General features: G+C 37.9%; 6 protein-coding genes, 1 long non-coding RNA gene and 1 pseudogene across 10 annotated transcripts; 2 read left to right on the forward strand and 6 right to left on the reverse strand.

The window, feature by feature from the left end:
* Positions 1-11,255: 11,255 nt before the first annotated feature.
* Positions 11,256-18,748, forward strand: LOC148880817 (putative ADP-ribosylation factor GTPase-activating protein AGD8). 3 transcript variants are annotated; one of them, XM_088962868.1, is made up of 7 exons: positions 11,256-11,643; positions 11,785-11,903; positions 14,037-14,544; positions 14,656-14,916; positions 17,705-17,830; positions 18,019-18,120; positions 18,342-18,748. In XM_088962868.1, exons 3-7 carry the CDS (start codon positions 14,149-14,151, stop codon positions 18,447-18,449), a joined length of 993 nt encoding a protein of 330 aa, XP_088818994.1. In that variant the 5' UTR covers positions 11,256-11,643; positions 11,785-11,903; positions 14,037-14,148; the 3' UTR covers positions 18,450-18,748. The 3 variants fall into 3 exon arrangements, with proteins under 3 accessions (XP_088818994.1, XP_088818993.1, XP_088818995.1); XM_088962867.1 differs by having other exon boundaries at positions 11,259-11,643; positions 14,109-14,544; XM_088962869.1 differs by having other exon boundaries at positions 11,429-11,643; positions 14,040-14,544.
* Positions 15,297-15,792, forward strand: LOC148880818 (uncharacterized). Its single transcript, XR_016104659.1, has 2 exons — positions 15,297-15,376; positions 15,574-15,792. It is a non-coding gene; the product is annotated as an uncharacterized LOC148880818 (long non-coding RNA).
* A 1,185-nt stretch (positions 18,749-19,933) lies between the features above and the next one.
* On the reverse strand, positions 19,934-25,400 carry LOC148880819 (ubiquitin carboxyl-terminal hydrolase 21-like). Its single transcript, XM_088962870.1, has 8 exons — positions 24,750-25,400; positions 24,535-24,655; positions 24,341-24,451; positions 23,823-23,995; positions 23,160-23,498; positions 22,133-22,255; positions 21,032-21,470; positions 19,934-20,916 (listed from the first exon to the last, which is right to left on the reverse strand). The coding sequence occupies exons 1-8, from the start codon at positions 25,080-25,082 to the stop codon at positions 20,600-20,602; spliced, it is 1,956 nt and encodes a 651-aa protein (XP_088818996.1). The 5' UTR covers positions 25,083-25,400; the 3' UTR covers positions 19,934-20,599.
* Positions 25,401-41,679: 16,279 nt separating this feature from the next.
* Positions 41,680-187,312, reverse strand: B73 (molybdopterin biosynthesis CNX1 protein / molybdenum cofactor biosynthesis enzyme CNX1 (CNX1)). Of its 2 annotated transcripts, XR_016104660.1 has the most exons (14): positions 186,899-187,312; positions 161,938-162,064; positions 157,026-157,156; positions 143,282-143,383; positions 143,121-143,204; positions 77,829-78,056; positions 77,424-77,614; positions 77,150-77,254; positions 76,763-77,068; positions 64,993-65,150; positions 64,780-64,886; positions 57,022-57,104; positions 44,844-44,900; positions 41,680-42,626 (listed from the first exon to the last, which is right to left on the reverse strand). XR_016104660.1 is itself a non-coding variant. In XM_088962871.1 (13 exons), exons 1-13 carry the CDS (start codon positions 187,115-187,117, stop codon positions 42,411-42,413), a joined length of 2,031 nt encoding a protein of 676 aa, XP_088818997.1. In that variant the 5' UTR covers positions 187,118-187,312; the 3' UTR covers positions 41,680-42,410. The 2 variants fall into 2 exon arrangements, 1 of the variants encoding a protein (XP_088818997.1); XM_088962871.1 differs by lacking the exon at positions 57,022-57,104.
* A 17,184-nt stretch (positions 187,313-204,496) lies between these two features.
* LOC148880821 (signal transducer, putative (DUF3550/UPF0682)) lies at positions 204,497-214,453 on the reverse strand. The gene is given in 11 exon segments (XM_088962872.1): positions 204,497-204,967; positions 205,579-205,870; positions 206,716-206,852; positions 207,131-207,319; positions 209,437-209,471; positions 209,474-209,527; positions 209,732-209,947; positions 210,039-210,105; positions 212,656-212,898; positions 213,108-213,702; positions 213,789-214,453. Coding segments are annotated over 10 exon segments (1,926 nt in total). The 5' UTR covers positions 213,896-214,453; the 3' UTR covers positions 204,497-204,967; positions 205,579-205,587.
* A 5,929-nt stretch (positions 214,454-220,382) lies between these two features.
* LOC148880822 (uncharacterized) lies at positions 220,383-222,072 on the reverse strand. Its single transcript, XM_088977276.1, has 2 exons — positions 221,989-222,072; positions 220,383-220,904 (listed from the first exon to the last, which is right to left on the reverse strand). The coding sequence occupies exons 1-2, from the start codon at positions 222,070-222,072 to the stop codon at positions 220,383-220,385; spliced, it is 606 nt and encodes a 201-aa protein (XP_088833402.1).
* Positions 222,073-230,549: 8,477 nt separating this feature from the next.
* LOC148880823 (uncharacterized) lies at positions 230,550-232,235 on the reverse strand. The gene has a single exon (XM_088962873.1). It carries the CDS (start codon positions 232,194-232,196, stop codon positions 230,865-230,867), a length of 1,332 nt encoding a protein of 443 aa, XP_088818999.1. The 5' UTR covers positions 232,197-232,235; the 3' UTR covers positions 230,550-230,864.
* A 14,864-nt stretch (positions 232,236-247,099) lies between these two features.
* On the reverse strand, positions 247,100-265,525 carry LOC148880824 (protein FAR1-RELATED SEQUENCE 5-like; annotated as a pseudogene).
* Positions 265,526-288,358: the final 22,833 nt, after the last annotated feature.

Here is a 288,358-nt window from a genome sequence, read left to right on the forward strand (position 1 = left end):
CCTACTAATTGGAGACGGTGACATTACTACAACTACCATGGTGGACTTCATTGTGGTTCGTCAGCCCTCTTTGTACAATGCCATCCTCGGTAGGCCGACCCTTAATGCTCTGCAAGCTACGGTCTCAACATTTCATCTCGTAATGAAGTTCCCCACCGAATATGGCATAGGGGTAACACGTGGAGATATGCTGGGGATCAACCTCGAAGTCATCATACACCATTTGAATGCCAACCCCCCTAATGACCTATCAAGTAGAGCAAGAGGAGCTTCGCAATAGAACAGTGGCAAGTGCTTGCAGACAAAGTACAAAAGTTACTCGACGTTGGCTTCATTTGGGAGGTCAAGTACCTCGACTGGCTGGCCAACATAGTAATGGTGAAAAAACCAATGGGAAGTGGAGGATATGCATCAACTTCACTGAACTAAACAAAGTCTGCCCCAAAGACAGTTTTCCTCTACCAAGGATCGACCAATTTGTCGACGCAACAGCGGGCCATGAACTCCTGAGCTTTATGGATGCCTTCTTAGGGTATAATTAGATCCAAATGCATCCCGATGACCAAGAGAAAACAACTTTCATCACCGACTGTGTCTTATATTGCTACATGGTTATGCCCTTTGGCCTCAAGAATGTCAGCGCCACTTACCAACGGCTGGTGAATGAAGTGTTCAAAGATCAGCTCGGCCGAAACGTAGAGGCACACGTCGACAGCATGCTGGTGAAGAGCAAAAATGCCGAGCAACACCTTATCAACCTAAAGAAAGTCTTCAGTACCCTCAAGAAGTATAAGCTGAAGTTTAACCCGACCAAATGTGCTTTAGGGGTTGGCTCGAGTAAATTCCTAGGGTTCATGGTGACACAAAGGGGGATTGAGGCAAATCCAGAGAAGATACAGGCCATCCTCGACATGCAATTGCCCTGAACCCACAAAGATGTGCAACGACTCACCGGTAGAATAGCCGCCCTTAGTAGGTTCATGTCCAAATCCACAGACTGGTGTTTTCCCTTCTTCAAAGCCCTCAAACAACCAAAAGACATTCAATGGACCGAGGAATATGAATGGTCCTTTCAAGAACTAAAACGGTACCTAAGTTCGCTGCCTCTCCTCACCAAGACAAGCCCAGGGGATGAGCTATTGCTCTACCTATCCCACAATCAAAGCTTAGTTCCACAGTATTTGAGTGCTCACTGACCAACCACTTATGCAAGCCCTCCAAAGGCCAGAAGCATCTGGCCGCTTGATCAAATGGAGCATGGAGTTGAGTGAGTTTGACATCGAATATGCACCCTGACCCACGATCAAAACTTAGTCCCCAGCCGACTTCATTGCCGAATGCGCATTCACCATCGAGGATCATGCCCCGCCGCCGCAAGTATGGACCCTACACATGGATGGCTTATCCAATTAGCAAGGCAGCGGAGCCAGCCTTATTCTCCTCAACACAGATGACACGATGTCAGAGCATGCCCTGAGGTTCAAGTTTAAAGTGTCCAACAATAAAGCTAAGTATGAGGCTTTGATCGTCGGGCTACGCCTTACCCTAGACCTGGGATCTCAGAGAGTAGAAGTCTTCAGTGATTCTCAGCTGGTATTCAACCAAATCCACGGACAATTTGAGACGAGAACACCCATGATGGCAAGCTACCTATAGAAGGTGTAGGAGCTCATCCACTGACTTGAGCACTTCAACATCCAACAGATTCCTCGAGTTGAGAACATACAAGCCGACGCACTATCCAAGTTAGTCGACTCCCTGAGAATCAACCTTGGCAAGACAGCACGGTTGGACACTCTGGCCCAGCCGAGCATTGCGTAGACAGCTCTCCTCATCCTCCCAGTACAGCACGACCCATCCTGGATGGACCCCATAACACAGCACCTCCAAGAAGGCACACTTTTATGGCTGAGGATGAAGTAAGATGCATCCCAATCAGTCCGGAGATGCAATAGTGGTCAGCGACACTCCAATCTCCATCACTAGCTTGTAGTTCCCCTGAAGCCAATCACCAGTCCATGGCCGTTCACGCAATGAGGGATGGAAATCCTCTGCCCCTTCCCCACTGCGGTTGCTCAGAAAAAAATTCCTCTCGGTGGCGGTGGACTACTTCACCAAATGGGTGGAAGCCAAAGCTTTGGCACACATTACTACGCATAATGTCCAAAACTTTTTCTAGCAAAGTATTGTCTGCTGATTCAGTATTCTGCACATCCTCATCATAGATAACGGGACACAGTTCACCGACCAAAAGTTTGAGGCCCTTTGCTCTGACCTGAAGATCGACCATCGGACAATGGTTGTACACCGACCCCAGAGCAATGGGCAGACTGAGGTGACCAACCGAACCTTTCTGCACAGCCTGAAGACTAGGCTAGACCAGGCCAAGGGGAGGTGGGCTGAGGACAACCACCGGTGAGACACCCTTCAGCCCGACCTACGGAGCTGAAGCTATGATTCTTGTAGAGATTGGCTCTCCAACCCTCCAGACTAAGCTCTTCGATGAAGACCAGAACGACGAGGACCTCTGAGTAGAGTTAGACCTGATCGAGGAAGCCCATGACCGAGCATATGTCAGGATGGAGAAGTACTATGACACTAAAGTCAAAAGACGCAAGTTCAAGACAAGTGACCTCATCCTCTACAAAGTCATAGTACCCGCGCCCGGAGAAGGAAAGCTTGGACCAAACTGGGAAGGGCTGTATAGAGTCACCAAGGTTCTTGGTCCAGGCACCTATAGGCTCGAAGACCTGGATGGCCGACCAATATTGAGAAGTTGGAACATAGTAAACCTTTGGACGTACTATCAATGATTCAATATTAATAAAGAGCACATTGTTCAAGCAAAACATTGAACGTTCGACACACCACATGCGCGCGCACCACATAGAACACACATGCCACTACATGGCCGAGCTGAAAGAATGGTAGGATCCATCTAATGGACGCCAAGAAGGGTGCGGAATGGAGAGCGAATTTCAAAAAAAAATCCCTACCTTCTTCCAATTGGGAATCATATTCCCCAAATTTAGAATACTTTATTCAAGGATCCTACTTGAACCATAAACAAACCAAATCTGAACCAAAAATGAAACAGGAAGGATTATACCTGATCCGGAGAAATAATATCTCTCAAAGTTGGTGTTCACACACAAAGAAGTAACCAAGATCCGCTCCTGCTGAAAATGACACAGCTGTGGATGGAACGGAACCAGCAAGGTGCATCCTACACAGTGGATTCTTCACAAAAACCCTCTAGAAACCTTGAACACCGAATCCTTTTGTCTATCTTGCAAGATTATTGTCAAGAACTGCTTTCTTGACTTCCTGTAACTGCAAAGATCCAATCTTCCAACAAGTAGTGGCGGCGGCTGAAGGAGAAGAAGTCCAGGGACGAAGAGGGCAGAACTATCTCTTCTCTCTGGAGTCTGTGAGAGATCAAATCTCAGATTGCAGGATGTGTTTCTTGCTTGCTCAAACCCCCTAGTTCAAAATCTGTTTTCTACTAGGGTTTTCTCCTCTTTCTTCTTGATTAAGAAACCTCCCAATATTTTGGGAGTTATCCCAATCCAAATCAGTATTTGGATAGAGGTTAATCTTAATCCTATCTGCAGATTAAGTTAGTTAACTCCTGATCTTATCAGGAGGTTACCAGATTCAAATCTAATTTGAATTTGGTCTCTTAGAGTGGATAAGGTCAAAGACCCAATCCTTTTACTAACACTAATCTCAGATTCTCCCTATGAACTGGTGATCATATTAGCCTAGTTCGAAATGGGCTTTTGGCCCATTAAGTGTTCAGTATTTAACTAGTTCCCAACCTGCTGCCCAGTTGGGCTTCTTTGTATGGCGTGGGACCCAAGCATTGATCTACACACCAGCCACATGGGTTCGGCCTAGCCTTTATTACAAGGCCCATCCGAATTCACTGAAAGACTAAGTGACCCCCTTGAGCCCATCACATGGACCCTATGGGTCCAACACTTACATTAAGTGGTCCCTAGGCCAAGCCATCTTATAAAAACCCAGGGACTGTGGGCAGGTGCAAGATTAGCCCATCAGGTATTATCCTAAATGGTCTTACACTTAACCTCTCAGCCCTTAATGATCAAGCACTGCCCGACAAGAGAAGACCTCTCTCTCGACTGCAAGGAACTGTGCCGCACTCTCTACTCACATGGATCCCGGGAATTAAAACCTTTTGCAAATCTTATGAAATCGTACATATATATATATATATATATATATATATATATATATGTATCTTATTTTTGCAAAACAAAATTCCAACGATTGAAATCAACTGCCGGCAGTTTGGTTTCCATCAGAGAGAGTGCATTCCCGATCATTACCTTTGTCCGACAAAGGGGCTGATCCTGTCACTATGACCACTCACTCAAATGAATTCTCAAACTGCCCCAATATGTCCAGGTTTTGACCCCCACTAAGGATCTCACTGATCGACACATCAAAGACAGCCCAATCCGACACCTAGTGATGTGTCATAATCGAGTCTAGGGGTCAGGTGTAACTTTTTGGTTTTGCCCATCTGTCTCCAAGGTCTAGGGCAATACTGGAAATCTGGTCCGGTTCAAGGGTTCAAGCAATCCCATACTGCATGTGCCTTGGGTCTTACCCTAATGGCCAAAACAAGCCATCCCAACACTTGGTGGCACATCAGTATCAGCCTTTGCAGGATAAATCTCCCCAGACTTATCCAATGGCTGTGAACATTTAAAACTAACACAAGTTTCTATAAGTGTCCAGTTTTAGGGTCTTACACAGAATTATACCAAACAACATGAATCAAACATGCACTTTAATTTATTTCCACTAAATAACAAAAGTACATCAAATCCGATTGAAGCTAAGGGCATACAAGACTGTCTAACACGAGCTACACGACCACGCTACACGACCATGCTATGCGACCACACGTGTAGCTTGGTATAACCCAATGACTCGGCTGACCTCCGAATGGCCTGAGCCCACAATGCACAGCTTGGTAGGCATTTCCGACCTACCTGACTCAGCAGACCTCTGAATGGCCTAAGCCCATAATGCATAGCTTGACAGCACATCGCCGACCTACCTGACTCAGTTGACCTCTAAACGGCCTAAACCTAAAGTGGAAAAGAACGCCCCCACCCCTCAAGGCCCGAGGACGGTCAACCAAACTCTGCTTGCCTACCGACTAAGTCGGCTAGAGCTAGCCAAGCAACGGCTAGCCCTCGAAGGCCCCAAAGGCTCCCAAGACCGGAAACTAAGCATCCAAAGATGAGAGCTCGAATGCACTCCCGCTCCACCAGTCGGAGGCTAAAGATCTCGTCCAAACCAAGCCTCGGCCAATGCAAGACCGAGGAAACAAAAATAAAATATATAAGCTGCACACAAGTTTGGAATAAGAAATTTTCATTAAGTTAAATCAACCAGTACATTAGGCGAAAGCTCGGCATACTGAGCCATTACAAGAGCAACAAAAAGAAAAAGAAGGGACCCATGGTAGTTCAATCCATGGAAGGGAAGTTGGTGGCCTCGTCATCCCCATCTTCATCAGCGTCGCCTCCTCCGCCTTCCTCACCAATAGACTCATCAAAGGCCGGGGGCGTTTCATCGTCATAGGCTTCCCAAGTCTATGCAACATTGCCTAGCTCGGGACAGTGGCGCAGCGTTCTCCACTGGAAGACGTTAAAACCTGCTTTGTAGGAAGCTGAAGCATATTGATCCATATCCTGCCAAAGTTCCACTGAGTTCTTGTACCACGCCACCGCCTCCTCGGTGACCTCTTGTTTCAATCGCTCCCTTTATGCCTTGAGTTTGGTGATCTCTTGCTTCAAGCTACGGACCAAATCTACTTGCTCGGCCAACCGAGCCTTCAACTCGGCCACCTCCTTCTCCAGTTCATTAGATCGCTCCCTAGCTACCTGAAGCTCGGCCAGTTGCGCCTTCAACTGCAGATACTCAGAATTTTCCTTCTCATACCACCGCCACAACTCACAAAGGCGTTCAACTACAACAATGGTCGAGCATGCGTTCTGTGGACACCAGAAGCAGTGTTAGCATGAGGAAACACACTCAAAACAACGAAGGCACTTAAGTATGAACTTACCTGAGTTACAGCCCAGATGAGTGAGCACTCTAATGTGCTACTCCTAGTATTCCTGGGAGTCTTTAGCCCATCCCGACTACGAACTATCCAGCTTGGCACATGGATGTCCAAGCTGCTGCTACCCACCTCGACCTGCGTAGGGAAAGCCGTCGGGCGAGCTTCCCCAGGTTCCATGACCAGGTGCCCTCTCAGAAGACCTCGGGGGAGGAACTACCTCAGCACGAACTTGCGGTACTGCGCTAGCCTGGCTCTGCCTCTAGCGATTCTCCTTCATCCGACGTACGATCTCCTCTTCACTCGTCATTTCTACACTTGCATCATGGAAGCACGACAGTAGGTACAAGAACAAAGAAGCAAAGAAAGTACATGAAGATAAAGCAATGAAAATGACAAACCAACCATCCAACGCATCATCCCGCCGAGCATCAACATCTTTGAGCATGTTTACATAGTTACTTCTATCTTGTGGATCATGCTCAGAGCCGACCTTTCCTCCCAAGTAAGCTCCGACCATTGAGATTGGGGCACTCTTGTTCTTGGCTCTTGTAGCACGGCCAGGAAGGGGAGGCCCCAGGACAGTGGACAAAGAAAAAAGCCTCCTTCTAGTGCTTCATAGAGGAAGGAGCTCCGACCAGCATTTTGACGTTCTTCCTAGTAAAAAAATAGTAATAGCCCTACTGGTGAGGTTTGAGCTGAAGAAGGAAGCTCACCATACCCAGGGTCAACTCGATATCACGGATGACGCAATAGGACAAAAGGCCGACCAAAAACCTAAAGGAGTTCCGCATCAACTGCATCGGCAATACTCGGAACCATGCAAGTACCTCGACAACCCCTTCGTTCAGAGGGAACCTCAACCCGGCTTCCAGACTATTCTCGTACACACAAAGTTCTCCGGGCCAAGCATCGGTTGCCATCTCACTGTGCTGCAGGCACCTCGTTCAAAAATCCTCGGGGATATCACACATAGCTCGGATCCAAGCCATATCCTCAAGATCCAACGCACAGGGTGTGGTCCCAAACTAGCGACCAGCCCATAGCAGAAGCTCGGCTTCTATAATGGCTCGACACCGGTGAGGCCCTCAACTTCGGAGCTCAAAAAATCATAGCCGAGCATCGCAACAACCTCAGTTCCACAGCTCGACACCCCTAAGGGACCCGTCTCCGTAGCTCAGCGCCCCGTGGCCGAGCATCACAACCTCAATTCCGAAGCCCGGCCTCCGTCTAGCAGCAAAAATCCTTTCCTCAGCCTACTACCGAGCTAGACCCCAACTTTGGAAGCTCAGTGCATCATGGCCGAGCATCACAACGGCCTCAACTCCGAAATTTGTGAAGGGATGAGAGATCCATCATATGGACGCCCAAAACTTGCAGAATAAGGTGGGCAAATTTCAAAAAACATTTCGCTCCCCTTCAACTAGGAATCAAATTCCCTATTTAGAAAATCATATTTTCAATGATCAATCTTGAACCACAAACTGAACCAGATCTAAACAAAGGCAGTAGGAGAGAATTATACCTGATACGGAGAAATATTATCTCTCAATGGAGGTGTTCATGCCCAAGGAAGGATCCAAAGACTGCTCCAACTGAAGATGGCACAGTGCAGGATGGAGAAGAATCAACAGCGTTCTCCAAGAACCTGATCCTTCTCAAAAATAGCTGGATGGCACGTGAGCACTACTTCCAATCAGTCCTTTCACAAAGGGCTGCTATCAAGATCGGATCTTGACTTCTCCTACAAAGTTGGAGATCGAACTGGAGGTCTGGTGGCGGCAGGAAGGAGGCGGCCAGAATTTCGCAGAGATTGCTGAAATTCTTTTTCTGTGATTTTAGCTCTGAAGACTGAAGATCTTGGTGTGTGTAAAGGCTACCGCCCCTTCCTTCTCTTGTAACCCTAAAAGATTAGTCCCTAATCCAATTAAGAGTTGCTGATCCAAATCACATTTAGATCAGATATCCCTTTACGTGATAAGGATAAACCCTTATCATATCTGTAGATTATATCAGTCATCTCCTAACCCTATTAGGAGGCTCCTAGATCTAAATCTTATTTAGATCTTGGACTCTCTGAGTGGATAGGGTCAAGGCCCAACCCTATCAACTGATTTAATCCCAGATCCGCCCCTCATTTGAACTGATCAAATCAGCCTAGTTCGAAATGGGCTTTAGGCCCATTAAGGTTGTGTGCTCACTTAGCCTTCCAAACTACTACCCAGTTGGGTTTCCTTGTATGGCGTGGGACCCAAACATTGATCTACACATCAGCCACATGGGTTCGGCCCAGCCTTTGTTACAAGGCATGACCGAATACACTGTTATGGACAGTGCACCCTCTGAAACCCATCAAATGGGCTCTATGGGCCCAACACTTACCCTAAGTGGTCCTTGGGCCAAGCCACCTTGTAACACCCAGGGACTATGGGCATATGCAAGATTATCCCATCAGGTAGTACCCTCAATGGTCTTACACTCAACCTCTCAGCCCATAATGATCAAACATTGCCCGACAAGAGAGGACCTCTCCCTCGGTTGCAAGGAACAGTGTTGCACTCTCTGCTTATATGGATCCCGGGAATTAAAACTTTTTGTAAACAATTTGGAAACCATAATATATATATACTTTTATATCTCATATAAAATGTATTTTGCAAAAACAAATCTCAACGATTGAAATCGGTTGCCGGCAGTCTTGGTTTCCATCAGAGAGAGTGCATCCCCGATCATTACCTTTGTCCGACAAAGGGGCTGATCCTGTCACTATGATCACCCACTCAGATGAATTCTCAGACTGTCCCAACATACCCAGGTTTTGACCCCCGCTAAGGATCTCACTGATTGGTACATCAAAGATAGCCCAATCCGACACCTAGTGCAATATCATAATCGAGTCTAAGGGTCGGGTGTAACTTTCTAGTTTTGCCCATTAATCTCCAAGGTCTAGGGCAATACTGAAAATCTGGTCCAGTTCAAAGATTCAATCAATCTTACACTACATGTGCCTAGGGTCTCACCCTGGCAGCTTAGACAGGCCACCCCAACCAACTTGGTGGCACATCAGTGTCAACCTTATCAGGATAGGTCTCCCCAGACCGACCCACTGGCTGTGAACATTCTAAACTAACACGAGTCTCATTAAGTGTCCAGTTTAAGGGTATTATATAGAAACATACCAAGGGAACATAAATCAAATATGCACTTTTATTCATTTACAATAAACTCATAATGTACATCATTCTGATTGAAGCTAAGGGCATACAAAACTGTCTAACAATTTGGACCCAACTCCAAAACTCGACACACCATGGTCGAGCATCACCACGGCACAGAAGCTCAACTTCCACTTGGAATCAGAGCAATTCCTTGGCTCCACCAGGAGGACGGACTTGAAAGCTCTGTTCGACACCTCGGCTTTCTGCCAAGCTACACAACCATGTAACACTTCAGACTGGGCACTCCCCCTCCAGAACTAGGGGAGTGGTGTTCGGATTCCGGAGTCAGAGCTTTTAGAGTTCTACAGCCGATGATGGGAAGATTCCTCAGCCACGTTCCATATTGCCCAGTTCTCAAGATTGCGACAGGTGTCGAGGAATACCAAAGAGGCCAGACGCTCATTTAGACATCAACTTGGAAGTTCCTCAGCCGAAGAATTAATTGGACTACTTCATTCCTCGACTTCAGAATTGGGGGAGTGGTGTTCGGGTCATGGTTGAGCTGACCCTGCGAGACACGTGGCCGCCCAGCTATCGCCCTGCCACGTCAGCATATCTCGGCCGAGCAACGCTATTACTATAGCCCCCCATCTTATCCTTCCAACCACGTCAACTACATGTCATATGGATGAGCACAACTATGGATAAGGAGGAATAAGGAAGATGACTCCACTGGGGAACGAGACTTTATCCCGAAAACCTCGATGGATAACCTCATCCTGACAACCCCGAAAGCCCAATCCGACTAGGACACGGATCTTCGGCTATAAATAGGCACTCCATGCTCGAGGTAAGGGATCCAACTTCTAACACCCATACTGCTACTTAGCTCGGACCAACATCCTTATAGCTCGGCCCGACCATCTACCACCCCCTACTGACTTGAGCGTCGGAGTACTTACCCGAGGATAACTCCTCGGGCCTCTAACTTCTTCTTCCTTGATCATAGGTCTTGAAGCGTGGCCTCGTCCTTGTAGCTCGACCCCACCTTGCAAGTAAGGAACTATTTGGTTGCTCTCCTCAGTTCGTGCACCACCTTAGATTGAGCAGCATCAATAATGTTGTTGTTGTTGTTGTCCATGAGCTTGTTATGAACTAAAACCAACAACTACTGTAACGAAAACAAGAGTGAGGTGGGGAAGGAGGAGAGTGTCGTTTGGCCTAGCCTAGTTCTCTCTTCCTTTCCATTCTGGTTAGATGTGGGCTTACCATCTAAAGGTAGACAACGAACGATGTCTTCATTATTCAAGAATCTCAAACACCTCAACCGGTTCAATCTCAACTTGAGATTCTCAAGGAAGAAGACAATGAATAATGTCTTTTTTTGAAGGGTGGCTTTGACATTTTCAAAAATTTTAAGTTGCATATGTTATCACGTGATCAAATAACTAACAATTGGTTGACGGCCTGGACCAACTTGACACTTTGAAAGTTTGGGTACTGTAATGACACATTTGAAAGTTCAAGTACTAACTTGACACTACCCCCAAATTTCATGGTACTAAAGTGGAATTTTCCCTTTATTGATTTTAAATTTCATTGTTTTCAAAGCTAATGACATAATGACAATTATCCTTCATTTTTTGTATATTAATAAGGGAAAATTCCAAATTGGTACTTGTACTTTGGGCCTAGTGTCATTTTGGTCCCTGAATTTTAAAATGTGATAATTTTTTATCGGAACTTTCAAAACATGTCAATCCATACTTGCCATTAAGTGGCATTTTAAAGACACAAATACCCTTCAAGTGTCATCTAATCTTCTTTATAAACCATCTAAATATTGACAAAAAATTAAGGTCACAAATCTTTGCCTCTTTTATTCAAGAAAATTGAGATCAATGGGCATTTTGGTCACCCCAACTTTTTTAAACAAAAAAGACAATGATTTGAGACTATTAATTTTTTCAAGAGCATTTGTATCTTTTTCAAACGACACTTAAGGGCTGATCAACAAGTAGTGGTAGTGGATTGACACATTTTGAACGTTCGAATACTAAATTATCTCATTTTAAAATTCTATGAACAAAGTGACACTAAACTCAAATTATAGGTACTATTGTGGAATTTCCCCATAAATAAATTTAGGTTTTTCAGTTAGTTTTCTACTGTAATGTGAAAAAAGCCCAGCAAATCACGGTTTCACGTAGATTCTTCTTCGTTTTCCCTGAGGAGGTGTTCTGGTTCGAAAACTTGTCATCCTCCTCTTGGAAAACATCTATCACTATCTGTGTCTCTGAGCTTTTGTTGATAATGGCTTCTGATAACTATACCGCCAAAAACGCTGTTTTCAGAAAGCTGAAGGCCAAGTCGGAGAATAAGGTCTGTTTCTGAACTTTAACTTTCTCCGTTTTTCTTTTGGTTGAAATTGGTTGGTGTTCTCGAGATCCAGTTAGGGGGCCTTAGATCTGAACGCTATCTGATTAGATCTTACTAATAATTTAATTCCGTTTTGTTGTGAAGATGTGTTTCGATTGTAATGCGAAGAATCCGACCTGGGCGTCTGTTACGTATGGGATCTTTCTCTGCATCGATTGCTCCGCGGTTCATCGTAGCCTCGGTGTTCACATCAGCTTTGTGAGGTAACTCACTTGAGAAGTTAGGGCCTTTTGAATTCGGAAAAAGTTTTAGGGTTTTTCATAATTTTTTGGTTGATTTGGTCGAGGAATGCTGTTCACGGGATGGTACATGAGTTGAATGTGTTCGAATCACCTGGCACTAGTTGCATGAATTGGAAATTTGTTTCCTGTTTTCTTGATCATGAATTGGGAATTTATTTTCAGCACATCTTTTACATATAGAGTATTGAACCAGATCAATAGTTTGGAAGACATTTTCTTTAGGCAAAAGGGGGACGTGGATTAGTTATTGTGTTACTCTTACGAGAAGGTTCTTTTTTCTTCTTTATTTTCTTTTAACTTGGAGGTCCCAAAGGTTCGCCAAGATGTATAGATGCCCTAATTTTTCTTCTGACAGGTATAATTTGCTTCAGGGGAAGATTTTTAAAAGATATTTACCTTTTGATCATGGTGGGATAAATTAAGAGGAGATGCGTTTGAAGTGTTGTAATCAAATTGAAGGGAAAAGTTATGGGTTTTCCAATAAGTTCTGGGATATGGGGAAAATTGTTTGGACCATAAATAGAAGAGCAAATGTAGAAAGAGTTTAGCCAGGATGCGGATGTTGGGACGAGTAAATGGAAGGGAAAGAAAGCAAAAGTTCAGAAATAAGTGTATTCTTTTGCCGATAATGAGAGATCAATTAAATGTAATAAAATGGTAAATGCATGGTATTCCTATATTCACATAGTTTCAACACAAATTAATGGAGTAGATACATGTTATAAATACCTTGAATGAAAGTAATTTTTCGTCGTCTTATTCCAATTAATTGCCTGAGCAACCAAACAAGATAAAATGTGATTTTGTGAAGAAATAATTCTCCTTATGTTCTATTGACAAAAAAAAAGAAAGAAAGAAAAACAAAATTACAGCTTCAGTGTTTGGCAACCTTACCTACAAGCCAAAATACAAATGAAAGATACAAATCAATCAAATATGTAAAAGGAAGATTCAGAAAAACATTATTCTCACCTTTCTTCTAGAAACCCCACAATCATTTTTTTCTTTTCCCCTAATCAGTGGAACAACTCAATCATTTTCCTCTCTTCTAGGGAGTTGAAAAAAAAAAGAGAACATTTACTCTTTTCTTTGGTAGGTTTTGTAAATGGCCAGAACTTTTTTCATCAACAATATCCAGGACCTTGGAAATGTAGGGTGGGCAATCGACAATAAGGATGCATCTTGGAAATGAAGATATGTCCTAAGAGAAATACAAAGACTAATAGACAAGCTGAGTTCAAACATGAAATAGGTACCACATGCTGCCAGTGGTTTGGCAGACAGTTTGGCAAAGCAAAGAGATCAGATGTACTGGGATCAAGTAACTCTGGTACAAGCATGAAGGTGCAAAGTAATGAGTTTAAGGGTATTGCTTCAAGTGATGTGACTCTCCAGCAATTAGTAGACAGAGAGGTGACGATCAGAAAAAGTTTGGGTCTCTGTTTTTTGGGTGGTGAAGAGTTTGCTAGGAGGGCCTTTGAGGAGTTTGAAAGGAGAAAAGGGAAGAGAAGTTAAGGAAGAAAGCTCTGGTGAAAGGAGGCAAAGTTTGGGACGAGGAATTTTCAGATCAGGAGGATGAAATTGTGGATGAAGATTGAGCCTCTCTGCCAGGTTTTTAGCTCGAGTCTGGTTTGAGTCTGTGGTATGTAAGTTGCATGTTTGTTTTTTCAGGTGTTGTTAAAGGGGTCCGGTCATTTGTTTGTTGGGTCATTTAATTGTTCTCTCCTTTCGGATGATATCTTATCATCTTCCTGCTGTATTTCTTTTTCCTTTTAATAAAAATTTCCTTTTGACTCTTTAAAAAAAAAACTCTAGGGGAATAGTAATTGTATGCCTGAGAAGGCTAACCTCCTTCATGGGGCTCATATGAAAATATTGTAATCATTTTTATACAATGATGAAATAAGTGACTGTTATTTATCCCAAAAAAAAAACGCTAGGACCTTTTTGTATACTTCGGCTCATTTTGCATTGGTTGGTCCACACTTCGATGCTGCTTTCTAATCTGCTTGGTTCTTAACTCTTAAGGTACCAGTGTAAATTTCAGTATTTCTTTCATCAACCAATCTCCACTAGTATTTGCATGTATTGCAGCAGTAAATGATTTCTCCAGGGGTTTCTCTTCAAGTAATGCTGGGTTAAGGAAATTGTTTCATTTCACTCTAGGTCAACAAATCTTGATTCATGGACTCCAGAGCAGTTAAAGATGATGAGTTTTGGAGGGAACAACCGTGCACAAGTGTTCTTTAAGCAGCATGGTTGGACTGATGGAGGCAAAACTGAGGCTAAGTATACTTCAAGAGCTGCAGATCTATACAGACAACTACTTTCAAAAGAAGTTTCTAAAAGCATGGCTGAGGAAGCTGGTTTGCCATCATCTCCTGTTGCTTCTCAGTCAGCTCCTGCATCTAACGGACTGCCTGATGCCAAGGTTGTTGAAGCCCCAAAAGGAAATTCTTGTGAAAAGCATGAACCTCCTGAGGCGACTGCAGCACCCAAAGTTCCTGCTAGTACAGTTGTTACCACAACAATTAAGAAGCCCCTTGGTGCAAAGAAGACTGGAAAGACTGGAGGCTTGGGGGTCAGAAAGCTTACTACAAAGGTGCCTTCATGTCTTTACCCATATGAATAAATTTCAATTCTTGAAATGTAAGTTGATGGTTTGTTTATTTCACATCATGTATAAGAAAAGAACATATATTCTTAAATACAGCCAAGTGAAAGTCTCTATGAGCAAAAGCCTGAAGAACCCACTCCTGCAGTTGCTACCTCTCCTAGTGCTACCAGTGTATCTTCATCATCTTTTCCTTCTCGCTTTGAGTATGTAGAGAATGTCCAATCAGCTGATGACAGTTCTGGAAGCACACAAGTGATTAGTCATGTTGCCCTTCCCAAGGCATCAACTTTTTTTGCTGAGTATGGAATGGATAGCAGATTTCAGAAGAAAGGAATCTCCAGCTTTTCAAAAGTCCAGGCAAGTTTTAAAGGTTTCTTTCACTATATTTGTGCTTTTACGTAAATGAGAAACTATAACTGAGAAATTATAATTTTAACTTATACAAATATAACTAAATGACACCCTCAAGTGATGATAATTCCAACTTAAATAATGATTTCTCTTACAAGTTTGAGATAACCTACTCTTGTCACTAGGAACTTTTGAGTTTTGTGCATGTATATTGTAGATAAAAATATTGACATACTGAATTTAGGTTCTTATTCAAGTCCCTTTGCTTGTGCACTGTATATTATTTAATATAATGGATTTATTGGTTATGCCTGCATGCTTCTGATTCTTGAACCTGATTGTTGTTTCAAGGCAATAAGTTGTGAATTATTTTTGACCTTTTAACCATTTTATAGGAGGCCTTGTAAGCTTACCACAGAGGAACAGAAGGGAACAACTAAATCAATTTATATTGATAAGTTCCAGAGTATGACATCTTTGCTTGGATGGAATACAAACTTGAAATGTCCTTAAGGTTTTTTCAAAAATAGGGAGTAATTTTAAAATGAGTATTACAAAATATAATGTACTAGATTAAGCTTGGTACTTAAGATTGTTAATTATTCAGAATTCTACATCTAGACAAATTTTATAGATTCTCAGTTGTAATATATGTATTTGTAGGTGATGCTGCATATGTATGAGATCTCTTGAAATCAACCTGTGGTGGGTTGAATAGTAGGAAGATAAGGTTCATATCTAAACAGATGAAAGGTAAAGGGGTTGGGTGGTTGTTGCTGCAATTTGATAACTTAAATACTGAAATTTCTGGACAGCAACTAGAATAATTAGAAAAATATTATTGGAGACAAAAGGTAAACAGTAGCATAAATATGTAGCAAAGAATACTTTCAGCAAGGAAAACAAGTAAAGAAATGGACAGGAAAAGGGGGAGGGGAGCAGGGAGTGTAAATTCTGTTCCACTCTTTTCATTGTGAACATGGTTTTCAAGGCAACCACGGCAAGGCTAGGTGACAGATTGACTGTTAAATCCAGTCAATCTGTTTAATCCAGAACCATGTAAACCCTTCAAACAGGAAAAACAAGAAAAGACCAGCTCTAGTTGACATTATTCAGAAAAGATGCTGGTCAAGGAGCAGTTGATGAATGGGGGTGAAGCAATTTTAATGAATATGATACAAACCTTCATGGTATCTTATGGATAAGTCCAATCCAGGGATCCAGTAGCTAGTATTATTCCTTGTGTGAACAGACCAACATTTTGAATTTTGATTATGCATGAATGCACCTATCCTGGTCAAGGTTGCAGGACTATGGATTGTTAACTTTGGAGTTTGGAGATAACACCGATGCTTGTAGATAGGGCCACAGCAGAGCCCTAAAATGGAGAATTCTTTTCATGGATTTGAAAAGCTGAGAATGCACTTGTATTGATCCTGGTGATTATTGCAATTAACTCTGCTTACAGTGAAGATGCCCAGGTATAAATCTTACATTCAGGATCTATAAAGTATAAACTATCTGACCTACTAGGGAAGGATAGTGGTATTTGATCAGTTCTTGTCATCACACTTTTTCTTTACACAGATGGTAGTGAGAGGCTATTAGTAACAACTTTTTTTTTTTTATTATTGAGGCTATTAATAACATTTTGGAAGCAACAATTGACCATTACATGGAGATTAAATCAGAAATTGAAGGTCATGTTCGTTAAGGAGCAAGGTGGGTCAACTTGCTCCTTGATGAACATTTGTCTATGATGATCCTCTCCTTGATGAAGATTGATCAATTTCACTGCATAAGTTATGGTAATAAGTTTTTTCACCATGGTAGAGGAAGGGGAAGAGGTAATAGGGATCAAAGGCAATATTATTTCCTTAGAGGTTTTGGTGGGTGCATGCCATCACAGAAGATTGAGAAATTGTGATATTGAATCGATTTTTTCTTTTGTGGTTGTTGGCTGGTTGCCAATTCTATTGGTCTGGTCTGGATTTTACCGATGATTAAGGAATACCTCAAAGTTGAGATCACATGACTTTGTTATTTTGATTTTATCCATCTTAGTTTTTCTGTGCACTGGTGAATGGTGATTGCTTTGAATGATTGATAGTTGCTGCTTGGTGGTTTGCTTTTTTGCTTCTATATTTCCCTCTTTTTAATTATCCTTCAATCTGAGCTTATCTTGAGTTGATGTGGGGTGGGGTTTTTCCTTTATTCTCCTTTTCTTTAGTTTTAATTTTCTTTTTACCAATCAACCAAAAAAAGTACTGGTAAAAAAACAATCAACTATAAAAGTAGAGAAGGGGTGGGGTGAAGGAAGAACTGAGATCTAGAAAGCATTTCATATGGTTAAGAATTGATTTATTTCATGATTAGTCATGATACAGTCTACCTCAGAAGAGTATATCTTTATTGCACAAATACACTGACATATTATTCTGTTTATTTATTCAGATAGTAAGTGATCACGTATCTAATAAAAAAGTTTACTTGTATTAATGGAAAAAAGTATGAGCAGGAGCTATTTATGGGGTTAAAGGTGTAGAAAATATAACTATCATGATCTTATCTACCCATGGTGTATATTACAGTGGACTAAAAAAACGAACAAGTCACCTCCTCGAAATCTTTGCAGACTGAATGACTGATATCCATGAACAAGCTGTAAATGAGCCAAGCCTGAATTGGTTCTATAGAGTTCACTGTGCCTAATCATCTTGATTTTGTTTTGGTTAGTTTTATTCATTTTCTTGTTCAGTATTTAGGTCCTGTACTTACATCTCATGGTCATTAGATTGAAGAAACTGATGAAGCAAGGAAAAAGTTCTCAAATGCCAAGTCTATTTCATCAGCCCAATTTTTTGGGGATCAAAATAAAGCAAGCGAAATGGAAGCTCAAGTCTCATTGCAGAAGTTTTCGGTATGTGTATTCTCTGATATGTAATTTCTTGTTGGAAGAAGCAACTTGTTGACTGTAATCATGAATATAATATTTGTTAGACTATTCTTCTCTTTAGAATCTCGTATGATATATTTTGGTGGAGATTGGTTAAGTTGGTTGACATTTTCTCAAGGATGTCTGACTGTAACCATGCATCACTTTTGTAGAGCTCAACAGCTATCTCTAGTACTGATCTCTTCGGTAACAAAATAGATGATTCTCAACTTGACCTAATAGCAGCTGACCTCATCAACAAGCTCTCTTTCCAGGTAACTGTTGCTCCCTCATGTCTGCTTGCTGTTGATGAACTGGAGGTTTTGCTCTCCAAATCGGATTCACTGTGATGATGAGAATGTTCTTAATGTTCAAGAAAATTACAATGTTATTTATTTATTTTCTTAATCAAGTTACTTTTTTTGGTGGAATAATCAAGTTACTTTGGTTCTAAAACTATGCTTGTTTTGGCTTAATATTTTCCTTTTCTTCCCAGGCATCACAAGACATATCTTCCCTTAAGAATATTGCAGGAGAGACAGGGAAGAAGCTCACTTCTATGGCTTCTAGTTTTATATCAGATCTTCAGGATAGAATCCTCTGATGAATGACTTGTTATTGCCATCATCATCATCATCACCATTAGGATACTGGTGTGTGCATGTTCAGGAATGTCCGAAGAACTTATTACAAGTATCAGAATGTAGTGAATGTTAAAAGAGTAAACTGCAAATTCTTTCAGAGAGAAAAATAAGATTTAAATTTTGCTGCCTCCTGGGTTGTTATTGGCTTTTCTTGTGGTCAGAGAGCAGTGTTTTAAGTGAACCACAGAAACATTTCCGCTCTTATATGTTACTAGGTTGTATTTAAAATGGGGAAGTGCAATCTCTTACAGTTTGCATCTTTGGACGATCTTAGTCTGGCACAAGACATATTTCCGCTCTTATATGTTACTAGTTTGTATTTAAAATGGGGAAGTGCAATCTCTTACAGTTTGCATCTTTGGACGATCTTAGTCTGGCACAAGACATGTATTACCTTATTTAGGATAGACCAGTAAGACGTTTTTGAGACGGTCTTGTCTGTTATATGGACCAAGTTAATACAAATTTCTTGACATTATTACAATGCTTTAGAGTTTAGACTTCGCAGCCACAACACTGGTAATTTGATTCTGTATTTTAGAATTGAGCGTAAGGGTCACTGAACAATTTCTATATTGTCTGTGGTGGATGTCGAACAAAAATGGGTATATGGTGTTCTTTTATCAAATATTATCAAAATATTCCAGTGTGCATTTTCACTTTGCACAGGCGAGACAAGAATTAGATCAGAACTTTGTTCTTGTAGATTTGCCCCAAACTAGATAATGAGATTGCACACAACGGAAACGGCCCAAAATTCATAGGGTAATGCAGCAAATTTGCAAATGTGATCAACATAGCAATGTTTTAAAAACTGGCCCAGATGTTGAACCATTTTTGCCTGAGTCGTGGGTCACCAGTTCAACTGTCTGGGTTGAATGGATCAACCAAGGTCATGTTAGAGCTTTCTCTGTCTTTTTCACAAAAATAGTGACAGGAGTTTACATCTACGCCCGACAATGCCCCACAGCACATCTTCACCTTGTATTGAGAACATTTCCCAATAACAGGAGATGATGAGACATCAGTGGGAGATGTTCCCAATACAAGGTGGAGATGTGCTGTGGGGCATGGTCGGGCACAGATGTGAACTCAACACAGATGTCAAAAGGTTATCTAAGATTAAAAAAAAAATACTATCATAATAAAAAATCGAAGTGCAAAGTTATGGGTTCTAAAAGCTTGCATACACATTTAGTGTGCAACCCATAACTCAATCACCAAGTTGAACTAATCAACAATCCAACCACCCAAGTCAGGCACTAAACATAACTGCCTTTGAAAAAATTTGAAACACTTAAATTATCCCATTCAAAGTTCAAAATATCAACATGTATCTGCCCATATCAGCCAATACGTATCAGCCCATATCATTTTCATTTTTTCATTATTTAACAATATCTTTTGATTGTTACTTGTAATGCTTCTCCTTCATTCTTGCCAGTTTGTTATTTTTTCACCTTTTGTAAGATATAATGCAAATTGCAGATTATTCATGTTTTTGACTTGTTTTCAAAATTCATCATAGATACATAAAAAAGGGAAGAAAAAATCAAAAGAACAATAATGCTTTAACTATTAATCCATCGAAGTGTGACCACTTGTGTGCGGAGTGCTGATGTCGAATCCAATCTACCCAACCCGAAAGAGCCCAGACCTCAGTCCAGAAGGATTTCTTCTCGTCGATTAGCCAGTCTCACCGTTGAGCCTTGACATGACAATGCAAATTTGCGATGCACCATCAGAACTGTGGACTGCAAATACTGACTACCATTTTCTCACATAATTTGAATAACTCAAAATTGTCCAAAATAGAGCTATCATATCCTTGTCTCAGAATCTGACTTTAACCAACCAAAAACCCATTATGATGTAACATCAGTTTTGGAAAGGGCAGGTATTTTGTAACTGCGCATAATCTAAAAAATTGGAGACATGCACAGACGGCAACAGGGACAACACTATACAGACGCAAAAATAACTACCCACAATTTCTACAACCCATGGAGGGAAAACAAAAACAGAACCTGCAGCAGATATAACTGCCTTTCACTAGGCATCTTGGGTTAGTTGAGAAACTGAATTATCGACCTTTACTTGGATATGTTGTCTAGCGAAAATCCCCAGCTGTAACAGCACGCGTGATAGATTGGGAGCTGAGCTTCCTATAAGTAGTCCTATTGGCATCCCTATCTCGGTGATCTTCCCAACGTGACACTGTCCGTCTCCTTTTCCTGTCCAAAGAACCATCACTGCGGGATGTCTGTAAAGCAGCCATTAATCCATTTCTCCGTGAACTAGGCATTGTTTTGGTCAGTTTAAGTAGCTGCTTCTTCTTAAACTCCTCCAGAGCATTGTTCCCAGGCCTTGTACAAGGTAGCCTTTCCTCTGATCTCAGATGGGCACGTGGAATACTGTAGCTCTTTTCTGCCAAAAAAAAATGATACCTTCAATTTGTTATTGTTTTTTTTTTTTGCCTTACCAATATGCAATTGTAAGTAGAAGTATAAAAAAATATCAAGGCATGGATGGATATCTCAACCTGAAGGACCATCTGAGTATATATCAGGGCTAGGAGATCTAGGAGGTGGCGTTTGAGGACAGACACCAACATTATTTCTGCTTTCCTCAGGCTTGCTACAGCAATTATGGTCTTGACATGGATAAGATGTTCTTTCCTCATCATCATTAGCTGCATCAAACACAGTGAAGCTACTTGCTCCAGGAGGAAGAGTATTAGAAACTTTACCCACATCATCTCTAGCTCCATTTGCCTCTCTACAACTATTTTCCTTGAGAGGAAGTGGAATACACAGCCTCTCTACATCTAGAACAGACTTCGGGGAAGTAGAGGGACTGTTTGTATCCATGCATGGCTTCAGTGTTTCCATTAAACTTGAAAACCAGGGTGAACCATGCCTTGCATAGAATAGAATGTAGGCCTCTTGAGCAAGGACAAACTCCTGTGTAACTCTCATCACCTACAAAACACAGAAGACTTTTTCAAAATCAGTTTCAGGAAAAAGATATGACATAATAAGATCTCAACTAAATCTATTAGTATATTGATATAGTTATTCAGTACCCCAAATTAGTACTTCCAGTGAGTCTTACTCAGGGTTCTAAAATCCAAGTACATCATGCACATTTAAAAAAGATCTTAGGCTCAGTTTGGAAGGAGTACAAATACAAATATGTAAAGTGCCAAACGTTGTATTTTGTATTACTTTGCATGTATTTGTACTATACATATTTGTATTGATACTCTTTCCAAACTGAGCCTCAATTCCTCTTTACTAAGTTATAAATAGAAAAATGCTAATCCTACCCTAGCAAGTAAAATTAGAGATGCATTCTCACCATTGCCTTTACAGACTTTTAATTACCAAACACCAATATGAAAAGACACCGCCCTTGACATTGAAATGTGCAAAAAAGAACAATGACGAAAGTAGATTCTAATCATATTCAGGAGGATACAATTAGCATACAATAGAACAACTCAGCCTTAACCCCAATTATTTGGAGTTGGTTACATGAATCCAGTCCTAAAATTCAGCTCCATCAAGAGCCATGTTTTCTGTCAAATTGTGAGTCCTCAAATCACAAAAATATAATTAGCATCCCTCTTAGAAACTATTACCTTTGAATCATCCAACCTGTGCCATGTGTTTGGAGAGGAACGAATGAAGCAGTAATAATGTCCAGACCAAGGTGTAAATCCAATATGCACTACAACTGCATATAATTCATACTTTAAATTAACCTGTCAAAAATGGCATAAACATAAAAGCTTATTTATCCATGTACTGGAAAAAAAGTAATGGAGGATGAAAGGTACCATTTAGTATTAAAGTTCTCTACAGCCTACAAACCAAATAGTATAACACATGAACCATGTGCAGAGGATATGCACCAATTGGATTTTTATTTTCCAACAGAGATGTTCAATAGATAGGATAGGATGGACATGATCATCCAACTAGGCCATCAATAGACCTGTTCATGGGCCGGGTGGCCCGACGGGCCGTGCCAGCCCCCAGACGGGCTTGAACATGTTTATAGGCCCACAGGCTTAAACTCAGGCCAAAAAGCCCAGCCCACAATAAATTCGAGCCAGGCTCGGGTTTTGTCAAAATAGCCCGACCAAGCCTGACCAAAAATTAGAATTAAAATGGGTTATGTGATTACGTCCATTTGAATAAATTTTTTGATTTAAGAATGCAAAACTGTGTTTTAAAACGTAAAAGAAAGGGAAAAAAACCATCTTGTAGGCCCATTGTTCATTTAAATAGGAAAAAAATCATCTGAATTTTTAATTCTAATTTGAATAGGGAAAATTGTAATTTTTTTTATTCGGTCGGGCTTCGGGCTCAGGCTTTGGGCTTTTTATCAGGGCTGGGCTTGGGCCCAAGTTAGAGAGCCGTTGGTCAGGCCAGGCTCGGGCTCAGGCTCGGGCCTAGCATATTTCCATTAATGATGAGTAAAAGCCTGGCCTGAGCCCGGCCCGGCCCGGCCCATGAACAGGTCTAGCCATCAAATGGTAGGGTTCAAGAACCATCCACATCCCTTTCTACTGCTATAGTCTATGTTTCACCGTTCTCATACAAGATTATGTTGAAAATATTTCAATAATATTGAAGTGGGTGGCTGGACATCTAGAAACTTACATTATTCTTTTGATCACAGCCAGTGTAGGGATGCAAGTCCAGTTCCAATGGGTACTCCACATGCTTGTCAATCTTCTCAACATATGAACCATCATTCTTAAATCTCTTCAAATGAAATGCCGCAACTAAGGGGGCTTGGTCCAGGGTAAGCTGCTTCTCTACTGATACTTTCTGCTTGCAGTTTTCACAGGTGAATCTTGTCTCTGGATCTTCAATGTTTTCAACCTTTGTAAAAGATTGCAAAGCATTTGGTAGTGTATCTACATCATCAATCTCCAAACTTAGATCGATCAGGGGCTCAAAAGTGTCTGAACGGTGACTACAGTTGCAACATCGAAGCTGAAGTTTTCACAAAAAAATAATAATAAAAATGGCAATCCAAAGGAAAGGCATTACTCAATTTTAGACAAAAAAAACACAAATTCCACAAGTGGGAATAGAGCTACTTATGATCTAAACGCTAAGGTAAGTAAAGGACCATTACCCAATGTTAGTCCCTGATATCTGGAGCTTTGGGAGGGGTAGACTAGATATGGACCTAACTTTTGGGGATAAAGCTATTTATCATCTAAGCTTTAAGGCAAGTAAATAACTCAAAAACCCCAAATTGAGGCAAGAAGCTACTATAAAGGGGAGGACTGGGTGTCCCGTTTCAACTCATACCTGACTTTTTAGACGACCACCAAAAATCTGCTTAACAAAAGTAACCTCTTGCGAAGGTAAATTTTGATTTTGCAAGGTAGGATCCAAACAGCAGCTGTCAAGCCTATCCAGCAAGCATTGTAGAAATTCATGGGCATCCTCCTGCTCAAATCTCCGGAAAGAGGAAGATAAATCTGGATGATTTCAGGTCAGGAATCACAAACTCAGAATAGAAAGGTTTTTTAACAAAATTTGGCATATTATGACATCATAAAAATTTATTCAAATAAAATTGGGCTTGCGAAAGAGGGAGATATACAAATTTATTAGCAAACACAACAATCCAGCATGATGAAATTAACAACAATTAAATGATGGTTCAAACTCAAAACTAGCAGCATGATAACAAGATCAAAGTTAATGTCATGTTATTAATACTCCAAATGAAGAATATCAAACTAAAGCTGGATTAGAGCCCGATGGGGAATAAAGAGAAAATGCAAGCTCAGGAAACCGTAAAGATAAGTAGAAAAGGATACAGCTCAAATTGTCCACCAATTTTGAGGGCGAGATAATCCGTCCAGATGAAGCCAAGGAGAGCTCAACGTGGTCACGGAGAGCACATAAAACACAAAACTCTTTACTCCCGCCTGCAATTTCACCAATTTTCCAGTCAGATACCCCAAATCACAACAAACTATAAACAGAGAATAACATTAGGCAGAGTAATTACGCTCGCATGGAGTTGCATGATTGCATGAACGAAGACCCTGCACAAGTGGGACCGTGTGGGTGAAACACTGAAGAATTGCATTGAGAAAGCAAGTGTTCCCGAGATTTTCGAGACCCGCACCCTGGAAGGGACAAAACATACAAAAGATTACCCAAATTAGGAAGAAAACTGAGAAGATGGAAGCAAATTATGCAACAAACGAAAAAACAACACACCATCATAGAAACTTCTCCATAGGAAGATAGGGAGTAAGAAGGGTCAGAGTAAGCAAAGGGCCTCTTGGGAGACAAAGGTCCGATGTCCGCAAAAGAATTGGGAAGCGAAGATGGTGAGGCATCACCTGAAGCATTAACAAGAACCGACGAATCAGCATCTAGGGTTTGCGCCTGAGGACGCAGAGGCGAAGAAGGCAATGTAACATCATCTAGGGTTTCTTGATGGGAAAGCGGAGGCGGAGAAGGCAATGCAACATCATCTAGGGTTTCGGCCGTAGGAGGAGAGGAAAAAAGGTGGCCGTCATCTAGGGATTTTGAGGGCCCGGACTCCATGGAGATGCAGTAGTAGGCGGGGAAGAAGATGAAGAAGAAGAAGAAGATGGGTAGAGCTTAGAAGAGATCGTGGTGGCTGGTTGGGTTGAAGAAGTGGTGGTGGGTTTGTTGTAGGGCTTTGGCATTGAGGAGAAGAGAAGTTTCCATTTTATGGTCAAGGTTTTGAAAAGGGAGGGAAAACTCGTTAACCGCCATTTGTTTTTGTTTTTGGGGTTTCTATTTTGGCTCTCTAACTAAAATCTGAATTTCTGAAAAGGAGCGAATCGAATCAGTGAGAGAGAAACTGAGAGAGAGAGAGAGAGAGAGAGTGAGAGTTTCAAGTTTTAACTGCTTCGCTTTCGTAGTTTCTACTTTCTACTTTCTACCATCTACTGTCTTGTGGTTGACTGGTTGCGCTTGCGAGGCAAATGTGAAATCACCGTGAGCTTGGGTCGATCCCGGTCCATCTGTTGAACGGTCTAGCGGTCGGGGCTAAAGGGCGGTCAGAACAGGTTCCCTTAATTTTTTTAATTTGTCATGTTTTTTCCATGTGGAGGGAATGAGAGATAATAAAGCCAATAAGAACTTTCCACCACCACCAAGTGGGACGCTTTGTAAATTATAATTTGTAATGTAAAAGCACATCATCCAAAGGAGGCTGTAGCTAGCCACACTAAATCATAACTCTTTAGGACTTTCAAAGGTATGCTACACCAATGTTGCACCAAATCATAACTCTTTAGGACTGTCTAAGAAAAGGCGATGACTGAGGGAGAGTTTCTGATTTGCTCTCGACTCCAGAGCGCGTCTCACACCAACTACACAGTAAATCGCAGCAATATATTGGGAACATCTTGTAGTATAAATGAAGTAAATTAAGACATGATGAGAATAAAGTAAAACCGAAAACAAAATTAAACGCGAGTTTGCATTCTTTTCATTTGTATTCCCAGACCATCTTGATTGGGACGGTCAAGGACGCTCAAGGTGCAAGACTTTGCATTGCACATATTCACCTCCTTAGACCATCCCCCTTCTTGCCCCAATGCATACTACGGCTGATCCTTGCCCTGAGGACTCCAAAATGCATCGGTCAGACAAGGACAAGGTGCGACTTGATCAAGAAAAGCAACAAACTTCAAGAAGATCGAGCTCATCAACTTGGTTACGCGAACATGACAACCGCAGTAGAACTCATCAGTTTGCTCGGATTCCAACAAAGAAAAGGCTTGACAAGTGGACGTAGCAACCAGTCTTTGTCATCGAGTCCAGCTCAGTCAAAGATTGCCTGGCAGAGCCCAAGAAGGGAAGAGCCATGCCTACTGCAATTCCAGACGACAGGGACGCAGAGATCCGAGAACTCTAACAGCGGTTGATTGAGTTGGAGAGCAGCTAGGCTCAAAAAAGCACAGCCCCTCCCATGATCCAACCAATGGATCCAAACAACCAACCCGCCAAGGAGCAGCCCTTCACCCAAGAAATTGTGGATGAGCTCCCCCCTATCAGCTGGTGAGCACTACAGTTTGAGAGGTACAACGAGAATGGAGACCCCAACGATCATCTTGAAGTCTTTAAAGCCCAGATGATGCTGCATGACCCGACATGGTACTCTTCCCTTCCTCCGTGCTTTATCTCTTCTTGAGAGCAACTGGAGAACCAGTTTCTGGCCCAGTTCACGACCAGTAAAAAACACTAGAAATTTTTGGCGAGCCTCATGCAAGTGCAACAAAGGAAGGGAGAGTTTCTCAGGGAGTATCTCACCAGGTTCACCACCGAAGCTTTGCAAGTCCAGTCCTTGAACCAATCAGTAGCATTCACCGCCATCCAACACGGCCGCTGCTCCTCTCCCTTCAACTTCTCCATCTTAAAGAATCCACCTCAAATCATAGTCGTGCTGATGAACCATGCACAAAAGTACATCAACGCAGAAAAAGCACAAGCACAACAAAGAGACGAGATCTCGAGGAGCGTAAGGTAGAGAGGGCAGACCAGGACAACAAGTGACAGGATCGACAACTAGATTGGAGGCTTAGGGAACCGCCTCCAACCTTCAAGAAATTCACGCCGCTGACTGCACCGCGGTCTGAAATCCTAATGCAAATCCATGATAACAAATATGTTAGGTGGCCCAAGAAGAGGTAGACTCAGAGCAACAAGAGGAACTACGACAAGTACTGCGAGTTCCATCGAGACCACGACCATGACACCGACAACTGTCACGACTTGAAGCACCCCCTCGAGGACCTGATCTGGCACAACTACCTTGGGGCATTATCGATATAAAAGAAGATAGGCTGAAAGAAGAACTACGCCCTAGACCCCCAAGCCAAGCTCCCCTGGCCAGAGTCATTGCAGTGATCTCAAGAGGGATGGCCTTTGGAGGGGAGAGCAACTCAAATCGAAAGAGATGCACGACTGCTCGAAATCAACAATAGAGAATAGAAAAAAAGGCAAGACTCGATCACGTTCACCAAAGACGACCTTAGGGGCGTCCAAACCCCGCATAACGACGCCTTGGTGATCATATCCGAGATAGCAAACTATGAAGTTTGGCACATCCTAGTAGACACAGGGAGCTCAGCTAACATCATATTTGAAGAAGCCTTTGATCAGCTCAACATCGGTAGAGATCGCCCCACACCAGTCAACACTCCCCTGATGAGCTTCTCCGGGGAGTCACTCATGCCTACGGGGAGGATCACCTTGCCCTTGTTGATCAGAGATGGTGAGATTACTTCCACGGCAATGGTGGACTTCATCATTGTCCAATGTCTTTCTTCCTACAAAAACATCATTGGTCGACCGACCTTGAATGCCTGCGAGCCTCTGTCTCTACATTCCACCTTGCCATGAAATTCCTGACCCCATATAGAGTGGGAGTGGCACGTGGAGATTAGAGGGCGGCACAACAATGTTACCTGATGTCTTGTCGAGGAAAGCAACAAACTGTAGAGACGTTAACCACAAAGAACATAGACCTACAAGAAGAGCTGAAGACATAGCATGGCCAGCCCATCGAAGATTTGATACAAGTTCCGCTCTCCAAGGAAGACCCCGAGAAGACAGTCCAGGTTGGATCTCTCCTAGATGATCGTGTTTGGGATGGCCTAATATAACTGCTGAGGGACCATGCTGATGTGTTCGCTTGGTTGGCAGCGGATATTCCATAGATCGACCCCAAGGTCATCACCCACCGCTTGAACGCTGACCCATGCTATCGAACAATCGGGCAAAAGAAGAGGAGCTTTGCCACAGAATGGTGGCAGGTGATCAACGAGGAAGTCTAGAAGCTACTCGATTTTGGCTTCATCAGAGAAGTAAAGTACTTGGACTGGCTGGCCAACGTGGTAATGGTGAAGAAGGCTAATGGAAAGTGGAGAATTTGCATCGACTTCACTGACTTGAACAAAGCCTGCTCCAAAGATAGCTTCCCCTGCTGAGGATCGACCAGCTCGTCAATGCAACAACGGGGCATGAACTCCTAAGTTTTATGGATGCATTATCCAGCTACAATCAGATCCAGATGCATCTCGACAATCAGGAGAAGACTGCCTTCATCACAGACCGCGGACTTTATTGTTACAAGGCATAATGCCCTTCGGCCTCAAGAATGTCGGCGCCACTTATCAGCGGCAGGTGAACGAGGTATTTAAGGATCAACTCGGCTGTAATGTTGAAGCATACATTGATGACATGCTGGTGAAGAGCTAGAAGGCCAAGCATCACCTAGCCGACCTAAGAAAAGTCTTTGACACCCTCAAGAAATATAGGATGGAGCTGAATCCGACCAAATGTGCCTTTGGAGTTGGCTCCGAAAAATTCCTGGGGTTCCTGGTTACACAACGAGGAATTGAAGCCAATCTAGAAAAGATCTAGTCCATCCTCGATATGCAGTCACCTCGGACCTATAAAGAAGTGCAACACCTCACCGGAAGAGTATCCGCCCTTAGTAGGTTCATGTCCAAATCTGCGGACTGGTGCTTGCCCTTCTTCAAGGCCCTGAAAAAGATCAAAGACTTCTAGTGGACTGAAGAATGTGAACAATCCTTCCAAGAACTAAAGAGGTACCTAAGCCCGCCATCTCTCCTCACAAAGCTAAAAGCCCTAGGGGACAAGTTGTTGCTCTACCTCTCGGTCGGAGACGAGGTGGTCAGCTCGGTATTGGTCAAAGAGGAAGGTTGGGTACAAAAGCCAATCTACTACACCTGCAAGGTACTCAATGATGCGGACACCCGGTACACAAACTTAGAGAAGGTAGCCCTAGTCACCGTAGCAAGAAAGCTTAGGCCATACTTTCAAGGCCACAATGTTTGAGTACTCACCGACCAACCTCTTAAGCAAGTACTACAGAGACCGGAAACATCTGACCGCTTAGTCAAGTGGAGTGTGGAGCTAAGCGAATTCGACATCAAATATGCACCTTGGCCCACCATCAAGGCCCAAGCCCTGGTCGGATTCTTAGCGGAGTGCACCTTTACAACTTAAGATCCGGCCCCAGCTTCATAATATGGACTCTCCATGTGGATGGTTCATCCAACAAGCAAGGTAGTGGGGCCAGCCTCCTCCTCTTCAGCCTAGATAACACAGTGCTAGAGCACGATCTCAGGTTCGAGTTCAAGGCCTCCAACAACTAAGATGAGTACGAAGCTCTAATCGTCAGACTTCGACTTGCCCTAGACCTTGGTGCTCGACACGTCAAAGCCTTCAAAGATTCCCGACTAGTGGTCATTCAGATCTACGACCAGTTCGAGACACGGACTCTGACCATGGCAAGCTACTTACAAAAGGTGCAAGAGCTCATCCAACAACTCAATCACTTCATTATTTAGCAGATCCCTCAAGTTGAGAACATCCGAGCCGATGCACTCTAAACTTGGCTAGTTCGCCGTGGACCAAGCTCGACCCAATGGTATGGATGAATGCATTGGCCCAGCTCAGCATAGCACTAATATATCTCCTCATCCTTCCTTGTTCAGCAAGGTCGGTCTTGGATGGACCCCATAGTATAGTACTTACAGGATGACACACTACTAGAAGACCGAGCAGAAGCCAAGAAACTTGCACACAGGTCAGCTCGATATTGCCTTATCTAGGGACAACTCTACCATCAGTCACATACTCTTCCCTACTTGAGGTGCTCGAACTTTGGTTCACAAGGCACTCCAGCAAGGTTACCACCAGCCGACCATGAAGCAGGATGCAACCCATCTCGTCCGAAAGTGCGATCACTGTCAAAGACACTCCAATCTTCATCACCATCTGCAGTCCCTCTGAAGCTGATCACCAGCCCGTGGCCCTTCGCGTAGTGGGGAATAGACATCCTCAGACCCTTTGCTACCGTGGTTGGGCAAAAGAGGTTTCCCTTGCACGCATTACCACCCATAATGCCCAAAATTTCTTTTGGCAAGGTATTGTCTACCGCTTTGGTATCCCTTGGGTTCTCATCACTGACAATGACACACAATTCAGTGACTGAAAGTTTGAAGCACTCTGCACCGACCTAAAGATCAACCACCAGACTATAGTCGTACACCAACCTCAGAGTAATGGGCATATTAAAGTGACTAATCGAACCTTGCTACACAGCTTGAAAACCAGACTTAACTAGGCAAAGGGAAGGTAGGTTAAGGAGTTGCCGAGTATTCCCTAGGCATACAGGACTACATCGTGGATGACTACCAGAGAGACACCCTTCAGCCTAACCTATGGGGCTGAAGCCATGATACCCATGGAAATAGGCTCACCAATTCTCCTGACTGAATTCTACAACAAGGAGCAGAGTAACAAAGACCTCCACACAGAGCTTGACTTAGTAAAGGAAGCACAGAGCATTCATCAAGATGGCAGCCCAATAGCAATGAATGGCAAAGTATTATGACTCCAAAGTCCGAAGAAGGGAGTTCAAGACCGGTGATCTCGTTCTTCGCAAAGTCACGCTCTAGGAAAAGGGAAGCTCAGACCGAATTGGGAAGGATCCTATAGAGACATCAAAGTGACTGGACCCAATACCTATAGGCTGGAAGACCTCGATGATAGATCCATACAAAGGAGTTGGAATACCGGGAACCTCCGGATGTACTATCAATAATTAAACATCAATAAAGAGCTTTTTTCTACAAAGTGGTTGTTCAACACACACTACACAACACACACCGCGCGTGCGTGCACACACACACACTATAGGGCACACATCACACACACAAATTGTGTGGCACACACTACATAGCATACACCGTGCAACGCACGTCACCTAGCCGAACTCACAACAATTGGAATGCCCGTGCATCGATTCGCCTGACCCTTGAACGACCAGAGCCTATAATGCACAACTTGACAACGCATAGCCGACCAAGCAAGGTGACTCAGCTGTTGATGGCTACAACCCAAAATGGAGAAGAATGCTCCTACCTCCCAAGGCCAAAGGGCAATCACCGAACTCTGCACACCCTGGTGACGGACTGTTAGATCAGAACTAGCTGAGGAATGGCTGGCTTGCGAAGAGCAGAAAGCTCCCCGAGACCAAGTGTAACTAAGCATCCCCCAAAGAGACGAGAGCTCGGAAAGCACTTCGGTTATCGAAAGCCGACGACTGAAGAGTTTAGCTACCCTTGACCTTGGTCATGATAAGATCAAGGCTTACAATAACTTTTGACAAAATAAGAGAGAAAGGTACAAAAACTCAGAACCAAAAAGCATCCTTTCCATTAATTAAAAAGTTTGTACATGGTTTTAGGCTCGACATACCGAGCCGTTTACATCATTAAAAAAAGAGGGAAAAATGGCGTCAACAAAGCAAAACAAAAATTCAGACAAGCAGCAACAACAGCAAACAGGCACTTCAGTCCTCGGTGGTGTGGTCCACGGCCTCTTAGGGTTCCCTGGGCACTTCTGTAGCAATGGTGTCACCCTCGTTTGGAGTATCAAGGTCGTAAGGCCCCAAGCCTTGCATAGTCCCAGCACTATCAGGAAACCACCGAAGAAGCCTATCCCGATAAAGGTTGAACCTTGTCTTGAAGGACCGTGCCATAAAGTCATGCATCTCATACCGATACTCTTGGAAGGCTTTGAATTGAGCAATTGCCTCCTAACCTGCCCAGGCCTCCCTCTCGGTGACCTTCTTCTTTAGCTACTCCCACATCGCCTTTAACTCGGCGACTCACCCTTTCAGTTTGCAGACAGTCTCAGACCGCTCATTGATGTCGAGCTTCAGCTTCACAACCTCATCTTCTAGTGCATCCGTTCACGCACCAGTCGCATCGAGCTCAGCCAACCAAGCCTTCAAGTGCAGGACCTCGGTATGACTTGCCTCATAGAGGAGCTGCACTGACCGAAGACGGTCGACCACTGCGACCTCCAAACAAGCATTCTACAAAAGAGAAACCAAGTGTTAGCACAACAACTTCAGTCAACCAAAAAGGAAACTAAGTGCAAGCAAGGACTTACCGACTAGTACCGTAACCTAATGCTGGTATTGACCTCTGAAAAATTGGATAAGGTGCCTAAGAATCCTGGCCCAGAATGTCTGGGAGATAGGGCTTTTGAGGCATGGAAAATGGACTATCAAGAATGGGAGGAGAAAAACTCCCTTGCCCGGTGTTACATCATTGCCTCCCTATACAATCCGATACAGAGGCAGTTCGATCATATCAAACTAGCCAAGGACATATTGGATAGTTTAAAGACAATGTATGAATAGCAGAATCGTTCTACTCAACAGAAGGTCTTGAAGTAGTTCATGACTGCACAGATGTCCAAGGGGCAACAAGTTCATGACCATTGTCTTCAAATGATGGGTTACACCAATGAGCTTGAGGCTCTTGGATCCAGGCTGGATTATACGACCCAGATAGACGCCATTCTCAACTCTTTGTCTCCGTCCTTTAATCCGTTCATTATGAACTATAATATGAATAAGCTGAGTGTCAGCATTCAGGAACACAACAATATGTTGTAGAGGGCCGAAGAACTGATTAAGAAGGATGAGCCCTTAGCCCTACTTGTTGAAGCTGACAAGAAGGGCAAGAAGAGGAGGGCAAAGAGAAAGCCCCAGAAGAAGGCCACCAAACCCAAGAAATAGAGGAAAGACAAGGCATCTGATGGCTGTCACTTCTGCAAGCAGACTGGCCACTAGAAGAGGAATTGTTCTCAATACCTGGAACTTCTGCGTCCTGGTCATAGAAACCAATTTGTTGGTAACTTTTGCGTCCTGGTGTATTGACTCCGGGGTTTCAACTCATGCGTGTAACTCACTGCAGGGGTTCAAGGTAAGTAGAAGGCTGAGTGAAGGAGAGGTGACACTTTACTTGGGGACTTCTGCAAGTGTTGTAGCTGCGACCATAGGAACTGTAGAATTAAATTTTAGAGAATGATCGATTGTACTGAAAGATTGTCTTTATGTACAAAGTTTGAGAAGAAATCTGATTTCTGTTTCAAAACTGTGTGCGGATGGATATTTTGTCTTCTTTAGTAATACAATTACTATTAAAAGAAACAATAGATTCATCGCATACAGAGAACTTGAGAATGATCTCTATGTTCTCCATCATTCTCTAGAAACTAACATAGCCGAAACTATGTCGGCTGATATCCCCAAGAAAAGAATCTATGATACAGTTAATCCCGCGTGCCTGTGGCATTACCGACTTGTCCATATCAGTATTGATCGTATCACAAGGTTGGTAAATGATGGTCTTTTAGATTTTCTAACTGTAGAAGATCTTCCCACTTAGGAGCCTTGCCTTTAGGGTAAGATGATGAAACGACTATTTAACGGTAAGCCTGAAAGATGTACATGCACATTTGACCTGATACATACTGATGTATGTGGTCCCCTGAGTGTTAGGACTCGTAACCAGCACGTGTATTTCATTACATTTACTGATGATTATTCTCGGTATGGTTACGTGTACCTAATGAGACACAAGTCTGAATCCTTTGAAAAGTTCAAGGAGTTTAGACAAGAGGTCGAGAAATAGTTAGGGAGAGAAATTAAGACCCTTCGATCGGATCGAGGTGGCGAGTATCTCTCTGACGAATTTAGGGACTATTTGAAGGTCAACATGATAGTATCACAGTTGGCTCCTCCTGCTACACCACAACTTAACAGTGTTTCAGAGAGGAGGAATAGGACTTTATTGGATATGGTCCGATCAGTTCTCGTATACTCAGAGTTGCCCACATCCTTTTGGGGATATGCATTAGAGACTGCGATATATGTGCTGAATCGGGTTCCAACCAAATCGGTTCTGAATACTCCATATGAACTTTGGATCGGAAAAAAACCAAGTGTCAGACACTTGAAGATTTGAGGTAGTCCAACACACGTTAAAAGGACGAGTGCGGACAAACTGGAATCCAAGACCAGTCATTGCCTATTCGTAGGCTACCCCAAGGGCTTTGTGGGTTACCTATTCTATGACCCAAGAGAACATAAGGTGTTTTGTAGCTGAAATGCACATTTCTTGGAGGATGACTTTATCTTGAACAATCAGGAAGTTGTTCTTGATGAGGAGAGCTCAGGGGCAGTGGGAGGTGTTCCATAGGTTCCAGGTATTGACCAACCTAGAAGATCTACCCGGGTATCCAGGCCACCGGTCCATTTTGGCTATGACAATGATAGTTACCTGGTGGAAGCTATGGCTAGTGAGGAGGATCCCGTGACCTATGCGGAAGCTATGTTGGACATAGATTTCTTGAAGTTGGTAGATTCCATGAGAGCTGAGATGGACTCAATGGATACCAATGGAGTCTGGACTCTAGTAGATCCACCCCTCGGGGTAAAAACAATTGGTTGCAAATGGTTCTATAAGAGGAAGAAGGGCCTCGATGGTAAGGTTGAGACCTACAAAGCTCACTTGGTGGCAAAAGGGTATACTCAGAAAGAGGGCATCGATTATGAGGAAACATTTTCGCCCGTGGCCATGCTTAAGTTCATTAGGATCCTGCTAGCTGTAGCAGCATACCATGACTACAAGATTTGACAAATGGATGTCAAAACTATATTCTTGAATGGAGATCTTACTGAAGATAATCTACATGCAGCAACCGCAAGGTTTCATAGCTGCGGGTTTGGAACACATGGTATGTAAATTAAATAGATCCATATATGGACTTAAGCAAGTTTCTAGAAGTTAAAACATTCGGTTTGACTCTACTGTCAAAAGGTTTGACTTTGAGCTGAATCTGGAAGAGCCCTCTGTTTACAGGAAGTTCACTAGGGATAAGGTTATGTTGTTGGCTTTGTATGTAGACGACATTCTACTCATTGGGAATTATGTAGGAATGTTGACTACGGTGAAAGTATGACTTTCACAGCAATTCTCCATGAAAGATCTTGGAGAAGCCTCCTATATACTGGGTCTTCAACTCTATAGAGATAGATCGAAACAGATAATAAGATTATCTCAATATGCTTACATAGACAAAATTGTCAATAGATACAGCATGGAGAACTCCAAGAAGGGAAATGTTCCTTTTAGGCACGGAGTCACTCTCTCCAAGAAGATGTCTCCCAAGACTTCTAAGGAGATTGAGGACATGAAGGATGTTTCCTATGCCTCAACCGTAGGGAGCATAATGTATGCCATTCTGTGCACTCGTCCTGACATTGCTCAGGCAATGAGTGTGGTAAGCAGATTTTAGGCCAACCCAGCGTAAGAGCACTGGACCGCTGTGGAAAATATACTTAAGTACTTTCAAAGGACAAAAGAGTTTTGTATGGTATTCGATGGTAGTTCACTACAGATCCAGGGGTATACTGATGCCGATTTCTAGTTGGATCCAGATGATAGAAAGTCTACATCTGGGTATGTTTTCATGATAGGATCATATGTTGTTTGCTGAAGGGGTCCACGGCAAACCACAATCGAAGCCGAATACATTGCCGCAAGTGAAGCTGCCAAAGAAACCATGTGGATGAAAAAGTTCGTTCATGAATTGGGAGTAGTTCCGTCTAGCACATCCCCCATCCCGTTGTTGTGTGACAACAATGGAGCTATCGCTCAAGCTAAGGAGCCACGAGCCCACTCGAAGTCAAAGCACACCGAGAGGAAGTATCATGTACTGCGGGAGATTGTTAGTAGAGGAGACGTCCTGATTCAGAAGGTAGCGTCAGCGGAGAATGTAGCAGACCCATTGACTAAGCCACTCATACAGAAAGGGTTTGAAAAACACGTGGAAAGTCTGGGACTCCGACTTATACGAGATTGGACCTAAGTGCAAGTGGGAGCTGTTAGACAGTGTATGCCGTTAGCTCCAATTAGATTGATGTACATTATGACATTTATTGTAAATGAATAAAGTACATATTTGATTCATGTTATAGTGGTGTGTTTCTGTGTAATACCCTTAAACTGGACACTTATGAAACTCATGTTAGTTTAGAATGTTCATAGCCATTGGATAAGTCTGGGGAGATTTATCCTACTAAGGTTGACACTGATGTGCTGCCAAGTGTTGGGGTGGCCTGTCTCAGCTGCCAGGGTGAGACCCAAGGTACATGCAGTGTAGATTTACTTGAAACCCTGAATTGGACCAGATTTCTAGTATTGCCCTGGACCTTGGTGATTAGTGGGCAAAACTAGGAAGTTACACCTGACCTCTAGACTCGATTATGACACATCACTAGGTGTCGGGTCGGGCTATCTTTGATGTGTCAATCAGTGAGATCCTTAGTGGGGGTCAAAACCTAGACGTTTGGGGCAATTTGAGAATTCATCTAAGTGAGTGGTCATAGTGATAGGATCAGCCCCTTTGTCGGACAATGGTAATGATCGGGAATGCACTCTCTCTGATGGAAACCAAACTGTCGGCAGTTGATTTCAATCGTTGGAATTTTGTTTTGCAAAAATAATATATATATATATATGTACGGTTTCAAAAGATTTGCAAAAGGTTTTAATTCCCGGGATCCATGTGAGTAGAAAGTGTGGCACTGTTCCTTGCAGCCGAGAGAGAGGTCTTCTCTTGTTAGGCAGTGCTTGATCATTAAGGGCTGAGAGGTTAAGTGTAAGACCATTTAAGATAATACCTGATGGGCTAATCTTGCACTTGCCCACAGTCCCCGGGTTTTTTATAAGATGGCTTGGCCCAGGGACCACTTAATGTAAGTGTTGGACCCATGGGGTCCATGTGATGGGCTCAAGGGGGTCATTGAGTCTTTCAGTGAATTCGGCTGGGCCGAACCCATGTGGCTGGTGTGTAGATCAATGCTTGGGTCTCACGCCATACAAAGAAGCCCAACTGGGCAGCAGGTTGGAAACTTGTTAAACACTGAACACTTAATGGGCCAAAAGCCCATTTCGAACTGGGCTGATATGATCACCAATTCATAGGACAAATCCGAGATTCGTGTTAGTAAAAGGATTGGGTCTTTGACCTTATCCACTCTAAGAGACCAAATTCAAATTAGATTTGAATCTGGTAACCTCCTGATAAGATTAGGAGTTAACTAACTTGATTTGCAGATAGGATTAAGATTAACCTTTATCCAAATACTGATTTGGATTGGGATAACTCCCAAAATATTGGGAGGTTTCTTAATCAAGAAGAAAGAGGAGAAACCCTAGCATAAATATCAGATTTCGAACTAGGGGGTTTGAGTAAGCAAGAAACACATCATGCAATCTGAGATTTGATCTCTCACAGACTCTAAAGAGAAGAGACAATTCTGCCCTCTTCGCCCCTGGACTTCTCCTCCTTTAGCTGCCGCCACTACCTGTTGGAAGATTGGATCTTTGCAGCAATAGGAAGTCAAGAAAGCAGTTCTTGACAATAGTCTTGCAAAAAAGACACTAGGATTCGGTGTTCAAGGTTTCTAGAGGGTTCTTGTGAAGAATCCAGTGTGTAGGATGCACCCTGCCGGTTCCGTTCCATCCATAGCTGTGTCATCTTCAGCAGGAGCGGATCTTGGTTACTTCTTTGGGCGTGAACACTAATTTTGGGAGATATTATTTCTCCGGATCAGGTATAATCCTTCCTGTTTCCTTTTGGTTCAGATCTGGTTTGTTTATGGTTCAAGTAGGATCCTTGAATAATGTATTCTAAATTTAGGGAATATGATTCCCAATTGGAAGAAGGTAGGAAATTTTTTTTGAAATTCGCCCCCCATTCCGCACCTTTCTTGGCATCCATTAGATGGATCCTACCATTCTTTCAATCTCCTCGGCCACGTCAGCATCGTGACCCATCTTATCTCTTTAGCCACTTTGGCACCACGTCATGCGGATAAGCGTGACCAAGACAAGTGATCTTCGTATGGATGGGAACAACTCCGTTGGGGATTATGTCTTATCTCGACGACCTCAGCGGTTAATTTCATCCCGACAACCCCGGAAGCCTCATCCGATTAGGACATGGATCTTTGGCTATAAAAAGGTACCTCCCGCTTAAGGTAAATGATCCAACTCTTGATTTTCATATTGTTACTCTACTTGAACCAGCACCGTTCCCTAACTACTCAGCTCGATTACCCACCTTCCTTGACTAACTCACAGCCCATATTTTCTATAGATCTCAGAGCGATAAAAATGGCAACTTTAAGAAATACATAGAGCTGCATAACCAAAACAACAAAAATGGTTTAGGGATAAAATGACAAAAAAAACTTTTGCTTTTGAACAGAAATGGAGGAAGCTACGAAAGGCTTTCACGCGAATCAATTAATTGGGTGGACTAAAAGGAAGAGCGAATAAGAGAATTCATGAATCCGACCATTGCATAGAAAGATTGTGAATTTCAACAAAGGGTTGGTGTGTCCATGTTTGATTGGGTGATCTGGGTCATATTATTACCTCCATTGAAATGGCATACATTATATTAAGATTAAAGATTAATTGGGAAAATTGATTTGAAGAATGAACGTTGCATGTCAAAACAAAACATTGTTCCAAATGTCTAATTTCGAAGGAAAAATAAGATATGACAGTGACCAATAACCTAAATATTTCTGAACGTGATTTCTTAGCTTTTGGCATTTTCTTGATAAAGCGGAGGAACTGAACTGAAAAGAATAGAAAAGATCTATACCCACCAATCTATACATTTGATAGACTTCGAACAGTCTCAATCTTGTTTTACAAAGAATAAAAAATGAAAGGAAAAATTACCCCAATTTGTTTCCATAGAAACCCAAAGCCACACCTGTTTCCCTGCCCAGAAAGCATAGAAGACAAAGGGTAAATAGAAACTCAACCATTCAAAATCTTCAATGCAGCCTTTTTTATCGATTAGTTTCCATCTTCTAAATTAAAAAATTAGGGTGTTCTTCGGTGAAAGTCTAAAAATCCCAGATTATATGGGCTAAAATGTTAAGTAGGCACTAATGTTAATCGATCGCTAACGTTTCTGACCGTTGGGTTTTATTTTGAAAACTTAAAGAACAATGAGGGCAAAAACAACCACAAAAGGGTAGTTTTGAAATTAAAAAATTTATAATTTACATGACATTATATGTGAATGGATTGTAATGACATGCTAACAGTAGGAGAGGACTTTGTCCATCAGAAAACTAAAGGGTATCTTAAATAATTTTTCAAACAATAGGGTAAGTTTGTCTATTTGCTAAATCATACCAGTACTTTAAATATTTAACCATAAAGATTAAAATTACTTGGGACCCGTGTCTTGCATAGGCTTTATTAAGAAAATTTGAAGGAGCTCTATGACATTTCCAGTTTAGTATCCATCTAAGTCCAATTAAAACATTATTTTTTGGATTATATCTAATTTATCCAATCACAATCCAAGTTGCGCATCTAAGTCCAATTAAAACATTATTTTTTGGATTATATCTAATTTATCCAATCACAATCCAAGTTGCGCTTCAGTGAGAGTCGCCAAATTCTTATGCTGTACATAAATTTGTATTCTTTTTTTTTTTCGTATCTTAATGCTATTTTTTATTATTTTTCTAAATTTTATTGGTTTGTTGCTTAGAAAAACCTCCTCTTATATCAATTCTATAAACCACCATTGTGTTTTGATCCTAACAAAAATCTCTCATATAGTTTTAAAAAAAATGCAAATACCTCCTTTCTATTAGCTTTTCAATAACATAGATATTGAAGGTGTGAGGCTTATGCCTTGAGGCGAGGTGTAGAGATTTTGCCTCACGGCTTAAGCCTCACAACTTTGATATGAGGCTTAAGTCTTTGTCAAAATGAGGCGTCTCAAATCTCAAGGCATGAGGTGTAAAAAGGCATAAGCCTCAAGTATCAATGATAATTTAGCAATTTAATGAAAAAAAATTATGCATTTTTATAGTTCAAAATATGTGAAAGAGGCACTTTAAGAATTATAGGCCAAATAAATAGAGTAAAAATAAAAAAACAATAGGGAAAATCAAGTTCTATTAGTTTCTCTTAGTGTTTTAGGAGAGTTCAATGCAAAAAGGACCAATCAAGTTTTTATTTTCTTTTTATTGATTTTTTTTTTTTTGCATAGATCAAATCAACTAAGTCATTTTATTTTTTCTAAATTATTGAATGATCTTAATTTAATATCCAATTGTGTGGATGGTTTTTCATATGCTTTTTTTTTTTTAATTCTAAATTGGTTATTTGAATTATTTGAGAAATTTGCATCTTGAAACATGAAATGTAAAATGTTTGTAGCTGTTAGTTGGTTAGTTATTATTTTTATTTAATGCTTAAATGCCGAAACTTGTTGCTTATAAACTTTTATTTTATGGGTATTTATACCTTATATCATTCTACTTGATATATTATATGTTATTTTTATCAATCTATAAACTTTAATTAATTTTAGTTTTAAGCTTTGAGGCTTATGCCTCACCTTTTTTGGGCCATTACGTCTTAACTACGCCTTTAACCTTTTAAAACCTTGACAGAGTGATTGAGGAGATATTTAAAAAAAGTGTTTTAAAAGAAAACATAGATTAATTAATAACTATAATTTTTGAGAGGTTTTCGGGGAGGGAGAGAGATATTTATAAGTAATTGGGAAGTGAGAACTAATAGGAGCAAGGAAAACCTTGCTGATGTAGCTTAATGAAAATGCTAACAAGGGTGATAGGAATAATAGGAGAGAATGAACGAGTGAAATGAAAAAGGGATAAGGGAAGGAGAGAGTTTAGGAAAAGTCAGGATTAGGGTAATGGAGCAAGAGAGGGCTTTTGATGTGGTCTCTCTCTCTCTCTATATGCCAGTTGATTTGGTTAATTGGATTTTTTGGATTTTAGTTGGATTTTTCGCTTTTCAGTTTTCGTGAGCACCCCTAACAACAGCCAGCGTTGATGCATATGCCATTTAAATAATAAAAAATTCAGAAATTCTCTCCTGGAGAGAATACATGCCAAAAGAATTTTAAACCATGCTTCCTATAAACAAAAATTTGCTTCGCATGGCAGGGGTTGTTTCATCCCGATCTCCAAAAAGGATGCCTGGGATTCTTTCCAAGTAAAAACTCTGAAATCATGTAATCCAGTGGAAACATTTCTTCATGAATTTAACATACATACATAGGATATGTTTTCAATGAATGGGTGGATGCTATGCGAACAGAGTTTTTAGTCATCCGGCGTCTATAAACAGTCCATATCATCATCTAATTATATTCCGCCGTCTTCAGTCACTCCCATGAATGGTTGGCAGCCTTACTCTTTAAATACAAGGAATGTTATTAATTTATTATTACAACATCAATCAACTTCATTACATAAGGAAAGTCTCACTGTATATACAACTAACATCTAACATCTGATAAAACCAAATAGGTAGACATGACTCATGAGCCAGTAAGTACAACAACACTGTTTTCTTTCTGCTAAGTGAGAGAAAACATGGCAGATGTAAACTATTTATTATGATATTTAAGCCATTGTCTCAATCCATGCAAGCTCCGTAAACTATTTTGTTTTGAGTTCAGATTTGGTCCTCACAGGCTTTTATAGCCGTTTTTTATGGAGACATATTCCCAATGCACGGCTGCAAGGGACTACGACGACAGTGTGAAGATGGTCTTGTGGGGACCAAATTCGATTTCCCTTGTTTTAGAGTTCAAATCTGAACAGTAGTTGTGATGTTTTCCAAAAAAACGTGTATCAGGGTTCGTTCTAACGACCTTTATTAGTATAGGTGGGGATTTGCATATGCCTATGTATAAAGTAGCTTCTTCAAATGGTTCATTCCCCAAGGATTGCCATGTTTGATGGAGAATACTTCATTTTAATTTCAAAAACTTCGATCTAAACAAGAACAATCTTAACTCAGGAACTCCCAGAAGATGACTTCTTTTCCAAGTATCCAATGACTCTCCCAAATAGTTCATTCCCCAAGAGTTGTCAGGTTTGATGAAGAATGCCTTGTTTCAATTCCTCCAATTCCAAGAGCTTCAATGTGAACAAGAGCAATTAGATTCAGAACTCCCAGAAGCTAACATATAACTTCTTTCCCAAGTATCCACAGGCTCTGCCTGTGCATGGGGAACATGACGAGGATGTTTCTCTCTTTTATCTCCTTTTAACTGCTTCATCGCATGCTTAAGGGCAGGCATCAAGGCCTCTATGCATTCAGTTGCCGCATTAGGATTACCGGGCATGTTGATTATCTAAATCAGTAAAAAAGAGATCAAATTAAGAGTAGAAATTTACCAGTATCAAGAGATCATATTTCATCATGTTGTAATCACAAAGATGAGAATGATCCGAAAAATTCTTTTGGACCATTATGAAAACTGCCCAAAATTGTCCGTACTTTAATGCCTAACCAATTAATATTACATTGATTTGGTTATATCATCTAATCATCTAACTTCATCATAAGAATCCAAGCCTTGATTTGCCCCTACGTCTTCTTCTAACCCTTCAATTTGTAATAGATAACTTCTTTCTATTGGTGCTGTAAATAGTCAGATCTCCATGTGACAAAACCATCACTTTTTTTTTTTTTTTTGTAACAGTGAAAACCATTTTAATTTACTTTCTCTCATTTTATCACCTATTGAGCCACTCCTATGTTTGCATTTCTAATTATATCCCTTCTACTTTTCCCATTCATCCATCTTAAAATTTCCATTTCTACTACAGTTGGGCATGTTTCTTGACTACATAAGATTCTGGATAAGGGCAGCCCAGTGCACAAGGCTCCCACCAATGGCAGGGTCTGGAAAGGGGCAGATGTACGCAGCCTTACCCCCACACATACAGAGAGGCTGTTCCAAAAGATTTGAACCCTGGTCACTCAGATCGCAATGGATCAACCCAACTGTTGCACCAAGATCCACCCTCATAGCATAAGATTCTGGATGCACGCCTCTATCTTTCCCATTTTGATTTGATTCTGCGGGCAGCTTCTTATTATTATTTTTTTTTGATAAATGGGCAGCTTCTTAATTTCTCTCTCCTTTATCATGGATTATTGAATAAAGGTAACGGAAAGGTCATGTTGAGATATCTCTTGGTTTCCAGTTGTAAGTTTACCCTGATTTTAATGATTATTATTCTTATTATTAAACTTACATTACATATATTCTATATTGGCCTTATTTTAAAACCTATTGTGCCTAAGGTATTTGTCTCTGAGTCTAATTTTGTATTTAATCCTTCTATAGTTTCACCACTTAATACCATGCCATCAAAAAAAACATATACCAAAGGGCCTCCTAAATATGCTTAGTCAATTCATCCGTGACTAATGCAAACAACCAAGGGCTCAATGTTGAGCTTTGGTGAAGTATCATTGTAAATGGAAATTCTAATGTTGAGCTTTGGTTGTTGTACCCACATATGTTCTTGATTAGGTCTGCATACCAATTTGGTACTCACTTTCTAAAATCCACCATATTATCTCTATCATTTTCCAAAACCCACCATATTATATGCTTTTTAGATCAATGAATACTACATGAAGATCTCCCTTTCTCTGAACTTTTTTATCAATTGTTTCTACGGAAAGATGGTTTCCATGGTATATCTTCCAGGCATAGAAGTGAATTGGTTTTCGAATATACTTGTTTCATGTCGTGGCCTCTCTCTCTCCCCCCCCCCCCCCCCCCCCCCCAAAGAGCTCTTTCTCTATTCATTTGGCATGTTCTCTGTTTTAAATAGTTTAGTTAGCCATAATAGGTCTATCTCTCCCACTTCAGAAACTCTAATTTAATGAAGGTACCCTCCTCCACTAGCATACAAGTTTTTCATTTAGTAATTTTTCAAAATAGATTGTCCATCTTTCCTTGATTTCCTTATCTTTTTATCAAGGTTCTTTGGCCTTCCACTTTGATGCATTTCACATGATTTAGATCTCTGCCTTTCCTTTTCTTTTCTTTCTTTCATCTTAGTAAGTTTATAAATTGCATTTATCCCTTTCTGTGCTGAGTTTTAACTTCCTTCTTTTTGTGTTTTATATTCTTACAAGTTTTCTACATTTTTAGTTTTTTTTTCCAATCTTTGTGACATGCTTGTTTTGCTTTGATTATATTTTGTACCTTTTCTGTTCCACCATCAATTTCGTTTGGACCATTTCATTTCTTTTAGATTCTCTAATTGGATCCATGTAAGATATGTATGCTTAATCCTAAACAGATTGGATTTAGATCTGATGAAATTTCAAATTTATGATGTATCAGGTAAAATTCATACCAATTCAAAATTGACCCCCTTAAACTCATAACTACAAATATAAGATGGAAGTATGGGGCAACTTCGGCAAAGAAACTGAGTATATGGCTTATCCAGAACTGGATTGGGCATTAAAGTCCTTCACATGGCAGAAGACCTGACAAAGCATGCTTGATAGCTGAGAAGAAATAAAACAAGATTGCCCTTACCAATGTTGATCCTCTTATTCCAGCTGCAGAGCGTGACAACATAGCAAATGGAGTCACCTATTTCTCATTATAGAAAGATCAAGTCTTCAGTATTAGGAACAAAAGGAATCACGAAGCAAATAAATAAGGAACTATGATGGCAGGAAGATGTAACAATCCTCTTGTTACCCCAAGAAACAATGCCATGAGTGTATGCGTATGATCAGTCATAATTAATTTTATTAGTAATTGATAAAACATTTCTTTGATAGATCAATAATCAAGTAAATATTTACAGCATGATTTTCTTTACATCCATTACGATGGCTAGCCACAGTTAGTCTTCTTACAGTCACTATACATGAACAGTCTCCACCTTTGATATATTACTCCCTAAAACAAGTTTGTCTGATTTACCCCTTTTTTTTGAAGGATAAAAAGATTTTTCATTAAACTGAAAAAGACAGTACATCTCATAACCAATGGTTGCCAAGTTGACAAACCAGATACATATTAGAAATCAAACTGAAAAAGAGTCATTATTACAAGGATGCAAATCAAGAGTGCTCCAAAAACCCTTTTTAGCTAGCCCATCAGTCAGGAGTGTATATATTTAAAATCTAAGTAACCTAACTGTTGAGTGGGAGCTGGAACAGGAGGAACAAAATTGAGAAGTGTTGCACTTTAGGAGCGAGTATGGAGTGTGTCTCCATTTACATGCTCAGCTTTCATTTGCATACCCTACCTTGTAACAAGTGTAATCTCATTCAGCCCAACAAAATGCCCAGTTATAACATCTTTTGAGTTAGTTATCTCCATTTAAACTTTCTTAAAAAAAGGGAAGATGAAAAGAGCAGAGAGAAAACTTGCCAACCTCTCTCTCTCTCTCTGTTACCAATCAGTGTATGTGCGGGTTACTCCCTCCCTCCCTCTCCCTCTATCTCTCTAGGGCCTGGGGGTGCTTGGCACATAACCAATCTTGTAAAGATACATTTAATCCTTTTTCAAAATCAATAGGGCCTGGGGGTGCTCAGCCCCATCTTTTCCCCTTTTTGTTATGTTTCTCTTTTAACTTATCTGTTAGTATATATGCTTGTAGCTTCTCTAGTTGCTAATAATTTTTTACATGCAATTGCTATATTAAGTACTTATCACCTTATAGTGCTGTATTTGACATATTGGAGTTAATAGATTTAAAATGCTACCATCTTTTATATCTGATGATTTACCATGTAGAGGAAAATTAATGTTATTAGTAAGGAGCACTTTTTCCAATTTATATGAATGCTAATTGGAATATATAATTAGGAAAGTAACCTACAACTTAGTTCTTTCTAAAATTCTATTGTCTAGGTGTTCCATTGTCTAGGTGATCACCTATGGGAAGTCCATAAAAAGAGGCTTGTCATTGATATTTCTTGTTTCAAACATCCACCTATAATAATTTTTACATTCTCTTGTTTCTTCTTTCAAACATCTGCCTATAATAATTGTCATTCATGGACATCCCTATGGAAAAGTGCCCATCCCTATAGAATCTTTAAAGGTCAAACCAATCCATCCTGTTAGAATGTTCAAGTCAGGGGTATTTTGGTCATTCTGGTGTATCTTATTGTAAGTGAAATGTCTATTGTATCTGAGTTTAAGTTATGTGTCCCATCTTCTATGAGGGACAAAATTGTCTTTCTTGTAACTCAAGTTTTTTCATGAACAAAAGTCAAGTGGGTCGGCTAGGAGAGTGACTTTTAAACATCCTCTCTTCTAGTCTGGCCGAACACTCTTCTCCTCTCCTTCTTCTTCTTTCTCTTTTCTTTCTTCTTCTGTACTTTGACCTAAAAACAACTAGGGTTTATTCACATGGCATCAGAGCATTAAGGTCTGGTGTTCGTTGTCTTGCTGCTGTCTTCTTCCTGGGTTCGCCGCCAGCTTCACAGTAGGTTTCATCATCCTACAGCTGATCTGATTGAAGACTCGATAAAGGGATGAAAAGGAGTTGTCGTTTTGAGGGCCTGGAGGTGAGAATGCCTCTGGCCGGTGCTGTGGTGGTCGTTGAAGTGGTATACTAGACCCTCTATTCAGTGTACGAAGAGGGCTGGTCATATACAGGTATGGACACTGCTGTCGTGTGTTCAAAAATGGACTGTGAATGCTGATTTTTTTTGTGCTTCGAAAGTTAGTTGTTGTGGTGTTGGGTGAAACTGATACACATATCAGTCATGTTTTTTTTTTTTTTGTGTTTTCTTGCTCACATGTGTGCTGAAAGAAGAGTGGTACACTGCTGATGTCCACGACAGCAGTGGTGTGGTGTTGATTGTGTTGTGGTGGCTGACATATCTATGTTTTTAAATGCTTAAAAGTGAACCCCTAGACCTTGTGTAATCAGTTCTGCAGTATGCAGAACAAGTGTTCAATGAAATGACTGAGTAATTTCAGTAGTGGTGTGTTGGTGGTACATGGTCCTACAGTGTGCAGTCCAAGTGTTTGATGTGTTGACTGAATGATATCAGCTTTAGAGTGTAGTGTGTAATGTGCAGTGGAAGAAAGTGGGTTGGTGGTATTGTAAGTGAGATAAGTCTTGTGACAAGTGTGAGATTGTGGTATATATTCAGAGGAGACATAATTGAGATGGCTTCAACTGTAGTTGGGAATGACAACAAAATAGGCATCATGCTCTCTTCAGATTATCTAAGTGTTCAAATGACATCCATCAAGTTGAATGGTGAGAACTATGTACCATGGGCAAAATCTGTGGAGGTGTTCTTGAAGGCCAAGAGGAAAGTAAAACATGTGAGGGAGGAGAAACCTTCCTCTGATTCTCCTGGGTTCAATGATTGGGAACAAGATGATGCACAGATAATGACATGGCTTTGGAACAGCATGGAACCAAAGATTAGTGTGAACTTCATGTTCCTAGATACAGCCAAAGAGATCTGGGATCATGCTAAAAAGTTGTACTTTGGACAAGACAACACAACTAGGGTATATCAGTTATACCAAGAGTACTTCATTTTGAAGCAAGGAAGTCAAAGCTTAGAAGAGTATCATGCAGGTTTGAGAAACATCCGCAATGAGCTAAATGTGTATCACCCTCTAACATTAGATGTCCGGATCCAACAACAACAACGTGAACAACTTGATGTGACTAGGTTTCTTGTGGGCTTGAAGGCTGATTATGAGCCAGTCAGAGCACAAATATTGGGGGGATCAGCTCTCCCCTCACTTGAAGAAGTTTTTGCCCGTCTTAAGAGGACATCCATTGAGCCAATGGAACATTCTTCCTTCTCTGATAGATCTGGTTTGGTAGTGACTAGAGGGAGTAGTCGTGGAAGTAGAAGTGGTGGTGGCAGCAGTGGTCCTCCAAGCAACTGTGGTGGACACATGTTTAACCGGGCCAGTGGCCGGACTGGAGGTCATGAGTCAGGGGGAGGCCGTGGAAAAGGAAGGGTTAAGGCTCAGAGAAAATGTACACATTGTGGCTTAAAGGGGCACACAGTTAATTTCTGCTATGATTTGCGTGGTCCACCCAACACTTGGGCTAACCATGTTACATCTAAGAGTAGTAGCACAATTACTGAAAGCCAGCAAACTGCACCAACCCCCTCCACACCCACTTGTGCTTCCGAGCAGGAAATGGTGAGTGTACCACGGGCAATATATGAGCAGTTCCTTCAAACATCTCAGCAGAACACAGCTACACTTGCCCATTCAGGTATGACTTGTTTAGTTTCCAAAGCCTCACCCTGGATCATTGATTCTGACGCCTCGAACCATATGTCTGGGACTCCTGATGTATTTTCTTCCCTTTCTCACATCTCCACATCTCAGACAGTTACACTTACTAATGGTTCTATATCTCCTATTTGTGGTGTTGGTGATGTTGATCTCTCCTCATTGTCTTTAGCATCTGTTTTATATGTTCCTAAGTTCCCTTTTAACCTTATGTCTATTAGTAGATTAACCAAGTCCCTTAATTGTTCTGTAACCTTCTATCCTTCTTGTGTGTTTCAGGATCTCAAGATGGGGATGAAGATTGGTGGAGGGCATGAAGCCGGTGGTTTGTATTACCTTGATGGTGGTGGCCCTCCAGTGGCTTTTTAGTCGTCTCTTACTCCTCTCCAATGGCACTGCAGACTTGGTGATCCCTCTCTCAAGGCTTTGAAGCTGCTAGTTCCTTCCTTGAGTCATCTTTCATCATTAGATTGTGAGTCATGTCAGTTGGGAAAACATCATCGAGTCTCATTTAGTCCAAGAACTGATAGTCGTGTCTCAAGTCCTTTTGCTTTAGTTCATTCTGATGTATGGGGTCCAGTTAAAGTGGTGTCATGCAATGGGTTTAAGTATTTTGTAATCTTTGTTGATGACTTTTCAAGGATGACATGGATCTATCTTATGAAAGACCGTAGTGAATTGTTCTCTATTTTTCAGAAATTTCATGCTGAAATATGCATTCAGTTTGGTGTTCATATGAAAATACTTCGCTCCGATAATGCCAAAAAATACATCTCATCATCATTTCAGCAATACCTAGAACATCATGGAATAATTCATCAAACTTCTTGTGCCTACACCCCGCAACAAAACGGTGTAGCTGAACGGAAAAATAGACATCTTCTTGAAACTGCTCGGTCCTTGATGATCAATATGCATGTCCCAAAGCACTTTTGGAGTGATGTTGTTCTTACATCCTGTTTTTTAATAAATCGGATGCCCATGTCAATCCTTGGAAGTCAATCCCCTTTCTCCGTGTTGTTCCCCACTTTGTCTCCCTTTCCTCTCACCCCAAGAGTCTTTGACTGTGTTTGTTTTGTTCAACACTTGGGGCCTGAAGTAGACAAGCTAGATGCTCGGGCTTAGAAGTGTATTTTTCTTGGCTACTCAAGGACTCAGAAAGGGTACAAGTGTTATAACCCTAAGTTTCATAAATCGTTTGTGTGCCCTGATGTCACCTTCTTTGAGTCAGTTCCTTTTTTCTCCAATGCCGGGGTCTCTTCTTCTCCCTCTGTGGTTCCTCTTCATGTTCTGGTTGTGGACCCCCTTCCCGTAGCTCCCACTCCTACTGCAGATGCACATCATATGCCAGTTACTAAAGTGACAACAATGTAATTGACTGACTGAAAAAATTCTTACAAGACCACTTCAATACGAAAGATCTAGGGAAGCTAAAGTATTTCTTAGGAATAGAAGTTGCGAAGTCAAAACAATGGATCAACCTATGTCAGAGAAAATATGTTCTTGATCTACTTGAAGAAACAGGGTTGTTAGGTGCTAAACCAGCAGAGACTCCTATGGAACTCAATGCCAAGTTAAGTGTGGATGCAGGTGAAGAGTTTGATGAACCTGGAAGATACAAAAGGTTGGTGGGAAAGTTGAACTACCTGACCATTACCCGACCAGATATATCATTTACTGTGAGTGTGGTGAGTCAGTTTATGCAACATCCCTGGGTTCCTCACTGGGAAGATGTTCTGAGAATTGTTAAGTACCTAAAGGGTGCTCCAGGTCGTGGTTTGTTATACCAAAAAGGAGGACCTCTTGAGATAGTAGGGTACATAGATGCTGATTGGGCTGGCTCTATATGAAGGGATAGGAAATCCATCACATGGACGCCCAAAGATTGCAGAATAAGGGGGCGAATTTCAAAAATTTTTTCTCTCCCTTCAACTGGGAATCAAATTCCCTATTTAGAAAATCATATTTTCAAGGATCATTCTTGAACCATAAACTGAATCAGATCTGAACCAAAAGGAGTAGGGAGAGATAATACCTGATACAGAGAAGTAGTATCTCCCAATGGAGGTATTCACGCCCAAGGAAGGATCCAAAATCTGCTCCCACTGAAGATGGCGCAGTGCAGGGTGGAGCAGAATCAGTAGTGTTCTTCCAAAAGAACTTGATCCTTCTCAAGAATCACCTGGACGGCTTGTGAATACAACTCCCACCAATCTTTTCTCCAAAAGATTGGAATCAAGATCCAATCTTGATTTATCCCAAGAACTGGAGATCGAACTGCTGTAGGCGGAGGCTGCAGGAAGGAGGCGGCAAGAGAGTATTTGCAGGGAGCAGAATTCTCTCTTCTGTGATTTCAGCTCTGAAGACAATGCTATCTATTGCTTGTGATTGTGTGTCTAAAGGCTGCCGCCCCCTCTTCCTTTTATAGACTTAAAGGGATCAGCTCCTAATCCCATTAGGAGTTGCTAACCCAAATCATATTTAGATTAGAAGTCCCTTTAAGATAAGGGATATCTGCAGATTAGATCAGCCATCTCCTAATCTAATTAGGAAGTTTCCAGATCTAAATCTTATTTAGATCTTGGACTCTCTAAATGGATAGGGTGTGGGCCCAATCCTATCAGCTGATCCATCTCAGAATTCGACCCTTAAGTGACTAATCAAATTAGCCCAGTTCGAAATGGGCTTAAGGCCCATTTAAGGTTATGTATTCATTTAGCCTTCCAAACTGTTGCCCAGTTGGGCTTCCTTGTATGGCATGGGACCCAAACATTGATCTACACATCAGCCACATGGGTTCAGCCCAGCCTTTGTTACAAGGCCTGGCCGAATACACTTATATGGACAGTGCACCCCCTGGAACCCATCAAATGGCTCTATGGGCCCAACACTTACCCTAAGTGGTCATTGGGCCAAGCCACCTTGTAACACCCAGGGACTGTGGACAGATGCAAGATTAGCCCATCAGGTATTATCCTCAATGGTCTTACACTTAACCTCTCAGCCCATAATGATCATACACTGCCCGACAAGAGAGGACCTCTCCCTCGGCTGCAAGGAACAGTGTTGCACTCTCTCTAGTATGGATCCCGGGAATTAAAACCTTTTTCAAATCATTTCGAAACCATAAATATATATATATATATATATATACTTTTACATCTCATATAAAATATATTTTGCAAAACAAATTTCAACGATTGAAATAAGCCGCCGGTAGTCTTGGTTTCCATCAGTGAGAGTGCATCCCCGATCATTACCTTTGTCCAACAAAGGGGCTGATCCTGTCACTATGATCACCCACTCAGATGAATTCTCAGACTGTCCCAACATACCCAGGTTTTGACCCCCGCTAAGGATCTCACTGAATGGTACATCAAAGACAGCCCAATCCGACACCTAGTGCAGTATCATAGTCGAGTCCATGGGTTGGGTGTAACTTTCCAGTTTTGCCCATCAATCTCCAAGGTCCAGGGCAATACTGGAAATCTGGTCCAGTTCAAAGATTCAATTAATCCTACATTGTATGTGCCTAGGGTCTCACCCTGGTAGCTGAGACAAGCCACCCCAACCGACTTGGTGACACCACAATGTCAGCCTTGTCAGGATAGGTCTCCCCAGACCGACCCACTGGCTGTGAACATTCTAAACTAACACGAGTCTCATTAAGTGTCCAGTTTAAGGGTATTACACAGAAACATACCAAGGGAACATGAATCAAATATGTACTTTTAATCATTTACAATAAGCTCATAAAGTACATCATTTTGATTGAAGCTAAGGGTACATAGATGCTGATTGGGCTGGCTCTATATCAGACAAAAGGTCAACCATAGGGTATTGTACCTTCCTGGGTGGCAATCTTGTAACTTGGAAGAGCAAGAAGCAAACAGTGGTGGCAAGAAGTAGTGCGGAAGCAGAGTACAGGGCTATGGCCCATACCACATGTGAACTAGTATGGCTAAAGAACCTACTACAGGAGATGGGTTTCTCAATTGACAAACCCATGAAACTATACTGTGATAACCAAGCTGTTGTTCACATCTCATCCAATCCTATCTTCCATGAAAAAACTAAACATATTGAGGTGGATTGTCACTTTGTGAGAGAGAAAGTGATAAGTGGGGTAATAACTACATCTCATGTGAGCTCAAGAAATCAATGGGCAGATATCTTCACAAAAGGATTGTCTCGGGGAAGAATAGATTACATTTGTAACAAGCTGTGACTATATGATATATACTCTCCAGCTTGAGGGGGAGTGTTAGAATGCTCGAGTCAGGGGTATTTTGGTCATTCTAGTGTATCTTATTGTAAGTGAAATGTCTATTGTATCTGAGTTTAAGTTATGTGTCCCATCTTCTATGAGGGACAAAGTTGTCTTTCTTGTAACTCAAGTTTTTTCACGAATAAAAGTCAAGTGGGTTGGCTAGGAGAGTGACTTTTGAACATCCTCTCTTCTAGTCTGGCCGAACACTCTTCTCCTCTCCTTCTTTCTCTTTTCTTTCTTCTTCTCTACTTTGACCCAGAAACAACAAGGGTTAATTCACACATCCCAAGGCCCAAATATTTCACAATAAGTAGTCATTAGCTTGTCATTGACATTCCACATCTATACCATTACCAATGTTAGTCCTAGCTATCTAGGGTCTTGGGAGGGGTGGACTGAGTACATACCTAACCTTCATCCATGCCTCTGTCACTTAATCCCTTTGATGATGTAAAAAACTTTTAGGAGGAGATGCACATGGGGGAAAGGGGTTCTTGGAGAACAAGAGATGGTAAAGAGCATCAACAGGGCGAGAAAAGGAAATGGAAAAGAAGTCCTAAGTCTGCAAAAATTTTAAATTCTTCTTAGATCTTTTCCTTTCTATCGTTGTTTTCATCTGGCAATTGGGCTGCCATTGGGACTGAAGTGGATCTTTTGTAATCTTTTGGGATTTTCTTGTTGAAATCCTTATGGAGTTCTGCTTTCTAACTTGCCCCCTCTTTCTTTGTTTCCCTCTCCCTATTTTAGATGTATAGTTGAATTGTTTACTTGGGGTTAGGGATTTGTTCTTGCAGTAGGTACTTCCAGGAAGCCTTCTCTTTCCCCTCTTTGGCCTTCTCTCTCCTCGATGGAACCTCTGTATACAGTTTCTGTAAAACATGTTTTTTTTTGATAAATGAGTATGATTTTATTAAACCAGCAAATAAGAGTTACATGTAGCCCATGGAAAGGTACGAGATGTGACTGTTGAGAAATATAGAGGGAGGAAAAAAGAAGATTTTCTTTATTGATAATTCAAAACACATTGAGCATACACCTTAAATAAGAAAAGATAGGAGAGACAAACTCCTAGAATTTCTCTCAATTAGGGATTGACTAAATCTTTCCCTTAATCCTAGGATCTGACTTTCCTAAATTTATTCAAATCTCAAATCATATCTTTCTTAATTTGCCACAAATCCCGCCTTTCTTAATTTGCCAATACTCCCCCTCAAGTTCGTGCAAAGATATCTATCATGCCCAACTTGCTAACTTGAAGTTCAAATGGCTGTCTCAACAAGCCCTTAGTTAAAATATCTGCAACTTGCTGTGGTTGGTACAAACGGAGTGCAGATTATTCCTTCTTCAAGCTTCTCCTTTATAAAGTGTCTGTCAATGTCAACATGTTTAGTCCTGTCATGTAAAACCGGATTATGAGCAATGCTGATAGCTGCCTTGTTATCACAATACAGTTTCATAGGAAAGCTCACTGGTATCTTGAGATTTGCTAGCACCCTCTTTAGCCAAAGAACCTCACACACTCCTTGAGCCATTGATCTGAATTCAGCCTCAGCATACTTCTAGCAACTAGACTTTGCTTATTGCTTCTCCAAGTAACTAATTGCCCCAAAGAAATGTGCAGTACCCCGAAGTTGACCTTCTATCAATGATCGAGCCTGCCCAGTCTACATCTGTATACACCTCAACCCCTCTCATCTCATTTTTCTTGAAGAGTCCTTTTCTTGGTGTGCCTTTTAGGTACTTAAGAATTCGATACACAGCTTCAAGATGTTCTTCGTACGGGGAGTGCATAAATTGACTCACCATGCTCACGGCGAAGGCAATATCAGGACGTGTATGTGACAAGTAAATCAATCTTCCTACCAGCCTTTGGTATCTTCCTGTATCTACTGGAACCCCATCTTTAACTTCTCCAAGTTTAGTATTAACTTCTATCGGAGTGTCTAAAGGTTTGCATCCACTCATTCCAGTTTCTTTCAAGAGATCTAAAATATATTTTCGTTGCGAAACCACAATGCCCTTCTTCGATCTTGCCACTTCCATTCCAAGAAAGTACCTTAGCTAGCCTAAGTCTTTAATCTCGAATTCCTTGGCTAGGCTCTGCTTTAGTCTGCTCATCTCTTCAATATCATCTCCAGTCAAGATTATGTCATCAACATAGACAATCAGAACCGAAACCTTGTCTTTGGTGGATCTTTTTGTGAAAAAAGTATGATCAGATTGTCCTTGACTATATCATTGACTTTTGACGAACCTCGTGAATCTTTCAAACCAGGCTTTGGGAGACTGTTTAAGTCCATATAGAGATTTTTTTAGCTTGCATACCTTAGTTCCAAACTTCTCAGTGAAACCAGGTGGAGGCTCCATATATACTTCTTCCAAGTCTCCATTTAAAAAGGCATTCTTCACATCCAGCTGATTTAGTGGCCAATCGCGATTGGCTGCAACAGATAAGAGTATTCGAACTGTATTTAGCTTTGCCACTGGAGAAAAGGTCTCAGAGTAGTCTACTCCATATGTCTGAGTAAAGCCTTTCGCTACTAGGCGAGCCTTGTATCTCTCCAAGGATCCATCTGAGTTGTACTTTAGAGTGAACACCCATTTACAACCGATAACTGTCTTTCCATCCGGTAGGTCCACTTTCTCCCAAGTAGCATTTTTTTCCAAAGCTCTCATCTCCTCAAAAACAACTTCTTTCCACTCAGGAACATTTAGAGCCTCTTGGATACTGTTAGGAATGGATACACTAGACACTTGTGAAATAAAGGTACAATATGAAGGTGAAATATTTTTGTAAGATACAAAATTTGACAGAGGATGTTTTGTACAAGACCTAACACCCTTCCTGAGAGCAATGGGAAGATCAAGCTGACTGGAAGAATTGGAATTACATGGAGGAATATTTTCAGGGATTTTTGGAGAATTATCATGAGTTTCATGATCCAACCTTAGATCAGATTCTTGTTGATGCTGCGGAGTGGTGCCTCTCCTTTTCTGTGCTAGATATTCCCTTGAATATACAAGGCCTTTATACTGTTTCACACGCATCTCTATTGTTTCAGCTTTTTCATTTTGAGATGGCATCACCAAAGGTTGTTCATTTTCAATATTTAATTCATTTGTTTCCACTAATTTTGTATTTCCTGCCTCGCTTTCTTTCGGTGACTGGTTGTGAGGAACATCATTATGGACAAATTCAAACATTAAATAAGAACCATCTAAAAAACCATCTTCACTAGTGTTGCTCTCCCCTTGAAGATGGGAGTTGCTGTAGTAAGAGGTTTCTTCAAAGAATGTGACATCCATAGTCACAAACATCATTTTCAAAACTGGATCAAAGCATTTGTACCCTCTTTGATTAGTGGGATAACCTACAAAAATACATTTATGTGCTTTTGGATCAAGTTTTGAACGTTTAGGATCATGGTTATGAACAAAGGCCACACTTCCAAAAATTTTTAAGGGAATGTTTGTCACTAGCCGAGAGTTTGGAAAACAGTCAATGAAAACCTGTATGGGTGTTTTAAAATCCAAAATTCGTGTAGGCATTCTGTTAATCAAATAAGTGGCTGTTAAAACGGCTTCTTCCCAAAGATACTTAGGAACCTTAGTTTGAAAACTTGGGGCTCTAACAACTTCAAGGAGATGTTTGTTTTTCCTTTCAGCCACCTCATTTTGTTGAGGTGTATTATTACAAGAATTTGGTGTACAATTCCTTTATCAGCAAAAAAATTCCCTAACACATTGTTAAAAAATTCCTTTCCATTATCACTTCGAAAAATTTTAATCCGAGTCTGAAATTGTGTTTGAACCATGTTATAGAAATTTTTGAACACAATTTCAGCATCAGATTTCTCTTTTAAAAGGAAATCCCAAGTTACCCTAGTATGATCATCAATAAAAGTAATGAACCAACGTTTTCCAGAAAGAGTTGTTACTCTAGAAGGGCCCCAAACATCACTGTGAATCATGGTAAATGGTTTTGATTTTTTATATGGTTGAGACTGAGAAACAACACGATGATGTTTTGCTAATTCACAAGATTCACACTTGAAAACTGAATGATTTTTATCCATGAATAACTTGAGAAATAGATGCTTTAAATATTGAAAGCTAGGATGACCTAATCGATAATGCCATAACAAAACTTCACTGTCACTAGAAACAGAGATAGAGCTGAAACAAGTCTGTCGGTCTTGCCTTCCAAAGGTAGATCCTTTATTAAAGAGGTAGAGACCACCATCTTGTTTAGCACCCCCAATCATCTTCCCCGAGGTTAAATCCTGAAATTCACAACAAGACCAAAAATTAACTCGACAATTATGATCAAGGGTAAGTTTGCTGACTGATAAGAGATTGTATGATAGGTTAGGAACATGCAGAACATCTTTGAGGTTTAGAGAAGGAGAAATAGGTATAGTTCCTTTCCCAGCAACAGTAGCAAAGGAACCATCTGCAATCTTAACCTTTTGATTCCCTGCACAGGGTGTATATGAAGAAAAGAATTGCGAAGTGCCGGTCATATGATCAGTGGCACCTGAATCTAGTATCCAGGAGCCACTAGATTTGGTACAAGCAATGGCTGCAGTGAAGAAATTACCTGACTGAGCTAGAGAACAGGATGGGTTAGAGTTTCTTAACGAGCTAGAGAAAAGGAAGAGACTCTAAGGATGACTACTGCCCTGGATCTGAGTTGTTGTCACTGCCTGATTTTTTCTTCCAACCCGCCGGTTTCCCGTGCAGCTTCCAGCATGTTTCCCGAGTATGCCATGGCTTTCTACAATGATCACACCAAGGCCTCTGCTTTCCTCCTCGTTTCTCTCCGTCTAAGTCTGCACCTCGGGCCACAAGAGTGGACCCTTCATTCTCTGTTTTTGTTTCACTAACATTCATTAACATCACTTGCCGCCGTGTTTCTTCTCTACGCACTTTTGAAAAAACCTCTCTTATAGTAGGCAAGGGCTTTCGTCCTAAGATACGTCCCCGAACCTCATCGAGTTCTTTGTTCAAACCAGCCAAGAAGACAAAATCCCGGCCTCTTTCTATCTTCTTTTTGTACCGAGCACTGTCACTAGGACTTTTCCCATTCTTCTTCTTCAAATAAATCCAACTCCTACCAAACAGCCATCATCTCATTATAATAGGCTACTACTTCACGTTCACCTTGCTGCAACTTCCACATTCGGGTATTCAGTTCGAACAATTGTGAATGATTGTCCAAATCTGAATAGGTTTCCCTAACAGCTTCCCACATATTGCGAGCCGTCGGCAGAAACATGAATGGTTTTCCAACCACCGGATCCATAGAGTTGATCAACCAGGCAGTAACCATAGAGTTTTCAGAACGTCATTGCCTGTACTTTGGATCATCAGTTGCTGGTGGTTTCACTTCGCCATTCAAGTAGCCGAGTTTCCCTTTGCCATCAATCATCAACCGCACGGACTGAGACCACTCAAGATAATTTTTTCCATTCAGTTTGTGAATGGTAATTTGAAGGGAATTCCAGAAAGAGAAATAGCCGCAGGCTGAATACCTCCCTCCAAAGACATCACACCACTGGTAGCGTCCAAAGATGCTGAACCTAAGCCAACCATGGTGGCCTTAAAATTCATGATTGAACCCTATGGCTCTGATACCATGTTGAGAAATATAGAGGGAGAAAAGAAGAGATTTTCTTTATTGATAATTCAAAACATATTGAGCATACACCTTAAATAAGAAAAGATAGGAGAGACAAACTCCTAGAATTTCTCTCAATCAGGGATTGACTAAATCTTTCTCTTAATCCTAGGATCTGATTTTCCTAAATTTATTTAAATCTAATCTTTCCTAAATTTATTCAAATCTCAAATCATATCTTTCTTAATTTGCCGACAGTGACCTTTCCTTTAAAACTAGTTACAGAATTATAAGTACAAAAGAAATTACACAAAAGCCCAAAATAAAGTAGCCCGAAGAACCCCTTGTTTTGCAAGTGAATCAGCCATTGAGTTTGCTGATCTGCCTACCCACTGAGCTCTGATCAGGGCACTTTTGTAATTTTCCTTTCTTTTTATTATGAGTTGGGTCACCCTAATATATATGCTAATAGCTGGAGCCACCAGCTACAAGTTTGAATCCATTTTCTTTGTCTCTCTTCCCTCTTCTCTCTTTCTCCTCTCCTGTTCTCCTTCTCTGATATCTCTTGCCTGGAAACATGGTATCAGAGCAGGTCTTCTGAGATTAGAAGCCGTGAGATCTCTCTCTTCTCTCAGTACCTTTTTTTTTTTTTCAGTTTCTTCTTACTGCAGATTGAACCTGTCAAGGATGCATTGGACTCATCTGAAGTTTTCTATTCCCTTTCTTCCCTTCTCTCTTGGTAGTGTGCCAAGAAACAAATTAAAGAGAGGGAAGTTTGATGCCGTGAAGGTTCTTCCACCTGTTTTCTGTGGATTGCGTGGTCCATTTCTGTACCCAGGTAAGGGAGTTATGGAGGTCTGAATGACTTGTAAGTGCAGTGAGTTTCGGTTCTCAGTCTTGTGGATCGTGTGATCCATTTCTGTGCCCAAATAGCTGGGTGATATAGGTCAAAATAACCTGTAACTAAAACAGTGGTTGATTATAATTCTTGGAAACAAAAAAAAAATGTGGCTGAACCAGGGACTGAACTGTGTCTGAATTGGGGATTGAACTGTAGCTGAACCGGGGACTGAATTGTGTCTGAACTGAATTGGGGATTGAACTGGGGACTGAACTGTGACTGAACTGGGGTCTGAACTGGATGAACTGAAATTGAACAGTGGCTGAACGCTTTTTTAACAGAACTATCCTTTAACATGTCATCTGAGGATTCTATCCTGCCTAGCGGGCCCTCCAGTCAAAGTGGAATGAGTGAGGGTTTTGACATGAGTTTTCCCATGGCCGTGATACCTTTTGATGGTCTTAACTACCTAGAATGGTCAAGGGGAATGCAATTATACATAACAGCCAGGGGGAAGGTAGGCTATATTAATGGTAAAACAAAAGAACCAAAATCCTAGGGGGTGGAGCATGATAGGTGGGATCAGGAAAACAGCATGGTAATGTCATGGCTGTTACTTTCTACGTTGCCTCCAATTAGGAAGACCTTCATGTGGGCTGAAACAGCTGTTGAGATTTGGGAGCAGGCAAAATCTACCTATTCAAAGCAACGTCATTATGCCAAAATATACAAGTTGCAAGCTGCCTCCTCTACTTGTAAGCAGGGGGAGAGGACCCTCTCAGCCTATTATTCAGATTTGACCTCAATCTGGAAAGAACTAAATCACTATCAGAACATTGACTGGAAGTGTGATGCTGATAATAAGGCCTACAAGTCTTAGGTTTCCCAACAACGGGTGTTTGCCTTCCTCTTGGGGCTGAACTCTGTATATGAGTCCCTCAGAGTTCAGATATTAGGAAGTAAAGATCTTCCTTCAGTACAAGAAGTGTATGCTCTAGTTCAATCTGAAGAGAGCAGGTGGAGTGTGATGAATAGCTCCAAGGGGGAGCAGATTGCCTTAGTGTCTAAAGGGAGTATGGGTGTAGGAGGCAGTAATTCCTTTAAGAAAGGTGAATTCCAGAAGAGAGCGGATGATAAAGATGAGTTATGGTGTACTCACTGCTAGAAGGCCAGGCATACTCGAGATACTTGTTGGGACCTCCATGGAAAGCCAAAGTGGGCCTAGGAGTTGAGTAAGAAATCAGATCAAAATAAGAAGCCGGGACAGCAGAGTCAGAAAAAGTTTAATGCAGCAAACTTGGCCTCTCAGGAGTCTCAGTCATCTACTACTATTCACCAGGACCACCCATCCGTTGCCGATCCCCAGGAAGATATCATTAATTCCTTCCGTGACCACTTGGATCTGTATGGGAGGGCAATCCGCTAGATGGATTCTACTTCTCCTGCCTCGACTTCTTTTGCATCTACTTTAGGTAATGGTAATCCTGCCACAACCTTCCATGTGTCTTTCCATTCATCTAACTCCCCTTGGATAATTGACTCTGGAACCTCAAACCATATGACGGGAAAGTCAAATTGTTTCCAATCCTATAAACTTTTATCTGGTAGGGACAAAGTGAGATTAGCTGATGGTTCTTTTTCCACAATAGCTGGTCAAGGAACCATAACCCTTACATGTTCTGAAATTAACTATAAGTTTGTTTTCTGTTAGTAGCATTACAAACTCTTTAAACTGTTAAGTGACCTTTTTCCCTTCTTCTTGTGTTCTATAGGATTTGGACTCGGGGAAGACGATTAGTAGAGGTTGTATGGTGGATGGTCTCTACATGCTGGAGAGCAAAGCTAGTCTTGCGGTCATTGAGTCTACGAGTCAGTCTAGTATGAGCCAAGTTTACTTATGGCATAGTCGTTTGGGTCATTTATCATTTGAGTCGTTAAAGGTCTTACTTCCAGATTTATTTAAATCAGCGTCAGTGTCTGAGTTCAAATGTCAAACTTGTCAGATGAGCAAACATTGTAGAAATCATTTTTCTTCATGAAATAATAAATCCAATTTTCCTATCCATATTGTTTATTTTGATGTTTGGGGCCCTATTACTTTACCATCTAAGCTTGCTTATAAATATTTCATTACTTTTATTGATGACTATTCCAGATATACATGAGTGTACCTCATGCGGTCCAGAGATGAAGTACCAAAGATTGTAAAAGATTTTCAACACATGATATTCACCCAATTTCAGACAGAGATCCAAATTTTCCAGTCTGACAATGCCAAAGAATACTTCCACTATGATCTCATGGAGTTCTTTGCTTCGTGTAGGTCTATCCATCGTACTTCTTGTGCCAAAACTCCTCAACAAAATGGTGTTGCAGAAAGAAAAAAACTGCCATCTACTTGAAGTGGCTCATGGGTTACTCATCCATATGAGTGTTCCAAAATGTTTTTGGTTGGATGTTGTGTTATGTGCTACTTACCTCATCAACTGTATGCCATCTCGGGTGTTAGGGTACAAGGCCCCTCATCAGCTCCTATTCCCCAAAGCTCCCATCTTTTCTATTTCCATTCGTGTATTTGGTTGTCATTGTTTTGTTCAAAACTTGTCTCCTACCCGTGGTAAACTTGACCCTTATGCTCTTTCTTGTGTTTTCTTGGGCTACCCTTCTTCTCAAAAGGGTTATCGTTGTTTCGATCCCATCTCTCAGAAATACTATGTTTCTATGGATGTGTCTTTCTTTGAGGGTGATCCCTTCTTCTCGGTTTCTCCTCAGGGGGAGAATAGGGTGGAGGAGAAACAACTTCAAGTACTACCTCCCCAACCTAACCCTCCATTCCATGTCTTTCTCCATCGCTGCAAGGACCTACCGAGTTCAAAAGCTGTGGAGCAACTTGAAACTATACCACCACCATCATCAGATTCACCGGGGACAGATCACATTCTACCAGGTACTATTATGCCCGTTGACATTCCTGATCCTATCGCTATTGATTCTTCCTCTGCCAATGACCTTGACATCCCTATTGCACAAAGGAAGGGAGTTAGGTCTTGTACCACCAAACATCCTATCTCCCACTTTATCTCATATGAGAACATCTCATCATCCTTTCGTGCTTTTCTCTCTTCCATTGACAATATTCCTATCCCCAAAAATGTGGCAGAAGCTCTTTTAGTACCTGAATGGACAGATGCAATGAAAGAAGAGATGGGTGCCTAAAATAAAAATGGTACATGGGAATTAGCGGATCTCCCTGTGGAAAAGGAACCGGTAGGGTGCAAGTGGGTTTTTAAAGTAAAGCACAGGGCTGATGGTGCAGTAGAAAGGTATAAAGCTCGGTTGGTGGTGAAAGGGTTTACTTAGGTGTATGGAGTGGACTATGCAGAGACATTTGCTCCGGTTGCTAAGATGAATTCTATCAGAGTTCTCTTTTCTCTTGCTACTAACCTTGATTGGGATCTCCACCAGTTAGATATTAAAAATGCCTTTTTGAATGGTGATCTTGAAGAAGAAGAAGTGTACATGGTGCAACCTCCTAGCTTCTATGCCCAAGATCAAAAAGAAAAAGGTGTGCAGGTTAAAGAAGTCCTTGTACGGACTAAAACGGTCACCGAGAGCTTGGTTCAGCAAGTTTCACCTAGTTGTACAACATATTGGTTATAAACAATGTCAAACTAATCATACACTATTTGTGAAAAAAGGAGAAGGGAAAATTGCAGCCTTGATAGTGTATGTTGATGACATAGTGATCACAAGTGACTGAAAGGTGGAAATTCAGAGACTAAAGGAGTTCCTAGCCACTCAATTTGAGGTGAAGGATCTAGGTCCCTTGAAGTATTTTCTTGGAATTGAAGTGGCCCGTTCGAAAAAGGGGATATTCATTTCTCAAAGAAAATACACCCTAGATTTATTACAAGATACAGGAAAGCTTGGAGTCAAGCCTGCTGACTCCCCCATTGATCCAAACCACAGATTAGGTGATTGTCAAGGTGAGACTATCAAGGATGTGAAACAATTCCAGAGACTTGTGGGTAGACTATTATATTTGTCTATGACACGGCCAGACATTGCTTATGCTGTGAGTGTCCTTAGCCAATTCATGCATACTCCTAAGACTACTCACTTAGAGGTAGCCGATAGAATTCTCAGGTACCTGAAAAAGTTCCCAGGGGTTGGTTTACTTTTTCGAAAGAATGGTCACTTGAAGGTTGAGGTGTATACAGATGTTGACTGAACTGGATCAGTTGATGACAAAAAGTCTACTAGTGGGTATTGCACCTTTGTGGGAGGAAACCTAATCACGTGGAGAAGAAAGAAACAAAATGTTGTGGCAAGGTCTAGTGCTGAAGCTGAATATAGAGCAATGTCCCATGGAGTGGTTGAAGTTATGTGGATAAAGAACTTGATGAATGAGTTGGGATTTCCTGTTCATGGTCCCATATCCTTGTATTGTGATAACAAAGCTGCCATCAACATTGCTACCAACCCAGTGCTCCATGATAGAACTAAACATATTGAGGTTGACAAACACTTTATTAGGGAGAAAATTATAAATGGGGAAGTGTGCACTCCATATGTCAGTTCCATAGATCAACTTGCAAACATCTTTACCAAGGGATTATATCATTCGCGGCACAATGATTTATGTGACAAGTTGGGCATGATTGATATCTCTGTCCAAACTTGAGGGGGAGTGTTGGAATCAGTTAGCCTCTTCTCTGAGGTGTTTTATTTATGTTTTCTATTCTTTAGTGCCACAGGGGCACTTTTATAATTTTCTTTTCTTTTTATTATGAGTTAGGTCGCCCTAATATATATGCTAATAGCTAGAGCCGCCAGCTACAAGTTTGAATCCATTTTCTTTGTCTCTCTTCCCTCTTCTCTCTTTCTCCTCTCCTGTTCTCCTTCTCTGATATCTCTCACCTGGAAACTGAACTAAACTTACAAAGTAAGGCAGCTATGTTTTTTGTGGAATGGGTACGGATTGGTGTTTCTTGATTGCGGGAATTTCATTTTGGTTTAATTTGGGTTTCTTGGATTGTGGGGTTCAGCTTGGGATTTTGTTTTTTATCTGTTTATGTTAGGGGAATAATGTTGTAAGGGTAGGCTGGATAAAGGGTCTAAGTTTGTATTGGCAAGTGGTAGTGCATGGGCGCCTGCCTTGGGGTTGATTATAGTAGGACTATTATTTCTTTCAAGTGGTTGCTTATCACCTTTCTTTGTAACTTCTTTTTCTTTTAATAAATTTTATTTTTACCTTCAAAAAATTTAGAGAAAATACTTCCTGAAAGAATCAGCATGAAAAATGCTAGATCTTCTATGCATAAACACAAGCATTTAGCCGCCTAAAGGCATTATAAATGGACTAGAAAGCAAGTTGGAGAAATTAGAAACAATCAGGAATTCATGTGAATGCAGGGTAGAATGTATTGGCACATATGTGTACATGAGTATGCACATGCATATGAACATTCAGACCACAATATGAAGAAATGTATACCTTAAGACTCTCCTGCATCATCACAAACCGAAGACCAGGTGTTTCTTTCTCTATTACACTTTTTGTAGCTTCAGGAGTAACATCCCTCGGAGTGAAACCCGTACCCCCTAGAACAAAAATCAAGAATTGTACATTATAAACTTGAATAAACCAAGAGAAATAACTTCCATTTTCAACCAAATAAGATGGAAGACCAACAATCAAGATCCTTACCAAGAGTTAGGATAAGGTCAATTTTGTCAATATCACTCCATTTCTGCAGAACATCTTTAATTTTGCCCACTTCATCTGGAACTACAGCTGTTGCAACCACCCTTGCTCCTCCCAATCTTTCTGATGATGAATTTACTACGGAAACTGCCCTTGGACCACTGGAGAGGTGCAGAGGTTAATCTGGAGTAATCCATCTCTTTGACAATAGGAAACTAGGTATGGCAGATCTAGATAAGCTTCACATACATGCACAAATATAATAGACTTTGCTCTTCTAGCAAAACACACAAAAGGGAATACTCGTGCTAAAGTTCAACTGTTTAAATTACCAACCAGTAGAAATATTGGTTTGACTCAATCTCTGTATTGCTTTGAGTTCTAAACTGAGAATCTACTTACAGAAGCATCAAACGAGATCATTGAACAATCAAACCATTCAACAGTTCTAAAAGTCTTTAACGGTTATGATGCTTCCATGCAAGAAGGTATAGAAAACTTTTTTGATTGGTAACAAGATCAGAAACGTCATTGAAAGTAATTCACCAAAAAAGAAAATTGTAGTGGATATGGGAGGGCTGAACTGGATATGGAACTAACTTATATCCTTTTAGCAAAAAGTGGCTGCTCTCAGACTTGAGCCTACATTACTATGCTTGTTAGCCTGATATTTTACATAGCACCAAGGAATGCCCCCTAGCTACAGCTGGATGATGACACAAAAACCTCTTTCTTGACTGAGAAGTAGTTTCTGATTTTTGTAACCAACTTTTATTTTTACTCCTCTTAAATTCCGGAAAGGAACCTTCTAATGAGGGTAACCATCTCTTTGAGGTTACCTTTGGTTCTGATAGAGTATATGTGGAAGGAGAGATCCTTTGATTGCTTTTAGTTGAATTTTAAAATCCTCTAACCATCCTTGAATGCTATGACATCATATCAGAGAACTAGAAACCTTGTTCATTTGGATAACAAGACCAGCTGATTCTTTAGCAGGCTTCAGGGCTGGGGGTGGTGTTAGGAGGAGCAAGTCACACTGAGGATCAACTCTTCTTGGGGAACGATTTCTTGTTGTCTTTCTATTGTTTAACTCACCAATGCTTTCTTGGTCCTTATGCTATGAGATAAGATAGATTGTACCTCTATCTTCCTCCTTAATTAATTGATTTGCTACTGAGAAAAGTATTTATCATTATACTGCTATCACATCATTGAAATAAAATATAAAATTCCCATTGTACATGATCAACAAAGAGAGATAGTAGAATCCTATCAGAAAGGAATTTTAATATAAAATAAAAGATAGTGTGCATCATCTAAGTGACCAACTACTATACATCATCCAACTAGGACACAGGTTGGTTGCTAGCATCTTTGAATGCCAAATAAGGTAATTTGTCAAGAACCAGTTAAAGCCTTGACAACATGGGTAAAGAGCTTGGTTAGATTCCTAATCCTAAATGATTTGATTAGAATCCACAACCCACATGATTTGGTTAGAATCCTTCTTGAAAGTGTGGCCGGCCAGAAATAAGATGAAGAGAAGAGAAGAGAAGAAGAGAGAAGGGAGAAGAGAAGAGAAGGGATTGGCAATGTAACAGTGCTGGCGGCGCCAGCTTTTATTAAAATATATATAGGGCGGCAGAAATAAGAAGGGAAAAGACCTTTGTGCCCCTGCTATAAGTGAGTACAATAACAAACATAACAGAAGTAAAAAAATAGAAATAAAAAACGCTTTAATTAGCCAAACAGACCCTAACACCAACAACTAAATTATTTCAATACTCCCCCTCAAGTTGGAGCATAGATGTCAATCATGCCCAACTTGTCACACAAATCTTTGTGCCGCACATGATGAAGACCTTTGGTGAAGATATCTGCAAGTTGTTCTTTTGAGCTAACATATGGAATACACACTTCTCCATTTACAAGTTTCTCTCTAATAAAATGCTTGTCCACTTCAATGTGTTTTGTCCTATCATGCAGGACTGGATTAGCAGCAATATTGATGGCAGCTTTATTGTCACAGTAGAGTGACATAGGATTTCTCACTGCAAAACCCAGTTCACCTAACAGATTTCTTATCCACATGATTTCAGCAACCCCATGAGACATCGCTCTATACTCTGCTTCAGCACTAGATCTAGCCACCACAATTTGTATTTTACTTCTCCATGTGACCAGGTTTCCTCATACAAAGGCACCATACCCACTGGTAGACTTTCGGTCATTGACTGCTCCTGCCCAATCAGCATCAGTATATACTTCCACCTTTAAGTGACCATGTTTCTAGAACAACAAACCAGCTTCGGAAAACTTCTTGAGGTATCTCAGGATCCTCTCTGTAGTTTCAAAGTGAGTTGTCCTAGGATTGTGCATGAACTGGCTAAGGACACCCACTGCATAAGCAATATCAGGCCTGGTGAGAGCGGGCAACTTCAATTCCAAGGAAATAACGTAAGGGGCCTAGATCTTTCACCTCAAATTGAGTGGCTAAGAATTTTTTTAGTCTCTGTATTTCAGCTTCCCAATCTCCTGTGATCACTATGTCATCCACATACACAATAAGAGCTGCAATTTTCCCTTCACCTCTTTTTACAAATAGAGTGTAATCTGACCGGCATTGTTTGAACCCCATCTGTTGAACTGCTAAATGGAACTTACTAAACCAAGCCTGAGGTGATTGTTTCAACCCATATAAAGATTTTTTTAACCTACACACCTTTTGTTCACTGCCTTTGGCACAGAACCCTGGAGTTTGGGTTATGTACACTTCCTCTTCCAAGTCACCATTCAAGAAAGCATTTAATGATGTCCAGTTGGTGAAGTTCCTAGTCAAGATTTGCTGCCAATGAAAGAAGGATCTTGATAGAGTTCATCTTGGCTACTAGAGCAAAAGTCTCTGCATAGTCCACTCCATATACTTGTGTAAAGCCTCTTGCTACCAATCTAGCCTTGTACCTTTCAATAGTTTCATTAGCCTTGTGTTTCATTGTAAACACCCACTTGCAACCCACTGGTTCCTTCCCTTCAGGAAGGTCCACAAACTCCCAAGTGTCATTTTTGTGCAAAGCATCAATTTCTTCCTGCATTTGCATCTATCCATTCAGGTTTAGACAAAGCTTCTGCCACATTCTTAGGAATGGGGACACTGTCCACAAAAGAGAGGAATGCACGGAAAGAAGGTGAAACATGATCATAGGACACAAAATTAGAGATAGGATGATTAGTGGTACAAGACATATCACCCTTTCTCTTAGCAATAGGAATATCAAGATCATTGATGACAGGTGAATCAACATTTAGAGGAACAAACATATCAATAGGAGCAAGTGTACCTGGTTGATGAGACGGATCTGCCTTTGGTGAATCCGATTATGTTGGTTGCATAGTGTCAGGTTCCACGACTCTTGAACTCTACTGGCTTTCATGGCGACAATGAAACACCCAGAATGGAAGAGGATTGGGTAAAGAAGGTAGTTGAGTTTGAGTCGCCTGTTTCTCCTCAACCCTACTCTCCCCCTGAGGAGAAACCGAGAAAAAAGTTTGATTCTCAAAGAAGGATACATCAATGGAAACATAGTACTTGTGAGAGGTAGGATCATAGCAACGATACACCTTTTGAGATAAAGGGTAACCAAGAAAAACACAGGGAATAGCCCGAGGATCAAGCTTACCTCGAGTAGGGGACAGGTTATGGACAAAGCAACGACACCCAAAAACACACATCGGAATGGTGGACAATGGAGTTGTAGGAAGATGTGGGGCCTTATACTCTAGTAACCGAGAGGGCATGCGGTTGATGATGTATGTAGCACACAAGACTGCATCCACCAAAAACGTTTTGGCACATTCATATGAATTCATAAGCCACAAGCTACTTCAAGAAGGCGACGGTTCTTTCGTTCAGCAACAACATTTTGTTGGGGTGTCCTGGCACAAGAGCTTCGCTAAAGTGATCCACTCGAAGCAAAAAACTCCGTGAGATCACTATGGAAGTATTCCTTCGCATTGTCCGATTGGAAGATATGGATTTCCGTTTGGAACTGAGTGAACACCATGCGTTGAAAGTCTTTCACAATTTTTGGCACTTCATCTCGAGATCGCATAGGGTAAACCCAGGTGTATCTAGAATAATCATCAATCAAGGTAATGAAGTACTTATATCCAGCCTCAGTGGATAGAGTAACAGGGCCCCAAACATCAAAATAAACAATATGAAATGGAAATTCAGACCTTTTATTTCGCAAAGGTAAAGAACTTCTACAATGTTTACTCAATTGACATGTCTGACACTATAACTGATTCACTGACAAGGACTCAAACAACTTTGGAAACATAACTTTTAATGACTCAAAAGAAAGATGACCTAGACGACTATGCCATAAATAGGCTTGACTCTCACTTGACAAACTCATGGACTTTGTAGCCACAAGACCAGCTTTATTCTCCAACACGTAGAGACCATCCACCATGCTTCCTCTACCAATCGTCTTCCCCGAGGCCAAATCCTGAAACACACATGAAGACGGAAAAAAAAGTGACTGAACAATTCAAGGAGTGAGTTATACTACTAATGGACAACAAATTAATAGAAAATTTTGAAACATGCAGTACATTAGGAAGGGTAAGGCCAAGTGGGAGAGGTATGGTACCTCAGCCAGCTATGGTAGAAAAAGAACCATCAGCTAGTCTCACCTTATCTCTCCTAGAGAGAAGGTTATATGTCTGAAATAAATTTGACTTACCGGTCATGTGGTTTGAGGCTCCGGAGTCAATAACCCAAGGAGAATCAGTGGTATGAGATGACACATGGAAGGCAGTGGCAGCATTACCTGATGTAGATGCAAAAGAGGTAGAGGGAGTAGGACCAGAATCCATCTGGCGGAGAGTCCTACCATACAATTCCAAATGTGAAGGGATGAGAGATCCATCACATGGACACCCACAAGTTGCGGAATAGGGTGGGCGAATTTCAAAAATTTCTCTCCCTTCAACTGGGAATCGTATTCCCTATTTTAGAAAAATCATATTTTTCAATGATCAATCTTGAACCATGAATCGAACCAGATTTGAAACGAAACGGTAGGAGAGGGATATACCTGATACAGAGAAATAATATCTCTCAATGGAGGTGTTCATGTCCAAGGAAGATCACCAAAGACTGCTCCCACTGAAGATGACACAGTGGATGGAGGAGTAGAATCAGTAGGGTCTGTCCCACGAACCGAATTCTTCAGCAAGAATCCAATGGAGGCAGTGAGCACAACTTCCTATCAACCTTTCAACAAAGACTGATGTCAAGATCCAATCTTGACAACTCCTACAATGTTGGAGAACGAACTGGCAGTATGGCGGCAGCAGGAAGGGATCACAGGGAGAAGGCGCAGTCACACTGTGTATTCTTCTCTCTGTAATTCGAGATCTAGTGTCTCTGGAGCTTCTAGTATGTTTTGGATGGTTCGCCCCCTCCTGCTTTTATAGGCTTAAAGAGATCAGCTCTTGATCTTATCAGGAGTTTCCTAATTCAGATCATTATTTGAATTTGGACTCTCTTTAAGTGATAAGGATAAAACCCTTATCTTATCTGTAGATTAGATCAGCCTTCTCCTGATCTTATCAGAAGGTTTCCAGATCTGAATTCAGATCTAATCTCTCTGAGTGGATAGGGTAGGACTCTATCCTATCTGCTGATTTAATCCCAGATCCGCCCCACCTATTTAACTAATCAAATTAGGCCAGTTCGAAATGGGCTTCAGGCCCAATAAGTCTATGTACTCAAAAACTGCTTCCAAACTACTGCCCAGTTGGGCTTCTTTGTATGGCGTGGGACCCAAGCATTGATCTACACATCAGCCACATGGATTTGGCCCAGCCTTTGTTACAAGGCCTGGCCGAATATACTGTTGTGGATAGTGCACCCCCTGAAACCCATCACATGGGCTTCTATTGGGCCCAACACTTACATTAAGTGGTCCCTGGGCCAAGCCGCCTTATAAAACCTAGGGACTGTGGGTAGATGCAAGATTAGCCCATCAGACATTACCCTCAGTGGCCTTACACTTAACCTCTCAGCCCATAATGATCAAACACTGCCCGACAAGAGAGGACCTCTCCCTCGGCACCAAGGAACAGTGTTGCACTTTCTGCTTATATGGATCTAGGAATTAAAAACTTTTGCAAACATTTTAGAAACCGTAATATATATACTTTTATATCTCATATAAAATATATTTTGGAAAACAAATCTCAACGATTGAAATCAGCTACCGGCAGTCTTGGTTTCCATCAGAGAGAGTGCATCCCCGATCATTACCTATGTCCGACAAAGGGGCTGATCCTGTCACTATGATCACCCACTCAGATGAATTCTCAGACTGTCCCCCGCTAAGGATCTCACTGATTGGTACATCAAAGACAGCCCAATCCGACACCTAGTGCAGTATCATAATCGAGTCTAGGGGTCAGGTGTAACTTTCCAGTTTTGCCTATTAATCTCCAAGGTCCAGGGTTGTTAGACAGTTTTTGTATGCCCTTAGCTTCAATCTGATTTGATGTGCTTTTGTTATTTAGTGGAAATAAATAAAGTGCATGTTTGATTCATGTTGTTTGGTTTAATTCTGTGTAAAACCCTAAAACTGGACATTTATAGAGACTCGTGTTAATTTTAAATGTTCATAGCCGTTGGATAAGTCTGGGGAGATTTATCCTGCCAAGGCTGATACTGGTGTGCCACCAAGTGTTGGGATGGCCTGTCTCAGCCACCAGGGTAAGACCCGAGGCACATGTAGTATGGGATTACTTGAATCCTTGAACCGGACCAGATTTCCAGAATTGCCCTAGACCTTGGAGATAGATGGGCAAAACTAGAAAGTTACACCTGACCCCTAGACTCGATTATGACACTTTACTAGGTGTTGGATCAGGCTGCCTTTGATATGCCAATCAGTGAGATCCTTAGCGGGGATCAAAACCTGGGTATGTTGGGGCAGTTTGAAAATTCATCTGAGTGGGTGATCATAGTGACAGAATCAGCCACTTTGTCGAACAAAGGGTAATGATCGGGAATGCACTCTCTCTGATGGAAACCAAACTGCCGGCAGTTGATTTCAATCGTTGGAATTTTGTTTTGCAAAATTAATATATTTATATATATATGTACGGTTTCAAATTGTTTGCAAATGGTTTTAATTCCCGTGATCCATGTGAGAGGAGAGTGCGACACTGTTCCTTGCAGCCGAGGGAGAGGTCCTCTCTTGTCGGGTAGTGCTTGATCATTAAGGGCTAAGAGGTTAAGTGTAAGACCATTGAGGATAATACCTGATGGGCTAATCTTGCACCTGCCCACAGTCCCTGGGTTTTTATAAGATGGCTTGGCCCAGGGACCACTTAATGTAAGTGTTGGGCCCATAGGGTCCATATGATGGACTCAAGGGGTTCATTGAGTTTTTCAGTGAATTCGGCTGGGCCTTGTATTAAAGGCTGGGCCGAACCCATGTGGCTGGTGTGTAGATCAATGCTTGGGTCCCACGCCATACAAAGAAGCCCAACTGGGCAGCAAATTGGAAAGTAATTAGACACTGAACACTTAATGGGCCAGAAGCCCATTTCGAGGTGGGCTGATATGATCACCCATCCTTGGGGCGAATCTGAGATTAATGTTAGTAAAAGGATTGGGCCTTTAGCCTTATCCACTCTTGGAGACCAAATTCAAATTAGATTTGAATCTGGTAACCTCCTGATAAGATCAGGAGTAAGCTAACTTTATCTACAGATAGGATTAAGATTATCCCCTATCCAAATACTGATTTGGATTGGGATAACTCCTAATTATGAGGTTTCTTAATCAACAAGAAAGGAGGAGAAACCCTAACCAAGAATCAAGAGAAATCGCAAGAAAGGTTCCTGCGAATTGAGATCAGATCTCATACTCCAGAAAAAGAAAGAAGAAGCAGTTCAGCTTTTTCGCTTTTGGAGTTCTCCTCCTGCCGCCGCCATCTGTTTTTGCAAGATTAGATCTTTGCAGAAAAAGAAAGTCAAGAAATCTGTTGTTGACATCAGTGTTGCAAGAAAGACTGAAAAAGATTCAGTGTTTAGTACTTCCAGAGGATTCTTGTGAAGGATCCAGTGTGTAGGACGCACTCTGCTGGTTCTGTTCCATCCACAGCTGTGTCATCTTCAGCAGGAACGGATCTTGGAGCATTCTTTGGGTGTGAACACCAACTTTGGGAGATAATGCTTCTCCGGATCAGGTATATTCCTCCCATTTGTCTTTTGGTACAGATCTGGTTTGACTATGGTTCAAGTAGGATCCTTGAATATTGTATTCTAAATTTAGGGAATATGATTCCCAGTTGGGAGAAGGTAGGAAATTTTTGAAATTCGCCCATCCATTCCGCAACCTTTATGGCGTCCATTAGATGGATCCTACCATTCTTTCAAGGGCAATACTGGAAATCTGGTTCGGTTCAAAGATTTAATTAATCCTACACTGCATGTGCCTTGGGTCTCACCTTGGCGGCTGAGACAGGCCACCCCAACCGACTTGGTAGCACATTAGTGTCAGCCTTATCAGGATAGGTCTCCCCAGACCAACCCACCGGCTGTGAACATTCTAAACTAACACGAGTCTCATTAAGTGTCAAGTTTAAGGGTATAACACAAAAACAAACCCCAAGAGCATGAATCAAATATGCACTTTATTCATTTACAATAAACGTCAAAAGTACATCATTCTGATTGAAGCTAAGGGCATACAAAGACTGTCTAACAAAATGTTCACGAAAGGAGTTGATAATTTCTTCCTTAGGGTCAGAACTGGGATGCCTCTCCTGAGTTACCAAAGGACTAGTCTCTGTTGATGCCATATTAGCTGAGTTATACTTTTTTTGATTCTGTTGGCTTGGTTTCTTGCCCTGATCAGGTGTTGACTTCTTACCCAAATCATGTGCCCATTTAGGTTTTCCATGGAGATCCCAACATGTATCTCTCGTGCGTCATGTCTTTTGGCAGTGAGTGCACCAAAGTTTACTCTTATCATCTGTACTAAGGCATACACATCTTGAACTGATGGCAAGTCTTTACTACCCAAGATCTGCACCCTAATGGATTCATATGAAGGATTCAGCCCTAGGAGAAAGGCAAAGACCCGTTGCTGAGATACAAGTGACTTATACGCCTTTGCATCTTCATCACACTTCCAATTAACATTCTGATAGTGATCAAGTTCTTTCCATATCGATGTCAAATAAGAATAGTACATCGAGAGACTCCTCTCCCCTTGCTTGCAAGTAGAGGATTCAGCTTGCAGTTGATATATCTTGGCATAGTGTCTCTGCTCTGAATAGGTGGGCTTCGTTTGTTCCCATATTTCACAAGCAGTTTCAGCTCACATAAAAGTCTTCCTTACCTGTGGCAGCATGGAAACCAAGAGCCAAGACATCACCATACTATTCTCTTGGTTCCACCTATCATATTCAACACTTCCGTACTTCAGTTCCTTCACTCTCCCATTGATGTATCCTATTTTCCCCCTAGCAGTGATGTAGAGTTTTATTCCCCTAGACCACTCAAGATAGTTCAGACCATCAAAGGGAATAACAGCCATGGGGAAACTCATATCCATTCCCCCAGTCACTCTATTGTGGCTCCCTAAAATCTCTGAAGTAGCAGAATTCTCAGACGACATGGTAAAAACAGACAATCAGTCCCAAACACCGGACTTAGGACCCCTCCTTACACCACAAAAAAATGCTCCACTCAGTCCACACCCACACACTTGGGTTTGAAAACAGTCTGAGCACAAACAATACCAATTTCAGGACAAAAAAAAAGGCAATATTCGACAGATTTCAGACCTGTACGGTTTAACAGTCCCCACCTACCAGCCTTCCAGAATGTCTAAGAACATTAATCAGTAGGAGAGATCCTTAACACTTATAATCAAGCCAAATAATTGAGATAACAGGTCATCCTTGACCTACAGTCGCCTTAACATAGGAATAGGATCGCACGATCCCAAAAAACAGAGGTATAAAGATCTGACAGCATTCAGCAGCCCAGATTCATTTGGTTTTTTCACTTGGTACACGACCAAGGAGGGTAAGGAAGAGAAAAAAGGAAGGACTACTAGTTGTAGATCTGTTTTCCTCAGATCTCTGTTCCACCCAGATTCAGCAAGTTGGAAGAGAGAAGTCTGTTCGATCTGTTCTCTCAGTGAAGTTTGTTCGATCTGTTCTCTCAGTCAGTATTCCCGCTCTGATACCATCTTGAAAGTGTGGCCGGCCAGAAATAAGATGAAGAAGAGAGAAGGGAGAAGAGAAGAGAAGGGATTGGCAATGTAACAGTGCTGACAGCGCCAGCTTTTATTATAATATATATAGGGCGGCAGAAATAAGAAGGGAAAAGACCCTTGTGCCCCTGCTATAAGTGAGTACAATAACAGACATAACAGAAGTAAAAAAATAGAAATGAAAAACGCTTTAACTAGCCAAACAGACACTAACACAAACAACTAAATTATTTCAACAATCCTAAACTTACATGGTTTGGTTAGTAAACAACCTACAGGCCGAGACAATATTGGAGAAACAAAAGAACAGAAAGCAAAAATCATTTAGTGCGACAATCCTAATATAAAAACAATATCCAAAAATTTTGATTCAAAGTAGTCATTCAATTACTGAATTCTTAGATATTGTTGCAAAGTATACAGTACTGCAGTGTTTGACTTTAGCAGAGAGTAACATCTGCTTTGCCTTACTTTGGCATCAAAAAGTGACCCCTTTGAAACAATGACACAAAGAGGTGTATCCAGATGCATTGTCTACCTTTTACAGAATAAAATGCAATGAAACTACTCACAATGACCTCCTAGAAGGAATAAGAGAGAATTTGAATTACAAATTATCTATTTATACCACTCTTGGTCAAATAATCAATCTACTCCTATGCAACTCAATGGGTACAAATTATGGGGAAATCTAGTCCCAAGGCAATTAAGGCTGCATTTGGATGCGATGTAAATTTTACATCGGTTCGGTTATGTGTTTGGAAAGAGGGTGTAATTATTATCGATGTAAAACTTCACTCCGGTTCAGTTTTGTATGCGTTTGGATGGAGTGTAGTTTTACGTCAATAATAGATGTAAAACCTCATCAGCTCTAAAGTTCTACATCGATAATCGAAATAAAAAATAAATTGATTTTATCGATGTAAAACTTTACACTCTTCCACCCATCACTATTTTCAAAAAAGCAACGGTCGCTTTCTGGTTCAGTGTAAAATGTCATCAGTGTAATTTTACACTGATTCCAAACGCAGCCTAAAGAACTTGCTCTGATGCCAGTTGAGATGCAGCAAGCTTACCTATTGTACTTGCAACTTCAAAATGCAAGTTGTGGAAAACCAATTTCATTCAAACTTCATTACTCTTTTAGCATTTTCTGTTCTGGTTCCAAGACTGGGCTCAAGAGGCCCATTGACCTTAAGCAGGAGGACTGGCCCCAAAAGCCTACATAAATAGGTTTAGTTGGGCTGAGCTTGAGGGATTGGACTGGACTCATGAGCCTTTCTACATCCCCTCACATTTGCAGAATAAGAACCAAGCTAGTCTAAATAATCAGGTTTAATGTAAAGAATGTTTCAGACACACACACACAGAAACAAACAATTAGTGAGACAACTAATATAAAAATTTTGGATGCAAATGATCAAGTAAGATTGATTAAAAAAATTATGATCAAATAAGATAAAAAGTCATAAATTAGCATACCTCCGGTCAGGCCCTGTCCCAGATGCAACAGTATCACTCACAGTAAGAACAGCTACTCTAACCTCAGCTGCTTGTGATTCCTCAACAGTTTGTTTATGCGATATATGTTGGATGGAAATATTGGACTCCAATGCTAAAGGGTTATCACTCACAGGAAAGCCACTTATATCAGAAATAACAATGGCTGATACAGAAGTTCCCGCAGGAAGTACACTTCCTGTTGCTGGCAACTCCAACAGTGCATTTGCAGACTTCATGCTTAGAAGCCGGCTACTCATCTGATGACCAGTGCTTTCGGCAACAAAACTGAAAGAAACAAATAAGTTCAATCAGTTTCCTTTATGCATTTTGCAGGGGACAACATAGATTAAGGTGAATTTAATTTACCCTGGATTGCCAGATCCATCATTAACCCTCCATCGAATGATGGCACGATGAAATTCTGGTCGGACAGGATCTGTCTTAATGGGCTGTCCAAGGCAAGCATTCAATCTGTCCAACAAATAATTGAGTAAGGCAGAAGACCACCACAATACGTAAATATAAAATAAAGATATCTGGTCTTGTGTCAAAAGTCATGGATTAGTCCACTTTACCCCATCTATATGGTAGTGGCTGATGCACAGAAACCATTAAGTGCCTTTTTAGAAAATTTTCTTACCTTAGAAGGTGAGGATTTTCCCATCCAGAAAGGAGACGAATTGTCGGGACAACAAAGAGATGGAAACACACTAGACAGCTCACTGGATTTCCAGGTAAACCAAATGCAAGAATCTTCCTAGCTCCCTTTTCCTTTGTTGATTTTACTATAAGCTCAGCAAATGTTACAGGCTTGCCAGGTTTCATCAAAACCTGAGGATCAATAAATTGAAATTAACAAGAATAAAAATTTATCATCCAATCATTATCATGTCAAGAAAAAAATATCCAATGGATTGTAATCTATTCCTATTTACTATATATGCACTGCTTCAGAAATCAATGTTCAAGAAATTACCATAATGAAATATCAAGAAAAAATACCAAAAAAAAAAAAGAAAAAACATAGATGAACACTTCAGTCTACCCTGTTGAAATATACTGTCCCTCGCTTTTTCAGCAAAGGCTTGACAAAATCCCTGTCACCCATGGAAACACCTCCAGAAGTTAAAAGAATGTCAATCTCAGAAGACATAGCACCATCCAAAATCCTCTCAAGATGTTCTTCGTCATCACGAGCAATACCCAGGTCAAGAACTTTGCATCCCTGCTGTACTGCAGCAGCCATTATCATAGAACGGTTTGAGTCCCTGATCTGCAAAAGATAACAAAATAATTAGTAACCATAAACTTAAGAGGAAATCCAAACCCAAAGTTGGTGCATTCTGTGATAAATCACAGTTTGGAATTCTTGAATGCAAAATTGTTATGACCAGATTACTAAATCTCTGTTCCTATGATAGCTCCTGCACAGTCAACTAGAAGCAATCAAATTACATAGATGATTGATTGAAATGCTTTATTATTTGGCAAGGTGCCAACTGGCTGGTTGGTAAGGTCTGCTGCAGGTTGTAGCGGAGACTTGGGGATCAAATCCTGTCTGCACTTGGGTTGGGGGTTTATGGGCTTGGGGTATGGGCTACCCCCTTGTTGAAGAGCAGCTACAAAGTAGAGCATAGTCTAAAGAAAACAACCTCTAGGGTGAGGAAAACTGGCATTTGCTCCTTCTATAGTCCCTAATCAACTACAAAGTAGAGCATAATCTAAAGAAAACAACCACTAGGGGGAGGAAAAAAACCTGTTTCTACCAGCAAGAGAACAGAATGCCTAACCCTGGAAGACAGTCACTCACAACACCTAGAAAGTAGAACTGAATATCATTTTTTTTTGTGATAAATGATAATTGTATTAATACAAAAAGAGGGAGAAATTCCCTCAAAGAAAAGTTCAATTATATCAGGAATTAAACACAAGAAATCTCGCATCCTATACATATACAAAGATACCCTTCTACAATGGATGAGAACGATCAAGATGATTCTTCCTCATTCTCAAAGAACCGTTCAACCTAAAAGCTTAAGCTGTTACGTGAGGTCCCTGAAACGTGAAAGCCTATTGGGCTTGAAGTGTGGATAAGCACAGGCCCACCCAAACCTTGTGCTGAAATTTAATTAATTTAAATTGGGGCTATGAAGATTGAACACTAGACCATTTGGTCAAACAGGGTCTGATACCATCTCAAAGAACAATTCAACCTAAAAGATTAAACTGTTAGGTGAGGTACCCAAATAGTTTATATATATATATATATAAAAGGATTTTATTAGAAAATGGAGAAAAAACAGTTACAAGTGTTCCAGGAGAGGCACAACCTGCGACCTATTTGCAATTGTGCACAATACAATTGTTCCCTATTTGCCCCTTGCTTTGGCTAAGCTATCAGCCATAGCATTAGCTAATCTCCTCATTGATTGTATTCTGACACTCATATTCCTTGTCAGCTACTTGAACATTTTCAGTTCATTCTTGTAGCACCAGACCACACTCTCTGGGTTCTGTAGCCAGCCCACCACACCACCTTGGGGCTTGGAGTCACCCTCTATTTGTTTACACTCCTACCTGTACTGCAAACTGTACTCCTTAGAGGGCAGCTAGTAATTCTGCCCTAGAGGAGTCCCCCACATGTAGAGGGCCAAAGTATTAGAGAGCCACATTACCACTTCCGTTGCTTATAACCCCCCTCCCACTCCCAGAGGGACCTGGGTTACCTTGACTGTTGCCATCAAAATTTAATATCACAAATCCTTCAGGAGGGGGTGCCCAGCTCATATACACCTTATTCTTCCTAGAGGAGCTACTTGCAAGTTGCAACTGCTGCCCAATGCCTCCAAAGATCATTGAAGGAGAATTAATGAAATAAATCCAAAGATTTTAGCCACAAGATAGCCCTATGTAAGATACACTCCTTAAATTCTTGCTTGCTTCTCTCCTCTTGAAAAATTTTGGCATTACTTTCTTCCCACCCTGTCCAAAGCAAAGCTGCTCTTGCACACTTTCACATTAATCGTCCTCTTCGTTGGCACCAAGCAAAGGTAGACGGATCAAAAAGCATGCTTACATCTGCTGGCCTATTCCACCTGCACCCAAAGACGAAGAAGAGCCATCCCACAAATCTGTAGTAACCTCACGGGAAATTAGTAAATGGTAATAATCCTCACCATGAGACCTGCAAAGAATACACCAGTTAGATGAAAGACAAAGATAAGGTCTTCTTTTTTGTAGATTATCCAGGGTGTTTACCTCTCATAAAACACTTCCCAACAGAAAGCCAAGATCTTAGGGGGAATAGGCCTGCACCAAACCTCCTAAAAAGGGAAGACTTGTTGAAATTCAAAATGACAAAGGGCCTTTAGAAGGAAGCACAAGAGAACTAACCCAAGGGAAAAGGTGTCCAAATTCATTTGTTTGGCTCAGAAGAATCCAAACAAACTTTTTCAAGAAGGCTCAAAAGGCTGGTTAGACTCTCAATCTCTTAATCCCTTAAAATAATTTTGACCCAGCCTTTTGACCCTTTTCAACCATTGAAAGAGGTCCTTTAAAGGAGCTTCTTTGACCCAGGTATCTTCCCAAAGAAGAACTGAATTACCATTGCACACATCATACCTAATAAAATTGCAAAGTTGGGGGAAATACTGTGAATTGCCTCCCAAGGTGTTGCCAAAGTTTACCGCCGAGATACCCTAGCATCTCACCCATTCTTTGAGTGACCATGGACACTTCCTACCACCTCATGCCACAATCTTTCTCTCTCTCTCTCTCTAGAGGCCACCTCCACAACCACTTCCCTGTAAGTGTCATATTCTTTTGCCTAACATTCCCTATTCCCAAATCTCCCTCTTTACTTTTACACACCACCTCCCACTTTAGAAGATGATCATTTCTACCTTCCCCCAGTTCCCAAGGAAACTCCTCATCAACCTCTCTAGTTTATTAGCTTCCCTAGAAGGAATCCTAAAGACAGACAGAAAAAAAAGGTTGGTAAGTTAGCAAGGGTAGCTCTAACCAATGCAATTCACCTCCAAAAGAAATATAACTCTTCTTCCACGAGGTCAATCTCTTTTCAATTTCAAGCTTCTCTACAATTGGGCGCCAAAAGCTACTCTCTCTAGGGTTTTCCCATAATGAAAGTCCCAAGTAGGTCATAGGCCAATTAGAGATAGAGCATTCTAAATATCCAACAATCTATTTCCTAAATTTACCCCTACTACACTACTCTTCTCAAGGTTGACTCTCAAATTGGAGATCCTTTCAAATCTTTTCACCAACATCTTTAGATTCTTCACCTTCTCAATATTTCCCCCTTCACAGAAAATTAATATATCATCTGCATCCCTACCTATTTTCCACCCCTTTACAATGTTCTCCCTATCAGCCTTTGAGATCATTTGACTAAGCACATATGCTAATAAAGGTAACAAGGAAGGGTGAGAGAGAATCTCCTTGCCTTACACCCCTACATGTTAGAAAGAAATCCTTTGCCACTCCATTAACCAAGATAGAGAAGTGGCTAGAATTGACACAACCATGAATCCATTTACACCACCTTTCTCCAAGCCCACAGTTTCTCAAAACTTGTGAAAGGAAATGCCAATCCACCAAATCATAGGCTTTTTCCATATCTAGTTTACAAACGAAGCCTTTCTTATTAGATCTTCTCGTGTCCTCCAGGCACTCATTAGCTACCAGAATTTGGTCTGTAATTTGTCTCCCCTTTACAAAGGTCCCCTGAAATTTGCTGATTAAGGGAGAACTTCTTTGATCCTCAAAGACAGTACCCGAATGGGTTTGTATTCTCCAACACCCATCATCTCCTAAAGTGGCCTTGCTTAAGACCAGCAAACTCTTTAAGCTCAAAGCCCAATGCCTAATACTTCTCTCAATATTACCAATCCTAGCTTCCTTTGTACCAATCTTCCCCTAAAAAATTCTGCTATTTTGCTCTGTTCAGATTGTCCAACAAAGTGCAAAAGACAGCAGATTCCGGATGATTATCCCCTGTTTCCAACAACCTTTCAACTGTTAAAATACAGTTTTGTTCTAGGGTTATTTTAGTCTTTTCCCTTTTTTTAAATCAGTGTTTTGTCTCTATTCTTAAGTATCTCTATACAGGGGTAGTATTTTAATTTTACTTTTCATTATGTATTAAACATACAGGGTGGCAGTTCTCTCTCTCGATAGAGACTGGTTAGCCCTATTCTGTTCGACTTCTTCTTCTCCATCTCTTCTCCTTCTAGGCTCATATCAGTAGTTTCTGTTTATTTATTTAATTAAATACAGTCCTGATAACGTGGTATCAGAGCTTGGTTGATAAAGTTTCTTGACCGCATCAGTGAAGAACGTCTGGAACTGGTTTGGCTGAGGTTTTCTGCTAATATGAGAAGAAAGGAAAGGGAAGAACCTAAAAGGACCGATCGCCTAGAAGGTTAGGAGGCTTCTATGCCATAAGTTGCTTCGTTGGTTGACTGTTTAATGGTGATTTAGACCCCCTCTACTTGGCAGTTCGAAAAGGGACTGTGAATGTGAAGTTTGGTTGATTGATATCTGTGGTTGATGTGTTTGGTGGGTAGTTCACTGTGAACCGTGAAGCTAGTTGACTCATAGAAGGAGTTCAGTTGAAAAACAGTCCTAGAAGTAGGGACTGTGTTTGAAACAAAGAAAACTAGCAAGAGAAGATTAGAGAAGAAGAGAGAGCTGCGGCAAGAAGGGTTAGAGGATGAGGTGTTCAAACTTAACCTCCCTCTAACTCTCTAATACTCTTTTATTAAGTTAATCATTTAGTAATTACAAGAGAGGTCCTTAGTTGGACAAGAAATTACAAAAGAGTAACATAAAAGAGTATGGGCCCAGAATAAGGCCCATTACAGAGAAGAACATAAAGATAATATACAGTAACAGCCTATGGGCCATTTGGCCCATCTTCTCTACACTCCCCCTCAAGCTGAGCATAGATGTCAATCATGCCCAGCTTGCCAGTGTCATGATGAAGTCTTGCCTTGGAAATGCCCTTGGTGAGAAAGTCTGCCAATTGTCCTTCAGAAGTAATGAATGGAAGGCACACTTCTCCGGAGGAGACTTTTTCTCGAATAAAGTGTCTATCAACTTCAATATGTTTGGTTCGATCATGTTGTACCGGGTTGTGAGCAATGTTGATGGCAGCCTGATTATCACAATACAACATCATGGGCCTGTCATGATCAATCCCAAGTTCTTCCATTAAGGACCTTAGCCACAACAATTCCGAGACCCCATGTGCCATGGCTCTATACTCTGCTTCTGCAGAGGATCTGGCCACAACATATTGTTTCTTACTCCTCCAAGAGACAACATTACCAGCCACCAGACTTCAATATCCTAAAGTAGATCTTCTGCCATCCATATTGCCAGCCCAATCAGCATCAGTATAGGCTTAAAGTTTCAGGTGGTCATGCTTGGTAAATAGGATTCCTTTCCCTGGAGAGCCTTTCAGATAACACAAAATCCGTTCTGCTGCTGCCATATGAGTATCTCTAGTAGCATGCATGAACTGGCTAATGCAACTGACAGCATACACAATATCTGGTCTAGTCATGCACAGGTACAGAAGCTTCCCAAGAAGTCTCTGAAAAACCCTTTTGTCTTCCAACAGAGATCCATCTGTAGTTGAAAGTTTGTGACTCATATCAATGGGAGTTGCAGCTGGTCTTGCACCCAAATTTCCAGTTTCAGACAATAAATCAAGAACATATTTCCTTTGGGAAATAAGAATCCCATCCTTGGATCTGGCAACTTCTATGCCAAGGAAGTATCTCAACTCCCCTAGATCCTTAATCTCAAATTCTGTACGGAGGAAAGACTTATGAGCCAGAATGCCTGAGGCATCATCACCAGTCACTATAATGTCATCAACATACACAATGAGATACACTGTTAAAGATCTACTTTTCTTCACAAACAGAGTATGATCTGACTGTGTCTGAACATAGCCGAATTTAACAAGTGCAGCTCTAAATCTCTCAAACCAGGCTCTAGGAGATTGTTTAAGACGATAAAGAGATTTTTCAATTTACATACATTTCCTTGCATATCTTTCCCATATATCCCTGGGGGAAGACACATGTAGACTTCCTCATGTAAGTCACCATTCAGAAATGCATTCTTTACATCCAATTGATAGAGAGTCCAACAAAAGTGAGCTGCCAGAGATAAAAAAACCCTCACAGATGTCATCTTGGCAACAGGGGCAAAAGTCTGCAAGTAGTCAATCCCATATGTCTGTGTGTAGCCTTTTGCAACAAATCTAGCCTTGTACCTCTCAATAGTTCCATCAGCCTTGTATTTAATGGTAAAAACCCACTTGCACGCAACCGGATCCTTCCCTTCAGGCAAATCCACCACCTCCCAAGTACCATTTGCATGTAGAGCATCCATTTCGGTTTCCATGGCATCTCTCCATTATGGAATCCCAAGAGCTTCTGAGACAGACCTAGGAATGGGGTTAGAAGCAACAGAAGAGAAATAGGCAAAGTATGAAGGAGAAAGAGGTCATAAGAAAGGTGTTTGGAAATGCAGTGTGCGCAGTACATTTCCGCTTCCCTTTCCTAACAGCAATGGGGACATCAAGGTCTAGGAAAGATGATTCCAAAGGAGTTGAAGCAGTACCTGTTATCTCATCTGTGATTGGGAATGTATGAGCTTCATCTGTTGTAAAGGAAACCACTTGCTCATTCCTGGATCTCTGCCTTTGATATACTTTGGGATTATGGATAGGGCGAGGGGGTAAAGAAATAGGGTCCCTAGGAGAAGAGATATAAAGTGATTGATCCACCTTTGACTCATTTGGTGAGGATACAGGTTTGTCAAGAGACTCAACTGGGACAAGAAGAGGAAGAGCAAAAACTTGTGACTGACTCTCCCCCTGTGGACAATGTCCATCCTGAGAGGAACCATAAAAAGGAGAAAGTTCATTAAAGGTAACATCCATAGAGACATGTCGGGTGTCAGTCTTTGGATCAAAACAACAATAACCCTTTTGTGTGGGGGAGTAACCAAGGAAGATACATTTGTGGGCTTTCGGTTCAAACTTGTGTCTTTGCACACTTGGAATGTGAACATAGCAGGTACAGCCAAACAAACGAAGATGAATTGGGAAGAGATCCTTGTCTGGATGAAGAAGACTAAAGGGGGATTTAAACCCTAATACCCTGGATGGCATACGGTTTATGAGATAGGTAGCAGTAAGTACAGCACCACCCCAAAATCTTGTGGGAACATGTGAGGCAAACAAAAGGCTCCTTGCAACTTCAACAATATGTCTATTTTTCCTCTCAACAACTCCATTTTGTTCAGGGGTTCTAACACAGGAGCTTTGATGAATAACCCCCATGTCAGAAAGATACAAGGATAAACTCTTCTCAAAATACTCTTTTGCATTGTCAGATTTGAAAACCTTAATTCTGGTATCAAATTGAGTTAAAACAAGCTCATGAAATTGCCTCACAAGTCTTGGGACTTCATCTCGGTATTTCATTAAGTATATCCAAGTGAATCTAGAAAAGTCATCAATAAACAGGATAAAATATCTGTAGCCCCCCATAGAGGATAAGTGGTAAGGCCCCCACACATCAGAGTACACAATGTGAAAAAGAATATCTTTTATTGCTCATAGGGTAATTGTTTCTACAATGCTTTGACAACTGACATGACTCACAATTGAGACTGGACACACTGACTCCCTTAAATAGTTTGGGAAGTAAATGACTTAAAGCAGAAAAAGGTAAATGACCCAACCGACAACGACTCAACATAATTTGACTGACAGACTCTGATGAAGTAGAACCAAAAGCAACATTCTTGGGATGATCAAAGCATTGGCCAGGGGTGTCGAGCAAGTATATTCCATTCGTTTCATGGCCACTCCCAATCACCTTCCGAGACTTCATTCCTGAAACACACAGTGAGAAGGGATAAATGTTACACAACAATTCAATGACTTGGTCAAGCTACTTACAGATAATAAGTTGGTATTTAATTTTGGTACCTGAAGAGTGGAAGATAAGAGTAAGGAGTCTGTAGGCTTGACAGTTCCCTTGCCAGAAATAGGGGCAAGAGAACCATCAGCTAAGGTGATTTTGTCACGACCAGAAAGCAAATCATATGAAACAAACAAAGTGGAAATGTTGGTCATGTGGTCAGAAGCACCTGAGTCAATGATCCAACGGGTCTTGGGATTACCTGAGGTGGATGCATGGTTAACAGAAGCCCTTATACCTGAGTGAGCAAATGCGGTGGTGGCAGGACTTCCAGAAGGGTTGGATGATGAAGTTACACCTTCAAACTGGCTGATCATCTTTTCAAACTTCTCATATTCAGCTTTCATGGCTGCCAACTGTGCACTGGTAGACTCAACCTCTGTATCTGTGCCTGTGGCTGCATGTGCACTTCCTGTCTTTCTACTATCATTCTTCTTCTGGAATCTGATAGGTACAAGATTGGGATGCAATTTCCAGCACTTGTCCTTTGTGTGTTTTGACTTCTTACAATATTCACACACCACTTCCTTCCTTCCTGTGCCACTGTGAGCTTCTGTAACCCCTTTGGGTTTAATTCCCATATTTGCAAAATGATCATTGATACCAACTCCTTGAACCTGCACTTGCCTTCTACTTTCTTCACTGCTGACCAAAGTATATGCTTGTGACAATGAAACATCTTCCTTGGACAAGATGTTTTGCTTTGTAATATCATATTCAGAATTCAGCCCTGTCAAGAACTCAAAGACCCTATTCCGTTCAACCAATTTCCTGTATGTTTCAGCATCCTTAGAGGTATCCCATGTCACAGCCTCTATCAAATCAATCTCTTGCCATATAGATTTTAAGGTTGAGAAGTATGCTGCAAGTGACTTCTCCCCCTGTCTTAGATTCTTCACATCACTTCTCAGTTTGTAAGCTCTAGCAACATTCAACTTCTGGGAGCAAGTCTCTGCAACACTATCCCAGATTTCTTTAGCCGAACTCATCCACAGATAATGTTGACTGATCTGTGGCTGCATTGAGTTCACAAGCCACCCAATCGTAGTGTAGTTTTCTTGTACCCATCTCTCATAAGATGGATCATCCTCTAAAGGAGCTTTCTTGCTCCCAGAAATAAAACCCCATTTTCCTTTGCTACAAATATGGATTTTCACTGATTGTGACCAAGCCAAGTAGTTGGTCCCATCAAGCTTGACTGTAGTTACAGCCAGCATAGAATCGGTTGGGGTTCCCAAAATCTGCCCATATTCAGCAGCATTCTTGTTTTCAAGGTTTGAGAAATCCATCATGCAAAGTTCGGTGGTAGTTCTTTCTTTATTGTATCAGCCTTCAAAGGACACCCAACAACCTCCAATCACAAGGTATTTCAGATTCTAACAGCCGTTGTCCCAAAGAGGAAGAAAAAAGACCACAGTCCTTAAGAGACCTTTTGTCGAACACTAGTGTGCAATACTTAACAGCCTACTGTTAACTGAAGAAACCACTTCAAAGTGTTCAGTATAGGTCCAAGAAGAGGTTGGAATGAAGATGAGACTAGTATCACTTAGTTTTAAAACAGTCTCAACAGCTTCCCAACCCAATAATCAGCCGAATAGGACCTCCAAAGCAACCCAGAAATTTCTGAGTAGAAGTAGTCCAGCAACAGTGGGCCGAATGAAGCAGTCTCAGCAGTAGTGATTTCAGAGGTATTTCGGCTACTTGACAGTCCAGAAAAGAAATGAAAAACAATCCAGAAATCTCTGGATTAAACCAGACTAGAGGATAGCCGAATAGTTGTACTGTTTCCAAAGAAACTTCGGACTTTTAACAGTCCAGAACAGTAAAAAAAATAACCCAGAAACAACTGAGCAAAGACTTACAGTAAGAGAGTCTCTGGTTTGAACTATAAACCAGGTCGAACACTTGTCCTCTAAGATGACTTCGAAAACCCTTTTCTCTGATTTCAAATCAGGCCAAACAACTTGTTCTCTGATTCTTCCTGGTCACCGAACCCTTCTCCAAGTGTGTAGAAGCTTGGGCACCCTCCAATGACCTCCAAGAACCAGGCGGATGACTGTAAACTTTCAGCCCTAGAACTTCCTCATGTAGTTGGTTGAAGTAAAACCACATGAGGGACATGCCAAGCAATGGCCTGCTTTGATACCAAGTTGAAAAACAGTCCTAGAAGTAGGGACTATGTTTGAAACAAAGAAAACTAGCAAGAGAAGATTAGAGAAGAAGAGAGAGCTGCGGCAAGAAGGGTTAGAGGATGAGGTGTTCAAACTTAACCTCCCTCTAACTCTCTAATACTCTTTTATTAAGTTAATCTTTTAGTAATTACAAAAGAGGTCCTTAGTTGGACAAGAAATTACAAAAGAGGAACATAAAAGAGTATGGGCCCAGAATAAGGCCCATTACAGAGAAGAACATAAAGATAATATACAGTAACAGCCTATGGGCCATTCGGCCCATCTTCTCTACAACATCTTTTATCATTACATAAAATAGCATTCTATGTTTTTGCAAATATCACAATGTTTCCACCATGTCTGTATTTTTTACAATATTTCCGACATATTTCCTATATTTTTTACAATATTTTTGCTAATTTCATAATTAAATCAGTCTGAAGGCCACTAAAAAAAGGATAGAACAAACCCCAGACAACTGATCTCCGGTTAACACCACTCCTGAAGTTAGGGTTTCACCTATAGCTTGTACAAAGTCCCAAGCACCAATCTCAAAACACCTATTTAACCTTACCTTGACCAAGATCATATTGTTCTCTAGTAAGTCTAGATTTTGGGCAAAAATCTCCAGGAATCTTTCTAGGCTTCAAAACCAACCTCTGAGATCTCTAAATTCTCCTACCAACTGGGCGGCAGCATCCAAGTGTACAGATTCAAGAGATAGAGAAAAGAGAAAGATCATTACTATGATACCAAGAAAAATGAGCAGAAAATAGCAGAGAAAGGTTCAAAGCACCAGAGAAAAGTTGATAGAAAGAAATAGGGTTTTGGTTGTAGATAATCAAACAGTCTCCCAACCACCCTTAATATTAGTTCTAATCATTAAAAATGTAAAATTACAAGAGAGCCCTTAATAGGGTGGTTGCACTAATAAACACCTAAGAATGTAATAAACTAAAGAAGAGATAGAAAGATATGAAGAATGGGATATCTCATTATGCTTCTGTACATCGAAATTTATAGCTCTCTCTAGGAAACAAACTAGGTAACAAATCTCCCTAATTCAAGGATACAAACTAGGTAACAAATCTCCCTAATTAAAGGATACAAACTAGGTAACATATCTCCCTAATTAAAGGGAAGATAAAGCTGATTCCTAAAAAATTTGTACAACTCACAAATCTCTCAACTACTTAAAATAGCACAAAATCAAATATAATACATAATTACAGAAATCTTCCAACACTCCCCCTCAAGCTGGCATGAATATATCACTCATGGCAAGCTTGCTAACTAAGTTCTCATACTGTGCCCTAGGAAGCCCTTTGGTGAGAATGTCTGCTACTTGGCTCGTGGTGGGTATGTAGGACATGCATATCACACCACTATCTATCTTCTCCTTGATGAAATGTTTATCCACTTCTACATGCTTTGTTCTATCATGTAGAACTGGATTATGAGCTATGGAAATAGCTGCCTTGTTATCACAATAGACTTTAATAGGTGTTGGTGTAGGAACCTTCAATTCTTCTAGGAGCCTTTTGATCCATAACACTTCACAAAAGCCATGTGCAACAGAGCGGAATTCTGCCTCTGCACTACTCCTTGCTACAACACTCTGTTTTTTGCTTCTCCAGGTGACCAAATTCCCTCCTACCAAAGTGCAGTAACCTGAAGTAGATCTTCTATCATTTATATCACCTGCCCAATCTGCATTTGTGTAGGCTTCGACTTGGAGATGACCCCTATTTTTGAACAAGAGTCCTTTCCACGGAGTTCCTTTCAAATATCTCAAAATCTTGAACACAGCTTCAAAGTGAGTAGGTCCAGGTGAATGCATAAACTGACTTACTACACTTACTGCAAAGGCTATGTCAGGTCTTGTGTGCGACAAATAGATTAGTCTTCCAACTAATCTTTGATAACGTTCTCGATCAACCACCTCATTTACTGTTACTGCTTTTAACTTCATATTTGGGTCCATTGGAGTTTCTGCGGCTTTACAACCTGTCATCCCTGTCTCCTTAAGCAAATCAAGAATGTATTTGCGTTGGTTGATAAAGATTCCCTCCTTGGACCTTGCAAACTCCATTCCGAGAAAATATTTAAGTTTACCCAGGTCTTTAATGTCAAATTCAGCCTCAAGCTTATTCTTCAACTTGTTGATTTCAAATAAATCATCCCCAGTCATGATAATATCGTCTACATACACTATCAAAATAGCTATTTTACCTTCGGTGGAGTGCTTGAAAAATAAAGTATGATCAGCTTGACTATGTGAGAGGTCGTGCCGCCTTATTGCATTCCCAAATCGTTCAAACCAAGCTCTTGGTGATTGCTTTAGCCCATATAGGGATTTTTTTAACCTGCAAACTTTGCCTCTTCCAAGACTTTCTTCAAAACCTGGTGGTAGATCCATATATACTTCTTCCTTTAGGTCTCCATTCAAGAATGCATTCTTGACATCGAACTGATGAAGTGGCCAGTTAAAATTAACTACAAGGGAAAGAAGTATTCTGATAGAGTTAATTTTAGCAACAGGAGCAAAAGTCTCTTGGTAGTCTATACCATGAATTTGGGTAAATCCTTTTGCTACGAGTCTTGCTTTGTATCTCTCCACACTTCCATCAACCTTGCACTTTACTGTAAACACCCATTTGCATCCAACTGTCTTCTTGTCATGGGGTAGATCAATAATACTCCATGTATTACTCTTTCTAAGAGCATTCATCTCTTCCATCACAGCTAACATCCATTTCGGATCATCTAATGCTTCCTGAACAGTTCTTGGCACATACAGATTAGAAATCCTAGACACAAATGCTTTATGAGTATGTGATAATTTCTCATATGACAAGTATTTTGCAATAGGATGTTTTGTGCAAGTTCGGGTACCTTTTCTTAATGCAATTGGAATGTCAAGATCTGAAGAAGACAGATTAGGCAAATCATTAGATAAAGACGGAATAGGGGTAGAAGAAGGATTACTCTGAGTTGTAGGATCTTCACTCGGCAAATTGGATTGGACTTCTGTTGTAGGAACAACTGAAACAGTAGTACTTTTGTGAAACTTCTTCCTGGTATAAAACTGAAGCTCAGGATGAGGATTGTGATCCGTTTGAAGTACTTCTCCCCCTGTCTCTGATAACGTAGTATCTGGCAAATTTGGATTAAGAGTACCATCACTAGGTTCCATTCTTTCAACAATTGTTTCTGAACCTTGCTTATCAGAATTAATCAAAGGTATAAATTCTTCTAGAATAGGTAAAGTTTCCCAAAAATTATCTTCCTTACTTATGTTCTCCCCTTGAAGAGAATTTTTTTGAAAGAAAGGTTGGTCCTCAACAAAGTGTACATCCATACTCTCAAAAAATTTCCTTGTAACTGGATTAAAGCATTTGTACCCTTTTTTATTAGATGCATAACCAAGAAACACACATTTTTCAGCTTTTGGATCCAGTTTTGATCGAAAAACATTTGGTATATACACATAACAGACACAACCAAACATTTTTAAAGGAAGATCCGTAGTTATTCGAGATGTGGGAAAACAATTTTTTAGATTTAGTAAAGGAGTTTCATATTTTAAAACTCGAGATGGCATTCTATTTATCAGATAACAAGCAGTTAGGAGAGCATTTCCCCAAAGATATTTAGGTACATTCATAGAAAACATGATGGCTCTAGCTACTTCAAGAAGGTGCCTATTTTTTCTTTCAGCAATTCCATTCTGTTGTGGTGTGTCACGACAAGTTGATTGATGGATAATACCTTTTTCGGTTAGAAATGCTCCTAAGTATTTTTTAAAGTATTCAGTCCCATTATCTGATCTTAGAATACCAATTTTGGTTTGAAATTGATTTTCAATCATTAGGAAAAATTCTTTAAATCTTTGTTCAACCTCTGATTTCCTTTCCAACAAGTAAACCCAACATACCCTTGTATGGTCATCAATAAAAGTCACAAACCATTTTTTTCTAGAAAGTGTGTTAACCTTAGATGGGCCCCAAACATCACTATGTAACAAATAAAATGGTTTTGAAGCAAAATAAGGTTTTATTGGAAATAAAGCACGATGATCTTTAGCCAAATGACAAGACTCACAATGAAGTTTTGACCAATCAACTCCTTTAAACACTTTAGGAAATAAATATTTGAGATATGGAAAACTAGGATGTCCTAATCTTCTATGCCATAATATAACTTGATCACAGACAGGGATTGAACTCGTACTACTTAAACCATGAACTTTTTTATTACCAGTAGAGGTTTCATCAAAGTAGTAGAGTCCATTTATCTCTCTAGTAGTTCCAATCGTCTTCCCCGAGTTCTGGTCCTAAAAAACACAAGTGGAAAGAAGAAAAAGAATGGAGCAATTAGTATCTTTCGACAATCTACTGACAGAAAGAAGATTGCAGGCAAGTTTTGGAACATATAAAACAGATTTCAGAGTAATTTTTTCTGAAATTTTAATGTTTCCTTTGCCTGCAATAGATGAAAGACTACCATCAGCTATTCTCACTTTTTCAAAACCAGAACAAGGATAATAGGATCTAATAGGTTAGAGCAACTTGTCATATGATCGGAGGCCCCTGAATCTATGATCCAAGGGCCGGATTTTCCAGGCATTGAGAATGCCAAAGAATTGCTACTTGTTTGTGCCATAGACCCGACAGGAGTATTAGGTGACGAATAAGATTTTAGAAGTTTAAGTAGATGATCTATTTGCTCTTTGCTGAATGGGGATGATTCAGCCTCGTTTGCCGTAGGTATATTCTGTCCACCAGGTTTGTTCACCCTCCAATTGGGTGGTCTCCCGTGCAGTTTGTAGCAATTCTCTCGAGTATGGCGAGGTTTCCCACAATAGTCACAGCGTAGGTTATTCTTGTCTCCAACCCGCTGATTTTGGGCCGACTTTCGACTAACTTGGGCCTCGGAAATAATCAGGGCTGACTCTTCCACAGGTCCGGTTGTACCTACAGCCTTCTTTCCAAGCATCACTTGTCTTCGGCTTTCTTCTCTACGTACTTCTGCAAATACTTCACCAATTGGGGGAAGAGGGTTTCTTCTAATAATTCGGCCACGAACCTCATCGAATTCAACGTTTAAACCTGCAAGAAACTTGAAGACTCGGCCAACATTCACCATCTTCTTGTGATAATTGCAGTCATCGGGTGACTTCCACTCGTAATCGTTGAATAAGTCCAGGTCCTGCCAAATTCTCTTAAGAGAATTAAAATACTTAGTCACAGAATTCTCACCTTGGCGAATATCTCCGAGTTGTAGAGATAATTCGTACACTTGGGATTGATTCTCCAACTCAGAGTACATCTGTGAGACATTGTCCCATAATTCCTTGGTTGTAGAATAGCAGAGATAATTTGCACCTATCTCTTCATGGTGTTAACCAACCAAGTCATCACCATGGAATTTTCAGCATCCCAAACAGCATAGGCTAGATCCTTCACATCAGGCTTCTTCGTGTCTCCTGTGATATAGCCAAATTTCCCTCTCCCTCTGAGATACATGCGAACAGATTGTGACCACCGGAGAAAGTTGTCACCATTTAGCCAGAATGTAGTGATCTGAATAGAGTGATTTTCAGGCAGATTCCGGACAATCTGGGGCTCAGGCTGAGAAGGCTGAGAACTGGACGTGACTCCAGACATTTTTAGGGACAGAAATGCAGAAACAAACCCTAGGTCTTTTCTGCTCTGATACCATAAAGAAGAGATAGAAAGATATGAAGAATGGGATATCTCATTATGCTTCTGTACATCAAAATTTATAGCTCTCTCTAGGAAACAAACTAGGTAACAAATCTCCCTAATTCAAGGATACAAACTAGGTAACAAATCTCCCTAATTAAAGGATACAAACTAGGTAACAAATCTCCCTAATTAAAGGATACAAACTAGGTAACATATCTCCCTAATTAAAGGGAAGATAAAGCTGATTCCTAAAAAATTTGTACAGCTCACAAATCTCTCAACTACTTAAAATAGCACAAAATCAAATATAATACATAATTACAGAAATCTTCCAACATAAACTAAGGCCAATAACAACCTAGTTCTATAAATATAGAAAGAACTAAGAAATAAAGCATACGGCCTAATAGCTCAACACTTGTAACCACCTATAGAAGGAGTAGAATAAGGTCCCTACACATCAGTATGCACACGATCAAATAAAGAATTGCTTCTTTTATTACTAAGATTAAAAGAACTTCAATGTTTAGCCAACTAACATGTATCATAGTCCAAACTTGACACCAGCATAGGCTTAAACAACTGAGGAAACAATAATTAAAAAGTTTGAAAAGACAATGAGCTCTACGCTTGATTTATCTTACAATGATGCTACTCTTTAAAGACAACTTATAGGCAGTTTGATTTATCTTACAATGACATGGCCAAACATTTGTTATGCTGTCCAGGTTGTCAGTTAGTTTGTTTTATCTCCCTGGATTGATCCCCATCAATTACTTCTACCAGCAATGAGCTAGCCATTTGATGACATTTGAAGGCTAGTTGGGATATAAGTCTAGATAGGGTGCTTTTTTGTGAAAATAGAGGTATATTGGCAAATCAATCTATTTTCCAAGCACAAGTATTTGACAGATTTTAGAATTTGACTAAGTGGATTGTTGAGGGGTATATCCAGTGTTTGTAGTTTGACCAAATTTGGATAAACCTAACTTTAGCAAGAGATCTCCTTTTCAGGTTATAAGTTGTTCTGTGTTCTATCTTTTTTTTTTTTTTGTGTAAATTGTGTTCACACAGGTTATACATGTATGGAAAAAATATCTAATTAATGGATGCACAGGCCATGGAATTATAGTAGCTATTTTGGTAGGTGACAGTAAGTCCTTTTAGCACATACTAAGGGGTCATATCTTCACAGGGGGTTGAAGAACTTACTGCACCAATGACTGGTGCTGAATTTCATTTGCCAACTACAGATGAGGAGCATGGTTCCTCTATCTCGGAAGGTAATGGTTCTTTACAAACTATAATAGGTAAATGATGTCTTTTAGAGATTAAAATTATTTATTTCCACCAGGAGTTCTCTTGCCGAGCATAGAAGATTTTCAGATTATTGGTGAGGCTAAACCAGGAAATACACTGCAAGCATGTGGCTTTCCTGTACGTGGGACTTCTCTTTGTATATTTCAGATACTTTTTGATCGTGTTTCTTTTTCATCCAATTGTTGTTTCTTCTACTTTACATTTTCTGTTCCATAAGCAGAATTTTTTCAATTGGCTATGATTTATAGAATACTTCCTTATAATGATATTGTTGGATCGTCTGTATAGTGGGTACGTCATCTTCAAAATGGCACCAGACAGTATATTGAGGGTATGCATTGGAATGTGTTTGAAAAAGCATTTCTATGTTTTATATTTATTTTTTTTATCATTGTTTTGAAAAATATACTGCATACTTCTTAGAATTTGTATTTGCATTTTTTTTATCAGGAGCCACAGTTCCAGATTATGTAGTCATAGCTGATGATGTTGACAAAATTATTGCTGTTGAGTGCATACCAATTGATGATAGTGTGCGTCAGGTTTCTCATTTTCCCTCTGTTAGAAAGTTTGAATGGTGTATTTTCCTTTCTTTCTTTTGTCTGGTATACTTTTCCATTAATTTACTGATATTTGTCCTTCTCTTATGCACAATTATGTCAAATTATGCATGTTTTATGTTATCAGGTGATAACTTATTGACAAACAGAATATTCTCAGCACATAACAGTACCAGTTAGGCACAAGAAAGTGAAACATGAAATCCCTATCTTTTATAATAATGACTAGAATCTACATTGTAGACATTAGAGTGGTTAATTATTGCAATATTTTCCTTTTCTCTACATCTCTATATTGATTCTTGTACCAAAGCTAAGTAGCATTTGCCAACCAAATGCTCCTGTAAAACCAACTTGCGATCTCATCTATAAATTTGATGCTCCAAACAATTTGGCTGTCAGCTGAAATTTATTTATCAGAACCATTGTTTGCAAAATGTGAAATGGGAAAGTTTTAGCATTGAAGGCAATATGTTACTCAAACATTTTTTTGACAAATAGTTGTTTGTTAGAACCTTGCAAAGTGACAAATAGTAGAATTTCACGAGAAATTACAAATGCTAAATAGGGCATTTGACTAAAGGAAAGCTCAAAGACAGCTTGAGGGGGGTAGGGGGAGATGGTAACACTAACTTATTGGAGGCAAAAATTTAGATATAAATGGATCAAGGAGGTAGATGGTAAAACTAAATTCTTTCATGTTGTGGCTAATGGGGGGAGAAAGAACTTCTTGATACATAAGAAACCCAATAGTTGTCATCCTAAAGAGTTCAGACCAATTAGCTTGGTGACTAGCTTGTATAAAGTTATTAACAAATTTCTATCATCGAGATTCCTATTAGGGGCTCATAAAAAATCGGAAAAATTAAAAACCAAACTGACTTGTTCGGTATTTTTGAAAAATTGAAAGACCAGTTCAGTTTTTGGTTAACCTAAAAAAGCGGCAGTTAGCCGAATCGACCGGCATATATACTTATATATTATATATTTTTAATATATCATATATTATCTATGTATTGTATATAAATATATATGTATTATATATAAATATATTATATTATAATTGTCTATTTATAATATATAATATATTATATGTTATTTTTAATATAATATATTATATATTTTTATCTATAAAATATATTATAAATATAAAAAACTGAGAAACCAAAGAACTGAACCAGTCAAAAACTGAAATTGATTAACTAGTTAACCGGTTGATTCGGTTCGGTTTCAAAAAATACCCCATGGTTTGGTTAACCAAACCGTGATCACCCCTAGTTCCTATGCCTATGTCTCATTCACCTCCTCCTCAACCCTTGTGTATGTACTCTTGTTGCCAAAAGAGTTGTCCCCCTATCTCCACTCCAAAGATGGAACTAGAAGCTATATACCTTCAATTGCTAAGCTCTCGTGAGGCAAATCCCATCTTCAACTAGGTATCTCTAATTCCACTTTCCTTCCTATAAGTGATAATATTAATCTTCCTATTACTATTCATAAGGGTGTTAGATCTTGTACTGACAGCCGAATTTGGACCCTTTACCCTTATGGTGCCTACTCATGTGCCTCCTTTTTTAAAGCTCTAACTATACATGTTGACTCTTTGGGGCCACCTTTTCCTGTTAAGGAGGTGCAGGATAAGCCCATCCCTCCAAGAGTGCTGTTGAGTGCTGTTGTTGAGTCGGGAAGGTGTTCAACTTGGGAGAGTGTTGCAGAAATAACTGATGGCAGCTTCTGGCAGTTAATACAAAACAAGTGTGATGGTACAACGTGATTTCATGGTTGTACAGATGACGTCAGTTAAACTTAATGGTACCAACTACATACCATAGGCGAAGTCAGTTGAGGTAAATTTGACGGCGAGAGGAAAGTTAAAAGATATTAAAGAAAATAAACCAGACCCGGGAGCTGTAGGGTATAAAGATTGGATCCAAGAGAATGCACAAATTGTGGCATGTCTTTGGAACAGTATGGAACCTCATATCAGTGTGATATACTATGAAAGAAATTCGGGAACATGCTAACCAGTTATATTCAGGACAAGACAATGTAACTAGAATCTATCAATTGTATCAAGAGTATTTTCAACTACAGCAAGGTGATAGGAGTGTGGAAGAGTACTATGCTTGCTTGAAGAGTTTGCGGAATGAATTGGATTCATATCAACCCCTTTCAATTGATCTCAAAGTGCAAAAACAACATTTTCTTTCCAGATTGAGGTCTAAATTCAAACCGGTGTGTGCCCATTTAGGTACCAGTGATATACCTACACTATTTGAAGTTTTCTCTAGAGTAAGAAGGGCTACGAGTCCACATACAGATACTTCTCCAGTATTAGAGAAGTTTGCCCTAGCTGCAACCAGAGGTGGTAGAGGTGGCTCACGTGGTAGAAGCAGCTATCCCAGGTCACAGTGGTAGTAGAGTAGAGGTGGAAATTTTAGAGGTCGTGGTGCTAGTGTTGCTGGTCGAGGAATGACCAAAGAATGCAACTATTGTGGACGGGAAGGATATACTATGAACTACTATTATGATTTGCATGGCCCACCATCTACTTGGGTCAATCATGCTATTGTAGAAGGAGATAGTGGTGCTACAGGAGATGACTCCACTGCTTTAGGTACTAGGAAGGAGAAGGGAATGGTTTCCATCACCCGAGAAGAGTATGAAAAACTTCATCTTCTTCTTTCAGTAATACTGCAACTCTTGCAAAGTCAAGTACAACATGTCTTGTTTCCTCTTTTAAACCATGGATTATTGATTCTGGGGCCTCAGATCACATGTCTGGGTCCTCAGACCTATTTGCATCTTTATCCCCTCCCTCTACCGCCCAATCGGTTACTCTGGCTGATGGCACTACCCCCCCTTGTTTCTAGTACCGATGATGTTACTTTACATTTTGATTTCACTTTACCATTGGTTCTATATGTTCCTAAATTTCCCTTTAGTCTTCTTGACAGTAAAGCCGACTAGAAATAAGAGAGAGAAGGGAAGAGAAGAAGAGAGATTGGCGACAATGGAACGGTTCTGGTGGCACTAGATTCTATTAATACTTATAGGGCATCTAAAATAAAAGGGAAAAAGACCCTTGTGCCCCTACTATAAATAAAGTACAATAAATAAAATAAAAAAAGACTTTAAACCAACCAAACGAACCCTAACAAGAGTGAAAATAATAAACAAGAAATAAAATAAACTATTTCAACACTTCCCCTCAAGTTGGAGCATAGATGTCAATCATGCTCAACTTGTCACACAAATCATTATGCCACACGTGATGAAGACCCTTGGTGAAGATGCTTGCAAGTTGTTCTTCTGAGCTGACATATGGAGTCACACTTCTCCACTCACAAGTTTTTATCTAATAAAATGCTTGTCCACTTCAATGTGTTTCGTCCTATCATGGAGGACTGGATTAGCAACAATGTTGATAGCAACTTTATTGTCGCAATAGAGTGACATAGGGTTGTTAACTGCAAAACCCAGTTCACCTAACAGGTTTCTTATCCACATGATTTCAGCAACTCCATGAGACATAGCTCTGTATTCTGCTTCAGCACTGGATCTAGCCACCACACTTTGCTTCTTACTTCTCCATGTGACCAAGTTTGCTCCTACAAAGGTACAATACCCACTGGTAGACTTTCGGTCATCGACTTCCCTTGCCCAATCAACATTAGTATATACTTCCACCTTTAAATGTCCATGTTTTTGGAACAACAAACCAACTCCTAAAAACTTCTTGAGGTATCTAAGGATCCTCTTTGCAGCTTCAAAGTGAGTTGTCCTAGGACTGTGCATGAATTGACTAAGGACACCCACTGCATAAGCAATATTAGGCCTGGTCATAGACAAATATAAGAGTCTCCCTACAAGTCTCTGAAACTTCTTCACATCTTTCAGGAACTCCCCCTGACAGTCTCCCAGCTAATGGCTAGGCTCAATTGATGAGTCAATTGGTTTCACCCCTAGCGTGCCTATATCTTCTAGTAAATCTAGTACATATTTCCGTTGGGAAATAAGAATGCTCTTTTAAGAGCGGGCAACTTCAATTCCAAGGAAATAACATAAGGGTCCTAGATCTTTCACCTTGTTAGTGTCGAGTATGTAGGAGTAATTTTGTCTTTGTGCTTGTGTTTAGGTGTTGATGTGTAAGTTTATGTTAGATTTAATGTCCCTAACTTAAGTAGGGGCATATGTGACTTTTCCACAATATTTTGGTAATATAAAATACATCTGGCCGAATGGGAGAGAGAACATTTTCTCTCATTCGAACCAGAATCTTTTCTCCTTGTTTCTCCTCTGCTCTTCTCCTTTCTCCCTTTCTCTCCTTCTCTCTTCTCTCTCTCTTCCTTGATTGTTATCAATCTAACAGGCAGACCGAACACTAACATGGTATCAGAGCTAAACTGAGCAAATCGGATCTGCCCAGAATTCTGTTATCTACACACCCAACCTAGGGTTTTCTCTTATTTTCTTTGCCATCAGCTAGAGATAAGAGACAGGACTGAAAAGGAGTGATCGCCCTCTTCCCTTGGAGGTTTCTATGCCTCCAGTTGTGGTGTTTGTGGTCGGTTGCTGCAGTTTCTAAGAAGCCCTCCCATAATCGATGAAGAGAAGAGGGCTGATTCGTGTGGTGCAATGGGTGTCTTGTGTGATCTGATTTTCGGTGATCAGGTAAGAGGTTTTATGCATTTTTTTGTGTGAATCAAATGAGAAATCTATTTCAAACTGTATGGTGGGATTTCAGATTGTAGTGTGCTAGGGTTTGTGCACCCTTCAGTGTGATTTGAAGGGGGGGTGTTCCTCAAACAATGTGGGGAAGTTTTAGGCAATCGTGGAGTTGGGTTTGTGGTGTAAAGAGTGCAATTCGCAGCAATAGTAAGTGCTGAAATCAGGGTGTAGTGTGATCTAATGTGCATTTGCCGAATTCAGCAATATCAGAATTCAGCAATGGGAGACAACAGTGATAGTAAGACTAGTGTGATGGTCCCTACTGACTACCTGAATGTTCAAATGACCTCCACTAAGCTGAATGGAGAAAATTATGTACCTTGGGCCAAATCTGTAGAAGTCTTTCTTAAGGCAAAGAAGAAGGTGAAGCACATAAGGGATGAAAAACCTTCCACCGATTCTCCTGAGTATGATGATTGGGAGCAGGCAGATGCACAGATCATCACATGGTTATGGAATAGTATGGAACCCAAGATTAGTGTAAATTTCATGTTCCTTGATACTGCCAAAGAGGTGTGGGACCATGCTAAGAAGTTGTAATCGGGTCAAGACAACACAACCAGAGTATATCAGTTGTACTAGGAATACTTTAATCTACAACAGGGTAATCAGAGTCTTGAGGAGTACTATGCTAGTATGAGAAACATTCGTAATGAATTGAATGTTTATCACCCCCTCACTTCTGATGCCAAAATTCAGCAACAACAGAGAGAACAACTCGATGTGACTCGGTTTTTGGTGGGGCTGAAATCTGAATATGAACCAGTGTGGGCTCAGATACTAGGAGGGTCAGCTCTCCCTTCCTTAGAAGAGGTGTTTGCTCGACTCAGGAGGATTTCCATTGGATCTACCGAGAACCCTAATATTTCCGATAGATCAGCCCTAGCAGTTGAAAGAATGGTAGGATCCATCGTATGGACGCCAAAAAATTGTGGAATGGGTGGGCGAATTTCAAAAAAACTTCCCACCTTCCAACTGAGAATCATATTCCCTACATTTAGAATACAATATTCAAGGATCCTACTTGAACCATAACTGAACCAGATCTGAATCAAAAGACAAGGGAGGAATTATACCTGATCCAGAGAAGCAGTATCTCCCAAAGTTGGTGTTCACGCCCAAAGAAGACACCAAGATCCACTCCTGCTGAACATGACACAACAATATGTAGAACGGAACCAGCAAAGTGCGTCCTACACACTGAATCCTTCACAAGAATCCTCTGGAAACACTGAGCACCGAATCTTTTCAGTTCCTTCTGCAAAACTGATATCAAGAACTGATTTCCTGATTTCTTTTCTCAAAGATCGAATCTTTTCAGAGAATGGTGGCAGGTGGAGGAGAACTCCTGAGATGAAGATGGCGAATGCTGCTTTTCTTCTCTCTGGAGTGTATGAGATCCTATCTCAATTCGTAGGAAGATTTTCTTGCTCAAAACCTTAGGTTCAAATTCTGTTAATTCTCTTAGGATTTCTCCTCTTTCTTCTTGATTAAGAAATCTCCTAATCCTATTAGGAGTTATCCCAATCTAAATCAGCATCTGGATAGGGGATGATCTTAATCCTATCTGCAGATTAGGTTAGCTTACTCCTGCTCTTATCAGGAGATTACCATATTCAAATCTGATTCAAATTTTGGTATCCTAGAGTGGATTAGGTTAAAGGCCCAATTCTTTTGCTAACCTTAATCTCAGATCCGCCCCATAAGTGGGTGATCATATCAGCCCAGTTCGAAACGGGCTTTTGGCCCATTAAGTAATTAGTGCTCAATTGGCTTCCAATCTGCTACCCAGTTGGGCTTCTTTGTATGGCGTAGGACCCAATCATTGATCTATACACCAGCCACATGGGTTCGGCCCAGCCTTTATTACAAGGCATAGTCGAATTCACTGAGAAGCCCAATGAACAACTGATCCCATCACATGGACCCTAAGGGCCCAACACTTACACTAAGTGGTCCCTGGGCCAAGCCATCTTATAAAAACCCAGGGACTGTGGGCAGGTGCAAAAGTAGCCCATCAGGTATTATCCTAAATGGCCTTACACTTAACCTCTCAGCCCATAATGATCAAGCACTGCCCGACAAGAGAGAACCTCTCCCCCGACTGCAAGGAACAATGTTGCACTCTCTTCTCACATGGATCCTGGGAATTAAAACCATTTGCAAACAACTTGAAAACGAAAATACCTATATATCATATATATAAATTTTGCAAAACAAAAATTCCAACGATTGAAATCAACTGCCGGAAGTTTGGGTTCCATCAGAGAGAGTGCATTCTCGATCATTACCTTTGTCCGACAAAAGGGGTTGATCCTGTCACTATGATCACCCACTCAAATGAATTCTCAGACTGTCCCAACATACCCAGGTTTTGACCCCCGCTAAGGATCTCACTGATTGGCATATCAAAGACAGCCCAATCTGACACCTAGTGAAATATCATAATCGAGTCTAGGGGTCAGGTGTAACTTTCCAGTTTTGCCCATCTGTCTCTAAGGTCCAGGGCAATACTGGAAATCTGGTCCGGTTCAAGGATTCGAGTAATCCCATATTGCATGTGCCTTGGGTCTTACCCTGGTGGCCGAGGCAGGCCATCCCAACACTTGGCGGCACACCAGTGTCAACCTTGGCAGGATAAATCTCCCCAAACTTATCCAATGGCTGTGAACATTTAAAACTAACACGAGTCTCATTAAGTGCCCAGTTTTAGGGTCTTACACAGAATCATACCATACAACATAAATCAAACATTCACTTTATTTATTTACACTAAATGTCAAAAGTACATCAAATCAGATTGAAGCAAAGGGCATACAAAACTACCTAACAGCAGTATCCAGAGGTCGTGGTGTTAGAGGTGGAGCTTGGGGAGTTCAGTCTAGCTGTAGTGGTAGTAGTGGACCGACATATGGCCGAAGTGGTGGTAGTGGACCTACATATAACCGTGGTCGTGGTTGTACTAGAGGTCGAGATTCAGGGGGAGTCCGTGGTAGAGGACGTAGTTCAGGTCCAAGGAGGTGTACACATTGTGGTATGGATGGACATACCATCAATTATTGCTATGACTTGCATGGTCCACCTTCAACTTGGGCCAATTATGTCGTGACCAGCGACGGTAGCTTCAGACAGGAGAGCCATTTAGCCGATCAGGTACCTCCTACATCCATAGATGTTGCTGGTAAGGAGATGATGAGTATTCCCTATGATGAGTATGAGAGGTTAGTACAGGCCACATCTCAACAAAACACGGCCACTCTCGCACACTCAGGTATGGCTTGTCTGGCATCCACACCCCATCCCTGGATTATTGATTTTGGAGCCTCCGATCACATGACTGCAACTCCAGGTGTGCTTTCTTCCCACTCTCATTGCTCAACATCACAATCTGTTACCCTTGCTAATGGTTCTACATCCTCCATTTGTGGTGTTGGTAATGTTGACCTGGACCCTGTATCCCTATCCTTAGTTTTGTATGTCCCTAAATTTTCTTTTAATCCTATGTCTGTTAGTAAGTTGACCAAGTCTCTTAATTGCTCCATTACCTTTTACCCCTCTTCGTGTGGTTTTCAGGATCTCAAAACGGGGATGAAGATTGGTGGAGGGCATGAAGCTAGTGGATTGTATTATCTTGATGGTGGTGGAAGTACGTCAACAGCTCTCCAATCATCCCTCTCTCCTCTCCAGTGGCACTGTCGATTTGGTCATCCTTCACTGAAAGTTTTGAAGTCTTTGGTTCCTTCATTTAGTCATCTTTCTATTTTGGATTGTGAGTCGTGTCAGTTGGGGAAACATCATCGTGTTCCCTTTGGTCTTAAAGTTGATAATCGTGTATTGAGTCCTTTTTCTTTGGTTCATTCAGATGTTTAGGGTCCTTATAAAGTGATGTCATACAATGGATATAAATATTTTGTCATTTTTGTTGATGATTATTCAAAGATGACATGGCTAAATTTAATGAAAGAAAGAAGTGAATTGTTTACTATTTTCCAAAAGTTTTATGCTGAGATTCACAACCAATTTGGTGTTCACATTAAAATTTTTCATTCTGATAATGGCCGTGAATATCTCTCTTCATCATTTCAGGACTACCTAGACCAACATGGCATTATCCATCAGACTTCATGTACCTACACTTCTTGGATACAGCTCGGTCCCTCATGCATCACATGAATGTTCCCAAATCCTTTTGGAGTGATGCAGTGCTTACTTTCTGCTTCTTGGTTAACTGGATGCCCACGTCGATCCTTGAGGGTCATTCCCCATTCACCACATTGTTTCCTACCTTGTCTCTGTTTCCTCTCTCTCCTCGAGTTTTTGGATGTGTTTGTTTTGTTCATAATCTGGGGCCAGGAATGGACAAGTTAGATGCACGGTCTATTAAGTGCATCTTCCTTGGCTATTCCCGGACTCAAAAAGGATATAAGTGTTATCACCCTAGCTCTCGACGTTCCTTTGTATGTGCTGATGTTACTTTCTTTGAGTCTACTCCATTCTTCTTGGGGTCCGGTGATGTTTCTTCCTCCTCATCACCTCCTCCCCTTCCTCTTCCAATTGTGGACTCTGTTCCTCTTGTTCCCGTAGTGACCAAGTCTTTGCCTCCGGTGCCACGGTAAGGTGTGCCGGCTACTGAAGGCCATTTGTGGGCTTAAACAATCTCCTCGAGCATGGTTTGGCAGGTTTAGTGAGGTAGTAAAGAAGTTTGATATGAAACAGTGCCAAGTTGACCATTTTGTCTTCAGTCATGATTCTCAGGCAGGGAAGATCCTATTAGTGGTGTATGTAGATGATATTGTCATTACCGGGAATGAGAAAATGGGCATTGACAGGTTAAAGATCTTTCTGCAGGATCATTTTCAAACAAAGGACCTTGGTAAATTGAAGTATTTCTTGGGGATATAAGTAGCAAGGTCCAAGCATGGTATTAACTTGTGTCAGAGGAAATATGCTCTTGATTTGCTTGAAGAAACAGGTTTGTTAGGTGCTAAACCAGTTAAAACTCCTATGAAAACAAACACTAAGCTGAGCAGTGATATGGGTGCAGTGTTTGAAGACCCTAGCTGATACCGGCGGCTGGTAGGTAAACTGAACTACCTAACCATCACTCGGCCAGACATTTCATTCATAGTTAGTGTGGTAAGTCAGTTCATGCAGAAACCTCTGGTTCCACATTGGGATGCGGTTATAAGGATTGTGAGGTATTTAAAGGGGGCTCCTAGTCGCGGTTTGATATACAGAAGTGGTGGAAAACTTGAAATAGAAGGATATACTGATGCTGATTGGGCTGGTTCTATATCTGATAGAAGATCTACCACAGGCTATTGCACTTTTCTTGGGGGTAATCTGGTGACATGGAAAAGCAAGAAGCAAATTGTTGTGACAAGAAGTAGTGCAAAGGTAGAATATAGAGCTATGGCACATACTACTTGTGAATTAGTGTGGCTAAGGAACCTTCTACAAGAGATGGGATACACTGTTGATACTCCAATGAAGTTCTACTGTTACAATCAGGTTGTAGTTCACATTTCCTCTAATCTGGTGTTTCATGAGAGAACCAAACACATAGAGGTTGACTGTCAATTTGTTAGAGAGAAGGTGTTGAGTGGAGTGATAGACACTGCATATGTCAGCACAGGGAGCTAGTGGGCAGATTTGTTTACTAAAGGGTTGAGTCGGGGGAGAGTGGACTACATATGTAACAAGCTGGGATTATAAGATATATACTCTCCAGCTTGAGGGGGAGTGTTAGTGTCGAGTATGTAAGGGTAATTTTGTCTTTGTGCTTGTGTTTAGGTGTTGATGTGTAAGTTTATGTTAGATTTAGTGTCCCTAACTTAAGTAGGGGCATATGTGACTTTTTCACATTATTTTAGTAGTATAAAATACATCTGGACGAATGGGAGAGAACTTTTTCTCTCATTCGAACAAGAATCTTTTCTCCTTGTTTCTCCTCTGCTCTTCTCCTTCCTCCCTTTCTCTCCTTCTCTCTTCTCTCTCTCCTCCTTGACTGTTATTAGTCTAACAGGCAGACCGAATACTAACACACCTCAAATTGAGTGGCTAAGAATTTCTTCAGTTTCTGTATTTCAATCTCCCAGTCTCTTGTAATCACTATGTCATCCACATACACAATTAAAGCTGCAAATTTCCCTTCACCTTTCTTCACAAATAGAGTGTGGTCTGGTTGGCATTGTTTGAACCCCATCCGGTGAACTACCAAGTGAAACTTACTAAACCAGGCCCGAGGTGATTGTTTCAACCTATATAAAGATTTTTTTAACCTGCACATTTTCTACTCACTGCCTTTGGCACAAAAACCTAGAGGTTGAGTCATGCACACTTCCTCTTCTAAGTAGTTTGTCATCATCAGAAATGGGGAGATTGTTAGCATTATTTACCATATATGTTTTGATGATAACGAGCTTATTGAAAGTACTAATGTAGTTTGAGTCTATGTGTGGAGATACTTTACTAGTTCTCCCACATTGAGCTGAAATTTGGACAAGAAATGCAAAAAATCCTCTCATGGAAGAAGAAGAGGATCAAGTTCAAAGTTTCAAGAGTTAAATGAATAGGAACTTGATGTAACCAGTATGCATGTGCACTATAGGGGCTTAATACAGACCTAACTTGGTTAATAATAGACCTTAGAGACTAATGGTTAGCTTAGTTTGATTCATGGTTAGCTCTTTTAGGTTAACCTAGCCATTTTCTGATAAAATAGCAAAATCATTAGTCCACAACCTTAGTTTGATTCATGTTACCTACATAGATATGGCTTTTAATCTATGTTCCATTCCCATTTGTTCATCTCTGAGATTTCCCTCCTTTCTCAGTGACGGAGACGACGAAATGTCTCTGGAAATGTGGGAAATCACATGGGGTGCGTGAAACCAACTGTTTCAGCTGCATAACCTCACCACCTTTCTATGACGGATCATATCCACTCATCAAATGAGTTTCCCTTTGGCCTCTGTCAGACAAGGTTCAGAGCCGTTTTCAGATAAACCTTTCTGTCCAGTGAGTGCTTACCCATCATATTCAGGTTACGCCAAGGTACCGTGAGAGAGTTCCCATTTTCTGGTGAAGCCCCTCCCACATCGGTCTATGACGCCCCGATCATCTTATGAAACACTCTAATAGATCCAACAGCAAATGGATAGCCCAATTTTATGGTGCGTTTCCTCATTACTGAAGGACCCATCATTGTGCTAATGACGGAAGGCCTTTAGAGAGTCCATCATATGGGTCTCCCTATCACATGCATTCATATTTGCTGGAGGGAACAAAATTACGCCCTAGTTTAATTTATGTCAAACCAGAGTGGCTCCCACTGACTTTCATAAAGTCAGATTTCTGGTGGGCCTTAATCGGCTAGGGGTTCCGTACGCATCCCTTTTCAGGGTTGTGGGGCCCACCAAGCAAAGAGGGGTCATTCAATGACCTTGAAGGACACCATGGCAATGATGTGCATTCAGCCATGGTGTGCGCAAGAGCCACTAACGAGTCTTCATGGGCCAAGTACTTATGGCCCATGGTCGCAGCACATCAAACATCACATGTAAAGGAGGAATTGATCCAATCAATTAACTGCTGTAAAGCCCATTGAATAGCCCATTGAAATCTAAGTCATTAACAATTAATGTCTACTAGGTGTATGGGCTGAATCGCAGATAGCAGTTCGGCCCATACAGCTTATCTCACAGTAATGGGCCTTTTGCAGTTTTAACCCTTTAAAACTGGGCTTTACAAGTGGGCCGAATTAATCCCTGTAATTGAACATCAGATTTGGAACAGCAAGTGTGAGAAATATAGACTGAAAAACAGTCCCTATCGAACCCCAGATTCGGTCCAAACAGTTTTGGTCCAATCTAGTCCGAGAGGATCCAAAACTGATTTTCAATTCAAGAATTAATTCATGAAAGATCTGAAATTAATAATTTTGATTTCAAACAATCACAAATCAAACTATGGACTGTTCGCACCACCTGCAAAACAGAGGTTAATCACAAGGGTTGCAGTTTCACAAACTGCAAATCGCAGAAAGCAATTTCTCCAACTGCAAATCTCCAACGCCGCCTTCTTCTTCCTTCTTCTTTAATCAAGAAAAATAACAGAAATCCTATTTCTATTAATTACATTCTTGATCAAATCCTATACATTCAGTCTAAAAATAAAAAAAAAATATTTACAAACCGAATTAAATAAATAGAAAGAAAAAGGGTGCGCAGACTATCTGCGCCAAATCTGCACTGCGATCTCCAGGCTCGAACAGTCCATTAAATCAAAATAAATAAAGAACAATTCTAAATAAATTTTGGATTTAATAAAAATTAATTTCAGATCAATCGCCCTTAACAAGAAACAGTTTCTTGAAATAAAGAAAACAATCTGCACAAATCTTGAAAGAACACCTTCTATCCATCTGCGCAGGGTCAGATCTGATTTTCTTTTGGTTCAAGATTCGAACCTGTGGCTCTGATACCACTGAAAGAATGGTAGGATCCATCTAATGGACGCCATAAAGGTTGCGGAATGGGTGGGCGAATTTCAAAAATTTCCTACCTTCTCCCAACTGGGAATCATATTCCCTAAATTTAGAATACAATATTAAAGGATCCTACTTGAACCATAATCAAACCAGATCTGTACCAAAAGACAAATGGGAGGAATATACCTGATCCGGAGAAGCACTATCTCCCAAAGTTGGTGTTCACGCCCAAAGAATGCTCCAAGATCCGTTCCTGCTGAAGATGACACAGCTGTGGATGGAACAGAACCAGCAGAGTGCGTCCTACACACTGGATCCTTCATAAGAGTCCTCTGGAAGTACTAAACACTGAATCTTTTTCAGTCTTTCTTGCAAAACTGATGTCAACAACAGATTTCTTGACTTTCTTTTTCTGCAAAGATCTAATCTTGCAAAAACAGATGGCGGCGGCAGGAGGAGAACTCCAAAAGCGAAAAAGCTGAACCGCTTCTTCTTTCTTTTTCTGGAGTATGAGATCTGATCTCAATTCGCAGGAACCTTTCTCGCGATTTCTCTTGATTCGAAATCTGTTGTATTTCTCTCCTTTTTTGTTAGGGTTTCTCCTCCCTTTTTCTTGATTAAGAAACCTTCTAATTAGGAGTTATCCCAATCCAAATCAGTATTTGGATAGGGGATAATCTTAATCCTATCTGCAGATAAAGTTAGCTTACTCCTGATCTTATCAGGAGGTTACCAGATTCAAATCTAATTTGAATTTGGTCTCCAAGAGTGGATAAGGCTAAAGGCCCAATCCTTTTACTAACATTAATCTCAGATTCGCCCCAAGGATGGGTGATCATATCAGCCCACCTCGAAATGGGTTTCTGGCCGATTAAGTGTTCAGTGTCTAATTACTTTCCAATCTGCTGCCCAGTTGGGCTTCTTTGTATGGCGTGGGACCCAAGCATTGATCTACACACCAGCCACATGGGTTCGGCCCAGCCTTTAATACAAGGCCCAGCCGAATTCACTGAAAAACTCAATGAACCCCTTGAGTCCATCATATGGACCCTATGGGCCCAACACTTACATTAAGTGGTCCCTGGGCCAAGCCATCTTATAAAAACCCAGGGACTGTGGGCAGGTGCAAGATTAGCCCATCAGGTATTATCCTCAATGGTCTTACACTTAACCTCTCAGCCCTTAATGATCAAGCACTGCCCGACAAGAGAGGACCTCTCCCTCGGCTGCAAGGAACAATGTTGCACTCTCCTCTCACATGGATCCCGGGAATTAAAACCATTTGCAAACAATTTGAAACCGTACATATATATATATATATAAATATATTAATTTTGCAAAACAAAATTCCAACGATTGAAATCAACTGCCGGCAGTTTGGTTTCCATCAGAGAGAGTGCATTCCCGATCATTACCCTTTGTCCGACAAAGTGGCTGATTCTGTCACTATGATCACCCACTCAGATGAATTCTCAAACTGCCCCATCATACCCAGGTTTTGATCCCCGCTAAGGATCTCACTGATTGGCATATCAAAGGCAGCCTGATCCAACACCTAGTAAAGTGTCATAATCGAGTCTAGGGGTCAGGTGTAACTTTCCAGTTTTGCCCATCTATCTCCAAGGTCCAGGGCAATACTGGAAATCTGGTCCGGTTCAAGGATTCAAGTAATCCCATACTGCATGTGCCTCGGGTCTTACCCTGGTGGCTGAGACAGGCCATCCCAACACTTAGTGGCACACCAGTATCAGCCTTGGCAGGATAAATCTCCCCAAACTTATCCAACGGCTGTGAACATTTAAAACTAACACGAGTCTCTATAAATGTCCAGTTTTAGGGTTTTACACAGAATTAAACCAAACAACATGAATCAAACATGCATTTTATTTATTTCCACTAAATAACAAAAGCACATCAAATCAGATTGAAGCTAAGGGCATACAAAAACTGTCTAACATGCCTTTGGCACAAAAACCTAGAGGTTGAGTCATGCACACTTCCTCTTCTAAGTCATCATTCAAAAAAGCATTCTTAATGTCCAACTGGTGAAGTTCCCAGTCAAGATTTGCTGCCGATGAGAGAAGAATCCTGATAGAATTCATTTTGGAGACTGGAGCAAATGCCTCTGCATAGTCTACTCCATATAATAGTGTAAAACCTTTTGCCACCAATCTGGCCTTGTACCTTTCAACAGTTCCATCAGCCTTATGCTTCACTGTGAACACCCACTTGCATCCCACTGGTTCCTTCCCTTCAGGAAGATCCACCAACTCCCAAGTGCCATTTTTGTGCAATGCATCAGTTTCTTCATTGCATTTGTCCATTCAGGTTTGGATAAAACTTCTACCACATTCTTAGGAATAGAAACACTGTCAATGGAAGAAAGGAATTCACGATATGAAGGTGAAATATGGTCATAGGACACAAAGTGAGAGATAGGATGATTAGTAGTACATGACCTAACACCCTTTCTCTTAGCAATAGGAACATCAAGATCATTAATGATAGGGGAATCAACATTGAGAGGTTCAAGCATATCAATAGGAACAAGTGTACCTAGTTGATGAAGAGGATCTACCTCTGGAGAATCCGATGATGTTGGTTGCATAGTTTCAGGTTCCACAGCTCTTGAACTCTGTTGGCTCTTGTGGTGGCAAAGAAAGACACAGAATGGAGGAGGATCAAGAAGATGAGGTAATTGAGTATTAGCCTGGGTGTGTTTTTCCTCAACCCTACTCTCCCCCTGAGGAGAAACCGAAAAGAAAGGTTTACTCTCAAAGAATGATACATCTACAGAGACAATAGTACTTGCATGAGGAGGACCATAGCAATGATAACCCTTTTGAGATAAAGGATAACCAAGAAAAACACAAGGAGTAGCACGAGGATCAATTTTACCGAGAGTAGGGGACAAGTCATGAACAAAACAACGACACCCAAAAAAACGCATTATAATGAGGGACAATGGAGCTGTAGGAAACAAAAGTTGATGTGAGGCCTTATACTCTAGTAACCGAGATGGCATATGGTTGATGATGTATGTAGCACACAGAAAGCATCCATCCAAAAGCGTTTCGGAACATTCACATGGAGTAATAAACCACGAGCTACTTCGAGAAGGTGACGGTTATTCCTTTCAGTAACACTGTTTTGCTAGGGTGTCCTAGCACAAGAGCTTCGATGAAGAGATCCACACAAAGCAAGGAACTCTGTGAGATCAGTATGGAAATATTCTTTTGCATTGTCCAATTGGAAAATATGAATTTTAGTTTGGAATTGAGTGAAAATCACGCGTTGAAAGTCTTTCACAATTTTGGGCACTTCATCTCTAGATTGCATAGGGTAAACCCAAGTATATCTAGAGTAGTCATCAATCAAAGTAATGAAGTACTTATGTCCAGCCTCAGTAGGTAGAGTAATGGGGCCCCAAACATCAGAATAGATAATACGAAACGGAAATTCAAATCTTTTATTTCTCAAAGGAAAAGAACTTCTACAATGTTTGCTCAATTGGCATGTCTGACACTACAACTTACTAATTGACAAAGACTTAAATAATTCTAAAAACATAACTTTTAATGACTCAGAAGAAAGACGGCCAAGACGATTGTGCCATAAGTAGGCTTGACTCTCACTGGACAAACTCAAGGACTCTGTAGCCACAAGACCAGCTTTATTCTCCAACACGTAGAGACCATCTACCATTCTTCCTCTACCAATCGTCTTCCCCAAGGCCAAATACTAAAACACACATGAAGACAAAAAGAAAGTAATTGAACAGTTCAAGGAGTGAGTAATACTGCTAATGAAGAGCAAATTTATAGGCAATTTAGGAACATTCAACACATTAGAGTGTAAGGCTGAGTGGGAGAGATTGTTAGACAGTCTTGTATGCCCTTAGCTTCAATCGGATTTGATGTACTTTTGTTATTTAGTGGAAATAAATTAAAATGCATGTTTGATTCATGTTGTTTGGTATAATTCTGTGTAACACCCTAAAACTGGTCCTAACTTCTGAAAAGTTAGATAAGGTGGTGAAAAATCCTGCCCCGGAACGTCCGGGTGATAGGGCTTCTGAGGCCCGTAGGAGGGACTACCAAGATTGGGAGGATAAGAACTCCCTAGCCCGCTGCTTTGTCATTGCCTCATTAGACAACTCAATACACAGGCAGTTCGATCAGATCGAACTAGCCAAGGACATATTGGACAGTCTAAGAACAATGTATGAAGAGCAGAACCATTCTACTCGACAGAAGGTCCTGAAATTGTTCATGACCGCGCAGATGTCCAAGGGGCAGAAAGTTCATGACCATTGTCTTTGGATGATGGGATACATTAATGAACTTGAAGCTCTTGGATCCGGGCTAGATCTTAGCACGCAAGTGGATGCCATCCTGAATTCTTTGCCCTCTTCCTTCAATGCGTTCACTATGAACTACAATATGAATAAGCTGAATGTCAGCGTCCAGGAACTCAGCAATATGTTGCAGAGGGCCGAGGATCTTTTAAAGAAGGATGAGCCTGTGGTTATGCTTGCTGAAGCTAACAGATCGGACAAGAAAAAGAGAAAGGCAAAGAAGCCCAGAAGAAACCTGCCAAACCCAAGAAGCAGAAGAAGAACAAGGCATCAAATGTCTGTCACTTCTGCAAATAGACCGGTCACTGGAAGAGGAACTGTCCTACCTACCTGGAATCTAAGAAAGGTAACATCGAAACTTGTGTCATAGAAACTAATATGTTAGTTACTTCTGTGTCCTGGTGTGTTGACTCCGGGGCTTCAACTCATGCATGTAACTCACTGCAGGGGTTCAAAGTTAGCAGAAGATTTAGTGATGGCGAGGTGACACTATTCTTGGGAACGACTGCAAGTGTTGCAGCTGCGGCGATAGGAACCATGGAATTAGTTTTTAGAGAAGGAGTCCTTGTACTTAAAGATTGTCTTTATGTACAGAACTTGAGAAGAAATTTAATTTCTGCTTCTAAACTGTGCTGATGGATATACTGTTTATATTAGTAATATGATTACTGTTAAACGGAATAACAAATTCATCACATGCGGGGAACTGGAGAATGGTCTCTATGTTCTACATCCTTCTCTAGAAACTAACCTAACCGAAACTACGTTGGTCGAAAATCCCAAGAAAAGGAATCGTGATACAATTAATCCCACGTGCCTCTGGCATTACCGACTTGGCCATACCGGTATTGACCGAATCACAAGACTGGTAAAGGAAGGTCCTTTGGATTTTCTAACCGTAGAAAATCTTCCCACTTGTGAGCCTTGCCTTCAAGGTAAGATGACTAAGCGGCCATTTGACGGTAAGCCTGAAAGATCTGGAGGCACACTTGACCTAATACATACTGATGTATGTGGTCCACTGAGTGTTAGGACACGGAACCAACACATGTACTTCATCACCTTTATAGATGATTTTTTACGATATGGTTACGTGTACGTAATGAGACACAAATCTGAATCCTTTGAAAAGTTCAGAGAGTTCAGACAAGAAGTCGAGAAACAGTTAGGGAGAGAAGTTAAGGCCCTTCGATTGGATCGAGGTGGCGAGTATCTCTCTGACGAATTCAGGGACTACTTAAAGGACAATGGAATAGTGTCACAACTAGCTCCTCCTGCTACACCACAACTCAACGGTGTTTCAGAGAGGAGGAATAGGACCTTGTTGGACATGGTCCGGTCACTTTTCGTACGCTCAGAATTACCCACATCCTTTTGGGGATCTGCATTAGAGACTGCTATCTACGTGCTAAATCGGGTCCCAACCAAATCAGTTCCGAAAACTCCATATGAACTATGGACCGAAAGGAAGCCAAGTGTAAGACACTTGAAGATTTGGGGTTGTCCTGCACACGTTAGAAGAACAAGTGCGAACAAATTGGAATCCAAAACCAATCGTTGCCTATTTATAGGCTACCCAAAGGATTCAGTGGGTTACCTATTCTATGACCCAAGTGAGCAGAAAGTGTTCTACAGTCGAAACGCCCAATTCTTAAATCTGAATACATCATGGACACTCACCATTAAGAAATAGTTCTTGATGAAGAGAGCTCAGGACCAGTGGAAGATGTCCCACAAATTCCAGGTAGTGACCAACCTAGAAGGTCCACCCGGGTATCCAGACCACCAGTCCGATATGGTTATGACCAGGATACCTACCTGGTGGAAGCCTTGACTAGTGAAGAGGATCCCGTGACTTACGCGGAAGCTATGTTAGACATAGATTCCCAGAAGTGGGTGGAGGCCATGAGAGTTGAGATGGACTCAATGGAGACCAATGGAGTCTGGACTCTAGTGGATCTGCCCTCCAGGGTAAAAGCAATTGGTTGCAAATGGATCTACAAGAGGAAGAAGGGCCCCGATGGCAGGATTGAGACCTACAAAACTCGCTTGGTGGCGAAAGGGTATACTCAGAAAGAAGGCATCGATTATGAGGAAACATTTTCGCTCGTGGCCATGCTTAAATCCATTAGGATCCTGCTAGCTGTAGCAGCATACCATAACTACGAGATTTGGCAAATGGATGTCAAAACCGCATTCCTGAATGGAGATCTTAGTGAACATATCTACATGCAGCAGCCGCAAGGATTCATTGTTGCTGGTCAGGAACACATGGTATGTAAACTCAATAGATCCATATATGGACTTAAGAAGGCTTCTAGGAGTTGGAACATCCGTTTTGATTCTGCCGTCAAAACGTTTGACTGAGCAGAATCCGGATGAGCCCTGTGTTTATAGGAAGTCCAATGGGGATAAGATTACTTTTTTAGTATTGTACGTGTACGATATCCTACTCATTGGGAATGATGTAGGAATGTTGACTTCGGTCAAGGTATGGATGTCACAGTAGTTCTCCAAGAAAGATCTTGGAGAAGCTTCATACATACTGGGTCTTCGACTCTATAAAGATAGATCGAAGCGGATAATTGGATTATCCCAGGCTGTTTACATTGACAAAATTGTCAAAAGGTACAGCATGGAAAACTCCAAGAAAGGAAATGTTCCTTTCAGACATGTAGTAACTCTCTCCAAGAAGATGTCTCCCAAGACTTCTGAGGAGATTGAGGGCATGAGAGACGTTCCCTATGCCTCAGCCGTATGGAGCATCATGTATGCCATGCTGTGCACTCGCCCGGACATAGCTCAGGCGGTGAGTGTGGTAAGCAGATTCCAGGCTAACCCAGGGCAGGAGCATTGGATTGCTGTGAAGAACATACTTAAATACCTTCGAAGGACAAAAGAATTTTGTCTGGTATTCAATGGTAGTTCACTACAAGTTCTGGGGTATACCGATGCCGATTTCCAATCGGATCCAGATGATAGAAAGTCTACATCTGGGTATGTTTTCACGATAGGATCGTGTGCTGTTAGCTGGAAAAGCAACAAACAGGGGTCCACTGCAGACTCCACAACCGAGGCCGAGTACATTGCCGCAAGTGAAGCTGCCAAGGAAGCCGTGTGGATGAAGAAATTCATACACGAATTGGGAGTGATTCCGTCCAGCACATCACCCATACCGTTGTTGTGTGACAACAATGGAGCGATTGCCCAGGCTAAAGAGCCTCGGGCCCACTCAAATTCAAAGCACATCGAGAGGAAGTACCATGTACTGCGGGAGATCGTTGGTAGAGGGGACGTCCTAATTCAGAAGGTAGCATCAACGGATAATGTGGCAGACCCATTGACTAAGCCACTGACACAGAAGGTGTTTGAGAAACACGTGGAAAGTATGGGACTCTGGCTTGTACCAGATTGGACCTAAGTGCAAGTGGGAGTTGTTAGACAGTCTTGTATGCCCTTAGCTTCAATCGGATTTGATGTACTTTTGTTATTTAGTGGAAATAAATTAAAGTGCATGTTTGATTCATGTTGTTTGGTATAATTCTGTGTAAGACCCTAAAACTGGACACTTATAGAAACTTGTGTTAGTTTTAAATCTTCACAGCCATTGGATAAGTCTGGGGAGATTTATCCTGCCAATACTGATACTGGTGTGCCACCAAGTGTTGGGATGGCTTGTTTCGGCCATCAGGGTAAGACCCAAGGCACATGCAGTATGGGATTGTTTGAACCCTTGAACCGGACCAGATTTCCAGTATTGCCCTAGACCTTGGAGACAGATGGGCAAAACTAGAAAGTTACACCTCACCCCTAGACTCGATTATGACACATCACTAGGTGTCGGATCGGGCTGTCTTTGTTGTGTCAATCAGTGAGATCCTTAGTGAGGGTCAAAACCTGGACATGTTGGGGCAGTCTGAGAATTCATCTGAGTGAGTGGTCATAGTGACAGGATCAGCCCCTTTGTTGGACAATGGTAATGATCGGGAATGCACTCTCTCTGATGGAAACCAAACTGCCGGCAGTTGATTTCAATCATTGGAATTTTGTTTTGCAAAAATAAGATATATATATATATATATATATATATATATATAAATATATATATATGTATATGTACGGTTTCAAAAGATTTGCAAAAGGTTTTAATTCCCGGGATCCATTTGTGTAGAGAGTGCGGCACTGTTCCTTGCAGCCGAGAGAGAGGTCTTCTCTTGTCGGGCAGTGCTTGATCATTAAGGGCTGAGAGGTTAAGTGTAAGACCATTTAGGATAATACCTGATGGGCTAATCTTGCACCTGCCCACAGTCCCTGGGTTTTTTATAAGATGGCTTGGCCCAGGGACCACTTAATGTAAGTGTTGGGCTCAAGGGGCTAATCTTGCACCTCCTTCAGCCGCCGCCACTACCTGTTGGAAGATTGGATCTTTGCAGGAACAGGAAGTCAAGAAAGCAGTTCTTGACAATAGTTTTGCAAAAAAGACACTAGGATTCGGTGTTCAAGGTTTCCAGAGGGTTCTTGTGAAGAATCCAGTGTGTAGGACGCACCCTGCTGGTTCCGTTCCATCCACAGCTATGTCATCTTCAGCAGGAGCGGATCTTGGTTACTTCTTTGGGCGTGAACACCAACTTTGGGAGATATTATTTCTCCGGATCAGGTATAATCCTTCTTGTTTCCTTTTGGTTCAGATCTGGTTTGTTTATGGTTCAAGTAGGATCCTTGAATAAAGTATTCTAAATTTAGGGAATATGATTCCCAGTTGGAAGAAGGTAGGAAATTTTTTTGAAATTCACCCCCCATTCCGCACCTTTCTTGGCGTCCATTAGATGGATCCTACCATTCTTTCAGATAAATGGTGAAGCGAAAGGTTATTTCAAGGCTAGTAGGGGTTTAAGACAAAGCTGCCCTCTTTTCCCCTTACTATTCACCTTGGTGATGGATATATTTAATTATCTTTTTGACAAGTCCATTCTTCTCAACTTCGTGAAAGGATTTGAAGTGGGTAGGGATAAGATTCACATCTCTCACTTACAGTTCGCCGATGACATAATCCTGTTCTTGGATGCTTCCACAACCAACATCACAAACACTAAAATGGTAATCGAATGTTTCGAGCTCATCACTGGCTTGAGGGTTACTTTCTGCAAAAGTAGTATCATAGTTATTAATTCAGTTGAAGTGGAACTTCTTGAACATTTCAAATCTTTGTTAGGGTACAAGGAGGAGTTCCTCCCCATTTCCTACCTTGGGATGCCTTTTGGGGGGAATCCAAAATCCCTTAATTTCTGGAGATCTGTGATGGAGAAATGTGAGAAGAAACTTTCAACTTGGAAAAAGTGTTATCTCTAAAAAGTGGGTAGGCTTACACTATTAAAAGCCTCCTTATCAAACTTACCAGTCAACTTTCTTTCAATCTTCCAGATTCAGACCAAAGTCAAAAGTCAGATTGAGAAGCTCCAAAGGAACTTTCTTTGGGAAGGTGGTGGGGAAAAGAGAAGCCATTTAGTCAGCTGGAAACAAGTATGTAGACCTAAAGAGGAAGGTGGTTTGGGTATTGGACAGCTTAAAGAGAAAAATTCTGCTCTTCTAGGCAAATGACTATGGAGACTCATGTTAGTTTTAATTCTGTGTAAAACCCTAAAACTGGACATTTATAGAGACTCATGTTAGTTTTAAATGTTCACAGCCGTTGGATAAGTCTGGGAGATTTATCCTGCCAAGGCTGATACTGGTGTGCCACCAAGTGTTGGGATGGCCTGTCTCAGCCATCAGGGTGGGATTACTTGAATCCTTGAACCGGACCAGATTTTCAGTATTGCCCTGGACCTTGGAGATAGATGGGCAAAACTGGAAAGTTACACCTGACCCCTAGACTCGATTATGACATTTCACTAGGTGTTGGATCAGGCTGCCTTTGATACGCCATTCAGTGAGATCCTTAGCGGGGATCAAAACCTGGGTATGTTGGGGCATTTTGAAAATTCATCTGAGTGGGTGATCATAGTGACAGAATCAGCCACTTTGTCGAACAAAGGGTAATGATCGGGAATGCACTCTCTCTGATGGAAACCAAACTGCCGGCAGTTGATTTCAATCGTTGGAATTTTGTTTTGCAAAATTAATATATTTATATATATATATATATATATGTGCGGTTTCAAATTGTTTGCAAATGGTTTTAATTCCCGGGATCCATGTGAGAGGAGAGTGCGGCACTGTTCCTTGCAGCCGAGGGAGAGGTCCTCTCTTGTCGGGCAGTGCTTGATCATTAAGGGCTGAGAGGTTAAGTGTAAGACCATTGAGGATAATACCTGATGGGCTAATCTTGCACCTGCCCACAGTCCCTGGGTTTTTATAAGATGGCTTGGCCCAGGGACCACTTAATGTAAGTGTTGGGCCCATAGGGTCCATATGATGGACTGAAGGGGTTCATTGAGTTTTTCAGTGAATTCGGCTGGGCCTTGTTTTAGAGGCTGGGCCGAACCCATGTGGCTGGTGTGTAGATCAATGCTTGGGTCCCACGCCATACAAAGAAGCCCAACTGGGCAGCAGATTGGAAAGTAATTAGACACTGAACACTTAATGGGCCAAAAGCCCATTTCGAGGTGGGCTGATATGATCACCCATCCATGGGGTGAATTTGAGATTAAAGTTAGTAAAAGGATTGGGCCTTTAGCCTTATCCACTCTTAGAGACCAAATTCAAATTAGATTTGAATCTGGTAACCTCCTGATAAGATCAGGAGTAAGCTAACTCTATCTGCAGAAAGGATTAAGATTATCCCCTATCCAAATACTGATTTGGATTGGGATAACTCCTAAAAAAGAGGTTTCTTAATCAAGAAGAAATGAGGAGATTTCGAACCACCTTGAAGAGGTATAGGATATCTCCTGCGAATTCAGATCAGAATTCATTCATACTCTCCAGAAAAACAGAAAAAGCAGTTCAGCCTTTTTCGTTTTGGAGATCTCCTCCTGCCGCCGCCATCTGCCATTGCAAGATTAGATCTTTGCAGAAAAAAAAGTCAAGAAATCTGTTCTTGACATCAGTCTTGCAAGAAAGACTGAAAAAGATTCAGTGTTTAGTACTTCCAGAGGATTCTTGTGAAGGATCCAGTGTGTAGGACGCACCCTGCTGGTTCTGTTCCATTCACAGCTGTGTCATCTTCAGCAGGAACGGATCTTGGAGCATTCTTTGGGCGTGAACACCAACTTTGGGAGATACTGCTTCTCCGGATCAGGTATATTCCTCCCATTTATCTTTTGGTACAGATCTGGTTTGATTATGGTTCAAGTAGGATCCTTGAATACTGTATTCTAAATTTAGGGAATATGATTCCCAGTTGAGAGAAGGTAGGAAATTTTTGAAATTCGCCCACCCATTCCGCAACCTTTATGGCGTCCATTAGATGGATCCTACCATTCTTTCACTTTTGGCAATCAGTGCTTCATGCAGTGTTGTGGGGCGTTTGTGATGAAAGAAACAATTGCCTCTTCGATAATAAAGGCATAACCCTAGAGGAATTAATCTTAGATATTACTTACCTTTGCAATCTCTGGACGATGAATTCAGATCTGTTCAAAGGAATTTCAGTCAATGATATTAATAGAGATGTTTACCCCTTTCTGTTTTTCCCTCATCCCCAGCAAACAGTCTTGAGACACCCCGTACTCTTATGTGAAGGGATGATTACCCTTAACTTTGACGGCTGTGCCTTAGGCAACCCTGGTTCTGCTGGTATTGAAGGTATAGTAAGGGACGCAAGGGGCAATATATGCTGGACTTTTAGTGGTCCAATTGGTTTAGCTGACTCCACAAAGGCTGAAGTGTTGGCTGCTCTCACCGGAATCAGTATAATAAAAAATTGGGGAATTCAGAATTTGATTATTATGGGAGATTCAGCAAATGCATAAAATGGTTGAGAGACAAAGAGGGGGGTCATTGGAGACTGAATTCTATACTGCAGATGGCCTAGCTAAATTTGGTGTGTACTTGGAGCAATTGTATAGTGACAAGCTTCCTCCATTGTAACAAGTAGGGGTTCTTCCCCTGCTCTGTATATCTCCCCTTGTTCCCTCTCTTTTTCTTAATGAAATCTGGTTAAATTTTCTGAAAAAAAAGATTCAACTGGACAAGGACCCCAAGCATCTGAATGAACAAGTTCAAAAAGACTCGAGGCTCTAGTAAATTCCCTTGGAACAAAAGAGATATAATGACGTTTACTAAGCTGACAAACTTCACACTGTAACTCACAAACAGACACAACATCTGGAACAAGATTCTTGAGAGCTGGAAGACAAGGGTGACCTATCCGACGGTGCCACTGCAACGGTGTAATGGAGGAATGGAGAGCCGTCTATGATCCACCACCATCGAGATAATACAATCCTTCGGCTTCATGCCTGTCACCAATCGTTTTCCCTGTCTCGTGACCCTGAAAAATGCAATAGGATGGAAAGAATGGGACAGAGAAATTCTAAGATTTTGTCAACTTACCAATAGACATAAGACTTGTTAAAATAGTTTATTTTATTTCTTGTTTATTATTTTGTCTTGTTAGGGTCCGTTTGGTCGGTTTAAAGTCTTTTTATTTTCTGCTATTGTACTTTATTTACAGCAGGGGCACAAGGGTCTTTTTCCCTTTTATTTTAGACGCCCTAAAAATATTAATAGAATCTGGCACCGCCAGAAACATTCCACTATCGTCAATCTCTCTTCTTCTCTTCTACCTTCTCTCTCTTATTTCTAGTCGGATTTACTATCAAGATGGTATCAAAGCAGGATTATTGATTGTGAGAGCAAATCGAACAAGTTTTCTTTCTATTCCGACTTGCTGAATCTGGGCGGAACAGAGAACTGAATCTGGGCTGAACAAAATTGATCTACAACTGGTACAGTCCTTTTTTTTCTCTTTTACCTTTCTTGGTCGTGTACCAAGATATAAATCAAATGAATCTGGGCTGCTGAATGTTGTCAAACCTTTGTGAGGTTTATACCTCTTTTTCTTGGATCGTGTGATCCTATACCTGTGAAAAGGTGACTGTAGGTCACAGATGACCTGTTATCTCTAGTTTTTGGTATGATTAGTGTTTAAGGATCTCTCCCGATGGTTAATGTTCTTAGACATTTTGGAAGGTTGGTAGGTTGGGACTGTTAACCTGTACAGGTCTGAAATCAGTTTGATCTTGCCTTTTTTTTTCTGGAAATTGGTGCTGTTTTGTGCTCAATTTGGGTCCAAACCGAAGTGTGTGTGGACTGATTACATGTGTGGAGCTATGCTTTTTTTTTTGGTGTAAGGAGGGATCCTAAGTTGAGTGTTGAGACTGAAATTCTTTTTTGACCATGTCCTGAGAATTCTGCTACTTCGGGGGTTTTAGGAAGCCAAAATGGAGTGAATGGGGGAATGGATATTAATTTTCTCATGGCTGTAATTCCCTTTGATGGACTAAACTACCTTGAATGGTCTAGGGGAATAAAACTCTACATCATTGCTAGGGGGAAAATATGATATATTAATTGGAAAGTGAAGGAACTGAAAAATGGAAGTGCTAAATATGATAGGTGGAATCAAGAAAATAGTATGGTGATGTCATTGCTCTTGGTTTCCATGCTGCCACAAGTAAGAAAGACTTTTATGTGGGCTGAAACTGCTTGTGAGATATGGGAACAAGCGAAGTCCACCTATTCAGAGCAAAGACACTATGCCAAGATATATCAACTGCAAGCTGAATCCTCTACTTGCAGGCAGGGGGAGAGGAGTCTCTCAGTGTACTACTCAGATCTGACATCAATCTGGAAAGAACTGGATCACTATCAAAATGTGAATTGGAAATGTGATGAAGATGAAAAGGCATACAAGTCACTTGTCTCTTAGCAACGGGTATTTGCTTTTCTTTTGGGGTTGAACCCTTCATATGAGTCTATTAGAGTAAAGATCTTGGTAAGTAAAGGCTTGCCATCAATTTAGGAGGTTTATGCCTTAGTCCAGTCAAAAGAGAGTAGAAGTGTGATGAATTGTGTAGAGGGGGAGCTAGTTGCCCTAGCTATCCGAGGAAGTACAAATTCTAATGTCAGAGGCTCCTTTAAGAAGGGTGATTCTCAAAAGAGGGTGGATGACAAAATTAAACTTTGGTGCACTCATTGTTAGAAGACAAGGCACACTAGAGATACATGTTGCGACCTCCACGGAAAACCAAAATGGGCACAGGAATTGGGTAAAAAGTCAACAACTGATTAGGGTAAGAAACCAATCTAACAGAATCAGAAAAAGTATAACTCAGCTAATATGGCATCTCAAGAGACTAGTCCCATGGTAACTTAGGAAAGCCACCCTAGTTCTGACCATAAGAGATTATCAATTCCTTTCGTGACCATTTGGAGTTATATGGTAGGACTCTTCACCAGATGGATTCTGGTCCTACTCCTTATACCTCCTTTGCATCTACATCAGGTAATACTGCCACCGCTTTCCATGTGTCATCTCATACATCTGATTCCCCTTGGACAAATGACTTTGGAGCCTTAAACCACATGACTGGTAAGTCAAATTTATTTCAGGCATGTAACCTTCTCTCTGGGGGAGATACGGTGAGATTGGTTGATGGTTCATTCTCCACCATAGCCAGCCAAGGAACCATATCTCTGAAAGAATGGTAGGATCCATCTAATGGACGCCAAGAAAGGTGTGGAATGGGGGGGCGAATTTCAAAAAAAATTTCCTACCTTCTTCCAAATATGCACTTTTATTCATTTACAATAAACCCATAAAGTACATCAATTTTGATTGAAGCTAAGGGCATACAAAACTGTCTAACAGCTCCCACTTGCACTTAGGTCCAATCAGGTACTATCCGAAGTCCCATGCTTTCCATGTGTTTCTCAAACACTTTCTGTGTCAGTGGCTTAGTCAATGGGTCTACCACATTCTCCGCTGATGCTACCTCTTACTATCATCCTCCCATAGGTCCAGTGTTGTCATACAACAATGGAATGGGTTATGTGCTAAATTCCAAATTCAGGAATGAACACCTTCATTCATAAGGCAACCTCACTTACGGCAATGCGCTCGGCTTGGGTTGTGGACTATTAATTTGCAACTTAGGACCCCTGTTTGCTGACACTCAGGAAACAAAACACGGTCCTATCGTGAAAACATATCCAGATGTAGACTTTCTCTCATCGGGGTCTGATTGGAAATCGGCATCTGTATACCCTTGGATCTGTAGTGAGCTACCGTCGAATACTAGACAAAACTCTTTTGTCCTTCGAACGTACTTAAGTATGTTTTTCACAGCAGTCCAATGCTCCTACCCTGGGTTGGCCTGAAATCTGCTTACTACACTCACTGCCTGATCTATGTCAGGACGAGTGCACAGCATGGCATACATGATGCTCCCTACAGCAGAGGCATAGGGAACGTCTTTCATGCCATCAATCTCCTCAGAAGTCTTGGGAGACATCTTCTTGGAGAGAGTGACTCCGTGCCTGAAAGGAACATTTCCTTTCTTGGAGTTTTCCATGCTGTATCTTTTGACTATTTTGTCAATGTAGGCAGATTGGGAAAATCCTATTATCCGCTTCGATCTATCTCTATAGAATCGAAGACCCAGTATATAGGAGGCTTCTCCAAGATCTTTCATGGAGAATTGCTGTGATAGCCATATTTTCACCGTAGTTAACATACCTACATCATTCCTAATGAGTAGAATGTCATCTACATACAGAACCAAGAAGGTAACCTTATCTCCACTGCACTTCCTATAAACACAGGGTTCATCCGGATTCTGCTCGAAGTCAAACGATTTGACAGCAGAGTCAAAACGGATGCTCCAACTTCTAGAAGCTTGCTTAAGTCCATAAATGGATCTGTTAAGTTTACATACCATGTTTTCTTGACCTGCAGCAATGAAGCCTTGCGGCTGCTGCATATAGATATCTTCAGTAAGATCTCCATTCAGGAATGCAGTTTTGACATCCATTTGCCAAATCTCATAATCATGGTATGCTGCTACAGCTAGCAGGATCCATATGGATTTAAGCATGGCCACAGGCGAAAAAATGTTTCCTCATAATCGATGCCCTCTTTCTGAGTGTACCCTTTCGCCACCAGACGAGCCTTGAAGGTCTCAACCTTACCATCGGGGCCCTTCTTCCTCTTGTAAATCCATTTACAACCGATTGCTTTTACCCTGGAGGGCGGATCTACTAGAGTCCAGGTTGGTCACTACCTGGAACTTGTGGGACATCTCCCACTGCTCCTGAGCTCTCCTCATCAAGAACAACTTCCTGACGATGGGTGTCCAGGATATAGTCGGTTTCCAAGAATTGCGCATTACGACTGCAGAACACTTTCTACTCACTTGGGTCATAGAATAGGTAACCTACAGAGCCTTTTGGGTAGCCTACAAATAGGCAACGGCTGGTCTTGGATTCCAACTTGTCTGCACTCGTTCTTTTAACGTGTGCTGGACAACCCCAAATCTTCAAGTGTTTGACACTTGGTTTCTTTCCGGTCCAAAGTTCATATGGAGTATTCGGAACCGATTTGGTTGGAACCCGATTCAGCACATAAATCGCAGTCTCTAATGCGTAACCCCAAAAGGATGTGGGTAACTCTGTGTGAAAAGCGACCGGACCATATCCAATAAGGTCCTATTCCTCCTCTCCGAAACACCGTTAAGTTGTGATGTTGCAGGATGAGCTAATTGTGATACTATCCCATTGTCCTTTAAGTAGTCCTTGAATTCGTCAGAGAGATACTCGCCACCTCGATCTGATCGAAGGGCCTTAATTTCTCTCCCTAACTGTTTCTCGACCTCTTGTCTAAACTCTTTGAACTTTTCAAAAGATTCAAACTTGTGTCTCATTAGGTACACGTAACCGTATTGAGAAAAATCATCTGTGAAGGCAATGAAATACACATGTTGATTTCGTGTCCTAACACTCAAGGGACCACATACATCAGTATGTATTAGGTCAAGTGTGCCCGTACATCTTCCAGGCTTACCGTTAAATGGCCGTTTCGTCATCTTGCCTTGTAGGCAAGGCTCACAAGTGGGAAGATCTTCTACAGTTAGAAAATCCAGAGGACCATCCTTAACCAACCTTGTGATTCGGTCAACACCGATGTGGCCAAGTCGATAATGCCACAGACACGTGGGATTAACTGTATCACGAACTCTCTTCTTAGGGATTTCAGCCGACGTAGTTTCGGTTATGTTAGTTTCTAGAGAAGGATGTAGAACATAGAGACCGTTCTCCAGTTCCCCGTATGCGATGAATCTGTTGTTTCTTTTAATAGTAATCACATTACTAAAGAAGACAGAATAACCATCTGCACACAGTTTTGAGACAGAAATCAAATTTCTCCTTAAATTTTGTACATAAAGACAATCTTTCAGTACAATTATTCCTTCTTTAAAAATTAATTCCACGGTTACTATGGCCGCGGCTGCAACAGTTGCAGTAGTCCCCAAGAAGAGTGTGACTTCTCCTTCACTCAGCCTTCTGCTTACCTTGAACCCCTGCAGTGAGTTACAAGCATGAGTCGAAGCCCCGGAGTCAATACACCAGGATGCAGAAGCTACCAACAAATTGGTTTCTATAACACAAGTTTCGAATTAACCTTTCTTGGATTCCAGGTAGGCAGGACAGTTCCTTTTCCAGTGGTCGGTCTTCTTGCAGAAGTGACAGGCATCCGATGCTGTCTTTCTTCTGCTTCTTGCTCTTAGTGGCTTTCTTCTGAGGCTTCTTTGCCTTCCTCTTTCTCTTGCCTGTCTTGCCAGCTTCAACAAGCATGGCTACAAGCACATCCTTTCTAATCAGTTCCTCAGCTCTTTGCAATATATTGCTGAGCTTTTGTAAACTGACATTCAGCTTGTTCATGTTATAGTTCATGATGAACGGATTAAAGGAAGGAGGCAAAGAGTTAAGGATAGCATCTATCTGGGTAGCAAGGTCCAGCCCGGATCCAAGAGCCTCTAGTTCGTTGATGTATCCTATCATCCGAAGACAATGGTCGTGAACTTGTTGACCCTTGGACATTTGTGCGGTCATGAACTGTTTCAAGACCTTTTGTCGAGTAGAACGATTCTGCTCTTCATACATTGTCCTGAGACTGTCCAATATGTCTTTGGCAAGTTCGATCTGATCGAACTTCCTCTGTATCGGGTTGTCTAAAGAGGCAATGATGTAACACCGGGCAAGGGAGTTTTTCTCCTCCCATTCTTGATAGTCTCTCCTTCGGGCCTCAGAAGCCCTATCACCCGGACGCTCCGGGGCAGGATTCTTTGCCACTTTGTCCAGCTTTTCAGAAGCTAGGACCAGCATAAGGTTCCTGTACCAGTCAGCATAGTTTGGGCCCTTCAACTTGTTGTCATCAAACAGTTTTGCAAAAGATCCGTTTGCCAAAAAGAGCAAACATCAGTCCACAACCTAATTTGATTCATGCTCATTTCATAGATATGGATTTTAATCTACGATCCATTTCCATTTATTCGTCTCTGAAATTTCCCTCCTCTCTCAGTGACGGAGACTACGGGTTGTCTCTGGAAATGTGGGAAATCACATAGGGTGCATGGAGCCAAATGTTTCAGCTGCATAACCCCACCACCTTTCTGTGAAGGATCACATCCACTCATCATATGAGTTTTCCCTTTGGCCTCTGTCAGACAAGGTTCAGAGCCGTTTTCAGGTAAACCTTTCTGTCCAGTGAGTGCTTACCCATCATATTCGTGAACGCCAAAGTACCGTGAGAGAGTTCCCATTTTCTGGTGAAGCCCCTCCCACATCGGTCTATGACGCCCCTATCATCCTATGAAACACTCAGACAAGCCCAACAGCAAATGGATAGCCCATTTTCTGGTGCGTTTCCTCATTACTGAAAGACCCATCCTCATGCTAATGATGGAAGGCCTTTAGAGAGTTCATCATATGAATCTCCCTATCACATGCACTCATATTAGCTAGAGGGAACAAAATTACGCCCTAGTTTGATTTAGGTCAAACCAAAGTGGCTCCCACTGACTTTCATAAAGCCATATTTCGGTGGGCCTTGAATCGGCAAGGGTTCCGCACGTAACCTCTTTACGAGGTGTGGGGCCCACCACTGAGGGAAGTCATCCAATGACCAAAAGGGACACCATGGCAATGATGTGCATTCAGCCATGGTGTGCGCAAGAGCCACTGTCGAATAAGCATGGGCCAAGTACTTATGGCCCATGTACGCAGCACATCACACATCCATACATCACATGCAGGGATAAATTGATCCAATCAATTAATTATCTGTAAGGCCCGTTGGAAGCCCGTTAAAATTCCATAATATTAACCATTAATATTATCTAGGTATATGGGCTGAATTAGGGTTACCCAGTTCGGCCCATATAGCTTTATACTTTAAAATGGGCTTTTGCAGTTTTAACTATTTAAAACTGGGCCTTTACAGGCTGGGCCGAATTAACCATTTAATTAAATATCAATCCTTAGGCCCAGTAGTGGGAAATTAGGGCTGACTTTCAGCCTTGATTAAACCCAAGAATTGGTCCAAACAGTTTTGAACCAATCTTGGTTCGAATGGGTCTAGTGTTTGATTTTTAATTAAATCCTTAATTCAAGAAAATAATCTGAAATTAAACACTGATAAAAGGAAATACAAGAATCAGTCAAACAGGTTTGTTCGCACAATCCTTCCTACAAAACAGAGGTTAGATCACAGAATGCAGTTTCACAAACTGCAAATCGCAGATAGCATTTCTCTCATCTGCGAAATCTCCTTCACTGTGAAATCTCCTTTTCTGCACCGCCAACTTCGATCCAAAATAAAAATAAATAGAAATCCTATTTCTATTAATAATTACATCAGATCGAATACCTATACATTGAGTCTAGAAAATAAAAAAAAAATTATTTACAGACCCAAAATAAATCAAGAACTGCAAAATCGCAGGTTCCCTGTGCAGACCAAGAAATCAATCTCCTCTTGTACGAACAGCCCATAAATCAAGAAAATTATAAAGAACAATTCTAAATAATAATCAGATTTATTTAAAATTAATTTCAGATTACTTGCCCATTTTTTTTGGGAACAAATTTCCCAAAAACCAAATCTACGCAAATTGGGTAGAACGCCTTCTGCCTAATTGCGCAGGTTCAGATCTGAAACAGAATGGTTCAAGACATGAACCTGGCTCTGATACCACTGAAGGGTTTGAGAGATCCATCACATGGACGCCCAAAGATTGCGGAATAAGGGGTGAATTTCAAAAATTTGTCTCTCCCTTCAACTGGTAATCACATTCCCTATTTAGAAAATCATATTTTCAAGGATAAATCTTGAACCTTAAAATGAACCAGATCTGAACCAAAAGGAATGGGAGAGAATGATACCTGATACGGAGAAGTAATATCTCCCAACGAAGGTGTTCACGCCCAAGGAAGGATCCAAAGACTGCTCCCACTGAAGATGGCGCAGTGCAGGATGGAGCAGAATCAGTAGTGTTCTTCCCTAAGAACTCTGTCCTTCATAAGAAACAGCGGGATGGAACGTGAGCACAACTTCCCTTTTCAATCCTTTCTCAAAGAACTAATGTCAAGATCCAATCTTGACTTCTCCCACAACTGGAGATCGAACTGGCAAACAGGGCGGCAAGAGCAGGGAGGCGGCAAGAGAGTATTCGCAGGGTGCAGAATTCTCTCTTCTTGATTTCAGCACTAAAGAAGATCTGATGTGTTTCTTGGTCTATCTCAAGGCTGCCGCCCCCTTCCTTCCTTTTGTTAATTTGAAAAGATCAGCTCCTAATCCCATTAGGAGGTGCTTATCCAAATCATATTTGGATCAGCCTTCTCTTCTAGTGATAAGGATAAAATCTTATCTTATCTGCAGATTAGATTAGCTTTATCCTAATCCCATTAGGAGGTTTCTAGATCTAAATCACATTCAGATCTGGACTCTCTGAGTGGATAGGGTTAAGACCCTATCCTATCTGCTAATCTATCTCAAAATTCGCCCCTTTAATTAACTAAATAAATAGCCCAGTTCGAAATGGGCTTTAGGCCCATTAAGCTTATGTGCTCACTTAACCTTCCTAACTGTTGCCCAGTTGGGCTTCCTTGTATGGCGTGGGACCCAAGCATTGATCTACACATCAGCCACATGGGTTCGGCCCAGCCTTTGTTACAAGGCCTGGCCGAATACACTGTTAAGACAGTGCACCCCCTGAAACCCATCAAATGGGCTCTATGGGCCCAACACTTACCCTAAGTGGTCCCTGGGCCAAGCCACCTTGTAACACCCAGGGACTGTGGGCAGATGCAAGATTAGCCCATCAGGTATTATCCTCAATGGTCTTACACTTAACCTCTCAGCCCATAATGATCATACACTGCCCGACAAGAAAGGACCTCTCCCTCGGCTGCAAGGAACAGTGTTACACTCTCGACTTATATGGATCCCGGGAATTAAAATCTTTTGCAAACATTTTAGAAACCATAATATATATACTTTTATATCTCATATAAAATATACTTTGCAAAACAAATCTCAACGGTTGAAATCGGTTGCCGGCAGTCTTGGTTTCCAACATTGAGAGCGCATCCCCGATCATTACCTTTGTCCGACAAAGGGGCTGATCCTGTCACTATGATCACCCACTCAGATGAATTCTCGGATTGTCCCAACATACCCAGGTTTTGGCCCCCGCTAAGGATCTCACTGATTGGTACATCAAAGATAGACCGATCCGACACCTAGTGCAGTATCATAATCGAGTCTAGGGGTTGGGTGTAACTTTCCAATTTTGCCCATCAATCTCCAAGGTCCAGGGCAATACTGGAAATCTGGTCCAGTTCAAAGATTCAATTAATCCCACACTGTATGTGCCTAGGGTCTCACCCCGGTAGCTGAGACAAGCCACCCCAACCGACTTGGTGGCACCACAGTGTCAGTCTTATTAGGATAGGTCTCCCCAGACCGACCCACTGGCTGTGAACATTCTAAACTAGCACGAGTCTCAATAAGTGTCCAGTTTAAGGTTATTACACAGAAACATACCAAGGGAACATGAATCAAATATGCACTTTTATTCATTTACAATAAACTCATAAAGTACATCAATTTTGATTGAAGCTAAGGGCATACAAAACTGTCTAACATTTCTTGCTTACTCAAACCCCCTAGTTCGAAATCTGATATTTCTGCTTTGGGTTTTCTCCTCTTTCTTCTTGATTAAGAAACCTCCCAATATTTTGGGAGTTATCCCAATCCAAACCAGTATTTGGATAAAGGTTAATCTTAATTCTATCTGCAGATCAAGTTAGTTAACTCCTGATCTTATCAGGAGGTTACCAGATTCAAATCTAATTTGAATTTGGTCTCTTAGAGTGGATAAGGTCAAAGACCTAATCCTTTTACTAACACTAATCTCAGATTCGCCCTATGAACTGGTGATCATATCAGCCCAGTTCGAAATGGGCTTTTGGCCCATTAAGTGTTCAGTGTTTAAGTAGTTTCCAACCTGCTGCCCAGTTGGGCTTCTTTGTATGGCTTGGACTCAAGCATTGATCTACACACCAGCCACATGGGTTCGGCCCAGCCTTTATTACAAGGCCCAGTCGAATTCAAAAGACTCAGTGACCCCCTTGAGCCCATCACATGGACCCTATGGGCCCAACACTTACATTAAGTGGTCCTTGGGCCAAGCCATCTTATAAAAAACCCAGGGACTGTGGGCAGGTGCAAGATTAGCCTAGCCCATCAGGTATTATCCAAAATGGTCTTACACTTAACCTCTCAGCCCTTAATGATCAAGCACTGCCCGACAAGAGAAGACCTCTCTCTCGGCTGCAAGGAACAGTGCCGCATTCTCTACTCACATGGATCCCGGGAATTAAAACCATTTGCAAACAATTCAAAACTGTACATATATATATAAATATATTAATTTTGCAAAACAAAATTCCAACGATTGAAATCAACTGCCGGCAGTTTGGTTTCCATCAGAGAGAGTGCATTCCCGATCATTACCATTGTCCAACAAAGGGGCTGATCCTGTCACTATGACCACTCACTCAGATGAATTCTCAGACTGCCCCAACATGTCCAGGTTTTGACCCCCACTAAGGATCTCACTGATTGACACAACAAAGACAGCCCGATCCGACACCTAGTGATGAATCATAATCGAGTCTAGGGGTGAGGTGTAACTTTCTAGTTTTGCCCATCTGTCTCCAAGGTCTAGGGCAATACTAGAAATCTGGTCCGGTTCAAGGGTTCAAACAATCCCATACTGCATGTGCCTTGGGTCTTACCCTGATGCCAAAACAAGCCATCCCAACACTTGGTGGCACACCAGTATCAGCCTTGGCAGGATAAATCTCCCCAGACTTATCCAATGGCTATGAAGATTTAAAACTAACACAAGTTTCTATAAGTGTCCAGTTTTAGGGTCTTACACAGAATTATACCAAACAACATGAATCAAACATGCACTTTAATTTATTTTCACTAAATAACAAAAGTACATCAAATCCGATTGAAGCTAAGGGCATACAAGACTGTCTAACATTATCAATATTGAAAACCAAGGAGAGCCAATACATCCTTTAATCCACTTGATCCATTTTCTACCAAAACCTCTTAGCCTTAAGCAATCAAGAATACAGTCCCAATCAACTTTATCATATGCCTTTTCCAAATCAAGTTGCACAAGGACCCCTGGGATCCCAGAAGATTTTCTGTCTTCCACACACTCATTTGCAATAAGAAGGCTGTCCACAATTTGTCTTCCTTTCACAAAAACAAACTGATTTGGGGTAATTAGATCTTTAAGGACTTCTTTAAGTCTGTTGGCTAGTACCTTTGCCAAAATTTTGTAGATGCTCCCAATCAAACTAATAGGTCTAAAATCTTTAACTTCCAAAACTCCTCCTTTCTTTGGGATGAGGCAGAGAAAGGTAGAATTTAGACCTTTGTTAACAATGGCAAAGGAGTGGAAATCCCTAAAAAAATCCATAAGATCTGCCTTTACAATTTCCCAACACTTTTGGAAAAAAAGAATAGGGAAGCCATCTGACCCTGGAGCCCTATCACCATCCATGCTGAAAATAGACTTTTTAATTTCTTCCTCATCAAAGCTTCTTTCCAACCAATCCCTCTTTTCATTGATAGGGTTGTGCCTTCCCAATTGTTTAATATAAACTGGTTTTCACTATCCTTGGAGTAGAGGTTTTTAAAAAATGAAAGGAAAGCTTCTGAAATTTCCTCAGTATTCTCCTCTTCCCTCTGATTCAGATTTATCTTAGAAATACAGTTCTTCCTACTCCTTCCCGAGGCATATGTGTGAAAAAATCTGGAGTTATTGCCCCCTTCTTTTAACCATCTCACTCTTGATCTTTGTCTCCAATAAATTTATTCCCTTCTAACTAGCTGTTCCCATTCCTTTCTTAAATCTGCTCTTCTTTTTCTGTTTAAGGCATTAAGGGTCCCATTTTGCTCTTCTTTTTCTGTTTAAAGCTTAAATCTTAAATCTTAAGCTTTAAGATTTTTCTCCAAAGCTTTTAATTTCTATAGGAGCCTCAAACCAGCCCACCCCTCTACTTCACAGTCTTCCCACCATGTTGCCACCTTTTACTAAAATCTTTGTGATATATCCAGAATTTTTCCAATCTGAATGGGGTCTTTCTTCTGATGATTCTTTTGGTGTTCAGCAATATGGGCCAGTGATCTCATGTACATCTTGGGCGAAGTTCTTGACACATATTGGGGAACCTCTCCAACCAATCCTGAGAGAGCAGAAATCTATCAAGTCTGCAGCTTATGGCATTTTCTTGCAAATTTGACCAGGTGAATAGTCCATCGGTAAGGGGGAGATCACACAAATTGTGTCTAGCAATAAAGTTAGAGAAATTCCTCATACTTCTGGTTGGGATTCTACCATTGGAATGTTCTGAACTGAACCTGGTGACATTGAAGTCACCAACTAAACACCACGGTATGTCCTCCTCATGCAGGGACTCCGAATCCATCTTTGATATTTGTGAACAAAACCGATATCGAGAATTCACCTTTGTCAATCTCCAAACCTGAAATTTCATCTTCCTTCCATGCTAGGATGATACCTCCAGCAGATCCCTGTGCTGGAACAGCAGTCCATTTTCTACCCCTTATTCCCTATATAGCTTTCATAAGTTTTCTGTCAACGACTTCCTTTTTTTATTCCTGAAGAACAATTATGTCTGGGTTTTCTCTCTTTAATGTTTCTTTTACTAAACTTCTTTTAATCTGACCTCCCAAACCCCTGACATTCCAGATTAGCACCTTCATTGAGTCACTTTAGACGAATTCCCCTTGTTCATCCTACTTCCCTCTGGTATGTAATCCATTAGTCCCCACTGAAGCCTTTTTAGTTCTTTTTTGGGACCTTTTTTCTGTTCTTCTCCTGAACCTTTCCAGAATTATTCTTCTCTTTTTCAAAAGTTCTCTCCTTTTCGTCTTCTTTGTCTCTTCTTTCAATTCCCAAAATTCCGGCTAAGTTATCAATTACCGAATTCTTCGTCACCTTCTTACCAGTGCAAGATGGAGCTGACTGCTTTGGGTGGGATGGCAGCTCATTTGAACCTGAAAAAAGGGAAGGGGAGAAAAGACGATGAGAAACAGAAAGAGAGCAAGAAATAGGAGATTGAAGAGTAGACAAATCCGAATGAGGGGCAGGGGATCTCCCTGAATGCAGTTTACGGCTTCGGTCAGGAATTGGCATGAAGGTTGGCGAATCTCTCTCTTGCCTACGAATAGGGGCATCTGATTCTGAAGGCTCTCCATAGCCTGGATCAATCAGCTGGGTCTGCCCGAGTATCTCCACACAACCCCAATTCCCTTTCTCTGCAAATAGATCTTTTGCTCTTTCAAGAGCTAACACACGAGGGCCCGGTTCAGCTTCTGTAGTGTACGAGCTGAGATCATCCTCAGAGTCTTCTTCATCACTGGCAGAAGGCATGCCAGAGCTCACGGATGGTGTTGGAGCCTTGAAGACCTTGCCAAGATGCTGGCCCGAACTGGGGGGGAGTTTCGGGAACAAACTGGCTAAAGGAGGGGGTTGCTGATGGGCTTAAGGTGCTTAGTGTGGACCGGGAGTCTTAGAGGTGGAAAACCAGCTGTGTTGATTCAAAATTTGAAAACGAGGACTTCGGGGGTGGGGGGGTTGATATTTGAGTGTCTTTATGAATGGGTTGCAGCTGTTCGTTTGCCTTACGCCTTATGGGGAGGAAGTTTTAAATATTTTATTTCCTTTGTTGATGATTTTTCAAGAATGACTTAGATTTATTTAATGAAATCTCGTACAAAGGTGTTTGATATATTTCTCTCCTTTATGTTGAAATTAAGAATCAATTTGGTATCTCCATTAAATACTTTCAATCTGACAATGCAAAAGAATATTTCCAATACATCAATCATCCAACTCCTCCACTCCATAACAAAATGGAGTAGCTAAGCGGAAGAATAGGCATTTATTTGAAACTGCTCGTGCTCGAGCACTTTTGATTCAAATGTCAGTTCCAAAAAAATATTGGAGTGATGTTGTTCTTACTTCTTGCTTCCTCATTAATCATATGCCATCTTCTGTGTTAAGTGGCTTCTCTCCTTTTTCCATTGTCTTTCCTTCTCAATCTTCGTTCCCTTTGCCTTCGCGAATCTTTGGTTGTGTTTGTTTTGTTCACCACTTGGGTCTGGCATTGGACAAGTTGGACGCTCGTGCTTTGAAATGTGTCTTTTTGGGGTGCTCTCGGATCCAAAAAGGATATAAGTGCTACAGTCCTTTCCTTCGCCGCTTCTTTGTTATTCCTGATGTGACCTTTGAAAATGTTCCTTTCTTTTCCTTAACCGAGTCTACTTCTCTTGATACTCTATCCCCACCTCTTCCCGTACCAGTGGAGGAGGCGCTTGTGACTACTCCCGTTGTTCAAGAGTCAATGTGACCACCAATCCATCAAGTGTATGCTCGTGGCCCTCGTGGTATTGTGTTTCTGTTAGATAGTGTATGCCCTTAGCTCCAATCAGATTGATGTACACTATGACATTTATTGTAAATGAATAAAGTACATATTTGATTCATGTTATAGTGGTGTGTTTCTGTGTAATACCCTTAAACTGGACACTTATGAGACTCGTGTTAGTTTAGAATGTTCACAGCCGTTGGATAAGTCTAGGGAGATTTATCCTGCTAAGGCTGACACTGGTGTACCGCCAAGTGTTGGGGTGGCCTGTCTCAACTGCCAGGGTGAGACCCGAGGTACATGCAGTGTAGGTTTACTTGAAACCTTGAACCGGACCAAAATTCCAATATTGCCCTGGACCTTGGTGATTAGTGGGCAAAACTGGAATGTTACACCTGACCCCTAGACTCGATTATGATACTGCACTAGGTGTCGGATTGGGCTATTAATATGCCAATCAGTGAGATCCTTAGAGGGGGTCAAAACCTGGGTATGTTGGGATAGTCCGAGAATTCATCTGAGTGGGTGATCATAGTGACAGGATCAGCCCCTTTGTCGGACAAAGCTAATGATCGGGGATGCACTCTCTCTGATGGAAACCAAGACTGTCGGTAGCCGATTTCAATTGAAATTTGTTTTGCAAAATATATTTATATACGGATATACACACACGCGCGCGCACACACACACACACACACACGCACACACACACACACACACACACACACACACACATATATATATATATATATATTATGGTTTCAAAATGTTTGCAAAAGGTTTTAATTCCCGGGATTCATGTGAGTAGAGAGTGCAACACTGTTCCTTGTAGCCGAGGGAGAGGTCCTCTCTTATCGGGCAGTGTTTGATCATTATGGGCTAAGAGGTTAAGTGTAAGACCATTAAGGGTAACACCTGATGGGCTAATCTTGCATCTGCCCACCGTCCCTAGGTTTTTATAAGGTGGCTTGGCTCAGGGACCACTTAGTGTAAGTGTTGGGCCCATTAGGAGACCATGTGATGGGCTTCAGGGGGTTCAATGTCTTTTCAGTGAATTCAGCCAGCCTTGTAACAGAGGCTGGGCTGAACCCATGTGGCTGATGTATAGATCAATGTTTGGGTCCCACACCATACAAAGAAGCCCAACTGGGCAGTAGTTTGGAAGGTTAATGAGCACATAGATTTATTGGGCCTAAAGCCCATTTAGAACTGGTTTAGTTAGACTAATTAAAGAGGGGCGGATCTGGGATTGGATCAACAGATAGGATAGGGTCTTACCCTATCCACTTAGAGAGTCCAGATCTGGATTTGGATCTGGAAACCTCCTAATGAGATTAGGAGAGAGCTGATATAATCTACAGATAAGATAAGGACTTATCCTTATCACTTAAAGAGAGTCCAAATTCAAATAAGGATTTGAATCAGGAAACTCCTAATGGGATTAGGAGCTGGTCTCTTCAAGGCTATAAAAGGAGGGGGCAAACCATTCAGTTCATCCCATCACATCACAGCATCCAGAGATCAGATCTCAGATCACTCAGAGAGAAGACAGCAACAGTGTGACTGCGCATCTTCTCCCTGCGTTCTCCTCCAATTGCCGCCCTAACTAGTTCGATCTCCATTATTATAGGAGCGATCAAGAAGCGTGCTTGATATCAGTTTTTGGTGAAAAACTGATTGGGAGTCATGCTCACCTACCCTCCAGCGAATTCTTGGTGAAGGATTTGGTTCTTTGAAAGAACACTGTTGATTCTGCTCCACCTTGCACTGTGTCATCTTCAGTGGGAGCAGTCTTTGGATCCTTCCTTGGGCGTGAACACCTCCATTGGAAGATATTATTTTTTCGTATTAGGTATATCACTCTCCTACTGTTTTGGTTCAGATCTTGTTCGGTTCTTGGTTCAAGATTGATCCTTGAAACATGCAGTTTTTCTAAAATAGGGAATGTGATTCCCACATGGGAGAGAGAAATTTTTGAAATTTCGCCCTACCTTCCTGCAAGGTTCGGCCATCCATATGATGGATCTCTCATCCCTCCAGTTTCAACCTTCTCTAGCTCCATCTCAGCCATCATCAGCTCCTCTGTCAACAGATCCATCTCATTTCGATCTCCCCATTGCACTTCACAAAGGTAAACATGCTTGTACTGAACATCCTATATCTCGTTATGTTCCATTTGCCCATTTATCCCCATCCTATCGGAATTTTGTATCCCTTCTATCGTCCGTATTTGTTCCTAGATCACTTTAGGATGCTCTTCTCTCTTCGGAATGGAAGAGGGCGATGGATGAGGAATTTCATGCTTTTCAATCTAATCATACTTGGGACCTCACTTCTCTGCCTCTAGGGAAGAAAGCAATTGGTTGCCGATGGGTTTACACTATTAAGTATCTTGTTGATGGTAGTGTGAAGAGATATAAAGCACGCTTAGTAACCAAAAGGTATACACAAACCTATGGTGTTGATTATACTAGTACCTTTTCACTTGTAGTTAAAATGGGTTCAATCTGAGTGCTTATTTCCTTGGTTGCACACTTTGATTAGTCGTTGTTCCAGTTGGATATTAAAAATGCATTTATTCACGATGACCTAGAGAAGGAGGTGTATATGGAGCAACCTCCAGGGTACGTTGCTCAAGGGGAGGAAGGTAAGGTGTGCCAGTTGAAGAAAGCAATTTATGGGTTGAAGCAATCTCCAAGGGCCTGGTTTGGGAGATTTAGTAGTGTAGTACAACAGTTTGGGATGACACAATGTAGAGTTGATCATTCAGTGTTCCATAGAGATACTACCTCTGAGAAGCTTGTGTTGGCAGTCTATGTTGATGACATTATTATTACAAGAAGTGATGAGCATGGCATTGAAAAGCCCAAACGGTTTTTACAAAGCCATTTCCAAACTAAGGACTTGGGGCACTTGAAGTATTTTTTGGGCATAGAAGTAGCAAGGTCAAAGTGGGGAATCTCTCTCTCACAAAGGAAGTATGTGCTTGCCTGTTGGAGGAAACTAGTCTTTTAGGGGCAAAACCAATGGATACCACTATAGATCCAAATGTGAAGATCTCTAATAGTGAGGGAGAGCCCCTAGATGATCCTGGATGGTATAGAAGAGTAGTTGGAAATTTGATTTATTTAACCATTACAAAACTAGGCATTTCCTTTAGTATTGGATTATTGAGCCAATTCATGCAGAACCCAAGGACAATCCATTGGGAAGGTATTGTTAAAGTTCTACATTATTTGAAGGGTGTTCCAGGTAAAGGGTTGTTGTATAAGAAAGAGAGAGAACTTTCCTTGGAAAGGGTACACAGATGCTGATTGGGCAGGGTCAGTTACTGATAGGAAATCAACAACTGATTACTACACGTTTTTGGTAGGGAATTTGATTACTTGGAAAAGCAAGAAGCAGAATGTGGTGGCTAGGAGTAGTGTTGGGGCTGAGTACAGAGCCAATGGCCCACACTTGTGAGTTGGTGTGGTTGAAACAACTATTACAGGAGATGGAACTATCAGTCACAACCCCCATGAAGCTATTTTATGACAACTAGGCAGCCATTCATTTCTCTTCCAATCTAGTGTATCATGAGAGGACCAAACACAAAGAGGTGGATTGTCACTTTGTTAGAGAAAAGGTGATTAGTGGAGAAATCGTTACCCCATATGTGAAGTCTGAAGATCAACTAGCTGATCTTTTTTACCAAAGGCTTGAGTGGTGCTCGGATGAAATACATTTGTAACAAGTTGGAGCTGTATGATATATATGCTCCAAATTGAGGGGGAGTATTAAAATACAGTTTTGTTCTAGGGTTATTTTAGTCTTTTCCCTTCTTTTAAATCAGTGTTCTGTCTCTATTCTTAAGTCTCTGTATACAGGGGTAGTATTGTAATTTTACTTTTCATTATGAATTAAACATACAGGGCGGCAGTTCTCTTTCTTGATAGAAACTGGTTAGCCCTATTCTGTTCGACTTCTTCTCCATCTCTTCTCCTTCTAGGCTCATATCAGTAGTTTCTGTTTATTTATTTAATTAAATACAGGCCTGATAACACAACAGCAAAGAAGAAATCAACCTAAGAATTTTTTTGGAGTTACCCATTACCCATTGCCCACATGAGCAACACATAATATCTAAAATCACCCCTTTGGATAAAAAGATGACAATTGGTAAGAATTTTGTCAAAGGTGGCCATCCACCTTGGCTAAAAAAAAAAAAAAGGTGGCCATCCACATAAAAAATGAGACTAGAAGGAACATGCTCAAGCCACCTCATTGGCTAGAACCCAAATCCCTTGTGTCACCTTCAATCTGCTAATACCCAACCACGTCAACTTTTCCTCTTACAATCTCCTCCATCTCCAAAACTCCAATGAGTAGGTAGCACTACTCCCTTCTCTATCCAAAGCTCTAGTCTCACCCAACTCCTTAATGTTCCTTTGAGAAACAATCTTCATTTTGATATCTGTTGGAAACTCCCTCCAAAGTTCCCCTACAAACTAGGGTTTGACCTACCTAAGCACTCTCTTTCACTTCTCCAATGTTTTCTTTCTCCTTCACTGACCAAGCATCTACCAAGTATCACCAATGAAACAGGGAAAGGAGACATGCTCAAGCTCCCAATCATCTTGATCTTCAAATTCGAGCCATCATTTAAAACTCCTGTTTTTGCACTCTCCTCCAGTTTGTTTGAAACATTTTCTTGAACAAACCTAGTCACAACCCACTCCCACTTTTCAATCTCCACCCTTCATTTTCTCGAACAAACCTATTTGCAAATTGCATTAAGTTTAAGGTGGGAGAATGCGATAGAGTGAAGATGAATAGTGTGGGGCTGAGAAGTTGTGTAAATTATGTCCAAGAATATATCAGCAAAGTGACTTATCAATTATTTTTAATCAGAAACAATTAGACTATTTGCTGTCCAAATTTCAGACACCAATTAATAGACAGAGAGATTAAGGAATATGAATGTTGAGATAGATGAATGGAAAACTAAGGATAGGATAAAAAATGAACTCATTTGAAATTCTGGACTGTCCAATCTGTTCAAATTGGTTTTAATTTAACCTGGTTCCAACCCAAACCTGGTCCATTGACACCTGTATTCTTATTTTCTATCAATGGACTAGATATTGATTCAACCTGACCCAATCCAATATAAATCCATTATGGATGGACCAGGTCCAATCCAACCTAATGAATACCTTAGACCATTAAGTCTGGACTGGTCCAATTCAATATGTCCTATTAGTCCATCCAACCCGTCCAAATTGATATTCATTTGGATGGGGTCCAATCCAAAATCAGTCCGTTGACACCCCTACATGTGGCTTTTGTCCCTTGACAGTATCCTCAGAGTGGATCATTTAAAAAAGTAGGGGTTTCTATTTAGCAAGCCGATATGCTATGTGTGGAGAGCACAAGGTATCTGTTGTACACTTATTCATCAAATGCAAGTTAGCAGGATTTCTACGGAATTTCTTTGCAGGTCTTTTAAGAAAATCCAAACATGGATCCAATTGATCCAAAGGAATTTTTTTTTTTTAAGTTTCCTGAATATCAGGTAGCAAGAACACAAAAATTTTCTGGAGCTGTTCAACTCTATTTGTAATCTGTAGGGGTATATGGAGAGCCAAGGGAAAGATCAGCGAAACAAGAAGAATTGAGGTTGAGAGAGAATGCAGAGAGGATGTTAGGACCATCCACACTCCTCCTAGCCGGGTCAAGCCAGCCAGTGAACAAGTAACGGCTGGACCTAATGCTGAATCCAGAATGAAGCCCCCCATCAAGAAGGTTTACATCCACAAGCCACGTTAGCCACGCTAGCCTAACGGTCCTCCAAATTAGTTATGCGAATCAGAGGCGTTTACAGCTTTTTGAATATTCTAGTTGTTATTCTGACAGTCCATTAAGATATGTAATGACCCCTCTCTATATATTTTCCATCTCTCATTAATGAAGGACAGATCGATTTTCCCTGAAATCATTCCGTTCCCCCCTTCTCCCTTCTCAGGAGGACTGAACTTCTTTCAAAGAAACTCCTGCGTTGGGCAGGAACCCAACAGAGTACCTCAAATACCTTCATGACACTAATTTATATCCCCACCGCATAGGCCAATTGCAACTTTCCAAATCCCAATTCCCACTATGAACACCAAAATGTGTTCCTCCTCTTTCTAAGAAGGTAACCATGAATGATTATGTTAGTGAGAGAAAGAAACATCTACAAGGAAAGACAAACAATGATATATAAAAGGATATAAACAGACCATCCCAAACAAAGAAAAAACAAAGTTACAGGTGTAAGCTATTATACCAAAAGACTCCATACATCCAAACTTGCCAATTCTTCAGCAATTAAACTCAGATCTTCAGAAATTCTCAATTGGAGTTCACTGAAAGACCCAAGATATGTTTAAATCCTGGTTGATGAAAACTCCACAAAGTTTTTCCAAGGGAAATTCCATAAAGTTGTATCTTTATCTTCCCCATAGTATGTGGAAGAAACAGAACTCTAAGAAGTAGAGGAAACCATGACATGATTCCTCTGAAACATCATGGAAAATCTGTCTTATCAAATGCTCCTGTTGAGCTCCAATCAGTATCCATTACCATTTTTAAGGGCATACCTTGAAGAAAAGTTCAGCATAGGTACCAACATCTACAAATTCCTTGTAGACTTTTCTTCCCTCTTTGCAGTATTAGAATGAAAAGGACAAGACTGTTAAAATCATATAATCAAGTAAAAATCCTGATGTAAATACCCCATTGCAAACCAATCAAAAATTTGTCTCAATTTCCTGGAGACTCTCCAGTAGCAACACTTTGCTGTTCTCCAACCCTCCCAAGTAAGGATACCTTGGATCCTTGGAATTCCATTAGGAGGAACATTCTGAGAAATCATTTCAGTGTTTAGAACTGTAAGTAGGCAAGAAGAACACTAAAGATATCCAGAATAGCTTAAGCTAGCAATTATCTTAAGATTTCTACCTGGCCACGACCAAGACACTCCTTTGTCGGCTCTACAAGCTCATCCCCCGTGGACAGCACTGCAACAGTTGGACTTGGAAATACCTGTGGACAGAAGTATATGGCATAATTACGAATAATTTTTCCAAGCAATTTAAAGAGGGGATAATCATCAGGAATACCTTCACCAACATTACTCCCATTGTGGCAAGTAGGCCAACCTCAGAAGTGCCTATTCGTTCTCCAGACCTTAAGACTATGGCATCTTTCTCAATATCACACCCCTGACAATAATATGCAAAGCTTTAAAATTTATTACTAGGAAAAATAGAAATGACAATACACACACAAAAGTTAGCTTATTCATGGATTATGATGGTTTGCATGCAGAACTGAAAAGCTGATGAGAAATCATCAATCAACAATCTAGGCTAAACTTTAAAATCTAATAGAAATTTGGATATTAGATTAATTTGTTTTCTTTTTTTTCTATGGTTTGTAGAGTAACTGTATTTGAGGAAAAAGCAGAAATATAAGATATTGAGTTGAAACTGAGGTAGACCTGCCAAAGCCATTGTTACAAATTAAATAATGATCAATATGCAGATATTATTTAAGTATGTCTTGATGCGTGTTGTGAGTCATGTAATATTTCAAGGGTACAAAAACAATGTCCCTAAGCAACCAACTTGCTGAGCCACAATAACAGCTTATTACTGAAATCTCTTAGACGTTCTTTTTTCTTTCCTTTTTTTTCTTTTGAAGAAGGTGAAGTATTGTATTGAAGATTAAACAAAAGTACATCAGCCCATGTACAAAGAGGACCTGTGCATTGGGAAATGGAATATACAAGTTTCATCTAAAAAAAGGTTCAACTTGCATAAAAGAATTCAGTTGGACACCCTGAAATAACCTTTGTACACCCAGCCAAGAACATAGCAAGCCAAAAAGATTACTTCTGATTTCATCCATTTTTTTATCAATAACTGAAATGACTTCATTAAATAAAATTTAAGTACAACTGATTTCCTCCTTCAGGGAATCAATGTTTGGAAGACCCATTCATGCCATAGTACTATGGCAATATGAGCAGGAAAGCAGCCTATAAACACTAGATACTTGAAGTAATGCAACTAGGAGATAGACAAACACATCAAGAGTTTTGCATGTTTGAATTGTTCAGTGCTTAAAGCACTTTGATATGATCCACACTTGTTTAGTTTCACTTTCACTTTTTTTATCAGAAATATAAACATCAATTAAATTTACGAAAAATATACAACAGAGGAAAACCCAATACAGGAAAACCCATTAAAGGAAAAAAATGTCGAATTGATCATAGCCCAGCTATCTCCCCTAAAAGCAAAAATTACAATTCAGCCCAGAAAACCTGATTTCTATTTAACCCTTGCTTAGCCATAGAATCAGCCATGCCATTTGCCACCCTACTAACCCATTGAACCTTAATTTACATATTCCTGGTCAAGCATTTGAATTTCTTCATAAGATTTCTCAACATCCTGTTGAGTTGGGCCGATTTCTAGTTATTGGGCCACTTGTTTTGTTCTTATTTTAAGTTGTTAAGTTAGGAAGTTGTTGGGCTTTAGGCCCATTAGCTTATGTTTTTTAAGTTGTGACTGTTTAGCTACTTTATTAGCCGCCCTACTAAGGGCATTCTTGTAATCTTTCATTCTTTTAAGTTAAGTATAAAATATAATGAGGGGTTGGCAGCCATAACTAATTCAAATCCGGTTAAAAGAACGAGTGCAAACAAGTTGGAATCTAAGACCAGACGTTGCCTATTTGTAGGCTACCCAAAAAACTCTGTAAATTACCTATTCTATGACCCAAGTGAGCAGAAAGTGTTCTGCAACCGAAATGCACAATTCTTGGAAACCGATTATATCCCGGACACCCATCGTCAGGAAATTATTCTTGATGAGGAGAGCTCAAGAACAATGGGAGATGTCCCACAAGTTCTAGGTAGTGACCAACCTAGAATATCCACTCGGGTATCCAGGCCACCAGTCCGTTATGATTATGACCAGGATAGTTACCTGGTGGAAACCTTGACTAGTGAGGAGGATCCCGTGACTTACACGGAAGCTATGTTGGACATAGATTCCCAGAAGTGGGTGGAGGCCATGAGAGCAGAGATGGATTCAATGGAGACCAATGGAGTCTGGATTCTAGTAGATCCGCCCTCCGGGGTAAAAGCAATCGGTTGCAAATGGATTTACAAGAGAAAGAAGGGCCCCGATGGTAGGGTTCAGACCTTCAAAGCTCGTCTGGTGGCGAAAGAGTACACTCAGAAAGAGGGCATTGATTATGAGGAAACCTTTTCGCCTGTGGCCAGGCTTAAATCCATTAGGATCCTGCTAGCTGTAGCAGCATACCATGATTATGAGATTTGACAGATGGATGTCAAAACTGCATTCCTGAATGGAGATCTTACTGAAGATATCTATATGCAGCAGCCGCAAGGCTTCATTGCTGCGGGTCAAGAAAACATGGTATGTAAACTTAATAGATCCATTTATGGACTTAAGCAACCTTTAAGGAGTTGGAACATCCGTTTTGACTCTGTTGTCAAATCGTTTGACTTCAAGCAGAATCCGGATGAACCCTGTGTCTACAGGAAGTACAGTGGAGATAAGGTTACCTTCTTGGTTTTGTATGTAGATGACATTCTACTCATTGGGAATGATGTAGGAATGTTAACTACAGTGAAAGTATGGCTTTCATAGCAAATCTCCATGAAAAATCTTGGAGAAGCCTCCTATAGACTGGGTCTTCGGCTCTATAGAGATAGATCGAAGCGGATAATAGGATTATCCCAATCTACTTACATTGACAAAATAATCAAAAAATACAGCATGGAGAACTCCAAGAAAGGAAATGTTCCTTTCAGGCACGGAGTCACTCTCTCCAAGAAGATGTCTCCTAAGACCTCTAAGGAGATTGAGGGCATGAAAGATGCTCCCTATGCCTCTACCGTAGGGGGCATCATGTATGTCATGCTGTGCACTCGTCCTGACATTGCTGAGGCAGTGAGTGTGGTAAGCGGATTCCAGGCCAACCCAGGGCAAGAGCACTGGACTGTTGTGAAGAACATACTTAAATACCTCCGAAGGACAAAAGAGTTTTGTCTAGTATTCGACGGTAGCTCACTACAGATCCAAGGGTATACAGATACCGATTTCCAGTCGGATCCAGATGATAGAAAGTCTACATCTGGATATATTTCCACGAAAGGATCGTGTGTTGTTTGCTGCTTCCACTGCAGACTCCACAACCGAGGCTGAGTACATTGCCGCAAGTGAGGCTGCAAAAGAAGCCATGTAGATGAAGAAGTTCGTTCACGAGTTGGGAATAGTTCCGTCCAGCACATCACCCATCCCGTTGTTGTGTGACAACAATGGAGCCATTGCTCAGGCTAAGGAGCCACGAGACCACTCGAAGTCGAAGCACATCGAGAGGAAATACCATGTACTGCAGGAGATTGTTGGTAGAGGGGACGTCCTGATTCAGAAGGTAGCATCAGCGGAAAATGTAACAGACCCATTGACGAAGCCACTATCACAGAAAGTGTTTGAGAAACACGTGGAAAGCATGGGACTCCAGCTTGTACCTGATTGGACCTAAGTGCAAGTGGGAGTTGTTAGACAGTTTTGTATGCCCTTAGCTTCAATCAGAATGATGTACATTATGAGTTTATTGTAAATGAATAAAAGTACATATTTGATTCATGTTCCCTTGGTATGTTTCTATATAATATCCTTAAATTGGAAACTTAATGAGACTCGTGTTAGTTTAGAATGTTCACAGCCAGTGGGTCGGCCCGGGGAGACCTATCCTGATAAGGCTGACACTGTTGTGCCACCAAGTTGGTTGGGGTGGCCTGTCTCAGCTGCCAGGGTGAGACCCTAGGCACATACAGTGTAGGATTAATTGAATCTATGAACTGGACCTTTGAGACTAATGGGCAAAACTGGAAAGTTACACCCGACCCCTATACTCGATTATGATACTGCACTAGGTGTCGGATTGGGCTGTCTTTGATATACCAATCAGTGAGATCCTAAGCGGGGGTCAAAACCTGGATATGTTGGGACAGTCTGAGAATTCATCTGAGTGGGTGATCATAGTGATAGGATCAGCCCCTTTGTCGGACAAAGGTAATGATAATTGAAACCAAGACTGCCGGCAGCCGATTTCAATCGTTGAAATTTGTTTTGCAAAGTATATTTTATATGAGATATAAAAGTATATATATTATGGTTTCTAAAATGTTTGCAAAAGGTTTTAATTCCCGGGATCCATGTAAGTAGAGAGTGAAACAATATTCCTTGCAGCCAAGGGAGAGGTCCTCTCTTGTCAAGCAGTGTTTGATCATTATGAGCTGAGAGGTTGAGTGTAAGAGCATTAAGGGTAATGCCTGATGAGCTAATCTTGCATCTACCCACAATCCTTGGGTGTTACAAGGTGGCTTGGCCCAAGGACCACTTAGGGTAAGTGTTAGGCCCATAGAGCTCATTTGATGGGTTTCAGGGGGTGCGTTGTACATAACAGTGTATTCGGCCAGGCCTTGTAACAAAGGCTGGGCCGAACCCATGTGTCTGATGTGTAGATCAATGCTTGGGTCCCACGCCATACAAGAAAGCCCAACTGGGCAACAAATAAGAAGACTAAGTGAGCACTTAACCTTAATGGGCCTAAAGCCCATTTCGAACTAGGCTATTTAATTAGTTAAATATGGGGCAAATTCTGAGATGGATTAGCAGATAGGATAGGGTCTTAACCCTATCCACTCAGAGAGTCCAGATCTGAATGTGATTCAGATCTAGAAACCTCCTAATAAGATTAGGCGAAGGCTAATCTAATCTGCAGATAAGATAAGGGTTTATCCTTACCACCTAAAGGGATGTATGATCCAAATCAGATTTGAATCATCAAGTCCTAATTGGATTAGGAGCTGATCCTTTAGGATTACAAGAGAAAGAAGGGGCGACAGCCTTTAAAAAGATAATTCACATCCTCTTTAGTACTAAATGAAAACACAGAAGGAAGAATTAAGCAACCCTGCAGAATTCTTTCTTGCTGCCTCCTTGTTCTTGCCGCCCAGTTTGCCAGTTTGATCTCCAGTTGTGGGAGAAGCCAAGATTCGATCTTGACATCAATTCTTTGTGAAAGGATTGATAGGAAGTTGTGCTCACGTGCCATCCTGTTGTTTCTTGCGAAGGACAGAGTTCTTGGAGAAGAACACTGTTGATTCTGCTCCATCCTACACTGCACCATCTTCAATGGGAGCAGTCTTTGGATCCTTCCTTGGGCGTGAACACCTTCATTGAAAGATAATATTTCTCTATATCAGGTATACCTCTCTCCTACTCCTTTTGGTTCAGATCTGGTTCAGTTTATGGTTCAAGATTGATCATTGAAAATATGATTTTTTAAATAGGGAATTTGATTCCTAGTTGGAAGGGAGAGAAATTTTTGAAATTCGCCCACCTTATTCTGCAAGATTTGGGCGTCCATACGATGGATCTCTCATCCCTTCAGTGTTGGAGACCTTTTTGGGGTTGGGACCATTACTACAGTTAGGTTGGATGGTTCGAATTACTTAGAATGGTCACAATCTGCAAAGATGGGCATTGGTGCTCGTGGGAAGTTAGGGTATATCACTGGTGAAGAAGTGAAACCCGAAACTAACAGCTCCCAGTGGGTACAGGAGAACTATATGGTGCTGACTTGGCCATGTTGCCCCATATAAGTAAAAACTTTTTATGGGTAAATACAGCTAAGGAAATATAGAATGGGGTTGTAGAAACCTATTCACAGAGGGAGAATGTTGTTAGGACTTGTCAATTGAGAAATCAGATTATTGCTACAAGGCAGGGAGATAGACCTATTGAAGTTTACTTTTCAGGACTTAAAACCCTGTGGCAGGAGATTGACCATTTAGAGACATTTGCTTGAGAAACCACTAAGGATGCAGTTGTCTACCAAAAACACCTAGAGAAGTATAGGGTGTTTGAATTTCTTGTTGGCCTTAATCCCAAGTATGACATTGCAAGACATCACATTCTTTCTAGGGACAGTGTTACCCTCTCCCAAGCATATGCCTTTGTGTCAGGGGAGGAGAGCAGGAGAAATGTGATGATGAAAAATTCTGGGTTTGATCAGTCAGCCATGGTTAGCACTATGAGACCTAAACAACGTGGAGACCGGGGTGGCAGTGAAATCAAGAAGGAAGACAAAAAAGATTTGATCTGTGACTACTGTAAGAAGCCTAAACACACAAGAGATACTTGTTGGAAGCTTCATCCACATCTTGTGCCGAATAGACTCAAAAATAAGAGGAGAAATGCTCGCATGGCAATCACTGGCGACATTTTTGGCCCCTCCTACTACAGATGCTCTGGAGTCTGTTGCAGCTACTGCAGTAAGGGCCGAACTTGAGAGGTATGGGTAGTTTCTAAACCAGTGGGATACAGCCAGTTCTAGTTCAGCAACAGGCGGACAGCAAGGTACAAGTGGTTCTGGTGGAGTTCATTCTACTTCTTTTTCTCACACAGGTAGTTCACATGCCACTACAAATTATGTTTCTACTTCAGGTAAGGAGGGACCTCCTTGGATTATAGATTTTGAAGCCTCAGAGCACATGACCCATAGCTCTACCATCTTTTTCTCTTACCAGCTCTATTCTGGCAGAGACAGGGTCTCCACAGCTGATGGATCTCATGTTCCCATTGTTGGGAAGGGGTTTGTCAAGATTAGTGATTCCATTTCCCTTCTCTCTGTCCTTCATGTTCCCAGATTGAGCACTAATTTGTTATCTATTAGTAGTTTGATTAAAAACCTAAACTGTTCAGTAAATTTTTCTCCTGGACATTGTATCTTGCAAGATCCGAATTCAAAGAGGACGATTGGGAGTGGTCATGAAGTGAATGGAATCTACCTCCTGGATGTGCTTCCTCCTCATCAGAGTCATCATGTCAACAAGGATAGTGAGTCAGGGTCTGTGGGTCAAATTATGCTTTGGCATAACCGTTTGGGTCATTTGCCTTTTTCTTCTTTGAGTCTTTTGTTTCCATAGCTATTTGAGTCTGTTAGTTTGTCAAATCTAGAGTGTGAAGGTTGTCAACTTGGAAATCATTGTAGACGTTCCTTTAAAGCTAATAATAAAAGGTGTTCTTCCTCTTTTGATGTTATTCATTCTGATGTGTGGGGACCTTATCATGTTCCTTCTATGGGTGGTTATCGATATTTTCTCTTATTTGTGGATGATTTCTCTCGATATTCTTGGGTTTACTTGATAAGATCCCAAGATGAGGTACCATAAGGCAATTTCATCAAATGGTGCTAACATAGTTTGGAACACGAATAAAGGTGTTCAGATCAAACAATGCCAGGGAATATTTTGAAAAACACCTTGCTTCATATCTGTTAGAATATGGTGTTGACCATCAGAGCAGTTGTTCCTACAATTCATAGCAAAATGGTGTTGTAGAAAGGAAGAACAGACACATTGTTGAGATTGCAAGAAGCATGATGATCACATCTACAATTCCAATTCGGTTTTGGGGTGATGCAGTTCTCACAGCAGTATATTTGATTAACAGGGTGCCCTCTCGTATACTTGGATTCAGCACCACATTCAGTCTTCTTTTTCCTGAGGGAGAGATGTTTCATATTCCTCTCAGGGTGTTTGGGTGTGTCTGCTTTGCACATATCCTTGGTCCTCACCGCTCGAAACTTGACCCGAAGGCAAAGAAGTGTGTCTTCCTTGGATATGCAGAAAATCAGAAAGGGTATACTGCTGCTATGATCTAGTCTCTGGGAGTCGGTATGTTACTATGGATGTCACTTTTTTTGACTCCACATAATTCTTCTCGAAGAATCCTTCTTAGGGGGAGTGTTTTGGGGAAGTGAGTGAGCAGTCTATCCCTCTCCCAGTTCCAGTCCCTATGTCCACTCTTGTGTCTGATCCTCCTGTGTCACCTACCTTACCACCTCCCTTGCATCCTGCTTCTCAGCGTTACTCACGACAGAGACTTCACAGGGAGGTTGGTTCCACTACAGCAGAACTCACATCACTTCCAGTCGGTTCCTTGGAGACTCCAGATTCGACTGACACGGATTCAGGTATTCCTCTTGATCCCTCTACTGTTTTAGTTCCCATTGATTCTACTAATCCCGTTACAGATAACCTAGACCTTCCTATTGCCCTCAGAAAAGGGAAGAGAAAGTGTACTGCTCATTGTATTTCACAGTACTTATCCTACAGTGGACTTTCTCCTTCCTATCATGCTTTTCTTTCCTCTCTTGACTCTGTGTCTATACCCAAGGGTGTCAATGAGGCTATCTCCAAACCTGAGTGGAAGACATCTATGCAAGAAGAGATGGAAGCTTTAATTAAGAATCAAACATGAGAGATTGTGGACCTACCAGAGGGCAAGGAGACTGTTGGATGTAGATGGGTTTACACAGTAAAATATAAGGCAGATGGAAGTATAGAAAGGTATAAGGCCAAACTTGCAGCAAAAGGGTACACACAGACCTATGGCATTAATTACTTAGAGACCTTTGCACCAGTTGCAAAGATGACCTCTATTCGGATACTTCTTTCTCTTGTTGCCACATACTCTTGGCCCCTGTTTCAACTTGATGTGAAGAATGCTTTCCTAAATGGGGATCTGTAAGAGGGAGTGTATATGGACCTTCCAACTGGCTTCTACAGTGATGCTGAAAAGGGAAAGGCATGTAGGCTTAAGAACCACTTTATGGCTTGAAACAATCTCCCAGAGCATGGTTTGATAGGTTCAGGAAGGCCTTGGTTGCTTTTGGCTACACTCAGACTCAATCCGATCATACCTTGTTTGTGAAGTGAAGGAGATCCTTGGTGTCAGTCCTAATTGTTTATGTGGATAATATTGTTGTCACAGGGAATGACCTAAGTGAAATTGATTGTTTGAAGAAAAATTTGCACAAAGAATTTGAAATTAAGGATCTTGGAGAACTTAGATACTTCTTAGGCATTGAAGTTGCAAGATCAAAACATGGAATTTTTATCTCTCAGAGAAAGTATGTCTTGGATCTTCTTCAAGAAACAGGGAAGCTTGGAACAAAGGAAATCAGTACTCCTATTGATCAGAATCATAGAATTAATGCATCAGAAGGTGAACCAATAAAGGACATTAGGAGATATCAAAGACTTGTGGGAAGGCTGCTATACTTGTGTATGACAAAACAACATTTCCTATGCAGTAAGTGTGGTAAGTCAATACATGCATGCTCCACGAGTTCAACATTGGGAGGTTGTTGACAGGATTCTTGCTTATTTGAAGGGACACCCGGGCAGAGGCATATTGTTTGTTGAGCATTGACAGTTGAAACTAGAGGCTTATATAGATGCAGATTGGGCAGGATGCCTTGATGACAGGAAATCTACTTCAGGAGTATGCACCCTTGTTGAGGGTAACCTTGTTTCGTGAAAGAGTAAGAAACAAAAAGTGGTGGCAAGATCAAGTGCTGAAACTGAATACAGGGCCATGGCACATGGAGTTTCAGAATTTCTTTGGATCCATTCCCTATTGGGAGAGATTGGTGTACAGGTAGAAGAACCTATGATGCTGTACTGTGATAACCAGACAGCAATTAACATTGCCCATAACCCAGTTCAGCATGACCGGACTAAGCACATTGAAGTGGATAGACATTTCATCAGAGAAAATGTAACTTCTAGGGAAGTTTGTCTCCCATACATTGCTTCTGATCTGCAGCTTGCTGATGTGTTCACAAAAGGTGTTGCAAGGAACAAACTGGAGCATGATCTACGCAAGTTGGGAATGTGTGACATTTACTCCCAACTTGAGGGGGAGTGTTGAGTTGGGCCGATTTCTAGTTATTGGGCCCAGTTGTTTTGTTCTTATTTTAAGTTGTTAAGTTAGGAAGTTGTTGGGCTTTAGGCCCATTAGCTTATGTTTTTAGTTGTGATTGTTTAGCTACTTTAGTAGCCGCCCTACTAAGGGCATTCCTGTAATCTTTCATTCTTTTAAGTTAAGTATAAAATATAATGAAGGGTTGGCGGCCAAAACTAATTCAATTCTGGTTAACATCCCGCTCTTTCTTTCCTCTCTTTTCTTCTCTACTGCTGAAACTCTTCATCTTCTTCTTCTTCTTTCTCTTCACAAGGAATTCATCCTGATTTACAAACAGTGATTTCTACTCATCCAAATCACTTTTTCCTCATTCATTAAACAGTTTATTATCACTATTAAATCACCCTCTATAATTAGGTTGGACACACCACCCATTTCCACAGCCTACTGCACACCAAACACAGCCGCCATAACACACCCCCTATACTCAAAGGCCTCGGGTTTCCAATACTACTACCATCAAAATTCAACTTTACAAATGCTCTACTCAATTTCATCCACAGACAGCCCTTCTTCTTTTTTGAAGATGTTCTTGCTATCATAGTCCAATTCCATGAAATGTCATCCATAGAAAAAGGAGAAAATAAGCCCAACATTTACTTTCACTTTCACTTTGAATTTGTTTTCTATGTTGTGCTTATATATTTTGATTTGAGATAATAAACTTTTAAAACACTTAATTTGTTTTGTATGTTGCACTTATTTCTACTTTCACTTCCACTTTGAATTTGTTTTACATGTTGTGCTTATATATTTTGATTTATGCAAGTTCCCATTGTAATTAATTAATTTCAAGCTGGGCCAAATTTTCTCCTATTGGAAAAAATTTAGGGAAGTTGGCTCAGCCTGTGGTGAAACCTTTTACATGAATATAACTTTATGCAAGGCAGTCACAGTTGATAATTTACAGATCAAGGCTTCCATATGGCTAATAGGTCTATCTTGCGCAAAAGAAACACAGAAAATGGGAAGTAGCTTATTCTTTCATTCTAACAAGCATTTAGCATTTCTTGTTTTGTTGTTCATAGTAGAACAAACATGCCCATGTAATCTGTATGATGTTTTCATGTCCTGGTCTTGGGTTCCTTTTGAGCTCAAGGTGACATTTCTTTTATTATGGTCCTTTTGCAATCTTGCAGAACTTTGCAATGAAACAAATATAAGGATTTTAAAGGGAAAATCATATGATTCATCTGAAATTGAGAAATAATTAGCTATTATCTGATAGATTTGGCTCTACTATTGGAACATTACTGGTGCTGAACAGGATTCTGGGAGGGATAAGCAATCGGTTTTGAAGAAAATCTAAGAGTAAAATAGGAATCTTTGAAACCATGTGATGGGGATCAACTTAAGGCATATCAAAAGAGAATCAAAGCTGCTCCTATGCTCATTTGGCACCATTATGAAGACGTGGGGCCCACATGGGAGCTGGGTTAACAGTGGATCAACTTGGGAAGACTAGAGCCTTCAATCCACCTTAAGATGCTCTTTGTGTGGATGAGTTTGCCACTGGACAGGACTTATTTGGTTTTCTTACATTTCTGGACAGTAAGGGTAGTTTTGTAATTTTGCATGCTTAGGGGGTTATGTTTGGGAACAGGTCTTAGTCTGGTAAATTCCCTTTGTTTGGATTTATGTTTGTAATTGTTTAGGGCAGGTTTAGTCTACTCTAGCCTCTTTTTGTAAGTGGCTTGTTGGGAAAGTAACTTGGGGGGCAAGTTTCTTCCCTTGGAAGCTCTTCTTATTAAGCTTGTAAGGCTCATTTGGGGACGGTTTTTGCGAATGATGAAAGAAAGTTCTCTACAGAATTTGGTGTGATTGCCAAGTTGGGGGTGTGATTGCCCTCACCCTTAGGTGTGAATCGTGTGATTGCCCAAGGTTTCCATCTTATTTCCATCACTCTTCTTCTCTTTTCTTCTTTCTCTCTTAGTTCTTTGTTGTGCTACACATTTAGACCTAAATGGGTTACAAGTATGGTGCTGAATCATAGAGATCCTGCATCACCAAGATGTATATGCTGTCCATTTAAATTTTTTTTTATTTTGCGTGTGACACCCAAGCAGTTTTTCCCTAGGCCCGGGCGCCTCACACTCAAAACTAAGCATAACTTGTACTCTTAGACTCAATGGTCCATTTTACTTTTTTTTTTCTTTCTCTTGTCTTCTTTTGTACCTGCACTTTTTTTCCTTGAGGAGGTGGGGGTTCCAAGCAAGGTTTAAAATTTCGATACGATACACCCGATATAGGGCGTATGGTATCATATCTTTGAAAAATAGATACGGGATATGCATGGAAATCGGACATTTCATCTTTTTTTCATGAGTATCGAGGGCATATTGGGTGTGTATCAGGGCGTATTGGGGGCATATCGAGGGCGTATCAGGGGTGTATCAAGGTGTATCAGTAGCGTATCGACGAAAAAGATACGGCCAAAAACTAAAAAAAAAATTAAAGGGGAAAAGCAAGCTTCTTTTCCCCGAAATAAGCATTCTTTCACCCCCAAATGATTTTAAAACTCCAAACTTCATTCTAGATTGCTAGATTTGCAAAAGTTTGCAAGAAACAAGTGTGAATCGTTAATTTTTTTAAAGATTTTTTAAATTTTGAAAAAACATGGCAAAAATAGGTAAAATTTTTCAATTTTTTATAATATCTTGTGATTTCTTTTTTTTTTCTTGAATGTTGAAATTTATGTTGATCTACATTTCTTACATTCAAAAACACAATTTTTTTGTGTTATCAGTAGATTTATGGAAATTTCATGAAGATATTTGGGGAAAATATAAATTGACAAAAAATTTGAAAATGTGATTTTTTCTCTACCTATAAAGACTAAATATGTTTTAGATCTATGGATTTATCTATCATTTCCATAGAGCAATTGAAATTTCTTCTTTAATATTTTTTGTTTTTCATTTTTAGAATTAAAAAATAAATAATAATTAATTATATTTTATCATTTGATCACAACAATTGAATATATTATAATTCTATGGATGATCTATCATATCCATAGACCAATTGAAATTTCTTCTTTAATAAATATATTTATTTTTAGAATTTTAGAATTAAAAAATAATAATTAATTATATTTAATCATTTGATCACAATGATTGAATATATTATAATTCTATGGATGATCTATCATATCCACAAAGCAATTGAAATTTCTTCTTTAAAAACTTTTTTTGAATATATTATAAAATGTTTATTTATTTTTTATAATTTTTGGAAATGAATAATAAATAATAATTATTTAAATAATAAATCATTATTAATTATATTTTCACATAGAAGTGTACCAATGCATGTTTTATGGTTGGATAGGAGAGTTGGGTTTTTCTCATCCCATAAAACATTAAAACTTAAGAATTATAATTTATAAATTATAGTTAAACATAGGATTTTTTATGAAATTATAATTAGTTACAATATATTTCTTCATAAAACCATTAAAATATATTAATTTAATGTATGTACACCTCATTGAGGTCTTATATTTAGTTTCATTGATGTATTTTTATGATTTATTAAAGTATTTATAGTGTTCCCAAGCATATTTATGCGTATCTTAATTTTTCTCCGATGTGCATGTGTATCCAAGGCGTATCCCGATACATCTCTTAAAATTGCCTTTCCGATACACTTTGCAATTCCGATACTTTCAACCTTGGTTCCAAGCATGAAAACAGGAGGTTTGAGTCTGAGAGGGACCACTATGTGCTAACATACCAGGGGTTAGGTCTCTATCCAGTCATAAAAGCCCTATATAGTTGGGATCAGTGTGCTAAGGAGGTGGTAAGGAGATTTTAGCCTCTTCTATTCAATTATATTACTAGTAAGGTTTCTCTGTTCCTAATAAGAAACTACTCCAATTTCACATAATTTGAAAGAGAGAAAAAAAAGGTATTTTCATCAAACAAGCTCTATTTGTGATTACTTTCACAAATGTAAAAGTGAAAAGGTGATAAACTTATACCACAGGACGAATATCAAGGCCTTGTCTAGCTTGCACCAATATCTTGACTCGCTTTGATTCACCTAAGGCATCTTCTACAAGTTCAGTGTCCTCAACTTGCACTACAGCATTGGCACCATTAGGTATCGGCCCTGGTGGAAAGAAAAATGAATTAATATTTAAAAATAAAGTTTTCCCATGAATACAGTGAAATTATCAATTAATAAAATTTCAAAAAAAATTATATTATCTTGCCTAAAAATCAATTCTTTTATTTCCTTTTCTAATAGTGCCAAAAAGAACATGCCTTCCTAGTCGACCTTTTTTTCCTATTTTGTTTTCTATGAATATGCAAGTTTGTTACTAGTTACTGGCTGAAACTAGGTCTTCAACTCAGGGAAGTCAGTAAAATACTCAAAGAAAATATAAACTAGCATCTTAAAATGCCTACTGTACACAAAGTACATTAATTCATTCCTCAGGAAAAAAAAAACTATATAATTCGTGTAGTCAGTTGATTCAAACCAAAGTTTCCAATGGATAGATTCGACAATCCTTCCAAGAAATTGGTAGTAAGCCCAAATTTGGGTGACAAGGGAAGAATTCCCAGCATTGGGAGAATATTCAGCAAACAAAAGAATACCTTCTCTAGCCCCCTAAGCAATCAGGAAAAAAAAGAATACCTTCTCAAACCACAGTTGTAAAGCAAATCTTCAGGGGAAAGGAAGTAGTGACTACTCTCCAAAGGGTGCATGTAAGCCATGTACATATTTGTTATTTATAATTAATAAAATTTTACTTATCAAAAAAAAAACTCATTAAGCCAATGTATCCCAAATGTCTTGCAAATCCAAGCATAAGACTTGTTGGCCCGAACTAACCAAATAAAACCAATTTAAACTTCTTAACTCAAACCAAACCAAATAAATTTCACTCTATTCAGCAAACAAAGGAAGACCTTCTGAAACATCATTAATTTCTACACATGAGACAAGGCACATGCCTGAACAAAGTGAGGTGCCACTTTTGAAAATAAATCAAAAGACAAATACAGATGAATATGCAAACTTAAGTTCTGGAAGAATTAAAATATTTCAAAAAAGCTTATTAGCTCATTTGGTTATAGCATCCTTTTTTTATCAGCAAAGAAAAATCATTTATTAATTTAGAAAAAAAAAAACTTGTCAAAGGCACAAAAATGAAGCCCAAGATAATAACAGGTTACAGCAATGCCCAAAATAAGGATGGTCTATCAGCTCCCTGCTTAGCTAACACATCTGCTAGCCCATTTGCTTCCCTTTTAATCCATCCAAAATTTGAAACTTTGAATTATATTTCTTTGCAAGTTGGTCAATTTGTCTGAATGTAAATCTGAGTTTCCAGGGTGCTGACTCAATTTGCTTTGCCATGTTATGACCAAAAGGGAATCTCCTTCAATTTCCAAATCTCTTGCCCCTAATTGTTCAGCAAGCTTCAGTCCATGCAACAGTGCTTTTGATTCAGCCTGAACCAAGTCACCAAAACCAATTGGTCCAGAGTACAAGACCATTACTACAAATTGATGGTTCCGAAAGACACCTCCAATTCCTGCTCTTCTTGGGTTGCCAAAGGATCTGCCATCAAAGTTTAGCTTTAGCTTATTTAAACCTGGCGGTCACCACTCCATTCTTGGACTTTCTTTAAGTGGTTCTGATAATGCCACTTCTCTCCAATTTCTTAAGAGGTCATCAGTAGGAATACTCTTGAACATCTCCATTGTTTTAACCTAATGTACTGATCTGATTTTAATGGCTCCGATCACCTCCTCCAATGACTTACTTTTCTCATTGAATATCCTTTGGTTTCTTTCCTCCAAATAGACCAAACCATGGCTGCATGTACTACCTTCCACATACATCTTCAGTCTTCCCCTTTTTTCCTGTTGCCTTAGGAAATTTGGGTTGAAAAGGCTCATTATGTCTCGTGGGGGAACTCATCTGCAACCAAAGAGAGAACAGATGTAGTCCCAAATACAAGATACAAATGAGCAAGAAAATAGTAAGTGAGAAAGGGTTTCACCACAAGCCTTGGAAAGAACACACACGACGAGAAAGGCAAGTATTCGGTCTTCTTCTCTGTAGCAAATCACAGGTGTTTACCTTCCCTAGGAACATTTCCCATCAAAGAGCTTGTACTTTAGGTGGAATTGGTTTGCACCATATTTCTCTCACAGAGAAGTTTACCCACACCCCCAACTCCCGACTGACTTGGATTACCCAAGGAGCTTCCATCAAAGTTTAGCTTCACCCTGAACTGAGGCAGTGGTACCCAACTTTCTTGTACTACAGGGGAGGAAGGAGAGGATACAGCTACAGCACTCCAATATCTAATTAAGTCAGATGAGAAGTCCTTGAAGAGATGAAGTACTTTCAGTCAACGCATAACCTTGATGGTGACAAACTCAACAAGTGCTTCCTTGGATTTTTCTTGCCCTAGGAAGATCCTATTGTTTCTTCCCAAATTGACCATAGGATGGTTGTTCTTCTTATTCTCCACATTACCCTACCTCTTTTTCTTGGTTGTCAGAAGAAGCTAGAGTCAAAAAGGTTCAGCACACCCGAGGAGGGATTCCATGTGCAACCAAACAAAGAAGAGAACCAATCCCACAAATAAGAAGCAAAAGGACAAGAAACCAAAAGATGAATCACCGTCTCACCATTTCTTAAGCAAAGGTAACAGACATGTGGGGAAAGGCACCAATATAGCCTTTTCCTTTGAAGTACATCCATAGTATTGATCTTTTGAAGAGCTACTTCCACACAAAAAGCCCTAACTTTTGGCGGCACGGGAAAATGTCAAACTTCTTTAGAAGGAAAGGAGACAGACACAATAGCAGACCGAGCTAAGGCATTGAAAAAAGATGAACAAGAGAAAGTCCCCGAAGGAGACTCTTTCCAAATTCTATCTGGGCATGAAAGATCTAGGAAAACTGAACTTAACACAGTGAACAACTCATCTGCAGAAATCAATTCTGAATCCCTCAACCCTCTTCTCAAACCCAAATCCCATGTCCCCTCAAACACACAAAGTGATGAGATGGTTTTGAATTTATTTAGGGAAAGAAAATAAATTACCGGGAATCTATTCTTAAGGGGGGTGCTCCCAAGTCAAAGGTCCTCCCAAAACAGAACTTTATTACCTGAGCACACATCAAATCTGATGAAAGGCTAAAAGGAAGGCAAGACTCTAGCAATTGCTTTCCAAGGGGAGAAATGAGAAGCCCTAGGGAAATTGTCCTGCTCCAAAGGAAATCTCCACAACCACTTTCCTAACAAAGCTACATTTCCTAATCTGATATTGCCAATGCCTAGAACCCCCCCCCCCTCCTTTTTCCTAGAAACTACTTCCCACTTTACTAAATGGTCCTTTTTTGAGTAGCTCGGTTCCCACAAAAAGTCTCTCATGACCTTTTCTTAACTTATTGGAAACCTTGGCAAGAAGCTTAAAGGTAGATAGAAAATACACCGGAAGCTTGGCCAGAGTGGACTTGATTAAAGTTATTCTACCCCTCAGTGAGATATAATTTCTCTTCCACCCTGCTAGCTTAGTGAAACTTTCCAAAACTGGGTAGAGTGGGTAAAAAAGCTTTTTGTTCTCGAATTTGCCCCCAGGGGCAGACCTAAATATACCAGAGGTCAACCACTTACCTCGCAACCTAAAGCCCTAGCCACCAAATGCACATCATCTTCCTGTAAATTCACCCCCGCTACACAACTCTTGTTCCATATGACTTTCAAATTGGAAACTCTCTCAAAATGCATCACCACCAATCTCAAATTATCCATCTCCTCAATTTCCCCTTCATAAAAGAGAATGATATCATACACAAATTGTAGGTGAGTGACAATCACTTGTTGCCTCCCAACTCTCCAACCTTTTAGTAGATTTCTTGAATCAGCCCTAGGAATCAAGACACTTAGGACATCAACTATTAAGGTGAAGAGGAAAGTTGACAAAGGGTCTCCTTGTCTAAGGCCCCTCTTTGCAGGAAAGAAGTCCCTATCTACTCCATTCACTAAGATTGAGAAGTGACAAGAGGTATTACAACCCTTCATCCAATTACACCATCTCTCCCCAAAGCCTCTATTCCTCAACACTTCTAACAAGAAATCCACCAAATCATAGGCCTTTTATAGGTCAAGTTTACAGATCAGACCCTTTTCTCCTTTTCTTTTCTTTTTTTTTGTAATCCCAAAGCGTTTTTCTTATTATCAAAAAAAAATTGAAACATCATAGGTATAACCTGAATATAGCAACAAGTTAATTCAGTGTTCTTTACCTACCTAGCATCCTTGCAGGCTACTTATAAGTTTACTAGTCAGGAGTCTTTCTGGAATGTTTCTATTTCATTCCAATTTTGATTAAAAGAAACTGAATTGGAGAAAAATAATCTGGACTTGAATGAAGGTTTATGTTAAGTGTTAGCATAACCAAAGTACTTACCAAAAATAATGCACATAACAGCGACCTTAGTTTCATTTCTTAGGAACTGCACGTGCTATATTAATTTTTGATAGTACTGCATGTCATATCTGAAAGTGGAAAACTTACTTCCACAAGGGCTTTATATAATTTTATGAGGCATCCACTTTAATTTATCTTTGATGAAGTATCTAATCTATCGAAAAAATAGAGAAAACCAACAAGCACTCCCCTTAAACAAGAAACAATGAGACAGAGTTCTTGAAAGAAAGGACATGAAAAGATTACAGTTCGATGACTAAGAGATAAATATCAAAGATACACAAACTTAACTTGTTATTCATCCACACTAAGAAATGATAATGATAATGATAATGATAACGATAATGATAATGATAATGATAATGATAATAATAATAATAATGATGATGATGATGAGAATGAGGATGAGGATAAGGATAAATAAACTTGCCTCCAGTTGTTACATATGCAACATTTCCAGAAGTAACTGTCACACCAATGCCACCATTTCCAGCTCTTGATTCAGTAATTATAGGATATTCACCAGGGCCATCTGAAGCAACTACAGCATAGCCATCCTGCAAAAAAAAACAACTCAAGGGACTTGTGTATTGTCAATTAAATAGGAAATGACAAGAACTTTACAAGTCCATTTATATTTCTGTGATCAAGTAATCTTATATAAGACAGGTGGCATTATCTCTCAACATCCATTAGAAATAAGTAGGGCTGTTCACAAGATAAGTAGGGTTGCTCAGGTGAGCTGTAGGGAGTGCGAACCGCATAAAGAAAAGGGACATAATAGGGAGGAAAATTTTAATGACAGACAAGGAGAAGGGACGGGGTTGAGAGGGTGTTCCTTCGAATAGGGAGAAGAGCATATCTCTTCTCCAAAGAATATTATTTCGGAGGAAGGAGCAGAGGAAGGGGGAAAGGTGAGCCAATACTTCGTACCGGACACTCCTCTACTAGAAGGGTTAAATAAGGAGATTAGTGAGGGTGAAGAGAGTTTAAAAGGAGGACAAATGGGAGAAAACAAAGGCAAATAGAAGACAGAGGGCAGGGGAGGAAGGAGGAGAATCTCAGAACAAGGTTTATAATAGGAAAAGGAGACAATCGGGTCTAGAGTTAGGAAGAGGGGAAAGGAAGGGAAAGGAATGAAGTTAACTATTAAAATAATTTAGTTATTAGTGTTAGGGTCTGTTTGGATAGTTAAAGCGTTTTTTTCTGTTATGTACTCACTTACAGCAGGGGCACAAGGGTCTTTTCCCTTCTTATTTCTGCCGCCCTATATAATTTAATAAAAGCTGGCGCCGCCAGCACGGTTTTATTGCTCCAAACTTTTTCTTCTTCCTTTCTTCCTTCTCCTTTCTCTCTTCTTTCCTTCTCCACTTCCTCATATTTCAATCGGATTTATTGTCAAGATGGTATCAGAGCAAGGCTGTTGAATCTGGGTGACCAAGTTTTTTCTCTTCAAGTTGCTGAATCTGGGCAGAACAGAGGACTGAATCTGGGCTGATCAAATCAGATCTGCAACTGGTACAACCCTAAAGTTTTCTTTCTTCTTTTATTTCTTTCCTTGGTCAAGTACCGAGTGGATCGTGTGATCCTGTAAATGTCGGTAGACTTTTGTGAGGGTTATATCTTTTATTTATTGGATCGTGTGAACCTGTACCTATGAAAAGGTGAGTGTAGGTCGTAGATGACCTATTTTCTCTACTCATTAGTTTGATTTCATGTATTAGGATCTCTCTTATTGATTAATGCTGTAGTGGAACTTCACGTTATTGATTAATGATGTGGTGAAAATCAGTCTCGTCATAGTTCTTTGGAAGTTGGTGTTGTTTGTTTTTGTGCTCAGATTAAGTCCAAAACTAAATTGTTGTGTGTGGAGCTTTTGTCGATATAAGGAGGGATCCTAAGTTGAGAGTTTAGATTTAAAAAAAAAAAAAAAAAAAACCTTGTGCTTACCATGTCATCTGAGAATTCTACTACTTCGGAGATTTCAGGGAGCCACAATGGAGTGACTGGGGGAATGGATATGAGTTTCCCCGTGGTTGTTATTCCCTTTGATGGTCTGAACTACCTTGAGTGGTCTAGGGGAATAAAACTCTACATCACTGCTAGGGGGAAAATAGGATACATCAATGGGAGAGTGAAGGAACCGAAGTATGGAAGTGTTGAATATGATAGGTGGAACCAAGAGAATAGTATGGTGATGTCATGGCTCTTGGTTTCCATGCTGCCACAGGTAAGGAAAATTTTTATGTGGGCTGAAACTGCTTGTGAGATATGGAAACAAACAAAGTCCACCTATTCAGAGCAGAGACACTAAGCCAAGATATATCAACTGCAAGTTGAATCCTCTACTCGCGAGCAGGGGGAGAGGATTCTCTCGATGTACTATTCTTATTTGACATCGATATGAAAAGAACTTGATCACTACCAGAATGTGAATTGGAAGTGTGATGAAGATGCAAAGGCATATAAGTCACTTGTATCTTAGCAACGGGTCTTTGCCTTCCTGCTATGGCTGAATCCTTCATATGAGTCCATCAGGGTACAGATCTTGGGTAGTAAAGACTTGCCAACAGTTCAGGAGGTGTATGCCTTAGTGCAATCAGAATAAAGTAGAAGAAGTGTGATGAATTGTGTAGAAGGGGAGTCAGTTGCCCTAGCTGTCCAGGGAAATTCAGATACAAATGTCGGAGGTGCTTTTAAAAAAGGTTACTCTCAGAAGAGAACAGATGATAAGAGTAAACTTTGGTGCACTCACTGCCAGAAGACATGACACACGAGAGATACATGTTGGGATCTCCATGGAAAACCTAAATGGGCACATGATTTGGGTAAGAAGTCAACACCTGATCAGGGCAAGAAACCAAGCCCGCAGAATAAGAAAAAGTATAACTTAGCTAATATGGCGTCAAAAGAGACTAGTCCATTGGTAACTCGGGAGAGGCATCCCAGTTCTGACCCTAAGGAAGAAATTATCAACTCCTTTCGTGACCATTTGGAATTGTATGGTAGGACTCTCCGCCAGATGGATTCTGGTCCTACTCCCTCTACCTCTTTCACGTCTACATCAGGTAACGCTGCCACTGCCTTCCATGTGTCATCTCATACCACTGATTCTCCTTGGGTTATTGACTCTGGAGCCTCAAACCACATGACCGGTAAGTCAAATTTATTTCAGACATATAACCTTCTCTCTAGAAGAGATAAGGTGAGACTAGCTTATGGTTCTTTCTCTACCATAGCTGGCCGAAGTACCATACCTCTCCCGCTTGGCCTTACCATTCCTAATGTACTGCATGTTCCGAAATTACCTATTAATTTGTTGTCCATTAGTAGTATAACTCACTCCTTGAACTATTCAGTCACTTTTTTTCCGTCTTCATGTGTGTTTTAGGATTTGGCCTCGGGGAAGATGATTGGTAGAGGAAGCATGGTGGATGGTCTCTACGTGTTGGAGAATAAAGCTGGTCTTGTGGCTATAGAGTCCATGAGTTTGTCAAGTGAGAGTCAAGCCTATTTATGGCATAGTCATCTTGGTCATCTTTCTTTTGAGTCATTAAAAGTTATGTTCCCAAAGTTGTTTGAGTCCTTGTCAGTGAGTCAGTTACAGTATCAGGCATGTCAATTGAGTAAACATTGTAGAAGTTCTTTACCTTTGAGAAATAAAAGATCTGAATTTCCATTTCATATTGTTTACTCTGATGTTTGGGGCCCTGTTACTCTACCCACTGAGGCTGGATATAAGTACTTCATTACCTTGATTGATGATTACTCTAGATACACTTGGGTTTACCTTATGCGACCTAAAGATGAAGTGCCAAAAATTGTGTAAAACTTTCAACGCATGGTGTTCACTCAGTTCCAAACTGAAATCCATATCTTCCAGTCGGACAATGCGAAGGAATACTTCCATAGTGATCTCACGGAGATTTTTGCTTCGAGTGGATCACTTCAGCGAAGCTCTTGTGCCAGGACACCCTAACAAAATGGTGTTGCTGAACGAAAGAACCGTCACCTTCTCGAAGTAGCTCGTGGCTTATGTGCCAAAACGTTTTTGGATGGATGTAGTTTTGTGTGCTACATACATTATCAACAGTATGCCATCTCGGTTACTAGAGAATAAGGCCCCACATCAGCTTCTATTTCCTACAGCTCTGTTGTCCACCATTCCGATGTGTGTTTTTGGGTGTCGTTGCATTGTCCATGTAGAGAAGATGGGCCGAATGGCCCATAGGCTGTTACTTTATATTATCTTTATGTTCTTCTCTGTAATGGGCCTTATTCTGGGACCATACTCTTCTGTGTTCCTTTTTTGTAATTTCTTGTCCAACTAAGGACCTCTCTTGTAATTACTCAAAAGTTAACTTAATAAAAGAGTATTAGAGTGTTAGAGGGAAGATTAGTTCGAACTCCTCATCCTCTAACTCTCATTGGCATAGCTCCTCTCTCTCTCTCTCCTTCTCTAATCTTCTCTTGTTAGTTTTTCTAGTTTTCTTGCACAGTCTCATACTTCTAGGACTGTTTTTCAACTTGGTATCAGAGCGGAACTGAGCCTGTCGTGGCTCTCATGTGGTTGTAGTCCAACCAACTGCATGAGGGTGTTTTAGGGTTGGAAGTTTAGACTCACTTGCCTGACTCTTGGAGGTCATTGAAGGGTGCCCAAGACTCTATTCGCTTGGAGATTAGTTTGGTGACCAGGAAGAATCAGAGAGATAGATTGTTCAGCCTAATTTGAAGCTCAAATCAAAGATTCATACAACCGTAAGTTGCTTCAGTTATTGTTGAGTTGTTGCTGGGTTATTGTCTCCATGGATGTTACCTTTGATGAAATTTCTCCTTTTTATGGGTCCTCTCAGGAAGGACATTGTCAACAGGGGGAGAGTTTGTCACAAGTGTTTGCTCTTCCTCTCCCTGTCCCAATTAAGTCTCTTGATAGGCTTGTGTCCTCACAAAATAAATCAAGGGAGGACCAGTCACTTCATTCTTCTTGTCCTAGTACTCCTATCTCTTTACCTCCTCGTCCTACCTACAATCCCAAGGTGTATCAAAGGCAAAGGTCCATAAATAAGCAGGTTGTTTCTCTTACAGCAAATGAGCCTCATACACTTCTAATCGCAGATGAGACAATAGGTGTTGTTTTAACCTCTTTGGAACCATCTTCCCCGGATCTTGATGTTCCTATTGCTGTTAGGAAAGGAAAACGGAAGTGCACTGCACACTGCATTTCCAAACACCTTTCTTATGACCTACTTTCTCCTTCATACTTTGCCTATCTCTCTTCAGTTGCTTCTAACCCTATTCCTAGATCTGTGTCAGAAGCTCTTGAGATTCCAGAATGGAGAGACGCCATGCAATCTGAGATGGATGCCCTACACAAAAATGATACTTGAGAAGTGATGGATTTGCCTGAAGGGAAGGATCCAGCTGGTTGCAAGTGGGTCTTTACCATTAAATACCGGGCTGATGGGACTATTGAGAGGTATAAGACCAGACTGGTTGCCAAAGGGTACACACAGACGTATGGGATTGATTACTTGGAGACCTTTGCTCCTATTGTGAAGATGACATCTGTGAGAGTTCTCTTATCTCTGGCAGCTCACTTTGATTGGCCCCTTTATCAGTTGGATGTAAAGAATGCGATTCTAAATGGTGACTTACATGAGGAAGTCTATATGTCTCTCCCTCCAGGAATGTATGGAAATGAGATGCAAGGAAAGGTATGCAAATTGAAGAAATCTCTTTATGGCCTCAAACAGTCTCCTAGAGCATGGTTTGAGAAATTTAGAACAACACTTGTTCAATTTGGCTACACTCAGACACAGTCAGATCATACTCTTTTTGTGAAGTGAAGTGAATCCGTGGCAGTCTATCTCATTGTGTATGCTGATGACATTGTTGTGACTGGTGGTAATATTGATGACAGAAGAGAAGTGAATCTGTGGCAGTCTGATGCTAGCTGGGCTGGAAATATTGATGACAGAAGATTCACTTCAGGGTATTGCAGTCTGGTGGCTGGTAATGTTGTCTCTTGGAGGAGCAAGAAACAATCAGTTGTGGCCCGATCCTAAGCAAAAGCAGAATACAGGGCCATGGCACATGGAGTCTCTGAACTGTTGTGGCTAAGGTCATTGATGGAAGAACTCGGGATTGATTATGATGTTGTACTGTGATAATCAGGCTGCCATCAACATTGCCCACAACCCCGTACAACATGATAGAACTAAACATATTGAGGTTGATACACTTTATTCGAGAAAGAGTCTCTTCAGGTGAAGTGTGTCTTCCATTCATTACCTCTGAAAGACAATTGGCAGATTTCCTCACTAAAGGTCTTCCCAAGGCAAGGCTTCAGCATGACACTAGCAAGCTGGGCATGATTAACATCTATGCTCAACTTGAGGGGGAGTGTAGAGAAGATGGGCCGAATATCCCATAGGCTATTACTTTATATTATCTTTATGTTCTTCTCTATAATGGGCCTTATTCTGGGCCCATACTCTTCTATGTTCCTTTTTTGTAATTTCTTGTCCAACTAAGGACCTCTCTTGTAATTACTCAAAGATTAACTTAATAAAAGAGTATTAGAGTCTTAGAGGGAGGATTAGTTAGAACTCCTCATCCTCTAACTCTCCTTGGCATAGCTCTCTCTCTCTCTGTCCTTCTCTAATCTTCTCTTGTTAGTTTTTCTGGTTTTCTTGCACAGTCCCATACTTCTAGGACTGTTTTTCAACTATCCATAACTTGTCCCCTACTCGAGGTAAGCTTGATCCTCGGGCTATTCCTTGTGTTTTCCTTGGTTACCCTTTATATCAAAAGGGGTATCGCTGCTATGATCCTACCTCTCGCAAGTACTATGTTTCCATTGATGTATCATTCTTTGAGAATCAACCTTTCCTCCCGGTTACTCCTCAGGGGGAAAGTAGGGTTGAGGAGAAACGGGCGGCTCAAACTCAACTACCTCCTTTACCCAATCCTCCATTCCGGGTTTTTTATCGTCGCCATAAAAGCCAGCAAAGCTCAAGAAGCGTGGAACCTGACACTATGCAAACAACATCATCGGATTCACCAGAGGCAGATCCGTCTCATCAGCCAGGTACACTTGCTCCTATTGATATGCCTGTTCCACTCAATGTTGATTCACCTGCCATCAATGATCTTGATATTCCTATTGCTAAGAGAAAGGGTGTTAGATCTTGTACCACTAATCATCCTACCTCTAATTTTGCGTCCTATGATCACGTTTCACCTTCATTCTGTGCATTCCTCTCTTCTGTGGACAATGTCCCCGTTCCTAAGAATGTGGCGGAAGCTTTATCTAAACCTGAATGGACAGATGCAATGCAGGAAGAAATTGATGCATTATACAAAAATGGCACTTGGGAGTTGGTGGACCTTCCTGAAGGAAGGAACCAGTGGGTTGCAAGTGGGTGTTCACAGTGAAATACAAGGCTGATGGAACTGTTAAATGGTACAAGGCTAGATTGATAGCAAGAGGTTTTACACAGGTATATGGAGTGGACTATGCAGAGACTTTTGCTCCAATAGCCAAGATGAACTCTATCAGGACCCTTCTTTCATTGGCAACAAACCTTGACTGGGAACTTCACCAATTGGACATCAAAAATGCTTTCTTGAATGGTGACTTAAGAAGAAGTGTACATGATCCAACCTCCAGGTTTCTGTGCCAAAGGCAATGAAGAAAAGGTGTGTAGGTTAAAAAAATCTTTATATGGGTTGAAACAATCACCTCGGGCTTGGTTTAGTAATTTCCATTTAGCAGTTCAACAGATGGGGTTCAAGCAATGCCAGTCAGATCACATTCTATTTGTGAAAAGAGGTGAAGGGAAAATTGCAGCTCTTATTGTGTATGTGGATGACATAGTGATCACAGGAGATTGGGAGGCTGAAATACGGAGACTAAAAAAATTCTTAGCCACTCAATTTGAGGTGAAAGATCTAGGCCCCTTACGTTATTTCCTTGGAATTGAAGTTGTCCGCTCTCACAAGGGCATCTTTATTTCCCAATGGAAATATGTACTAGATCTACTAGAAGATACAGGCAAGTTGGGGGTAAAACCAACTGACTCACCAATTGAATCTAAGCATCGACTAGGAGACAGTCATGGAGAGTTTTTGAAAGATGTGAAGAAGTTCCAGAGACACGTAGGGAGACTCTTGTATTTGTCTATGACCAAGTCTGATATTGCTTATGCAGTGGGTGTCCTTAGTCAGTTCATGCACAATCCTAGGACAATTCACTTTGAAGCTGCAGGGAGGATCCTTAGATACCTCAGAAGTTTCTCGGAGCTGGTTTGTTGTTCCAGAAACATGGTCACTTAAAGGTGGAAGTATATACTGATGCTGATTGGGCAGGAGCAGTCGATGACCGAAAGTCTACCAGTGAGTATTGTGCCTTTGTAGGAGGAAACCTGGTCACATGGAGAAGTAAAAAACAAAGTGTGGTGGCTAGATCTAGTGCTGAAGCAGAATATAGAGCGATGTCTCATGGGGTTGCTGAAATCATGTGGATAAGAAATCTGTTAGGTGAACTAGGTTTTGCAGTGAGCAATCCTATGTCACTCTACTATGACAATAAAGCTGCCATCAATATTGTTGTTAATCCAATCATGCATGATAGGACGAAACACATTGAAGTGGACAAGCATTTTATTAGAGAGAAACTTGTAAATGGAGAAGTGTGTACTCCATATGTCAGCTCAGAAGAACAACTTGTAAATATCTTCACCAAAGGTCTTCATCATGTGCGGCACAATGATTTGTGTGACAAGTTGGGCATGATTGATATCTATGCTCTAACTTGAGGGGGAGTGTTGAAATAATTTAGTTATTTGTGTTAGGGTTTGTTTGGCTAGTTAAAGTGTTTTTCTTTTATTTCTATTATTTCTGTTATTGTACTCACAGCAGGGGCACAAGAGTCTTTTCCCTTCTTATTTCTGCCGCCCTATATAATATAATAAAAGTTGGCACCGCCAGCACGGTTCTATTGCTCCAAACTTTTTCTTCTTCCTTTCTTCCTTCTCCTTTCTCTCTTCTTTCCTTCTCTTCTCTACTTCCTCATATTTCAATCGGATTTATTGTCAAGATTAACAAAACAAGGGAAGGGGGACGAAGAGGAGGTAACTGTGCACTCCCCTCAAATTGTTTGAACTGATTCTGAGGTGATACAAGATGGGGAGGTAAATATAGAAAAGTTGGTAGAGAGTGAAGTTCAGATTGGGAAATCACTTGGATTTCCCAAAATGGTGTTCGAGAAATTCAAACAGAAGAAGAAAGAAGAGAAAGAGAGAAAAAGAGAAAAACAAGGGGTGGAACGAGGAAGAGGAAGAAGAGGAAAATTTGGACGAGAACGAGTAAAGAGTAGGACAACGGGGGGGAGGGGAAGAGGGATGAAGATTCTCAGTTGGAATGTGAAAGGTTTGAGGGATGGAAAAGACGGGAAATGTTAAGAAATCTAATTAGAAACACCAAACCAGATGTGGTGTTGTTGCAGGAAACAATACTGGAAAATTCTGACTTGAGATTGAAACTGGATATTTGGGGAGAGGAAGGTGGAGAATGGGTGGACGGGATTTGTCAGGAGGGGTTGTGATAATTTGGAGTAAGTCTCCAAAGTTGATTTATTGGAAAATTTCTGGAATTCAATTGAGTTACAGCCTTGTAATGTAGATGCATTCTCAGTTTAATGTTTTTGACATGTAATTGAAGTATTACTTGATGTTGTTGGTGGGTCATCTAGACAACCAATGTGATAGGATGTAACCTTTCTTTTAATAAATTTTCTTTCTTCTTGATTCCTCAAAAGAAAAAACCAATCAAACTGACCAAACCGAACCAATTTGACCCGATATGGTTGATTTCTAAAATGTTTCAGTCCGTCTCAGTTTAGAAAGATGGAAAAAACCAATTACTCGATTTGGTCCTAGTTATACCTTTTGTAACCTGACGTGAAACCGACCCAAACCACTACACAGACACACACACATTTCACACTTTGACAACTGCTATTTTCCCTATTTGTCTTTTCAGCCATGTCTCTCTCCATTCAATTTGGTAAAAAGTAAAAGGTGACTAACAATAAATAAAAGAAAAACCGTAACTCTATGAGAATGAAGAGACAACATAATTAATGAAGACTGACACTACAACTAGCCAATTGCAATTGTAGGGAGCATAGGTAGACGGGCCCACTTATTTAAGATTGACATTTTTACGTTACTAGTAAGTGTGCACATGCTTTGCACATGGCAATTCTAGATGATGATAATGATAGTAATAATGTATCCAAAATTTTCTATAAATTTTATGTATTTTTTATTTTTTATTTTTATATTTTTTGTTTTTTATTATTAATCGGATGTTGATTGCAAAATCTAAATCTGATTAGATAAATAGATCATCCAAATATGTGATAATTAGATCAAATTGTGAAGCTCCAAGTATCATTGGCAGGCCTACATATTGTTTTATCTTTTTGATGTATCTTTTTTTTTTGTTAATTTATTAAAAAAATGTAAGATTTAAATAAAGGCAATTGAATGAGGTAAAAAGTAGTAGTTCAATTTACAATTTAAACCTTACGATTAAATAGGGACTAAGTTCAAAAATGAGTATGTATTTTAATCAAAAGAAAGTTCCACAATCTTATTCATATTTTTAATGGTAGTGTAAATATAGAATTATAGAAGTGATGAATTTTTTCTATAATTTTTTTTGTATTTTTGTGTGTAAAAATAATTTTGATATGTCACACTTACTTTTTGTTTAATATTATATTATACATGTGCTTGAATGCTTTTTTTTTGCAAAATTTATGCATTTTTTTATTATTTATTTATGACATTAAAGGTTAACACATTTAACCCAAAAGTTGGACCATTTATTACTAATTTTTATATTTCATTTTTGGCTAGTTCTAAATTATGTATTTCATTTTCATTATCAATAAAAATAATTCTTGTTTATTACACTTATTTTTTAATTTGATTAATAAAAATATCATAAATTTGTCTTATTTTTTATATTTTTATAATTTTCCATATTTATTTCCATTTTAAAAATTTTGTTACCTAAGTATGACTTCATAGGTTGATTTATTTTACTCGGATGGTTGAATATATGGTTTATATTGTTACAAATATTGACATAGATCTAATTAGTAGCATTTATTAGTGAAAAATAACTTAAATGTAGGATTTAATAGCAGAAAATGGGATTTAATACCTTAAGTATAAGGCTTAATGAGAGGGGGTTAAATAACGTACAAAGTAATAACTGAACTTACATTTTCAACCCTTATAATTAGACATGGACTAAGTACATAAATATGAACATTTTAGTAGCCATTAAACTTGACATTAAAGGTATAATAAAATGACTTTTATACAATTTCTCAAATAAAGAAATAGAGGGTAATTTTAGTCTAAGAAAAGTTTCACATTGCATCCACACTCTTATATATAACTAGTAATTGTGCACGTGGGAATTCTAGATAATGATAATGATAGTAATACTATATTCAAACTTTTCTATATAAAATTCATGTATTTTTTATTTTTTTTGTTTTTCATTACTAATCGCATGCAGACCGCAAAATTCAAATCCAATTATGTAAACACCTCATATTGGGTTGGAATGTTTTGGGTATTATTAGCAAGCCTATATGTTTGGTTGGACTCTTCTTTTTGTAATTTTTTTTTCTTAGTGTATCATTTTTGGTTCATTTATCAAAAAATGTGAGATTTAAAGAGAGAACTGAATGAGGTGGAACGTATTAATTCAAATTACATTTTAAACCTCAATTAAATAGGGATTAAATTCAAAGGAATGTGTACTTTAGTCAAAAGAAAATTCCACAATCTTATTCATATTTTTAATAGTAGTGTAAATATAGAATTATAGATGTGTTCTATTTTTTCTATTTTTCTAATTTTTATTTTTGTGTGTAAAAAAATTTTGTTATGTACACTTATTTTTGTTTAATACCTTAATTATATAATATTATACATGCATCCATATGTTATTTTTGTAAATTATGTATATTTTTTAATTTTTGTGTTTTTATATTTTATTAATTTTTATTATTTAATTGTGACATTAAAGGTTGAAACATTTGACCCAAAAGTTGAACTATTAGTCTCCGCCCAACAAGAAAATAATTTCATTTTCGGTTTAGTTTTAGATTATGTATTTCAGTTTCATCATCAATAAAAATAAATTTTGTTTATTACACTCATTTTTTAATTTGACTAATAAAATATCATAAATGTGTCTAATTTTCTATATTTCTTTATATTTAAAAATTTTATTATATGACTATGACTTCGTGGATTGACCAATTTGATATGGACAGTTGAATTGCTTAATCATCACTTGGATAAAGAGTGGTTTTTATCTTTGAATAAGTTTTAAAATATATGAGTTTATATTGTTAGAAGTACTGGACATAGTAGCATTTATTAGTGAAAAGATAATTTAATTATAAGATTTAATAAGAAAGAATGGGAGTCAATATCTTAAATATAAGACTTAATGAGAGGGAATTAAATGAGGTGAAAAGCATTAATTGAAATTACATTTTCAAACCGCATAATTAGAGATGGAATAAATACACAAATATGGGCATTTTAGTCAAAAAAAAATCCACACCCTCATTCACACTTTTTATAATAGTATAGATAAGCATAGATTTCAGTTCAGTTTAATTAAAACTGATTAAACCGATGTGAAGCAAAATGAAACATGAGGTTGGTCAGTTTCCGTTGGCCTTAAACTTAACTTGATTGTTTTGGTTCGGTTGACCAAATTAAATGCAACAGAACCGAACCAACCCGTTAACAGCCCTTGAAGTAAGAACCAGAAACAGGCAGAAAATTATGAAGATAAAGGCAGACCATTCCAGAAGAAAGCAGAAAATACCTAGACATAATACAATTCTAAGGGATGAAATGCTAGGAAACAAATCTAAAATCTCATAGTTGCAGGTGCAGTCTTTCAACCAGTCTATGGACTCCAGAACTTTAGTAATGCACATTTCTTTCTTCTATCTATTGCTATTGCAAATGCAAAATTAAACTAAAGAAAGATCAGTTGTATTGTTGTTGCATCTTTAATGGAAACTTTTCCATATAAGAACCTATCTTCAATAACTAGGGCTTCAGTCATTCAAAAGGTCTTGGTTTTTGTTTCTTTTAAAAGTTGATAGACCATTTAAAAAAGGCAAACTTATAAAAGGCCGAACCCTAGCCCAGGTGCATCAAGAGCACACTTTTTGACAGGGATTTTTCCTAGGTTCAAATGAGGTGTATGTCTTGCCTAAGGTGTTTCTTGCTTTGGCCTAGAGAGTAGAGTGAGACTCATTATTTATTATAGGATGGATGAGATTACCATGTAAAGGCCTTTAGACATGGTAATCTCAGCTTTAGTATAATGCAGGGAGAGCTGATATGTTTGTGGCTCAGCTTTAGTTGCCGTTTTTGTTGGCTTACAGTTCTTCTCACAACTGGTGAAGGAAGGCTTGTACCTATGATAATATCACATTTTCTTTAACTAATAATAAAATGCTTTGAACTTATCAAAAGAAATCAGGGCAATAAGAATGGAAGTAACATGGATGAGTAAATTTCAGTGTCCATTCAAACGTCAAGACTTCAATGGGTCACTAAAATGATTAGTGAATAAAAGCAAACATACAAACAAAAGTTACGGACATACTAAGAGGGAAAGCTTCATGTCTTATGATTGATGAATAAACTGAGAAGTAGCTATGGGAAAACTAAACCAATTTTCTTCCATAGGATAACTGCTTGTGAGACCTAGAAAGCAAGGATTTTTGCTGGTTGGTGATAAAAAAACCTAGATCTTGTAGTAAGCCTAAAATACATGTCTCATCAGGAAAACAAGTTTAAATTGTCCAAGGGAAGAAACAAAGGTGAAGTAGGTAAGAAAAAGGATCATTTATTAAATTGGGGAATTGCCTGCAAGAGTAAGAGGGAAAGGTGGTTTAGGACTAGGTCGCATCAAGGAAAGGAATTTAGCCTTGCTTGGAAAGTGTCTTTGGATATTATAAAGGAGCTGGACTCTCTTTGGGCCTCTATAATCCACAGTAAATATGGAAAGATGCAATTGGTAGGGTATCTCGCAGTGGCTCTGCTGCTTCTCCGCCCTACACCCTTGGAAAGGTTTTGCCCAAACCCTTTGGTTTTGCCTCACATTTGGTTCAGCTTAGGGGATGGCAACCTCATCAAATTTTGGGCTGAACTTTGGTGGGACCACCAACCTCTTAATGAAGCCTTCCCTAGGCTCTTCAAACTCATCCTAAATAAACAAGCCCCTATCTCCTCTGTCCTCTCCCATGACAACAATGGCCTAACCCATAACTTAACTTCCGTAGAAACCTTACCAAACAAGAAATTTTGGAAGTTCTCACTCTATTTTCCATCCTAAAAAACGTATTTCTCTCTCCCTCAGCCCCAGACAAGGTAGTTTGGTCCCTTGCCACATGTGGTTTTTTTTTTTTCTGAGAAAGGTAAGGTAATTTTGTTCATAAAAGGTACAACATACAACCAAAGAGGGAAGCATAAACAAACCCCTGAACAAGCACTCATAAATCCCACAAAAAGTGTTCAGAACCAGGAACACATTCTGATTACTGAACTCTGTTACAGAAGACAGCCAGGAAGCTAACCTAGCAACAGTGCATAAATCGGCTCGTCAGGACTCTACTCTTTCTTTGATCTCTAAACAATCTGTTATTCCTTTCTGTCCACATGGAGCCAATCACAGTGGCTGGAATAGTCTTCCAGATGCATTTTCGTTTCTTAGATATCCCCAGGAGATACCAACTACAAAGCAGATCCTTCACCGAGCTTGGCATTACCCAACCAATCCCAACCGCTTTCAGGAAGTGAGACCATAATACCCAAGCAGTTGGGCAGTGAATACACATGATCAATGCATTCCACGAGTTGCCCACGCACCCCACAACTCAGATCTTCAATAAGAACACCTCTCCTTGCTAGGTTGCCTCTAGTCAGACATTTGCCAAGAGATGATGCCCAAACTAAGAAGTTGATTTTTGAAGGAGAGGAAGGAATCCATATTTGTTTTACAGGAAAACTTGGACCCCCTCAAACCACTTAGACCATCAGCAAAGGACTTGACTGTAAAAATGCTGTCAGCACTCCATTAAAAAGTCCACTGATCATGCAGAAATGGATCAAAAGAGAAGGCACTTAAGCAGTTGAGAAGATTGAATGCACCTCCATAGAAGGCATCAAAAGACGTATCCTAGCCATGGTGAATTTTTGGATGTTCACTAGTAAGCACTTTGCAGATATCAGCTATGATGTTCTGGATAGAACATGATTGGATGGGCCATCAATTCAGATAATAGCCCTTGTCAACTTAGCCATTTTCTTCTTGAAATAAGTGAACTCACCTCCTTGCTAGGCTGCTGTTTCAGATGTGTTGAGAATGTTTGGGCAAGGGAGTTTTAGTCTTTTCATCATCTTTTTGTATTTGGGTGCCCAAGTATGGCCTTTCTGGTAATTTTTCCTTCAAAATATAAATAGCATTTTTGAAGGTGTGAGTAGTAAGAAACATACACCCCTTTGATACATTCTTCTTCTTCTTCTTCTCCCCTCTTCTATTTTTCTACAAACCGAAGATCTACAACACTAGATTTACAACTTGGTATTAGAGTAGGTAAAGGCTCTTGGGAATACCTTTCCTGCTGCCCACGAGATGAGTTGCTGATGTCAGACTGCCGCCGAATGATGTCAGTAGTCCATACAGGTGTCAGTGGTAGTCAATGAATCCTACATGGTTTGGTTCACCCTGATTTTATAAGTTTTTTTCTATAACTCTCATTGTTGTTTGAAGCTTCTATGATTTTTTGTGGATTTTTCGAAAAGAATCGCAGAAATTCCAAATCTAATGCTGAGCCTTATACAACATGTTTAATGGGGTTTTCTACTGCAAAACCTAGACCATTTGAGTTGTTTTACATTTTGGGAGTGATGGGAAGTGGTCCCGTAATTTTCTAAGCCCTATAAATTTTTGGGTGATTTTCTTCTCCCTCTATTTTTCCGCCAACCTAGTTTTTTGGCCTCCTTGTGTCTCTTAACCGTTTGGTGACCTACTTTCTTGGGTCTTTAGCTTTGGTTGAGTATTGGGGGTCTTTTCGGTTGACGAGAAAGTGTTTTGATAGAATATGGAATCATCCAAGGATGTATAGATGGTTTCCAGTGTGCTCTGGGAAATGTAAATATTTCCAGTGGTATGATAACCACGATTAAACTTGATGGAACCAATTTTTTGGACTGGTTCCAATCTGCTAAGCTTACCATCACAGGGAGAGGTAAATTGGGATTCATTATAGGAAAGGAGGTGAAGACAAATCTTGAATATCCAAAATTTGCAAAGTGGGAGCAGGATAACTCCCTTGTAAAGTCATAGTTGATTTGGTCAATGCAACCTCATATTGCCCATAACTACATGTTTCTTCCAACTGCTAAAGATATTTTGGATAGGGTTGTTGCCACCTATTCCCAAATTAACAATACTGCTAGAGTATACCAGCTTCGAAGGGAAGTTTGCAATATGCGTCAGGGGGAGAGATTTGTGGCTATGTATTTTTCTTCTCTACAGTCTATTTGGGAAGAAATGGATCATGGGAGGACCCTGAAGATGGTGAGCAATATCAAATGTACATAGAAGAGAATAGAGTCTTTGATTTCTTGGCCGGTTTGAACCCAAAGTTTGACTTTACTAAGCAACATATTCTTAGTGTTGGCGCTATCACTCTTGCTTCCGCATACCCTCTTGTACAAGGGGAAGAGAGTAAATGGACCGCCATGATGTAGTCTCTTGTGATTGATCACTCTGCCTTCATGCCATCTCAAACCCAAGCAAAATACTAGTAAACACCATGTTACTGAGAAGGTTGAGGATGTTATTTATAATTATTACAAGAATCCGAGACATACTAAGGAAAGGTGTTGGAAGCTCAATCCTCATTTAAAACTGGAAAGACTCTAAATTGGGAAGAAGGGCAATGCTCACTTGGCTATGATTGGTAATGATGCTCAGTCTTCTAATGCTCCTGACTCCTCTAATGTAATGGATAAACTCTGGAATATCCTATTGTAGGCTTGCAGCTAGAAAAGGGTGGTACATCCTCCTCATCTGGTTATGGACCTAGTAATCCATCTAGTTCATATGCTAAGACAAGCATTGCACTTGCTTGTTCCACATCTTTCAACCCATGGATTGTAGACTCAAGGGTTAGTGCCCATATGACTGGTATGCCTTTACATTTTACCTCATATAAGTTAACCCCAGGGAAGGGTAAGATTGCTATTGCTAATGGATTTCAGACCCCTATCTCAGGTCAGGGTGAAGTCAAACTCACCCATAACCTATCTCTGTGATCCGTTCCATGTGCCTCAATTACATAAAAATTTGTTGTCAATTAGTTCTCTTACAAGATCCCATAGTTGTCCTCAATGTTTTAAAAGGCGTGGGAGGTGTACTGCAACAATGATGTGTTGTGTTCGATTGTTCTCAATTATTGTTCCAAATCTGTCATTTATTTTTCTTTTCTTGATTTGTTGTTTATTTTTTCTATGTGTGAAACTGTGAATGAATACTCGGTTAATTTGCTTATCAAGATGAGATACCACCACTGTTTTGATGGTATTGGAAACACAAAATTTGTTATTTAAAACTAAGCCAATGTTTTTTTGTTTTTATTTTTCCTCAAAACAAAAAACAGAGATCAAAATGCCAACTGCTACCATACTTCATACCATGTACCCATGTTTTAGACTTCTTAGTCTTGAATTACCCCCAACTCTCCTTACTGTCTGTTGTTAGATTTGTTTCCCTGTATCTACAACAAAGTTAATTATCTTTTCTTAATTTCCAATTTAGATTGCCCAAAGACACATGTTAAGGATGTAATTTCATGGCATTTTTCAATAGTTTTCAGTTCAGATTACATCTCTCTCATGCACGTTACAAGACTTTAGTTGTTTTTTTTATGAATAATAATAAATTTATTGATTCAAAAACAAATTTAGAGTGAGTTCATACATCATCCCAACGAGAGGCGCAAGCTGCAGCCTCTCCTTGAAACTTACAAGTAAACTAGGAAAGAAAAACAAGAATCACAAGTAAGCCCAAAAAAAATTCTTCCCTATTTACCCCTTGCTTAGCTAACATATCTGACAAAGTATTTGCTGATCTTCCCACCCACTGTACAGTGACCAACATATTCCTTGTCAACCAACTAAATTTCTTCATTTCATTCTTGTATCGCCACATAGCCTCTTCAGAATTTTTCAACCAACCCACCACCACTTTGGAGTCCCCCTCAATTATTAGTTGTTATACCCCCAGCTGGTTTGCAAATTGCACCCCTTGTACAGTAGCTAAGAGTTCTACCCTCCCAAGGGACCTGAGTAAAGCAACAAAATCTCTCCTTCGCATTTCTCAAATCACCCCCCATTCCAGATAAACCTGGATTACCCATGCTACTTCCATCAAAGTTCAACTTTAGTGAGCCTTCGGATGGAGGAGACCAGCTTGTAATTGATTTGTCCTTTAGAGATGAACACCTCACTACTACTGACCAATTTCTCCAAAGGTTATTAAAGGAAATTTGATGAAAGATTTCCAAGGTCTTCAGCCAATGTATTGCCCTATTTAACACACAGTCTTTCAAATCATGGCTGCTCCTTTCCTTTTCTTGAAAGATTTTAAGATTTCTTTCTTCCCAAAGAATCCAAATCAAAGCAGCACGAGCACATCTCCACATAACTCTCCCTATTTTTGTAGGCCAATAAAAGGTAAAATGGTTGAAGAGCATGTGAACTTCTGCTGGTAGACTCCAACTACCCCCAAACAACGAAAGTAGTCAACTCCAAAGGTCTGCAGAAAAGGGACAAGATATTAATAAATGGTAACAATCCTCACCGTGAGCTCTACAGAGGATACACCAATTAGGAGAAATACAGAGGAAAGGTCTTCTCTTTTGTAGGTTATCTGAAGTGTTAACTTTCCCATGGAATACTTCCCAACAAAATGCCATAATTTTTGGGGGAACTGGCCTACATCAAATTTCTTTTGACAATAAGGGTTGGTGAGTAGAAAGTTGAGAGATGGACTTGAAGAAAGAAGCACAAGTGAAGGTTCCATTGGGTCTAGGAGTCCAAACCCTCTTATCTGGCTTGGAGGGATCCAAACAAACCTAATTAAGACAACCAAGCAAAGCAGAAAGAGAATCAATTTCAACATCCCTAAGACCTCTACAAAACCCAAAATCCCAAGTAGGACCTAAGGGTGTTCCCAAAGGTGAGAAATTTTGAAACCACCTCTTTTTTGTACAAAGAAATAGAAAAAAGCGAAAGGAACAAATCCTTTAACAGTGTGTCTCCTACCCAAATATCCTCCCAAAAAAGAACAGAGTTGCCAGAACAAACTTCATACCTAATCAAATTGAGGAATTGAGGAAGGGTGTTGTGAATAGCCTTCCAAGGTGCTACTAGGTTAGCTTGCCTCGATACACCAGCATCCCATCCATTCTCTAACTTCCCATGAATGCTTCCCATCACCTCATGCCACAATCTCTCTCTTTCCAAAGGCCATCGCCATAACCATTTCCCTAACAGGGTTTGATTTTTTCTAGTTACCCTCCCAAGTCCCAAACCCCCATCTTCTTTACTTCTACACACAATTTCCCAATTAACCAAGTGATCATTTTTTTCTTGTCCCGACTCCCATAAGAAATCTCTCATCAACTTCTCTAGTTTCCTAGATTCCCTAACTGGTATCCTAACAGACAAAAAATAGGTAGGTAAGTTAGCCAAGGTAGCTCTTATTAGGGTAATTCTCCCTCCTAAAGAGATATAATTCCTCTTCCATGAGGCTAATCTCTTCTCAAACTTTTCTATCACTAGGATCCAAAATCTACTCTCCCTAAGATTTGCCCCTAAAGGAAGCCCTAAATATGACATAGGCCAAACAGAAGTGGAACACTCAAGACACTCCGCAATAGCCTCGACCTCCCCCACCTCCAAATTTATACCCGCAATGCAGCTCTTTTCCAGATTTATTCTGAAGTTAGAGATACTTTCAAAACCTTTTATTAGCTCCTTTAGGTTTGCTACCTTTTCGCTAAGACCTCCCTCACAAAAGATCATTAGGTCATCTGCAAACTGAAGGTGGGTGACGGGAACTTGGTGTCTCCCTATTCCCCAACCCCTAATGGCATCTTCGTTGTCAGCCTTAGTAATGATCCTACTAATCACATCAGCTACTAAGGTAAAAAGGAAGGGTGAGAGTGGATCCCCTTGCCTGACACCCCTGCAAGCTGGAAAAAATTCCCTCACCATACCATTTACCAGAATAGAGTAGTGACAAGTACTAATACACCCAAAGATCCAATTACACCACTTGTCCCCAAACCCACAATTTTGCATAACCTCTAATAGAAACTTCCAGTCCACCAAATCATAGGCCTTTTCAAGATCCAATTTACAGATGAATCCTCTCTTACTAGACCTTTTCATTTCCTCCACACACTCATTCGCAATTAAGATCTGATTTGTTATTTGTCGCCCTTGAATGAAAGCCCCCCGTGTTTCACTAATGATAGAAGGGAGGACTATTTTGATCCTAAACGAGAGCACTTTAGCCAGAATTTTATAGATGCTTGTCACCAAACTAATAGGCCTAAAATCTTTTGGGTGGTTGGCATCAATCTTCTTAGGTATCAGGGCCAAAAAGGTGGCATTAATTCCAGGGCTTATAGTGTGATTGTCTGCAAATTCCTTAAAGACTTCAACTAAATCCTCTTTCACCACCTCCCAACAGTCTTGATAAAAGTCCATCGTAAAGCCATCTAGACCCGGAGCCTTGGATCTATCCATTAGAAAAACAGCTTTCTTAATCTCTTCTTCCTCGAAATCCCTTTCCAGCCACCTTGCCACTCCATCCTCAATTCTTGGCCAATCCACCCTTTCCATGACTACTCTCTCACTCAAAGGTCTTCTATAAATCGATTTGAAGTGGTCTACAAATTTTCTGGCTATGTCATCCTGGTTGGTAATTACCTCCTCTCCTATCTCTAGCTTGGTCACAAGATTCTTTCTTCGTCTCCCATTTGCCAAATCATGGAAGAATCTAGTGTTCCCATCGCCTTCCTTAATCCACTTGTGTCTAGATTTTTGTCTCCAACTGATTTCTTCCCTCAATAACACCTCTTCCAAATCCTTTTTCAATTGTCTCCTTAACACTCTGTCCTCCTCGGTCAGCCCATTTTGAGATTCCTTTACATCCAAGTTCTCTATGCAAGACATTAGGCACAGTTTTTGCTCCTCAATTCTACCAAACTGATCTCTATTCCACTCTTTTATTTTGGCTCTCAGCCTTTTTAATTTCTTATGGAACTTGATCCCCTTCCATCTTACCCCCCTCTCCTCCTCACCCCACCATTCCTTCACTTTTTTCATAAAATCTAGATGGGTGAGCCACATATTTTCGAATCTAAAAGGTTTGGGTCCTATAGAAAATGACTCAGTACCTATTTGGATAGGACAGTGATCGAAGGTGACCCTAGGTAACGCTCTAGCAACCAAGTTTTCCAAACTATTCTCCCAGGCAAGGTTAAATAAGAACCTGTCCATCTTTGAACACAAAGGGGTTTCCTGAAGGTTGGACCAAGTGTAACTGGCTTGCAGCAGAGGTATTTCCTTCAATTCACATTCTTCAATAAAACCATTAAATTTCCTCATGCTTGCTGAAATTACCTGTTGGGGATTACTGGTTTCATCAGAGAATCTAATGACATTAAAGTCCCCGCCCAGGCACCAAGGACCATCCCATAGCCCCTTGATTGCATATAGTTCCTCCCATATCTCATTCCTCTCTATATAGGAATTAGGGCCATAAACATTGGTTGACCCATACACACCCATTCTCTACATTCTTACACTTAATGGAAACTGAGAATCTGCCTATCAATTCTTCCACTACTTCCACCAAATCCTCCCTCCACAGTGTTACAACCCCCCCCCCTCGAGGCTCCCCAAGAAGGAGACAAGCTCCAACCTAAACCTCTAGATCTCCAAAAACTCCTCACCCATCTCCCATCTAATTCCATCAATTTGGATTCTTGTAACAGCACAATATCAGGTTTTTCCCTCCGAAGTAGGTCTTTGATCACCCTTCTCTTTCTTGCACTCCCTAACCCTCTTACATTCCAGCTAATAATTTTCACCGAGACAACATAGCAAAAAACCCATGAAAAGGCCATAGTCTCCTCATTGTACGCCCTTCCTCCTATCCCTTCCACCATTGAATTCTAAATCCCCCTCAATGTCTGAAATTAGCCTTTCCACTTCAGATCTTTTTTTCTTATTTATTCCTTCCCCCCCCCCCTCCTTCCTAATATAACAATCATCCTTTTTCTTTTCTCCATCCTTTCCAGCCAATGTCTGAGGAAGAATTTGACCCTACTCACACTTATTTTGGCTACAGCATCTTTCTAAGAGTCCTTCCTTTTTTTTTCCTCCATCATTGTACAAATCATCTCCCAAATTCTGTATGCCTCCCCCTTACCACTTCCTTCTAACACCCTCTCTCCTTCTTATGTAAAATATGTGCTCCACGAAATAGTAAATGAGCCTAGAACTAAATTCAACATGATCAATGACAATGTCATCTTGTAGAAGATCCATTCCCTACATCACATCAAGACTCACCTAATCTTTCGGATGACCACACCCACAAGATCATCAGCAACCTAATAAATACACAAATTCCAAAAGGACAAACCGCCACTCATGAAACATACTGTTCCCCTATTTTTTGAAGGTGACAGTTGTACTAAGTTTTCTTAAAGAATTAATGGAAGTTATTGTTTCCAATCAAAAAAAAAACATATTGTTCCATCTTATATGTAATAAGATACTGAATTCCCTTCCCAAGGATAGGGTCAAGCTAAATAGTCAATTCCAAAATAGTCTTACATGTAATAAGACACTAAACCCCATTCACAATCAATGGTTGTTTTTGTTTTGGTAGTCATTTTGGTGGTTATGACCGTTTTTTACTTGCTTAAATGTTGTTGCAAGTATTTGCTTGTTATGAACATATATAGGGAAACTATAAGTATGACATGGTAGTGTTTGACTTTGAGAGCTACTTTTGCTAACTTAAATACTACGAATATGCTATATTTTCAATACCCATGTTGTTTCTAATATTGCCATGTCAGCAATGCCACATGGCAAGATTCAAATAATACTATGCCATGTCACCCCATAAATAGGATTGTGTTGTGGAGTTGGAGAAAGCATGGATTTTATCCAAGTGGTCTAAAATCAAACATCCTGCAAAATTTTCTCATCAACAAAATACTAGAAACAGATTTTATAGGATAATAGATCTTAGCAAACAAACACAGGGTACCAAAAATGAGAAAATAAATTTTCCTTTCTCACCCCATCCCATTGTTTCTCGGTAACCAAACAGACCATAATAGAATTTTAGCCTATTTGAAAGGATGCCCTGGTAAAGGGATGTTGTATTCTAATCATAGCCATCTAAAGATTGAGGCTTACATAGCTGTTGAATGGGCAGGGTTCATTGATGATAAAAGATCTACATCTGGTTATTGTGCCTTAGTTGGAGGCAATGTCGTTTCATGGAAAAGTAAGAAACAATTAGTTATTGTGTGTTCTAGTGCTGAGGTAGAGTACAGGGCAATGGCTCATGGGGTGTATAAACTACTCTGGTTGAAGACCATATTGACTGAAATGGGCAAACACTTTATTAGACTATATTGTGACAATCAAATAGCCATAAATATTGCTCACAATCTTGTTCAACATGATCATGCAAAGCATATTAAGGTGGTCAGACACTTTATTAGAGAAAGAATTGCTAACGGAGAGACTTGATTTCCATTTGTAAGTTGGAAGACCAACTAGCCAGTTGCCTCACTAAAGGTGTTCACCATCCAAAGAAAGTTTGCTAAGAACCTTGTCAAGCTGGGGGCATGATTGACATATATGCTCAGCTTCAGGGGAAGTGTTGAGAATGTTTGGGCAAGGGTGTTTTAGTCTTTTCATCATCTGTTTTGTATCTGGGCACCCAAGTATGGGCTTTCTTGTAATTTTTCCTTCAAAATATAAATAGCATTTTTTGAGGGTGTGAACAGTAAGAAACACACACCTCTTCGACACATTCTTTTTCTCCTCTCTTCTCTTCTTTTACAAACCCTAGATCTACAACTCTAGATTTACAAGTAGATGGATCCCTAGAAAGTTTAATCAAAGAGAAGATTTTTTAGCTAAATCAGGCTCTTAGATGACTTTTCTATATAGCGCTGATAGATTTCCAGATGTGTGAAAGGGCTTCTTGTTTTTTGTTGCAAAGCCCTGTGCTTCTGTGCATGTACATCTCTTTTTGTTGAACAAAATCGTTACCCACTTACCCTTTCTCAAAAATAAATAAATAAATAATATTACATTACTGCATCTGTTTCTTTGTAGAATGGACTTAAAATTTTTAAGAGTACAATATTTCAGTTATTATTTTTGCTTGTTCTACAGCAAAAAGACTAAAACTTTGCTTTTTTCACCTCTTCTAATTTGTTTAAATATAAATTGCAAGAAAAACAAAGTTTTCAATGGTACAAGGGGCAAAAATATAGCTCAAATATTTCAGCTGGAAAAAAAAAATCTACCCATTTTACATTGGAGCTTGTTCGTTTTATTCATTTTAGCTTATATTACTAATTGAAATACTTGAAGAATTTTCTATTAAATTCTGTCTTCTCTATTACTAAGTAAAATGCATGAAGAATCTTCATCACAAGAAGCCCCCAGAGTGGAATAGCTTGTTCACTTATTCATTTTAACTTCTAAAACAGCTATTCCAGGTAAACAGCCATAACATCTTCGAAAGTGATTGCTTTACTAAAGCCTCGGTAATAGTATGTTCTTCTATTTCAGAGCGGGCATTTACAAACCCACAAAGTATTAAATTTAGCAAAGTCACCTTGAAGGGCCAAAAATTTGCGACTAATACAGAAAACCCAAATCATACTTCTCTTTCTTATCACGAAAAAAAGATCCAGGAGGTTAGTCAATTATACACACACACACACACACACAAAAAGCAGTAGAAGAATTCTTTTCATTTTTGTTTTCCATTCATGTGTTCTGTTTCTTAAATCTGAAATTGAATACCTTGACACATGAACTTTATCAAAGTTCAAACCCGAGAAACCCAGATAAGGCCCTAATTCCTTTGAGACTGGAAAATGGTTCGAAAAGAATGACACATATTCCATGGTTGTAATTTACCTTAAATGAAGCTCGATAAGGAGGTAAAGGGTCAGGAGCCCGGATGTCCTCGGCTAGAACTTTACCAAGAGCGTCATGAAGCGGCAAGATGACGGTCTGTAGACGCTGAGCGATGCTAAGAACGATGCGAAGAGCGTTTTCCATTGAAAGCATCGTTGAGGGAGAAGACACCGGACAGCTGCTTGCACTGCGGATGTTGTCATCTCCATTTGCCTCCATCTGTAGCCGGCGAGTACTTCCTTTGATTTTCCCAAATATCAACTGTAACAAGTATTTCGGTGCAGCTCCGAGCAGAAATGCCTAGTCAGAGGTGACTCAAAGGAGAAAATGACCGAAACAGAAAAATAATGTTTCCTTCTCGGTTCTTACGATGCAAATGACGATATAGTGCGTCAAAGGAGAAATGACCGAAACAGATGTTTCGTTCTTACGATGCAAATAACTACTTTAAAATTTTTTTTGGGGTAAAATGCAAAAACTTCTTATCAATTTTCTGACAATCATAAAAACCTCCTCCATGGTTTTATTGTAACAAATGCCTCCCCAGAATTTTTTGAAAAACTGAACAAAAACTTCCCTCTCGGACCCACACAAAAAACATTAGCTGATATATAATTTTTAAGGGTAAAATATAAAAACCTCCCCTGAACTTTCAAATAATTCAATAAATACCTCCCTTCCATCACTAGTCCATAGGGAAACGTTAAATTGAAGCATTAGTTTTTTTAAATACCCGTTCTACCCTTTTGCAAATTAGTTTACATACATTTTTACTAAAATACCCCTAATTGAAACTCAACAAAAATCTCCTTCGATCTCTTTATCCTCTTTCATCTTTCTTCGTGGTCAGAGGCCCTAGACCATGGTGAGAGGCTAGTGCGCTTAATCTCTATCTCTGCTCTTCTACTATTGTTTTTTGCTGATTTCACTATTTCTCTAGATCCTCCTCAGATCTCACCGGCTCCTGCGCCTGACACCGAAAACCCATCTCCCTCTCCCCCCACCTCTTTACCCCTACCAACAAGGCTCCCTCATTTGCATCTTCTATCCAGGCTTCTTTACTAGATGCCAGCTCTCTTGATCACAAACACCCACATTGAGGATAGCAATTAGTATGGAGTACTGATAGTATACATGTGAATTGCTCTTCACTTTGGGCAGATCAACTCTAGCCTCTAGGATTGAAGAAATAAAGGACCAACTTGTATAATTTGACATCTTGGTTACATAAATCATTCTAAACAAAAGAACTCAATTAATTATCACTTCTCTTAAATACTAAGAGCATGTCCATCTTTGCTTGAGGATTCAATGCCTTGCTAAAATAGTCATGCTCACTGATGCCAGAGCAAACACCATATGTTTTCCATGTATTTTTCCACAAGTGGTGACTCTCTCTGTTTGGGTATTTGATGCTAAGCCAATAGCTATACATGTGAATTGCTCTTCACTTTGGGCATATCAACTCTAGCCTCTAGGACTAAAAAAACAGAGGACCAACTTGGATAATTTGACATCTTGATTACATAAATCATTCTAAACAAAAGAGCTCAATTAATTATCACTTCTCTTGAATATGAGAGCATGTCCACCTTTGCCTGAAGATTTAATGCCTTGCTGAAATAGTCATGCTCACTAAGGCCAGAGCAAACACCATATGTTTTCCATGTATTTTTCCACAGGTGGAAACTCTCGTTGTTTGGGTATTTGATGCTAAGCCAGTAGCTATACAAGCCCTTCAAGTCCAAGAGCTGCATTGGATCAACAAGAGAATATAATCATGATGAGAACTTTAAATGTGTATAGTCTAGTAAGAAATTCCTTGAAAAGGATGCTAATGCCTACAACGAGCTAGATCAACTCTGCTAATTAGTTCCATTAATGATCTAGTCATGAGATCATATATAAACATAGTTTTAACTTCAAGAGCGTGTGATATGTAAAGTGTATATCAACCTCATCAAGATAGAATGGGCTCATATTGCACTATGTAAAAGCCTTCCTGTCACTAGAGTAAAGCAGCTGGAGGCCTTTCACAAGGAAGTCACGTTTAGGTTGGCCGGTCTTGGGAAGACAACACCAATAAGAACCACACCACTACAAATTATTACCATGCTACACCCATGTTAGATATATCAAACCAAGGATTAAACCAGTCACAATCGCCTCCCTGGGAGGTGTGAGTACAAGAACAAAAAAAGTGCTAAAAAAGCTATAGAGATGTAGGAAGCCATGCTGTGTGTCGATGAGAGAGGAGTGGTTGAGAGCCCAAATCCCAACCACAGTCAAAAGATTAACTAGGACTAGAAGATGGGCTGGTTTGTTGATGAGAAGATTCATGACCCACCCATCAACACCTTTTTATAGTCATGCATGCAGCTATAGCTAGAAAATTAAAACAAGGCCGAAATAGCCATTAGACTCATGAGGCGTGAAGAAACACCAAGATAACATTTGCGATTACGGGTACGCCACGAAGAGAGAACTTCTCTGAGGCTGAGATAGTTACAATGTTCTTTTTAGAGATGATCCTTATGATGTTGAAAAGATGATAATTCATTCTATGTATTCTTTCAGTGTATGCACTTGATGATGGACGATTTGCTTATGAAAAATTGGGATTTGAATTTCTTTAATTGAGAGTGTTGTTTCTTCCTTTGGTTTAGTTAGTTTAGTTCTTTGAACTTTCTTCTACATGAGACTAGTGTTACAACTTTTTCATCGATCATTCTATGTTCATCCAAACTCCAAATCTCGCTCTCCATCTCTCTCACCTTTTAATCATACCTCATTTTTTTTGTTTCAATATCTGTAAGTATTAGTTTTAGACCATACATGTGGATGAGTGATGTTGGTCTGTAACTCCAAAGGATCCAATGTAAGAATCTTAAAAAACACCTCGACGATTTAGTCAGGGGTAATTTTGTAACTTTATACATTTTCTATTGGGATTAATGACGAAAGGGAGGCTTTTGTTGACTTTTTTAAAAGTTCAAGGGAGTTGTTTGTTAAACTAAAACTAAAGGGGAGGTTTTTATTACTATCAAAAACTCCAAGGGAAGTTTATGTATTTTACCCTTTTTTTAAATATCGATTTTACCCTTCATTTTGAATGCTCTTAACTTCAACTATTGATCTTCATTTTGGATGCACTGAGTCCACCAATCCTCTCGGTAGGTTCACCACCTTATCTGCCCTTAGGCAGAGAAAGAAAATAAGAGATTGCATTGATGTTTTGTTGTTTACAAACGGCTCTATGCAAGCAACTCTTGTATTGCCCTTGGACAAAGCCTAAAACAAAAGAAATTATCCAACAAAATATAAATCACTCATTTCATTCCTGCACATAAATATAACTATTGATCTTATTTATGGTACAATGAACATATTACTGACATTGACGACAAAAGCTTCAGGGTTGGGATTTATCGAACACCATTTGTTGTCTACGAAGACTTGAAGGTCGTTGACGTGGTCTTAATGAAGGATGGTCAAAGAGGTTGGATCATAGTGAGGCCCCTATTCAAAGGGTGGGTTCAGGCTTCTAGCATTGGAAATAGTAGTTAAGCCTCATTATCGAATCATTTCCTTCAAAAAAAATCCATGAAATGGGTAGGACCTACTCAAAGGATGATTCCTAAGAGCTCCATGATACCAAGAGAGAGAGAGAGAGAGAGAGAGAACTCATATAGCCTCACAGTACTCCTAGTACACCCTCCTATGTGAACCGAACCAATGAAATAGAGGATAGACACGACAAGAAAACACGTAAGGCAATTAATTAAGCAACAAAGTTTGAGAAAATATTCAAGGAAAAACTGAGGAAATATTCATTGAGGACGTTAAGGAAATATTCTTCCATGGTTTTGTGTGGTTGTTGGTGGGCTCAATAGCTGAAAGAAAGGATCTCTTGAAGGAGAAGTAGCTAGTAAAGCTATCGGCATATCCACAGCTCTCACTAGGCTTCCTCTGAGCCCAATGCTTTTCATAGAGCAGCATGTTGAAGAACAAAACCGTGTAGCGATGAGCATCAAATATGAGTCGAGCTTTCACTCCGTGATTCACAAGAAGAAAGAAGCCATGTTTCTTACGTTCCTCCCCCACAAGCCTCGACGCTTCCCAGGCTGCAGTTGGGTCCCTTTCCAGGGACCCACCTAAATTGATGAATGAAACCTAGAGTTCTAGTGCGTCGGCACTAGGTTTCTCATGGTTGGGCCACATAAATTGTTTTGGTATGTTGGATTGGTATCAAAGGATCGAGGCGTTTTATGATTTTTTAAGCAACGAAGTTTGAGAAATTCAACATTATTGAGAAACTCGATTGAGGACAACTGGGTAATTATGCTATTTTATGATTTTTTAAATGATGCATCAAGGGTAACTTCGCAAATACATACGTTTTCCGTCTGGGTCAATTATGCTATTTTATGATTGTTTGAGTTTCTCAGTAGTTCATGGGAGGTATTTGTTACGGTGAAACTATAGGGGAGGATTTTATGATTGTTAGAAACTTTAGGAGAGATTTTTATATTTTACCCAAAATATTTTTGGCACCTATCATTTCTAATACCCCCAACGATTAAAGACAACATTTAACAGTGGTCAAAATATTTATAAAGTGCTCATAGAATGTGCTTCCTATGTTGTGCCTACTGGATTTGATCACATAGTGAGATATTGATAATGTGTCTGTTTGGCATTGATGTCATTGCTCCAGAAAACGGTGACACATCAGTGCCCCGTTGGAAAAAATGGTGCTCCAAGAAACATCAACATGTTTGGAACCGTTTTTTCATAAAAAATGGTGCTCTAAGCCATGCCTTGGAAATTGAGAAAGCATGGTTTGGAGCAACACCGAATTCCATGTTTTCTCATATTGGAGCTTGTTGCCGCCAACAAGGACATGATGTGGCAGTGAATAGACTTCCTATAATGGGTACCCGTGTTGAAAACAAATATGGAGCACTGGTACCAAACAGAAGGTACTGTTGTTGCTCTAGGAAACATCATACTTGGCAGCAAAGTTTTCAAACAAAAAAAAATACCGTTTCATATCAACAGTTTTCTGAGAATATGGTGTTGTATCTGCAGAATCGAAATTAAACATATACAATATGATAGGGCAAATTTCTTAAAGTATTCCTATGCTCTACAAAATTGATTAACTCTATCTTTACTATTTACATATTGTCTTAAAAGGATCATTAAGTTTTCTTACAATTGTTTAAAACCTCATTTATCGTTAATTTTCCATCACACTCAATCCACATGTAATTACATGATTGATTGATATATTTTTAAAAATTTCTAAAATACCCTTTTCTCTGGCATCTTTGAAGCATGAAGGTAAAACTTGCTTATGTTCCAAAGGGAAAATAGTGAGAGAAGGCCAAAAGAAAGGAAAGAGTAGAAAAGGAAATGGGTGGTCTTTGTTTCCCTCTATTGGCTCTGTTTTATTATTATTTATGGTTTCAAAACTATTGAGTAGAGGAGATTTTAGAACATATTAGAGAGATGCAGAGAGTTTGAATGAGTTGAAGAAGGCTATTGATTTTGGTCAGCAACCAATCCACATTCAACATTGACACAGAACCAGAGTAGCCACCAATCCCCACCGCTATATTTCCACTGTTTCTCCCTCCTTCTACCAACCCCTTGCTCTCATTCTTCTCGTTGCTGCTACCTTGCCTAATTTTCTTGTCGCTAACATTTAGGTTGTGTTTGGTTTGAAGGAAAGAGTAGGGAAATGAAGGAAAAGTTAAGAAAGCCTTTACAAACCTTGTATAAGTTTACCTACCTTTCCCTTCTTTTACCTACCTTTTCCTTCAAACCAAATAAGATAAAATACAGAGGCGAAGCCAGGGGGACCCAGGGGAGCCATGGCCCCCCCTATGGTTCAAAAACTCCCCACTAGAAAACGCCTTTCCATGTAAATTTTCTCCTCTCCCCACTCTCCATCTCAATGGTTGGCCCCCCCTATGGACCCATCCATACTTCATTTATGTTTTGCCCTCCCCCCCCCCCCCTGTCCTTATAACAATTCCCTAACTCCGCCCCTGATAAAATACAACCCAAAAGAAAACTGATTGCACCAATTCTTTTTATTTTTAATTTTCACAGCCAATAAAATGCCTAAGTTGCTTCTTCATTAATCAACCATATTTGTATTAACAACCTATGGAGAGAAGAGACCCTGCAACCGATGATTGAGTGTGGCTATAGTGCTTGTAATCCCTAGGGAAGGGCACGAGTGTATCTGGGAAAGGAGCATCTCCTAGATCTAGTGCTGTCTAGCAGTTGGAATTGAATTACATGTGGCATGGTCGGCCTAGCAGTTGGAATTGAATTACAGTAAAGAAGGACGAGCTTCAACACTAAATCCATCTCCTCAACTACATAATCACCCCCCCCCCCAATTTGGATCTAGTGTTGTCTCAAGAATTGTCCCTCTCCTCCAAAACGACAACAACCAATTAACCAAAATAAGATCTTCAACAGATGCTAGTGGTTCTATAAGCCTTTTCCCACAAGCCATTTCAAGCATAAAAGCACCAAAATCAAACACATCTGTGCTTGCCGCTTGGAGTCGGTTTACTAGCTCTAGTGATCTCTGGTGCAAGATAACCTAGTGTCCCCATCACATGTGTTGTTTGAGGATCTGTCTCTGATCATATAACCTTGAGAGCCCCAAATCCCCTAACCTACCATTAAATTCTCTATCTAATAAGACATTGTTGGATTTTACATCTCTGTGAACAACAATCTTCTACCAATCTTCATGCAAATAAATTAGTGCAGACGCTACCCCTTTGATGATTTGAAATCTTTACCCCCAACTCAGTTTAGACTTTGGTTGGTTGAAGAGATACTTGTTGAAAATTCCATTCGGCATGTAATTGTAGACTAATAGAAGATCTCCTTTACGCTAGCAATAGCCTAAGAGTTGTACTAAGTTCTAGTGTCACAATCCAACCGATGGTAACAATCTCGACAATGAATTCTCTCATTTCTTGCCTTATTCATGAGATACTTTCTTCACTGCAAGTCTGCAAACTTCCTTCTTGGAAGTGGGTAATATGCCTCTGTACACCGTACCAAAACCCCTTGCAATTCCTTATTCAGTGTTGGCCACAAGCCCAAAGGAACTATTCAAATCTCTTTTTTCTCCTCTAGCCATTGCATAAGAAAAGCCACTAGTATTCTCCTCGTCTAAACCTCTCCCTCATTTTCACATTTCTTATTATACTCAAATGAAAGACAAAGAAGAAAAACCAGTTAAGAAAAAATTCAATTGCTCATTGTATTTTATTCCATCTTCTCCCATGATAACATGCCGGTCTTTCAAATAGTTGTCTGAAAGTAATTATTTGAAAATTTAAAAAGAGTGGAGTTAGTCAGTTTCCTAAACCCTATGGGTGCTTTAAGAAATTTTTCCCATCTGATAAGGAAAAACTATCATGCGGGAAAGACATGGTATCAAAAAAACTTACAACCAATCACAATTTGACGAAAACCCACTTAATTGATTATTACTTTTATGGTGTTAGTTGATTGGTTGTAAATTTTTCTAGTACCATTTCTTCCTGATATACTATAGATAGGGGTGATCATTTCAGCCTGGCCTGGCCAAAAATTTTTGGGCCCGCATCAGGCCTACGAATTTTAGGGCTAGATTTGGGCTAATACTTTAAGCCCGATCTACATATATTTAAATATACACATTTTATTTATAATGTGTGTGTATATATTTGTGTACGTGCTTTGCACGTGACAAATTTTATAATTATGATAGTATATAATATGTTTCTAAAATTTTCTACATTTTTTTTTATATTTTTATGTGTATAAACGATTCTTATTTGTCACACTTAGTATGTTTCATTAATATAGAGATATACCTAGATGTTTTCCACATAATTTATATATTTTTTGTATACTTTTGTGTTTTTATCTTTTTAAAATAAAATTTTATTATTTAATTATAACTTCACAAGTTGATACATTTGACCTGAAATGTTGAATTGATCTACCATCAAATAGGAAAACAATTTCACTTTTTGGTTAATTTTGGATTTTGTATTTTATTTATATCATCAATAAAAAGTTAGAACCAATTATTGTTTATCGTGTCTAACTTTTAATATGATTAATATACAATATTAGATATGTGTCCAAATGTTTTCTATAGAGTTTCTATTTTTTCATATTTTTATCTTTTTTATTTTTATTGTTTAATTATGAAATCAATGATTGACACATATTGTCCAAAAGGTTGAATTGTTTGCCTGCCACCAAGAAGACAATTCCATTGTTAGGTTGGTTTTAAATTTTATATTTTATTTCCAACATCAATAAAGCAATTATTATTTATCACATTTATTTTTTAATATGATTAATATAAATATTAGATAGGTACGTAAATGTTATTTACAAAATTTTGTATCATTACATGATTTTTTGTGCTTTTTATATTTTTCCATTTTTATTTAATTATATCCTGTGTGTGTGTCCAATTTTTCTACATTTATTATTTGTTTATATTTTAAAAGTTTTTTTATTTAATTATGACATCATGGATTAGCCCACTTGACTTAGATGGATGAATTGCTTACTCACCACCATGATGGAAAAATAGTTCCATTTTTGGGTAAATTTAAAAAAGCATGTATTTATATCATTAAAAGCATTGGATGTAGATCTAATTGATAAAATTTATATTTGTTATTTTATGAAAATAATATCTTAAATACAGGATTCAATAAAAGAATGGGAGTTAATAATACAACTTAATGAGAGGGAATTGAATGAGAAGAAATTTAGTAGTTCAAATTACATTTTGTGCCCTCACAATTAGAGATGAATTAAATTAAAAAATAAGGGCATTCTAATACAAAAGTTCCACACCATTATTCGCACTTTTAGTAATAGTATAAAAGCATTAAATGAAGATGTATTGTTTTCCAATTCAAACTTTAGAGAGGGGGCATTTATGGTCCAATTAAAATTCCAAAAGTCAAATACATCTATTCACAATTTTATAGAAATATATATATATATATATATATATATATATATATATATATATATATATATATATATTTCTGATCTGACATAAACTAAGGTTTAGAAAATGACTCTGATCGAACGATTAGAATCGGCTCTAGCTTTGAGTCTTAAGATGAATAGGTAAATAGTGTCGGTTTTCAATGATTTGGGTGTCGTTGGATTTGGATTTTTGGGCTCTATGTACTTATGGTGTTAGATTTCTAATTTAACATTAATTGAGGTTCAAGATCAAAATGATCCTGATAAGATGATTGTAATCAGTTTCGGCTTCGGGTATTAAGATGAAAGGGTAAACAATGTCAGATTTGGATTTTTTGGCTCTACATACCTATGGGTTTAGATTTACGATTTAATGTTAAATGAGGTTTAGGATCAAAATAACTCAGACCGGACGATCAAAATCTATTCCAACTTTGGGTCTTAAGATGAAGGGGTAAATGGTGTTGGATTTGGATTTTTGTGCTAACTATGGTCTTTGATTTTTTATTTGACGTAAAATGAGGTTCATGATCAAAATGACTCCAATCAGACGATTGAAATTGGTTCTGACATTAAGTCTTAGGATGAAGAGGTAAACGGTGTCGGATTCGGGTGATTTTGGTGTCATTGGATTTGGAATTTTGGGATCTATATGCCTATGGTTTTGGATTTCTGATTTGACATGGAATGAGGTTCAGGATGAAAATGACTCCAATCGAACAATCGGAATCGGTTTTGGCATCGAGTCTTAGGATGAAGGGGTAAGTGATGTCGAATTCGAGTGATCTTGGTGTCATCAAATTTGGATTTTTTGGCTCTACTTATGGTCTCAAATTTCTGAGGCCCTAACTTTTGTAAAATTCCAAAAATGCCTCCAAGTTGGTTGAGAGGTTAGCTAAAGCATGCTTGAAGCTTAGAGTGTTGCAGAAAGACTAAATGGCACAAAAATGGGGTGTCTAATTTATGTTTTTATTTAGTTTTAAATTTTTTTATTTGTAAAAAAATATTAAAAATTGCAATTTGAGGCAAAAAATGGGTTCTGGAAAAAATAAAAAGATATGGAACATTGGGATGCATAAATATAAAAAAGTTACCCAAAATAAAAAATACCACAATCGGACATCAAAATGCAAAGTTAGGCCTCCCAAAGTTTGCATACATGGTTAGTATGCAACCCACGACCCAATCACTAGGTCAAATGGGTCAATGATCCAACCGCCTGGGTTGGATGGTTTTTTATCAAGTTAATGGTTTTTAACATCTCTACAGGTTTTACTCAAACTGGACTGATAATCTTGATTAGGTGATGATTTGAGCAGTCAATCGGCCAGTCAATGGAAAATTGCAAAAACTGGCCATCACTACTCAAACAAGCCATGATGAGAAGGGTTAACAACTTAACATTACCTCTCTTCCACTTACTAATTTTGTTTTCTTTGAATGCATGTGCATTTCTTTGTATTCTCTCCATCAACCTATTCTCATTTTCCACGTCAACTTTGCAAGGATTTTATTAAGTTTTGTCTTTTCTGACATAGCATATCTAGTACTCACTACTCAATTAAAATTCAAAACTTTGATCTCTCTCGTATCCCCAACTCCTTTGAGCTTAAAATCCTAAATGGATATACACTATTCTATGTTTGTTGCAAGGGGGAATTAAGTGCTTCTTCCTAAGCTTCATATGTTAAAGCGACCAACCTCAATTAAACACATCAATTATAAAGAAGAAAGTAATGCTAATTATATTTGTTAGTTGGATTTTTCTTAGACAAAACCGAAAGCCACCTATATTCATTCTTTAATTGTGTCAACTAATGTGCAGCATTTTACCAAATTATAGTTACATGTATGACCTCCAAAGACCTCAAGATATAGGGCTAAAACTGTCCAATAAAAAATCTACAAGCCAAGACCCTCATAGCATAGCCATGTGAGAAGTTATTCTTCATATTAATGACTTCAATTTTAAATGTATCATGGTTAAGATAGAAATTGAAAATTAAAAAAATTAAGAAAATGATTAAAAATAAACTTAAATATTTATTATTCAATTATGACATCATGGGTTTCTTTGAAAAGTTGGATAACCAATCCACTATCTAGATAAGAAAATAGTTTTGCTTTTGAATTAGTTTTAAATTAGGGAAAATTATAGTCACAACTGATTGCACATTAAAAATTAGGCTACAATTGGTCCATAAACCAACAACTCTGACAGCTAGCTCTACATTTCAAATTATAAAAACTCTCACCATGTCATCGGAGGTTTACGTGGTTGTTGCCAACATGAGACTCTTAATCCATATTGGACACAACAAAAAATTTATACTAAAATTGCCCAATAATGTTGGGTGACTGGAAAATAAAAAGGCTTTTAGTCTCTCTCTCTCTCTCTCTCCCCCTCATACTCTCTCACTCACAATCATCTTTATCTACTCAACGACTAAGTGACTTGAAAATAAATAAAAATGGTTTTTGGATTCTATATTTACATTTTCTTAATTGATTTTTCTCTATCTATCATTCTCCCTCAATCTCTCTCATTCTCTTTCTCGGTCGATCTCTCATTCTTCCTTAATTTCTATCATTCACCCTCAGTTTTTCTCCTACCCTCTCTCTCTCTCTCTCTCTCTCTCTCTCTCTCTTTTTCTTACACACTTATATAGTATTAATCAGATCATATAAAAGAACGTAAGACCAACTTGGTATGGTTCAAAAATTATTACACCAATTTGATAAAAATTCACAAGAAGCTCTTGGCTATGAAATTTACATCATTTGGAGAACAATAGAGATTAAGGAAGAAGGAGAGTGAGGGAGAAGAATGAGAAAGATTGAGGGAGAACAATAGAGATAGAGGTTTTGATTTGGTTATAGAAGCTGAGAGAGTGGGAGAGACAAAGGGAGCGGGAGATCGAGAGATGACTATAGGAGTAAGAGATAAGGGAGGGAGATCGAGAGATAGAAAAAGTGAGAGAGAAATTGAAAACTTATTTTCGACATTGATTTTATGATGTGTCCAACATGGACTAAGAGTCCCATGTTGGAAACAACCATATAAGCCTCTAATGACATGGCAAGGGTTTTTATAATTTGAAATTTAGAGCCGATTGCCAGTGTTTTGTTGGTTTCTAGACCAACTTGAAACTTAATTTTAAATGTACAACCGATTTTGATTATAATTTTCCCTTTAAATTATATGTATTTCATTTACATTATATAAAATATTTTTTACTTATAAAACTTAATTTTTGTTTGTTTGTGGTATCATTTGACTCAAACCTCTAACTCACCATCTAAAAATAAAAATTGTTTGATTTCTAAATTAACATTAATTTTTGTATTATATTTCCATCATTGATAAAATTATTTCTTAAGTATAAAACTTATTTTATTCAATATAATGAATGCACAATATTAGAAATGTACCCAATATTTTATTTTTATAAATATATAACATTAGATATGTGCCCAAAATTTCTCCATCTTTTTCATTTTTTTATTTTTGTGATTCCTTGCATTTTCTATCATTAAAAATTTTATTATTTGACTATGACATCATTTCATTTCTAGGTAGATTTGAATTTGACATTCTATTTTTATCATTAATAAAAATACTTCTTACATTTTATAGTTATTTATTTTAATTTTTTATTATTTAATTATGGCATTATTTATTAATCCATTTAACTCCAAATGGTCGAATTGCTTACACACCACCGAGAGGGAAGAAAATGGTTTTGTTTTCAAATTACTTTTCAAAATATTTATTTTTATACTACTAAAATTAATATTGTGGATTTAATTACAAGAATTTAATGATGAGAAAAATATATCTTAAATATAAGATTTAATGAGAGAGAATAGGAAAATATTTTTATTTCCAATTGGTTTTAAATTTTAATTTCCATTTCCATCATTAATAAAAACATTTCTTATTTATCATATTTATTATCGTTTAATATGTATGTTAAAAATTCTCCCAATTTTTTTTAATTTTTTAATTTTATCTATTTTTAATTTTATAATTTCTTGTGGCAACATGGATTAACCCATTTGACTCAAAATGATTTAATTTTTTACCACCACCTAGATGAAAACACTATTTATGCTAGGTAGATTTTAAAAGTATAAGCTTCTATGTTATTGGAATTATTGATTTATTAAGTATGGATTTAATTAATAAAACTTAATGATGAGAATAAACATAATTGACTTAAATATGTGATTCCATGAACATGAATGCAAGTTAATAACTTAAATGTTGGATTTAATGAGAGGGAATTGAATGCATTGAATATCTTTAAATTATCTCTTTTCAACTCATTTAATATCAGGAATCGATTACCCTATTTGCCCTCATTTTTTTATCAATAAATATAAATATAGAGGGATAAATTTTATCCTTAGAAAATTCCAGAAATATTTCTTGAAGCCATTGGTGATTTTCAAAGTAGTGTACATATATATATATATATATATATATATATATATATATATATATATATATATATATATATATATGTACACATGTTATATTATATTATATATAAATATTATAATATGGCATATAATTTAAATGCGTGTTATATGTCATTTAATATTTTAATATAAAATATTATATATGTCATGTTTTATATATGAAAGACATAGGCCCGGAATCAGGTCCAGCCCAGCCCCAGCCCATGTAGACTTGGGCTCAAGGTTATGTTTTAGGCCCGAAACCTTGAGCCGGGGCCTAAACTATAACCCTTATCATAAAAGCCCAGCCCGACACATGACCACCCCTAACTATATTCAAATGGGATGTTGGCCATGGTCAGATTCAAAACGAATTTGGATTTAATCAGATTTTGAATAAATAAATTAGATTAAAAATGATTTTAATGTTGTATTACATAAACAAAATGAATTGGCAATTACTTGAATCTCTGACAATCAAATCATTTTTGTTAAAATCGTTTTTTTATTGTAATGAGATATTAAACAGCATAATTAAACTAAACTAATTCAAAAACATTATATATTATTAATAGAATGAATTACAAGTGATTTTGATATTGTATTTCATGAATAAAATGAATTTGAAAAATATTTATATAAAACTTAATTCTATGACAATTTAAGTAAAAACACAACATTCAAATCGATTTTACAAATAGATACAATATAGAATTTTAGTATATATGATCACATATATTTAAATCGAATTCAATAATATTCTATCAAATCTAATAGAGTGGATCTTACAGACCAGCCGAGGGTTTTTTTCTTTTACCAAAAAAAAAAAAAAACAAAAAAAGAATTGTAGGACTAAGAATTCTGATTCGGCATTTGGACTCTGAGGGGTTTTAATTGGATATCTGGGTTAACTGAAAACAAAATTGTGTACAACAGGATGGGCAACCTAACCAGTGAGCACACCGGTGTTCATACCCCCATTTGCATTTTTCATAAAAGAAATAGCCTTTAATAGAATAACAATCAGAGAACAAACCTAAAAGAGCCCAATCAATCCCCATCAAACAGTGGATGGCAGATGTTGCAAACAAAAATTCTACTCACATAAATAATTTTCGTATGGTGTTAAATTCATAGGGACTGTGATGCTTTTTATTTTTTTAGGAAACTGTCAAAAACTCGCCATGAGTTTTCAGCATTTCTCTTAAATTCACCACAGCTTTTCAAAATGTCTAAAACTCACCATGACACTAACTTGACATTAAAGAGACTAACGACTGTTAATATATTATCATTTTAACCTTCATAGAAAAATATAAAATATATACATATAGTTTAATATTTAGATATGAAAAAAAGGAAAAAGTTCAAAAAATATTTTCAAATATAAAATACATAAAAACACAGAAATTGTGAAAAATATAAAAAATTATAGAAATTGCACACAAAATAAAAAGTTATTTTCAAATTATAGAAACTATAGAAATTGTAAAACAAAACCAGAAAATAAAACACTAAAAATTATAGAAAAACACAAAAATTGCAAATAAATAACAAAAAATACAGAAAATTTTATAGATTGTAGAAAATAGAAAAATGTAAAAAAACAGAAATTATAAAAAACAATAGACATTATAAAAAAACACTAAAATGTAAAAAAAGAAAATAAAAAAATGAACCCTTTTCCTCTAACTCGCCATTCAAGGGTGATTTGGTCATAAAAATTGTTATGTGGACACCTCTGTTAAGAAACATTAACGGTGCACTAACGGAAGTGAGTTTTAGAAAATAAAAACATACCGACATGATGAATTTTAGATGTTTTGAAAAGTTGTGAGCTTAAGAGAAATGCTGAAACTCATGGTAAATTTTAGACAATTTCCCTTTTTTTTCAATTAAGGAAATAAAATAGTTTATACAAAGAAAAATAAAAAAATCCAAACAGTCTATATATTCAAATTTGATCCATTATTTAGATTGATCCTATTGATTCAATTCAAAAATCCAATGAGGGGGATATCTAATCTCTTGCAAGCAAAAAATTCTGCTCACATAATATCTCCCCTACATTTATCTTAAATTCATGAAGAATGTGGAGTGACATTGCCAAGCTTTAACAGTGTGTGCAAAGTCCACGATCACGATGTAGAAAAAAAAGAATTATCACTTATCAAATGGATCAATCCAAGAATAAAACCAAGAAAAAAAAAGGAGAATTTGGAGGGTTTGGAGATTTAACAGGACACACAAAGGCGATGTAGCTCCTGCTCGTTCTTCGTCATCCCTCTACCGAGAAACATAGGCGCTTTGATTTTTGGAGGGTCATTAACTAAAACGTAAAACCTGACTCGTTATTAATAGAAGAACAAAGATGAATTGTGGGATCTGCTTTTATTGTCAACGGTCATTTGCTTTCACATGTTATTTCACATTTTCTTTTAACCTAAATTTTGTTTTGGGGTAAAGTCCCCTGAACTTTTGGATTCCAGCACTGTATTATTTTTAGTTAACGTGAAAATTCTGGCACCATTAACATCATGAAATATTCCTTTACATTTTGCTTTTAGAATGCTTTGTGTTTGAGAATGGTTGTTTTCATCATTTTGGTATTTATTGCTTTTCATCCATAAAATCTCAAATAAACAATTTAGTAATTTTACTTTCACCGTCAACATCAATAGTAGGGATGGTACAACATCAATAGTAGGGATGCAAATGGATCAGACCAATTTGGATAGGGGTATATCCAAATCCAATCCAAGAATATTAAATCTTATAGGAATCAGGCCATAGGGGTGATTTGAATTTGATCCTTTATTTTTTTAAATAGACCTTATTTTTCAATCCGATACAATTCAAAATTAAGGACAAAAAAAGCATCCAAATCCAGTAAAACAGAATCAAATTCAAATTTAAATCGAATCATGATGCAATCCATTTATACCCCTGATAACAAGTTAGGGGGCAAAGTACCTAAATCGAGAAACTTGGGGTCCATATCACAAAACAAATTTTCTGGGGAAAGTGTTACAACCCCTAGAGTGCAGGGTTTGGATGCACAAGGAAAAACACACTTCTGGTAACTGCCTTTTTACTTTTGAAAACACATTAATATTGAACGCGAATGGCGATAGTTCCATACATGGCTGCCTTCATACTTCCAGAGGCAACTTTTTTCACAATAATAAGTTTACAAATAACTTGGGTTCATTTTTTCAAACATTTTCATTAGTATAATGTGTCTTACTTTTTATTGCTTGTGCGTGGCCCAAGCCATACCTGATTAAAAACTAAAAAGTTGAAAGAAAAAAACATTTACATTTTGGCATTTTTTCAATGTTTCTTTAAATGTTCTCATTGGTTGAATTTAAGGCTGTGTTTGTAATTGGAAATAAATTTTGCACCAGGTTCATTTTTACATCCATTTGTTTGTAACTATGATTTGTGCTTGTACCAGATGCTCCATTAGCAATGCAAATTTTGCATCTGAAAAGCTGATGCAAAATTTACATCACTTGCTCTTACCTTAAACCTTTTATATAAAGTGAGGAGTGAGGACCACATCAATTTGCATTCCTATGCATTGACACCAGTGCAAATGAAATCCAAACTGCAACCAAACAGCCTGAAGATTAAAATATTTTTACAATTTGACATCATATACAAACAAGATGTTTAACTTAAATTTCACATTTGAACGCTTTATTTAGAAGGTTTCACGCCCAACGATATTCTTGGCCCAACTTGTAACTGGGATAGGGTTGTTTGTTGGGTAGGTGACAATGCTTGGCAGGCCTTCGGGCTAGTCCAGTCTAACATTATTACATATTTATACACTAGTAAACATGTATGTGCATTTTACACTTGATAGTATCTCCAAAACAAAACTATTTACAATTCATGAACAGTTTTTGAACAGCTATAAGTAGACAATTTCTTAACTGTCATAAGTGGACAGTTTTTGAACAGTTATAAATGGGTAATTTCTTAACTGTTATAAGCAAACAGTTTTTAGAGTGAGAGTAAATGACATATATGCTCTTTTTATACCCATTGTACGTTGCTTAGATAAGGGGTAAAAATGTCTAATGAAAAGTCCAGAAAATGGGGCTATTTGCTCTTTTATTAGTAGTATAGACACTGCTGAGTTGGCCCAAACCCAACAAGTTATTAGTACTCACTCAGCCCTGACATTTGCACAAAACCCATCTGACAACAATCGTTTTGCAGAGCAAATTTGTGCAAATCTGGACTGAATACAAATTTTGCACCCAGTACAGTTTTATATCCATTTATTTGTAAATGTAATCTGCACTCTTACAGTCTTCCCTGATGCGGAATTTACATTTTTTTACTCTCATTTGCACTGACCGTGCCCATTTTGCATCCTAAAAACTGATGCACAATTTGCACAACTTCTTCCCTTCTACCTCAATTCTCTCGTATGAAATGGAGGACCGCATCATCTTGCTTCCTACCTCAACCGTCAATCCCAAACAAATAACTCTCCGCTATCTCCATTCTCTTTTATATAAGATGAGGGCCGCATCATTTTACTTCCTACAAACAAATAAGACAGTCAAATCCGAGCAAATCAGAATTTATACTTAGCTAAATTCGCATACATTTACACTGCAAAGAAACTGAGCATAGGTTTATTCAGGTCAGGAATCCCCCCAACCTATGGCTAATCAAAAATCTGTTTGAACTTTAAACATTTGTACGTGTATGTGTATGTGTTTTATTAGTACTGTTTTAACTAGCTATGTTTATTTTACGAGAAATAGAAAGTTGAGGGAAAATACTTCTGACGGTCAGGTAGGGCTGCAAATGGTATTCCTTTGTCTAAATTCTAATTCAATCCCATTAAAGGTGATCCAAATGTGATCCGTTTATAATCATATCAAATATGGATTCAATCCCACTGGCACTGGCAACTACTACTCTAGCATCAAGACTTTTGGCCTGCAAGTGATTAACACAATAGAGGCAAAATTTTGTGATCCCCCCTGCCACTGGACATGATCATTTCTTCCCCAAAGACATGATCATCCAAATCGCCATTTCTGTAGTCATGGTCTCTATAAACCTTATAGAATGTGTCTAACAGGCCAAAAGAAAAAGAAAAAGAAAAGCATATTCTGAAACCTATTTACAATAATACTTTTTACCTTCAAGTTTCAATGTCCATTTTCTTCACCAACATGTGCCTTGTGGGCTTCAGGTGATCTTATGGCTGTTGAATCTTCAACGTCATGTCTATTTTCAGGAACTACAATTCCATCGGAGAAGATGAAATGATCAGTTGCCCCAAAAATTCTAGAAATTTGCAGAATTACAGTTTGAGATGCAGGCGTTGTTGGAAGTATGTTTGCTGGGAGGGGGGGCAGGCATTCAGGAAGGAATTCTTTCTTGTTGAATGTTGGAGCATAAAGTGCAAGCACAGCACGACAAAATATGAACCTGCAAAAATGAGGACATATTGGTATTCAGCCATAAAAAACCTTTTTTTTGATAGAATGGAATTTAATTCTCTGTGTGGCTGTCTTGTATATCTATTACACCATTGAAAACAATCACTGCTCTGCTATGTCATCTAATTTTTTCTGAAATACATTAAACCATGGCTTTACATGCGAAAATGCAGCATGTGAAACTTCAATGGTTCCTGTGGAAGTGTTGTCCAACTTGGACTGGGCAGAACCGGAAAGCTCACTAGTTTGTGGTTTAACAGGTCAACTGGCCTGATAGATCGTTCAGACCATGGGAAGCATACCTAGAATGATCTGCAATATAATTATATATGCACCAATAATTTTAATTTTAAAAATGCTGATTTTTGGTGCAACAATATTTTATATTTTATGTATCTTATAGTAGGTTTCAGAGAAATAATGGATTACATGCTGGAGACCTCTTTTTAAAAGCAAAATCTGGTGAAGAAACCTGTTGTACCAACCCAACCTTTTCTAATTTTGGGTTGGGTTGGGTTGGGTTGGGTTGGGTTAAAGATTGAAAAAGTATAGATTGGGTTGGCTGCACCAGTTGAAGTTCAGGATGATGTAAATGCAGTTGCTCCGCAGGGGGGGGGGGCAGTCTTAGGCCTGCCTACCCACTGAAACTCGTCAAAAACCCAAAAGACCCTTATTTAGAGTATTGATGACCTGCTGATACAGGCCAATATGTTGTAAAATTTCCTTGCCTAGAATCACCTACATCCTTTACTGTGTCAGAAATAACAGTATTCCTTAGAGTACAGATACACGGTCTCCTTGAATTAAAATCTAGCAAAAGGATCCAATAATTACCTTAAAAGAAGTCGTCTTAAGAATGGATCAGACAGGATTTGTGCCCAAACAGGATGCAGTGTGTCTGATGTTGCCAAAGTTGATCCCCAGTCGTTTGATGATGAAGCAAGCAATTTCTCAGCCTTGTAATACACATCCTGTGCAATTTCTCAAAACAAATTCACCAAAAGAGGTTAAGGAAACTTTTTGCTGTACTTGTATAAAAAAGGCCACAGATACCATTACCCAATATTGGTGCTCTATCCAGGGTATTGGGAGGGCTGACCTAACCTTTGGCATTTTTGGCACACAATGGACACTCTCAGACTAGAATCCACATTACTCGTCAGCCCCAGCATACTAGTAACTACCATTCACCAATACGATGTGACAGAAGGAATACCACAAAGTCAAATTTCAACTTAAGATAACTCACCATTTCAATGTTAGTGCCTGAAAAACCAAGCAAGAGACAGAATGCCTGCAAAGGAGCTGTGAGGAACATGGTGAACTGGCTTCCACTTGGATGACGAGAAGAATCAACAACAGTAGCAGCAGAAGGAGATGGAGTGCTAGGAGAGAGAAGTATTGCAGCGGGTTCTCCTTTATCTGCTTCATGTATAGCCTGCACAAGTTTTAAAGCAAGAATAACCTATATTACATAAATATAACCATATTTAGACCTTTACACACACAAAAAAAAAACACTTGAAAGACCATTCTAAAGATTTACATCTTCCATTAAATAAATTGTGGTTAGCCAATCATGAAATCACCATTTCCATCACCTTCTTGAGAACCTCCTCTCATGTACTTTGTCTCCCCTCAAAAAAAAAAAAAAAAAAAAAAAATCTAGGATTCTTTCACGGTTTCACCCCATACTGCCTTGAAGATAGCAACCAGAACAGTGCTCCACACCACTCTACCCACTTTGCCCAAACCTTTCAAGTGACTAGCTGTAATAAAACCCTTCACATAACTCCAATTCAACATTTTACTCCATATCCAATAAGCAAGGTCACAATGCAACAAAAGGTGATTAGCAGACTCCTCACTTTTGCTGCACAAAACAACCCCTCATCATCCACCTCTACACCTCTTCTGATCAGATTATCTCTAGTCAAGATCTTGTTCAGCACAGCAAATCAAACAAAGGAAGACAATTTAGATGGCATATTTTTGTTCCATATTTTATCGTTTGGAAAATCAATATTCTCCTCCCTTGACAAACTGCTATAAAAATATTTAATAGTAAGTTTATTGATTCTCAATGTCCCATAACCTTTTATCCTCTCTTGCCCCACTTATCCTCATGTTGTACAATATTTTCAGCATACTAATTAGGGAATTCACATTCAAGTCATTTAAATTTATATGGAATTGAGGGTTCCAAATTCTGCATCCATTTTGCATTTTCATACACTTGGATACTGTTGCATTTTTGTTCAGAGCAATCTTCCAATAAGAGGTCCAACCACAGTACCACACGCCAACAATCCTTCCAAAAAAAGACTCTGCCCACTGACAACTTCGTACTTCAGACCTTCATAAAAAGGGATAAACTTTCTGAATTTCCTTTCACACTGAACATCCATAATAGGTTTCTACTACCTTTGTATACCAATTTCTGTTTTAAGATAGGCCCTTTAGAGTACAATACCCCAAGTTGTCATGTGGGCGGTAATGTAGCTTACCCTCCATTCTGGGCTGGCAGCCTAAGATTCCACATAATTCTTTTTTTTAACCACAGCACTATTTGTATATATTTCTACTTGAGGGCGATCGCTTTTTCTGTTTTATTAGGAGCCCTTTTTCTGTCTCTAGCCTAATTGTGTATAGTTTCTCACTATACATGACCCATTCTTTTGATAGTTACTCCTAGTTGTGACAACATTGTAAGAGAATGATCTATTATCTATAAACAGAAAAAGTGCTTGCACTATTCTGATGAAAATATTTCTTCTTGAGTTTTACCAACCTTCTTTGTGTTTGTTCCTAGAAACTGATTGAGGCTTGCCAGCAATTGAATCCTAACTTGTATAATTTCAATAATCAACTTCAATAGTCTGGTCTCCGTTCTGGAAATCTTCTTTCTAGATGAAGAAGCCCAGTTTCCACAGGTATCATCCAATTCAACCATTTGACTAGTTCAAATGAAAAATGTAAAAAAAATAAATAAATAGGAAACATTCAATAATGTCTTTTAAAGCTGCTTTATATTAAAGTAAGTATAAAACAATAGATATTATGAGATATGAAAAGCATTTATACATTAATTTGACCAAGTCAACATTTACTTGTACTAGGTCACAGGTAAAATCTAATTCAACCATTTGACTAGTTCAAATACAAAATGTAAACAAAAAAAAAAAGAAAGGAAAAGATAAAAAAGGAAACATTCAAGAATGTCTTTTAAAGTTAAAACAACAAGGTATGAAAAACATTTATCATTTATTTGTACTAGGTTCAACCAAGCAAACATTTCTGAGAACCAGGCAGCCTAAAAATCATTTTGGATGCCAGTTCCCAGTACTGACAAGCCAACCACCTAGTCTGGTGTGAGTCTGACAACACTGGTTCTGAATCCAAATAATTAGCATTTCATCATCAAGATAATAACTTGCCCATCTGATGAACGCCAATTACAGGATTCACAAGTCCAACAACAAGAAAATTTATATATCTGCAGAAAACAAAAATTGTAGGACTAAAAAACAGATAAATTAGAGATGAGGAACCTGCCTTGAATGCTTGACTGCTATCACTGTCAACAATAAAAAAAGAGGCCTTCTTGTGAATGGAATTAAGTCACAAGGATAGAGACAGTTCAAACCTGTAGAAAAGATGACCTTGATGTTAAAATCTAGATTAAAAGTAACCTCATGGATTAAATAAGGGCTAATTGATATGCAATGCATCATTGATACAAGATTGTGAAAACAATATCAAGAAAGTAAAAACAATTCCGGATGATCATTTTTTTGATCAATTCCAGATGATCATAACAAAAGTATTAAATGGAGATTTATAGGAATACCTCCATTCCCACGAGTGCCCATACGCAAAAACCCAGCATTGCTGTTCTCATGATTTTCCTTGTTTTGGCAAGGTGAAAGGGCCTGGGCGTCACATGGAGAACCCGGTAGAGAAGTAGATTGTGCATCAGAAGCCATTTCATTAGAGGATCCCATATCATAACTGTTTGTAGTAGCATTAGAAGTTGATGGCAAAGAAAAAGTCCGTACACCCTTTCCTGATGTATTTTGATTGATGAAAGAGCATGAAATCTCAACATCCTGAACAAAAGATACATGAGAGAATAAACTGATTGAAAGACTGCATACCTGATGAAGATAGATAAATTAAAAGTATTCCATCAGGAGGAAGATCCTCACATATCGTGGCAAGAACCTGCCAATAAAAAAAAAGTCCAAGTAAATCCTATGTACTGATTGAGATGCTGACACAAGCATCTTTAATATTCAGTTGACATTTTTTTTTTCTTTTCCATGTCTCTTTTTTTTTGGATTTCTAAAAAAATTTCTCTTTATTATTTTTTGAAGAGCAGGAAGTCCAGTGTTAACATTTTTTTAGATAATATATTTATTAATCATGAACCAATGTACTTTATGAAAATGTATGACAATTACAAACCAACCACAGACATTCTTTACATGTTCACACATGTGAATTATAATCAGAGGTATATTTTCAGTGACATGGAAATATCTTAAAAGGGAAATAACAAAAAAAAGGACAGGAAGCAGAAATTTAAGTATAATAGAGAACAAAAGTCAAGAAACAATTATTTATCATTTCTTATCAGCATTATTTATCATTCATCTATGCACGTTGTGTGTGGCACATTGAGTATGACTAGAGGATAGTTAAAGGAGATTATAGTTTATCCAATCCCACATGGTGATTTATGATGGCTAGCTATTCTCAACAAACACAGGTAGTATCTAGAGCCTGGGAGCTGAACAGAGAAATAAGACTGAACTTTGATAGTTGTTCCATTGGAAATCTAGGATAATCGAGATTCTGGGGTCAGGGGTACCTTTTTGGTAATGTGAATAGTTGGGTTAGTCAGTCAAGGATTAGCAGCCTATGTTACCCAGAAACAGGAAGGGCACAGCTGGATATAGTATCAAATATGAAATTTACACTAAAAGTTGAAGTATCCAACACAATACAGCACCCTTGTACAGGTATTTGGGTATCATAGTAGGGTCAAGGGTTGGGACAGACCAGGGTACGACACCACTGGCCATACAGGAGAAGCTGCAGTTCCATCAGTTTGGTCCCACATCTCCACTATGAGAGTGATGCCGAGCAACCATCTCAATTACTGGGTCTTTGGCTGGAGCTGGAGGTTTTCTCAGAGGCTATAAAGAGAATTTTCAATGAGATATTCAGGATCAGTAGGAAGTGGGAATTCCTTGAGGGTGGAGGTTCTTGCACTTCTTCAAAGGGTTCAACTTAGCTGTTAATGTAGGATGGAAGTATTGAACAAGATTGTTGTTGGTCAGGATTGTCAAGCGATTATCAGTTGGTTGATTGGTTCCTTTCAAGGATGAATGGGCCTTGGACACTAGATTTGCAATCAGGGAAGTCAAAGCCTTAACATCTAATCAGAAAACAGTTAAGCCAACAGTCTAGCAATGGAGGTAAATAAAAATACCTCAGAATAGGTAATGCCAGGCATAGGGAAAAAGTTTGGCCCTGTTTGGCACGACTTTCCGCATGGTCTGTCAGCTATTTACAAGCCCGGCAGGCCCCAATTCAGTCTTTTCCCGTTTGGTTCATGGTAGATCTAGCCACCAAAAGCCGACGCGCCGAAAAGACGCGAGAAGCCCAAAACAGGCGATTTTCGGGAAGCTCCAAATGGAGCTTTTGCGCTTTTATTTTATTTTATTTTTTATTTTATTCGTCTTCATGCGGAAAGACACACCTTAACCAAACGGGCTTCAGGCTGCTCAGATCTTAATGCAAAAGCTCAATGCGTCTTTTGACTGTCAGAGCTACCAGAAGATCTTCCCAAAAAGACTTGCCAAACTGCCCCTTTGTAATTTTCTGACATATAGTCTTTGATATGGTGAAGCAGAGTTGGGTTAGACTACAAATCCAATCGCTCAACCTTATGGAACAAGCTGCTGGAAGGGCATTATGAAGCATGCCTATTCCTTTGGTAAAAAGTGTAGGCCATAATAAGTGAAGCAGAGAGCTTACTAGCAAATTGTTGTTCTCTATAAAAGGAATTTAGTGGTGTCTTGTTTCAGCATTATGTAATCAGTGGGGTCAAACTGCTGACTTTTACAAAAACAAAAAAATAAACTTTTTTGTAAATGCTGTGTATAACACACAATGGTGTCACCCCCTCATCTCATTGGGGTCTCTTTTGTAATCTTGGAGGTTCCCCTTCCTACGATAATACAATGTTCTTTTTTATGATGAGTTTCAATAATACAATGTTTATGCTTACCTTTCAAAAAAATAATTAAATTTGTACTACTTACCACATAAAATTGGGTGCAAGGTGTTCCATGTAGGTTTCTTCTTTATCATTAACCATTTGCAATTGTTTCTGGTCCATGTACAATGATTTGGTTCTATGAGAACAATATTGTAAACACTAATCATAAATTTATAAACAGATTCATCTAGAAGACAAACTTGTAAACTTGGACACAAGGTGTCCTATGTAAGTTGCTTCTTTATCATTAATTATAGTTACAATTGTTTCTGGCGCTGATAAACAAAAAGGTTTCTGGCCCATATATAAACTATGTGGTTCTCTGGAGAAAACATTGTAATGCCAATCATATATACTTATAAACAGATTCATCTAGAACTCAAACTCATAAATTCAAAGGCTATCACATGTTATATATATATATATATATAACACCAAGCAATGGCAAAATGTCCCTGAAAGAACAATCATCATGTCATACTTACTGCAAGAAAATGGGTAACAGATGGATGATACAAAATGGCCTTTCGTGGGTTTGGTTCCAACGATTGGTCCCTTATGTCTTGCAAATAGTTCATCCGATTAGGCCCTGAGCCTCCATTCTGGCCAATGCTAGTAGCATTCCCGCTGGCAAGAGTTCCACTTGTCTGATAGAAAGAACCACTAGGTTCCCACTCCAGACACTGGAGCATTCTAAATACGTCCAAGGTAAGCTCCGTGAACTTGACCTGATTGAAAGAGGGAAAGAAAGATTAAAAAAAAAAATGAACAGTGTACCAGATTAACAACATTTAAGCAAATATAAGAGAAAGGCGGAAAGCCATGAATTCCAAAAGCATAATATGAGAAGAGTAGCCTTTAACCAGTGATAGACTATGAATTAATGAAAGTTTTACTTTGAGACTTTAAAGACAAGAAAACATGTGTGTTAACCAACCTCATTGTGATGATAGCTACTCAGTATTGCATCTCGCAATTTTAGATTTCTCTTGCCCTCTAAGGAAGCAACATGTGGTAAAGAATCTGGAGGTGTGTCAATCACTAAACTATATCTTAAAGGCCTTATGTTCATAAAAGCTGTGTCAGCTCTTAGAAACCTAACTATTTCTTGAACCACCTGCTTCCACTCTTTAAAGTCGGCATCCTGGAAGTTCCTCTTGTAGTCGTCTACAGACATCTTTAGCTGATTGACCAGTTGGTGCACCATTTCTCTCCGATTCAAAATCAAACAAACGATCAAGAACCTGGCGATGCACCTCAACTGCTTATTGGCGGAGTTGAGCTCCTGCAATGAACCATCCTTGAAATACTCCCTGCTCAAGATAGCTTCATAGAAGATATAAGCCTCCGACAGATAACTGGCCTCGCTTGTTCTGAGATAGTGACCGTAATAAAGTTGAGCAATGCGAGACGCAATCTCGCCAATCTCCCATCTCCTGAGCCCCGCTTCGACAAGCTTCTGCCGATGCTCCTGTTGAAATTTCCAAAGTTCCGTGTAGACCTTAAAGACCTTATTGAAATAAGTGTCATACCTGGTACAGAAATAGGATCACAAGGTTACTCGAATTCAAATATGTAAAACAAATAAGCGAGAAAGGAGCGATGAGAGAGGTCGCACCTGTTCCGACCATAGCAAGGCAAATCCCTAACCCTAGAGAACTTCTTATCGGCTTTGTCCACCAGAAACCAGTAAGCTTCGCTGACCGGAATGTTGCTTTGGGCCATCAATCTTTGGTTCTGATACGAACTCGGGTACACCCGCGCGAAATTCCCGTCTAACTCCTGCTAATCGATTTCTGGAAAGGTCATTCCTGGAACGAGTTCCAGAAAGAGATCGAGCATTGAATATTCCTGGTTTTGAGATTGATCAGCCAGAAATTCATCAATCATCGTAAGACATTTCCTCGAGCATTTTAACCGAATCGACCATCTTAAAAAGCGAGGGAATGTAAAACTTGTCACGGAAATATTGAAAAAGAATCCTGAAAAATCCTGTTAGAATGAGGTTGGAATGTTCAAGGTGAATGTCAGGTGCAGTCTGGAGGATGCAATCGTCAGTTTTTTTTTTTTCTCAGGCTGAAGACGAGAAAGGGAAATAGTTAGACTTGAGTTGAGACTTGAGATGATGGAATGCGGATTTGAAATGAAGACTAATCGCAATTTAATTATGAGCTCTCAGAGTCCGGCGAGTACGAATTCATCGCATACTCGACTCTCCACACGACCACACAATTGCAAGGAATTGGGATCTGTTCTTGACAGAACACGCCTCACACCAACCTTACACATCCACATCCCACCCTGAATTGGGAACATCTCCCCAGATAATAAAAATGAGTATGGGAGATGTTTCCCGATGTGCGGCCAGAAAATCCTCTGAGATCCGGACTCATTGAAAGGGATGCAAACGGATTTAATTCTAGGGGATCGGCTTCGGTCAAGGGAAGTCCGTGTTCACACCGTCCCAACAGCATCTTGCATCGGGAATCGCTACGAAGTAAAGAACATAATTAGGGAGATATTGGCAATGCAAGGAAGGATGCATAGGCCGGCTGCTCGAAAGTCAGACTCCTAATTTAGGGACGACAATTTTGTAGTAACTAGTAAATGTGCAAGTGGCATTATATCCAAGATAAAATTATGTAAGTGAGAGTAAAAGATATGTATGCCATCTTTATGCCTATTCTATCTTTACACAAGGGTAGAAAACATCCAATGAAAATTCAATATAGAAGAGGGACATTTACTCTTTTAGGTAGTATAAATATAGATTAGGGTCCCCAACCAAACCGTTTATCAAAATCATACACTATCTCAAACAGGTTTAGGATTTTAGACTAAATGTCTTTAAAGCTGTAATAATTATTTTAAGAAATGTATTTTTTTTCTGAATTATGAATTTAAAGAATGTTATTGTGAAATATTGAGCTTTAAAATTTGATAATTGACCATTTAGACCCTAATATGTGAAAGGTTGTTTAAATATTTAACAAATTAATTAAGTTAATAATCCAATTCGAGCTTGACCCGACCCGATTCCTAGATCTAATTATTAGTAAATAATTGAATAAATGAGCATTTAATAAATAGTAAATATTACTTATAAAATGGTTTTATTATTTTAGTATTTTTATTAATGTGTTAATATTTAATATTGTTTCTAGTATTTTATCATTAATTTTATTATTTTTTGTTAATATCATTGTTTTGATAATATTATTGAAAAAATTGGTATGATCTATACATTAAGGTTTAAGATTAAAGAGTGAACCAAACGCTCCTAAAGTGCAGGTTTATTGTGCACTTTAAGATTTCAGCATTTAGCCCAACATGTTGTTCTAAAATCTAAAGTTTGACTTCTGAAAAAGTAGCAATTGACTATTTTGACTGGACGTGTGAGAAACATTGTTTTAAATTTTACAAATCAATTAAGCAATTTATTCCTATATAGTACTACTACTACTACTAATAATAATAATGACAAATTATTATTATTTTTCATAGAAATTATTAAATAATTAATAATTATTATTATGGAGTTGATAAAAATATAAATAATTAAATATTTTTAAAGAACTAAGCAATTATTAATTAAATAATTAATAAATATTTTAACAAAAATAATTATATAATTATTAGTTAATTAATTAATTAATTGCATATTAATAATTAATAATTATGCATTTTACAATTAATTAATTAAAATAATGAATAATAAAATAAATATTACTATATAATAAATAATTAAATAACATACATAGGGTTTTCAAATTGTAGCATACACAAAAGGAGAAAGCTTTTGGGGGTACTTTTTGGAAAGTTAAAAAGAAATCATGAGAAAATAACTGATGGATTAGACGTTAAGGCTGAAATTCAAAAATGCAACTGAACGCTCTAATTTCCTTTTAAAATGCATGAATGCTTTTCAAAATTCAATGTTAAGAAGCAACGAACAAATTAGGGGTATGCTTTTCAACATTCAACATTCAACTTTAACCACAAAGCCATTTGTTATTTCATGTTAATATGTGTAATAAAATATTTTTTATTAAACTTAATGTTTACATGCAAATAAAACAACATGCATTTATTTTCAAAAACTTCAATTATAAATTAAAAAGAACAATATTCAAAATCAGTATTTTATAAATCAATGGAATAAATAATTTATAAAATCCACACACACACACACACACACACACACACACACACACACACACACACACACACATATATATATATATATATATATATATATATATATATCAAAAAAGAATTTTAATTTCAAAATGTATACAAATAAAATATTCATAATAGAATAATTATTTTAATACTTAAATTTTACAAATTTTCATATGGTATATATCTTAAATTTTTATAAATTATTAATTAATATTTTAATTGCATTAAATAACAATGTTTTTATTATTTACAAAATAAAAGTATTGTTTACAAAGTATTTGAAAATATAATATAAATTGAATCTATCAAATCCATTAATCTACATTTTATATAAAAAATAATTTTTAACTTCAAAATTTTATAAAAATAAAATATTAATAATGGAATAATTATTTTAGTAATTAAAATTTATGAATTTTTATATGATATGCATTTTCAAAATTTTAATAGATTTGATATATTTTAAGTTAAGATTATATATTTTTATAAATTATTAATTGATATTTTAATTTACATTTATAATAACATATTTATTGTTTACAAAAATATAAATATTATTTATCAAACATTTAAGAATTAATTTTTTGGTTGAGTTTTTTGTTAATGTTAAAAAATAAAAGTAGTAAATTAGAAAAAATGACATAATAATTTAAATATAATAGTTGCATATGCTTTATGCCTTACACTTTAATAGATAATAAAATAATATTGGCTTTTTGCATGTATTAATTTATAAAAATCTTTATAATATTTGCCTTGGACTCTTGATTGAAGCATTATTAATAAAATTGTATAATATCTACATGTTCTATTATATTAGTTATAATATATTTCTTCATATGTATGTATATATATATATATATTTAAATATACAATTCCTATATATTTATATATTATTTATAGTTGTTTTGACATTAAACTTAATGCCATTAATATATTTATGGAATTTGTATGCATTTTCTTAGAGTATCCAAGTGTTTCCATGTTTTTTTGTCCGTACCCATGCACTTCCCAAGCGTATCCGTATCCAAGTTGCCCGATACGATACCCAATATTGATACTTTAATCCTTGGATAGAAGAGACACTTAACCAATAAGTACTTATTTTATGAAGGAAGTGAAATGCATGACTATTATTTGATACTATACCTTTCTTGGTTTCCAATGATGACAATTTGTTTCTTACTTGAGTTCCATCTTTGGATGAAATAAAGTCAACTGTCTTCTTTATGAACCCTAAAAGTGCCCATGGGCATGATGGTTTTGGTGGAAGTTTCTTCACTCATTGTTGGGATATTGTTAGAAGAGATGTTTGTAATTCCATTAGAGAAATTTTTTACACTAAATCTCTCCCTAGATATTATATTTCCATTTTATTGTATTGATCCCAAAGAATGATGCCCCTAAGAGTTTTTTGGATTACCGGCCTATAAGTTTATGCAATTTTTGCTACAAGGTTTATGCTAAATTTTTCACAAAAATGCTTTCAACTATCTTATCAAGGTTAATCTCCTTGGAGCAAGGTGCTTTTATTAAAGGAAGGAGCATTGGTGATAATATTGGCATTGTTTAGGAAATGGCTATTGAAATTACTAGAAAATCAAGGCGTGGTAATGTTATGTTCAAATTGGACATGGAAAAGACTTAAGATAGGATGAATTGGAATTTTATATTCACTATCCTTCATAAATCTGGTTTCAATAGCATATGGATTAATTTGGTGAGGCTCTGCATTTGTATGTGTTGGTTCTCTGTGATGATCAATGGTTCTCCAGAAGGATACTTTCACTCTACAAGGGGCTTGAGACAAGGTGACCCTATCTCTCCTAGTATTTTTATCCATGTTGAGAAAGTGCTAAGTAGAGGCCTTCATGCTATTTATAGAAATGCTTAGGTTCCTTACTATGCTCTTTGAAGGAGTTGTATGCCTATTTCTCATAGTCTTTTTGCAGACGATATAATGATCTTTTCTAGAGGAGAGAAATGAGGCCTTATAATCTCAAGTCTTTTCTTTCTATGTATGAAAAAGTTTCTAGTCAACTAGTAAGTAAAAAGAAATCTTGCTTTATAGTGCACTAAAAAATGCATAGTTTGACAATCAATATGATCAAGAATGTCACCAGATTTAAGTAAAAGCAATTTCCTTTTACATATCTTGGAGCTCCTATTGGTTTCGAAAGGTTGAAAATTGTTGATGTTGAGCCTTTAGTGATGAAAATTAAAAGTAAACTTGAAGAGTGGAAAGGAAAGTTACTGTCTTCAGGAGGTTGGTTGATTCTAATAAAACATGTTCTCCAATCAATGCCGATACGTATTCTTAGTGTGGTTTCACATCCTAAAGCAGTTATAAACAAAACTCATTCTATTTTTTCTAAATTTTTGTGGGGAGACACTGTTCATGGAAACAAAATGCATTGGATTGGTTGGGCCAAAATTTGTAAACTTCTTAAGGAGGGGGGTCCTGGTATCAAATCTCTTTATGATATATTAAAAGTTGTTATGCTTAAAGTATAGTTTAGACTTATTCAGAAGAGTAGCATTTGGGCTAACTTCATATATTCCAAATATGTTAAATCAACCCCTCATGTTCTTCTTTCAAAACCAAGAGTTAGTTCAAGATTTTGGAAAAATATGTTTGAATTAAAAGACACAGCTCTTCTTCATTGTCAATGGTTGAGTGGGAAAGGTGAATTTCATTTTGGTATGATAATTGGACTGATCTTTGCCCTCTTATTTTTGAATTAGATAATGAGCAGGTTCAAGATTTCAATGTCAACCAAGTTTTAAGTGTTAATGGTGATTGGTGCTTTGAGTTGATTGATTCTATTCCTCAATTCATTGTGATTTAGCTAAAAATTTGAAAGTCACTCTCAATGATGAAGATGATAAGCTCATTTGGAACATAAACCCAAATGGTGGTTTTTCTGTTTCTTTAGTTTGGAATCTCATTAGGATCCATGATAATGTTGTAAGTTGGTTTCAGTATATTTGGAAAGTGGGCCTTCCTACTAAAGTATCCATTTTTGTTTGTAAGTTGGTGCATTACCTCTTGATGATGTGATTATGAAGAAAGGGATCCGGCTAGCTTCCAAATGTTGTTGTTGCAGTGGCTTTTAAAGTATGGAGATATTATAGTGGCCACTTCAATGTTCCAATAATTTATATGTGGAGGAATCTTGCTAACAATGACTCTCAAGTTCATCATTTCTTTAAAATCCTCCCCTCGATTATAATATGGTTGATATGGAAAGAAAAATGCAGTTGAAGATTTGAAGGGAAAGGAGCCCCTGCACCAACAATCATTAGAAGGAACAACAAGTGCCTTATGAATTTAAACTTGATTCGTGCAAGCCCATCCTCTAAAAGCAACACTTTTATCTTAAATGTTCTTCATATTCCTATCAAGCATGTTAGGAGGATCACTATTCATTGGATATATTGGCAATCCTCATCTATCCTTTTGTTCAACCTAAACGTTGATGGAGCTTTTTGTGGGAATCTGGGTGTAAGCAGAGGAAGTGGTGTTGTGAGAAATGGTTCTGGTGCTTTTCTTTTTTGTTTTTGTAACTACTATGGTGATGGTATTCAATTCTTGCTGAAGATTTGGCTCTTTGCGATGGGCTTAATTTATGTCTATCTAAAGGAATATGGGAGGTAGAATTGGAGCTAGAGTGATAATAAGGCCATGTTTGATTCAATTCTCATTCTTTCTCATTCTTATGTAATGAATAATGTAGAACAGAAATCATTAAGAGTGAAGCAGTAGGAAAATAAAACCATGAAAAATTTTATGACCATCAAACTGTACACATTTTGAAAAAAAAAGTTGAAGTGATGAATCAAATCCTCAAAATCATTTTATTATTATGATGAAGCTTTATCTGGAAATTGAACCACCTTACTAGCTCTAATTTCACTAAAACTAACTATTAGAAACTGCAGATATATTAAACAGACCTAAGCTTATTTGCACAAGAGAATGGAAGTACCCCCAATCTGCTAATATAGGGGATTGTCAACAAAAAAATACTTATATAGGTGCAGCACATGTTGTCCTAAAATGACCTGTCTGATTGCAACGACTACAATGTACAACTCGTTTCACACGTCCACGGTCTTCAGCACGAACTCGCTTCTTTCTTGGACGTCCCAGTGGCCGAAGTGACTTGGGTGGGTTTATGATAATTTCAACAGTCTTGTTTTCTCCATTCTGAGACTCTGATAACTCTTTCCAGAGGCTTTTATCTGGAACAGGATGAATGGTCTGTGAGTATGTTTTGTGATATGCTGCAACTGTGAAACAACTCTCTGTGAAGCGATGAACATTCTGTCTGCAGGAGAGAAGTGCTGCAACAGCATGGGCACAGGGCAAACCATAAATCTGCCAGCCTCGACACAGATAACATCGATTGCGAATATCCACAATATTTGTTCCTTCATGAGAAATAACTTCAAGCTCAGCTTCATTCGCACGGAGCACTTGGTAGGTCCTTGCACGTTCAAGAGCCTCTGAAACACGCCTCCCAGCAGAAGGAACAAGTATTGTTGTCCACTGCATACTTGTTTCACGTCGTTCATTAAACCAAGTCATTAGCTGCCGCTGAAAAAATATTGCTACGAACCAAGCTTTTTTTCCCAAAAAATGATTTTTTTTTATAGCAAGAATGAGAGTAAATTTGGTTACAAATTTCATTCTCATTCATTTTTTCATTAATCAAAATAATATTATAAGGGTATCAATGGATTGGTTTTGGATTAGACCCCATGTAATCCAAAATCAATTTAGATGGATTGGATGGACCAACAAGTCATATTGGATTGGACTAATTTATTAGATTGGATTGGACCATCTAGTCCATTCGTAATAAAAATTTATATTAGATTGAGTTGGATTAAGCCAATATCTGGTCCATTGATATAAGGTAAGAATATAGGTGCCGATGGACTGAATTTGAGTTGAAACCAATCAATCAAAACGAATTTGAACAGATTGGACAATCTAAACATTGAATTGGGCCAGTCCAAAATGGTCCAAAATATTCATTGGATTGGATTAAACATGGTCCATTTATAATGTACTCACATTGGATTGGATCAGATTGGACCAAATTCAGTCCAATTGACACCCCTACATAGAACACTTGATGGAAAATATATATCATGGAATCATGTGGGCCCCATGTTAATAACACAATATGAAAAAGGACCAAAAAACTTAAGAAGCTTTTGTAGTTTGTTGCATTAAAAATATATATAAAAAATGAAAAGAAGCAATGTATAACATCAAAATGAATAATACAAAAAAGTATAAAATATCTATTAGTTTCATTAAATTTATTTATCAACATGTTGGAAGTCATTCATATCCATGTTTATCGACCAACTGGTTAGCAATATCAATTCTTAACATTTTCATTTTGATCACGAGCACTTAGGCTTTGTTTGTCTACTAAGAAAGGGATGAGAAAAGGGAATCTTCCCGAATGATTATCCCTTTCTTGTGTTTGTTTGTTGGTAATCAGTATTTTGGGATGAGAAACAAGAGAGATGCGGGATCAAAAGAAAACGCTAAGAAAATTGCTCGGGCTTTGTCAGAGCAAGAAGTCGATCATCTCCTCTCCCTCTCCACCACTAACCATCTTCTTCCTGTTATCAGCACCTCGACCACCTCCACCACCGCCGCCGATCATCACCACATCCTCTTGCAGCATCCCAACCATAACCTCCTCTCTGTTCGCTCATTCGCCTACTCCTCAGCAGAGGAGGCTGCTGCTGAGCGTCGCCACTGGAAGTGCCGCCTCTGTATTGAACCCCCACTCCACACCCTCCGCCGAGACCCTAATGCACCACGCCCACGTCTCGACCCTAAATCACCATTGTAGAGCATAACAGAAGAGGGAGACCGACCTTACTCCTCCCAATCGCAGCCAGACGTGGATGCAGGCGACCGACCTTCCCAAAATCAAAAGCAAAGAGAAGAGGGTCTCGACAAAGCCCACCATGCGATGGCGTAAGGTCGGTCGCCCACGTCCTGCGTCGCCGCGTTTGTCTACGACGGTGCCTCTACCACAGCCCGCCATGCGATGGTGTCGTTGGTGAAGAGCGTATTCACAACGATCAGAGAAAAAGGCATCGACAGACTCTTATCTGGAAAAAGGCGTCGTTGGTGAAGGATATTCCGCAAGTCCAGACGTTGAAAATGTTGTTAAATCCTACAACCGAAAGGATTGAACAAATCTTTAACAATATCTGGAAAATAAGATCATTCTATTCTTTTAGTTTGACCGAAGACTCTTATTATTATATTCTTTTTTCCCAACCCCATGTTTTTCCCTCAATGGCTGGAAGCTCAACCATTTTCTCCTATAAATTTTCTTGCAAAACAAACACTAGAGAGTGGAATTTCTAACAAAAATTTTCTCAGCAAACAAACACATTATAACTAACTGAGAAAATAAATTTTCCTCTTCTCATCCCATCCTTTCTCAGTCCAATTTTCTCAGCAATCAAACAAACCCTTAAGTTTAGTGTTTGTGTGCTTGATGATGCAATTGTGTTGCTATCTCTGATAGCTTCTTTATTTTCATATTTTCCGAACAATGAATCTTCTTAATCAAGTAATGTCTCTTGCCTAATGAAATTATAAAGTGTACAACATGCAATGGTTATACGCCTTTGTGTGTTAATACTGTAAGGCTTCATGTGGTTCAAAATTTGAAAACATTCCTTAAACACTCCAAAGCATCGTTCTATTGCATTACAAAATGATGAATGATGAAGGTTAAATAGTTCACAAGCATCATTTAGTCGTCGTCTCACTGTTCTATATTCTTGCAAATGATAATAATCGCCTTTAAATGGGGTGGGAAATCCTATAATGGTGGTGAAACCTAAATCCGCTACATAATATTTACATAAAATATAATAAATACAAACATATAAAATTATGCAGTTTTTTTATTAAATTTTATATTCTATATAATTAAAATTGAACATAAATGTGACATATCCATTACACAAAAATGCATCCATACTACTTGCTTACAAGGAAATTTAAAGATAAATAATTCATCTCAATATACAGACAAAAATAACCATGAACATGGTTTTCCAAAAAAAAAAAAAATCATGAGCATAATCTTATTGAATTAAGATGCATTTGATAACACTATATGCCATTAAAGGTTTCTAATAGCTTTGGAGAACATACAATGTATTAGTCCTAATAAAATCACTAAATGAGTTAAATAATTAGACAAAAGGCCTTACTTAGGAGAAGCACTAAAGGTTTCTGGATACAATCCTAATCATGTTACACTTTACAAAGATTGAATAGAGTCACAATATTGAATAGAAAAGGTAATGACCTCACTTATACATTTACTCACCAACTAGAAAAGGCAACACCGATGCATAACTGTATATAATCATTTGAGCTAGCTACTTAATTACATTGTAGTTAATCTCAGTTTGGAAAGAGTACACATACAAAATACTGTTAAGACTTATCTCAAATTCATCGGTTGTGATAACTCTTATCTCCTCATTCAACTAACAGTCTTGACCGACCAGATTAGCTTTATCTATATTTTGAAGCTTAAATTTGTATTATCATACCGTTGTAAAACAATTTTTCCAAGATGGCAATTGATATCACCCTTTTGGCATGACAAATCATTAATATTTACAACACAGAAGCTGCAAACTTCCAAATTAATGCAGCCTTTAAATTATTTTAAGTCCCTTGTCTCCACCATTCCATGTATTGGAACTATTACTGAATTGATGCTTAAGCATCATGTAGACTATTGGCTTGTTAAGACCTTTTTTTCCTTTTACTTTTTACCTTCAGTTGGCTGATTGAAGAGATCTTGTAACATAGCTATTAGAGGACCATGTGAATTGTGAAAAGTAATTAATTATATGTAAATACAATTTGTTCAAAAATTTGTTTGTATACTAGAAAAATCTGTAGACCATTACATGTTGAAGCTGATAATGAGGAAATAAAACTAACCCCTTTCAAGGGAGAGGTAGGCTTTTCCACTAAAGCAACTACTCAAATTCTGTATGAGATATGTTTGCTTACAAATTTGTACATTTTTTTTTTCACTTTACTAATCAATTCTAGAATGGAGGAATGTTGATAGGCAATGCTTTTGTTTAGGTGCTTCATGTAGGCCATTTTTTTAGAACCTACACCTCATTAAGCAGAGAAGATATCCAACAATCTGGAGCTTCATGCAACTCATAGATCTAAATGGTGAAAAGCAGGTTCATCTTCCATTTCCCTTACAATGTGTGGGAAAAAGGCCTTACTCAATATCAAGATAGAAATGGTGGAACATTTTACTATTTTTAGGGGATTGTAATGCCTGTTTCACTACCAAGGTGATAGGTGACCAGCTTTTTGTGATCATAGATCTAAATGTCTTCACTTGGTAAGTTACTAACATATAGTTGTTGTTTTTTCTTTCCTCGGTTGTGTTCTTTCATGTCTGAAATATCTTTGATGTCCACCTGAAAGTAGAAGCAAACACCAATGATTTTTCTCAAATCTTGATTGAATACCAATGGCTTTTCACCACTTTTGGGATTATTCTTGGTCAAATAGTTCTAGTCAACCCATTTGCTTCTCCCTTGGCATCAATTTTTAGTTTTACTATTTTCAAAGGAAGCGGGGACAAAAAGAAAGTCATCTTTGTTGTCACCAACAAATTGCCTAAAGGCCACAATTTTCAAATACATTCAACCAAGGGGATGCCATAGTACATTCACGTTTGATGCTGCTTGATCCTATGAATGACCAGATTTCTCAGATAAATCAATCACTAAGGACAAGTGACTGCTAATACACCTATATATGCACAAATGAAAGATGGGGTCTGTTTATGATCTTTCTCTCACCTACCACCATGTTTATGCTTCAAATCCTATCTAGCTTTTAGAAGCAAGCTCTTTAACTTCATTGATCCTGTTTTCTTTTCCTTGATGAGGCTGGTAAGTTTGTGTGCTTGAGTTCTGATGCATCAGGCAATTGTATGTGAACATCAACCCTACAAGTCAACAATTCAATGGCACGTAGCATCATTTGCCACTCAACAACATAGGAAGGGTTCTATGTAGGCATCCCCTACTTGCTTGGTGTGCTATTATTTCTACAACCTTCTCTCTTAGGATATTCAAGGACCGCAAGTCACTGGGTTTTGGCTATAAGATGGAATTTGTTATGGCATAGGACAATGGCCCTTCTCTAGACAATAGCTATGGCACACATCTGGATCTCTTCAGTCATCCAACTGAAGGTAAAAAGTAAAAGGGAAAAAGATCTTAACAAGCTAACAATCTTCATGATGCTTAACCATCAATTCAGTAATAGTTCCAATACATGGAATGGTGGAGACAAGGGACTGAAAATAATTTAAAGGCTGCATTTGGAAGTCTGCAGCTTCTGTGTTGCAAGCAATTCTGTGATAATTCTTATCTCCTCAGTCAACTAACAGTCTTTGCACTCTCAAAATCCTAGCATAGCACACTATTCATAGTTAACCATCAAAGTCTAGACTACTCTAGATAACTAAAGGATGCAAAACAATTTTGGCAGTATCATCTTTCTTCTTGGAAAAAATGGCCAATCTAGAAGGTTCAATTAGACTATCTTTTCTCTATAAATAATAGCTACCATTTTTGTTCCCTTATTTTGTTTGGCCATGGAAAGAGCAATATATTACATTATTTAAATAGGAAAATATCCATAGGACAACCAATGAAAAATAGACAAGTTAACCCTAGTCAATAATATTAGTTTCAATCATGAAGAGGGGATATATGATATTTTAACTACCCTCACCAAATTCGTCACATAAATGCTGTAGTTCTTCAACAAGAATAGTCAATGAAAATGCTTTTCACAAAACTAATGCACCTTTCTGATGAAATTCTGGATCCAAATTGTATGGACATAAAATCCAAGACTATTCTCTCATACCACACCAATTGTTCCTTATCCGGTCTTGGTGGCAAGGTTTCTAATTGGGTGAAAATTGCACTCTCTTTAACCACTTGGATCTCTATGATCATTTGAGCACTCTCTGTTTTTTCTAAATGATCATTTGAGCACTCTATGAACAAAAAACAAAGAAAAATACAAATAACTTTTCACAGAGGAGGTAACACATCCAACGCCATGTCTTCCAACAAGGAACTCGAGTAAGTTTGTAAAACGAATCTGGTCAATCCTTTGGATGAAACGTCTTAGCATCATGAAAACAACATATGTAAAATTGACACTGTAATTTTCTCATTTTCAAGTAATTACCTTAATCGATGCTGCTTTCTCTTAATGGTTATAGGACTGATATTGGTGGTCAACCTAAAAGGGGAAAACCAGAGTAAGAAGAAGAAGAAGAAGAAGAGGAGGAGGTATCCATCACATAGAGATGAAGAAGAAGACAAGAAAGAAAAAGAAGAAGAAGAAGAAGAGAGAGAGAGATTACCTTGGTTTTGAGCTCTTTGGATCGATCTTAGCTTTACCTTGTACAGAGAGAGAGGGTCGATCTTTGCTTTAGGACTTCAAAAGATCGAGATCAATCTCAACTTTACCTTGTATAGAGAGAGAGGGGGGGACGAGGGTTTAGTGACTTTAGCCGAGAGGATTCGAGTTTCAAACTTGAACAAAAGAAGAATTGGTAAGATGGGGCATGAAAAATTTTCGTGCCACAAAATATATTAGATTTTTTGCTGAGACCCAAATTTCATTTTGGGAAGAATGAGTCTTGCGGCAAGAAATGATTATCCAAACACCTATATCTCATTCATTTTTGCCCATTCTTTTTCAAAATGGGCAAGAATTAAAAGAATGAAGCCAGTGGCAGTGAATCAAACATGCCTAAATATCTAGTAGAAATCATTCTTGGAAAAATACTAATTGGAAAATACTTTTATGAAAGCACTTTTATAAAAATACTTTTATGAAAGAACTTTTACAATAACATTTTTATAAGATTACTTTTACAAAAATACTTTTATAAAAGTATTTTTACAAAAGCACTTTTAAAAAGTAATTTTATGAAAGCACTTTACAAAAGTAATTTCATAAAAGTGCTTTCATAAAAGCATTTTCTTAAAAATGCTTTCGCAAAAATACTTTTATAAAAATGCTTTCATAAGAGTACTTTAAAGGGGGTTGCCCCTTCACCTGGACTAAACTTAGGTGTTCTAAAAAAAGCTTATTGGTTAGTAGACAGAGGCCACACCAATTGGATTAGAAGTGTTAATGATCTTTTTTTTGAGAGGTGATATGAAATGGGTAATTGGGGATAGTGATACCCCACTGGGGGGGGGGGGGGAGAGTCCTGTCTAGATTTTATGTCTATCCCCTTTGTTCCTTTTATGCAATGTTTAATTATTTATGTAGTTGCCTTTCAAAAATACGTAAACGTATAATCCTTATAGAGTCCTGCAAAAATTGCCCAATAAATCAGAAAAACCAATCATATTAAACATGTTATGTAATTACCAATCACAATAAAACGTTAATAAAGTTAAATATATCACTTGTAATGTCTCGCTTTCCACTAGTTACGTTTTTGTTTTACAGTGCAGTTTTTGCACCATATATTTTGCCATATACCAATTGACCTATAAGATTACACTTGAATTTAGTGATATCTTGAGGTATGTCTTAAGCTTTATGCCTCTCTTTTGAGTTTCAACCGTTACCTCTGGCCTTTTTGAGACCTTGATGTTAACAACTACTCTTTTTAATGATGAGGGAGGGGACCATACAGAATTTCTCTTCCCACCATAAGGACTATGAATGGCTGCCAATTGGATCTTCTCAGCCACTAGATTGCCAGTCAGTTGTGTCCAGCTTTGTAGAGGAATGAAAGAGACGTCCTTTGCCTACCACTATCAGGTCTTTAACCAATTTTGGTGCTAATGATGATCTTTCTAGTTTCTTTGAGGAAAATATGCAGTGCTGCTTAAATGCTAAGGCTCAGTTTCGAAAGAGTACAAATATAAATATGTGGAGTGAAAAATTTTTATATTTTGTATTATTATATATGTATTTGCACTCTTACATATTTATATTTGTACTCCTTCCAAACTAAGCTCAGTTTGGAAGGAGTACAGATACAAATATGTAGAGTATAAAACCTTATATTTTGTATATATTTGTATTTGTACTCCTAAGGCTCAACTAGTGTAAATGCATAAGAGTGCAAATAGGCTGAATGAAAAATTCTGATTTACTTTTGCTTCAAATGCACTTTGGATCTCCTATTCACAAATTGTTGGATCTTCTTCAAATTTGACTTTGCCTTATTTGTTTGTGTGGAGTAAAATAAGAAGCAAAATGATGTTTGTGAGGAAGAGAGCTGGATGGTGTGGTCCCCATTTCATATGAAAGAGAATTGAAGTAGGTGGAAGGTGGTGGAAATTTTGCATTATTTTTGAGATGCAAAATTTGCACTCCCGTTCTCCCAATGAGTAAGAAATTTGGTTCTCTGATTCACAAAAGAGCTAATACTTAAAGGGTAAGTTTTCCAGAAAATCTATAGAACCTTCTTATATGATACCTATAAGATATGACAGTGGAAAAACTTACAATCAATGAACCAGTATGATAAAAGATCAGGTGGTATTCATCAAAATTCATAGGGTGTTTTGATTGGTCAAAGCTCTTTTGTACCATGTTTTTCCAATATCATAGATTTTTTCTTCTTATATATGTATATATTTATTATACTTTGGGCTAAAAAATATAGGTAAATTGTTGAAACCTCCACTGAAGTTTTCAAATTACAATTACCTCCCTTAAACTTTATGACAGTTGTAAGTAGACTAAAATCCTCTAACATGAGGCATGAAAATGTCCAAAATACCCATGCAATTATTTTTTGACCAAAATGTTTATTTTCAAAATTTTCTCTTCATATCAATCACACCTCAAACCCTTACTGTCTCTTTTATGAAATTGATATATTTTCCAAATTTACCCTTTATATCAATTGCTCAAAGGTAAAGCTGAAACCTTAAACATTTTATATTTTGTTGTTCATAACGTTTATATTGTTTTTTTTTTCTTGTAGAAACCAGGCTCAATAGGAACTTAATGGGTATTTTGGACATTTACATGCTTCTTATTATATAGCAGAGGATTCTAATAGAGGGAGTCTCCTTGCCACTGTTAGAAAGTTCAAGGGAGATGATGGCAATTACCAAACTTTGTGGGAGGTTTCAGCAATTTTCCCAAATATTGATCCTAATTAGTACAGTTATCCTTATCTTAATTGATATGTACAGTGTTCTGGTAGACCAACCCATATAGATTAAAGAAAGGTCTCTCTCTCTCCCCGACTGGCAACAATTTGTTTACAGAGCCATCTTAGATCGTCTTTAGGCCCCAAATCCAACCCATATGCTGAATTGGTTCAGAACCGTGCATGGATCCCATGTTTCATTGTGTTAAGGGGTCAACCTTGGAAAATTTATGTAGAATGCGTATTACAATGAACTTTTTTTTTTTTTTTAACTCAAATGTTTGTAGAATAGAAATATGAATTTTGAAATATATGAAAAACTAATCTATTCATAAACAGGTTATATAGAACAATGAATTCGGCAAGTTAAACTCCCCAAATATCTGACCAGGTGGAGATGGACTCTTTGGATTGTTTAACCATTTAGATGGAAACTCTGATCCATCCAGGCTACTGGCAGTTTCTCATTTTAGTTTCCAGATTATATTCAAAACAGAAATTTAATTATGGATCGAAAATCCCTCCAGAGACATTCATCCAAATTGACAAAGCATCATTAATTTCCCCAACTATCTACCATTAATGGTTCCCACCTCTTTGATTTGGTTGAAGGGTTGAATGAAGTTGAAGAGACCCTTTATATATGGTGGGGTCTGGGGACCAACCGACTAAAGATCCCACCATGTAATCTCTAGTCAGACTTTCTAACGCACTAAGAAAGTGGCTCAGTTAGTTTCCTAGCTCATGCGCGCTAAAAGCAAGACAGTATTACTGTAATAGAAGACAGAAGAAGTGACAGAGAAGCTATCATCAGTACAGTAGGCACCCTGTTCTTGGTTCTTGCTCACCAACCAACTATTGAAAATTAAGTACAACACAATACTTAATAACTGAAAAGGAAGTTGGAACATTCTCCAAAACAAAAGACAAAATAAAAACAAAACCGGAAGAACATATATAGTCTCCATTAAAAGACGACAGACATTTAGCATTAATTCAAACGTTCCATGCAAATTAAGGACTCTCAAAGGGGTACCCAAGAGCCCAAGAATCAAGACCATCACACGTAAATACATCGACGAGGCGACGACAAGAAGATAGCATCTTATTTAATTAAGACACCTAATTTCGTTGATAAGTTCTTGCTCACAATATATTTGCACCAATACTCAAAGTTTATTATTACTATCACACTCCTCTTATTTGTAAGGAGAGTGATAACTTGACTGGCCAATTTGAAGCCATTCTCATGGAACGTAGCCACCATGACCTCTTCCTGCACCACTTCCACTTCCATATCCGACTCCATGTTCCCCACCTGCTCCATAACCAGCACCACCTCCGGAGCCACCGCCACCACCGCCGCCATAACCAGCATCATGTTCACCACCAGCTCCATATCCTGAACCTCCACCAGCTCCACTACCACTACCGTGGCCAACTCCATGCTCTCCTCCTGCACCATAGCCAATGCCACCACCTCCCCCACTTCCTCCACCACCTCCATTGCCACCACCATGTTTACTTCCAATGCCATAGCCAGTTCCTCCGGTATTACCGTAATCATCACCACCGCCATTACCACCACCATTGCCATAACCACCTCCATGTTCTCCTGAACCATAGCCACCACTATTGTATCCACCACCATGCTCTCCACCGCCACCGGCACCATAGCCAGCACCACCACCATTGCCGCTACCACTGCCATAGCCACTACCGTGTTCTCCTCCAGCACCATAGCCAGAACCACCACCAGATCCTCCACCACCTCCATAACCCCCGCCGTTCTCTCCACCAGCACCATAGCCACCACCACCACCACTCCCACTACCACTACCATACCCACTCCCATGTTCTGCTCCACCACTATAGCCACCATAGTAAGGTATATAGCCTCCATGCTCTCCACCGGCACCATAGCCAACCCCACCACCACTACCACCACCACCACCATAACCCCCACCATGTTCTCCTCCAGCGCCATAGCCAATGCCACCACCACTACCACTTCCACTGCCGTAGCCGGCACCTCCTTCTCCTCCAGCACCATAGCCAACCCCACCACCACTACCACCACCACCACCATGACCTCCGCCATGTTCTCCTCCAGCACCATAGCCAATGCCACCACCACTACCACTTCCACTACCATAACCGGCACCATGTTCTCCTCCAGCACCATAGCCAGCACCACCACCACCACCACTACCACCACCGCCACCACCACCATAGCCACCTCCATGTTCTCCACCAGCGCCATAACCAGCACCTCCACCTCCACCTCCACCACTACCATACCCTACACCATAACCAGGAAAACCATGTTCTCCCACGCCGGCTCCGTAGCCAGCACCACTGCCAGAGCCTCCACCACCCCCATAGCCTCCTGGAACTCCTCCCCCATAACCAGCACCACCTCCGCCACCGTAGCCCAAGCCACCACCAATGCCATGGCCATTGCCATAGCCAGGATAGCCTGCTCCTTCCTCGAAAGTAAGGAGGGCTCTAGCAGCAGAACATATGCCTACACATAACAAAACAAAGAAAATAACGCTGAAAATTCTACACGTAGCCATAGAAGATGTCTTTAAGTTACAAAACCATGGAATGCGAAAGAAAGACAGGTTCGGTATTTATAAGGAAATATAGGGGGTCCAATACCGCGTTGTTGGCTCCGGACGGGAGTGGTTGAGGCACATGCAGATGGAGATTGTGCTCCCCACTTGTGGCCCAATACTACCAACACACACAATATTCCCCAACTCACGATAGTATACTTACTAAGTGTGATTTTGCTGTCGTCCATATAGGATCTCCATTTTCTTTTTATGCCCAAAGTTTCCATAGCATAGGCCCATCTTTTCCTTGTTATCTAGTTGGTGATTGATGGGGACTTTAGTTGGACCCCGTTCACACTAAAATTTTCTATCTGGATTATGTAACAAGAGGCACTCATGTTTTTATCTCTTAAGCTCATTTTGGAATCAGTACAAATGCAAATATGTACAGAGTAAATATATACAAAATATAAGATTTTACATTCTACATATTTACATTTATACTCCTTCCAAAACTCAGCCTTACTTTCAATGGCAATAATATGTAATTAAATCATGGCTTTGTTGCCCTCTTTGCATCACAGCCCATTTAAATATATATGGGATAAGAATATTTGCTATGAAAAAATATGGGGCCAGATTCATGTGGTCATAGCCCCTTCTCCAATAACACCTATGCCGTGTCTCTTCCCAATTTCTGATATCGTAAAAAAATGATGATTCAAGAGTTTGAGACAACCGTTGCCTAGCAGAATTTGGATTTTTTATTTTCATATAACATAGATGTTAGCAAACATGATTTATGATTTTTCATCCATTTTTAAAAGAATTACACAAATGAAAACGTTACTACATTATGATACAGAAAAACCTTAGAACCAATCAACTGGTATCATGATTTCATGAAATTAAGTGATAATTAGGGTGGTTTTCATCAGGATTCACAGTGAATTTTGATTGGTCAATGTTCTTTCGGCATCATGCATTTTCTCATATAGTGTTTGTGGTTTTCAGCGCAAAGTGGCTGATAGGATGGGTTGGGGCACCGAGGTAGAAAAAGTAAATGGGAAAATCTAGATGATCATAGTATTGGGCCAACCATTTCCCACCACATCATTTTAAGTCCTGTTCTTATTGGGCCAATCAGTCTAAATGGTCATAGAATTGAGATACTCCATGATGATTGGCCCAAATTCAATATTGCCAGTAGTTGTTGGACTACTCTGGCAGAATCCGACGTTTGTGGGGAGAAATGCATATACTTTCACTGCAGGACTCGGGCCTGTAACAACTAACACTTCATCAATATTTTTTTGGGTAAAAATAAAGCATGCCCAGCTCTTCCTCTCCCACTATTATTTTACTTGATTTGCAATGGAATCATCTTTGGTCACAGAAGTACTTATCTCCATCAGTCATACTGTTTTTATGGCGTTGTACACACAATATTCTATCTACGGCTGAGCTGTTATGGAAGCACAATATCCATATTGATATAAGCTGTCCGTTCTGTAATCATTCACAAGACACTATTATATTGTGCACTCCTTATTGTTATGTTCAGCGGTTCAAACAATTTGGCTTGGGTCATGTTTGAATTTCAGAATTGATGATTTGCTAATTACAGATATACCGACGCTTCTCTATTGTTGGTGGCAGCGAGATCTCGACTCAATTATTTGATGGATTGTTATCTATTTCAAGGTGGAATTATTATGAAGCATGGGTGTTTTTTTTTAACAATTGAAAGAGCATCGCCTTCAAAAATAATATGTGTAAATTTAAAGGAATCAACAAGAAGTATGGGTGTTTTTTTTTTTGGATTTTAAGAGGGGGGAAAGTTGGTCAATGGGATTCCCATTGACCAAGAAACCTATGTTCTTTTTTCAGATATATGTGGGGACTAGGGAAAGTTTATTTTTCTGGGTATCACTTACCCGAAAAAGTGGATAAATAATTTTCCCACCCGGGAGAAAGTCACTAACACTTGAATGGGACAAAAATGCCCCTTTAAATAATGAATTTTTATAGTTAAAATGGTCATTACCTTATTTATATGGGAAATAAAAGAACACGAGTAAATTCACCTACCCGAGTAAGTCTTTCCTAGGAAACACTTACCCAAGTAATTAAGTGCATTTACCTGTATAAATAACTTACTAAAAAGCGAATAGGGCCTTATTATTGTGTACAACCAGCCTGGCTGCAGCATCAATATTGACCTTGACATATCCGTGGGGTGTAAGGCTATTATTTTTAACTTTCTCTTTGAAAAGGTAGATAAAGTTGATCTCTACCAGGTTACAGAGGCAGCATGAAAAGGTATTGTAAGTTTTCTCAAGCATCCAAATTACCCATATCTCAGTTGTTGCCGCAAGATTGAGGAATGGTGCCTTGTATTAAAAAAGGATAGGTTAAGCATGACAATGGTAGGGATGGAAAATTTCCCCATCCTTGCTAGGTACTTGGCATTCCTGACCCCCATCGGGTTGGGGATGGAGATTAATTTGGCAGGGAGGGGATGGAAATAAGGATTAATAGGGATCCCTGATTGGGGATTCAGGATGGAGATAGGATATATATCAAAATATATTTAAAATATTATTTATATTTTTTAAATTTTCCTTTATTTTAAGTATTTTTTTCCAAAAATACTATTAATTAATTTTTTTGGGGGATACACATCCTCGCAAAGAACCCATCTCCATTGGGGATCAATGATGGATGACAACTTTTATTTCTAGGTGGATTGGGGTTGGGGATGGGGAATATGATTCTTGCCCTGTTGCAATTCCTAGGCAGGGGTATTTTCAACATATATTTATTTTCAATTGTATCGGAATTAGGAAACCTAATTTTATGATATCTTGTTTGCTAGGGTTCTATATTGTTGAATTGAGAATAGTGGAAGGCACAAAAAAATGTTGAACTCCACAAAATTGGTGAAAAGTATGTATTGTCACATCCATATGAGAATCACTCCAGCTAGAATGATTAGAGTTTATCTCTCTTGGAGCAAGAAATGCCAATTTGATGTTTTGACAAATAGTCTCTCATGGGGGTGTTAATTGGACCAGATTTGGTCCAATCCGATCTGGTCCAATATGAATCCATTACAAATAGATAATGTTCGATCAAATCTGATAAATACTTTGAACAAATCCAATTCAATATTTGGACCATTCAGTCTGTTCAATTTGGTTTTAATTTAGGTTGGTTCCAACCCAAACCTGACCCATTGATACCTGTTTCTATCAATGGATAAGATATTGTTTCAATCTGACCCAATCCAATATAAATTCATTAGGGATGGACCAGGTCTAATCCAATCCAAATTGATTTTGATTTGGATAGGTTCTAACCCGAATCTGATCCATTGACCCCCTACTCGCACATATGTTTTTTTTAAGGTATATATTTTTAATTATGAGCAGCCACAGATAACAGTCGTATGTAAGAATTTCATATTTCCCAAAAGTTGGTACCCATAGAACAAATATGACCTTGTGGGGGGCGAGATGTCAACTGCAAACCATACCTCCAATGCTTTAGGATCTGCTGGTTACCTTTTAGCAATGTGTTTGACACCTTCCTGTGTGTAAAAACAAACTACTGCATAAGGCGCATGTCTATTGAAGATCCAACAATCAATCGCAGATTCATAGCTTGCACTGCTATGTATCACTTGCTACGTAGCCAATCACAAGTTAACACACCATTGCACTGCTATGTGAGGAGTCAACTTATTTATAATATGAAAAGTTTGAACTATCAAAGTTGTCAATGACGCTCCAGAAATCACTCTGTAGTAGGGGTGTTAATAGACCAGTCCAGACCTAATGGTCCAAATATTGAATTGGATTATACTTGGTCCATGTATAATGGATTTATATTAGATTGGGTCGAATTAAATTAATAGTTGGTTTGATGATAGAAGATAAGAATACATGTATTAATGGATCACGTTTGGATTGAGTTAGGTTAAGGGCCAACCTTATTAACCCTAACTTTGACCCAAACTAATATCAAAACCCAAATTTACCCACCAATACATGGGATGAATCAATTTTATTCTTCTATAAAAGTCTAAAGAAACCGTTTCTCCTTTCCATGGGTTATTAGGTTTTTCTCTATTCTTTTATTAATTTAATGTAGATTTGTTTCATGGATTCTTTTAGTTCAATAATAAGAGTCACTTGACATGAGCCTTTGGTTATTTTCATCAATTCAATTCTAAAATTGTTTTTTAAATTGGTTATAGGTTTAAAGTTAATCACATTTTTTGGCTATATAAAAAGGAACAAGTTTGAAACTCAATAACTAAAAAGGAAAAGAAAATGATTTTTTTAACTATTTTATATGTAAATAATTAGAAATATATAAAAACTTTGGTGAATCAATGTTTTTCCCTTAAAAATACATTTTTGAAAGGGCAAATTTCTTAAACTATCCTCAAGGTTTAGAAAATTGACTAATTATACCCCATTGTTTTAGTATTGTCTTAAAGTACCTTACTGTTTATGACAATTAACTAAGGAGGCGTTTGGCAAGTCTTTTTAGGAAGATCTTCTAAAAGCTCAAGCCCTTAAAAGACTGATGAGCTTTCATAGATAGATCTTTGAAGACCAAAGACTCTTTGGTTTCAATTTTTTCACAAAGATCTTCTTAAAAGCTAGAAATACCAAAAGACCGTTTGGCAAGTATACTTGTCGGTCCCTCTCATATATATGTTAAGTGCAATGTTTTAAAAAGTGACTCGAAAATGGAACTGTTTTGGTCACTGATTTCTGGGTCAATGGTCTGATCGTCCGGTTCGAACGGACAACCCGTTCTGATAGGAAAATTAAAAAATTAAAAAATGATTAAAAAATAAAAAATGATCAAAACCGTTGAACGGGTCGATGGGTCGACGGTTCAATCACCCGGGTCAACAGTTTTTTACCAGATTCCGGGTTAGGCAAAAACAGAACCAATTGCCTGGATGGTTCCTAGGCCGAACGGTTCGATTGTCCGGGTCAATGGCGGTTCAAAAACATTGGTTAAATGTTATGTGCGGGACCCAATAACACATTCAAACATGCAAATATTACCTGTTCATGGGCCGGGTAGCCCGATGGCCCGACCCGCACCCCAGTCAGGCTTGAACATGTAACTAGGCCCGTGGGCTTGACTCGGGCCCAAAACAGCAAGCTCGATTATGTTTCGGGCTGGGCTCGAGATTTGTCAAAAAAGACCAACCAAGCCCGACTTAACCCAACTTAATATTATATATTTTATAAAATATATAATATTATTTTATATATTATATAAAATATATAATATTTATTAGAATATATTTTAATAATTTAATATATACATTTTTTTATTTTTTATTTTTATAACTTCTCTCTCTATTCAGCCGCTTCAGCAATAGTAGCGGCATTAACTAGATTTCGGGCTCAGGCCCAGGCCCAGACTTTAGGCTTTTTATGAGGGCCGTGCTCGGGCCAAAGTTGTAGGCCCAATGGCCGGGCCCGAGCTGGCCTGGAATAAGTCTACCCACAAATAGGTCCGGAATGCTCAAAAACCCATCAAATTTTAACCAAAATTCCCTCATGTTTCCATCTTTCCTTCAATTTGAGCCAACTTTCCTAAAATTTTAAAACACCCCTAAATTTTACTAAAATTACCAATACCTTAATATAAAAACTTTTTTAATTTCAACTAATGTACTGTTCATCTTCTTCTCGACACAGAGAGGCGGAACGGTGTGCCTCGATCTCTACTCTCCTCCTCTCTAGTTTTTTTCTTTTTATTTTTTATCTCTCCCACTCTTTTCTCGATCATCCCTCTCTCCCCCATTTCTCTCTCTCCCTTGCTTTCGTCACCGCCGCTGCAAATTGCAACGGCGGGAGATCTGAACCCTGCTCCTACCCTTCCGCCGATCTCTTGCTCTCTCTCTCTCTATTTTTTTTCTCTTCTTCTTCTTCTTCTTTCCCCCATTTCTCTCTTTCCCTTCGTTTCGTTACCGCCGCTACAACGGCGGTAGATCTAAACCCAGCGATAAATCCCCATTTCTCTTTCTCCCTTTCGCTGATCTGTCGCTCTCTCTCTATATATTTTTCTCTTCTTCTTCGTCTAACATTCCCTCCCCTGTTCTGTCATTGCTGCTGCAACGAATTGCAGCGACGAATTGGGTAGAAATCACCTCTTCCGAACCATTTCCTTCCTCTTCTCTCTCCTGCAGAAGCAACTCGTTTCAATTACCACATACATCGGGAAGCTCAAAGCTCAAAAAGACTATAAGCTTCATGTGGAGCTTATCAAATCTACACCATTCTAGTTTTTATGGTCTTTTTAGAATTTTGTCTTTCCAATCTGACGGACTTTTACTAGCCAAACAAAAAGAAGACTGTTTTTGGTCTGCTGAGCTTTTAAAAGCCCGTAAGATCTTTCAAAAAATATTTGTCAAACAGGGCTTAAATCTTCTTATCGTCACTAATGATTGAAAAAACACTCTTCTTAAATTTTCGAAATGAAACTTTTGGAACTTTATTAAAGTAATGAGAACTTCAAAAAAGAATTGTCTGAATATGTTGGAGATACGACGAACCAATTCGAGCAAAACTCGTCTCTTGCAACTAGAAACCTTCAGAAGGTGTCGGAAACGATGGCCGGAAGAAGAATGATGGATTGCCAAAGCTGTTTCAAAGCTGTAACACTGTTGAGCAGTTGAACCTCGCCGACTGCCCTTTAAGTCGTAACACTGCGACGCCATAGGTGGAGGCTACGGTGTTGAAAAAGAACCCGACCGATCATGTTGACGGCTTCATCAGCTTCTGTGTCCCCTGGCAACGACTCCATGGTGTTGAAAGAGAAGACATCAGGAAAGGAACTACTAAAAAGACAGCATAAATTAAAGTGGCGAAAGACAGAAGTTCTCGACTCTTGACAATGTTCTTTAACGGTCACCTCCTTGGTGTCGGACTATAAAAAACGTAAATCATAGACAACCATCAACTGAATCCAATCAGCCAAAGAGTAGAAAGCGATTTGTTACAGGACCAAAAGGAGAAGATCGAATGCGGTGATCGATGACAACCGATAAAAACAGAGAAGAGCATGATCATCCCACACCAACCTCCATTCCAACTTAGAACTATGCCCCCCCTCCCCCCCTCTTCTCTCTCTTTCTCTCTCTCCCTCTCTCTCATGTTCATGTTTGGGTTTTATGCCCATCACTACCCACCATGCTCCATAGTCACGGAGTATTCGTTTGCATTTCTTGTGGGGTGTGTTGCTCTGGCTCCGACAATTGAAGGCTAGCTACCACCATACAATTGAATTATCACTTGCAAAACACTTTCTCACGCCAAAAGCTACAACTGTATCAGCTTCAATCTTCCATTCTAACAGAGATATTACTAATATCACCTCGGGACAGATAGCCCAGGCTCCAACAATGGATCTATTGGGAGTTGTCTGTGTCTGACTTCCATTGTCTGAGAAGCAAGACAAATGTCAAGAGTCGGGATCTTCTGTACATTTTTGTTGCTCTACAGTTGTCTTAAACTTTAATTTATTCTGTACTTTTTGTAGTTCCTGGCCTAAGAACATGAAAGCCAACTTGTGGTGGCGAAAGATAGCAGCAGAAACTAAAGACGGTGCAGGAGGCGATGGCATCGGCACCGGATAACAGGCAGAGAATATATGTGATATACGTGAAGAAAGGGACTACAAAGAGAATGTACAAGTGGGTTGTCTTCGATTTCTTTGGAGTGTCTACTTTCGAGCTTTGGTTTCGGGAAAGTGGTGGAAGCCATGGATAAGGTGTGATACTGGCCGGATACGTGGAGTTGGTGGAGGAGGAGGATCAAATGTTTGAGACAGTGTTGTAATTATCAAAGGGCATTTTAGGTATAATTTAAAATTAAATTAAATATGTGAAGTGACATGTAAACAGTTTATGGCAGAGACTTAGCGGAAGTGTGTAACAATTGTCAGAAATAAGAATATAATTAGTCAATTACCTAAATTTTAGGAATAGTTTAAGAAATTTGTCCTTTTTAAAAATCGTGCATTATTGTACGGGTCACCGCTCATATATAATAGAAAGAGAAAAGACATAGAGGGGATGATGGGTCCTTTCATCGCAAAGCTCACATGTGTCTTTTCCTATTCTAATTTCTCATATGTGTATATATTTATACCATTACTCTCTTTCTCTATCTAACATACACACCACAATAGTTTATAGCATGCATTTCCTTTTTTATTAAATCTCTCTTTTCCTCTTAAATCTCTTTTAATCCTTATGAATCTTTATTGTCTCTCATAAAATTTATATATCATAGCTTTAACCCTAAGTAGTCAAAACCTAAATTTGCCCATCAATACATGGGGGTGAATCAATTTCCTTCTTATATAACAATTTAAAAAATCATTTTTCCTTTCTATAGGTTATTAGATTTTTCTTTATTCTTTTATTAATTTAATATAGATTTGTTTCATGGATTCTTCTGGTTCAACAATAAAAAGCATTTAAAATAAGGTTTTGATTATCTTCATCAGTTCAAATTTTTAAATTGCTTTTTAACTTGGTTATTGATTTCATGTTAAACAAATTTTTTTGACTATATAATTTAAAATAAATAATTAAAAAGAAAAAAATAATTTTCTACTATTTTATATGTAAAAAATACAAAATAGATAACAATTTCAGTCTTCAATTTTCCCTTAAAAGTATATTTTTAAAAAGCAACCCGGTGTACCGCATGGCCACCTCTAGTAAAAATGTAGTAATAAGGATTAATCAATAAGAAATTCATCAGCGAAATCTGTCTGCATATTGTCCATATATAGAGGAATGTTATTTGGTCTACGTATAATGTATGTTCTTAATTAAATAGCTAATTGAACACAAATCAGAAAAAAACATTAATTAACTAATATACCTAATTCAAATGTTACAAAAATTGGTTTATTGACTAGCGTTGTATATGGTTGATTGGAAAGAGTGAATTTCGTAGGAATCTTCACAAACAAATGCAGACGTAACGTGTGATGTATTCTTCTTTATATGCAGTTTGCACTGGTTTTGAGGTGACAGCATATTGTATCATTGTATGTGGACTCGCCAAAGGATTAATGGAGACAAGGACAATCAAGTAATTGTTCCGAAGTTTCAAACTCCATCAGTCGACACATTTCATCTGCTCAGTATGACATCATGAACAAATTGATTTAGGTTACGCATATAAAATGTATCAACCTAGCTAAGAAGGTTGCAACCGTTGCATTGAGAAAAGAGACGCTTAAACTCTCTGTATTGGATTTGCACAAAATGTAAAGCAGAAAGACTGGTTGTTGTTGATAATGCTGCGACCTGCGAGGCCATCATTTAGTTTTAATAAAATACTTCCGCCAGGACACCCTTTTAAACATGTTGATGTTTTAAAAAAGCGAGCTTTTGCCACCGTTTTTGGGTCAGCAGTTCAATCCCTACTTCTAGTCTTTTTAAAAACGAACCGATGACCGAATCAGTCAGGGGTCCGGTTACCAGTTCGAACGGTCCAACCATTTGATTCGAATGGTTGGTCTGTTCTGACAAAAAATAAAAAAAATTAAAAAATTAGAAGACGGTCAAAATGGGTCGAACGGTTAATCGGTTAATTCAGCGGTTTGCTGATCAAAATCAACGATTTTGAAGGAAAAAGCAGCTTTGGAGGAAAATGGAACTGGTCAGGTGACCGGTTCCTGGTTTTTCCGGTCCGACTATCCGGTCTGGTCCGGTTTTGAAAACAATGGAATACATTAGTCTATGTCAATTTAAAAAATAAAAAAAAATGGGATAAGTGGACTGTACTCCCCTAAAAATTTTAGTTCCACTCCAAGGGTGGATTGAACGGTTTTTCTTTTCTTTTTCTTTCTTTTTTAAGATAAAAGTAATATATTAATAGAAAGAACAAAATACAAAGTTTTGTACAGAGGGAATAAAAAGGAGGATATTGAGATAACAAAATATGATCTGCATAATGTGTTTACTCCATTTTGCTATTTCATGTGCAAGAAAATTATACCTCATATTGATAGCTAGAAACTGAGCTAAAGAAAGAAAAAAGATTGGTCGTTGATTTTAAAAGTCCCAGAGTTGACCAATGTAAGGAAGTTCTTATTCTTGAGTGCATTAACAACTAGTTTAGAGTCTGAGCATATCAAAATATTGGACTTCTCCAGTTGACGAGCATGAGAGATTCCTTGAAAGATAGCAAAAAGTTACATTTTCTGCTTCCTGTAATTCGCAAACGGACTGAACGGTTAAAACCCCTAAAAAATTTGAAATTAAAAGAATCATCCAGAAACCATTGTCTAGGTCGATAGTTTGGTTGTTTGGGCCAATGGGTTGTTGATCAAGTGAATGGTTTTTGGGCAAGAAAGTGTACGTTTTGGGGTAAAAATGGAACCAGTCTCTAGGCTGAACGGTTCAACCATCCAAGCCAATGATAGTTCAAAAACCATAAAACATGTTAGTTGAGTGTTCATTTAAGAGGGTTTTGTGTTTGGTAAGAATCCAAAATGTTGAGAATAGGCTTATAGAAGTCGCAAAGTGATTTTCCAATGAAACTATGTCAGGTAGCTTCTTCGAATAAGGGTAGGAAGCAGATGGATCCGATACCGTAAGAGTATATCCCTCTCAAGCGTAGGGATGCAAATGAATCGGATCAGATTCAAATAAGGGCATATCTGAATCCAACTTGATACTATATAAACTATAGATCTAATCAGATTGGATCTCACAAACATTGATTTGAATTCACATCCAATAAGGATGTCAGACATCCAAATATGACCCGATCTGATTTAATTTTTAAAAAATTTAATAAACTATTAAAAAAAGAAAATATAATACTTTAAATAAAAAAAAATAAAAAATAAAAGTATATTTTCAACTATTTTCATATACAACAAAATAAGATCAGATTTTGAACCAAATCGTGATCCGATCCATTTGCACTCCTACTCAAATGAACACCTAATAACATCTTAAAAGCAGCTGAAGAAAGCAACTAGTAACAAGCTAAAATAATGCTATCGCTTCCAAACGGGGCCTTACCTGACAAGCTATGCATCCCAAAATAATAAGGGTGTATTGACTTTATTCCAAATTTCCAACAACTAGTGGCAGGCATATATAAGGAGTCTATCCTAGGTTATGCAGTTGGATCCCAATTCTTTTCCAACCATTATAGAGATTCAATATGTACATGCCTACAACTCCGTATGATAATTAGTACAATAAGGGAATAAAAATAATGGTCTCCAGCACTCTAACTGATTGCTTTTATCACACATGAAGGTAGGATACATAGGCTATGATGAGGATTGAGGAATCAACCACGATCCCTGGGTTGTGCCTATTAAAATATGTTGGAGAAGTAGTGCCACACCTATTATTTCTTTTTTTCTTTTTGATTCTATAATTTTTGAATTGAAAATTTCAATACAAACTTTTAGGATGAATTACAGACTGCCACTTAACACTTGGCTTTTCTAAGCGCTCTGCCATTGCCATTGGTATATCAATTAATTTCAGAAAATATTCTTATGTGACTACTGTTCGGAGTGGTTTTAACATTTTAAAACCATTTTACAGAAAATTAATAATATAACAAAAAATGGGATATAAAAGAAAGGTAGGAAATTATAGATAATAATATAATAGAGAAATAACAAAAAATGAAGAAAGATGACACATAGAGAAACAGAGTATTCTAGAAAATACAACCAAGACATGCCATGCTTTAATATGCACGCCTACTTTTCATTATTTTGATATTGCCATTTTAGTAAATTTACTTCTATCACCAAGCCTATGAACTGTTGAAATCTGAAAAATTCAAGGTGGGTCTTTGCTACAAATGAAAATTTAGGGAGCCAAGTGTCATTATCCCAAAAGTAACGTGGCAGTCTGTAATTTACACAATTTTTATTCATTTTCTTTCTTAAAATTATCTTTACTTGTCTTGACACCATTTCTTATATTATTTCTTTTTCTTGTGCTTTAGTAATAAATCCACATTCCTTTGCTTATTTTTGTTTGCTTACTTACCCTAATGCTGTCTTTCGCTTCAAAGAAAATGTAGGAAAAGGATGTGATCCAGCAGTCCTTTACTTTTTTCTTTCAAACCAAATACAACATAAAGAGTTAAAAGTATTTATTTATAAATTTTGAAAATTACATCTAATGACATTTGAGAGAAGTTGAATCCCACTTTGGGTGGAAAATCATAAGTTTGTAGGACACTTTAAGCATGCGTGTGGAGTCAAAAATAATTACAATCATTATTCTTTTAATCAAAATTAAAAAAAAAACAAATAAAAATATAAGGCTCTGTTTGGTTGGATGGAATAGGGTCTGGATTCGGAATCGGAATGAGCTATTCCAACTCTAACTGTTTGGTTAGATGGAATCAGAATTCCATTCCTATTCCTTCTGGAATGGCGTTCCCCCATTTGAGGGAATGACCATTTAATGAGAATACAATAGATACTAAAAATATATTAAATTATTCAATAAATAGTGTAATATCAAATAATAGTTTAACCTCTAATAAATATTAATCAATAAATTATAATAAATACATAATTATCAAAAATAAATTCATAACAAAAAAATACAATAAATACGATAAATTAAATTTCAAAATCTAAATAATAGTTATTTAATCTCCAGTAATTATTGATAATTTAGTACTAAATAACAAAACAAAGTAGATTTATAAATAATTATTGAAAATATATTTATGAAAAATACAATGTATAATTACTGAAAATAAAATAACTATTAAATTTAGTATATATATAAATATATAATGAATGTACACTAATATTGTAAAATTGTTACTAATAAATATGATTTTTTTTCTGAAAGCTATTTTCTATAATTATTAATTGATATAAGTGAAATTAGTTATTTAAATAATATTGTTATTTAAAATTTTAAAATATTAATTATCTATTGAATTTAATAATCCAAAAAATTATAATTAATACTATTATTACATAATTCATCATTAATTTTGTAAAATAATAAATTAATATTATTAGTATGAAAATTTATTACATAATTTCGTTATTTTAACTGCTTTAAATTTAGTCATGTTATATTTCCTTATTTAAAGAATATGTGAAACATTTAAAAATTTTCAATATTTGAAACGTTATGACATAATATGAAATATTTTGTTATATAATTATTTAGGTATTTTTAATGTTTTGTTATTTGTTATATAGTTATTGAAATATTTAAACAATGTTTTATTTTTTAACGTTATTTTTTATTATTTGGATAAAATTTAAATTGAATAATTCATAAAATCATAGTATATATCGTTGCTACATAATTTCATGATGAATTTCATAAAAATATAGAACTATTAATAATATGAATGTTATTAAATCTATTATAATTAATTTTTGTGTTTTGAATAAATATTTTAAAGTTGGTATATAATTTTGTTATAATATTTAAATAATTCTGTTTTTTTATAAAAGTAATCATAGAGTATACACCTTCAAATATGCACCAAATTAGGGAAATCAATTTAATGACCTCATCCATCAAAATTAGAGTGATGTGTATCTCGAAGATAACATTTCTTTTATAAAACATGTCATGTCATTTTTGTCTATCTTTCTAGTTAAAATACTTCAATATAAATTCTAATATTTATATATTATGATTTCCAGGTTTAACCATTATGTTACATGGATTTACATCGGAAGATGTGCTGCAATATTTAACAATGATTTGCATAGGAAGATGTGCTGCATTATTCAACAAATTAATTTTTTAAGTTCCTTGTACTTTTTATATGTCAATTGGCTATAGCATTTGAACAATTTGTTTTGGATATTATAAAAATTAATTTTTAAATTAATAGATTTTGTTTTAAATTACATTTTTTATTTAAGTTGTTTTTATGTATCAATTGTCATGAGATTTAAACCGGTGGTCATTCAATTCTAGGTTTACTAAGGCGGCAATCATATGGGACCTAAGCGGGTGGTTCAGATTGCCACCTAAAAGTGCAAGGGACATTTGACACAACCTAAGGTGGTGGTCATATGAAACATAACCTGGCGGTTCAGACTGCCACCTGAAATCATAAGTGACGTATGGCATAGCCTAAGGCGGTGGTTACATGGGACCTAAGCCGGTGGTTCTACCTGCCACCTAAAAGTGTGAGTAGTTTGGCACAACCTAAGATGGTGGTTGAAAACCGTCGCCTTTATTCATGCTAAGTCGGCAGTTTTGATTAACCACCACTTTAGCGCATTTTGAACCATCTCAGACTGGTCACCAAAGGTGGTGATCTTTTTCAGCTGAATCGGCGGTCTTGATCTAGGCTGACAGTGGAATAGGGGGTGGGTGCCTAACTGTCACCTTAGATCTATGGCGGTAGTCTGAAGGCCTAAGCCATTTGACCATTTTTCTTGTAGTGTCTCCTTGCCTCATTGCCCCCACCCTGCATTCTCCTTGACTTTGTCTCCTTTTTCCACCACTCCCAATAAGCCAAGTCACTAGACTCTCCCTCTCTATTCCCAACCCAACTACTTAAAAATATTCCTAAAACATCTCTCCTAAGATATCTCCTATAAGCTATTAGGAGTTACCCCACGAGTTCACATCCTCTGCATCGTGGTTGCAGAAAAAAACTCTGCAACCACCAATGCAAATTTAACATGTCTTGTTTTGTAATGGAGGTGTGGAAGGCTGAAACTAACGGTCATTTTTTTTATTATTTTTACTATGTTTTGAAAAACCCGCTAGTCTTTTTTCGATGCTTCCTCTTTGCCCCCTCTATCTTTCTCTCGCCCTCCCTATTCCACACCAACCACCGGTGACGGTTGCTCCATCGGACACTGACCGTCGGCGACGATTACTCCTTTTCTCTTTCTCCCCAGTTTTCTTGTTTCCTCTTCTTCCCTATTCCTCTGAATCGGCAACCTAACACTCTGTCTAGGCCGCCGTTGCATTCACCGGTGCTGTTGTAACCACCGGAAGAAGTTAAAATACCATTTATGACACAATGTAAAGAAGTTAAATACTCCCTTTCAAATTCCCTAAATACCATAGGAGTATAAATCTCAATGGTATGTTGTATAATTACCACTAGTAAGCTTAAATAGGGCTTACTTTGAATCATCTCGAAATCCATCTTCAATTCTTTTTGGTGTCTTTCTTTAACGATTCTTTTAAGATGATCAAAAAATCGAGATGAATTCAATGATGATATCAAATAACCTCTCAAGACACTATTCATTATCTTGCTCCTTTGAGTACTTTTCATATTGACAATAAAGTGGTTCCTCCCATAAACTAATGCCCATTTCTCTTTCACCTCAAACAATCATGTATTTTATTTTAGATCATACTTACAAAGCATTTCTTCCCATGATTTAAAAATTCACCCTCATCTTCAAAGTCATATATCAAGTTACTAAAGTCTTTTTCAAAAGTCTTTAAACCACAAAAAATATGAGACAAATGTTTGCATGCATTCTGTTAAATGTGCCAAATACAAAGATGGTGGTTAATTTTGGGAAGACATAATGTATTGCTTTTTCCATTGCTGCACATTGATCCGTCAAGATTGTTTTGGCATTTTTCCACTCATTGCATTGAGAAAATATTCGAATACCCACTTAAAAGATTCTTCAGTCTTGTCATAAAATAAGGAAGTTCCAAAAATCACAATTTGTCTATGATGATTAACACCAACAAATGGTATGGCCATTGGTCTTGATTTGTTCTGAATGTTGCGTCAAAACAAATAACATCCCTAAAATAATGGTAATCAACAACCATTCTTGCATCTGTCCAAAAGGCATTTGTTATTTAATCTATAACATCAAGTTGTATTGAGTGAAAGGATGATGAGTTCTCCAATTGCAATTTCTCAAAAAATTTTAAAATAGCTTCAACTCCTCCCATTTCCATATCTTTCTCCCTCTTTGTATGTAAATAATTATAGTAGTCAACATGAGTGAATCCCAGATTCCCTATTCCTCCAACTTGATTGGCCATATATTTCATCATTTCTTTTGGGGCTATCATTGACTTATTTGTAATATCTATCTAAGAACTTTGGTCCACTGTCATCCTTCTATGCGACCTTAACATGAATGTCTTACTTGGGGTTAATTACAATATCATGATTGTGTTCATTTACAAATCTAGTTATTCCATATTGACCATTTTTTTGCAGTACAACCAACACGTGTGCCTTATAACCACTCCTTGTATTGTCACGATGTTTTGCATTAATTGATCATTTATCTTCTTGATGAAGACCCTCGGAAAAACAACAGAATAACTTATCTTTTACTAACCCACTTTTTGTTTTATGGCATGTGCTCTTTCTAATACTAAATCCTTTACTCCTAGCATATTCATTGTAAAAGTATTATGCATCATCTAGTGTTTCAAAGAGTATTCCTACTTGTGGCTCTTCTTTCTTATCATTTATCTCATCATCAAACTCCAATTTATGCACAACTTGGCACCCATCATTTATAAAATCATCATATTTGTTACATGGCTGAGTGCAATCTTCAACTTGGGTACTCACGTCAATGTTCTATAATTATAAACAATAAACAAGTAAAGAATAGTATAATCAAACAGTCGTGCCATTTATAATTATGAACAATGAACAACTAAAATCAAGTATGCAAGTGAACATATTTGGATAATTTCAATAAGGACATTAGCTATTCAGCTACATTAGATATAGGCAAATTATGTAAAATTGCATATACAAGGCAAATTTATTCATCAAGAACATTTGAATGATTTTTCTTTTTTTTTTTCAGAAAATTAACTTCATTGAATTTGGATAGTGAAGCAAAAAAAAATACTTAAGGTTTAGGTATAATGGTTCAACCCGGAGAAGCAAAATCTATTAGAAAAAAGCAAAAATATTGATCCCTTTATTATTGCAACAAATAACTAACATCGGAAACAATAGACAGTAGCTAGGGTTTTAGGGTTCAAAATCATTAGAGGTTAACATTTTAACCTATTGTTCGTGTTGTGTCTGATGCTTGGTGGTTGTAATAGCGGTGGCCCAGACGGAGTGCTAGGTTGCCGATTCAAAGGAAGAGGGAAGAAGAGGAAACAAGAAAACTGGGAGAGAGAGAGAGAGAGAGAGAGTAACCATCGCCGGCGGTCAGTGTTCGATGGTGCAACTGTTATTAATTAATTCATCATGACTTTTTAATGTACTTTAGGTAAATATTGTTATACTCATATTAATTAACAACATTTCATAGAAATTAAAAACTATTTAACTAATTTATATAAATTTGATAATTATATTTAACAACCTTCAAATAGTATAAAATTTTAGTTATTGCTATTATTATAATGCAGATGGGGGAATAAAATATTATAACCTTGTAAAATGAAATTATTAATTATTTTATATTAGAAAATAAAAGATATATTATTATACTTTTGGAAAAATTTTGAAAGTTTATTTAAAATATAGTAAATAATTATTGAAAATTATTGGAATGTTTTGGAAATTTTAGGAACATTTACTACACATTTGATAGATTTTGGAAAATTACTGAAACTTTGTGTAATTTTCATCGTAAACTATTGAATGAGTATGGGAGAGGGAAATTGTAATTTGAACCAATAGTTACACAATTTATTAAGATAAATTAGTATAATATTGGAAAAATGAAATTATTGATTAGTTTATATTAGAATTACACAAATATAATAAATTTTCCAAAATTCTCATAAAATTACATTTTTTTTTTGGAAATTAAAGATAATTTAGTATACTTATGGAAATTTACTATTTGGTTGATACTCAGTATACCCTTTTGACCATTTTGTCATCAAATTGAATATTGGGTTCCCCGTCCCCAACGAAATGACAAGGAGTGGGTGCCTTGCCCTGAACCTGCCCGACACCAAGGAAGGGGCAGGGAAAATTTGAGAATTCCCTGTCCCTGATGGGAAGTGGGTGCCTATGTGGGGAAATTCGAGGATTCCCCATCCTTGACAAGGAGTGGGTGCCTTGTTGTAAACCTATTCAACATTGGGGACGATGGGGAATTCGCAGATTCCACGTTCTTGACAGGGAGTGGATATCTTTCCCTAAACCCGCCTGACACCGAAGATGAGGTAGGGAATTCAAGGATTCCTTGTCCCTAATGAGGATGGATGCCTTACCTTGAACCCACCCGACACTGGGACAAGGTAGGGAAATTCATTGATTCCCCCTCCCTAATGGGGAGTGGGTGCCTTTCCTTGAACCCGCCTAACAACGGGAATAAGGTGAGGATGGGTTAGAGTGTCTTGATTATGGAATGGGGACAAGGAGGGGGTACCCCGCCTCAAACCTACCTTGTTGCCATTCCTATATAATTATTCATTATTATTGAAATTAATAAAATTAAATGTTAGCATTTGTAATTACTACAAATGATTAATAAAATTAAATTTATTGAAAAAAATATTTATTTTTATTAAATTAACAATAACTATTTTATGTAAATCAACAATAAATAAAAAATATAATTATTAAAATTTTAAGCATTAACAATAACTTAAATATTTTTAGTTAATTAACAACAAAATATTGCTATTAATTTATCAATTGATTAATAGTAAATAAAATTTATTCAATCTTTCATATCTTCTCGTGCAATGCACGAGTCTCCACTAGTGGGAAATAAGGTTGTTTTTGGTTTGAAGGAAAAAGTAGGGAAAGGAAGGGAAAGGTAGGGAAAGGTAGGGAAACCTTTACTAAACTTTTATAGGTTTCTCTACCTTTCCCTACCTTTTCCATCAAACCAAACATAACCTAGGAGAGAGAGGACCCCTCTCCCCTAATTGATGTTGCACTCTCTACCACCACCTCCATTCTTATGTGATTCTATCAACATTATTGTGTGAGAGAGAAAAAAGAACCATCAAGATAAAACAGTCATCATCAAGTGTAGAGGTGTAAACCAGGTCGGGCTGCCCGCAGCCCACAGCCCGGCATAGCCCTGCCCAACTTTGGACTGGCGCGACATGGCCTGGCACGACGGTCTGCGGGCCATGCCAAGACGGGCCACTTGTGGCCCACGTGCTGGCACTGCCCAGCCCGTAACCCGACCCAACACGGCCCCACGGCATGGCCTATATATATTATATAAATTATAATTATAATAATATATAACATATAATATATTAATAAAATAAATAAAATTTTTAATTTTATTATACTAATTTATTTAACTATTGTATATATAAGCAATTTTATACATCAAAATTCATATAAAATTAAAATTTTAAGTTTTTTGTCAATTTTTTTAAATAAATAGCTTTGGCCTGATGCACGACATGACCTGACCCGAGGCTCGGCCCACGGGCCGACATGGCACGGGCACACATGGGTTTGGGTCGTGGGCCGTGCTGGGTCGGGCCGACCCCCAAATTATCCTTGGAGTGGCGGCACGGCCCGAGACGGCCCGCGGGCTGGCACGACACTTTGCACGGACCGTGTCATGCCTGTTTTACACCTTTAATCAAGTGAATATCTTGGTGAGTGAAGATCTACCACCAAACTAATAGTATTATTTACTTATTTATTTATTCGATCATGGCATTGGGGATTGTATAGCTGACTTTCAGATATACCATACTTGGATTTTACTTTTATAATCTTCACATAACTGAATACAAATATCTCCTTCATGAGATAGATGCATCAATGTTTTGCATTACAAACAAAATGTAACCTTATTACAAACAAATAAAGGTAAGGCAGACACTCCTCATCAAGGATTGGGAATCCTTGAATTTTCCCCACCTTGTCCCTATTGTCGAGCGTGCTCAAGGCAAGGCACCCACTCCCCGTCCAAGGTTTTTAAAATTTGGACCAGATAGGGAACTATTCTGGGGTTGAACGGTCCGATTGTTCGGTCCAAACAGATGACCCGCTCTGACAAAAAAAATTAGAAAAACAAAAAAAATGAACAAAATTCGTTGTCTGGGTAGACGGTTCAACCGCCTAGGCTAGCAATTCACTAACCAAATAAATAATTTTTGGACAAAATGTGGTTTTGAGGTGAAACAGTGTCCAGTTCCCATTTTTCCGGTCTACCCATCCGGTTCGGTCCAGTTTTGAAAACATTGTCCCCGTCAACCCAATATTCAATTTGATGAGAGAAATAATCAAAAGCATATATTCAGTATTAGCTACTTGGTAAATTTCTAAAAGTACACTAAATTGTCTTTAATATTAAAAAATATATTTTTATGAAAATTTATTACACTTGTGTAATTTTGATAATTTATTTTTAAATTGTTATTAAATAATTTCTTTTCTTTTTAAATGGTTTACTTATAGAACTATACTAATTTATTTTATAATTTCTAATATAAACTAACCAATAATTTCCTTTAACCAATATCATACTAATTTATCTTAATAATTTGTGTAATTATTTGTTCAAATTACAGTTATCCATTTCCCATAGTCATTTATCTTTAATATTTTTCAATAATTTTCAATGAAAGTTACATAATTTTTCAATTATTATCCAAAATCTATCAAATGTAATAAATTTTCCTAAATTTTCCAAAATATTCTAATAACTTTCAATAATTATTTAATTTATTTTAAATAAATTTTCAAATACTTTATATGTTTTAATTTCAAAAATGTTATTTTATGAAAATGTAGTTTTATGATTTTTTTTGAAAAAATTATTACATTTGTGCAACTATGGAGATTTATTGAAAATTATTTTAAATTGTTATTAAATATTTATTTTTATTTGGTAGTTTGCTAAGAAAACTACACTAATTTATCTTGTATTTTTTAATATATATTAATTAATAATTTCATTTTCTAACATTATAATATTTTATTCCCTCATTTGTATTTGGTTATTAACTATAATAATATCAATAACTAAAATTTTATATTTTTTTATCATTTTTAAATATAATTCTCAATTTTATAGAAATTAGTGAAAGAGATTTCCATTTTTACAAATGTTGTTAATGAGTTAATTAATAACAATATTTATTAATTTTTGGTTGTTTACTAACTGTACTAATAAGAATATTTAATTTTTGGTAATTTATTAACCATATTTATTAACTTTCGGTAATAACATTATTTAATACTCATTGAATTTGGGTTGGATTAAATATTAACTGATTTAACTATTTATTAATTAATATGAATATTTTAAATGAGGGAGGGTGGATATAGATTGGGGGATGCATTTTAGGAATTAATTGGGGAGTGGGACAACATGATACTTTTCCAATGGCTTAAATGAGATACCTTAGGAGAGAGATTCTAGGAATATTTTTAGGTAGTTGGGTTGGGAATAGTGACATGGCTTAATGGAAGTGGTGGGAAGGGGAGAGGAGGGAGAGTCAAAGAGAATGTAGGGTGGGGATAATGGAGCAAGGAGAGGCATGGTGATGTGGACCGTCTTGGTTATATATATATATATATACTTGCGGGGACCCTTGCAATGTATGGGCTTTGTTAAGCGAAAGTTAAAAAGTTAAACAATAGAAATATGTAAGAGTATATAATTGTTCTATATTTTAACTTTTTAATAACCAATCCGATCAAACTCAAATCGAGTTGGTCAGTTTTCTAGTATTTCAGATCAGCTTTGGTTTAGCAATTTTCCAACATTACCAAGTTAGATTAGTTTCGGTTTGGTCATTTGTAAACCGACCAAAACTGAACCAACCTGACCATAAATAAATATTAATATTTAATTTTTTAATACGAAAAAGTAGGAAAATTCCCATATCTCTTAGTCTAAAATATTTTATATCATAGATTTAATTTTTTTAATTTATTTTTAATAATATCATTTTATTTTATGAAATTTAGTTAATTTTTAAGTTTAAATCTTTTAAACAAACAAGCTAAACCGAAAATAGACCAAAACCAATACAACCCGAGTTGGTGGGTTTTCACTAACGGTCAATTGGTTTCGAGTGACAAACTCCTGACTTGACCAAATCGATTGGTTGGCGAAATAGCCTACAACTGAATTAAACAAAACCTTGAACACTCCTAATTTCAACCAAATTTATAGTCTAATCTCTAATAAATAACAATTGTTTAATCTCCAATAATTATTGAAAATTTATTACAAAAGTACACAATCATTGGAAATAAATTTATAATGAAAATATACTAAATTAGTCAATTTATTTTCTATAATTATTAATTATATAAGTAAAATTAGTTATTTATAATATTATTTTGTTATTGAAATAATATTTTTATTTAAAATTTTGAAATACTAATTATTTATTTAATTTAATAATCTATAAAATTATAATTGTACTATTATTACATAATTCGTTATTAATTTTGTAAAATATTAAATTATTATTAATATGAATATTATGAATTCTACTATAATTATTTTTCTACTTTTAAGAGTTGTTTCTAAATTTATTACATAATTTATTTATTTTAACTATTTAAAATTTCGTCATGTTAAATATTTTGTTATTTAAATATTTAAATATAATGCAAAATATTTAAAATTTTTCATTATTTGAATTTTATTTATATAAATGTTATTACATAATATTAAAAATTTTGTTATAATATTTAGCTATTTTAATTATTTTATTTAATATATTTAGTTAGTGAAATATTTAAATATTGTTTTATTTTTTAATGTTAAATTTTTATTATTTGAATAATATTTAAATTAAATAATTCATAAAATTATAATTTATATTCTTTCTACATAATTCCATTATGAATTTTGTAAAAATACTGAATTATTAATCAGAGATAGTTTAGGAGAGAATCTTTGTACTAACTTAGAGATAATTTAAGAGATAAATAGGAGTTATAGATAATTTAGAAGAGAATCATATTTCTTAGTTTAAAATGTTTTATATCATAAATTTAATTTTTAATTTATTTTTTAATAATTTCTTTGTAATTTTTAAAATTAAATGAAATTTTTAAGTTTAAATCTTTTGAACGGATTGACCAAACCAAAAAGTTGACCCAAACCAATATAACTTGAGTGGGTAGAACTTCACAAAAGGTTAGTTGGTTTCAGTTGACCAACTCCCTAACATGGTCAACTTAATTTGGTTGGCCAAATAGCCTATGACGAAACTGAACCAACTTATGAATACTCATAATTTCAGCTAAATTAATATCTTATCTCCAATAAATAACAATAATTTAATCTCCAATAATTATTGAAAATTTATAGCAAAATACACAATTATTGAAAATATATTGATAACGAAAAATACAATAATTATAGAAATTACAAAAATACAATAAGAACTAAAAATATATCAACTTAGTCAAAAAATAGTATAATCTCAAATAATAGTTGAATCTCTAATAAATATTAATTAATAACTTATAACAAAAATACAATAAGTACAATAAATTATATTTAAAATTTTCTATAAAAGTAATTTAATCTCCAATAACGGTTGAAACTTTTCTGTTAAATAACAAAAATAAATAAATTTATACATAATCATTGAAAATACATTTATCACAAAAGGCAATAAATATTAATTTTAGTATATATAATTATATAGTAAATACATATTAAGTGTTTAAAATTACAATTAATAAATATTAAATTTTTTGAATTCTATTTTCTTGAGTTACTACCTCATATAAGTGAAATTAATTATTTACAATTTTATGTAAAAATATTAAATTATTATTAATTTTAATATTATGTTATAGTTATTTTTCTACTTTTGAGATTTTTTTAATTTAATACATAATTTTTTTTATTTTCACTATTTAAAATCTAATTATGTAAAATATTTAGTTATTTAAATACATAAATAATACATAAAATATTTAAATTTTAAAATATTGATTATTTATTGAATTTATATTTTATATTTAAATATAATTTTTAATCTAGAAAAGTAGGAATTTTCCCATATTTCTTAGTCTAAAATGTTTTATATCATAAATCTAATTTATAAATTTATTTTTTAATAATTGCACTATAAATTTTAAAATTAAATTAAATTTTTAAGCTTAAATCTTTTGAATAGACTAACCAAACCAAAAAATTGACCCAAATTGGTACAACTTAAGTGGGTTGATTTTTACAAAAGATAAGTTGGTTTCAGTTGACCAACTCCCTAACCTGATCAAGTCAATTTGGTTGGCCAAATAGCCTATGACCGAACCAAATCAACTCATGAATACACATAATTTCTGCTAAATTAATAGTCTTATCTCCGATAATTAACAATAGTTTAATCTCCAATAGTTATTGAAAATATATTGATAATAAAAAATACAATAATTATATAAATTACAAAAATACAATAAGTACTAAAAATATATTAACATAGTCAATAAATAGTTTAATCTCAAATAATAGTTTAATCTCTAAAAAACATTAACCAATCACTTATAACAAAAATACAATAAATACAATAAGTACAATAAATTTTATTTAAAATTTTCCACAATAGTAATTTAATCTCCAATAACTATTGAAAGTTTTCAATTAAATAACAAAACAAAATAAATTTATACATAATCAATGAAAATACATTTATCACAAAAGACAACAAATGTTAATTTTAGTATATGTAATTATATAATAAATATAGATTAAGAGTTTAAAATTATTATTAATAAACATTATTTTTTAATGTTATTTTCTCGAATTATTACTTGATATAAGTGAAATTAATTATTTACAATATTATGCAAAGATATTAAATTATTATTAATTTCAATATTATGTTATAGTTATTTTTCTATTTTTTAGATTTTTTTTTAAATTCATTACATAATTTCTTTATTATAACTATTTAAAATATAGTTATGTTAAATATTTTATTATTTAAAATATTTTGTTATGTAAATACTTAAATAATATGTAAAACATTTAAATTTTAAAATATTGATTATTTATTGAATTTAATTATCCATAAAATCATAATTTATACTATTGTTACATAACATCATTATTAATCTCGTAGTATACTAAATTATTATTAATTTCAATATTATGTTACAATTATTTTCTACTTTGAAGAAAATTTTTAAATTTATTGCATAATTTCGTTATTAACTATTTAAAATCTAGTTATGATAAATATTAAGTTATTTAAATTGATAATCCGGAAAACATTTAAATTATTTAAATTGATAGTTTGGAAAAATATAATTTAAATTGTTAGTACATAATTTCGTGATATATTTTATAAAAATATAAAATTAGTTTTTTTTTGTATTTTCAATAAATATTTTAGAGTTATTATATAATTTTGTTAGAGATAAATAGGAATTAGTGATAATTTAGAAGATAAATATGAATTAGAGATAATTTTGGAGAAAATGGGGGAGGTGGTTTAGGAGAAATTTTAGGAGAAAAGATTATTTAGGTTATTGGGAAAGTGCATCTCATTGGTTGTTTCAAAAATGACATGGAATAAAAAAATAAAAAATCAGAAAAAAGAGAAAATTTCTTGACCGCTTTGTTTTAATATATATATATATATATATATATATATATATTCCACTAATAATTAACAATTATATATTAGTGACAATGGGGTGGGTTCAAAGCAAGGCATCCCATCCCTTTCCCTACCCATAGTCAGGACACTCTACCCCATCCCGGCCCCATCCCCAATGTTAAGCAAGTTCAGGGCAAGTCCATATTGTTGGGTGAGTTGGCACAACACGACCCGCATGTGGCCCACGAGGCATCCTGGGTCGTGCCTCCCTCCTCTAGGATAATTTGGGGGGTCGGTTCGGCACGGCCGATGGCTCAAGCCCACACTGGCCCGTGCCGTGGTCTGGGTTGGGCTGGTCCATGGGCCAAACCTTGGGCCAGGCCATGCCGCACACCAAGCCAAGCTCAAGGCAAGGGACCCACTCCCCTTTCAAGGTTTTTAAAATTTGACCGGATAGGAAACTATTTTGGGGTTGAACGGTCTGATGTTTGGTCTAAAGGGATGACCCGCCCTGACAAAAAAAATAAAAAATTAGAAAAACAATAAAAGGTCAATCGGCTTCAGCTTACCAACTTCCCAACTTGACCATGCCAATTTGTTGGCCAAATAGCTTACGACCAATCCGGGCCAACTCATGAAAACTCATAATTTTAGCTAAATTAATAGTTTTATCTCTGATATATAACAATAGTTTAATCTGCAATAATTATTAAAAAATTATAGTGAAAACACAAAATTATTGAAAATATATTGGTGATGAAAAAAATACAATAATTACAAAAAAACAATAAGTACTAAAAATATATTAACTTAGTCAATAAATATTAATTAATCAATAAGTTATAACAAAAATATAATAAATACAATAAGTACAATAAATTAAATTTAAAAAAAAAATCAATAATAGTAGTTTAATCACCAATAATTATTTAAAGTTTTCTGTTAAATAACAAAACAAAATAACTTTTAACATAACCATTGAAAATACATTTATCACAAAAACTAAAAAATAATTACTAAAATACAATAAATATCAATTTTAGTATATATATTTATATAATAAAAAAAGATTAAGAGTTTAAAATTTTTATTAATAAATATTAATGTTTTTGAAAGTTATTTTCTCAAATTATTACTTGATATAAGTGAAATTAGGTATTTACAATATTATGTAAAAATATTAAATTATTATTAATTTCAATATTATGTTATAGTTACTTTTTTACTTTTCATATATTTTTTTAATTTATTACATAATTTCTTTATTTTAAATATTTAAAATCTAGTTAAGTTAAATATTTTGTTATTTAAAATATGTAGTTATTTAAATAATATGTAAAATATTTAAAATTTAAATTATTAATTATTTATTGAATTTATTTATCCATAAAATCATAATTACATAATTTAATATTAATTTTGTAATATATTAAATTATTAGTAATTTCAATATTATGTTATAATTATTTTTCTACTTTGAAGAAAGTTTTTAAATTTATTACATAATTCTATTATAATTATTACATAATTTATGTTATAATTTCATATCTCGAGCCTGCACGGGCCCGTGCCATGCTATGGGTCGGGCTGGTCCATGGGCCGAACCTTGGGCTAGACCATGCCACACACTAAGCCAAGCTCATGGCAAGGGACCCACTCCCTTTCCAAGGTTTTTAAAATTGGACCAAATAAGGAACCGTTATGGGGTCAAAGGATCTGACTGGTTCAAACGGATGACCCATTCTAACAAAAAAAGTAAAAATTTAGAAAAACAATAAAAGGCCAAAAACTATTGTCCAAGTTAACGGTTCGACCACCCATGTCAGCGGTTCGCTAACCAAATAAACGGTTTTCGGACAAAAAGCGGTTTTGATGTGAAACGGTGTCCAGTTCCCCATTTTTTTCAGTCTAACCATCTGGTTTGATTTAGTTTTGAAGACACTGTCCCCGTTAACCCAATTTTCAATTTGATGATAGAAATGATCAAAAGGATATATTGAGTATCAACCACATGGTAAATTTCTAAAAGTACACTAAATTGTCTTTAATATTCAAAATTTTAATTTTATAAAATTTTAGAAAATTTATTGTACTTGTGTAATTTTGAAGATTTATTCAAATTAATTTAAATTTTTATTAAATAATTTATTTTCTTTTAAATGGTTTACTTACAAAATTATGCTAATTTATCTTATAATTTCTAATAAAAACTAACCAATAATTTCCTTTTTCCAATATTATACTAATTTATCTTAATAATTTGTGTAATTACTTATTGAATTTAATTATCCATAAAATCATAATTTATACTATTATTACATAATTTCATATTAATTTTGTAATATATGAAATTATTAGTAATTTTGATATTATGTTATAATTATTTTTCTACTTTGAAGATTTTTTTTTTAATTTATTACATAATTATGTTATTTTAACTATATTAATGTTATTTGAATTTTATTTATTTAAATTTTTTTGTTATTTAAATTTTATTTATTTAAAGCTATTACATATTAATAAATATTTGAAAAACACTTAAATTGATAATCCAGAAAAATATAATTTAAATTGTTAGTACATAATTTCGTGATATATTTTGTTAAAATATAAAATTATTTTTTGTCTTTTTAATAAATATTTTAAATTATTATATGATTTTGTTAGAATATTTAATTAATTCTTATATTTTTTAATCCAAACTTTATTGAGATAGATATAGATAAAAAGTAGGGGAGAGGATAAATAGGAATTAGAGATAACTTAGTAGAAAAACTATATTCTAAATTAGAGATAATTTTGGAGATAAATAGGAAGTAGTGATAATTTTGGGGAAAGTGGGGGAGGTAGTTTAGGAGAAATTTTAGGAGAAGAGATTATTTAGGTTTTGGAAAAGTGACCTCATTGGTTGTTTAATCTAATCAAGATATGGATTGATTATTGTTTTATATTTTTAAAACAAAAGAAAATACAAAAATACAAAAAATAGAGAAAATAGAGAAAATAGATAAATAGCTTCTCTCAAATGAGAGCTATGCTGATATGGCAGGACCATATATATATATATATATATATATATATATATATACAGAGAGAGAGGTATGTATGTATATATTTTTTAGATTTTCCTTTATAAAAAAAAAAATTAGTACCGGTCTAGGGGCCATGGACCCCATCCTTGATCTATTAGGCCATACCAACATGGCCCACTACGATGCAGGGGACACGATAAAACCATTTCATGTCGGCCTGACACGGCTCACATTATACCTATACGCTGACCAAACCCAAGTTGCAAGTAGACTTGTTCATGGGCCGGGCCGGACCAGGCTCGGGCTAGGCTTTTACTCTTCATTAACAGAAATATGTTAGGCCTGAGCCCGAGCCCGAGCCCGACCCTAATAAAAAGCCCGAAGCCCGACCTAATAAAAAAATTAGAAATTTTCCCTATTCAATAATCAATATAAATCAGAATTTATTTACATTAAAAATTATATATAAATTCAAAATTTATTTATATTAAGAAAATATATATATAAAGATGGGAAAGGGGATGTGGAGAAGAAGAATTCGGTTGAAAAAAGAAGGGAAAGAGGTAAAAAAAGAAGGATATTCAATTAGGGTTTTTAGATTTATTTATAGGTCGGGCCGTGCTCGGGCTAGGCTCGGGCCGGGCTATTTTGGCAAATCCTGAGCCCGGCTTGAATTTATTGCGGACTGGGCTTTTTGGCCCGAGGTTAAGCCCACGAGCCTATATACCTGTTCAAACCCGTCTGAGATCCGGCCCGTCAGACCACCTGTCCCATGAACAGGTCTAGTTGCAAGTTGCAAGCCAAATTTTAAATGGCCCTATGAGAAGAGATGCCCTGTGGTGATAACTTTATACTTCATTCCTGACAGCTGACAGGACCCCACTAACAACCTGATCAGATATGGTATTGAAAGAGAAAAAGGCTAGCAATCTTTCACTAAATACATCTGTCTTCCCATCAGAAGAAAATCACCCGTCCTCTCGTCCTTTACTTAGCTTGGATTCATGAATTATGAATATTTATGCTCTGGGTCTACCATATAAGATCTAGAAGAAAAGCAGGTTCCAAGCCGGGTTTATGTATGAAAAAGGAACCTAGTTTTCAAGTTCGGAGAAAGTAGTTCCCACTATACAAAACAAAAAGAAACAGATCAGGCCCACATGCCTTTGGTAAGGAAGTTGTTCAATATTTCTATGCCTTCCATTAGTGGAGATGAGATAAATATATTTATTTATTTTTTTATATATTTAAGCTATGTTTTTTATTTGATATTTAAGCTATGTTATGCACCACTAATAACTCTCTCTTTTCTTCTGGATCGAACCGGCTAAAATATCAATGAGCCACCCCTCGTTGGTAATTTGGTATGTACCTGACTCGACCGCCTATATATAATAGTCCTGGTCAGCCAAGGCGAACTTGGAATTCCATTTTGGTGCCGTTTAATATAATTCTTCTGCCCATTTGCCTTTTGCGTAAGATGGTCCATCCGAGCTTTGCTTGTGGGCAGTGGTCCTGTGGTCGACCTGTTAACAACTAGAAAAAGGTGAAGACGAATTTTGAACCCATGTCGACTTTAACAGACAAAAAAAACAAGTAGGGTCATGATTCATGAAATGTTTGGATCCGAAAGGATGAGAACCCAGATTTGTTTTCATGTCCAAGCAGTTTATTAATTAGTTAGACGTGGGGAGTTGCTAGGATCCTTGTTCTATTCTATATATGCATCTGCATCCTTTCCATGATTCGAATGCATGGCTCCACCATGAGAAATAGAGAGGCATCCACTGATCACAGATACTGAAATTGAACCCAACCCATCTGTTATTTCAAATGGCTGGTGAGACACCATACCTCAATCGTAAGGTCTCAATCTAGGCCACCAAAAAGAAAAACCAGCATGAACATACAGTATACGAGTAGTTGATCCGACTGGCATTCATTTCCTACCATAAGTATTGGGACAATTACTAGTTGTTTGGCATCGAGGCGTTTCACAAGCCATCCAGTTTTTGGAAAATCGAGAACGCCTGAAGAAATGTAAACAATCTATTCCATTAGAAATGCAGAAAAATTGGGATATAAGCTGATGAGGCGTTTAAAATGATTTACATTAATATTATAACATATTTATAATGACGATTATAGATATTTCAAAAAGTAACCATCCTTTTCAAATTTTAATATATCATATGATTAGGGTGATTTAGAATCACGGAGGTGATTCAAGATATGTCATTTTTTATGTTTTAAGAAACCCCTCCTTTCCCGAATGCCAAAATTAATCACTAAAAAAATATTTCTTTAGACTCCAAAATGCGATTTTCTAGCCAATTCCGTTTACTTGATGTGACACACATGACAGATCAGGAGAAATGAATCGGTTGTGAAATAGATTGATGCCAAACACCCCGCTTAATGGGCGAGTTGGTTAGGGAGTGAATTCATTGTATGTATTATGGAATGTCTCTATCATTTCTCAGTCTTTTCTTTCAGTGGGAATTTTTAAGGAAATAGGTGGTTTTTTCTTTTAGCTTAGATACATAATGATCCACCACTGCATTGTTTATCCTTATCCACAATGCATATAGCCATAGTTGGATTGCCTTTTGTTTCCTAGTACACATAAAGGTTGTGTTGATGCAAAAGTGTAAATTCTAACTTATTTTTATTTTAAAATTTAGTTTATTTTGTTTAATTATAATATAAATACTTTTCCATCAAATATTTATGTCCATGTGGGCTTAAGAATTGTTTAGACTTGAAATCACATCAAATTTTGAAAGTGACTCTTACCAAAAGACTTTTCCAAAACCCAAACCTCAAAAAAAAAAAAAAAAAAATCGAAAGTAGGAAACCCAAATTCTATTATCTTCCATTCTTCGATATACAGTAGGAAACACAACGGATCAAATAAAACCTGAACTTTGATTCGGGTTTTATACTATGCTTCCTCTACAATGCAAACGGATCAAATAAGGGGAAAATATATATTACAAATAAATACATAATTATATAATATATATACTTATATATATATATATATATATTGGATAATCGTTTTTAACCAAAACCAAAATGATACCTCGATATTTATTCAGAACACCGAACCGATTAATTTAATTAATCATATTTTTCTGTTTGACTTTTTTTTTTTTTTTTGGGGTGGGGGGCGGGGGGGCTTTTATGAGCACCCTAAAAAATAAGCCCCATGTGATATCCACTTTTCGCTGTCCCCCTCTTTAAAAACACAATTTAGTCTAGGGGAAGACGAGTGCCGATACCATCTAAAAACGAACCCACTTTGGAAGATGAACTGATAATGTTGTATAATTAAAATCCTTCATTTAATACATATTGCAAAGTTTATTGGGCTGTGTTTGGAAACAATGCAAATATGTAGAGTGTAAAATGATTTATATAAATTATAAAGTTGGGTTAATTTTGGACTGATAAATTTACCTTCTTACCAAATAGATTTTTAGCTGTAATGAATGCAAACATGAATTTCAATAAAGCATATATTTTTTTTATCAAAAACCCACTTAAATGCAAATATATTTCTTTTTTATTAATGTACTTTTACATCTTATTATCAATATAAATATGCACTGGTCTATCATTTGTTAATGCATAAATGTAATGTTACCAAACACAGACAAAAGTGAATCAAAGTGTAAATTAATTTATCCTAAACCGGGATTTATACTTCATTTTCCCCGTTTCCAAACTCTGCCCTAAGTTAAAATTTGTGTACTAATAAATAATAAATAGACTCTTTCACTACAGGACCCTATGCATCCGCAGCATAAAACGGGAGATTACTCAAAAGCAAAATATCCAGACTTGTGAATTATAGTGATGACCGACCAGTTCATGTATGTCTTAGCCTCAATATAAACCACTGGGCTGCAAATATATTATACCGAGATTTGGTCCAATATCTAAACATAGATTCGAATCTGATTTTTTTATAATGTATTTACTGATATTTAATATACATTAAATCAAGATTTCAATCAATCACATTAAAAACGTCATATGATCTAATTGCTTTTTATTAATTCATGATTTACAAAGTATATTCAGTCTTAACAACATTAAAGCTGTTATATATGATGTATCATTTTATTACTAATTCACATTTTTGTTCTAAGGTGCAGTTCCTACACCTTTTGTTTTGCCTTTAATAAATATAATTGGGTTGAATCAGATCAAATCAAGTAGCATTGGATTTAAACCTAATTAATAAATAGATCATGTCTCTCATATTTGATTTGATTTGATTGTAGCTAAATGTAGGGATGAGCATACTTCGGTTAAAACTGAATAACCGAACCGGAATTTCGGCTCGGTTAGTTCAGGGATTTGGTTCGGTTTCAATTTGAAATATCGGATTTTAAAGTTCAGTTTTCGGTTTCGGTTATGGCATTTAACCGAAAAAACTTATAGGGGTAAGTAGGTAAAATAATTTCCCTCTCAAGTCTTAATCTTAACTCTTAATTAGTAATTCCCAAATCCTATTCCTAATAGAAATAGAAATTTCGAAAAAAAAAAACGCAAAACACCTTCCTGCTTCCCCTTCGAGACCGTCTTCCCACCTAGGCATCTGCGACCTTTTGGCTGGGCTTCAGCCTTCATCTTCTGTCATCTACCACCGGCAAGCGGCGAGCGGCGATATCAGTTAATCCAGCAGCGGGCGGCAGCGACGAGAACGCAAAAACCCTTCCTGCTTCCCCTTCGAGACTTTGTCTTCCTGCCCAGGCGTCGGCGACCTTTTGGCTGAGCTTCATCTTCTGTCATCTACCACCAGCAAGCGGCGAGCGGCGACATCAGTTAATCTAGCAGCGGAAGGCAGCGGTGAGAACGCAAAACTCCTTCCTGCTTCCCCTTCGAGACTTTATCTTCCCACCCAGGTGTCGGCGACCTTTTGGCTGGGCTTCATCTTCCGTCATCTACCACCAGCGAGCGGCTACATCAGTTAATCCAGCAGCGGATGGTAGCGGCGAGTTCCAGTTTAACTTCTCTATTGGAGAGTGAAGACTGAGGAGTGAACCCACCTATCTCTACAATTGCACGCACCCTGTGCACATCTGCAACAGTGAGCATATAAGAATCTATTCTTTTTTTTATTATTATGTTATTCTACAATGGTGAGCATCTGCGAATTTACAAGACTGCAACTGTGAATCTTCAAACTACAATAACAATAGTGAGCAAGAGTGCAAGACTGAACTGTTATTCTCCAAGACTACAACGGTGAGCATCTGTGAATCTTCGAGACTGCAATGATGAGCAAGACTGAACCATTATTCTTTTTTTTTTTCACTTCTCAGTGAATGACCCACCTGTTTGAAGTTCGGTTTAATCAAAACAACTGAATTAACCAAAACAATTGGTTCGCTTTAATCAAACTTCGGTTTCGGTTCGATTTCCAATTCCAGTAGTTCGGCTTTGAAAAGTTTGATTTTCAACGGAACAAACCGTTTGCTCATCCCTAGCTAAATGGACATTCAGATTTAGGAATAGCAATGGAGTGAGTTCGGAGTCGGTTCCAGGCAGGCCACCCTTTCTTAGTGAGGGATGAGAAATCTCCAAATTTTCCGCTCAAAAGAAATTACCTAAAAATACATTAAATTTCAGGGGTGTTATAGATATGGGACTATGAAAATTTGGGATATTTTAAAAATGTGAAAACGGGATTTTAGGTCTTTTGAAATTTAGGGAAAATTCAAAGTATTTTAAAAATTAATATTATACTTAATAATATTTTAATAATTTACCACCGTCTTCAATTTAAAACAAAAATATTTTCCTCATTCCCGTCCCATCCCATATAAAAATGGGATTCGAATTTAAATCAGATTAAATCCGATCAATTTTGTAGTAATTTTGTTACAAGTATGATAAATCTAGTTCTGCCTTTAATTTCAAACATAAACCCAAGACAAGCAAAAATTAGCAGGCATAGAGGCTGCAGTTACGAGCCAGCTTTTACTCTGGTTGGAAGTTTAAAAGGTCTGTAAAAGATACAAATGCGATCTCATGAGCCAGAGTCGTACACGGAGATCTCTTTTCACCTAAGTCAATATGGTCGGATGTATAGCATCTCTCTCTTAGAATAAAAAAAAATGTCGGTTAAGAAAGGTTACATAAGCCATAGCAGCTTTTATTCCAGATTTTCTTTTACTTTTAAGGCCCACCCCATTGAAATTATTCTCCCTCTTGAGACAGTGGGAGCTCCACTTTTTCTCTAACAAGAGTCTCTCTCATAAACAATTGATTTGCTGTTGTCTCCATGAAAGTTAAAACTTCTATGTTTCCTCTAATTGAAATTTCTTTAATATTTAAATCATATTTAATACAATTAAGTGACTTAATTACAAGATAATACTGATCGAAGTACATGATCCACATCATGAACAAACTGATATTGTTTTTCTCTCTTGTTGGGTAAATTGCTGAAACCTCCCTTGATATTTTTGGTTGTTATTGAAAGTGTTGGACAGTTTTGTATGCCCTTAGCTTCAATCAAAATGATGTACTTTATGAGTTTATTGTAAATGAATAAAAGTGCATATTTAATTCATGTTCCCTTAGTATGTTTCTGTGTAATACCCTTAAACTGGACACTTATTAAGACTCGTGTTAGTTTAGAAAGTTCACAGCCAGTGGATCGGTCTGGGGAGACCTATCCTGACAAGGCTGACACTGTGGTGCCATCAAGTCGGTTGAGGTAGCTTGTCTCTGCTACCAGGGTGAGACCCCAGGCACATACAGTGTGGGATTAATTGAATCTTTGAACTGGACCAGATTTCCAGTATTGCCCTGGACCTTGGAGATTGATGGGCAAAACTGGAAAGTTACACCCGACCCCTAGACTCGATTATGATACTACACTAGGTGTTGGATCGGGGTGTCTTTGATGTACCAATCAGTGAGATCCTTAGCGGGGGTCAAAACCTAGGTATGTTGGGACAGTCTGAAAAATCATCTGAGTGGGTGATCATAGTGACAGGATCAACCCCTTTGTCAGACAAAGGTAATGATCGGGGATGCACTCTCACTGATGGAAACCAAGACTGCCGGCAACCGATTTCAATCGTTGAGATTTGTTTTGCAAAGTATATTTTATATGAAATATAAAAGCATATATTTTATGGTTTCTAAAATATTTACAAAAGGTTTTAATTCTCGAGATCCATATAAGTAGAGAGTGCAACACTATTCCTTGCAGCCGAGGGAGAGGTCCTCTCTTGTCGGGCAATGTATGATCATTATGGGCTGAGAGGTTAAATATAAGACCATTGAGGATAATACCTGATGGGCTAATCTTGCATATGCCCACAGTCCTTGGGTGTTACAAGGTGGCTTGGCTCAGGGACCACTTAGAGTAAGTGTTGGGCCCATAGATCCCATTTGATGGGTTTCAGGGGGGTGCACTGTCCATAACAGTGTATTCGGCCAGGCCTTGTAACAAAGGCTGGGCCGAACCCATGTGGCTGATGTGTAGATCAATGCTTGGGTCCCATGTCATACAAGGAAGCCCAACTGGGCAGCAGTTAAGAAGGTTAAGTAAGCATATAAGCTTAATGGGCCTAAAGCCCATTTCAAACTGAACTTATTTAATAAGTTAAATATAAGCAAATTCTGAGATGGATCAGCAGATAGGATAGGGTCTTAACCTTATCCACTCAGAGAGTCCAGATCTGAATATGATTTAGATCTAGAAACTTCCTGATAAAATTAGGAGAAGGCTGATCTAATCTACAGATAAGATAAGGGTTTATCCTTATCACCTAAAGAGAGATCTGATCCAAATATGATTTTGATCGGCAGCTTCTAATTGGATTAGGAGCTGATCCTTTGGGTTTTACTAAAAGAAGGAGGGGGCGACAGCCTTTAGAAAAAACACATAATCAGATCCTCTTCAAAGCTGAAAATCATAGAAGAAAGATTTATGCAATCCCTGCAAAGATCTTTCTTGCCGCCTCCTTCCTGCAGCCGCCAGACATTTAGTTCGATCTCCAGTTGTGGGAGAAGTCAAGATTCGATCTTGACATCAGTTCTTTGAAAAAAAAAATTGATAGGAAGTTGTGCTCACATGCCATCCTGCTGTTTCTTACAAAAGACAGAATTCTTGGAGAAGAATATTGTTGATTTTGCTCCATCCTGCACTGCGCCATGTTCAGTGGGAATAGTCTTTGGATCTTTCCTTGGGCGTGAATACCTTCGTTGGGAGATATTTTTTCTCCGTATCAGGTATAATCCTCTCCTACTCCTTTTGGTTCAGATCTGGTTCAGTTTATGATTCAAGATTGATCCTTGAAAATATGATTTTCTAAACAGGAAATGCAATTCCCAGTTGAAAGGGAGAGAAAAATTTTTGAAATTTGCCCCTTTATTCCGCAAGATTTGGGCGTCCATACTATGGATCTCTCATCCCCTTCAAAAAGTTTCTTTGAAGTTTGGTAATTGTGATCACCTCTACTGAATAAAAATGTTTATTTTCCATATTCTCTTTTCATATGAACCGCTACCTCTAATTCTTCCGATCTTTTTTCAAAAATTGATTTATTTTCTAAATTTGCCTTTATTCTAAATTTAAGAAAGCTTTCAGCAACTGTCAAAAACTTTAAGGGAGGTTTCACAATTTAGGGAGAATGACGATTCCGCCCAAGGTCAAAATTTGTGGGTTCAAAGTACATTCGGGGTAGGCGCCAATTCACAGGTGGGTATGGGTGCATAAAGTGTGGGTTTTTTACCTTTTGAATGTTTATAGTTCTGCATGGAAATCAGGAATCTGCATTTAGCCTATCCATATTCCCCATCCCCAACCCTAATTATAAAAGTAACCCCTGTCCCCGTTCTCGATCCCCGCCAAGGATAAAATTTGTCCTCCATCCCTGATCCTCAACGGGGATGGATTCCCCGTAGGGACTCAAATCCCCAAAATATTTTTTAGATAACAGTATTTATTTGAAGAACAAATTTACTTAAAATAAATAAAAACTTTAAATTATAAATAATTTTTTAAATATATTTTGATATATATAATCAGGGTCGAGGCGGGATGGGGACCTCAATCCCATCCCCGACCTTGACCCTGATTGGGGATCCCTATTAATCCCCGTCTCCATCCTCGCTTTGCCAAAACAATCCCCATGGGATTGGGGAAGTCTGATCCCCGCCGAGGATGTGAAAATTTGTCATTAATCTGCATTTAGCCTATCCATACTTCTTCGCACAATTTACCCTATTTCTAATAAAAAATTATCATCGTTATTGCACTGAAATCAAAGATTACTTTGACCGTCTACCCGGTTATGAGAGAACCAAAATATTTGCTACATCCTACAATAGTGGTTTAATGCCTAAAGGCTTGAGTTGGCTTGAAATACTGACTTTTCGAGTTTGTGGAGTCTGCTCAGTGATGGAGAAGTCCATTTCATGAGACTTATTCAGGAAATGTACATTCAGATGTAGTAGATTCGTAAGTTGCCATATTGGCTTGGCTGAGACAAAAGGAGACTTGTGGCTAGAGGTGTAAAGTGGGTTGTGCCAGGCCAACATGGCATAGCCCATGGGCGGCCTGTGCAAAGTATAGGCTTTGTCGTGCTAGCCCGTGGTCCATTACGGGTCGTGCTGCCCTCCTCAGTGAAAATTTTGGGGGTCAGCCCGCCACAGTCCACGGCCCAGGCCTGAGCCATGCCATGTTATGTAGTGGGCTGGGCTGGCCCGTAGGTCGAGCCTTGGGCTAAGTTGGGTTGTGCATTGAGCCAAAACTATTTATTTAAAAAATTGACAAAAACCTTATTTTAAATAAATTAGTATAATAAAATTGATTATATATACAATAATTAAATAAATTAGTACAATAAAATAAAAAGTATATATATATTATTAATATATTATTATATAATTATAATTTATATAATATATATAAGTAATATATATGGCCATGTCGCCTCTTGGTCATGTCGTGTCATGCCGGCCTATGGACCTAAAACACCAAACCCAGCACGGCTCGCATGATCGTGTTGGACCTGGCATGACACATGGATCGTCGTGCCAGGCCGTGGGCGGCATAGCCCGATTTACACCTCTACTTAAGACATTGGTTCAATTTGAAAAGTACAAATATCAATAATATCATAATATCATAGCATTGTATAAATACACACAAATATTATAAGGGCAAATTTCTGACCCTACTGTTTAGCTAATTGATTAACTCTACCCTTACTATTTAACTATTATCTTAAAATACCCCTATTGTTTATCACAATTGCTATTATCGTTAAATCATAAAGAAAAAGACATAATGTCATTTTTGCTCATCCCCTCTTCCCCATCTTCTTCTCATTCTCTCATTTTTCTCTCCCTCTCTCCCATTGTGTCTCTCTCCATCAACAAATCTATTATTCACTGTCTTTTTCGTTTGGACTCGGAAGACAACAGAGAAGCATCACCACATATTCTCATAATATAAAACCTGGACTGTTTATTTACAGGAAGACGTTCAGTTCTTCTAAATTAAATTACTCATTTTGTTCTAAATCAGATCGAGTTAAAATAACTATCAATCTCTTACCCTGAATACTGCCTAGCTAGTGCGTAAAACGTTTTGATTTTAACCGGGGATCTGTACCCTCTCAATTTCTCTGACGAAGAATCCACTTGGAGAAGTGGAGGCAACGTTGAGACGTATACTTATGTTTATGACCTCTATTACTGGGAAAGAATTGGGGCAAATAACCCATCATCCCTGAACTCACCCAATCAAAGAACCCATCATCCCTGAACGACCTCTGTTCTAAACAGTGCTTTTATCATCTAGAAGTTGTAAATGCCAGATTTGCCTTTTCCTGCATCAATGTCTCTCTCTCCATCAACAAATCTACTATTCACTGTCTTCTTCATTTGAACCCAGAAGATAGAGAATTTGGACCATTGTTCCTTTATTAACGCCAACCATACATGACTCTTCGCCGGAGAATAATCCCATTCTTCTATGTCCTTCGGTAAACGTGAGGCACGTTGACCCATCACCCTAGTGCCAACCATTCTCTTCACGTTCACGGGTCACCTCCTATTCCTACCGAAAGCTGTCTCTCTCAACTCTCTCTCTCTCTCTCTCGCCCTTGCTCCTCACCACCACCGCAATTACAACTCAAACTAGCGATGACAGCAGCAACAATCCACTGCCACAGAACAAAGCACGTCCGAGAACAGGGAGTGTGATGCCCGGTTAGGTTGCGATGTGCAAATCAGAAAGGGGGTCTGGACTAAGGTCTGGGTCTCGACCAACAATTCTGGTGAGCTTCAAACGATACCGTAGGAGCGGCATGAGTCTGAGATCTGGACTGACTCCATGCCATCTCTCTCACTATATCTCATATTTGAGACGACATGGAGTTTGAGAGAGACAGCATGGAGTCTCAGATCAGAAATTTGAGAGATACTCATATCTAAGGCAGCTGGAATTCTTCAACATGGAGATACTCAAATCTAAGATTTTCCGGTTAACACCGTTAAAGCAGTCCACTGTGCGGGGAAAGAGGTGAGGAGAGGGAGAGATTTGAAAGGGTATTTTTAGAATTTTTGAAAAAGTATTTGTCACACAACTTAAGGGTACTTTAAGCTTACCTTATGGTTTGTATTTTACTGAAACACCTCTTATAATATGCAACCTATTTATTTAATGGACCTTTGAAGAACTATTTGTTTTTCCATTTAAAAATAGTAAATTAATCACCTAAAGTAACTGAAAAATGCTAAGGGCATGGACCCATGGTTGTTTATTCCAAAAGTACCTCCTAAACTGAGTGAAAAATGTTCAAGGGTATAGATCCATGGTTGTTTATTCCAAAAGTACCCATAACATTTTTTGTATAAAAAACAAAATTGACCAAGTACTTAGTCATTAAGATTAAAACACTTTTTGTATAAAATGATAGTGTGGTTGTCCATGTGGGGAAAAAATAGTATTTTTATTGTTAGTTTCTTTTGATTAAATTTTATTAAATGGGTATTTGGATTAAAACTATCATTTTCTATTTTCATCTAATGAAAGGTCCACTAAATAAATTGATTGTAAACTGTAAGGTATGGTTTTAGTAAAACACAAACTATATATAGGGTAGGCTTTAGTAAATTAATAAAGCTATAAAGGTATTTTAGTGAATAACCCTACTATATAAGACAAAATTTTGCACCTACATATTTGTGTATCTGTACGAGGTTCAGTTATTTAAGAATATAAATGCAATATGTATAATACAAATGTATTTAAAATGTATATAATACTATTTGTATTTACACGCAACATAATTGTATTTGTATTCCTTCCGCACAAAACTCAATTGAGTTGTGAATTGTGATCATGGTCGAGTTTCGAAAGGACGGGAAAGCATATATTTGATTTCTTAATGAGGCAGTAGTAGAATATAATGTTCTAGTCACCCTCAATCCAAGATTCAGAGGCCAAATTTCTTCATCACCAATTGCCTGAGGAAGCTCATCTAAAACTGGTTCACATTAAAAAGACCCAAAAACTGCGAACAACGACTGAGACATGAATTCATCTATGGCTCTAAACACAGAATCCATGGTGAAGAAGTGGCTATACGATGGGCCCAAAATGCCATATATGCAGAAGCACTGGGAGATTTGTGCACTAACAACTCAAGTTCATGAAGTTTTGGTGTGAAACGATATGGAAATAAGTCGATCGACGTACATTCATCAGAAAGTAGAGAACAAAGAAAAATGACGTCCGAAGCTTTACCTAACAAAAGTTGATACATTTGATCCGATATGGACGACAGCGAAACCACACTAGCGAGAGACTCCTAGCATGAGTAAGTGAGTGAGTGTATATTTTGGTCTAATGGACCACACTGTGGGACCCTTTGCATGTGCCTCAACCATTGCTTAGATCATGCGACGCGGTTTTTGGACACCCTCGCGATCCCTATAAATTAGTGGAGAAGGAGCTGGTGGAGGTGCTGGGTTTGGTGCTGGAGGAGAACATGGTGGTGGCTATGGTGGAGGTGGTGGTAGCGGTGGTGGCAGTGGTTATGGTGCTGGGGGAGCACATGGTGGTGGTTATGGTAGTGGAGAGGGAGCGGGAGGGGGAAGTGGTGGTGGTTATGGTGGGGGAGGTGGCAGTGGAGGCGGTGGTGGTACTGGCTATGGTGCTGGAGGAGCACATGGAGGTGGCTATGGTAGTGGGGGCGGTGGTGGCTATGGAGCCGGAGGTGGCCATGGTGGATATGCCCCTTGAGAAAAACCCTCGGGAAGCCTAAGCAAGTGGTATCTCTTTTCAAATATAATAAAGTTGTTACAAGTAAGAGGAAGGTCACACACGTAGCCTAATCAAAGGGTTTACGTCTTGAGTAAGTGGGCAGCGTTGTAGTAATTCTGTATCAACTCAGTTGTGTTTGGATTTTATCTGTTATGCATGAATTATTATCTACTTTTATTTTCAATTTAAGAAGATTTTATTAACTTTTTTTTGGTATTAATCAACGCCTGAATTCCTCACACGCGTCATTCGTAATTCTCTTTCTTTACATCAAATATACACAAGCCGGCCGGGGGGAAGAAAGTCACTAAAACAAATAAAATAAAGATCCTTCGAAAGATGACAAGAGTTAAAAGTAAAAACAGAATGAGTATTTGTGAGTGAGCCAATCCGCCGCCTGGCTTTCCTCTCTAAACACATGTCTATTAAACACCTGACTCCAGCAATTGCTTCAACTTTATAACAATTTTCGAGTCCCCTTCCATCCTAATTAGGTAGACATTAAAATTAAGGGCCAGATTATGGGGCTTTTCACGCAGCCCAAGCCTCAACCGCATTAATAGAAGTATTGACAAGAGTGAAGCATTTGGAATCCAATACCCTGTCCAAATGGTATCTTACAATTTTACAATAGAACAAAAATCATTTATCAAACGAAAGGCATCAAAGTTTATCTTAATTTCACCATAGTTGGGGGGCGGGGGGATCCAAGTAGTAAGATTACATTTTTTCTTTTCTATGCTGCATCCAACTTATCTAAAACCTCTTGGAACTCTGCAAACGCCTTACCTGCCTTCTCAGCAATAAGCAGGGGATCATCCTCTTTGTTTTCAAATATTTTCCCATTCCTATTCTTCCATATTTGCCATAGAATGAATACACAATTTTCCTTCAGCATATCTTTCTCCGTAATATCCCTCTTGTGAATAATAATCCACCAATGAACCATTTGATGATTACTTTCCCCATTAAAATTATAGGATTGACATCAGCACAACCCCAAACATGCTTAGCAATGGTGAAGTGCAAGAAAACATGCTTTATATCCTCTCTCTTGAATTTGCATAAACTTCTCAACATACATCTCAACTGTGTATTAAAAGATGTGTATTGGGAACATCTCTCAAAGATAGTGTGGGAGATATTCTCAATGCACGCTGAAACGCGTATTCAGTAGGGCGCCAATGATCTAATTCTTTTCTTTCAAAGACAATAATAGCGAGAGTTGAAGAAGCCACATCTTTGATAGGACTAATCATCTAACCATCGAATTATCCCTCAGTTGGGTATAAGATTTTATCTGCTTTGATGCTAAATATATGAATGTGAAAAAACAAAATAGTAGTATTATAAGATTTTATCTGCTTAGATGCTAAATATATGAATGTGAAAAAAATAGTAGTATTGCAAAGATAAACTACAGTGGGGACATTTAACCGGGCCAAGAACCATTAATGAATAGAGCATGTGATAAATAGGGATGTCAAGGGATTGGCTTTGGGTTGGACTCTGTCTAAATCAAAATCAAAATGGATGGATTGGAAGGTTGGATCCGTTTATAATTAATGCTTCAAAGTATTTATTAGATTGGATTATACCTGATCCATTCCTAATGAATTTATATTGGATTAGATCATATTGAAATAAGAATATGATTCTTTAATAAAAAGATAAGAATGCAGGTGTTAATGGATCAGATTTGGATGGGAACCAATTTAAGTAAAAACCAATTTGAACGGATTGATGGGTCCAGTTAGAGATATTCATTTGGACCGATCCAAAATGGTCTAAAATAATATAGATTAGGATCTATCTTTTGACTTGTGGTTTTGAATGATGGCAATGAGACCGTGTTACTAGATAAAATCAAAGGATGGTTTTGGTGATAAAGGGGAGAGAGAACGAGAGAGAGGTCTAGCTGGGTTTGTAAAAATTTGTTAACAAACTTGTAAAGAAATAGCTTGGATCTTGTTCTATTGAAAGATAAATTATACAAATATTTTGTATCAAACAGCCCTTCCCAGATGGAAATTTGGGTGGGTAAAATGAGACGAGATCCACCTGCAGTGTACAATGTCCTCGATAACCCACGCAAGTAAGGGTGTCAATAGACCGGTTTTGGATTATACCTGTCCAATCCAAAATCAATTTGGACGGATTGAAAAGCACCAATAAGACATATTGGATTGGATCAATCCGGTCCAAAATATTTATTAGATTGGATTGTACCTGGTCCATTCGTAATAAATTTATATTGGATTGGGTGGGATTAAGCCAATATCTGATCCATTGATATAAGATAAGAATATAGGTCTCAATGGACCAGGTTTGGGTTGAAACCAATCTAAATCAAAACGAATTTAAACAAATTGAATGGTCCAGACATTGAACTGGACCGGTCCAAAATGGTCCAAAATATTCATTGGAGTGGGTTGGACCTGGTCCATTTATAATGGACTCACATTAAACTGAATTAGATTGGACCAAATCCAGTCCAATTGACACCCCTACACCCCTACATCTATAATACTTCATATGATAAATGCCAGGTGATACATGTTGCATAAGGATCATTAAAGGACTAAGAACTCTAAGACTATGAGTATTAGACCTGTTCATGTGTAGGAATAGCAACAGGGTGGGTTTGGAGAAGGATCATATTTCTTGTTTCTAATTTTGATTTAGAGATAAATTATTATTATTGACCTCGATTCCCATTGGGAATAAAAATTGTTCTCTATCCTGGATCCTCAATGAAGGTGGGTTCTCCATGGGATCCAAATCCCTAAAATTTTTAATTAAAAATTTTTATTTGAAAATTAAATTTACTTAATTAAATAAAAGAAAATTTTAAAATATAAATATTATTTTTAAACATATTTTGATATATATAATATAAATAATATTTAATATAATATATATAACCGGGATCGGGGCAGGGCAGGGACTTCATTCCCCATCCTTGACCCCAACCCGATGGGGTTGGAGAGGGAAAATTGCCATCCCTATTCATGGCTGAGCTGGGCCGGATTGGGTTGAGCTTTGTCTCTATTAACATGATGTGTTTAGGCCTGAGGTCAAGCATAATCCAACTATCAGGCCTAGATATTGAGCCCGAGCCTAACCCTCATATAAAGCTTTAAGTTTGGGTCCAAACACGAAGCCCAATATAGAAATTGGTCAAGAAGATATTTTTATTTTTTACTCAACATCAAAAGTACAAAGCTGATTTATTTATATTAAACAATCTCAGAGCCAAAAAAAATATTGAAAGATCTCACTATGGCTCGAGAAAAGTGATAACAAAGAAAAAAAATATAAAATATATTTTTACTAAATAAAAATTATGTTTTATTATATAAAATATTATCAGATTAAGCTTAAGCTTGGTCCTAACTTTTTTTTTTTTTTGGAAAGCCTAAATCTGACCTAGAAAAAAAGTCAAGCCTAGTGTTTTAGGCTCAAGCCTTAGCCCAGGGACCTAAAATCATGTCCAAACCTGATAAATAATGGGCTAGGCAGGGACGGGCCCGTCAGGTTATTGGCCCATGAACGATCTACCAAGCATGCAAGCTTAAGCTGATCCGGGTCAGATCAAGATTCAAGCTCATGTTACTAAATACATCATATTTAGTATATATAATAATTTATGTTATATGACATGTAATATAAATATAAAATATTTGTGAAGACACCTGATGGGATTCTAATAGAAGTATGGAAAGGTATGGAAGAGGTAGATTTTAATTTGTTATGGCTAACTAAAAGTTATTTAAGACTGTATGTGTTGAGAATTGAAATAAAGGCTACAACCACTCCATAAGCATCCACTCGGTTTTTGACCATCTTTAGTTTATAAATTTGGCTAAATTGCTGAAACTTTCTCGGAAGTTTGGTAATTGTAATTACCTCTCCTTAATTTTCTAACATAGTTGCAAGTAGTCTCCATCTGGTAGAATTTTTTTAAAAATGACATAAAATTGCCAAAAATACTCATGCAGTTACTTGAGTTTTGACAATAATGTTTATTTTCCAAATTTTCTATTCATATGAATCACTACCCCAAGCATTTTCCATCTCTTTTCTGAAATCAAATTATTTTTCAAATTTTCCCTTCATATCAATCAAAGGTAAAGCTGCAATTTTAAATTAATTCTCTTTATCTTATTGTTCATAAAATTTGCATTGTTTATTTTTTCTGTAGAAACTAACCTTAATAGTACCTTCATGAGTATTTTAGACATTTTATAAAAAAATCTATCAAAGGGAATTACTTGCAACTGTACCAAAAAGTTTAGAGAATGTGATTGCAATTATTAAACTCCATGGGAGATTTCAGCAATTTACCCTATAAATTCATACCGATTAATCCATTCGTGGGGAGTGGAACATCTTCTTACTTTGATTTCAGCAATTTACTTTTGTTTCCTTTCCATTATTGAGCAAAGGTGTTTTCTTTACTTTGATTTGGACGAAGAAGGTGGCTACGGAATTGTAGGATAACATGGTTATACCGGATATGATAGCTAGTGATGGTGGCAATGGTGGTGAAAGTCAAATATCTGATTTCACATAAATTCAATTATCGTTAGAACTTACATCTGATTAATTGGATTGGATGCAGATTTAGCCATATTCAATTCCATTAAAATTCGAGTCTGATTAGATATTGTTATATATGTAATATAAATATGTATACAAATTTTATGTACAATTATATAAAATTTATAATTAATAAATTTAATATTTTATATTTATACACATTCATTATATATTTATAAATTATTAATTATTAATTTTATAAAATTTTAATTTGTTTATCATTTTTAAGCATAAAATGTCAGACACATTAAATCAAAATCCACTCTGAAACTAACATTTCGGGTTTTGGATCAGATTCGAATCTAAGGGTTTGATATTCAAATTGAATATGATCCAATCGGATTACAACCCTAGTATAGGTGGAGGCGTTGGCTATGGAACTGATAGAGAACACGGAGATGGTGGGGATAGTGGTGGTGAGTATAGTGGTGGCTATGGTGCTGGCGGAAAACATGGAAGCAATTATGATAGTGGACAATTAGTGGTGGTGGTAATACTGCTAGTGGCGATGGTAGTGATTACGGCAGTGGTGGTAAGAGAGCTGGTGGAGACACTGAAGGTGGTGTGCCGGAGGAGAACATGAAGGTGGCCATTGTGATGGTGGTAGTGATGGTTGCCGCACTGAAGGTGGTGTGCCGGAGGAGAACATGAAGGTGGCCATTGTGATGGTGGTAGTGATGGTTGCCGCAGGGTACATGGTGGTTTTGGTTATAAGCGTATAGCAGAGGTGGTGGGAGAGACGCTAAAGATGATCATGGAGCTTATGCCCAATACCTTAGGAGTGATAAACCACAATCAAATATGATTATGGTTTCCCCTTAATTTTAGTTTATTAAGGATATAGTATATGTACTTGTTAATGGGTATGTCTCACGATTTAGTTTTCACTAGTGAATGGAATCAGTAATGTTAAATCTATATTTACTAATATGTTAAATAATTATTAAAATTTTAAGAAATATTTATTTCAAAAAATAGATTTTCAATAATTATTAGAATATGGATAGTTTTATTTTATTATGATACATAGAGGGTTAATGATTAATTGAAATTGATAAAATGTAGGCATAAGTGGTTGTGGACAATCATTTTTGCAGTTTTTGTATTTTTTTAAGAATTGATTGAAAATGGTGGTAATGAGTCCTAGACTTTAGCAGTAATTTCTCAAAAAAAATTGCTATGTGCCTATCTTTCCAGAAAAATGAGAAGGTCATGTGTGTGAGTGGTGGGGAACTATAGCTTGGTAGTGGGTTGTGGGATTTAGCATGAATTTCTCAGAAATTGCCATGTCTAGCTTTCTAAAAAATGAGAAAGCCACTTGCATGAATGGTAGTAGTGGGTTGTGGGCTTTAACAGCTCAGAAAATGCCATGTGTCTAAATTTGAAAAAGCCACATTTGGTGCTTAGTGACACCTATTTCTTAACACATGTCAATATATATAAACTAGTGGGGACCTCTATGATGAGTTTTGTTAAAATAGTTCAAGTAATAGTGCTAGGGGTGCAAATAGGATATACCCAATTCAAGCCCGACCCGATTCAATCAAAGTTTTTTCATAGGTTGGGTTTGAGTTTATTTAACTTTAAGATGGACTTTAGCCAAAAAACTTGGGCCTAAAATAAACTCAAATTAGGCTTAAGTTGAGGCCTCGGGTACTGATCCAATGCAATTTAAGTTTGCCCAACATTTTATGATCTATATATATCTATATATTATCAATCGATTCTATCTGGAAATTGAGCTACAAATGCCCAAGCCCAAGCCTAGCTCGAGGCCCAAGGAGGGATGGCAACAAAGTGGGTTTGAGGAGGGTTTTCTAACTTCTAGACTCTACTCGCCAAGCGGGTTAGATTTTGAGAATCCAAGCCTTCCCCACATATGAAAATGCAAAACCCTCCCCGTATTCAAGGGTAGGGGTGGGTTGGGTTTAAAACCCTCATCTAATTTCCTAATATTTCTTCTCATATATAAGTAATAAATAAGTAAAATAACATAAGTAAACAACGAAATTTCCAATTATTTGATTAAGATGTAAAAGAACACACAAACTATCAATTATCCTTTACATCTATTTCAAAATACTATTATTATTAAATTCAAAACCTAGTACATAAAGTTTATATGCTTTCCAACAATATATAGGTTGAGGTGGTCGGGTTTAGCTTAATATCGTACCCAACCCATAACGTACGGGTTGTAGACTCCCAAAACCCGACTTGCCCCAAAACCCATCCTTCAAACGAAAAAAAACCCACCCCATTGAGGTGGGTAGGGGTGGATACCTACCAGGTAGGATAGAAATTGCCATCCCTAAGCCTGAGATGCTTAGTTATGTTTGAGGTTGATAAACTCAGGCTTAACCTTGGATTAGACCAAGCTTGAGCTTGATGTTTGAGACATAGGATTGGATTGACCGCAAACCTGACCCAACCCACTCAAGTTGCACCTAGCAAGGACCCGGGCGATGCACGGGCTTTGTTAAGCGAAAGTTAAACAATAAAAGCACATAAGAGTAGATAGATGTTTTATATTTTAAACTTTTAAATAATTAACAATTAGTTATATTTTATATATTATTTTTAATATTTTTTACAATACAAAAATAACAATAATTAATTTCAGTTAGGTTGTTTATCAAACCGGTAAAATCGACCAACACGACCCAACTCGACTCGGGTTGGTCAATTTTCTAGTATTTCTAGTGGGTTTTGGTTCAGCAATTTCCCAACCAAACTTGGACAATTGGGCCATTGATCCATTCGACCTAGTGATCAGGTCACGGGTTGCACACTAATTGTGTATGCAAACTTTGGGAGGCCATAACTTTGCATTTTGATGTTCAATTGAGGTGATTTTTTTTTCGTTTTGGTAACTTTTTGATATCTATACATCTCAAGATGCCATAGGCACCTTGCCCTACTGTTTTTGTCAAAAAAAAAACCCTTTTGGGCCTCAAAATGCAATTTTTAATATTTTTTACAAATAAAAATTTTAAAACGTAATTAAAAAATATAAGTTAAATAAAATAATACATATGTTATTTATAGTACTAGAGTTGTAATCAGATTGGACTCGAATTGGATTTGGTTCCACTTTAATTTTTAAAATATCCAAAAAATTAAAACAAAATTATATATAATATATATATATTAAATATATATTTAATCCAGTTCCACTTTAATTTTTAAAATATCCAAAAAATTAAAACAAAATTATATATAATATATTATATTAAAATATATTTTTTATAAATTTAAATATAATTATATAAAATTCATATATTAAAATCAATAAATAATAATAATATAATCGTACCTCATCCAAATCCGAGGTAACTAAATCGGACCTCAGATTTTTGGGTATCATTGATGGTCCTATATAGAACATAATTATACATTATTTATTAATAAAATACATGTTCATACATACCTACACACATATGTATGTATGTATGTATGTATGTATGTATGTATGTATGAATTAATGTATTGCTAATGTGGAACGGTTTGACCCATTTGACCCAAATAGTTGAACTAGTGACCCGTAACCCGAAGGCAAAAATAGTTTGGCATCCAGGTTGGTTTTTAAAACACTGCTCTTATGTATGTATTTTATATTTTATATCTTATATTACTTTTAGTTTTTTTATCAATATTAGTTTTTTAAATTTATTATTAGTATTATTATTAATGTTTTTAATAATTCATACTATTGATTTGCATTTTGCTTAAAAACATTAAAAAAAAATCTCTTGATTGACGGTGTAAATCACCTCAAATTATGTATATGAGATACACGGAATCAAAATACAAGGTGTGGCGTAAACCACACAACACCTTGCAGAACGTCTATACAGGTGTGGTGTGCTTCAAGTTATCATATTTTGACCACAATACAAAAGCATATTTTGCTATACCTATGGTGTAGTTGAAACATACCACTCAATTTCTCAACCACACTATAGAACAACCCCCCTAATCTAATCCAATGTATCTAAAATTTCTTATTTTTAACCCAACCCAACCTAAAGGTGGCATTGGATTGGATTGTGTTAAGGTTAGTCCAACTTATCCACTTCTTTTTGCCTTTAGATTGTCTTTGCTTTGAAAGAAAAAATAAGGAAAGGAAGGGAAATGTAGGAAAACCTTTACAAGCCTATATAGGTTTCCCTGCCTTTTCCTTTAAACTAAACATAACCTTAAAAGAATGTTCTCACTTGTTCATAAACTAAGGCTTAGTTTGGAAAGAATAGAAATATGTATAACGCAAAACCAAAAGAATACTATATTAACTATTAAGACCAAAAGAATCATAACTTTTAGCATACAATTGTGGGTGCATATACATAACTTTTAACCCAACCCCTTCCTAATTTCTTGTTTTTTTTTTACTTTTTATTTTTTTTAATATATATATATATAAGGAAGGCTTTTAAGAAGTTGTTGTTAAAGCCCATAGCCCACTACCACCATTCAGATAAATGGCCTTTTCATTTTATAGAAAGCTAGACACGTAGCAATTTATGAGAAATTCTTACTAAACCCACCATTCAGACACATAGCATTCTCATTTTTCTGGAAAGCTAAACAAGTGACATTTTCTGAGAAGTTGTTGATAAAACCCACAACCCACTACCACCATTTTCAGTCCATTCCTATAAAATGCAGAAAATGCAAAAGTGGTTATCCACATCTACTTCTGCCTAAATAAATATTTCTTAAAATAGGCTTAACGATTTATAGCAACCATAATGTAAATTTGTTTTTCTAATGTTTAGCCAAGTGGCACCCACTTTCCTACACTTTCTCCTAAATTCTCTCTAATTCCTATTTATCTCCTAAATTATCTTTAACTCCTATTTATCTTTTAAATTATCTCTAATTTAGTAAAGAGATTCACTACTAAATTATCTCTAAATCCTATTTATCCTCTCCTCCACTTTTTATCTACATCCATCTAAAGAAATTTTCAGTTAAAACAAGGAAGTCTAGAAAATTTTCCCTTTTTTTGAAATTTTTAATTTTTTAATCCATGTCATGTTTTAAACTACCAATTAGAAACTCTACTTTCCCCAAAAAATCTTCCTAAACTCTCACTCACTCACTCACTCACTCACTCTCTCTCTCTCTCTCCACACAAGTTCCAATAACCTAAATAATATAATATCCTAAAATTTCTCCTAAACAACCTCCCCCATTATCCCCAACTTTCTCCTAAGTTATGTCTAATTTAGTAGAGTTTCTCTCCAAAATTATCACAAATTCTTATTTATCTTCTCCCCCGCTTTTTGTCTACATCTATCTAAAGAAAGTTTGAATTGAAAATTTTAAAAACTACTTAAATATTCTAAAAAAATTATATAATAATTTTAAAATATTTATTAAAAAGACAAAAATAATTTTTATCGCTTTAATAATATTCATATTATTAATAATTACAAAATTCATAAGGAAATTATGTACAAACAATATAAATAATGATTTTCTGGATTATTCAATCTAAATGTTATTTAAATAATAAAAATCTAGCATTACAAATGAAATATTATTTAAATATTTCAATAACTAAATATCTTCAATAACAAAACTTTAAAATTAATCTTTTAATTCAATTAATAGTATATTTTAAATAGTTAATGAATAACTTTCAATTATAATAAATAGATTAAGATTTTAAATATTCAGTTAAATAACTAAAATAACAAAATTATGTATTAATAGTACTATAATTTTATGAATTCTTAAATTCAACAAGTAATTAACATTTGAAAATATAAATAATGATATTATTTCTGTAAATAAATAATATTGTAAATAACTAATTTCATTTATACCAATTAATAATTATAGAAAATAACTTTCAAAACAATTATTGTTTATTAATAATAATTTTAAAAACTTAATCTTTATTTATTATATATTTATCTATACTAAAATTAAAATTTATTGTATTTCATTAATTATTTATTTTTTTGTGATAAACATATTTTCAATAATTACGTATAATTTTATTTTTCTTTTGTTATTTAATAGATATTTTTCAATAAGTATTGGAGTTTAAACTACTGTTATTTAGCTTTTTGAATTTAATTTATTGTGTATTTTTGCTATAACATTTTAATAATTATTAGAGATTAAACTATTGTGCACGGGTTGGTTCAGTTCAGTTGTAGGTTGTTTTGCCAACCAAGTTGACCTGGTCAGGTTGGAGAGTTGGTCACTCAGGTTATATCTGTTTTGGTCAATTTTTAGTTTGGTCGATCAATTCAAATATTTAAGAAAAAATACAATGAAATTATTTAAAAATTAAATTTATGGTATAAACTATTTTATCCTAAGAAATATTGAAATTTTCCCACTTTCCCATATTAAAAAATATATTTAAAATATAAAATATTAATATATATCTATAATCGGGTTGTTCGATTTTCGTTAGTTTACAAATGGTCAAAGCGAAACTGATCCAACCTAGTCGGGTTGGGAAATTATTGAACTAAAGCTGACTAGAAATACTAGAAAGCGGGTTGGTCAGTTTCATTAGTTGGATTTTGACTGGAAACGGGACAGGGTGGGGACAAGGAGCCTTTCCCCATCCCCGTCCCCATGAAAATCCCCATCCACGTCCCTGTCCCCATCCCCACTAAAGGGGACAAAGTTATCACCATCCCCATCTCCACGGGGATCCCCACTCCCCTTGATTGATTAATTCTTTATAATGTTAACCATTATGTTTTTGTCTTTTTATTTTGTTTTATTTATAAAATAAAATAAAATAATTAAAATTTACAATCCTATTAGAAAGGATTCAAACATATTCAACCATATTTTTAAAAATATTAACACATAGATATATGTGTACATATCTATACTACTTATAAAAATGTGAATGAGGAGGTATTGACTTTTGGAATTTTTCTTTACTAAAATACCTTTCCTCTTGAATTTAGTTCATCTCTGTTGAAATGGTAGAAAATGTAAGTAAAAGAATACCATTAAGTACATTCAATTTCCTCTCAATAAGTCTCACATTTAAATCATTAAATAAATCATATTCTCTCTCATTGAATCCAACATTTATACTTTTGTTTATCATCATTAAATTCCACTAATAAATCCATACACAATAATTATTAGAGAGAGAGAGAGAGAAATTGTAATTTATGAAATTTAAAGTTAATTTTTAAGTTTAAATCTTTTGAAAAAACAAACTAAACCGAAAATAGACCCAAATCGATACAACCCGAGTTGGTGGGTTTTCGCTAATGGTCAATCGATTTCGAGTGACAAACTGCGGACTTGACCAGATCGATTTGGTTGGCGAAACAACGTACAACTGAATTGAACCAATCATTGAACACTCCTAATTTCAACTAAATTTATAGCCTAATCTCTAATAAATAACAACCAAAACTAGATCCAAATCGATACAACCCGATTTGGTGGGTTTTCGCTAATGGTCAATCGGTTTCGAGTGACAAACTGCTGACTTGACTAGATCGATTTGGTTGGCAAAACAACTTGTAACTGAACCGAAGCAATCATTGAACATTCCTAATTTCAACAAGCTTTGTAGTCTAATCTCTAATAAATAACAATATTTTAATCTCCAATAATTATTGAAAATTTATAGAAACATACACAATCATTGAAAATAAGTTTATAATGAAAATATTATATATATATATATATAATAAAAATATAATAACTACAAAAATATAATAAATACTGAAAATAAACTAAATTAGTCAATAAATAGTTTAATCTCTAATAAGTATTAATCTATAAATTATAAAAAATATATAATTACTAAAAATAAATTTATAACAAAAATACAATAAATACGATAAGTTAAATTTCAAAAGTTAAACAGTAGTTGTTTAACCTCCAATAATTATTGATAATTTTTAATTAAATAACAATAATAAAAATACTTTTATAAATAATTACTGAAAATAAAATAAATATTAATTATAGTATATATAAATATATAATGATTATACACTATTATTGTTAAATTATAACTAAAAAATATAATTTTGTTGACAGTTATTTTCTATAATTATTAATTGATATAAGTGAAATTTGTTATTTACAATATTATTTAGTTATTGAAATAATATATTTTTTTAAATTCATAAAATATTAGTTATTTATTGAATTTAATAATCCATAAAATTATAATTGTACTATTATTACATGATTGGTTATTAATTTTGTAAAATATTAAATTATTATTAATATGAATATTATGAATTCTATTATAATTATTTTTCTACCTTTATATTTTTTTTAAATTTATTACAGAATTTCGTTATTTTAACTATTAAAAATTTTGTCATGTTAAATGTTTTCTTATTTAAATATTTAAATAATATATAAAATATTTAAAATTTTTCATTATTTTAATTTTATTTATTTTAATGTTATTACGTAATATTAAATGTTTTTTTATATTATTTAGATATTTTTAATGTTTTATATTTAATATTTTTAGATATTGGAATATTTAAATAATGTTTTATTTTTAATGTTAATTTTTTATTTTTTGAATAAAATTTAAATTGAATAATTCATAAAATTATAACTTATATTGTTACTACATAATTTGATGATGGATTTTGTAAAAATATTGAATTATTAATAATATGAATATTATTAAATATATTAATTTTTTGCGTTTTGAATAAATATTTTAAATTTAGTATATAATTTCGTTATAGCATTTAAATAGTTCTAAATTTTTTTAATTGAAACTTTCTTTAGATAAATATAAATGAGTCTGGATCACCTGCCCACGAGAACTCTGCCCACACCTACCCCCCCCCCCCCCCCCCCCCGTGAATTGGGAACATCTCCCCTTGCATAATACTACGCAAAGGATGAGATGTTCTCCATGTGTAGCTCCGATAAATGTGGGCAGAGTTCTCGTGGGCACGAGATAAATATGAATTTAAGAGATAATTTAGGAGTGAATCTCTCTACTAAGTTAGAGATAACTTAAGAGATAAATAGGAGTTAGAGATAATTTAGGAGATAAATAGGAATTAGAGACAATTTAGGAGGAAGTGGGGGAAAGTGGTGTCACTTGACTAAATATTAGAAAAGAAAATCCCTCTTTCTTTATGGTTGTTAGAAATAGTTAAGCATATGTGATTTCCTTATTGGTTTAATAGGTTGACCATATATATATATATATATATATATATATATATATATATATATATTTGTGTGTATTAGGCAATAAGGTTACATTTTGTTTGTACGCAAAACATTAATGTATCAATCTCATGAAGAAAATATTTGCGTTCAATTACGTGAAGATTATAAAAGTAAAATTCAAATATCGTATATCTGAAAGTTGGCCATACAACCCATAATGCCACGATCGAATACTTAAATAAATAAAAAATACTATAAAGTTGGTGGTAGATCTCCACTCACCAAGATAGTCACTTGATTATGGCTCTTTTGTCTTGATGGTTCTTTTCTCTCTCTCCCACAATAGTGTTGATAGGAATATAAAAGAATGGAGGTGGTTGTAGAGAGTACATGCAGCATCAATTAAGGGAGAGGGGTCTTATTTCCCACTAGCGGAGGCATGGGAAGATCCGAAAGATTGAATAAATTTTATTTACTATTAATTAGTTCTCATGGGCAGGAGATAAATATGAATTTAAGAGATAGTTTAGGAGATAATCTCTCTACTAAGTTAGAG

The sequence above is a fragment of the Nelumbo lutea genome, chromosome 1, assembly GCF_056320005.1.
Source record: "Nelumbo lutea isolate HS-2025 chromosome 1, American lotus-T2T, whole genome shotgun sequence".
NCBI classification, from domain to species: Eukaryota; Viridiplantae; Streptophyta; class Magnoliopsida; order Proteales; family Nelumbonaceae; genus Nelumbo; species Nelumbo lutea.

What these genes read in the sequence shown, in the direction of transcription:
- B73 (XM_088962871.1), bottom strand. Translation starts at nt 187,117, where the DNA reads ATGGAGGCAAATGGAGATGACAACATCCGCAGTGCAAGCAGCTGTCCG. An exon ending in TGGGAGTAATGTTGGTGAAG is followed by an intron (nt 143,205 to 143,281) that starts GTATTCCTGATG and finishes TTCTGTCCACAG; the next exon opens with GTATTTCCAAGTCCAACTGT. An exon ending in TGACCTTATCCTAACTCTTG is followed by an intron (nt 64,887 to 64,992) that starts GTAAGGATCTTG and finishes TTTTTGTTCTAG; the next exon opens with GGGGTACGGGTTTCACTCCG.
- LOC148880822 (XM_088977276.1), bottom strand. Translation starts at nt 222,072, where the DNA reads ATGGTTGGGATGCTGCAAGAGGATGTGGTGATGATCGGCGGCGGTGGT. An exon ending in CTGATAACAGGAAGAAGATG is followed by an intron (nt 220,905 to 221,988) that starts GTTAGTGGTGGA and finishes ACAAGTATGCAG; the next exon opens with TGGACAACAATACTTGTTCC.
- LOC148880819 (XM_088962870.1), bottom strand. Translation starts at nt 25,082, where the DNA reads ATGGAGTCCGGGCCCTCAAAATCCCTAGATGACGGCCACCTTTTTTCC. An exon ending in GTGGTCGTCTAAAAAGTCAG is followed by an intron (nt 23,499 to 23,822) that starts GTATGAGTTGAA and finishes TGAAAACTTCAG; the next exon opens with CTTCGATGTTGCAACTGTAG. An exon ending in GCTGTGATCAAAAGAATAAT is followed by an intron (nt 22,256 to 23,159) that starts GTAAGTTTCTAG and finishes CATTTTTGACAG; the next exon opens with GTTAATTTAAAGTATGAATT.
- LOC148880823 (XM_088962873.1), bottom strand. Translation starts at nt 232,196, where the DNA reads ATGGCTACGTGTAGAATTTTCAGCGTTATTTTCTTTGTTTTGTTATGT.
- LOC148880817 (XM_088962867.1), top strand. Translation starts at nt 11,575, where the DNA reads ATGGCTTCTGATAACTATACCGCCAAAAACGCTGTTTTCAGAAAGCTG. An exon ending in TCAGAAAGCTTACTACAAAG is followed by an intron (nt 14,545 to 14,655) that starts GTGCCTTCATGT and finishes TCTTAAATACAG; the next exon opens with CCAAGTGAAAGTCTCTATGA. An exon ending in TCTCATTGCAGAAGTTTTCG is followed by an intron (nt 17,831 to 18,018) that starts GTATGTGTATTC and finishes TCACTTTTGTAG; the next exon opens with AGCTCAACAGCTATCTCTAG.